At 41.4% G+C, this 217993-nt stretch overlaps 3 protein-coding genes across 17 annotated transcripts; 2 read left to right on the forward strand and 1 right to left on the reverse strand.

Annotated features, from left to right (window-relative positions):
• The first annotated feature begins 28527 nt into the window (after window positions 1-28527).
• Window positions 28528-38549, forward strand: GHRH (growth hormone releasing hormone). Of its 4 annotated transcripts, XM_049870046.1 has the most exons (6): window positions 30709-30915; window positions 31878-32001; window positions 33437-33536; window positions 33835-33939; window positions 35867-35986; window positions 38420-38549. In XM_049870046.1, the coding sequence occupies exons 3-6, from the start codon at window positions 33457-33459 to the stop codon at window positions 38436-38438; spliced, it is 324 nt and encodes a 107-aa protein (XP_049726003.1). In that variant the 5' UTR covers window positions 30709-30915; window positions 31878-32001; window positions 33437-33456; the 3' UTR covers window positions 38439-38549. The 4 variants fall into 4 exon arrangements, with proteins under 4 accessions (XP_049726002.1, XP_049726004.1, XP_049726003.1 ...); XM_049870045.1 differs by lacking the exons at window positions 30709-30915; window positions 31878-32001 and adding an exon at window positions 28528-28663; XM_049870047.1 differs by lacking the exons at window positions 30709-30915; window positions 31878-32001 and adding an exon at window positions 30536-30579.
• Window positions 38550-45699: 7150 nt separating this feature from the next.
• On the reverse strand, window positions 45700-121665 carry RPN2 (ribophorin II). Its single transcript, XM_049870042.1, has 17 exons — window positions 121583-121665; window positions 118915-119108; window positions 89216-89311; window positions 88463-88638; window positions 84172-84247; window positions 83007-83141; window positions 80538-80714; window positions 78735-78853; window positions 77284-77389; window positions 62040-62131; window positions 59759-59873; window positions 57204-57398; window positions 55911-55997; window positions 53840-53935; window positions 52417-52492; window positions 50680-50809; window positions 45700-45981 (listed from the first exon to the last, which is right to left on the reverse strand). Exons 1-17 carry the CDS (start codon window positions 121593-121595, stop codon window positions 45969-45971), a joined length of 1896 nt encoding a protein of 631 aa, XP_049725999.1. The 5' UTR covers window positions 121596-121665; the 3' UTR covers window positions 45700-45968.
• Window positions 121390-211755, forward strand: MROH8 (maestro heat like repeat family member 8). Of its 12 annotated transcripts, none has more exons than XR_007515464.1 (24): window positions 121390-121729; window positions 126411-126532; window positions 128902-129047; window positions 133506-133628; window positions 139844-139923; window positions 140669-140813; window positions 141901-141996; window positions 143231-143335; window positions 173705-173840; window positions 175361-175479; window positions 181933-182085; window positions 185499-185659; window positions 189138-189273; window positions 193265-193455; window positions 194458-194595; window positions 194887-195001; window positions 195356-195496; window positions 196618-196782; window positions 197485-197640; window positions 202827-202949; window positions 204463-204562; window positions 205022-205087; window positions 207326-207507; window positions 211638-211714. XR_007515464.1 is itself a non-coding variant. In XM_049870032.1 (24 exons), the coding sequence occupies exons 1-23, from the start codon at window positions 121443-121445 to the stop codon at window positions 208080-208082; spliced, it is 3153 nt and encodes a 1050-aa protein (XP_049725989.1). In that variant the 5' UTR covers window positions 121390-121442; the 3' UTR covers window positions 208083-208105; window positions 211638-211722. The 12 variants fall into 12 exon arrangements, 11 of the variants coding, with proteins under 11 accessions (XP_049725989.1, XP_049725991.1, XP_049725995.1 ...); XM_049870032.1 differs by lacking the exon at window positions 207326-207507 and adding an exon at window positions 207934-208105 and having other exon boundaries at window positions 211638-211722; XM_049870034.1 differs by lacking the exon at window positions 207326-207507 and having other exon boundaries at window positions 211638-211755.
• The last annotated feature ends 6238 nt before the right edge of the window (window positions 211756-217993 follow it).

A 217993-nucleotide genomic window follows, 5' to 3' on the forward strand; every position in this document is an offset into this window, starting at 1 on the left:
AAAATGATTTTGAAGTCAGGGCTAATATCAACTTTTTAACAAAACTCAAGTGGACCTCTTCCCAAATCACTGAAGCTTTGAAACAAGTTTTTGGGAATGCCGCCACACAGAAAATAAGAGTTTTTAGATGAATCAAGTGTTTTAAAAAAGGTGGGAAAGACCTCAAAGATGAGCCAAGAGAGGGAAGACCACTCAGAAGGTTATGGCAACTGTTTTTTGGGATTCCAAAGGGACAATCTTGATAGAGTTTCACAAAGGACACAGGGCGATCACAGGGGCCTATCCTGAAGAAGTTTTAAGAAAATTGAAAACTGCATTATGGGGAGAAAGCTCAGGAAAAATTGTGCTGAGAAATTTTTTTCCATCATGACAACGCACCTGCGCATTCTTCAAGGGTAGCCAGGGCTGTCCTACGAGAATTTCATTGGGAAACCTTACCCCATCCACCCTACAGCCCTGATCTTGCCCCTTCAGACTCCTTTTTGTTCCCCAAACTCAAAGAATTTTTAAAAGGGACACAATTTGAGTCCCTCGAGGATGCCAAAACTGCTGTTTTGACATGGTGTAAATTGAAGAGCACAGAATTCTTCGGGGAAAGGTTAGAGAGATGGAAACGCCACCTTCAGAAGTATATAGACCCACATGGAGGATATGCCAAGAAACAATAGCTTCACATTTTGATTTTTTTGTTGTTTAATAAAGGTTTCTATGATTTCGTAATAATACTTTTTGACTTACCCTCGTACTTCAGAAGATTAGCCAATGAAACCTTATGGATCCCAACAGATGATTGTGTGACTTTCTTCTCTTGCTTTGGACATGTCGTCAGGAGGGATCAATCACTGGAGGAAGACATCATGTTTGCTGAAGTAGCGGGATAGCAAAGGCAAGAAAGACCCTCTGTGAGATGGATTGGCACGGTAGCCATAATGATGGACTCGAACACGCCAGCAATCTTGAGGATGATCCAGTACCATGCAACGTTTCATCTGTTGTACATAAGGTCACCATGAGTCAGAGTCAACTCAATGTCAGCTATCCATCTACACAATAGGATATTTTGAGTTTTATAAGAAAAGTGTGTACAGAGTGACAGGGGAACCTAGGAGAAGCATTAGACTCTACCTTTGGCAACCGAGGAAGGTGACATTCAATCTCCAGGAGAAGGACACAGCAGAAGCAGAGGCCCAGGCCACGGCCCTCACTGCCAGTTCCCTTAGGGAGAACATCCAGACTTTCGTCTCTCTGAAATGCTTCAGTCATGTAAGCAGCACAAACTTCACACACATCCAGCATCTGGGTGGTATTAATTACCCCCACATCTATTAAGTGCCCCGTTAAACTTGGTTCTAACTGACAGCACAGTTGGCTCCTTGGGTTAAATCCACACTAAGCGTTCAATTACACAGAGCACAAGCAGAATTTTCCTTGGAGGGGCTTAGTTCGCTTGTCCCATGAATGCACTTTTCTAGCTGAATAACAATGCTGCCTTTTAATTGTATGGCAACTTCCCCTTGAGGAAGTTAAGGCCGAGACCATCTCCCCAGAGAAGACAAAAAACGGAGAGTCGTCATCTTCATTTTGTAGTTGAATGAATTCAGTAAAGGGATTTGTCCCCAACCGTGTAAACTGGAATCTTAATTCTCCTTCAGAGCCCAGCTCAAACTATATCGCCATTCAAGTTTTTTCGGTTCCCCCAACACGACTCTAAGCAGCATGTGACTCTGAGGAGCTCTGATCTAAGAAAAACGGTTGGGTCCTCACTGTACACAGGGCCCTATGATGGAAACCAGGGCCCTATGATGGATCCTTGGCCTGCATGCACTTCCTTGATGCTCCCAACAACCCCGAAGGGGTAGTTCCATTTCACAGCTGAGGAAACCAAGGTATAGGGAAGTTGGATGATGGGCCTAGGGTTGTTGTTGTTAGGTTCCATCGAATCAGGTCCAACTCATAGGTACCATTTGTACAACAGAAGAAAACACTGCCTGGTCCTGCGCCATCCTCACAAATGTTACTATGTTTGAGCTCATTGTTGCAGCTGCTGTATCAATCCATCTTGTTGAGGGTCTTTCCCTTTTTTGTTGACCTTCTACTTTGCAAACATGATGTCCTTCTCTGGTTTAGAATACAGCTTTCTCCAGGGCCCCACAATTAGAAGATCAGATAATAATAACAACGATAACTGCAGCTATTATTTACAGAGCCCACACAGTGATACCTGGCCCAGTGCCTAAAGTCTCATTTAATCCTCAAAAATCCCAATGGGGTAGGCACTATGTTGTTGTTAGGTGTCATTGAGTCAGTTTCAGCTCATAGTGACCCTGTGTACAACAGAACAAAACACTGCCTGGTCCTGCACCATCCTCACAATCGTTGCTATGTTTGAGCCCATTGCCGTAGACACTGTCAATCCATCACACTGAGGGCCTTCTTCTTTTTTTTTTTTTTTTTAGTTTTATTTTAGATGAAGGTTTACAGAACAAACTAGATTCTCATTAAACAATTACACGTATCATTTTATGACATTGGTTAACAATCCCACGATACGTCAACACTCTCTCTTCTTGACCTTGGGTTCCCTTTTACCAGCTTTCTTGTTCCCTCCTGCCTTCTAGTCCTTGTCCCTGGGCTGGTGTGCCCCTTTAGTCTTGTTGTATTTTACAGGCCTGTCTAATCTTTGGCTGAAGGGTGAGCCTCAGGAGTGACTTCATTACCGAGCTAAAAGGGTGTCTGGGGGCCATACTCTTAACGTTTCTCCAGTCTCTGTCAGACCAGTAAGTCTGGTCTTTTCTTGTGAGCTAGAATTTTGTTCTACATTTTCCTCCAGCTCTGTTTGGGACTCTCTACTGTGATCCCTGTCAGAGCAGTGGGTGGGGGTAGTTGTACCGGATTCAGTCTGGTGGAGGCTGTGGTAGGTGTGATCTATTAGTCCTTTGGACTAATCTTTCCTTTGCATCTTTAGTTTTCTTCATTCTCCCTGGCTCCTGAAGGGGTAAGACCGGTGTTATATCTTAGATGGCTGTTTTACAGGCTTTTAAGATGAGGGTCTTCCTCTTTTTCCTGATGCTCTACTTTATAAGCAGGATGTCCTTCTCCAAGGACTGATCCTAATGATAACATGTGTAAAGTACTTGAGACTAAGTCTCTCCATACTTGCTCCTAAGGAGCATTCTGGCTGTCTGTACTTCTTCCAAGACAAATTTGTTCATTCTTCTTGCAGTCCATCATATATTCAATGTGAACCTTAAGGTTGTGTGTCAACTTGGCTGGGCCACAATTCTCAGTGATTTGGCAGTAATGACATAGTTTGGCAGTCGTATGATGATGTGATCACTTCCATGATGAGATTTGATGTAGTGTGATCACCTCCATGATGGGATCTGCTGGGACTAGTCAATCAGTTGAAAAGGAGTTTCCTTGGGGGTGTGGCCTGCATCAAACATGAGTGGACTCTCTGGCAAGGCTTGTGGGCTTTTGCTTGCTCTGGATCCTTCAGCTGGCTCCTGTTTGTCTGACCTCCTGTTCTTGGGAGTTGAGCTAGCACCTTACCTGCTGTCTTGCCTGCCAATTTCGGGAATCTGTTGATCTTCACAGCCTGTGAGCAAGAGCCCTGCTGTCTGACCTACCGATCTTGGGTTTGCCAGCCCCTAGCTACGTGAATCAGGAGAAGCCTTTATGCTGAACCACGGACTTAGGGTGTTCCAGCTTCTACAATTGTGTGAGCCATTTCCTTAATATAAATCTCTCCTTTGCTTCTCTGGAGAACCCAGCCTAAGACATTCTATATTCTTTGCCAACACCATAATTCAAAAACATCACTTCTTCTTCAGTCTTCTCTATTCGTTGTCCAGCTTTTGCATGCATATGAGGCTATTGAAAACACCATGGCTTGGGTCAGGTGCAACTTAGTCCTCAAAGTGACATCTCTGCTTTGGAACATTTTTTTTTTTTTTTAATTAACTTTTATTAAGCTTCAAGTGAACATTTACAATTCCAATCAGTCTGTCACGTGTAAGTTTACATACATCTTACTCCCTTCTCCCACTTGCTCTCCCCCTATTGAGTCAGCCCTTTCAGTCTCTCGTTTCGTGCCAATTTTGCCGTCTTCCCTCTCTCTCTATCTTCCCATCCCCCCTCCAGTCAAGAGTTGCCAACACACTCTCCGGTGACCACCTGATTTAATTAGCTCACTCTTCATCAGCATCTCTCTCCCCGCCGCTGACCAGTCCCTTTCATGTCTGATGAGTTGTCTTCGGGGATGGTTCCTGTCCTGTGCCAACAGAAGGTCTGGGGAGCATTGCTGCCGGGATTCCTCTAGTCTCAGTCAGACCATTAAGTATGGTCTTTTTTTGAGAATTTGGGGTCTGTATCCCACTGATCTCCTGCTCCCTCAGGGGTTCTCTGTTGTGCTCCCTGACAGGGCAGTCATCTATTGTGGCCGGGCACCAACTAGTTCTTCTGGCCTCAGGATGATGTAGGTCTCTGGTTCATGTGGCCCTTTCTGTCTCTTGGGTTCTTAGTTGTTGTGTGACCTTGGTGTTCTTCATTTTCCTTTGATCCAGGTGGGTTGAGACCAATTGATGTATCTTAGATGGCCGCTTGTTAGCATTTAGGACCCCAGACGCCACATTTCAAAGTGGGATGCAGAATGTTTTCATAATAGAATTATTTTGCCAATTGACTTAGAAGTCCCCTCAAACCATGTTCCCCAGACCCCAGCCCCTGCTCCGCTGACCTTTGAAGCATTCATTTTATCCCGGAAACCTCTTTGCTTTTAGTCCAGTCCAATTGGGCTGACCTTCCTTGTATTGAGTGTTGTCTTTCGCTTCACCCAATCTGCTTTGGAACATTTTAAAGAGATCTTTTGCAGCAGATTTGCCCAATGTAATATGTCTTTTGATTTTGTGACTGCTGCTTCCATGGGCGTTGATTGTGGATCCAAGTAAAATGAAATCCTTGACAAGGTCAATATTTTCTCCAATTATTATGATGTCATGTTGCTTATTGGTCCAGTTGTGAGGGATTTCGTTTTCTTTATGTTGAGGTGTAACCTATACTGAAGGTTTTGATCTTCATCGATAAGTGCTTCATGTCCTCTTTTTTTTTTTCCCAGCAAGAAAGGTTGTGGCATTTGCATATCACAGGTTGTTAATGAGTCTTTCTGCAATCCTGATGCCGCATTCTTCATATACTCCAGCTTCTAAGATTATTTGCTCAGCATACACATTGAATAAGTATGGTGAAAGGATATAACCTTTCCTGATTCACACCCTTCCTGATATTAAACCACGCACTATCCCCTTGTTCTGTTTGAACCACTGCCTCTTGGTCTATGTACAGGTTCTGCATGAGCATAATTAAGGGTTCTGGAATTTCCATTCTTCACAATGTTATCTATGATTTATGATCCACAAAGTTGAATGCTTTTGCATAGTCAATAAAACACAGATACACATCTTTCTGGTATTGTCTGCTTTCAACCAAGGTCCATCTGGCATCAGCAATGATATCCCTGGTTCCTCGTCCTCTTCTGAGTCCAGCTTATATTTCTGGCAGTTCCCTGTCAATGTACTGTTGCAACCCCTTTTGAATGATCTTCAGCAAAATTTCACCTGAGTGTGATAGTAATGATACTGTTTGATAATTTCAGCATTCCGTTGGACCACATTTCTTTGGAATGGGCACAAATATAGATCTCTTCTAGTCAGTTGGCCAGGTAGCTGTCTTCTGAATTTCTTGGCATAGACAAATGAGGGCTTCCAGCGTTGCATTGTTTGTTGAAACATCTCAACTGGTATTCCATCAATTCCTGGAGCCTTGTTTTGTGCCAGTGTGTTCAGTGCAGCTTGGACTTCTTCCTTCATTACCATTTGTCATGGACCGAATTATGTCCCCCCAAAAATGTGTGTATCAACTTGGTTAGGCCATGATTTCCACTATTCTCTGTCCTCCATTCTGTGGTTATAATTTTATGTTAGAAAGGAGTAGAGTGGGATTGTAACACCCTTACCAGGTCATACCCCTGATCCAATGTAAAGGGAGTTTCCCTGGGTGTAGCCTGCACCAGCTTTTATCTCTCAAGAGAAAAAAAAGGAAGTGGAAGCTAGCAGAGAGGGGGAGACTGCATACCATCAAGAAAGCAGCACTGGGAGCAGAACGCATCCTTTGGACCTGGGCTTCCTGCGCCTGAGAAGCTGCTCGACCAGGGGAAGGTTGAGGACAAGGACCTTCCTCCAGAGCCGACAGAGAGAGAAAGCTTTCACCTGGAGCTGACGCCCAAATTTGGACTTTTAGCCTCCTTTACTGGGAGGAAATAAATTTCTCTTTGTTAAAGCCATCCATTTGTGGTATTTATGTTATAGCAGCACTAGATGACTAAGACACCATTGGCTCTTGATCATATGCTACCTCCTGAAATGGTTGAATGTCAACAAGTTCTTTTTGGTACAGTGACTCTGTGTATTCCTTCCATCTTCCTTTGATGCTTCTTGTGTCATTCAATATTTTGCCCATAGAATCAGCATTGCAACTCGAGGCTTGAATTTTTTCTTCAGTTCTTCCAGCTTGAGAAATGCTGAGCCTATACTTCCCTTTTGGTTTTCTAATTCCAGGTCTTTTCACATTTTTTTTTTTATAATACTTTATTTTGTCTTTTTGAGCCACCTTTTGAAATTTTTGTTCAGCTCTTTCGCTTCATCATTTCTTCCATTCACTTTAGCTACTCTGCTTTCAAGAGCAAGTTTCAGAGTGTCTTCTGGCATCCATTTTGGTCTTTTCATTTCTGTCTTTTTAATGACCTTTTGTTTTCTTCATCTATCATTTCCTTGATGTCATTCCACAGCTCGTCTGGTCTTTAGTCATTAGTGTTCAATGCGTCAAATCTATACTTGAGATGGTGTCTAAATTCAGGTGGGATATACTCAAGGTTCTACTTTGGCTGTCATGGACTTGTTTTAATCTTCTTCGGCTTCAATTTGAACTTGCATATGAGCAATTGATGGTCTGTTCTGTAGTCAGACCCTGGCCTTGTTCTGACCAATGACATTGAGCTTCTCCATCATCTCTTTCCACAGATGTAGTCTGTATTCCATCTGGCAATGTTTACATGCATAGTTGCCATTTATGGTATTGAAAAAATGTATTTCCAATGAATAGATTGTTGATCTTGCAAAATTCTGTCATGTTGTCTCTGGCGTCGTTTCTATCACCCAGGCCACTTACTGATCCTTCTTTTTTTTTTTTTTCAGCTTTTGCATTCCAATCACCAGTAGTTATCAATGCATCTTGATTGTATGTTTGATCAATTTCAGACTGTAGAAATTGGTAAAAATCTTCGATTTCCTCATTTTGGCATTAGTGGTTGGTGCATACATTTGAGTAATAGTATTAACTGGTCTTCCTTATAAAAAAAAATTTTTTTTTTTATTTCTTCCTTATAGGCATATGGATATTATCCTATCATTGACAGCGTAGTACTTCAGGACAGATCCTGAAATGTTCTTCTTGACACTGAGTGTGATGCCATTCCTCCTCAATTTCTCATTCCCAGCATAGTAGACCATATGCTTGTTCGATTCAAAATGGCCAATACCAGCCCATTTCAGCTCACTAATGCCTAGGTTATCTATCTTCAAGCATTCCATTTCATTTTTGACAACATCCAATTTTCCTAGATTCATACTTCGTACATTTCATGTACTGATTATTAATGGATGCTTACAGTGATTTCTTCCCATTTTGAGTCGTGCCACATCAGCAAGTTATGGTCCTCAATGCTTTTCTCCATCAACGTCATTAAGGTCAACTCTACTTTAAGGAGGCAGTTCTTCCCCAGTCTTATTTTGAGTGCTTTCCTACCTGAGTGGCTCATCTTCTGGCACTATATCAGACAATGTTCCGCTGCTATTCATAAGTTTTTCACTGGCCAGTTTTTTTGGAAGTAGATCACCAGGTCCTTCTTCCCAGTCTGTCTTAGTCTGAAAGCTCCATGGAACCCTGCCACCATGGGTGACCCTGCTGGTATTTGAAATACCGGTGGCACAGCTTCCAGCATTACAGCAACATGCAAGCCACCACAATATGACAAACTGACAGAAGAGTCATGGGGCCTAGGGTTAAACAGCTAATACATGTTAGTGCCAAGGTTCAAACCCAAGCCTGTCTGGCTCCTAATCCCATTGTTTTAATCACACACAATTCTGGTTCATTTCTGGTAGGGATGCAGTAGTGAGGAAAACATAGTCCCTGCCCTAACAAAGTTTATCATCTAGCAGGGCAGACAGACTTAAAATACTTGCGTGAATGATTATTTCATTAATAGCAGGCAATGTTGGCCAAATTTAACTGAACTAGGAGGGCATGAAGGAGCCCTGGTTGCACAGTGGTTAAGAACTTCACTGCTAAGTGAAAGTTCAGCAGTTCGAGACCACCAGCTGCTCCACGAGAGAATGATTGGATAGTCTGCTTCCATAAATACTACAGTCTTAGAAACCATATGGGACAGCTCTACTCTGTCCTGTATGGTTGCTATGAGTCAGAATCGACTGGACAGCAATGGGTAACATGTAGGAGGGCAGGAAAATAAACCAGGTCTCTGGATGGCTTGTTCCTTTGTGTAAATCAGAGTTAACCCATTCTTTCTATTATATTCTGTAGCTAAGCAATGCCTGAGATGCCAACATTTCCTTTGGCAACTTCCACAAGTCACTTCCCTCTCTGAATCACAGCTTTCCCATCTGTAAAATGGGGATTCAAATAGCAAAATACTGGAAGCACCTCAAATGTCCATCAGCAGGGGACTGCTTAAATAAATGATCCACACCAAAGAATATCGAGCTACTAAAAAGTATGAAGAAGTTCTACATATTATACCACCACATCAGTCGAAACAGCCTAGTACTGGTGCAACAACAGATACATAGACCAATGGAACAAAATTGAGAATCCAGACATAAATCCATCCACATATGAGCAGTTGATATTTGACAAAGGCCCAAAGTCAGTTAAATGGGGAAAAGACAGTCTCTTTAACAAATGGTACTGGCATAACTGGATATCCATCTGCAAAAAAAATGAAACAAGACTCATACCTCACACCATGCACAAAAACTAACACAAAATGGATCAAAGACCTAAATATAAAATCTAAAACAATAAAAATCATGGAAGAAAAAATAAGGATAATGCTAAGAGCCCTAATACATTGCATAAAAAATAAACGAAACATTACTAACAGTGCACAAATACCAGAAGAGAAACTAGATAACTGGGAGCTCCTAAAAATCAAACACCTATGCTCATCCAAAGACTTCACCAAAAGAGTCAAAAGATTACCTACAGACTTGGAAAAAGTTTTTAGCTATGACATTTCCGATCAGTGTCTGATCTCTAAAATCTACATGATACTGCAAAAACTCAACAACAAAAAGACAAGTAACCCAGTTAAAAAATGAGGAAAAGATATGAACAGACACTTCACCAAAGAAGACATCTAGGCAGCTAACAGATACCTGCGGAAATGCTCACGATCATTAGCCATTAGAGAAATGCAAATCAAAACTACAGTGAGATACCACCTCACTCCAACAAGGCTGGCATTAATCCAAAAAACACAAACTAAATGCTGGAGAGGTCGTGGAGAGACTAGAACACTTATACAGAGCTGGTGGGAAAGCAAAATGGTACAACCACTCTGGAAATCAATTTGGCTCTTCCTTAAAAAGCTAGAAGTAGAACTACCTTATGATCCAGCAATCCCACTCCTTGGAATTTATCCTAGACAAATAAGAGCCGTCACACAACAGATATATGCACACCCATGTTCATTGCAGTGCTATTTACAACAGCAGAAAGATGGAAGCAACCAAGGTGCCCATCAACGGATAAACAGATAAATTACAGTATATTCGCACAATGGAATACTATGCATCAGTAAAGAACGATGATGAATCCGTGAAACATGTCATAACATGGAGGAATATGGAAGGCATTATGCTGAGCGGAATTAGTCAGTTGCAAAAGGACAAATATTGTATGAGGCCACTATGATAAGAGCTCAAGAAATAGTTTAAACAGAGAAGAAAATATTCTTTGATGGTTACAAGAGTGGGGAGGGAGGGAGAGGGGTATTCACTAATTAAATAGTAGGTAAGAACTATTTTAGGTGAAAGGAAAGACAACACACAGTACAGGAGGGGTCTGGACTAAACCAGAAGCAAAGAAGTTTCCTGAATAAACTGAATGCTTTGAAGGCCAGCATAGCAGGGGCAGGAGTTTGGGGGCCATGGTTTTGGGGGACATCTAAGTCAATTGGGATAATAAAATCTATTAAGAAAACATTCTGCATCCCACTTTGGTGAGTGGTGTCTGGGGTCTTAAACACTAGCAAGTGGCCATCTAAGATGCATCAATTGGTCTCAACCCACCTGGAGCAAAGGAGAATGAAGAATACCAAAGACACAAGGTAATTATGAGCCCAAGAGACAGAAAAAAAAAAACAAACCGTTGCTGTCAAGTCAATTCCAACTCATAGTGACCCTATAGGACAGAGTAGAACTGCCCCATGGCATTTCCAAGGAGCACCAGTAAATTCCAACAGCCAACCTTTTGATTAGCAGCCATAGCTCTTAACCACTACACCACCAAGGTTTCCGAGAGACGGAAAGGGCCACATAAATCAGAGACTACATTAGCCTGAGACCAGGAGAACTAGATGGTGCCGGCCACAACTGACGACTGCCTTGACAGGGAACATAACAGAGAATCCCTGATGGAGTAGGAGGGCAGTGGGATGCAGACCTCAAATTCTCATAAAAAGACCAGACTTAATGGTCTGGCTGAGACTAGAATGACCCCGGAGGTCACAGTCCCCAGACTTTCTGTTAGTCCAAGACTGGAACCATTCCCAAAGCCAACTCTTCAGACAGGGATTGGACTGGACTATAAGATAGAAAATGATACTGGTGAGGAGTAAGCTTCTTGGCTTGAGTAGACACATGAGACTATGTGGGCAGCTCCTGTCTGGAGGGGAGATGAGAAGGCAGAGGAGGACAGGAGCTGGTCGAATGGACACGGGGAATACAGGGTGGAGGGGTGTGTGCTGTCTCACTAGGGAGAGAGCAGCTAGGAGTACATAGCAAGGAGTATGTAAATTTTTGTAAGAAAGGCTGACTTGATTTGTAAACTTGCATTTAAAGCACAATTTAAAACCTCCCCCCCCCCCAAAAAAAAAAAGTATAAAGAAGTTCTAAATGCTGGAGAAGGATCTGCAAGGCATATTGAGTGGAAAAAACAAGGTGCAGAGCTGTGGGTATGGGGTGCTGCCATTTGTGTAAATAGAAAATGGGAAGGAGCACAGCACAGGCTGTCTCAGCTAAGACGTACAAGGTACAGATAATGGCACTCACCCCAGGGAGGGGAGTCCTTGGGTGATGCAAACAATTGCTTGGCTGCTAACTAAAAAAAGGTTGGAGGTTCAAGTCTACCCAGAGGCACCTCAGAATAAAGGCCTGGTGATCTACTTCTGAAAAATCAGTCATTCAAAACCCTGTGGAGCACAGTTCTTCCCTGACACACATGGAGTCGCCGTGAGTTGGAATCAACTCGATAGCAACTGGTTTAGTTGTTCCCCAATGTCCCCCGCCCCGGGAGGGGACTGGAGACAGGGGGCCATGGAAGAGACTCAGTCTTAATGTGTGCCATTTTGTCCTGTTTGAATTTTGCACTCTGTGCTTATACTTCCTCAAAAGATAAATCATTCGATTCAGGAAAAAATTTAATACATTTTGATAAGGAAAAAAATGCAGTCAAATCTCCCTGCCCATATCCATCCTGCCCCCTACCCCCACCCCAGGGTTCTTGCTAATTTCAAAGCAGAGGTCAGATGCAGCAGCCCCTTAGAAAGCTATTAGAACACGTGTTGCTCCTATGAGATAAGGGAAGAAGAAGGGGCCAAGCAGAGAAGAAAAGAGAAGGAAGGAGGAAGAAAAGAGGAGACAGAGAGGCTGTGCGTAGTGGAATGACTGCCAGGCCGAAAAACCACAATTGCTTCAGCGCCACTGAAACCTCAAGGCAGGTGTGCTACCTGCTTCTTTTGAGCCAGCTGCCAGGTTTCTATGGTAATGTAACAGCCTGTGATAAGCTTATTTATGACTTGGAAAAGATTTTTTAAAAAAAGACCAGCAAGCTGCAGATGGGCAGCAATGAGCAAAGAAGGTGCCATGTGAGAGGAGGCAGCAGGGTGACCTTCCTGGGCTTAAGTTCCCCCCTTAAAAACTGGTGGGGTCCACCTAGAGCAAAAAAAAACCACATGGTGGCCTCACATGTGCAGAGTAGAACTGCACTCCATAGGGTTTTTAAGGCTGTGACCTTTTAGAAGTAGATCACCAGGCCTGTCTTCTTAGGCATCTCTGAGACGGTTAGAATAGCTGACCTTTCAGTGAGTAGTCAAGCTTAACTGTTTGCCCCACCCAGGGACTCCTTGGCCGAAAGCAATGGGTCTCAACCCTGAGCATGCATCAGAATCACCTGCAGGTTGATGAAAAAGAGATTGCTGAGTCCCACCCCCAACGTTTCTGGTTCAGTAGGTCTGGGGGTGGGCCTGAGAATTTGCATTTCTAACAAGTTCCCAGGTGCTGTTGATGCTGTTGGTCAGGTAACATGCCTGGAGAACCATTGGCCTAGATGATCTCTAAAGGCCTCTCTAATTCGGGATTCTGTGCGCTATGGGCCCCAGCCCCACTTGCTCTGGGCATATCCATTCCTTCAGTCTCCTCTGTTAAATAAGTAGTTACAATTTCCTGACAGAATGGCACAATGTGGGCTGTAAGATAGAAAATGCATCTGATGGGCCAACGGCTTTAAAGGGAAGGCTGAGGCCAGCTCCTCATACAAGCAATTGCATAAGAAGATTGGCTGGCATTCTGACTGTCTTTGCCAGAATTCTCTCATGGGGCCAATTAACTGGGTGTGATGGCCAAAAGGTGCCACTGGGCCAGAGGAAAGACAGCTTCCCATCAAGAGCGTTTGAGCAAGGGCCAGAGCTGGCTGGAGAGGATTTGAAAATGACAGAAGCCAAAACTTCCGTCACTATAATTTACCACAGTGGAACCCTGGTTTGCCACAGAAATGAAGACGAGGCAGGCAAGTCTAAACATCCAACACACACAGCATGCCAAGTGAGAAAGCTGGTATCTGGGGTAGAATGCAATCTTAATGGAAAGTCCTTGAAACTTGGGATTTATTGTACACTCAACACATACTTATAGAGCACCAACTATATGTGTGCATCAGGGTTGCATCCTTTTACCATACCTATTCAATCTGTATGCTGAGCAAATAGTAAGAGAAGCTGGGCTATATGAAGAAGAACGGGGCATCAGGATCGGAAGAAGACTCATTAACAACCTGCATTATGCAAATGACACAACTTGGCTTGCTGAAAGTGAAGAAGACTTGAAGCACTTACTGATAAAGATCAAAGGCCACAGCCTTCATTATGGATTGCACCTCAACATAAAGAAAACAAAAATCCTCATGACTGGACCAATAAGCAACATCATGATAAACGGAGAAAAGATTGAAGTTGTCAAGGATTTCATTTTACTTGGATCCACAGTCAACACCCATGGAAGCAGCAGTCAAGAAATCAAAAGACACATCGCATTGGGCAAATCTGCTGCAAAGGACCTCTTCAAAGTTTTGAAAAGCAAAGAAGTCACCTTGAAGACTAAGGTGCGCCTGACCCAAGCCATGGTGTTTTCAGTCACCTCCCATGCATGTGAAAGCTGGACGATGAATAAAGAAGACTGAAGAAGAACTGATGCCTTTGAATTGTGGTGTTGGTGAAGAATACTGAATATGCCATGGACTGCCAAAAGGACGAACAAATCTGTCCTGAAAGAAGTATAACCAGCATGCTCCTTAGGAGCAAGGACGGCGAGACAACATCTCACGGACTTTGGACATTTTATCAGGAGGGACCAGTCCCTGGAGAAGGACATCATACTTGGTGAAGTAGAAGGTCAGCAAAAAAGAGGAAAGCCCTCAATGAGCTGGATTGACACAGTGGCTGCAACAATGGGCTTAAGCATAACAATGATTGTGAGGATGGCGTAGGACCAGGCAATATTTCATTCTGTTGTACATAGGGTTGCTATGAGTCGGAGCTGGCTCACGGCACCTAACAACAACTATATGTCATACTCTATCTAGGCACTGCACACATGGGCAATGGGCAAGGAGCGGTCCCCATCCTCATAGAGCTGATGTTTAAAAGGAAAAATGTTATTCAGGATTCATACAAATTAATTGTGCTATGGTTGTCTTAGCGAACAATCTTGTTCTTCAGAAATCATGCTTAAATATTTAGGGGCAAAGGGGCAAGATGTCTGCAACTTATTCTCAGATGGTTCAGAAAAAAATTGTATATAGTAAATATTATATATAGTTCATATATTATATGTAGGAATCTCAGGGTAGTGCAAATAGTTAATGCACTCAGCTGCTAACTGAAAGATTGGCAGTTCCTGTTCACCCAGAGGTACCTCAGAAGAAAGACCTGGCAATCTACTTCCAAAAATTCAGCCATTGGAAACGTTATGAGGCACAGTTTGTACTCTGACATGCATGGGGTCACCATAAGTCAGAACTGACTTGACTGCAGCTGATTTTTTATATATTATATGTATGGATATATATAAACTACATGCATGATATATATATGATATATATATACACACACACGTATATATACTCACACACACAGAGACAGAAACGGAGAGAACGATAACACAAATGTAACAAAATGTTATCAATTATCGAATTTGGGTGAAGAGTATACAGGAGTTCTTTGTATCATTCTTGCAACTTTTCTGAACTTTTAAAGTTCTTTCAAAATTAGAAATTAAAAAAGAATCACTCCAAGAGTGGAAGTGGTAGAAGTGCAGCAATGAAAATATGGGCTCAGTTTGGACATGTTCCATTGGCACCCGTCGGCCTAGCCCATAGGGGCTAGGAATGAGAGAGAAAGGAAGGGCTGTCTAGTCAGAAGTAAAAGGAGTTGTGTGGACTCTTAAGTTTACAGGTGGAAATCAATGACCTAGCCCAAGGGTGCTAGGGATGAGAGAGTATGAAGGGGCTGTCTTTGGTATCCAGAGGTGTATATGAACTCTTGAGCCTAAGGCTGCTACCCATTGTGACCTAGCTTGGATGACTAGGGATGAGCTGACCAGAGCCCAATCAAGTGAAGAGAAAAATGTCTGACACGGTGAGTTGGTGTAAACTGCTGCAATTTAATGGCTTGCTTTGGACTGGACATCGTTTATGGATGCAGATGCTCAAAGTTCCAATGGAACAGAAGATTCTTCAAGACCAAGGAACATGCTTGTTTCCTCAGCACTAGTTTGATAGGGATGGCAACTTAAATATTGACTAAAATGGATGGAGAGAAAGGCATGATGGGTGTGCTTACACTCAAAATGAGGGGAACAAGAGAGGATTCCCACTGAATAGGTTCCTCTTTTCCTGATGGGTCTGGGGAAGAGGGTGCAGGGGAAGATGCTGATAGAATTATGTAATTCATTTGTGAGTGTTGATTGTTAACAGGGTTCATTGTGATGGTGAAAACTGTAATAGTAGAAGGTGCAAGTGTGAAAGAGTGGACTAAGGGGAAGGCACTTCTGAACTCAAGTACAGTGGCCGAATCTAAAGTCCCTTAAAGGTTTTGCTATGCTGATACCTCATGAGGCTTAAAGCAAGGGAATAATCTTCTCTCAGTTAAATCTTACCAGACACCGGAAAGGGTGAAGATGAGACGAACTGTTGGAGAACCTGACCAGATCAGATGGAACTCACAGCAGACCTGAATGGCTGGTACCTGAGTAACCTCACCCTGAGGACTATTTGCCCTATTGAAGGACTAATTGTTAATGACTGTTTTGGACTGGTAAAATGATTGAGAGGGAGAAGTTATCCTACAAATATGAAAGAACCATGGCTAGAAAAGTCAGGGGGTTGCCTGTGGTGTGATGGATCACTTTCGTGTGGCCTTTCTAGCCACGGCCTTATAACTCCCGAGTGATTGGGTGGTACTGTACAGATATGGTAATTGTGGCCCACCAAAGGGATTGGTCAGTTTTGCCATCCTGCTGGGCTTGAAATGAGCCACCACAGAGGTGGGAAAGAGGAAGATCCCACCACCACCAAGGAAGAATAGCCAGGAGCCAGCATATCCTTTGGACTCAGGACACCTGTGCTGAGAAGCTCCTGGAAGCTGGAGACTGAAAGAGAAAGGGAGCTGTAACCCTGAAGAGGGTGAGAAGCGGTAGCAGCAGAGACCCAGCAGCAGGAGACCGCACGTGGGCTTCCTGGCCCATGGAGCGAGAAAGATGAGAGCCTTTTGTCAGAGGCCTAGGGCCAGGGAGAGGCATGCCTGTGAGCCTGGCTGGAAAGAGGCTGTCCTGATGGAAGAACTATATTCTGAGTGTTCTGAGCCTGAATTGTAACTTGTTACTTGCCTAATAAACCCCAGAATTGTGAGTATGGTCTGTGAGTTCTGTGTGGCCATTGCAATGAATTATCGAACCCAAAGGGAGTGCTGTAGGAGGGATGGTTGGTGTCAGAGTTAGTAATGACAGTGGAGAGAAGAGGCAAGCCTTACCACCTCCTAGGAATCAGCCTTGGGCTGTTGATCTTGATTCTCCTTCCCTCCTGTAAAGTGAGAGAAGGTCAGATGCCACCTCCAAGCTGTTTTTACAATCACGTTAGTACATTAAAAACAGTAATAGGGATGAGTGCTATTTTTAAAAGGTACATAATGGTGTAAGGACCTAAAATGGAGTGATTTGTCTTCAGTAGAGAGGCCAAAGAGGGCTTCCCAGAGGCAGCAGGTTTGAGCTGAGGTCTGAGCAGAAGTTGACCAAGGGAAAAGAGTTGCCTTCCAGGCAGAAGGCACAGCTCTGGCAAAGGCCCAGTGGCAGGAAAAGCAGAGCACATAGGAAGAATGGAAAAAGAAATCAGAGCAGCTACAGCTGCGAGCAACTGTCCTTCCGCGCATGTCCTCCTTCCCAGCTTGATGGCGAGGGCTGGGTCAGAGGGCAGGGTTTCTGGAGAGGGCTTTCTTCTGGCCCAGGAAGGTGTCTGCTTCGTTTCCCCTTTTGGCTCACTGTTCTTGTGCATCCTTTTCTGTTCTTAAGACTCAGCTCAAATGCAGCTCTCCAGGCCAAGGTCCCAGAATCCCAACAACATATGGTGACATGATCTGACGGCTTCTCACAGTTCCCTTCCCTTTAGCTCCGTCTCAGCCCCAAGTCCCTGGTTGCCATCCATCAATGCCTTACCTGCCATAAAAAAATCACTGGACTGTCATTTAAACTTATTTCTACAATTTGCTTCCTGGGCCTCAGGCAACCAGCTCCATCTGCGGATGTCGCTCTGCAGTTCCCATCTGCTCTCCATCCACCGCTGGTTTCCCCAGAGCCCCTGTAAAGCTGCCTTTTGGATGTCCTCTGGGGGGTCAGCCAAGTACAACCCTGGATGATTTTAAAGTACAAACCCACCTAGTAAACGCGTGGCGTCTCCATGGCATCCTGCATTTACATTATCCAAGTATTTTGCAGATGCTGAGTAACATCAAACCAAATCCTGATAACGCTCTCTAAAGCTCAGGGAGTGAGAGCCATTTTATTAGGGGTTCATTGACTCAGATAATTCAGAAGTTAATGGGAACTTTGAGGTCTTGTAGTCTAACACGCTCATTTTTTTTTCTTTTTTTAATTTATTGTGCTTTTTAAGTGAAAGTTTACAAATCAAGTCAGTCTCTCATACAGAAACTTATACACACCTTGCTATGTACTCCTAGCTGCTCTCCCCTTAATGAGACAGCACATTTGTCCTCTCCACCCTGTATTCTCCATTCCCCATGTCCATTCAACCAGCTCCTGTCCCCCTTCTCATCTTGCCTCCAGACAGGAGTTCCCTACGTGGACTCATGTGTCTACTTGAGCCAAGAAGCTCACTCCTCAAAGTATGATTTTCTATCTCATAGTCCAGTCCAATCCCTGTCTGAAGAGTTGGCTTCCAGAGCGGTTCCAGTCTTGGGCTAACAGAGAGTCTGCGGACCATGACCTCCATGGTCCCTCTAGTCTCAGTCAGACCATTAAGTCTGGTCTTTTTATGAGAATTTGAGATCTACATCCCACCATCCTCCTGCTCCATCAGGGATTCTCTGTTGCGTTCCCTGTTGGGGAACACCTTCGTTTTGCAGATCAGCTCAGAGAGTTGAAGTAACTTGTCCAAGGTCATAGAGCAAGTTCACAGAGGAGCTGGACCTAGTAATCAGGTTTCCTCGTGCCCAGTAGAAGGGTAGTGTAGGACCTGAAGAGCAACAGTGGAACAGTCGTCATCTATGAAATAAGCAGTTTGGATAGCCTTGGTAGAGAAAGGGGAGCCCTTTGGTGGCACAAATTGTTAAGCATTCAGCTACTAACGGAAAGATTGGAAGTTCAAGTCCACTCAGAGGCACCTCAGAAAAAAGACCTGTTGATCTACTACTGAAAGATCACAGCCATTGAAAACCCTATAGTTTCTACTCTGACACACATGGGGTCACCATGGGTCAGAACCAACTCAATGGCAAGTGGTTTTGGTGGAGAGACTTCCATAAATCTCTCTTGAGTTTAGCAACTACTCATCTTGTTATTTTTATTTGTTTGGTTTCACTCTAGCCCTGGTTCCCATTTCACATTTATGACTAAAGGCCCTTGAGTGAGGGAAAAGGAAGCCAGGAAGAAGATTCTTTTTGTACTCTGCAAACCTTTCCAGACTTTTTTTCTTCATAGCATTTCCTTTCAAGACGCCTGTCAAGCTTCTCAAATCTCCTGCATTTTTAATCCCCTGTTTGGCCTTCACTGCAGCAATTATCTTAGGAAAATTTAAATTCCTTACCCTGGTTTTGTGACAATGCTTGCTCAAGATAAGCGAGTCCCGCTTTCATTCTGACATCTCATCAAATTGTCCTCAATAGATTCACTTAATAAGGAGTATTGTTACATTTCTTAAAGGCGTAAGAATGGTATTGTGACTATATCAAAGAAAGAGCCCTTATCTTTCTGAGATAAACAATGAAATATTTATGGATAGAATGACAGGAAGTCTGGGATTTGTGTGAAAGAAAAAACGTTGTGAAGGGAGGTAAAGAAAATACACTCACTCAATACCCTGGTCTCTGCTGCCTTTGTCTTGCGATTTCTTTTTGAAGCATCTTCCCGCCTCCATCCTCCTACCCCCAATCTATGAATTTGTTTATCTTGTGCCTGGGAATTAATTTGCCTCCTGGAGGCTCAGCAGGAAAGAGAGTATGGGTGCTGGAGTCAGAGAGGCTTAGGTTCACAGTCCCAGCTCCGCTCTGACAACCAGTGAGTATGACAAGCCTTTTAAGTGCAGGTAATAAATTGACAACAACCAAACAGCCTACTTTTCTAATGGTCTTCTTGCTCACTTTTTCCAATTCTGCCTCCATCTGCCCTGAAAATTTGTCTGCTGTTCAAGGTCCCACCCACACCTCATTCTTCAACAACTTCTCCACCCTGGGCCCCTGGCCCAGATCCAAGCACCAGACCTGGATCTGTTTACCTGCATCCTCCTGGAGGTCCCATGAGTACTGAAAACTCAACACAGGAAAGTGGGGCTCATTTCTCCTCCTTCCAATCTGTTTCCCCAATGCATCCCGATCAGCCCTCAAGGCCCGCAGCTGGAAACATGGCCCCCTTCTTCATATCCATTGTCTAGTCTAATCTAGTCTACCTAAAACCTCTCTCAAATCCACCCATGGGTGCTCCCTCCACTTCTCTGGATAGCCGTGGCTTAGGGCCTCAGGACAGCTGTGAAAGCTTCCTAACTGGGCTTCTTCCCTCCAGCCTCTCTGCCCTTCAGTCCTCCCTCCAGGCTGCTGGCAAAACTCTCCTTCAGAAACCATCACTCCTAGGCTTGAAGACCTCCCATAGGCTCTCTCCACAGAGAACAGGAAAGGCCCAAATTCTTTAGCATGGCATTTGATGTTCCAGAATCACCATCTGCATTCCTTGCTGATGAAGCCCTAGGCATAGGTTTCTCAGACTGTGGTCCCTCACACCTCTATCAGAATCACGTGGGGTCCTTGGTTAAAAATACGGAACCCCGAACTCAATTAACTGAACCTGGGGGTCCAGGACCCCATGCATGCAAAGGCCTGAGAACCTCATTCTAGCCACACCAGCAACTTGCTGTTCCCTGGTCGCGCCTCCAGGCCTCTGCTCATGCTGCACCACTTCTGGGCCACCTGGCTAAGTGCTCCCCTTGCTTCAAAGCCCAGCTTACATGTCTCCTCCTCTGCAAAGCCTTTCCGGCTGCCTGGCAGAACCACTCCCCACCTACTTGGCTCCTATAGCACTTTGCACACACCTCTATTATAGACTGTGTGTATCACACTGTATGTAATGATCTGTTTGCCTTCCTAGCTAGGATAAAGTCTCCACCAAAGCCAGCCCCTCAACACAGTGACTGGCACGCAGCAGGCACTTGATAAATACCAATTACTTCAAACTTTATCGTACTTTTTCTTGGCTCCTGGGCACCAAACATAGTGCTCAGCACCTGGCAGGTGTTATTACATCAACGTCTGATGGATGGATTATCAAAGCATGGATGAAAGCGTGAATGAATGATAAAATATGCAAATAAATTAATGATGAATTTTTATCATCAAGTCGTATTTTGGAATGCTTCTGCATGCCTGGGACCTTATCTACCCTGAAGGATATGACCCGGATTAGAGGTCAGATTCAAGCCTGGGACTTGGGTCCCAGGTTCTCTGGTGAAATCACCAGCTCAAAGTCCTGATGTTAATCAGAAATGTCACTGTCACCATGATGGGTACATCCGAAAATAACAGTGCATTCTGCCATCACAGCTGCCCGGCCATCCATCAACCACCGGGAAAGCCTCACTTGTCCCATTTATCACTCCACCTTGCAGGGTCCACAGAGACTCTACTGATAATGCTTGATGGGAAATGAGGGGTTGTCATGAGGAACTGGCAAAAATCAGCCCTAAGATGCTGAGGCTGGGCCTAGGTCCTAGAGACAACGGGCAGCACTGCTTCAGGGCAGTGGGGCTTGTTTGGAGGAGGCAAGCGCAGCTTCTGATCCTGGCTTCCCCAGTTACTGTTGTCAGTTGGCCCCCAAGTCACGGCAACCCCACGCACAACAGAACGAAATGCTGTCTGGTCCTGTACAACCCTCATGTTCGGTTGTGGATTGGGCTGTTGTGACCTATAGGGTTTTTCACTGGCTGATTTTCAGATATAGATTGCCAGGCCTTTCTTCCAAGTCTCTCTTAGTCTGGAAGCTCCGCTGAAACCTGTTCAACATCATAGCAAACTGTCAGCCTCCACTGTCAGATGGGTGGTGGCCGTGCATAAGGTACATCAGCCAGGAATTGAATCTGGGTCTCCTGCATGGAAGGTGAAAATACTACCACTGAACTGCCACTATCTGTGTTATATCAGACAAGTCACCCAATGCCTCCAAGACTCAGTTTCTTCCATTGTAAAATGAGATTAGTAAGTATTCCTAACCGTTAAAACTATTGAATGAAATCATGTGTGTGACATGACACAGTGAGTACTTGAGAGATGGTACTATTATACTGCTGTGATCCAGGACAACCACAAGCAATGGGGGCGGGGGGGGGGGGGGACTGGGGCAGGCCTGGGGGCTGGGTGTCAGAAGTTAAGCAGGAAGTCAGGTTCTAGCCTTGGATTTGGGATTCTGGGGTTTAGAGAACAGTTCCAGTCCAACAGGGCCCAGGCAGGGGGAAGTCAGGAGATGGGTGGGGCTGGATGTGGGGGGCTGAAGTTCGTCATTCTGCTTTGTGACATGCAGGGACCAAATGACATATGGTGGGGAAAGCCGGGAGGATGTGGCCAGACTGGGAGCTCTAGGGCCTGGAGGGAAACCCCAGTGACTGCTCCCTGTCTGGACTGAGGGTTTCCTCACCCTGACTCTGGAGGCCAGGTGTGCTGTGGGTCAGGACTATTCCAGCTCTCCCGACTCCACTCCAATTGTAGAGGGGAAGTGATAACTCAGCCCCTTACACCAGACGCCCATTTCAGATGGGAAACTGGAACCAGGAATCCCAGGTTGGCCTTGAGTTTTGCCTGTAGACACTCAAATAATGGGTATGTCCTCTCACTGTGTCTGCAGATCGTATTGTCACGCAGATCCTCCAACTCAGAGAATCTAAGTGGGAAGGGTCTCCCCAGTAAATTCCCCTTCCTCACCAGGCCACTATGGGTTGAAATTGACTTGAGGGCAGTGGGTTTGGTTTTTTTGGTTTTTTTCACCAGGCCATGTGTGAGCCTTGGTAGAGCCTAGCCAGGCTGGGGAGAGACCCCAGGAGTTGTGCTGTCTCCTGTATCTTTGTCCTGGGGATCTTGGGCAAGGACTGGGCTTGGAGATCACACAGTCTTCCCTAACAGGAAACATATCTGAGAAGAAAGGGCAGAGAAATGTGGTGGGGTAGGGGGCTTGGGTGGCTGAGGAAGGGGTGGCTATCAGATGTAACTGACCTGGGCTCCTTGTTGCTCCTGGGATTTCACAGAGAACAAAGCCCTGCTTAAGGGGCCTCGGCATCACGTAGCCAGGTAACACCACTGACTGGGAAACAGCGACATCTCCCGGCTGCCTGCGGCCACAGCCCTCCTCTGTCCAGAAAACCACTGGGCATTCCGAAACCACCTGGAGTGCTCTATGCCTTTAGAATCCTGGAACAAAGCAGTTTTAGCTTCTATTTCCGTAGGTGTGGGGCCCGAGATTCTGCATTTCCAGCCAGCACCCAGATGGTGCTGGTCCACGGACGATGCTTTGATGAGAAAGCTTCCAGGGCCCCAAAGATGAGTCAGATTTGGTCCTGGGGCATCCTGGGGGCCCCAGGAAAGAAGACAAACATCCGCCTATTAAATCACTCAGGCAGAAGGCAAAAACAGGGAAGGAGGAGCAGTGTGTGAGCATGCTGTTTAAAGAAGTAGGAGCAAAAGGGGTCACTGAAGAATGCTGGTCACCTGTCCACCAGAAGGAGGTTGACTGAAGAATCAGCCGTTACCACCTCCTTGTGTCTGTGAGCTTGGCACCTACACCAAGTCTACCAACCCAGAAAACCCACCTGGTTAACATTCATAATAATTGAGCTGGGGCAGGCCCAAAGATTCCAAGCAAGGTCAGCACTTAAAATACTCAAGGGAATAACATTTCCAAGCCACCCAGGGTTGTTTAATTGATTCGCTAAATATAGTCAACTTTACCCCCTCATTGGTGCCCTGGTGGTGCAGCGGTTAAGAGCTTGGCTGCTAACCAAAAGTTTGACAGTTCGAATCCACCAGGCGCTCCTTGTAAACCCCGTGGGGCAATTCTACTCTGTCCTATAGGGTTGCTATGAGTCGGAATCGACTTGACAGGAACGGATTTTTTTTTTTTTTTTACTTCACTAAAAGAGCTCTTCTAGTGACCTTCTCAAGGAGCCCTGGTGGTACAATGGTTAAGCACTTGACTGCTAACTGAAAGGTCAGCTACCAATGGTTCCTTAGAAGGAATGACCTGTCGATCTCCCGTAAAGATTAGAGCCTAGGAAACCCTGTCAGGGCAGTCCTACTCTGTCCTATAGGGTTGCTATTCTGACGGCACACAACAACAACAATGACCTTCCCAAACACTGATTTTTCTGGAAAGAGATGAACTTCTGAATTGCCATCTTATCGGAGATCCTCTTGCCTGATAGTTGACAAATGTTTTACAGACGCCATGACTATTGTGAGATAAAGGGAAAAGACTCCATCAGCCCCATTTTTTAGAAGAGGAAACTGAGGCTCAAAGAAGTCAAGCGACTTTGCCTGAGCCTACCCATCAAGGCCACGACACTCAAACCCTGGTCCCCTCTCTCAGACATAGCACTCATGTGACATCTGCTGCTGAGGACTCCATAGAAACAAACCTAGAAGAGAGTAGGGGTCAAGGGAATCTGGGAGTCCAGAGTCCAGGCTTCCCCCTTCCCTGCGCGGTAGTCTCGGGCTGGGAACACTGCCATAATCCAGGGAGGGTGATGAAGGCAGCTTTTACAAAGCAGGGTCTGAGGCCCTCAGACAGGCCCCTTTTGTGGACTTCCTCTCCCCTCCCCACCCCAACCCCCCCTTCAGCATCTTTGAATGTCTGGCTGGAACACACTGGAAATTTGCAACACAAATGCACGGCTTGTATCCTTCTCAGCTGAGTCTCTCCGCCCCAGCTCTTTGGGGCCTCTTAAAGCCTGCCATTCTCTCGGGTGCTTTCTTTCCACAGCTCAAGCCCCTGGCTCCTAGATGCAGCCACGATCGCTAATTAACGCCGGGTTAAAACGCATCCTGGGAAAGAGAGCCGGGTGTGGAACTAGGCCTTCTCACTGGCTCTCAGAGGACAAGGAAGATGCAGGCGGTGGGATTTGCTGGAGGGGGTTGGGCTCTCATATGGGGCACACTGGCTCTTCTTGGCTTCCTGCCTTCATCCTCTTCCTCCATGGGTTTGAGAATCTACTGCAAATACAGCTTGTCATCTAAACAGCTCACAGCTCTTCCCCGCCACTACCCCAGCCAGCATCCAGGGTTCAGCTCTGATAATAAGAATTATAACAACAGCTACCCTTGGCCAAGAACCTATGTATCAGGCACTTGACAAGCATATCTCTGATCCTTACAACAACCCGGGGAGGTAGGTATTACCACACTGTTAATAAGAAGGGAAATGGAGGCTCCAAATCAATAGACTCCTCTGAGTACATAGGAAATTTAACAGAGGTCACTGACCCATGTGGAATGCACCCTGACCACTAACAAGGAGACAGGCTGATCATAAAATCCCAGACCCCCTCTGTGCAAAGAATTTAACTTCACTGAAGATTAAACTAGTCTTTGCCCTTGTTTTCTGAAAAGACAATTTTAAACCTTTGGAGTTTCCTGAGTAATTGAGATACCTCAGCTAGGTCACAAAGTCCACCTGGCAATCTCAGGAAGGAAAGAAAGCTTGATTGAATTTATGGTAAAGTTAGACAACAGTTAATATTCTACCTTGTGTTTACTTTCTTTCCCTAAAACTCATTGTAACAGGCCTAAGAAGAAACCTCGGCTTCTCTGAACAGGTTTTCCCCATATGCATACCAATTAACTGCCCAAATAAACCTTATGTTTTCATTTCTTTGTGCTTTGATTATTTTTACAACCTCCATTGTACAGATGAGATAACCGAGGCTCATAAAGATCAAGCACGTTGCCCAGAATCACACTGCTTGTAAATGGGTTTCAAATCCAAATCCATTTGCCACCTAAGCCTTTGCTCCTTTTTCAGGCCCAGCTGCTTCTCTCCCCTCCTGTCTGATGCCCTCCCAGCTTTGCGTGACTTCTCCCTTCTCTCAGGTCTCGGAGCATGTATGGTGTGTCTTCCTTTGGCTCTACCGGCTGGGATCGTTGCCCAGCTTCCTGTCTGCCTGCCTCCAGAAGCTCTCTGAAGACAAGAACTGTGTCCACACGCTGTGCTTTCCTCCCAGCAGGGGGGAAAGGCCTGCCCCACTCTCCTAAAAGGCAGAGAAGGAACCAGGTCTTTCAGTGACAGTGAATCCCGTGAACTCCATTTGGACCTTGTTAGGTGCTTAATAAGTGTTTGTAGGATGAGGAAATAAATGCTTCTTTAAGAGCTCACGAATTGCTGGGGAGCCTCCTCCATCACTGCTGGTGGGAATGTAAATGGTACGGCCTCTTTGGGAAATAGTTTAAAAAGGTAAATGTACACCTACCATAAAACTGAAAAACCAGCTGCCGTTGAGTTGATTCCATCTTGTGGTGACCCCATGTGTGTCAGAGTAGAACTGCGCTCCATAGGGTTTCAACGGCTGATTTTTTAGAAGCAGATCAAGTCTTTCTTCCGACGTACCTCTGGGTGGATTCAAACAGCCAAACTTTCAGTTAGCAGCCAAATGTGTTAACCATTTATACCACCCAGGATTTTCATTAAAAAAACATTGCCGCCAAGTCGATTTCCACTCGTACTGACCCTATACGACAGGGTAGAACTGCCCCCATAGGGTTTCCAAGGAGTGGCACGTAGATTCGAACTGCTGACCTTTTGGTTAATAGCCAAGCTCTTAACCACTGTGCCACCAGGATTTTCATATGAGCCAGCAATTCTACTCCCAGGTACCTACCCAAAAGCAGTGAAAACATACATTCACACAAAGTCTTGTACACAAATGTTCGTAGCAGCATTATTCGTAATGGTCCAAAGCTGGAATCAATCTAAATGCCCATTAACAGGTGAAAGGATAAACAAACTGTGATACATCCATATAATAAAATATTACCCAGCAATAAAAAGGAACAAGCTAGAGAAACACGGAATAACATGGATGAATCTCGAAAGTATTATGCTGAGTGAAAAAAGTCTGACACCAAAGAACAAATGTTGTATGCTTCCATTTATATGAACTTTCAGAAAACTGATCTGTGCTTGCCTGGGGCTTGAGTTGGGAATAGGAATTGATAGTAAAACAGGATTGTGGTGATGGTTACATAACTGTATAAATTTATGAAAACTCATTTAATTGTAGGCTTAAAAGAGGTGAGTTTTGTGGTATGTGAATTACTCTTCAATAAAACTGATAAAATTCTTGACAAAAAAGAAAGGTGGGACCAAGGAAGGGTCTTAGGAGAACATCATCTTGGCATGGGGCACTGAATTTGGGAGTCAGAAAACTTTTGTTTGAGTCCTGGCTCTACTACTGATCAGCTCTGTGACTGTGGGTGAGTGTGCAGCATCTCTGTGCCTCTGTTTCCTCATTTGTAACAACAATAGCAATGGCAATAGCTCGTTTGTGAGGCTTACCCTATGCCAGGCCTGTGCTCTGTGCACTGGCACATTTAATCCTCACCCAACAGCCTCATGACTTGAGCTCTATCACTCCCATTTTACGTAAGACAAAGAAACCAATATCAGGCATGAATTCCTTAGTGCAGTGTCTGGCACAAATCATCCACTGGGGTTGAATCCTGATCCCTATGGCTTCTCCAGCCAACGCCATGTGTCCTGCACCTGCGCTGTGGCTCAGCATCCAGTTCTACGCGGTTCCCAGTGTGCATTTTCTGGGGTAACCTCTCATCCTCTTGTCTGCGCAATGACCCATTGCCCTTGGGGTTCCCAACTACTCCATCTGCCACCTGCTGCTGTGTTCCATCAGCCCACTCTGAATCTCTGGATGTGGCCTAATTTGGCCACTTCATGTCGATGCCAGCAGGCTGACATGCTACTCAGTCCCTGCTTTTCTGGGGAGCATTTGATGTGTGTTCTCTGCCAAGAGCATCACTCTGCACAGGCTAAGCAGCAGAAATCACAAAATATCATTGCTAGATGGGCCCTTGGAAACTTCTGGTAGTTTCAGTAGTTTCATTGTCCCGGGGGCAAGCAAAGGGGGTCTGTGCTCCCCCTTCTTCAACCAGCACAGCCACATTTTTCATCTGTTTTGTATACTGCACTTCCACAGAAGATTTCTGAGGAAAAAGTTATGCCAGTTCTTAAAAAAAGTTTGGAAGCTGCTGCTCTGAGCCAACTCTTGAGTTCCCAGGTAAAGAAACTGAGGCCTGGAGGGGTGAAGTCACTTGCTGAGGGTTACAGAAGTCGTGAAGGACAGGCCCGGGGCGGGGAGGCAGCCAGTGTCTGGACTCATGGTTTGGAGCTCTTTCCACGCCTCCACAACAACTGAATGGTAAATCAGCGCATCTGCCTTGCCACTCCTTTATGTCATTCTTTGAAGATTCCTCAGCTACAGGCTAGAGATGTCTGGAAACACAACTCTCCTAAGGCTTCTCATCTCTTTCCTTTCACTTCAAGCGTCTCTGAGGCAAGAGCCGATGCTGGGTTGTTTGATGTATCATGATACATACCTCGGGCTAGCTGCCTAAACCAGCCTGTGACTGCAGCAGGAACAAATGAAATGGAGGAAAATCTTGATAATTGGATGACAAGGGAGACAGCAATCAACTTTCCTCACTAAGGAGAGAAAAACACTAAGGGGAGAAAATCTCGATAATTGGATGACAAGGGAGATAGCAATAAACTTTCCTCACTAAGGAGAGAAAAACACTTATTGGTAAAGTTTCCCACCCTAAAGTGAAATAAAGTTACACCCGGACAACACAAAACTATATGAAAAATTTAACAGGCACGTTTGTCTCAGAGAAGAGATGAATCCTTGGTGTTTCATTGTTGTAAGTACTCCAATTATTAGAGCAGCACTATTATACTCTCTACTCCTCCCAGAATAATAGTACAACTTTGTACTCTGTTCACCCTCCTCAAAGATAAAGGGGAAGCTCAGTACACATCTAATTTGCAAGGGGCAAAACCTCTTTCCCCTATTAGGGTTTTGTCAGTGTGATGCTAAAATTGGTCCTTCGGTTGACTTGTAGGTAATTGATTCTCTGACGCTGACAAAGCTTGGGAAAATGAAGGTATAAATGATGGGAGTGCCATGCAGCTGCCGGAGCAAACGCTGAGCTCAAGCCTGTGGGACTGGAGCAGTGCCTCATAGCAGAGGGAGACCTGCCACATCAGAGGTGAGAGAGGGTGGCCCTGGGGGCTAGGCTGGTTGGGGGCAAGAAAAGTTGATGTTCTCACCAACTCAGAAAAGCCAACTCAAAGAGGCCCTCCGCACCATCCTCTTTGACCACGGACTGGTGAGTGCATTTGGGCCCCTCTCTAGATAAAATAACCCCTTGTCCGGGGCTCTGGCACATGCTTTCAATGGTTGGTGCCATTTTGAAGTCATCTTGGATGCTGTGGCGCCTTAACCCATGGAGAAGCAGCAGGTGAGCATGTTCCAAGCAACTGTTGGAGGTAAGGGAGGTATCAATGCACCTTCAGGGGTGTACAGGCAGGCTTTGGGGGCTAGATTCTCTTGTTAATGGCAAGGTTCTTCCAAGGATCTGAGAGGAAACAAGTGGACGTGCAAATCAATACTGCTCATCAATCACTCAGAACCGATTCAACATAATTGCCTGGAAATTAATAACATATTGCTTTCTTGGAAACCCTGATGGCGTAGTGGTTAAGAGCTATGGCTGCTAACCGAGAGGTCAGCAGTTTGGATCCACCAGGTGCTCCTTGGAAACTGTATGGGACAGTTTGACTCTGTCCTATAGGGTTGCAATGAGCCGGAATCGCCTTGATGGCAACAGTTTTTTTTTTTTTTTTTTTGGTTTTTCACTTTCTTGTTCACTTGCAGCCGTGTTCCCTACTCTAGGTTTTAGACAAAATTTTCCACCCTGGGTGCTCTCCATTACGCGACTCTTGTCTCTTGACCTTTACTGTAATGGTTCTTATGTATTCCTGTCTTTCACCATAAGCAGCCTCAAATCCTTTCTGAAAGATGGTAGGTGCCACTCCTGAATGACAATTAAGATGCTTCCTCATTGAGCACTTACATTTCCTTCAACTTGGAACATTCTTGGTGAAACAGTTAAACTGGATCAGGATTTCATTGTTTTTTGTTGTTGGTTGCTGTCAAGTAGATTCCGACTCACAGTGACCCTGTGTGACAAAGTAGAACTGCCCCATTGGGTTTTCTAGTCTGTAATCTTTACTGGAGCAGATCTCCAGGTCTTTCTCCCATGGAGCTGCTGGGTGGGTTCGAACCACCAACCTTTCAGTTAGCAGCTGATAGCTGAAAAGTTGGGCCACCAGGACTCCTTGCTCCTTGTCATTGTCTTATAGTCACCAGGGCCCCTCAGGTCATGGCTTTAGAAGTCTCGAATTACAAAGCAGAATATTTAGGAAAGGTGGAACATTTTTTCCTAGGTGTTCAAAAGTGGTCTTACTTGTTTTGACACTTGAGACCTAACCTCTGTCTTTAGCAGAAGTCCACATCTGCAGAATTCTCAGTGCGTTCTTGGCAGGAAGGCTAGCAGAGGGTGCCAACTAATGTCGACCAATTGCCCATTCATCCTGTAGCCAGACAACCTCAAATGCATCTAATCACAGAATTGGTTTGGAAGCACTGCAGAAAGCAAAATGATATTCATAATGAGAGATAATAAACCCTAAAATGCCTTTGGAGTCTTCAACGGGTCCTCAGGAATGATGTTGAGTTTGTGTTACACATAAGTCAGTGAATTTCAGCTTCTTGGAATGGCCCTGTGTAAACTGTCTGCCAACAGCTGTTTTATCCTTTGTTGCCCAAATTCTTATCCTAACTCTAGTCTTAAACTGGACAATTCTGGTTGTTTCCCATCTTTGTCGGTGGAGTTTTGCAACCCCATGCACTGTGTTCTCATAGCCCGGTGGTTGCAAGAGTGCCTTCACCCATGCCAAGTGTAGTGCCACTTGGTTACCCAGAATGATGTAATAAACCTCATTTTGAGTGAGCAGGGTGTTACAGCATTTACTATTACTTGCTCCCCAAATTCTGCCCTCTTATGAGGTATTTTCAACTCCTTGAAACCACTGTGAGCTTAGGGAGACACCATTCAAGCAGGTGCCCCTGTTTGCTCCCTTTTTTTCTTCCCCTGAGTCCGGATGACAAAGGGTGAAAGCTTTCTGTTTCTTTGGCACTGTTTCCCACATGCAGGTGATGAATTCTGAAGTGTCCCATGAATAGGGAGTACCGTGAATAGGGTAGTGTATCTGGGGGGCCGCGGCGTGGAGCAGGAGGAAGGCCACTGGCCTGGGAATTGGAAGGCCCGTTCTGAAGAGCCCACTCCGAAACTAATTGGATGGAGGGCCATGGAAAAAGGCCCTTCTCCTCCCTGGACTCGTTTCCTTGGCTATAAAATGGGAATCGTGATACCTGCTCCAGAGGATGGGAGTGCGGGTAGGCTGGGCAGACCCGGGGGGGGGGGCACAGGGACTGGGAACCAACTGGGCTGGCCCTATGGAGAAGGGGCAGGAGGTGAGGAGGCAGAGGGGAAGCTTAGGCGGAGAAGAGGGACTTGGGCTTTGCTCTAGAGGGAGTGGAGAGCCAAGGGGCTTCTAGAAGGAGAATGAGGTGACTGGGTGCCTGGATGTGCCCAAACCTTGCAAAGATCGGCAGTAAAGAAGGCAAGAAAGCGTAGGCTGCAGCTGGGTGACTGGAGAAGCAATGGTTCTGGAGCTCTTGGTTAATGGGCTCTCCTTGCCCCCAAAGATCTCCCTGCTTAGCCAATCCCACTGTCAGAGGTGCAGCTTGGGACAGTTGGGAAAAGAAAGCCAGACATGATGTGGTAAGTTAAGAAGGACAGACTGAAGGTCCTTGGCCTGAGGAGCAAAACTTCTCTAAAGGGCTCCTTATGTGGATGAAGGTGGATACTAAAGGGCAGCCCTTGGGGGCAGACACCATGCTCTAGTCTTTTCTCTAGCTCCCATCCTTACTGGAATAGCGGAGGCAGAGCCCTGGTGGTGCAATTGTTAAGCACTTGACTGCTAACCGAAAGGTCGGCAGATCAAACCCACCAGGCGCTCTGCAGGAGAAAAGACCTGGCAACCTGCTCCCATAAAGATTACAGCCTAAGAAACCCTATGGGACAGTTATACTCTGCCATATAGGGCACTATGAATCGGAATAGACTGGAGGGCACACAACAACAACGAGGGTAAGGGGATTCGGGCTTGATACAAGGTGAGAAAGACTTCCTAACAATAAGAACTGCCTGGAAAGAGGACTGGCTTGGGGGTAGTGAGCCCCTGGTCACTCACTGGCAGCAAGTGTAGAGCAGGAACTGGAGGGCTGCCTGTGTGTATGGGGGGACACATGTGGAAGGGGCTGATGACTGAGCCCTAGGCGGCTTCTTCCTCCAGCTCTGGAGGTGCAGGGGCCTCATACCTCAGTGAGCCGCCCATGGTGGGTGCCCTCTCTGGAACCCCAGTGTCTGGAGTGAGGTGGATGATTCCTTGACAGCACAGGTGAACACAGAAGTGGAAGGTAGGTTCTTCCAGTGCAGGCCCAGTCTACCGGACCCCACGTCTCAGCAGGCCCAGGGAGGAGGAGGAAAGGGAGCCATGTTGGATGATCATGGGAAAGGAGGCTTCGGGATGGATCTGCATCCCCTTGAAGACTATCTCCTGCTGAGCCAGGGGGGACCTAGGGAAGGCCCAGTTCCTGGTTGGCTTAAGTCACCCCGGGCCAGCCTTTCCCATATTGGGACAGGTCTGGGTTGGCAGCCCTGGCATCCTCCCAGGTGAGGCGGGCTCTTTCCCTGCTGACTGCTTCCGCTAATTGCAGAGCACAGTGTCAACAGGCCCCAACTAAGTGCAATTACAAGATCTAAGAAATTATTCAGCCATACTGGCTCCCCAGGCGCTGGGGTCTTCTCCAGGGCTCAGACTCCTCAGTGGAATCTAAGCTTCTGGAGTAGGATTTACAACCAACCATCCTTCCTTCCCTCCAACTCCACGCAAAATAAACACAGGATAAGCCTGACCTCAGAGGGGGTCTAACATTAGGCAATCATTTTTTTCATCCTTCCTTCCCTCCAACTCCACGCAAAATAAACACAGGATAAGCCTGACCTCAGAGGGGGCCTAACATTAGGCAATCGCCAAAAACCCACCCAGTGCCATCGAGTTGATTCTGACTCATAGTGACCCTATAGGACAGAGTAAAACTGCCCCATAGAGTTTCCAAGGAGCTCCTGGAGGATTCGAACTGTCCATCCTCTGGTTAGCAGCCATAGCCACCAGGGTTTCCAGCAATGGCCTATTGAGACGTCCCTCTGTGCCAGGCACTTGCTACTTCCTTCACGCACCTCATCACGTCTAATCCCCACAAAGATTCTGTGTGGGAGGAAGTATGGCTACTGTCTCCATTTAAAGATGGGGAAACTGAGGCACCAAAAGGAGAAGCCATTTGTCCTGTCACACACAGCTGGTGAAGGCAGAGCCTGGATTTGAACTCGGAGTTGTCTGACTCATAGCCTGAGCTGTTGGCCCTGCTCCCTACTGTCAGTGCCACCCCGGGTGGAGTGGTTTAGGGGCATTGAAGGTAGGTGCTTGCTCCTCCCCTATCACTTGCTGAGGCCTGAATTCCATCTATACTGCCTTATAGCATGAGGCAGTTTTGCCACTATCATGAATTTTCTGTATAACCCTATGAGATCAGCAGGGTAGCTTTATCATGCCCATTTTACAGATAGAGAAAATGAGGTCAGAGCTCCTGGCTGGCAGAGCCAGAACTTGAACCCAGGTCTGTCTGACTTCCAGAGTCTGTGTCCCTCCCCGCCCCGACCCCCCACCCCACAGCTTTCAAAGGATAAGGACCAAGGCTTGTCTTGGAGCTGAGCACAGGGCTGGGCCCAGCTCACAAATGGCATCGCTGTGACTATAGCTACTCCTGACCCTCCCCTCCTGTCATTTTCCAGGTGCCACCCAGGGGTGAAGGATGCTGCTCTGGGTGTTCTTCCTCGTGGTCCTCACTCTCAGCAGTGATGCCCACTGCTCCCCACCGTCTCTGCCCCTCAGGTAAGCAGCTTTGCCAACAAGGCCTGGGTTTCTGGCTGTCCCCAAGCCATCCCTGCCACCGGGGTTGGGGGATGCAGAACCAAGCCATCAGCTAGTCCCCAGCTATCTCCCTAGGCAGCACCCACTGCCCATCTCTGGGAGGGGCAGATGCTGAGCTCCAGGGGGCCATCAAGCCCAGGAGCTGAGCCTCTCTGGGGGTGAGCAGGACAAAGGGCAACGAAGGGCATGGCAAGTGCAGCTCCCAGTGTCCCCTCGCCTGGCCCCAGCCACCCACCCTCTGACCTCTGACTCCTTCCAGGACACGGCGGTATGCAGATGCCATCTTTACCAACAGCTACCGGAAGGTGCTGGGCCAGCTGTCTGCCCGCAAGCTACTCCAGGACATCATGAGCAGGCAGCAGGGGTAAGCAGAAGTTCCAGTGATTTCTTCCACACCTCTAGGTATCAGTTTGGGGGCCCTGACACAGGAGGCCTGGGACCAAGTTTGGTCTCTTCCCTTGTACAAAACCAAAAAAACCAAACCTATTGCCATCAAGTCGATTCCAACTTACAGAGACCCTCTAGGGCAGAGTAGAACTCCCCTATAGGGTTTCTAAGGCTGTAAATCTTTACGGAAGCAGGCTGTCACCTCTTTCTCCCATGGAGAGGCTGGTGGGTTCAAACCGCAGACCTTTCAGTTAGCAGCCAAGTGCTTAACCATTGCGCCACCAGGGCTCCTTTTCTCCCTTGTATAGAAAAAAATTTTTTTTTTTTTATAGATAGCATCTATCATTTCTGGCCTTTCTATAGCAGAAGGGCACCAATGTTAAACCTCAGCTTCCTCTCACTATTAAATGCTCACTGAATACTTACAACTACGTGCTTCTCCCTACGCTAGGCTCCAGCACTAACTACACCGACGGTAGCTACAATTTAATCATGATTCCGCACCAGAAACACAGGTTCTGCCCTGGGACATTTATGTACACTTGGCACACAGTGAGCCCTTGATAAGTGTTCACCATTATTCTTACTTTCTTCTGGATCTTTGCAACCACTCACTCTAGAAAGCAGGTACTCTTACCTCCACTTTACCGAGAGGTTAATCACTTGGTAAAGGACACACAGCCAAAGAGAGGCAGAGCTAGGGCCCAAACAATCTGACTCCACAGCCTGTACTGTTTTTTAGTTTTTATTTTGAAAAAAATTTCTAACTTACAGAACAGTTGCCAGAATAGTACAAAGGACTTCCTTCCACATGCCCGTTCCTATATTCACAAATTTCTAATATTTTACCATATTTGCTTACTCTATCTATAGTTATACCTAGAGATATACATAACCAAAACCAAACCCATTGCGGTCGAGTCGATTCCAACTAATAGCAAGCCTATGGAACAGAGGAGAACTGCCCCATAGGGTTTCCTAGGAGCTACTGGTAGATTCAGCCAAACTTTTGGTTAGCAGCTGAGCTCTTATCCACTGTGCCACCAGGGCTCCAGAGATATACGGACATACACAAATATTATTATTGTTTTGCTAAATCATTTGAGAGTAAATTGTAGTCATCATGACCCTTTGCCCTTAAATACTTTCAATTGGTTTCCTAAAACCTAACGAAAGGGCATTTCCTATTTACATAATCACAATATAATCAATTATAGTCCATATTCAAATTTCACCAGTTGTCCCAAAATGTCCTTTATAACTACTCTTTCTTTTCTGACTCAGAGTCCAATTCTGCATCGCAAGTTGCATTTAGTAGTCACGCCTCCTCAGATTGTTTTAATCGGGCCCGTTCCTCAGTCTTCATGACACTGACATTTTTGATCAGTAAAGGCCAATCATTTATAGAATGTCCTTCGTGTTGGATTTGCCTGATGCTTCCTCGGGATTAGATTCAGGTTATGCATTCACAGAACCGATACTGTGTCCTTCTCAGGGCGTCATATCAGACACATGGTGTCAGTTTGGTGATGTTAATTCTGACCACTTGGTTAGCGTGGCGTCTGCCAGTTTTCTCCTTTGTAAAGCTAATAATTTTCCCTTTGTAATTAATAACTAATCGGGGGGGGGTGGTATTTTGCAACTGTGTGTTTCACTGTCTATATTCTTTGCGACTATGTATGCTGCCTCTCTAAAATGTTGTTGAACCTAATTCACTTGGGTGGAAGAGTCCACATCATACTGGTTATTGAAACAGGTATAGAGACACACCCGTACTCATATATTCATGAGTAGGGGCTTGCATATATTTGGAGGGGCCTTACTTTGCCCTGGCCTCTACCAAGCCTCTCCACAGTTCTACCCAAAAAGCAACCTCAGCTGTTTCTCTTTTTCTAACTAAACAGAGAGCAAAACCAGGAGCAAGGAGCAAGGGTGCGCCTTGGCCGTCAAGTGGAGAGCATGTGGGCAGACCAAAAGCAGATGGCATTGGAGAGCGTCCTGGTGGCCCTGCTGCAGAAACACAGGTAGGAATACGTGTGTGCGTTGTTTAAGGACCTCAGAGGCTTCCTTCCATGCGGGTTGCCAGGAAAAGAAAAGAATCCCTTCCTTTCCTAAGGCGTGGGGCTCTGCCAAGCCAACTGGCAATCAGGTTCCTTCTTATACACATTAAGAACTACAGGAAGGGCATTTGGGCTGCAATAAATCTTGGCGATGGTTGCACAGCATGATTGATGTAATTGGTTTCGTTGAATTATACAAGTGAAAAATGCTGAATAATGTTGAATTGGCAAATGTTGTGCTACATATATTTTTACAACAAAAACAGCAAAAAAAAAAAAAAATAATAATAATAACTAAAGGACAGAAAATGTGTGATGGAGACTGGACCTCACCTACTGCTGTGTCCCCAGTGAGCAGGAAGAGATCAGGCTCAGAGTCTGTGTCTGAAAGTGTTATTTAGTTCAACAGTTTGGAATAAGACCGAGGAATCTGAATTTGTTTCTTTTTTTGCAACTTTTAGGAAGTATCCTTAAAGGGAAGGGGCATTCTTTGTTTTCTCCTCTTTCCTTTTTTTTTTTTAAATTATGATTTAGGTGAAAGTTTACAGAGCAAATTAGTTTTTCATTAAACAGCTAATACACATTCTGTGACAATTGGAGTCAGACTGTTTGGGCCCTATTTGGCTGTGTGTCCGTTAGCAAGTGATTAACCTCTCTGTAAAGTGGAGGTAAGAGTACCTGCTTTCTAGCGTGGTTACAAAGATCCAGAAGAAAATAAGAATAATGGCAAACACTTATCAAGGGCTCACTGTGTGCCAAGAGTACATAAATGTTCCAGTCTAGAACCTGTGTTTCTGGTGTGGAATCATGATTAAATGGTAGCTACCGTCGGTATCAGAAAACTGAGGCAAAGAAGGGGGCAGCAGCAGCTGGTTCAATGTCAGGCACAGGTAGGACCAAGGCCTACTTTGCCTTCCTGGGACTTCTTTGCACAAGCTCCACTCCATGGACAAAGTTTCCTAAGAAATACATAACCGTTTGAAGAAACTACTGTATTTTAGAGCCCAATTTTAAACTGTGAACACAAGCATGTCCCAACGTGACTCTGTTGGAAATTCTGGACCAAGTTATTAAGCAGATCCAGTTCCCAATGGAGCTCTCCACATGCTCCTTTGCTTTCTTCCCAACCTAATTAGACGCCAGGAGCCCAGAAATCTCACCAACTATAGTCCTGCAGAGATTCAATCAGTAGCAGGTCGATGGGCAGAATAAGGGAGGGGTGGGATCCAGGGCTGTATGCTGCAACCATCAGCCTCCTACTTTCCTCCTCTATGAAAGCAGGGGGTTAGCTCCCATCACCTCTGAGGTCCCTAGGGCTAGAATCCTAAGAAGAATGCCTCTAAGAAGAATGCCTCCCTGTGTGTCTCACGCTGGGATTAGGTAATCGTTCACCTGCATTATGGCTCCCACCAGACTCTGGTAGGCTAAAGTGGCCCCAAGGAGGACAGCCCTAAGAATGCAGGCTTCGTTACTGAAGGTTAAAAGCTGGAGGCCTCACAGAGTCTCTGGAGAGCTAGAAGTCACAAAGCACACAGGGAGAAGTCTGGAGGTTGCCACAGCCATTGTCCGCCTTCCAGCTCGACTGCTGCAAATACCAGGTCTTCGTGGGGCTAAGAGGACCCAAAATCAGAATGAGTTCTTACACCTTCATAGTGTGGAAACCAATTAACCTGTTGATTCTAATTCATGGAGACCCCATGTGTGTCACAGTAGAACTGTGCTCCACAAGGTTTTTAATGGCTGATTTTTCAGAAGTAGGTCACCAGGCTTTTCTTCTAAAGAGTCTCTCGGGGGACTTGCACCTTTAACCTTTCAATAGGAGCTGCATGTGTTAACCATTTGCACCACCAGGGGACTTGGGGAGTGAATTTTTTTTTTTTTTATGGCCTACTTTTGCACCCCAAACACCTTGTGCTCTGTATAACAGCTCTGTAAAGAAACTGAGGTTCAGATTTATCCATTTAACCCTTCAGTGACCTCTATGTTCCAGACTCTGGGCTGGGGGTAAAGCAGTGAACAGGATAGCAGGGGTCCCTGCACTCCTGGAATTCATAATGCACGGAGGGAGACAGGAATTAAACAAGTGATAAATAGTAAGAGACACAAAGGGTGCCAGAAGGAAGCTGACCCCGCCTAGAGAGCAGAGGCAGCTTCTTCAAGGGGAAGTAACCAGCCCAGGGTCTCAGTGAGAGCAAGGTGGCAGAGCTGGGGCTGAGGCTGAGGTCAGCTTTGCTGGCACACATGCACATCCTTCCCTCCACCCCACATTACCTCTTCTGGAACCCAGACAGCCAGTTCCTGACACTGTAGTAACTATCACCCTGGTTCCTAGTACTCCAGCCCTAATTCGCCCTTATATTAGTCCTCCAGGCTAAACTTTTATCTTTCTTTCTGCAGCAGGAATTCCCAAGGATGAAGATTCCACCTGCGCTCTATCCTACCTGTATCCAAAACATAAGTGAATCCAGTTAATCCTATGAATTTCTGACTCCTTTTTCCTATGTAAATACAATAAAATCCCCCCATACTGGTCTGCATGTCATTTTTCTTTTCTCTTCAGCCTAGTTTTTTACATGTGTCTTAGTTACATTTCCCAAAGTGGTATTACAGGTATCATAAAAACCAGCTAACATTTACCAAGCACTCAAGAAGGCCAGCCAGGTGGCTTCACGTGTGGAATCTCATATGCTCCTCACACAGCCCCCTGGGAGGCATTAGCATTCTCCTCATTTCACAGACAAAGGAACTGAGGTGTGGAAAGGTTAACTGAATTGTCCACGGTTGCATGCTGGCAAGTGAGAGTTGAGATTCAAAGTCAGGCAGTCCAGCCTGGACACAGACTCTTAACCATAATTCATCTACTCTGGGGCAAAGGCAACCTTTATCCACTGGTATCTTATTCATCTATGAGCAATAACCATTTATTCATCCAACAAATAGTTATAGAGCACCTACTATGTGCCAGGCACTGTTCTAGATGTTGGGGATACAGCCGTGAGCGAACAGACAAGGGCCCCCAACCCCACTGAGCTTACATGTAATGGGGGAGAAGAATAACAAAAGCAAGTAAATATAGAATGTATCAGATGGTGGTAAATGCAAAGGAAAAAAATAAGGGGATAGAAAGTGCTGGACGATATTATTTTATATATGACATATACGTGCTGTCTAGTAGTCAGGGAAGGCCTCACTGCTCTGGTGACATTTTGGTAAAAACCTGAAGGATGAGAGAGTCAGCCTCATGAATGTCTGGGTAAGGAATATTCCGGGTAGAGGGAAAACCCAACACGAAGGCTTTAAGGCAAGAGAGTGAAAGGAGAAACAGCAAGGTCAGCGTGGCTGCCAGTGCAGAATGAGGGTGAGAGTGGAAGGAAAGGAAGCAGAGAGGGAGTGGGAGGCCGGCTCATGGAGACCCTTGGAGGCCACAGTAAGGACTTTGGACTCACCCTTAGTGAGATAGGGAATCATTGCAGAATTTAAGAGGAATGACCTGACCTCAGGGCAGGAGATATGTTTGGCAGTCATGGCCATTTCGATGTACTCTGAAGTCAGGAGACTAGGTTAGACCACCAAGAGAAGAAGTATAGAAAGAGTAGAGAAGAGGCCTAAGGAATGACCCTGGGGCACCCCTATATTTAAAGTTTGGAGGAAAAATGAGGAACAAGCAAAGGAGATGGAAAAGGAACAGGCAGTGAGGCAACAGGAAAACCAAGAGCGAGACAAATCCCAGAAGCCAACTGAAGAAAGTGTTTCAAGAAGGAAGCAATTTATAGTGCCAAATGCTGCTGATGGGTCAGGCAGGTTTAGGACACCCCAAGAACTGACCATGGACTAGGTTATGTGGAAGCTGGAAACTGAGAACAAATTGGGTGGGGCTGTGGAGGCAAAAATCTGATTCAAGTGTGTACAAGAGAAAATGGGAGGAGAGGAATCAGAGTTAGGTGTACAATATGGTACCCACTAAATATACTTATATGTACAATATGGTGGCCACTAGTCACATGTGGCTATTGAACGGTTGAAATGTGGCTAGTGTGAACTGAAATGTGCTTAAAGTATAAAATACATGCTAGCCTTCAAAGTCTTAGTATGAAAAAAGAATGCAAAATATCTCAGTATACAATGTTTATTGCAACCTTATTCATGATAGCCAAAAGGTAGCTATAACCCAAGTGTCCACCAACAGATGAATGGATAAACAAAAAGTGATATGTATGTACAATGGAATATTGCTCAGCCATAAAGAGAAATGAAGTTCTGATACATGCTATAACACAAATGAACCTCAAAAACATTACGCCGAGTGAGAAACAAAGGACCAATATTATAGGATCCCATTGATACGAAATAACTAGAATAGGCAAACGTATAGAGACAAAAGGTTTTCAGTGGTTATCAGGGGCTGGGTGGGGGGGTATGGGAAGTTATTGCTAAGGGTACTGAGCTTCTGTTTGGGATGATGAAAAACTTTTGGAAGTAGTGGTGATTGATCACACAACATGGTGAAGGATGGAACTATTGAATTATATACTTAAAAATGGTTTAAAAGGCAAAATTTTGGTTATATATACTTTAGCACAATAAAATTTTTAAAAATCTCAATAATATTTTTATATTTATTACATAGTACAATGATAATATTTTCAATCTATTGGTTTAAATAAAATATATTACAATTAATTTCATTTGAGGTTTTTTGGTTGTCTTTTTTTTTTTTTTTTTACTTTTTTTTGTGGTTACAAGAAAATTTTAAACTACTTATGTGGCTTGGATTATAGTTCCATTGGGCAATGCTGGTAGAGAGAACTCTTTGGAGAAATTTTGGTCTAAAGAAAAGCAGAGAACTAGAACAGCTCACCAACCAAATCAAACCAAACCCATTGCCACTGAGTTGATTCCAACTCATAGCGACCCTATAGGATGGAGTAGAACTTCCCCATAGGGTTTCCAAGGAGCGGATGGTGGGTTCAAGCTGCCGACCTTTTGATCAGCAGCTGTAGCATTTAACAACCATGCCACTAGGGCTCCAGGAGCAACTGACCAGAGGTCCCTGTTCAGTTATTATCCAGCTTTTTCTACTAATGAACCATTTTATCTAAATCAAATATTCTCACACGTCACCTACCCTATATATATGCCTCTTATCAGAATCTGTGGATTTTCGGGGGTGATCAAAAGGTTCTATCATATTGATTTCCATAGTGGCCACATAGGTGTACTTATATGTAAAAATCCATTGAGCTGTATTTTTAAGATCTGTGCACTTTATTGTAAGTAAATTAAATCTAAAACAAACGATAGCAACAAACAACTGACAAGTCTGGAGATGAAGAGATACCAGGTTGGTATTTCTGTTTTAACGAAAAGCGTTTGGGGGCATTGAATGTATTAATGGTGGTGGAATCTTTTGGAAAAGAATAGTGATAATAGTGGCACAGCATGAAAAAGGTCATTAATGTTATCAAAATGTAATGCGGAAGTTGTTGTATTGGTGAACGTTTTGGTGTGTATACCTTTACCACCACCACAACAAAAAATAAAAAACAGAGAAAAATAAATAAATAATTACAGAGTTGACAAGGACACCGAGATGAGCAATCTCACCCCTTTCCAGCTGAGGACACTGCCACCAAAGAAGGGAAGTGCTCAACCCAGGTCTTGTGGGCCTGGAAGCTGAGTCTCCTGCCTCCCAGCACCAGAGTTGCAAAACCAATTTCTTTATAGAGCTTAGACCACCTGCTCTCCCTGGGATCCCCACTTAGCACTCCCCACCTCGGAGAAAGAAGTGAAGCGTGGGAAAGCTCTGTGGGGGCCATGGCCGGGCTCTGCTCAGACAGGAAGTACAATGGGAGACAAAAACTCCCTCCAGAGGAGGGCTGGCCATTGAGGGCAGGCTGTCCACTTCAACCAAGGCCCAGAACCTGCCAAGGAAGGAGAACAAAGGAGACTGCTGAATGGAAGACCCCCTCCTTTTCCTAGACCCACCTGCTCATCTCTTTCTTTGGCTTGTCCCAACAAAAGCAAAAACTGAGAGTTCTCTCAACTTCCAATTAGTTTTTCAAATAAAATAATGACTACTGGGACCCACTGCTACTTGTGGTTTTCGAGGTGAATGCAATTATAAAGGAAAAAGGCATCGTGGTAAGAATTCCGGTGCTTTATCACCATTAACTACGACACTAATGGTATCTTAAAAGACTTAACCCCTCCCCACAGAAGTGCTGGGAGCTTCCCACTCCTGTGGGGGCCCTACTCAAGACCAAGTGCAATTTTTTTCCCTAAAGAAATGCTCTAATCAATGGGGGCCTTGTTGCTTTTAATAATAATCCCTTATGTTTGTATTAACTAAAAATTCACAAAGAGATTTCCCATCCATTACTTCATTTGCTCCCTACAGCGACCCTCTGGAGCAAGACATAGAGGGTGTATTGATTGGTTTCACCGAGGTCAGATGACTGGCCCCAGGTCATACAGCTCTAAGGTAGCACAGCTGGGACTTGAATTCCCCAGCTAGTGACTAAGCAAATGAACAAATGTAGACCTGGTACAAGCTGCTTACTGACAACACCCAGGAAATCAACCATGATAACAATACCAATCAGAGCAAACACTGATAAAATTCTAAGTGCAGGCACTGTGGCATATGTTTTGGGTGTGATCTCATTTAATCCTTGTAAAGCCCTCAGAGGTATTATCCCCATTTTTTACCGAAGGGAAACTAAGGCCCAGAGAGGTGCCTAAGGAAACACAGCTAATTGGGGAATTCAAAGCAGGTCTGTGTGTACACTCAAAACCTCTATGCTTTGTACTCCTTAGAGGAGGCCATGGCCTGGCATTGCTGTGCTGAACTTTGAGGGACTAATCCAGTGACTATCATACATAAAAGTAAAGAGTTAGTCCTGCTGTCAATTCCAGACTTCCCAGACCCACTTGGCTGTAAACAACCAGATTCTTCCCCTACAGCCTTGATCCAGAGCTGAGAGCCAAGAACCCTTTAGGAGCTTCCACCCAAGCAGACAGCATGTAGGGTGAGCTTCCACCTCTGCTACATTCCTACATAAAACTCCAGTTGCTTGAACTTTGCCAGTACCTTCTCATTGGTCCTAAAATAAAACCTATTCCCTTTACCACAGCACTGCTTGTTCTGGCTTCTTCTGCCTCATCCCAGGATACTCCCCTCCTTGCTAACTACACCCTAGTCCACTGGCTTGCTTTCAGTTCAAATATGCCAGCCTCTGGCCCGCCTCAGGGCCTTTGCGCATGTTGATTTTTCTGCATAGAGTGCTTTTCCCCAGCTCTGCATAGCAGGCTCCTTTGTATCCTTCAGGCCTCAGCTTAGCCTTCCTAGTCTCTCTAGATAAAAATTGCTTCTCATTTATATCATTCTGCTCCCTTTCTCTGCGCTCCAGGTTAAAAGCTGACCAAGGGCAGGGGTTGTATCTCTCCTGTTCACTGTTGTAGCTATAGACACAGCACAGTCTGGCACACAGCAAATGTTGGCTGTGCTCCATTCTCCAGCACCCCTCTGGGACTGCAGGCCAGCCCCGAACAGTCCTGGTGCCCCTTCTCAAGGAGGCAGTTTCCTGACCTCCTTCCCTCCAGTCTCTGTCTGCCCTTTGTTTCCGAGACCAGGACTCCCAGCACCTTTTGTGTACTTCCACTCTCAGGCCCTACCACCCCTTCTCTGCACTACTGTCCATCGGGCCTTAACCAGTCTGTCTTCCAGAACTGTAAGGGTCTTGGTGATAAGCTGTACAAGACCCAGTTCGGTGGGTTTCCCTGCTCTCATCCCTCATGTTGCTGGCTTCCTCCTCTTCCCCACCAGTGTGGTTTGTTGAGACCTAAGCACACCTAACAAGGGACACTAGGAGCCACCCAAGAGCAATGGGAGTCCACCACCACCCTTTGCCTTCAAGGTGGGATAAGAAACTAAAATTAGAAGCAAGGGGCCCCAAAGTCATATGCCTATAGAGCAAGGCAGGTATCAGTGAACGACATTGGCTGTGGGTACCAACACCAGGACCACGGTAAGTGGAACTGATTCTGAATGGTGGGCTATGGCAAACTGGAGTGAGCAAGCCCCAGCAACTGGAGTTGTGATTCAGCTCCAGCTGATTGCAGGAAATCAGGCCTAATGTTGTCAGATCTAATTTTCTTTTTCAAGAGAATCCAAAACCAAAATCCCAGATTTTTATATGAAATCTCACAATTTTTAAATGTTAACAAATTCAATTTTTGGAAAAAACACTACAGATAAAATACATCCATGGACCACCAGTTGGGAACCTCTAGAAAAGGCAAAACATCTTTCCCATCTTCCAGACACCCCTGTAATTGCCCAAATTGCCCTCTCTCCTGCAGAATTTCATTCAGAACTAGCCCAAAGTCCCAGAATCTCCTTTTCCCTTTCTCCAATCAAAATTCCAGTTTTCTCACTGTAGTGAAATCCAGCTAGGTTGGAAAGCAATCTGATTAAAAAAAAAATAATTCCTAGTCCTCAAATACAAAAAATACTGTTAGGATCACCTGCATTTCAAAGCTAATAGAATGCATCGTTTCAATTAATAGATTTAGACAGTGAGCCAAAGCTCACAAATGTGGACCAATTAGGAAAGACGCCAAGCACTAAGCCAAGTGCTTCAGATGCACTAACCAGCTGCCGTCGAGTCAATCCCAGTTCATGGAGACCCATGGGTTTGAGACGAGCTGTGCCCCAGAGGATTTTCAACGGCTCTGACCTTTCGGAAACGGATGTCCAGCAGGCCTTTCTTCTAGGGTGCCTCCAGGTAGGTTCAAACTGCCAATCTTTTGGTTAGTGGCCAAGCTCTTAACCACTTGTGTCACCCAAATTAATTCCTTTAATTTTAGGAGATGGGTACTGTTTCTATCTCTTTAAAAAGAAGAAAAAAGGAGGCTTGGAGAAGTCACTTGCTCAAGGTCCCTCACCTAATAAGTAGCAGGTTTGCCTGACATCAAAGTCTATCCACTTAACCATGTTATTCTATTTATTATGACTTCTCTGTATGACTTTACGGAAACCCTGGTGGTATAGTGGTTAAGAGTTTGGCTGCTAACCAAAAGGATGGCAGTTCGAATCTACTAGGAGCTCCTCAGAAACCCTGTGGAACAGTTCTATGCTGCCCTGTAGGGTCACTATGAGTCAGAATCGACTCGACAGCAATGGATATATGATTCTATATAACTTCCATGTAACGGTGGTCCTGCAGTAAAACTTCAAAAGGGGCATTCTTGAGATGTGTGTCTTTCCTAGTCTTAATCCTAAGATAACTCATGTGTCAGCCTACTCTGAAGACAATCCCTTTCCTTTCCACTGTATGCGGTGCCGGAACTTTCAGGGCAAAAGCACTGAGCAGAAGTCCTACGTGCTACAGCAAGAGAGGCCTTCAGATACCAACAGGGCTCCCTGCAGACAGCTTGTACTTACTGCTGGAGAAGAAGAAAGGAAGGTGACTGGTCTAGGCAATCCTCAGTCCTGTTAGGAAAGACACCAGAAGCAGCAATATAAAGAGGTCTGGGGAAATACATGGCCACCTTGTCCATGGTATTTCCCAACTAAGTCCTCATATTATAATACCCCAAGAATACCACCCCGCCAAAAGTACTAGAATAAACTCACAATCAGGTCTTTGTTCTTATTATCATTTTTTTTAATCCAAAACTGGTTACAGATTTCAACTTTCCAAATGCAACATCCAAGTACGTTAAGAATATTCACAGCATCTTGCCAGGGCGCCATGCCAAAGAAACGAATATCTGGGCTCACGGGTATCTGCTCTGTGTTAGGGAAATCGAAGGACAAGTATAACCACACAATCTCAACTTTTTTCTTTTTAAATAAAGCTTTGTTTTTCAAATTGTGAATTGTTCTTGACTCCTTTTCTCAACATTCATTTCAGTTTTCAGAATTTCTTTCCTTCCTCTGGAACTAATGTGCTGTCCTGAAAGAAAATAGAGACATACACAAAATTACGGCCAATTTCAGTTCACTGTTCCATTTCCTAACTGGTGATAGGAGAGAGACCAAGACACTCTTCCACTATAAGATCCCATTTATCAGGGCATAATCATTTATCTATTAATTCTTATTTATTTATGCCCCATCTCATTTCACGAAAGAATTTAAGACAGCTAGTTCATAACTAAAGCTGATTAAATAATAAAAAAAAAGGAAGCAAACCTAATGATAGCTAAGTAAGAGGCATGTGAAAATATAAGCAGATGAGCAAATTCCAGGCACACCTCTCACCGTGCAAGGCCAAAAAAGACAGTGTAAACTTCAACCAGGTGAACAGAGTTTAAAGAATGCTCATCTTCGGCCTCCTCGACTCCAGATCTGCCAACCAACTTGTGGCCCTTATATAGCTTGGAAAATGGCATCCTGACCATTCAGTGCACAAAGCTGCACCATATTCCTGCCATGTGGCCATGCTCTCGTCAATGGTCAGACTCAGCATCTAAACCTAAGGCAGAATGATGATCAAAAATGGGACTCAGTTCACAGAAAAATTTTAAGAGAGGATAAAAATCCCTCAACTTCTTCATTCCCTTGTTCCTTGAGGCTGCCTTTCCTGAGACTCCAAGAAGTGATGGAGAAACACAGGAAATGAAAAGGACAACCTAGACAGACTGCCACCCGGGGGGTAAAAGCAGTAAGTAATAATTGGGTCAGCTCTGGCAACCACAGGCAGGGGCTTTGACACCCAGGCCATCCGTTAGTAGACAGCTACGTTCAGTGGTGATGACTAACGTGATGATGGTGAAGTTCTGCAGAATGGGAGGTGGCTCCAAACCAATTAACAAAACAGTTCCAAGGGGCATGCACAGGCACGGAACTAATCCTGAGGGCAAAGCGATTGCCCCTAGCTCCCCTCCAACGTCCAGAGGTTCCTCAGTACGCTAAAATGTGTGTCATCAGAAACGTTCATTTGGAAAGTACAGCATGAGTATAGAATAAGAATAGCTGAAGGCTATTGGCCCAGGAGCTGCTATCTTGGCTAAGGAGTTATGCCTTATGTTTTGCCTGCTCAAAACAACGTCCTTCCTCAGATCAAGACTGCTTCACTACCAGGGATATTTCTCTAAGGTATTAGGTTCCAACCGCAGAAAGCGGCGAAGGTCCAAAAGATCAAATGACTTTCCTCTTGGGGATGGCAGGGTGGGAATGAGCTATTTAAAAATCCAGAAAAAAAAAATCAATCAATTGTTTTACAAAATTAAAAACTCAGCATTGAGCAGAAAGGACAATAGAGCCGACAAGCTCTGAAAGCAAATCTCAGACAGAGCAACCATAAATTAAGACAAACCAGATGGGTATTGCCAGGGAGTGGGGGTGGGGTGAAAGGACTAACCACAAAGGACACAGGGCAACTTTCTGGAGTGTGAATAGCCTACATCTTGATTGAGGTGGTGGTTACACAACTGCGTAAGTTTGTTACAATTCACACAATCATACATCAAAAAGGGTTTTAAAACCAAACCAAACCCACTGCCATAGAGTAGATTCCGACTCATAGCGACCCAGATGGAGCAATGGTTAAGGGGTAGACTGCTAACCAAAAGGTCAGCAGTTTGAATCCACCAGCTGCTCCTTGGAAACCCCATGGGGCAGTTCTACTATGTCCCATAGGGTTGCTGTAAGTTGGAATCAACTTGGCGGCAATGGTTCAAAAGGGTTTTACTCTCTATAAACTATCCCACTCCCACTGCCTTCAAGTCGATTCTGACTCACAGCGACCCTATAGGACAGAGAACGACCCGATAGGGTTTCCAAGGAGTGCCTGGCGGATTTGAACTGCCAACCTCTTGGTTAGCAGCTGTAGCACTTAACCACTACACCACCAGGGTTTCCATATAAACTATACCTCAATTAAACCTGAAAAAAAAAAATGTAATTCCTTTCTGCGTTGAGGGCTAGGTGTTTCAGCTTCTGCTCATACATCAGTAAAAAAGCTCCACGTTCTATGCACTTGTTGACCTCTCTAATTTTCTGAGGATGAAAAACTAGCTGGCTTTGTTGCTTTGTTAGGGAAAGCCATCTCCAAGGCAAGGAACAAGAGGAGACATTACTTAAAACCCAACTATCTCCCTCCCCTTTGTTGGTCTAGTGCGTGGGTCAGCATAGGCCAGCCTGGAGCCAAATCTAGCCCACCTGCTGTTTTTGTAAACAAAGTTTTATTGGAACACAGCCATGCTCATTTGTTTACATATTGTCTATGGCTGCTTTCACATTACAGTGGCAGAGATGAGATTATATGGCCCACAAAGCCTAAAATACTATCTGGCTCTTTATAGGAAAAGTCTGCCAACCCCTGGTTTAGAAGAGCTGAGCAATGAAGCATCAAGCTCCCTTGCTCTCCTCCCACCCCCCACTTCACTTTGCCTCCACTTCCATTCCCATCCTAGGGCTAGTATCTGGAAGGAGAACAGGCGATGTTTAACTTGGTATTTTAGTCACAGGGGGAGCAGCCTTATACCACACCCTGAGTGCTATAAAACTGGATTCTGATGCAGCTTTGATCTGTGGCCATCACAATTTAGTTTCACCAAACCACACTGTTTGGCCCAACTAAAGGTAGGTGCTACAAAAAGGCCTAGAAACAGTGATAAGGTGTGCCAGGATTTGCCACGGGACCATCATTTAATGAATTTAGATGTTTTGAATGGGGTTCCCCTTTTAAGAAGCCCAAGGTTTGCCCAGTCTTATCCTCAACTCTCCTCTCCTGTAAGTATACAGAGGAGGGACTAGCGTCTCTAAATAAGTACCCCATGAGATCCAAGGGAGGATGAAGTCTTACACAGTCAAAGCCAGGCCAAGGTTGCTCTGCTGCAAAGCTACCCCAATGGCTAGACTAATACAGGAGGCTTTTGCCCCAGTCCAGTAAGCTAGAAAATGGCCTCAGAATTCAGCTTTGGCTTAGGGAGGGCTGGGGAAGAACGAGTGGGCTGAAAACCAGATAGAACAACTGACATGCAGGAGGTGGGCACGATGGGCAAGGGACCCTGCTTCTGACACGAGTTCGCCCTTCATCGTTACCGTAGTGTCCTATATTTTGCCAATCTACTGCTCTGCTCTGCAGCGATCCTGCCAAAGGAAAGAGGGTTTGAGAATCAAGAAAGGACAGTGAGAGGAGAAATAAGCCAAGGAAAGAAATGACAAACACCCAACCAGAGCTTCCGTTAGGGTCAGTGACTTTCCCAGTGGCAGAGTTAGTTCAAGGACTTATAAAGACAGCAAAAGAAGCCAGGTCTTTAACTTTTTGTGTGGGATGTGTGTATGGGTGTCAGGCAGGTAAGAAGGGGTAGTCCTGATTCTTTTGAAAACCACTGTCCCTTTTCCCAGAAAATGCACACAGTTTTAGGATCCCAGACTAGGAACTCCTGCTAAGCAGGCTCTAAATCAAATGTCTTTCATGCCTATTGCCTCTTGATTTTGTCTGTCTTGTGTGGGCATCTGTGTTCTAGGAAAAAAAAAAAGAGTACAGCAGGGCACAGCCTTTTTGCTCCCTGGAGCCCAGACTGGCTGCTGCAAGGGGATAAAGCTCTGCTTTGGGAAAACAACTGAGTCCTGGCTCCTCAGGTGCAATGTATAGCCAAGTAAAGGCTGCTGGAGGGGTAGAACAACTAACCAAGCTGCCACTGCTGGTGCTAAGGGAAGCTCTGGTGGGACACAGAGGAAACAGGGCAGCCCAGGGGCACGTCTGTGCAGGATCTCCAGGGTGAGGCACTCAGAGAGCTCACAGTGGAGGCTCAGGCAGAGGCAAGACGTTTGACTCTCCCACCCACAACAGTCTCTGAGAAAGCCTCTCTCTGATCTGACCAGCTTAATTTGCAGCCATGGCACACTACTGGGTTACACTCTTCCAGGAAAGTCTTGGTGAAAAGAAAGCAGAGCACGTCTGGAAATGTTTACTTCCAAAGGCGAAAGCAATCATGACCTTTTCTTATTGGCCTTTGCGTAGCTGAAATCGCCCAAGTTCTAATAAAGTCAGGTCAATGAGAAACACCTATGTGACATTTACATTTGCCTTGAATTCCATTTTGAAAGTCAAGCTGCCAGCAAGCTGCCATCACATTGTGGTCTAACCGTTTGTGTGAACCTGAGGCTGTCTGGTTCTCAGGGAAGTGGTAAGGGCTACACAGCAGGTGCACCCTGCTGGGGGCCTCTATGCAAAACCTGCAGCAGCTTTTGAGGAGAAGAGCACTGACCTCACGCTTAGGAGGAGGAAAAGTTTTGGCAGCCTTTTTTAGGGGTTATGGAGGAGTAACTCTGAGGGCCCTGGGAGGAGGGCAGGGGAGCATCCTCTGTGGTAGCGAAGAAGAGAATGCTTACACAGCCAGCTAATTAGCTGCCACACGTTCTCATCCATTTTAATCTTCATAAAGCATTATTTTCCTTCCTCATTCTAATGTGTATGGACATAAATTACTGTGGCTTTAAGACATTTAAAGCTCATCACCAAGGCCATTTTCTGACTTAAAAGTGTGTATGGCTTCGGTATTGGGCTAGATTAAGGTGTTGACTTGCCACTAAGGATATGAATCACTTTGCCACATACCCTTGTTCAAAGAGCTGGGTGAGCAGAGCTGACACACACTTCTCACCCCACTCCGGGCCCCTGGCCCATCCCCACTCTTACCTCTTGATGGCCTGCTGGGCCAGCATCCGGTTGCCAGCCAGAAATGTCACACTGCCCAAAGCGGCCAGGTACTTCAGTGTCTGGAACATGTTGAGCTGAGTCCAGTAGACGTACATAAGCCCCAGCATGGCTACAGGAAGAGGTGTTGTGAAAATCAGTTAAATGGAACAGTGACAACCCGTTGGGGGTACAGGAGAGTTGGGAGCAATAGCTGCTAGATCACAAAAAGGTCTGTATTTCTAGGCCAGCTTGTTTTATTTCCTTTGTCTGATGCCAGGAAGTAGGTAACTCAACATGCTTGCCTCTCAGCCTTGCCGACCAGGAAACCCAGAGGTAGAAACCAGACCTCAGCTACGTTAACTATCTCTTCCCACATTCCTGTTCTCATCTATTTCCGTGCTTCAAGTTAACGTAGGTTCTGTTTTGGTTTAATTTATAAAAAAAAAAACAAAAAACACCACTTTACTGTGCTGCTACATTCGGAATTCTTTTTACTTTTCAAATTCTTAATGAAAGGAGGCAGGATATAAATAAATGAATCATTTTCTTCTTGTTAAAAAAATTTAAAAGGATAATTTGCCACCGAGACTCAGAAGGCAGCTAGGAGAACTGAGGATGGAGGGTTAGTGAAAAGGACTCAGAATGGGCATCGAGAGTTCTCAGTTACGGTCCAGGCTCTGCCCTGAAGAGTCACTTGATTTCTCTGAGCCTAAATTCTCTCACCTGAAAACATGGACCATAATTCCTGCCTCAGTCACCCCCTCTCAGGGTTGTGATGAGAATCAAATAAGGAAATGCATACAAAAAATACTGTGGAAAGAAAAGTCATGGCTCTAAACAAATTGATATGCAGGTTTTGTTCCCAGCCTGACCCAGACGGGCTATCACTCAAATCCAGTAACTGGGTTGGAGAGAAAGGTCATCCTGTCAGTTCTGCCCAGAAGGCTGACTGATGAACTACAGCAGGGGTTCTTAACCATCTTTGAGGTCCTGGACACTGTGAGGATGTGATTAAAGTTATCAACTCTCTTTCCCCAGAAAAAAATACATAGACATACATTTGCCTACAATTTCAAGGGGTTCATCTGTGGACCCTGACAGAATTCACATGGTAGGGACACAACAGATGATTACTTCCGAAAGAGGTAAAGAAATTAAAAAAGGATGTTGAAGTCTCAGGAGAATGCAAGGCACTACTGATTCAATAGTATCGAAAGCCTCTGAAATGCTTAACCGATCTGTGAATTTACTGTCTCATTACATTCAGGTCCTAAGTTCTCAAGAGAACAATGCAAGACAGCGTGTCTGGCTGTGGAAGGGACTGTTTTCTATTACTGTCCAGACACAGCCACCAGTAAATGTGAAGATCGATATGGTGGGGCAAGGTAACCTTTGGAAACTGCATTAATCCTCTTTATCTGGGAAGATGGCTCAATGTAAAGACACAATAAGTGAGTAATCTCTGGAAATGAACAGGGCTATTAAATGAGGGTAAATGGCTTGCCAAAAGCAGCCAAGTACATTGAGGCCCAATGTAATGACAGCTGTTCTAAGCTGATGGACCAAACAGGTTTATCATAGTATTAACTGTCCTAAAAGGCCAGGAGGAAGAGGGAGATGTTATGCTATTAAGTCATTATAGTTAATAGGTTGTGGGGGTCTACTTAACAGGGCTTTTGCAGGTGCAGGCTAAATGTCAGAGGAGGTTAAATGGAATTAGCAGCCTGGGGCGCTTACCAGCATGTCCCAGGTGAAAGATAATCGTGCTGGGAGCAAAAGTGAAGTTGGAGACATTGGCACCAATCCGGATCCACTGGATGATGAAGAGAGATAAATTAAAAAGACATTAGAACTTGAGAGGTGCACATGCATGCCAATGCTAATCCAATGAGCAGCCTTAAGGGCTTAAAACTTGGTACAGACTGGAAGGACGGGGAACTTTTCCAAGTGACAACTACCCTATAATGAGTCTTCAGGAAAAGTTGCTCTCTCTCTCTTTTTTTTTTAGAAAGGCACCCAGCACCTGCTCTCAAATGTTCTTGGATAACTCAAACCTGAACGTCATTTTTAATGACAGCAAACCCTTGTATTTTAAAACAGGTGAAACCATGAAAATGGAAGGTCAGAAACTGCATTTACGATGAAGTAACTAACATGCCCTCTAATTTCTCTAAGTGTGGTAAGACAAAGCCATTGGCAAGTGGTAGGCTGCATGCATTCACTGTGGGTTCCATGCCTTTTAAAATTCTGATCACTCAAAAATTAGAGCAGGTGCCCCCGGTCTGATTTCTGAAACCTTGTGGTATGCTGTCTAGATTTAGACTGACCAATAATTCTTTTTATTAAAATCAATGAATTAATTAGAAACACAGAAACTTTTCCAAAAGTAAGATCTAATGAGTTTTCCATATACTTCTGAAAATTCTCTGAACTTTGAGGATATGCATCTATGTTTATAATTTTAACTGGGGCGGGGGGGCGGGGAATCAACTGGCTAAAAAAAAAAATCAACCAGTACAGAAAGGTATAAAGGGTAAGTTTCCTACCTCCACACTCTCCTACAAGGCCATCTCCCTTTTTAAAGTTTTTACACAAAGAGGATCATATTAAACATACTATTCTGACCCTTGCCTTGTTCACACAATAATAAATCTTCACAATCTTTTCATATCAGCCTAGATCTATCCATTCTTTTAAAAAGCTGTGAATTATTCCATTGTATGGATAGACCATAATTTATTTAACACTTACTTTCATTAAGACTTTTAGGCTGTCTCCAGTTTTCTGTTCCAAACAGTACTACAACGCACAGCCTCTATACTATATTTTTATATCAAAATCAGCATTGGGCCTTGCTTTCTTCACACCTGACCTCATCTGTACACTTCTATAGAGCATCATAGTCCATACACTTCTATCATTTTTAGTAGCTGTTAGGTTCTTTCTCATGTTCCTTGTTAATGGCTCAGTCTACTTGGCTACTCCCTTCTAGCGGGGAATTTCGGTTACCCTAAGATTTTTTGACCATCAGTTCAGGTCACAGCTGCTGGACCCCTCTGGAGCTGTGCTGAGGCCGAAGCACAAAGCCTCCTTTGGAACGGCCACATCTGCCGAGTCTGGCACTAGACACAAGCTGCCCATGCTAATTAGAGCTACTCACCAAAGCAAAGAGCAGGAGCAAGGGCGAGAGGATCAGGGCGGTGAATGTATTGGACACCACTGTGGGGGGCCTCTTCTCAGGCTCACGGAACAGGTGCTGCCACAAGAAGACACACCAAGAATACTTAAGAATGTGCCCTTCCCAGCAGGGAATGCCACATACACTGGGGATGGAAAACGTCAATGACAGTCATGAAAAGGAAAGACCTCCCAGAGGCTCAAATCTCCTGGCAACAAGTGGCCAGTCACGTGGCTTTTTGCCTCTTCTGATCCCAGAGGTCTCCATTCCAAAGACACTACATCAGTCCTGGCTCGCTAGGTGGCCAATCCTTTTTCCTCAAGACTCATTGCCATCTAGAGGTTGGAGAACACAACCTATCAAGAGGTATCTAGCTGGTAACAAAGACGGTGCCCAGGTATATGGATGACTGGCGTGATATTCCCCAGGCAGGCCTCCAGAATCCATAAAGCTTCTGGATTCAGTCATATGTTGTTGCCCCATGTAAGTTAGCTAACTGGTAATACCTCCTCTTTTAAAAATTTAGCAGAGCTATACTATGAATGGTTCCAACCCTCACTGTGCCCTCCCTCCCCCAGCCCATGACTTTAAGGAAGCCCTAAGAAAAACTTTCTCCCTCCCTCATCCTGCCTGATTTCCAGAGCTGAACCAGAAGGTTGGGTAAATTTCATCAATGAGCAAGCATCCCTCTGATATTTCCTTTTTTTATTTGTTTTTTTCCCTCCTAAGTAATTCTGCCTGAAGACCTTTGGGAAGCTCATCTAGATAGTGTGACCTAGCAGAAGGAGTGCCATTCAGGCCCAAACTGATATGTATTGCTGTGACCACAGGCACATAGCTTTACCACTCTTTGCCTCAGTTTCTGGCTGGGAAATTGGGGGGAAAGGAGGAGAAAGACCACTCTACCTGGTTGCAAGGATATGCTAAGGACCAAATGAAACAGGACATTTGACTATGCTTTGTAAGCTGTAATACACTTACACAAATCGAACTTTTTTTTTAAAAAAAGATTTTCTTGCAGCATATAAACCTGTAGCTGTCCTCCCTGCATGCCAATGCCCAGTCAATCCAGCTCCATGACGAGGCAGTCCCACTCAAGGCTCCTATGCCCACATCTTCACCTCAGCTCTTCCTTGCTGCCACTGCCATTCAGGGATTTCTAACACTGTGACAGTTGCTGCCACTGTCCCAACCCACAAATCAGGTGGCACTCACAATCATTACAGCTAACCTTCTACCATTCAACTGATTTTAAAGAATCCTACTACTCTACCCTTTTGGCCCTTGTTCTTTTTTACAGTGACATTAGAGTGAGTAGCCTGCTTTTATCGCTAAAACAGCGATTCATATAGAGGTTCCCCATTGCTGCAGTATGATCATTTCTAAGAGTTACAAAATATTCTACTGAGTATATACATACCTTGGTTTCCTTAACCAGTGCCAATTGTTGAACAATTATTGTGTTCACTTTGTAAAGTGCTTTACAAACTTTTCAAAGCCTTTCCTTCCTTATCAGTTATCTATTTTGATCCTCACAACAGCCCTGTGGGCTGGGCAGGGATCCCTCATTTTCATGTCCAAGGAAGGCAAGCCCCAGGAAAGATGAAGGACTTTTCTAAGGGAGTGAAGCCCACTCTCCCAGTTGAGTCTTCCCACCTGTAGGCCCCATCAGCCCTGATTTACACGGGAGCAGAGAGGATGGAAGCTAAGCATCTGTACCTGCAGCTGTCATGTAGTGACACTAGGGCTACAAAAGGGCCCAGGGGGACTAGATGTCAGGGAAAACAGACTCCGGTTCTGATTTTGTCTCCAACTATCTGCTTTCTGGGAGCTGGTCACTGGGTTCTTTGCGCCTGCCTTTCTGACTCTAGGATGGAGCTGACATTTGCCCTGCCTGAATCATAGGCAGTGAGAACCAAACAATAAGGCATCATACAAACATAATAGTTAAAGAAGGAACCAGAGTGAGAGTCCAGGGGCTTGCTGCTCTCTCACGTTGTGCCCACTCCATTGTGCTCCTCAGTGTTTGGTGAATAAACCCTTTAGGACATACCTGAATTTCCTGTTTGGGAGTGAAGAGGTTCTTGGACAGGACAGTTGATGGAGCATCTTCTTCAGGGAACTTGATGACCACATCGGCCTTAAAAAGAAGAGTGGTGTTTAAAGGCACAAGGCAGAGAAAGGGGGTGACATTCATCAGCAGGAGAGTCTTGCCTGACTCACACCTAAGACCATAACTGAAAATAACTCCAAGCAGTCCAATCACTTCCTGATCCATTAGTCGAAAAATGGAGGCAGTAAAAATTTCAAGAACAAAATAAGTATTTGTTGAAAATGCTTTTAAGAGCAAGGGTTCCAATTTTCTACTGGTATGGTGAGCCCCATAGAGCTGCTTAATACAAAAATCTCAGCTGGTACCCAGGCCATTATAGTTGCAATCAGAAATTGCTTAGTATCCCCGGGAAGTGTGATTTAGTCACACAAGAAAAGGAAATGAAAATGCGCTCATGTACAAAAAGCAGCCCAATGTCCAGGAGAAGAAAAGGAGCCTTGATTACAACACAAGAAAATGCAGCTGGCCCTTTGTCTCGCAAAGAGAGCCAGCCGCCATCAAGGCCTGAAATTTCGCCTCCGCTACCTTTCTATCATCACCACCTACAGGATTCCTGAGCAAAAGGGAACCACTCAGTCCTCACTGAAAGTGCCTTAAGCTTTTCTGCAGGCCATCCCCTTAGTAATAACACTATTCTGATAAATGCTTGCAATTTTTCCACTCCTAACCAAAATGCATGTCTTTCAAGAAGTTTTCTCTCATCACACCAAACAAAAGTAAGACATGTAGGTGAAAAGTTCTACATGAACTGTAAGATGCTATATACACGCTGGCCATTAGTTTACTAGCATTTCGCACAGCCTACAATTATTACCCCACACCATTCTGAATTATCACATTTCAAATCTTACCCCTCCCATGAGGCTGTACCATATCACATAGGCCAGGGCCTTAACTTTTATATTATCCCCCATACTGCCTTGCTGTAATATGAAAATCTCCTTCCAGTACAACTTTTGTAGAAATTCACAGATCCCTAGAACCTACGAAAGGACAAATTTATACTTCATTCATTCACTCAATATTTATTAAGCACCTGCTGTGTACAGGCCATGTACACGGCCCTAAGATTATTAATGGAGACAGCACACAGACTCTCAACCCATAATGCTCATTTACTGCCCAGTGAGTAGCACAGGCCAGGCTAAGGTGAAGAGCCCCATACCCCTGAAAAGAGCATCTGTCTAATTATGGAGTAGCCAGGACTCGGTCAGGGTACATTTAGGCACATACCACATTCCAAAGGATTGGATTCTTCAAAGTGGCATCTCCAATGATTAAGTAGAGGGTGTAAGTGCCAGAGGCAGAATCAAATTCAGTCTTTCTTTCAGAGGTATCCAGTTCAAACTTGTATACATTCTTGCTGTCTGGCTCAGCAACAAACACTACTTCCTGTCCAGTCTTCTGGTTGTGAAGTCGGACGAAGGTCTAGATGGAACAATGATACAAACCTTTCATCTATTAACTCCAAAACTCACTGCGGCCCATCAACCCATCAACAAGGCAGCAGGCCACTGGCTCTCTTGTTACTGTGAGAGCTCTGGGATCTGCCAGACCTGCCTGAAAGAGTGGGAGAAGCAGCCATCCCACCCTGGTTCCTAACTCAGGGATCAGAGAGAACTTTTTGCTGGTAGAAAGCAAGAAATTTAACTTAGAGGTCCAACCAATTCTCCACTACTTGGAGGCTGAAAAGGCCCAGTTTGTGGATGATTTGAGCCCTTTGCCATTGCTGCAATTTCTTCTTCCTGCCAGCCTTTGGCCACTTTGTGGCCCAGTTAACTTCTTCACCAGAGGGTAAAAAAAAGGGAAATGAGGTGGAACTGTAAGAGGCCCATTTTCAATTTCCTGGTGCCTCCAGCTAAAGCTTTAGTAGAGGAGGTTTAAGTACCGACAGCAAGGGAGAGTTCTAATCAAGCTGGGCAGCCCGGTGTCATGAAGAGGGACCAGGCTCTGAAGACAGATGGATTTAGTTCCACTACTTAGTAGCTGAGCAAGTTATTTCACCTCTTTGAGCCTTGATTCTTCATCTGTAAGACAGAAGGACTAACTTCTACATGTGGAGTGACTGTGTGAAGATTCACAGTTAACATATGCAAAGCATTTAGTGTGGGGCCTGGTACATACTAGTCAACAAACAGCTAATACTGTTATCAGTATGATGGTATGAGTCTAATCATCTTATCCTCCCCTATGGCACAAGAAATTAAGTTTTCTGCACATTTAGAACTGCAGCAAAACTCAATATCCACGCAGAGCTTTTCTTTCACGTGTTTCAAGATAACAGAATTCAACAGGCAGGCAGCCCTGGTCGGTCTCATTTCACAGATCATAAGGCAAAAATACTAAATCAGTCATTATGGCCACACAGCTAGTGCTGGAGCCACAGAGAAAATGCAAATCTCATTTGTTGCTCTACACCTGGGCAACAAAGAACAACCATCAAAGCATTTAGGGATGGGGCCCAGAGGTGAGAAGCATCCTGGCTATAGCAATTATACAGTCTTGGCCAAGAATGGAATTTAGGAGCCCAGATACCTGGTCTTCCTCCTATTTCAGCCAAGTGCAGGTAGCAGCCACTATCATCTCAAAATGTCACCTCTACCTGAGAGGTAGAAAAAGCCACAGAGGTTGGTTTCCAAACCAGAATCTTGGATGAGACAAATATTCGGTTAAAGTTATATTTCCTCACGTATTTCCCTTCTCTTATTCTCCCTGCCCTAACCCCAATCTCACTGACTTAGTCTTGTTAATTTTTTCTCTTCATATTCTCTCTTCTCCAGTGCTATTTTGGTTGGTGAATGTCACTCTGGGAAAAAGTTGAGAAATGCTAAGAGGCTGAAGTACTTAAAGGTTAGTCACCCATGGCTAAGTGCCCTGACCAAGCTCTCTGGAGTTTGGGGGTGGAGGGGAGAGCAGAGCAGAGCAGTGTGGGGACAGTGGTCGTGGCGCAGAAACTCTGGGGCCTGGGGACAAGTGCAGCAGCTGCAGCCACTAGAAACAGAAGCAAAAAGGTTTCCAAATAAACACACTGGCTTCTGAAGCTGCCTCTTGGGATGGACACAAGTTGGCTGGTTCTTGGTAAAGTACAAAGCACTTAAACCAAGCCCATTCTGGTCTGACATTCTTTCCTATCTTTGGACACGCAAAGTATTTGGATTTCCCTTTCCACAACACTTAACTGTGCACAGGGCAGGGCTCTCAATCAAGGGGGATGACAGCGGCAGTGGGTGGAGAGTGAGGGGGGAAGACAGCAGAGCTGCTTGTCTGGAAATGGTATGGTTTGAAATCTCTCTGAAATAATAATTTTGATTATTTTTTATGGGGGAAAAAATGAAGCCTATTGGTTTCATAATATAAAGCAGGAACAAGTTTAGAAGTGCTATTCCACAGATTCCCACAAATAAAAATTCTGCTTTGGCCAGAACAAAAAAATGCTTTGGGTTCACTGTCTAGGTTTTTCTTCCATCAAAGTTATTTTGAAATTTTTTATAAGAAAGAAAAAAGCCTCGATTAAGGGTTAATCTGCTTGACATACATCTTCTCAACACCAGCTAATCTTTTAAAAAGACGAGTGTATTCCAGGTTCGGGGTTACAACCAGTACCAGAGAAGGCAGTGTGATGTGGGAAAAGCCCAACACAGTTGAGCCTGATGAACTGTCGTGGCTCCGAGTGAAGATCTGAAGGCAGGCATCTGGAACCTCCCCAGTCACTGTTAACATACTGTACCATTAGCTCTAGTGTACATTAACGCTTCAGGCCAAGAGAAATACCTGAGCCTTTTCCTAACCTGGTGAGGAGTGAGTTCAGCACCAGTGTTCACATCTACCAGCTGGAAGAACAAGGCGAAGTTCTGGTGGCTGTCTGCAATGAATGTGCCCTTGGCTTTAGCTGGGTAGGTCACCCTGAAAGAGACAGGAAGTTAAGTCTTTAGAAAGGGCCTGCATATCTCTGCCCAGAGGCAAAGAATACACTGTTCACTGCCTGATCCTCCCTTTCCCATTGTAACACTTCTGTTGTAGACAGACAGATGTGGAGAACTATCTGGGGCCTAGGGGCAAACTGAGCTGATACAGCCAGGACTGTGAACAGCACAGAATGACCTTTCATCAGGGTCTGGGGAAACGCTACACATAGATGCTTGTGCCTCCAGCCTTTCACTTCAAGGGCCTAAGGATCTCAACTCAACCAAGTCAGGCAGCAGTGGAGCGCAAGAGGCTCACTGCAGGCACAGAGGCGGCCTGGAGAGCTGCGCAGGCAGAATCACACAGACAATAATCACAAGATCGACGTTAGCTGCACATGTGAGCAAGGCCAGAGACTGCGGGGCTGGGGGACTGGAGATGCAAAAGAAAGAAGGGCACTTCTAGCTTTTTCTTTTTTTGTACTATATTTTTCTCCTGGACACCGTTTCAATTTAGTTTCCTATCTGAAACTGAGTTTTAAAAAGTGATCTTTTTACAAAAGGCAGACTCACAGATGAACCCTGATAGAATGTGAGAAAAATGTGGAACAAAACCTCAAATTCCTAAAAAAACCCAAAAAAAACCCAGACTTACTGGACCTGTTGAGACTAGAGGACTCCCCGACACTAATGCTCTGAGATGCTCTTTAAATCTTGAACAGAAACTAGCCCCTGAGGTCACCTTTTAGCTAAATAACAGATTGGCTCACAAAATAAAGAATATCACCTGTATGTATTAGGCTCCTTTAATAAAATCATTTATTTGAGACCAAACAGTCAACAATTACTTTAAAACAAAGATGAGAATGTAAAGGGGCAGGGAAACTAGATAAATGGAAATAGAACAAGCGGAATGGAAATACTGAGAATGTTCACATATTGTAAAGAATATAACCAATGTCACTGAATGACCTGTACAGAAATTGTTGAATGGGAACCTAAAGCGCTCTGTAAACCTTCACTGAAAACACAATAAAATATTGTTAAACAAACAACAACAAAAAAAAAGTTGGGGAAATTAAAAACAAAAAACGAAAAAAGGGAGACTCAATGAGGAAAACTGCTCTTTTCACAGCTATTTCCTAGGATTTTAGATTAAGAAGGCCAGAGAATAAAACTAGCCTAATGGTTATAAGGCTCACATTTGGCTATACATTTACTTATGAATAACGCCAACTATTCATTTATATAAAGTATTAAATGTCCCAAAGCACTCTCAAAGACATTTCAATTGAGTCTCAAACAGTGCTCTCATTTCCAACGTCACTATTAAAACAGCCAAGCCAGAGGCAGAAAGACCAGTGCTATATGACTTAAAAGGAGTGACTGGCTTCCAGACTCTGGTTACAATCTCTTGTCTTAAAAATGGCATCTATGGCCACCCCAGTTAAGTAAAACTGGAGTCTGAACTATACCCAGAGATCCTGATGCTCTTGCCCCAAAATAAGGATCTGGGAGAAGGCTGGCAAATGGGCTTCCTATACTGTTCTGGGCCCATTCTGATCAATTGCTAATAGTTATTTAGAAGGTTGTATCTGAGTTCAGCAGGAACAAGCGCTGGGACTGATTAGTGATGCCTCCTATGGACTTGGGGAGTGGAATGGTAATCCTCGCATGCAAGGTATTTGCCATCTCAGGTCTAGCGACATACGAGACCTCCAATAGATTTCAGGCCTACCCTGGGCCAAAGAAAGCTTCCATGAGGCCGCTAAAAGCAAATTCAGGACTGCCAAGATAAGGAGACTGCACCAGAATGTAAACCAATATACAGAATGTAAATCGAGAAAAGTCTTGTTATAATAAAAATTGTCGTCTGAACAAATAATTATGTGCTTAGTGACATAGTAGACTTACATCCTGAGGCAAGTCCCTCAACTCATTGAGGACTCATAATAAGGTTCACTCATGGACTGAACACTGGTATAAACAACACCCAAATCTCCTTAAATGCTAAGCAGAATCCCTGGTTCAGTACCAGTGGAACTACAGACACTCCAGTTGGGGGCGCAGGCTGGATGACTGCTGACACAGAAATGACAACTGGAGGGGCTCGGTGACTAGGCATGCCCCTCCAGCTCCAGACTGTGCCCATGTGGCATCTACCTACCGGGTGGTTTTAGGTGCGATGCTCTGATCCTTATCCACAGTGGAAAGATCAACATTTGTGATGCCAACTTCAGTGGAGACCTTGACTCTGAGCTAGAGCGACACAGAAGAAAATCACTGAGCCAACTGGTGGGTATACCAGGGATTAACGTGCATATCCAGAATTTTCTACTCTTAAAAGTAAGTAAAAGCATGAAAGGTTCTAAGACACAAGTCTTCAATGATTATAGTAAAATGGACCCAGCCAGGCAGTATACAGAAGCTTAAAAGAAATTCCTTGACCTTTATCCCTTTTTCCCTTCTCTGACTGCAGTGGGATGCACATGTTTAAAAAAAAAAAAAAAAAAGACCTTGTTCTTCTTCTTTTTTTGGTGCCTTAGGTGACAGTTTACGGCTCAAGTTAATTTCTCATACAAAAATTTACACATATATTGTTATGTGACACTAGTTGCAATTCCTGTGTGACAGCATACTCTCCCTTTCCACCCTGGGTTTCCCGTGTTCATTTCACCAGCTCCTGTCCCTTTCTGCCTTCTTGTCCAGCCTCCAGACAGGAGCCACGCATTTAGTCTCATGTATCTGCTTAAAAAAAAAAAAAATTTTTTTTTTTCTTTATATCTGCTTGAACTAAGAAGCACACTCTTTATGAATATTACTTTATGTTTCACAGGCCAGTCTAACCTTTGAAGAGTTGGCTTTGAGAATAGTTTTAGTACTGAGTTAACAGAGCATCCAGGGGCCAGGTCTTGAGGGTTCCTCCAGTCTTGGTCAGACCACTAAGTCTGGTCTTTTTACTAGAATCTGAGTTCTGAACCACAATTTTCTCCTGCTCTCTCAGGGACTCTCTATTGCGTTCCCTGTCCGGGCGGTCACTGATGGTAGCCGGGCACCATCTAGTTCTTCTGGTCTCAGGTAGATGGACTCTTTGGTTATGTGGCCATTTTTGTCTCTTGGGCTAACATTTTCGTTGTGTCTTTGGTGTTCTTCATTCTCCTTTGCTCCAGGTGGGTTGGGACCAATTGACACATCTTAGATTGCCACTCGCAAGCTTTTAAGACCTCAGACACCAACCACCAAAGTGGGATGCAGAACATTTTAATAAACCTTGTTATGCCAACTGATCCAGATGTTCCCTGAAACCAAGGTCCTCAGGTCCCAGCTCCTGCTACTCTGTCCCTCGAAGTGTTTGGCTGTGTTCAGGAAACTTCTTAGCTTTTGGTTTAGTCCATGTGTGCTGACGTCTCCTACATTGCATGTTGTCCTTTCCTTCACCTAAGATAATTCTTGTCTACTATCTAGTCAGTGAATTCCCGTCTTCCTCACTCCCCACCCTCGTAACCATCAAAGAATGTTCTCTTCTGTGTTTAAACCTTTTCTTGAGTTCTTATAATAGTGGCCTCATACAATATTTGTCCTTTTGTGACTAATTTCACTCAGCATAATGCCTTCCAGATTCCTCCATGTTGTGAGATATTTCACGGATCCATCATTGCTCTTTATCATTGCATAGTATTCCATTGTGTTTATATACCATAATTTGTTTATCCATTTGTCTGTTGATGGGCACCTGGGTTGTTTCCATCTTTTTGCTATTGTGAACAGTGCGGCAATGAACATGGGAGTGCATATATCCATTCGTGTGACAGCTCTTATTTTTCTAGGATATATTCTAAGGAGTGGGATTGCTAGATCGTATGGTACTTCTATTTCTAGCTTTTTAAGGAAACATCAAATTGATTTTCAAAGTGATTGCACCATTTTATATTCCCATCAGCAGTGTACAAGTGTTTCAGTCTCTCCACAACCTCTCCATTATTTATTATTTTGTGTTTTTTTGATTAATGCTAGCCTTGTACAGGTCTTTTACGTCTCTGGTTAGAGCTATTCCTAAGTATTTTATCTTCCTGGGGGCTATTGTAAATGGTACTGATTTGGTGATTTCCTCTTTGAAGTTCTCTTTGTTGGTGTAGAGGAATCCAACTGATTTTGGTATGTTTATCTTGTATCCTGATAGTTTACTGAAATCTTCTACTAATTCCAGTAGTTTTCTTGTGGACTCTGTGGGGTTTTCTGTGTCATCTACAAATACAGATACTTTTATTTCTTCCTTACAAATCTGGATGCCCTTTATTTATTTTTCTTGCCTTATTACTCTAGCTAGGACCTCTAGCACGATGTTGAGTAAGAGTGGTGAAAAAGGGTATCCTTGAAAAGATCTTGTTCTTGTCTTTTAAAGTATCTAAGGGAGGAAAACTCAGTAAGCAATAATCCTAAAATAATTCAGATTAACAAGTAGTCTATTCAAGAAACAGCTATGATTTATTAAGCCCTCAATATGTGAAAGGTATTGCTTTATAAAGATGATTTCACTTAATCCCCACAACAACTCTGCAAGGTGGTGCTCTTTCTGATAGAAAATTAAAGATTAGAGAGGCTAAATTGCTTATTCAAGATTAGACAATTAATAAGTGATAAAGCCAGTATTCAAGCTCAGGCACTCTGATTATATCTGTCTATATTCTTAGGTACCTCATTTTATAGCTTCCCATCAATGCTTACCCAAAGCCAAGGGTTACTGTAACTGCCTGGGAAGATCTAAAAAGCTATGGAAGTCATCTGTATTGTTCACCAAGATCTTCTGATTCTCCTTCTGAGCATGTGGTAAAATTGTACTTCTCTGCCCCCCGTCAGTCAGGTGTGGCCACGTGGCTTGCTCTGGCCAAGAAAATGTGAGCAGAAATAAAGTGTGTCACTTCCAGATGGAAACTTTCAGAGTCTGTGTGATTCTTTCTTTCCTTCTGACTGGTAAAGTGCAGATAGAGGCTTGCTACTTCAGCCTGGGCCCTGGAGTCAGGACAAAATAAAGCTGAGCCTCTAACCGACCCACTAAAGATACCTACTGTAAACAAGAAATGAACATTTGTTGTTTTAAGCCACCAAAATCTGGGCTTTGTTATAATCATAACCCAGTCCATCATGACTCTTACAGAGACTCAACCTGGGTTTTAATTCTATATGCCTCTTATAAATATTTTCACAAAGGAGAACTTGCCAATGTCAGTAAAATATAAATCTAAAAAATATTAGATACAAAAATAAATACAAAGTTCCAAAACAGACAGAAAACACATTAAAAGTCCATTCATAGCAAATCTCTTAATTAAAATCTAAGATGAATGTACAAGTTATACAAACCCAGGCTTTTACGTATAAACATATCTGTGAGTCTTCCAAATATTTGATAGGCTTGAATGTAACGTTTAGGGAAATCCTTACCAAATCCACTGGTTTACAGTCAAAGTACTGATCAGGGAATAGAGATAGAGGGCTGGGCAAATAATTGAATGATAGCTTCAGCATTTTTCTAAAATGCCATATCAAGGTGTGACAGACTCAAATCAAGGACAAAAATTAAAAGGGATAAAGATAGCGATCAAGTAATTCTTTTTAACAACCTTCTCTCCTATCTCCATAATAACTATTTTGTGACAACAGCCTTAATTATTACATTGAATAGGGGTGTTCTGGTTTGCTTGAAAAGAGAAACCGAATGCAAAAGATTTATTACCAGAAGCTGTAAGGAGATTATCTCCTACTTTTGGATACACAGCCACCTATTGGCAGAATTATATTTAGCACCACTGCCTGTTACTGAGTCTAGGCAACTGGGTAAATTATAGCAGGTGGGGTGGGGTAGGGTAGGGGAGATGGCCACCAAGCTGAACAGACCCCCAGTGAGAGAGCTGGGAGCTTCTACTTTGGTTCTTTGGGCTCTCTGCTAGTAAGTAAACAGCTTCACAACTCACTCAGGGCTTGGAGCCAGAGCAAGCATTGCCACAGAAAGCTCAACTCAGAAAGGCTGACACCATGTCTACTTAAAGACAAACTGGAGGGAAACGTTCTGGCAAAGAAGTTGCCAAAGAACTTTGGTTAGGGTACTGACTTTTAGCAAGATATCCTGCTGAGACCACTTTCCCAGGGGCTATACAGAGATGGCAAGGTGTACTTCTCCTTAAGGGAATACAGACATGCAGACCATAACTATCACAGGCCAGGTCACTGTTTTAATGAAGGGATGTACAAAGTGCTGCAGAAGCACAGGAGAAAGAACTGTGACCCAAATCTGCCTGGGGGTGGCCCTCTGGTTGGGGAGTGAAAATGTATAGCAGGAGGACACATTTTGGGCAGAGGTAGAAGTTTAGGAATACCCCATACTATAAAACTAATCTGTCTTCATAGTTAACTACTCTGCAATCTTCATCAACATTAACCAGGTAATTCCCTCATCACTTTTGTGACTCATTCTCTTAGGGACTTATTCATTTAAATTTGTAAATGTGATCTTGAAATCACTGTCCATCCTAAATGTGCATAAACAGGAGACTAGTTAAACAAATTTTGGTACATCTATATTATGTAGCAATTTAAAAGAACAAGGTAGAAGTTTACCTATAGATACAGAGATACTGCCCCCTACTTTTGAATACACAGCTACCCATTCGCAGAATTATATTTAGTAACTCTGCCTGTCATTGCGTCAAGGCAACTGGGTGAATTATTGGCATTGGGGATGGGGGAAGAGACAGTCATCAAGTTGAATAGACCCCCATGGGAAAACTGGAAGGCTCTATTTTGTGACAAAATCAAAGAATACAACTATTCATAGAATGATCCCTTCTGTGTAAATAAGAAAAAATACATATACATTCACTAATACATGCATCCTATTTTTTTTCTTAAAGGATACGAAGGAAACTGTTAATAATGGATTCCTCTGAAGAGAGGATCTGGGTGGAGAGGATGGGAGAAGGCTCTTATATTCCATTATATTCTTTCTGTGCTTTGAATTTTTTAACCATATGCATATTTTATTCCCTTAAAAAAAAATCAGGGATTATGTGGGCAATGAGATTACAGGCCATATACTTTCTTCTTTATAAACTTTTCTGTATTAAAAAAGTACCACCTATCTAGGATCTTAAAAGTTCGTGAGCGGCCATCTAAAATACTCCACTAGTCTCACTCCATCTGGAGCAAGGGAGAAGAAAACCAAAGACACAAGTGAAAGATCAGTCCAGAGGACTAAGAGACTACAACTACCACAGTCTCTACCAGACTGAGGCCAGCATAACTATATGGGGCCTGACTATTACCACCAACTGCTCGAAGAGGGACAATAGAGGATTCCAGACAGAGTTGGAGAAAAATATAGAACAAAATTCTAACTCACAAAAAAAGACCAGACTTACTGCTCTGACAGAGACTAGAGAAACCCCGAGTATGGTCCCCAGACATGCTTTAACTCAGTACTGAAGTCACTCCTGAGGTTCACCCTTCAGTCTTGGATTAGATCAGGCCCACAAAACAAGGCTAAATGGACACACCAGTCCAGGGGCAAGGACAAGAAGGCAGGAAGGAACAGGAAAGCTGGTAACAGGGAACCCCAGGTCGAGAAGGGGAGAGTGTTGACAAGTCGTGGGGCTGGCAACCAATATCACAAAACAATATGTATATTAATTATTTATTGAGAAACTAATTCTCACTGTAAATCTCCATTTAAAGTACAATTAAAAGAAGAGATATAGAAACAAACAAAAAGTACCACCTAATGAATATGACTTTCAAAATAATTAGTCTTCCTTTCAACAGATAAACACAAACAGATGTTTTAAGGTTTGTCTAAGGCTCCTCAATGTATCCTAATCAGAGTGATAAGAAAGCCATCAAGTTTAGGTTTTTCCCTCAGAATCCTGACCATAAACTTTCAGTAATAACATGGCCACTAAAGCCTGGTAATCAAGATTCAGCTGTATGTATACTAAAGCCATCGTGAGCATTGCAAGACAACACAGACATAGCCGATAAGCAAAGCGGCAAATGGCAGTGAACTCAAGTCAATTTTGGTTTGATCTCAGCCCGTTTTAAAAAGGTCCTCTAGGTTATAGCTTTCTTTGTTCCACAGAAACACTGTAGGGCTATTCTTGAATAGAAAACAGTTTAACACAAGTCCTTCTACCCCTAAAATCTTACTACAAATTGGTCTCTGGAAACACATTCAAAAGAACAGTGTTTTTATGCTACTCTTTTAAAGCAAACTGAGAACTAAAAATCATCCTATGTTTTCCAAACCCTGTTTTAAAGAGTTTGCTGTAGGATTCCTATTGGTTAGCACTTCTTCCTTCCAACTAACACAGCAGGATTCGTTTTCCTAATAGGAAAGGAGAACTTATTTCTCCACTGTAAATACAGCTAAGCCTGCTTTACAGTGGATCACGCTGGTCCTCTCTTAGCCTGTGCTGCATGCCACATACATCTCAAAAAATGTTTTAATGCCAGGAAATGCAGCCTTTCTGCTCAGAGTAATAGCCCTCCTGTTTAGCTCATTACTGTCAAAAATGATGGTGCATTAGGGGCAATTAATGCTAATGACAGCTTCCAAAACCCATGCTTCCCCTGAGAGCCAGTCCAACGTCAGTGAGCACTGTTAAAGGTCTTCCACACCAAACCACATTAATGCTCTCTGACCCACGCTGAGCACCTCTAGGGAGGATAAGCGGGACCCGCTGACCTGCTCTGAGGCGCTAAGTGTGACTATTACTGAAATTACAAAGTAAAGTTGGCATATATGGCAGAGGTCAGCGCTCACCAAAAAAAAAAAAAAAAAAGAAGTTCTAATGTTTTTTTCCTGGGAATGTAACGAAGAGTGGAAAGGAGGTTTTGTAATGTTTATTCCATCACCAGAAAGGAAAAGGACAGCCGTGGCCTAAATGGGGGCTTACTTTTATTGCAGGAATAATAGCTATCAGCTATTTCTGCTATTTTGTACTTAAAATAAATTTTCCAATAACCACAGGAAACATTTGGACAAACACTAGACTTGAAGTTACAAAAAGCCAAGCTATTATAGTTATCAAGGTAGCGTAGTATTGGCACAAAGACAGAAATATAGATTAATGGAACAGAATTGAGTTCAGACATCAACTCATCTATGGTCAATTGATTTTTGACAAGGATGCCAAGACCATTCAATGGGGGAAGAATGGTCTTTTCAAAAAAATGGGGCTGGGACAAATGAATATTCACATACAAAAGAAGGAAGGAAGCTGGACCCCCTACTTCATACCATACAGAAAAATTAACTCAAAATGGATCAAAGTCTTAAATGTAAAACCAAGAAACTCTCAGAGGAAAACACAGAAGTAAACCTTCAAGACCTTGGATTAGGCAATGGTTTCTTAGATACCTAAAGTACAAGCAACAAAAGAAAAAAATTCAATAAATTAGACCTCATTTAAAAAAAAAAAAATTTGTGCTTCAAAGGATCCCATCAAGAAAGTAAAGAATCTATTGAGAAAATACTCACAAATCATATATATATATTTGATAAGGGACTTGCAACCAGCATATCAAGGAACTCTAATAATTCAATAATAGAAAAAGACAAATAACTCAATTTAGAAACTGGCAAATGACCTGAATAGACATTTCTCCAAAGAAAATATACAAATGACCAACAAGCACATGAACAGATGTTCAACATCATTAGCCATCATGGAAATACAAATCAAAACCACAATGAGATATTCACACCTACTAGGATGGATACAATCAAAAAGAAAGACAGTAAGAAATGTTAATGAGGATGTGGAGAAGCTGGAACTCTCATCCACTGCTGGTGGGAATGTAAAATGGTGTGACTCCTTTGGACAACAGTTTGTTAGTTCCTCAAGAAGTTAACATAGAGTTGCCATATGACCTAGCAAAGCTGAAGATAAGCACACCTTATGGCCCTATCACTCTAGATAAACGATATCATTCTAGATAAACAAAACACGTGCATAAAAAACATGCAGAAGGGTCTTCACAGCAGTATTGTTTATAGTAATAAAAACCTAAATGTCCAACAACAGGAAAATGAATTAATAAAATCTGATTTATTCATAAATGGAAGATGATTAACTTATGAAAATCACCCATTTTATGCATATAGCTCTAGTTCTACATATATAAATATGGCTGATTTTCATAAAACAAATACTGAGTGTAAACAAGCAAAAGGATAAATACAGTATAATTTATAAAGTTTGGAAACATGCAAATGAGTGCAATATAGTATTTAATAATACATATATATATAAACCTGCGTTGAATGAGTGGCATCTGGGGTCTTAAAAACTTGCTAGCGGTCATCTAAGATGCATCAATTGGTCCCAAATGGCCTGGGGCAACAAAAGAGAATGAAGAACACCAAAGGCACAAGTTAAATATTAGCCCAAGAGACAAAGGGGCCACATAAACCAGAGACTCCATCAGCCTGAGACCAGAAGAACCAGATGGTGCACGGCTACCATCAAATGACCGTCCTGACAGGGAACATGAGAGAGAGACCCTGACGGAGCAGAAAAAAAGTAGGGTACAGAATTCAAATTCTAGTAAAAAAGACCAGACTTAGTGGTCTGACTGAGACTTAAGGAACTCCAGAAGACATGGTCCCCAGAATCTCTGTTAACCCAGAACTAAAACCATTCCCAAAGCCAACAACAAAGAATAGCCTGGACTATAAGACATAAAATGATACTCGTGAAGAGTGTACTTCTTAGTTCAAGTAGATAAAGTAGATACACAAGACTAAATGGGCAGCTCCTGTCCAGAGGCAAGATGAGAAGACAGAAAGGGACAGGAGCTGGTTGAATGGACACAGGAATCTGGGCTGAAGAGGAGGAATGTGCGGTCATATTTATAGGGATAGCAGCTAGGGTCCCATAATAATGTATGTATAAATTTTTGTATGAGAAACTAACTTCAGCTGTAAACTTTCACCTAAAGCACAGTAAAAAAACAACAACAGCAAAAATGGCACTGGAACAATAAACCCTAAAATCTGAGGAAAGAGGGAAGAGAAACTGTTAGAGGAATACTCAGAGAGCTTAAATTCAACCCATAGAGTTTTTCTTACCAAGAAAAAACAAAAATGAAGTACAGCAAAATGTTAGGGTTTGAAGAAGATGTGTAGCTGGTAGATACGAGGATTCACTGTTATTATTCTCTGTTCTTTCCTGTACGTTTGAAATATTCCATACTAAAAAATAAAATAAAATTTTACTGAAGTACAGATGAAGGAGCAAGATTTGAACTAGGCCTTACAGGGTAGATAGGAGCTCAGCATATGGGCAGGGGGGTGAAGAGCATTTTCTGTGGTGCAGACAGCATGAGTTGCATACAGGCATGCATGTTCGTAAGGTAGATCTGAGGAACACTATGCAATCAAGAGCGGCTAGAGCTCTCAACACTGAAGCACGTTCACTGACCCTGTGGAGGACCTTCTACACCATGCTAGGCATCTGGCCCTCACTCAGGCAATGGGGAACCAAGGAAATATTTAACCAGCAGAACAATGAAATTATATCATTCCAGTGGCACTTATGGAAAACTAAATGAAAGGGCGTAGACTGAAGACAATGAAAAATGAAGCTAGTTGGAAACTACCACCACGGTCTACAGGACTGACTACGGGGCCCTGACTAAGAGGGAACACTGGGACCGAGGAACAAAGGACTCACAGAGAAGGCACTGAGAGGGAAAAGCCACAGAACTTGGTGATGGACTAGAAGTCAGAAGTGGAGAGAAAGGAAGGGGTTAAGAACAACTGTAAGGTATGAGCTTGGCACATGGTGGATATGTTGTTATCAAAACAGGAAACGTAGAAGGAAAAATAGGTTTCAGGCAAAACAAAACAGCTTGCCTTTGAATGTGTTAAGCTGTAAATATTGCCCCTTAACAAAGGAAACTAACATTAAAATTATCTGAATTTTAAAGGTTCAAGGTACACACTACACTATTTTCTGCCTAGATTTTCTGTCAGTGAATAGACTAGGATCAGACATCTCATTCCCTAAAAGGTCAGACATGATGCAGAGATGAGAAGCAAGAAAACAGCCTCTTTTCTGCCATGCTTCTAATACAAGCGCTTGATCTACCTATGTTAAGTAATGCTTCACTTTTGAAAAGGTCAAACTTTCTAGCTGCCTACATTCGTTTCATTAAAGAAAGGTGAGCGTCACAGGAGCCAATTTGAGGAGCTCGCCAAAGGCCAAATCTGGGATAACATGACAAACAAAATAAATGATGATAGCAGTGGATTATAACCTACAGCATAAAAGAAATATTCATGAATCCATGCTGCTATAAGTAATTCAATAAATAAATACATGGGGGAGAAGGAAAAGTTTTTACTTACAGTAGAATTCCAACTATTAAATGCAGAAGGAATGCAAGAAAGAGAGAAATGACCTTTTGGCAAACACCACAGTAACTGCTGCAGGCAAGAATCATCAAGATATTTGCAGAGCTTCAAAGTATATCCCCAAAAGATACTTACCTATGAAGTAGAAAAACAGGAACTTTACAACGGAGAAATCTAGGAGATACCACCTTAACCAAGTGATCAAGGTTAACATCACCAGTAACAAGACACATCAACATCATTACTTCCTGACACAATGCAGTGAGAAGGGCAGGACATCACTTTTGGAGTCTTTTTACCAAAACATCAGATAAACCCAACTGAAGGGCATTCCATTCTACAGAGTAATTGGCCATTATTTTTCAAAAGTGTCAAGGTCATGAAACGGAAAGAAATATCTTCAATTGAAGGAGATGAAAGGGATATGACAGCTAAAGGAATATGCGATCCTGTATTGAATCCTGAACCAGATTAAAGACAGTGGCACAAATGGCGAAGTTGGAGCTAAGGTCTATAGGTTAGTTAATAGTATTGTATCTATGTTTAATTTCTTGGTTTTGATAATTATGGTTACATAAGATGTTAACATTTGGGGAAGTTGGGTGAAATGTATATGGGAAATCATTGCACTATTTTTGCAACTTTGATTAATACTGAAACCGTTTCAAAATGAAAAAGATAAATATTTTTCATTGTGCTTTAGATGAAACTTTACAGAGCAAATTAGTTTCTCGTTGAACAATTTATTACACAAATTGATGTGTCAACACTCTCCTCCGCTTCCACACCCCAGTTTTTTTCCATCAGGCCATTTTTCCTGTCCCTTCCTGCATTTTCATCATTGCCTTTGGGCAGGTGTTGCCCTTTTGCTCTCATATACTTGATTGAACTAAGATGCACATTCTTTACATGTGTTATGGCTTGTTTTATAGACCTGTCTAATTTTTGGCTGAAGGGTGAGCTTCAGGAATAGCTTCAGTTCTGAGTTAAAAGAGTGTCCAGGGGCCATAGTCTCCGGGATTCTTCCAGTGCCTGTTAGACCAGTAATTCTGGGTTTTTTTGTGTGTGAATTTGAGTTTTGTTCTACATTTTTCTCCTGTTCTGTCCAGGACCCTCTACTGTGATCCATGTCAGAGCAGTTGGTGGTGGTAGCCAGGCACCATCTAGTTATTCTGGGCTCAGGCTGGTGGAGACTGTGGTACTTGTGGTCCATTACTTCTTTGGACTAATATTTCCCTTGTGTCTTTGGTTTTCTTCATTCTCCTTTGCTCTGGACAGGATGAGACCAGTAGATGGCCACTCGTAAGCTTTTAAGCCCTATCTTAGTTATCTAGTGCTACTATAACAGAAATACCACAAGCGGATGGCTTCAACAAAAACAAATTTATTCTCTCACAGTCTAGTAAGCTACAAGTTCAAATCCAGGGAATCAGCTCCAGGGAAGGCTTTCTTTCTCTGTCGGCTCTAGAGGAAGGTCCTTGTCATCAATCTTTCCGTGGTCTAGGAACTTTTCAGCGCTGGGACTCCAGGTCCAAAGGACACGCGCTCCTGGCTCTGCTTTCTTGGTGTTATGAGGTCCCCAACTCTCTGCTGACTTCTTTCCTTTTATCTCTTGTAAGATAAAAAGTGATGCAGGCCACAATCCAGGGAAACTCTCTTTACATTGAATCAGGGATGTGACCTGAGTAAGGATGTTATATCCCACCCTAATCCTCTTTAACTTAACCCAATCTTGCCTCATTAACCACAGGCAGAGATTAGGGTTTACAACACATAGGAAAATTACAACAACCACAAAATGGAAGACAACCATACAATACTGAGAATCATGGCCTAACCAAGTTGATGCATCTTTTGGGGGACACAATTCAATCCATAACAAGCCCCCAGGCACTACTCACCAAAGTTGGGTGTAGAGCATTTTCTTTATGAACTTTGTTATGCCAATTGACCTAGATGACCCCTACAACCATGGTCCCCAGGCCTCAGCCCCAGTAACTCAGTCCCTCAGGGTGTTCGGATGTGTCTATGAAGCTTCTATGACTCTGCCTTGGTCAAGTTATTGCTGACTTCCCCTATATTGTGTACTGTCTTTCCCTTCACCAAAGTTAACACTTACCTACTATCTAATGATTTCCCCTCCCCAATCCTTCCTTCCCTCATAACCATCAAAGATTGTTTCTTTCTGTGTGAAAACCTTTTCTTGAGTTTTTATAATAGCGGTCTCATACAGTATTTGTCCTTTTGTGATTGACTTATTTCACGCAACATTAATTCCCTCCAGATTTATCCATGTTGTGAGATATTTCACGGATTCATAATTGCTCTTTATCATTATGTAGTATTACATTGTTTGTGTGTACCATAATTTGTTTATCCATTCATCTGTTCGTGGGTACTTAGTCTGGTTCCATCTTTTTGGTATTGTGAATAGTGCTGCAAAGAACATAGATGTGCATATATCTATTCCTGTGACGGCTCTTATTTTTCTACACTATAGTCCTAAGAACAAGATTGCTTGGATAGTATGGTATTTCTATTTCTAGCTTTTTAAGGAAGTGCCATGTTATTTTCCACAGTGGTTGGACCATTTTACACTCCCACCAGCAGTGCATAGAGTTTTAATCCTCCCACAGCCTCTCCAACACTTATTTTCTTTTTTTTGATTAGTGCCAGTAATGTCGAGGTGAGATGGTTTATCTCAATGTAGTTTTGATTTGTATTACTCTAATGGCTAATGATCTGTGAGCATTTCCTCACGTGTCTATTAGCTGCTTGAACGTCTTCTTTGGTAAGTGCCTTTCATATTCTCTGCCCATTTTTTAATTGGATTATTTGCCTTTTTGTTGTTGAGGTGTTGTAGTCTCTTACAGATTTTAGAGATTAGACCCTTGTTGGTTATGTCATAACCAAAATTTTTTCCCCAGTCTGTAGGTTCTCTTTTTACTCTTCTGGTAAAGTCTTTTGATAATCATAAGCGTTTAATACATTATTTGGTTATCTAGTTTATCCAGTTATCTAGTTTATCTTCTGGTATTTGTACATTGTTAGTCATGGTTTGTATCCTATTTATGCCATGTATTAGGGCCCCCAGCATTGTCCCTATTTTTTCTCCCATGATCTTTGTAGTTTTAGGTTTTATATTTAGGTCTTTCATCCACTTTGGATTAGTTTTTGTACATGGTGTGAGGAATGGGTCCTGTTTCATTTTTTTACAGGTGGACTTCAAGTTTTGCCAGCACTATTTGTTAAAGAGACTGTCTTTTCCCCATTTGATGGACTTTGGCCTCCGTCAAAAGAGCAGCTGACCATAGGTGGATGGATTTACACCTGGGTCCTCGATCCTGTTCCATTGTTCTATGGGTCTGTCATTGTACCAGTACCAGGCTGTTTTGACTATTGTGACTGTGTAGTAGGTTCTGAGATCAGGTAGTGTGACGCCTCCTACTTTGCTCTTCTTTTTCAACAATGCTTTACTTATCTGGGGCCTCTTTGCTTTCCATATAAAGTTAGTGATTAGTTTTTTTCATCTCATTAAAGAATGTTGTTAGTATATGGATTGTGATTGCGTTATATCTATAGATGACTTTCGGTAGAATTGACATTATCACAATGTTGAGTGTTCCTATCCATAAGCATGATATGTTTTTCCATTTATATAGGTCCCTTTTGGTTTCGTGCGGGACCGTTTTGTAGTTTTGTCTAGGTCTTTTACGTCCCTGGTCAGGTTTACTCCTAAGCATTTTGTTTTTTCTTTAGGGGCAATTAAAGCATGTTTCAATGAAAAAAAAAAGAAACAAAGAAAAGTGGAAAATGGCCTCTGATGGCGAAATGAATAGTAAGAAAATAGCTGTCACAAACAGCACATGTTTATTATTTCAGGAAAGGCACAGCGCCACTCCAAGGTCTTCCTCAATAGCATGCATGACAGTGTAGTCAAGGAGATCCAGCAAAGACCAAGTAGCAGAAATATTGAAAAATAACAGCTGAGGTGGTGGGAAAAAAAGGCAAAAGTGGTATTATGCAAAGCCCAGCTGCTGGAGCTCTACACAGCCCTGTATATTCACAGGGCATGCTAACCAAGCTGGTAGTGTGCAGGGGATCCACCTGCACACAGGCTGGATGACAAGTTACTCAACCCCTTTGAGCCTCATCTATGAAATGAGACTAACTCCACTTATCTCTCAGGGTTGTTGTAAGAATATAATAACGTAAGCAAAAGCACTTAGAACTGTGCTTGCCAAGTAAAGCAGTAGTCAATAAAAGGTTCACACTGATGACCGTAATTCAGAGTAAAAAAAGGTTAAATCATATTCCATAGTACAAGGTTTATGAAGGCAGAGAAATACGTCATTCATCTTAAATAAACTTCTATTCAAAAAGGTTAAAATGAAAGCCAAGGTGACTGAAGGGGTAAACTTCAGTTAGCTGGGAAACCACTAATGTGAAATACCTCATTCCCACAAAGCATCAGATAAATGAGGCGTAGCTTTCCATCCTTAAAGCTACGTGGATGTTCAACCCAACTGGAGTGAGCTGAACATGTGAAACACAATTTGTCATGAAAGATTACCAGCTGTCTTTTGTGCTGTACCCAGATAGACTCATTATATCGTTGTGTCACTTGATGTCTCTCTTCACCTAATTAGGAGCAAGTACTTTTTTAAACCTACCAAGGACCACCACACAAAACATTTTACAAATATTTATGCCTTGGCAGAATTATTTTTCCCACTTCCTAAATTTTATGTAAGATAGCAATGCTAAATTATAATGAAAAACAAATACTTCACAAATAAAACTAGCTATAGCTAAGTTCTTGATTTATCGCCTTGGCTAAGTCTGTCAAACAGCATAGTTCAAACCTATCCCTCTCAAAATACTCACGTTATCTTAATCCCAAAGTAAAGGTGTCATACTGGACAATTAATGGTGTATGTCTCTTTGGTCATTTCCTTGGATACATTAACACAGCAATGGGGATGATAAGAAAAGCACCTACCTCTACAGCATTTGCAATATAACGGTTGTCACCTTCAACTTTGACAGAGAAGTCATAATAACCACTGGGAAGTTTCACATTGATGAAGTTTAGTTCAAAACCATCCCTGTTAAGAATGACAGTGAGATTAGCAAGGACTCACATAGGGACAACAGGAGTAAAACAAAAAGAGGCTACAGAGCAAGGAACGCCTTGACACAGTCCAGGGCTACCCCACTTCTTCATTTTTGACCTCCTACTTCACTTGGGCAACTTCTCTGCTCAATCACAGTTTCTAAGTTTTCTCCACATTATAATCTATCTAAAATGACCTCCCCCTGCCAAGTTTCCAGTCTTCTCTTTTGTTTCCCCCTCTTAGCTCCTAAAATCCTACCTCTCTCAGGTAGCCTTCCACAATTAAATGCTAAACAGGGAAGTGTACAGTATGATCCCAATTACACTAATAAAAGAAACAAAGAAAAAGATACATACACATATACATGCTCACAGAGAAAAAAAGCACAAGCAAAAAATATTCCAAAAAGTTCAAAGCGGGTAATTTTTTGTATTATTTCTACTTATCTGTGTTTCGTGAATTTCCTTAAAAAGGCCTGTCTTGCTTTTATAAAAATATTCATAATTTTTATTTTAAAAGGGAAAAAAAGAGTGAATTCATGACTCTAACTATATAACAAAACACCAATGACGTCTTTTATCACCCCACTGATTCTTTCATTCCTAAAAATGATTTTTGCTTTTTAATTTCACATATCGCCTGTGTATCTTCATGACTGACTAATCAACTTATTTTCTCTCTGAAAGTCAAAGCTTCTGATGAACAGGGACCATCTTATTAACTTATTAATGACACTTAACAAAGTCTCATACAAAAGTTGACCCTAAATTTTAAAAATTTGCATAACAATATGCAGCCATTAAAAATAAAATTGTAGAAGAATATTTAATCTCGTGGGGAAATGTTCATGGCATACTGTTACAGATAAAAAAAGCATAATCCTAATTCAATTCAAAAATACATTTATATGCGTACCAAAAAAGGCTAACAAAAAAAGACAGCAAAATGTTAACAAAGTTATTGTCTCTGGGTGGTGGAATTATGCATGATTTTCTTTTCTTTTCTATATTTTTCCCACAATAAACACATATTACTAATATATCGGAAACAAATATTAAATTTATAAAAAGTTATTTAAAGCATATTGACAAGACAAAGCCAACCAGAAAGAGACAGGAAACAGTAAAACCAAAGCAAAATATTTTTCATTTTAAAAATCTTTTTCTTATAACCATAGGATTTTGATATTGGGAGGTCAAATTTACCTAACCAATGTTTAAGTAAATTTGGTTTTACGATCTTGGTAATGTCCACATTAATCTGGGTTATACTGGCTGCAGGCTAACTTCCCAAAACAAAAATGTTTGCACCCTGCAAAAATCTATTCAGGACTTACCCTACAGGGGTGAAAGATGTCTTCTGGAGGACAGTGGCTCTGGAAGCAACGGATTTAGCATGTTCTAGTTTGACAGTGGCCTGAATCAGAGGCTGGGACAGAACATTGGTGACTTGCAACTAGGAAGAAATAGAAAATTACACGTAAGAACGAAGGCTGAGGGATTTTGTTTCTGTGGTGCTTTATCCACAGGGAGCGAAACACCTCACTTCAGGAAATCATCACTGACCTTTGCTGTTACCTATCACAGAGCAAATACAGGGAAAACATAATTAGGTAGGGATGGAATTGATTATAGAATGTTAAAGCTGACATTATCGCATTTTTCAAAGGAGGAAACTAAGGCCCAGAGAAAGAAAATGGCCCATATCACACTGATTGTTATGTTTCCCTCTTTCTGATCTCCTATTCTATCCCCTGCACTATAGGATCTTAAAAAATAAAATATTAGCAAGAAAAAATATTTTAGGAAGGTACTAAAATACCTTCAATGGCAATGGGAAAATGGAGGAAATATGGATAACATCGTTGTTGTTAGGTGCCATCGAGTCAGTTCCGACTCATAGCGATCCTATGCACAACAGAACAAAACACTGCCTGGTCCTGTCCCGCCTTCACAATTGTTGCTATGCTTGAGCCTACTGTTGCAGCCACTGTGTCAATCTATCTCGTTGAGGGTCTTTCTCTTTTTCGCTGACCCTCTACCAAGCATGACGGATAACATGAATAGCTATCATTTGCTGAAAGCCAACTGCTACTGCTACTACTAGGCTGTGCCCTTTACATACATCCTCACATCAACTGTATGAGATAGACAGCATCATCTCTATTTTGCAGATGAAGAAACTTAAGCCATAAGAGGTTAAGGGTCTGGCGAAGGCCACCCAGCCGGTTAAGTGGCTGAGTCTAGACTCGAACCCCAGTCTGCCTGGCTTCAAAGCCAATACTCTTTCCACTTTGCTCTCTTAAAGTCCTCCCCCTTAAACTATGTTAGTCAGGTTACTTCTTACCCCAGTCTTTGTTAAGAGGATATGAGTTATAAGTAGGGAGAGGATAGGCAATTTTGAAGGGCACTTCCTTAAGAGTGACCAAAGTAGAAGAAAATATGGGACAGATGGTACTGCTCTATTTGGAACATCAACATTTAGACATAAATAAAATGCTAATTTCTTCTGAAGATTTTAACTTATCACTGTTTCTAAATAACAATAAAATGCCTCATTTGAGATGAAAAATCTCAGGGTACTCCAGATTTACAGATTTGCTCTGTTCAAAGAGTTAACACAAAGGAGAAGTCTGTGCTTAATGCTGACTGAGAGGGAGGACTGTGCGATGAAGAAGCAGAAAGACACACTGTCAGCACTAGGGAGGAGACCTTCTACTTCTTTTAACAACTATGAGCACCAGAACTACATGGGAATTAAAACAGCTGTCTTAGAACAACATATTTAGAAAGTTTTGGTATTGGGCAGCGCATTTTAAAAGCAAGACTTTTCTATACACCTGGAAGTCTAGACCCAGAGATGCAATTTTCTTGCACTTAATTTATTCAAAGCCCATACTATTCGAAATCCTCTAGGAGGAAGGAAGACTTTGACAGAAGATATGAAGGATTCTTTGACTAGTTCAGGCCCATTGGTCACGTCTGCATTTCCAGACAAAGAGAAATGAGTCTTGCCCTGGATTTAATGGGTAGGTCCTCATGGGGGCTATAGTTGGCATTGTACCATGGTCTTTAGATTTCTGAAAGTCTTACACCAGAAATGACGATCAGAGTGCACATTTTGGGCACGGAACTCATACCCGCAGGACAGCCTGCTCACGAGTGTCAGAAGGCAAGCCCTCGGTCACAACCACCACTGGCACGTGGTAACGATTCTGGGAAAGAGCAGCAGCGGCAGAGGCCACACTGAAGGCTTCTGAGAGCGATTCAAAGTTCTTCTTACTGAAGATGGCATTCATCAGCTGGATGACCTGATCCTGGAAGAAAGGGAAATGTAGTTCCAGATCTTTCTCCAGCAGAAAGATGGGAGAGCTACCCCTTCCTCCCTACTTGACTCAAGTTATTCCTTATCTGTTTCCAGGTGTTTACACAGAAGGTCCTTTAGCCATTAATCCAAACGGGGGAGGGGGGGAAACGGGGACAAATAGTCTGCATTTGAGCTTAGAAACTTAGATATGGTTGTTTTTTTCCATCTGTTCAGTATGAACTGAAACTCTTACATTTATTTGGCAACCATTTATTGAATGCTTACTATGCAAATGCAAGGTACTTCCAGATTACTACTGAGATAAGGTAAAATTTTCAATAAAAAATTGGCCAAAAAATAAAATTTAAAATAATTTTAAAGTTTAATAAATAGTCAAATGGTATGGTATGTGAATCAATAAAGTGGCTATGAAAAACAGATTCGTCAAATATTTGCTCTCAAGTACAACTACAGAATCATATGTACACTAGTGCAATATTCTTCTCTTGAAGGAATCAGTGTATAAAGATAACAGGAACGTACATTATAAAACCCATATGGCAGTAACCATTTGTTAAATGCCTGTATGTGCCTGACACTGTAATAGGTGCTTTATATATAGTAACTCTAATGTTGACAAAAACTCTAAAAGACAAGTATTCTTTCTTTCTGAAATGAGACAACTAAGGCTCAAGGAGGTTAAGTAACTTGACCAAGTTATAACAGAAAAAAAAAAATAGCAAAACCAGCATTCAAGTGTAGTCTGTTTGTCTGCAAAGTCCTTCTACGATAAAATATATGTTCTTTCCTGATTCCTATCAAATCACCCTCTGGGCTAAACTACACCCCCTCCCAGCCTACCTTTAAGTAGTAAATTGGGGCTAAGTTTATATTTATGAGACTAAATCTTATGGCCAAAAAGTACATTCGAAAGAAACTAAAATAACTCTCCATTAAGGACGGGTGGGCTGCTTAGAGAAGAAAACTGAAGGCAATTTTTTAAAAAAGTAAAACCTAAAAGGCATTATTAAAATTCTAGAGGTTGTTTGCTTAAGAGGAAACATTTTCCACTTCAATCAGCTCTGTTTTTGAAAATCTACCATCTGACAAAAGAGCTCCCTGTTCCTGACAGTGTTATTCACAGTCAAAATGAAATAATTTTCTTTAATTGTACCAATTACATTTTTTCATCACTAGGCTGTTGACATGTTAAAATGGGTGACTGTTCACCAGAATTGTTGTGTCAAAAGCAGTGACAGCAAAATTATTCCAGCCAAGTACCTGGTTAGAAGCCTGGAAATAAAGCAAGCAAAAGTTTACGTTGTATATGCAGAGTGTTGCCAACTCATCTGTTTTACTGTGTACAGGAGAATCCCTAATGATTTGTACCATAAGACCCCACATTCCTGCACTTTCACCCATGACACTTAGGATGAAGGAAAAGATACCCTAAGAATGTAAATATATGAACAAATTATTAGATCGTATTATCTCTGGGAGAAAATATAAAGTGAACTCAAATTACCCAAGACAGATATTTACTGTTTACTTAAAGACTCTCAGCACAGAACTCGGGATGCATAAAAAAAATAAAAGTTCTAACTCAGAACCCTAATCTCTCATAAAATGTAAACAACAGCAGCTTTTGTTTTAAGCACTTTAGATCAAGGGTTGGTAACCTCACAGACAAGGAGTACAAAGAAGGCCCTACTCAAAAAGACTTCTCACACACATTCCAACTAAAGGTTCTTTTAGGTTAACAAGCTCCTCTTGAGGAAAAAAAAAAAAGAATTAACTCTTGGCTGATGTTTTGTAGGCGCACACGCCTCCCAGTGAACTATGTCAGTCAGCAAAGATTAGCTAAGACTTAGCCATTGCTGAGGATGAGGGAGGGAGGGGGAAACAGGCAGTTCCGAATGACAGGGAACTTCTCACGAGAAAGAGGATTTGCATGGGCCACCAAAGTGGAAGAGTTCATTAGACTGGCAGGAAGGGATGTCGGGAAGAAAAAGGGAGGTGAGACAAGAGTAATACACTTGCCCTTCTTGCTGCTACTGCACGACATGTACGTACCCCATTTAAAGCAAGTGGAACATTTTGTTTACACGTTTGTCCCACTGACCTCCAGTTTGAGGACAGGCATTACATCACTCTAGTTCTCATTCTCAATGCCTAACCCAAGACGTTGAGTGACCACACCCCAAGGTTACAGGAACAGACCTCCCCGAAAAAAGCTATTCTTGGCAGATGAGGCTGACAACCCCTTGGGGATCCAAGCCTGAGAACTGTTAGACAGGCGCACCTCCTTGATGGATGGCTCAGTCCCTACATGGTCCATGAGCTTGTACGTGGCAGCCACAAATAATGCGGTTGTTTCCAGTCCTTCCTCAAACTGAAGATACACGCCCCCCAGTTCATCCAGGCGAGCAACAAGGTCCTGTCACAATAAAAGGGAAGGATGTTTGAAGTGTAGTGACAACAAAAATGAAACCCACACACCACTGTCAACCCAGTGCAGACACTGAGTTTTGAGAAATCTCTCACTCTAAATCTGCAGTTAGTCGTTTAGTACTTTTACCAGAGAATACTTAGTACCAGAGGATAAAGTACATCATACAGATATTTTAAGACCACAGTCTTTTCTACCGCTCTGGGAATATGCCTTCTCTGGCCCCTTGTATTCATGTCCAAGGCCAAGGGTTATAGCACTGAAGGCACCAGCTGCTCTGGGCAGAAGACCAGTGGGCCAGGCTGCAGTGCACCCAGGAAACATTGGGACACAGCTGGATTCCACGGCCATTCATTTGGATGCAACCTACAAAGCATACATTTCCCTTTCTTATTTGCTGCTCTAAAACAGAGACCCAAAGATGAAGAGAGATATAATGCTCTCCCGGGAAATGTGGCTAGGCAGCTGTGCCCTTGACATATGCAGTGATGACATGTCAGGACCACCTGCTAGCTGGCTATGCAGTCCAGGAGAGTGGTCCCCGAGGAGCAGGATATCCAGGGCAAACGGTAAGGTAATCATAAAGCCTATATCGGCCACTTACTGGGCACCTATTAGGTACTATGCACTTTAGATTCATTACCTCACTTCTTCCTACAGCCACCAATAAGGAAACTGAGGCTCAGAGACATTAAATAACTCAACTGAAATTACACAGCAGTAAGTTACAGGAAAAAAGATTAAAATTCATGTTTGTCAGACTCTAAAACCCGTGGACTTTAGATTATATTTACAAAAGGCTGGAAAAGCAGTTTGTTACCTACCTTGCAGTGTAACTATATTAGATTAATAAATATTGCCTAGGACATATGGCTCTACTACAAGAACATAAGTATGCCAAGGATGTGAGAAGAAATGTAACTGTCCATAAGGAACCACGCATGACTATCTGCAAGACTCTTCTAAAGTGTTTCAAAGACAGGAGCTGGGAAATCCATTCGGCAAAACAAATTCACACCTCAATCTCTTCCACGATGCTCCTCAGGTCAGCCTGCTGGGACAGGTGGGAAGCTGTCTGCAGAGCCTGGACCGTTCTGGAAGGTAAAGAGTAGAATTGCAATGAATATCAAGTCTCCTTTCAACTACACTCACCCTTCCTGTTTCTGGACACCTTCTCAAATATCCCACTCTTGGTCTTTGGAAGAACAAGACAACCTCAGCCCTTAAGGAGCTCACTTACAACTTAGTTGGGAAAGATGTGACAAAGAATGGAAAAGATTGTGGTAGCGTGAGAAGGCAATCTAGGCAACAGAACTGGCAGAAAATACTGTGCATACAGAGAAGAGGGGTCACAGGCTTACCCCCTTGGAAAATCTGTTTTGTTCCTGATGGCATCAGATACAGAACACTGAGACTATGAATTAATTAGGTTTATAAGACATATGCTATGAGGGAGAACAGGATTCAACTCAACCAAGGTGTACTGTATTTTTAGGGAAATATTGTGTGCATCCCGCATTTGTTTGCCAGCCATGCCCTCCCCACCCCCCGACGAGGCACCCTCACAAGTGCAGCCATGCCAATCCTCTTCCACATGTTGCTGTAAAGAAAAAAAAATTAGCATAGTGCACTTACTAACACACCTCACAGTGGGGAGGGCGCGGCCAGCAAACAAATGCAGAAGGTGCGCATTATTTGTGTAAAAATATGGTATCTGTCATCCCCCATGCTGTATGAGACACTGTGCCTGTTAATTTTCTACTTTTCCTACTCCTGGACCAAAGAAATGTGAAATCTACATTTGCAGGTGGAACAGGAAACTGTCGGGTAGCCTTTGGAGCAACTCTGAAACCAGAAAGAGCAGTATGAACAGAAAGCGTTTGATTAACATGAGCTCAATGGCTGACGGCTGACACGTGTGATGCCATCATCCTGCTGGGAGACCTGGAAGTCACTCAGCCTTCAGGCGTTACATAAAAGGAAAGGAAAGGAAAAGAAGGTGTGGTTCCAAAATCAGAGTCCATTCTCTTTTTCTTATCATTTTCTTCTGATTATAGAAGTACATACTAGTCAAGAACTCAAGTAATACACTATGAAAGAAGAAAGTTAAAATTCCTGTAACATCTACCCCCTAAAGGGTAACCGTTCTCCAATTTATTTTTAATTTACCATGTCAATACACATAAATGTACTTCATTCTTATTGACAACAACTTAGTATTGTGATGCCTGGATGTACCATAATTTACTCATTTAATCTCCAATGGATAAACATTTAGGTTTCCAATTTTTCACTAGGTAATACAATGCTGTAACTGACAACCCTTATTCATATATTTTTATCCACCTATGAGTATATTTCTGTAAGATAAATTTTTTAAGGTGGACCATGACAGGTATGTGCACGTAAGATTTTTTATTAGATTCTATTCTCAATGAAGATGATTTAGAAAATACAAGCAGTGTTTTTCTGGATGGATTAAGGAACGCTGGGGCCCCCTGGTGGTTAAGTAGATCTACGCTCAAACCCTCCCATGGTTCTCTAATTTCTGAGAGATGGCTGGGCCCTTGTGTAAAACCACCACTTATCCAGTCAATCTGTCAGGGAATGTAGAACGAGAATTTGTCAGCTTAGGTTGAGATCATAACAATTTAGATTCCCTCCATGGAAAACTAATTCCATTAAGATGATAAGCTGAAAAACAGAGGAGTCACAATTCACAGAAAGAGAAGCCCCGGAGTATTCAACAACTCCTATGGGATACTTGTCGCTATAATGCACTTGAGAAAATGCAACCTGAATTTCCAAACAAGATAAAAACCCCACATCTGCCCATGATAAATGGTGAGCTCAGAAAGGGCTGCTAAGATAATTTAGGAAGAACTTTTCAATGAAGATGCTGTTTTTCTCCTCTTTGGAACGAGCATCATGTTGGTAACAACCTTACAAGTTTTTGCACGAAGTTAACCCACTTAGCTTTAGGAAAGTTTTATTACTGGCTTTAATTACTTATTCCCCAGCCAGCAATTTCTTTCCCTCTGGAACACTATATTCAAGCACTATGAAAGCAGACCCTGTCTTGCAAATATACAGCGGATGAGTCAAAGAAACTGGTTCATGAGAGACCACAATGACAACTTTTCAGATGGTTCATTCAAACCTAGAAATATTTTGTTTTCCATTCAAGACGGGTTTATGAATATACACTTCCTAGAGTAAGTCCATTAAAATACAGAGTCCATTTAGAAGAGTCTGAATCTATGCCAGATTTCCTTAAATAGGGAAAATTAGTAGTACTATCACATAAGGCAGGAGCCCTGGTGGCACAGTGGTTAAGAGTCTGGCTGCTAACCAAAAAAAGACTGGTGTTTGAATCCACCAGCTGCTCTTTGGAAACCCTATGGGGCAGTTCTACTCTGTTCTATAGGGTCACTCTGAGTTGCAATCAACCCAACAACAACGGGCTTGGTTTTTTTTTTTTATTACATAAGGCATCCGGCCAGGTTTGATCTTCACAGTAACTCACGAGACAGGTATCATTTTCCTTGTCTCACATACAAAAACACTGAGAGTTGGGGGCTGGAGTAAACAGCCGATCCATGGTCACAGAGATAGTAAGTAGGAGAATCACAGTTCTAACTGATCCAAAGCATGAGCTCTTTCTACAAGGTGGCAGAAACACAAAAGTACAGTTTTAGCCTTTGTTAAACAACTCTGTTGGGCATCTATCATGTGCCAGGCTCTGTGGGCTTTGCAAATGAAGAAGCTTATAACCTAATAGAGAAATAATGACAATAGAACCAAGGAAGCAACCAGGTCTCTAGGAAAGATACTCAACAAGCCAGTGCTCTAGAGGAAGGGAAACTTCATTTGTGGCAGGCCCACTAAGAACCAGGCACTGTGTTAGGCTCTTCACATGTATTATCTCATTTAATCCTCACATTAGCTCTATGGTGTAAGGATTACTGGTCCCATTTTCCAGATGAGGCTCAGAGAGATTAGTAACTTACCCAAAGTCACACAGCAAGGAAGGAACAGAGCTGGCATTCAAACCCAAGTCTGTATGACTCCAAAATGGATGCACCTCCCTTGTAATTTTTCCTGTTCTGGGGTTTTAAGGAAGGAGATTTTCCTTTTCGCGTATAGAGAAATGGGAAGAATTTTCTGTAGAAGATGGCATCAGAGCAAGGTGGTAACAGTGACATCGTGACATGAGATGGGCGTGACTGAGGAAAGGTATTCCACCACAATGCATCATGAGCAGAGCTCAAAATCGGGAACTGAAATCAGAGCACCACAGAGGCCAAAGCATTGGGAAAAGTGTGCATAAAACATCAACCCCGGGAAAAATACCAGCCCAAAGTCACTGATTACTGACCGTGTGAATATGTATCGGGTGTGAGAGTGACAAAGTATCAAACACCTGTGGACTGTGCCCTTAAGAAAGCTTCAAGGTTAGAAACAATTTGGTTCTTAGCCAAAAAAAAAAAAAAATAAACAAACGTGGGGAACAATCTAAACGCTCTGCAGCGGGAAACTGGTGTCACAATCTCTCAACAAACAGTTAAATTAACTGGGCACTGGAATGGAGCACCAACAAATGCAGGACTCGAGGGACTCCACACCCTCTTTCAGGGGTTACAATTAGATGGGGGACACACACACACACAAAAAAATATTGTTTTAAATGAAGAGTCTTAGTGTTAAATAACAACAATTACATATACTATCACTTTTAAGTTTATAGCAAACATCCTTAAGATGGTTACAATCAAATGTATAATAAACAGAAGTTTCTCAAAGTTCCTTTCCTATAAGGTGCTTCTCCCTCACTTCAGCCTGTTGCTGAGTAGAGCCTGATACCTAGACTACTCTACCCTCTGAACACCCAGCTCTCCCACCAGATGCTGTCACTCACGGCTTCCAGAGATCCCATAAGCCCTTTGTCTTTCCAAAGCCTTCACTGACAACATCTCGCTGTCCCCAGCCAAGCCTCACACAAGACGCTGTGGCTCACTGGCCTCACTCTAACCTCCAAAGGCAAGTTTTGTCTCGATGTGGCCATGTGATTATGCTTTAACTCAGTATTTGCCTTCTGCCTGAGTAGCTTGAGGAAGACTGTGTCTACGTAGGCTCCACAAAGACAGGGATTTTACCTGCCTTAGCTCAATGCTATCTCTGCTGTGCGTAGCACAATGCCTGGCATGTAGTAGATACCCAGAAAATATTTGTTGAACTGATGAATGGACCCTCCCAGGATAGGACTGAGACAAATGAAGCCTGAGAAGCACTCATAGAATGTGACTCACGCTAGCACAGTCTCTTCCTTGCTGAGACGAGCAGTCAGGGCACCGAGTGCTTCTTGGGATGCCAAGGGGAGGCCAAAGCCACTCAGGGCTGCAACTGCATGGTAGATCTGGACAACAGATGAATCTTCACTGACAGCTGCCAGGAGCAGATCTTTCGTTTCATTTGAAATAGAGATCTAAGAATGGATTGGCAGACAGAGAAGTTTAGAACAGGTGCTGGCAATTTGTGGCAGGCACGCCAAAGATGGCATGCAGAGCAACTGCCACAGTCACACCTGCCTAGCACATGACTATTCCCCACACCCCCGCTCCCAGACACCAGAATAAACCTGAGCACAACACTGCTGAGAAGATGCTGACAGAGCACTTGTTTATTTACGTGCTTCTCCTATGTTCAGTGAAATGGATTTCTAGAAGTCTGGTGTGGGGCATTCTTCCTTTACTTTGAACGTTTGTAAATGTTCGAAAGACATGAAAAGAAAAATCAAGGCTTTCCAGAAAAGAGGTAACAACTATAGGAAAAAGTTACTGAAAACACAAAAGGCGAAAAGTCAAGGGGAAAATAAACACACTACATTTCCTTAAGGGGGGAAAAAAAAATCACAAGATCAAAGTTCCCACCCACACCATGATCTTGTGATTTTTTTTTCTTATTGAGGTTTCATTGTTTAGAAAAAATAATCTGACATGAATCCCCCCTTTAAAAATACTTTACAACTTAAAGTAAGTTCAAATGCAGGAACCTGCACTCACCTCACACTCTGAGAGGGCCTGGATGGACTGGGCAGCATAGAAAAGGGAATCCACATTGCTGGGATCAAGGTTGGATTTAATGAAGGCGCATGCTTTCTAAAAGGGGGAGAGAGTCAATGTTAAGTAGCGATACATGCAATGACTGGGGGAAAAAAAGCACAGGCACTTTATAAATGGCAAGTAAAATTGTAAGCCATCATAAATGGCTTAAAGTATGAGCTACTTAAGATTTAGTTTTTCTCATTGAGGCACTGAAGGCAACCATTTCTACTGCATCTAGATGGATGCAGGCCTAGACAGTGACTGAGGTGAAGAGACCTCTGAAGGCATCAATCACGGGCAGTGTCCAGGCAAACCCTCACTCAGTCTTTGGAAGTTGGTCAAGGCAGTAAAAAATTGAGTATAACTTGACAGTTGGTGTTAGGTGCCATTGAGTCAGTTCCGACTCATAGCGACCGTATGTACAACAGAACGGAACACTGCCCGGTCCTGGACCATCCTTACGATCGTTGTCATGCTTGGGCCCACTGTTGCAGCCACCGTGTCAATTCATCTCGTTCAGGGTCTTCCTCTTTTTCAGTGATCCTCCACTTTACCAAGTATGACGTCCTTCTTCAGGGACCGGTCCCTTCTGGATAACATGACCAAAGTATATGAGATGGAGCCCTGGTGGCAGTGGTTAAAAGCTCAGCTGCTAACCAAAAAGTCGGCAGTTCAAATCCACCAGTCGTTCCTTGGAAATCCCATGGGGCAGTTCTACTCTGTCCTGTAGGGTTGCTATGAGTCAGAATTGACTCAGTAACGACAGGTTTTTCTTTTTTTTGTTTACCTTAACAGTAGTACCCAAAAATCCCAGGAATCTCTGACTAGCCTAACTGGTTATGAGTGTGAGTGGTGGGTAGTGTTTGTCATTCTTGGGCTGTTGCTACCAGCATACCCCCAAATGAAAAGATAGTGTGCTATAAATCTGACTTGTTTGTGTTTGACTTGAAGGAGATATCTGGTCCAAAACTGTCCTGATAAGGTCTTGAAGTAGGTCAGATCATTTCAAACCTTTTCTTGTCCTCTTCGAATGACCTTTCACCTGGTAGCATCCATTCATTTTTCAACATTAACTTCCTATACGAAGCCTTTCTTACCTATAACACTTTATAGAATGTATTTTTAAAGATCTGTCACCTTTTTTGGTCCAGGGGTACAAACAGTTAAGCACTCAACTACTAGCCAGAAGGTTGGTGGTTTGAACTCACCCAGAGGCCCTTGGAAGACAGCCCTGGCAATCTGCTTCCAAAAGGTCACAGCCTTGAAAACCTGTTCTACTCTGTGCACTCGGGGTTGACATGAGTCAGGATCAACATGGCAGCTAACCACAACAGCATCTCTGTTACCCGGTAAACTCCTTTAAAGGAGACCTGGTGGCACAAAGGTTAAGCACTCAGCTGCTAACCAAAAGGTTGGCAGTGCAAACCCACCCAACCGCTCTCAAAAGAAAGACCTGGTGATTTGTCCCCATAAAGATTTCAAAAATCAAACCAAACCGATTGCCAATGAGTCGATTCTGACCCACAGTGACCCTACAGGACACAGTGCAACTGCTCTGTAGGGTTTCTGAGGAGCAGCTGGTGGATTCAAACCGCCAACCTTTCAGTTAACAGCTGAGAGCTTAACTGCTATGCCACCAGGGCTCGCCCATATAGATTACAGCCTAGCAAACCCTATGGGGCAGTTCTACTCTGTCACACAGGGTTGCTGTGAGTCAAAAATCAATTCGAGGGCCCCTATCAACAAAAACAAGCTCCTTTAAAAAAGGGACTATGTCCTATTATCTTTATGACTCCAGAACACAGCCCATGGCCTGACACGTCGTAGGTGCTCAAAAAATAAACAGTAGATAAGTGGTAACTTTGGTGAAGGGTAAGACAGTACACAATACTGGAAAAGTCTGCACAACTGGACCAGGGCAAAGTCATAGAAGCTTCACAGACACATCCAAAGGCCCTGAGAGACTGAGCTACTGGGTTGAGGGCTGGCTACCATGGTCTCAGGTGACATCTAGCTAAAATGGCATAACATAATTTATAAAGAAAATGTTCTACATTCAAATGTGGTGAGTATTGACTGGGGTCTTAAAAGCCTGTGAGCAGCCATCTAAGCTACATCTCCTGGTCCTATCCTGGCTAGAGCAAAGGAGAATGAAGAAAACCAAAGACACAAGGGGACAGTTAGTCCAAAGCACTAATGCACCACAACTACCACAACCTCCACGAGACTCAGCCCAGAACAATTAGATGGTGCTCCATTACCACCACTGACTGCTCTGGCAGGGATCACAACAGAGGGTGCCAGACAGAGCTGGAGAAAAATGTAGAACAAAACTCAAACGCAGACACACACACGAAAAAAACAACAGGCTTGTTAGTCTAACAGAGACTGGAGAAACCCCAAGAGTATAGTCCCGGACACCCTTTTAACTCAGTACTGAAGTCGCTCCTGAAGTTCACCCTTCAGTCAAAGATTAGACAGGTCTATGGGGCCAAGAGGAAACCCTGATGGCATAGTGCTTAAGTGCTACAACTGCTAACCAAAAGGCAGGCAGTTCAAATCCAGCAGGTACTCCCTGGAAACTCTCTGGGGCCATTCTACCCTGTCCTATAGGGTGGCTATGAGTCGGAATCGACCCGACGGCAAAGGGTTTTTTTATGGGGCCAACAATAACGCACATGAGGGACGTGCTTCACGGTTCAATCATGTATATGAGACTAATGGGCACATCAGCCCAAAAACAAAGACAAGAAGGCAGGAAGAAACAGGAAAACTGGACAAATGGCAAGAGGGAACCTGGAATGGAGAAGGGGAGAGTGTTGACATATCACATGGTTGGCAACTAATGTAACAAAACAATTTGTGTATTAACTGCTTAATGAGAAATTAATTTGCTCTGTAAACTTTCAGCTAAATCACAACTCACAAAAATAAAAGAAACAAACAGAAAAAAAAATTAGTTTTTTAAGCAGTTATTTTCCATAAAGCACTGATTACCAAAAGCTGCTGACTTCATACAAGGAGCAAGCAGGAAGACATTCTAGTCCTTCTGAATTCTAGAAAAGAAAGAAAGAAAAAAAAAAAACCCCGACCTTCACTGATCATCTGCCATGGCCATGACCTGTGCTGGGTGTTTACGATGCTCTTCCTTGTAATGAACATATGGACCTGTGGTAGACAGTATCCTCCCCATTTAGCAGAGGAAGAAACTGAGGGTTGGAGTTGGTAAGTAACCTGATGAAGGTGACAAGGCTAGAAAGTGGGAAAAAGTCTCCTCTGATTTCAAATGCACCGAGGTCGCCACTTAGATGTCTCCAAAGGCAAGTCAGGCTCAGCACATTTAAAATAAGCTTAAAACCGTCTCTTCAAATCCCTGATGGAGCAGGAGAAAAGTGGGACGCAGACCTCAAATTCTAGTAAAAAGGCCAGACTTAATGGTCTGACTGAGACTGGAGGGACCGCAGGGGTCATGGTCCCTGGACTCTCTATTAGTCCAAAACTAAAACCATTCCTTAAGCCAACTCTTCAGACAAAGATTAGACTGGACCATAAGACATAAAATGATACTGGTGAGGAGTGTGCTTCTTAGGTCAAGTAGACACAAGACTATGTGGGCAGCTCCTGTCTGGTGGTGAGATGAAAAGGCAGAGGGGGACAGGAACTGTTTGAACAGACACAGGAAATACAGGGTGGAGAGAAGGAGTGTGCTGTCACATTGTAGGGTGACCAACTAGGGTCATATAGCAATGTGCGTATAAATTTTTGTATGAGACGTTAACTTCAATAGCAAACTTTCATTTAAAACTCAATAAATAAATAAATAAACCTGTTTCTTCACCTGGACTTCTAGGCTCATATATGAGCATCACTGTGCACCTGACTGCCTAAGCCAGAGACCTGGGAATCACTCTTGACTTTCCCCTCCAAGCCCTATCTTCCTGTTCATTTCTCAAACCCAATCCCCATCCTCTTACTTCTGTCAGTGCCTTAGTCCAGGCCCTTGCTATGTCTCACTAGACTGTTACAACCATCTCCTAGCTGGTCTCAGGCCATGCCATCCATTCTGCACACTGCTTTAAGAGTGATCTTTACAAAATACAAATGTAACCATGCTACTTTGCTATTAAAACCTCTTGGTGGATGAATAGATAAACAAAATGTGGTATATACACACAACAGTACACTACTGAGCCATAAAGAGAAACGAAGTCCTGATGGATTCCAGTGTGGATGACCTTTGAAAACATCATGCTGGGTGAAATAAGTCAGCCGCAAAACGAATACAAATATTGTAGGATCTTATTTATGTGAAATAAGCAGATATACAGAAACCAAAGATTATTAGTAGTTACTAGGAGTAGGAGGGACGGGGAAAGGGGAAGATTTTGCTTAGGGGGCATGAAGTTTATGTTAATGGTGGAATGATTTGGAAAAGAATAGCAAGAATGGGTGTACAACTAGAAGAATGTAATCAATGTCACCAAATTGTACATGTAGAAATTAAGATACGGTATGTTTTGTTACGTATATTTTCACCAAACACACACAAAAACAAAACCCTTTGGTGGATACCTGTTATACTCAAAACAAGATCCAGTCTGGAGCAAAAGAGAATTAAGAAAACCAAAGACGGAAGGGAGCAATTAGTCCAAAGGTTTATTGGACCACATGAAGCACAGCCTACATGACCCCAAGACTAGAAGAGCTAGATGGTACCTGACTACCACTACCGACTGCTCTGATTGGGATCATAACAGAAGGTCTCGAACAAAGCAGAAGAAAAACTACAGAACAAGAAATCAAATTCACAAAAAAGACCAGACTTACTGGTCTGACAGAGACTGGAATCCCCAAGACGATGGACCTAAGACACCCTTCTTCACTGGAACTGAAGCTATTACCAGAGACCATCTTTAAGCCAAACCACAGACAGGCCCATTAAATAAACAACACCCGAGAGGAATGTGTTCCCTTAGAACATTCTATTATACAAGATCAAAAGCATAATACTTGCCCAAAAGCAAAGATGAGAAGGCAGGAAGGGGTAGCAATTCAGGATGAACGGAAACGGGGAGCCTAGGACGGAAATGGGGGGAAGGTAGGCACATTGTGGGAAATGGAACACTTTGTATACAAACCATCGAACGGGAAACTGATTTGGTCTGAAAACTTTCTCCTGATGCACAAAAAAAAGAACAAGATCCAAAATTTCTAACATAGCATAAAATGTCCTCCTGACTGACCCTCGCTCTGTGTCAGCTTTATGACCATCCCCATCTCCACCCAAAATCTTACCAGCCTACTGTAACTCCCCAGACATATCGTGCACTCATCATTCGATGCCTTTGTTCCTAGCACAAGAGAAGGTATGCAACAGAACTCCAAGAAACATTATCTAATAGTTATATTGCTAAATATTCTGATTGAAGTAACAGAATTCAGCTATTCAAAATTACATGATAATGAAAACCATTAAAAGTGAGTACTTCTGAACGGGTATGGGGTTCTCACACGGGGTGCTGAAAAAGTTCTCCAACTAGACAGTGGTGATGGTTGCCCAATATTGTGAATGCACTCAATGCCGCTGATTATACATTTCCAAGTGGTTGAAATGGTGCCCCTTACGTGCATTTCACCACGAGGAAGAAGAAACGCGCGTTTCTGGGGAGTGGGACAGAGAGTAGGGTAAGGTAGGCCACGCAATGGATTGCTGCTTTTCACTAATAACCATTCTGTTGTATCTGCTGTTTTACTGTGTGCATGTGTTACTTTAACAATAACAAAAAATATTTCAATTTTATGAATAAAATTTAAATACGACTCATAAGACAAATGAGTATTAACCAGAAGTTTGAAAGAAGCCAGAGGGAGAAAGGAAGGAAAATACTTCACCCTGCATAAATTGGGGATCTGTAAAGCAAACAAACAAAAACAAACCCATGGCCATGGAGTCGATCCTGACTCAGAGTGAACCTATAGGACAGAGTAGAACTACCCCGTGGGGTTTCCAAGGCTGTAAATCTTTACAGAAGCAGACTGCCACATTTTTCTCCCATGGAGCACGTAGTGGGTTCCAACCACCGACCTTTTGGTTAGCAGTTGAGTGCTTTATCCACTGTGCCACCAGGGCTCCTGAAAATTCCCAAATCCTCACGTCCAACAGCTGAGTCCTTTCAGTAGAACACGGGTAAACTTAAGATGCATGCTTTGTCGCCATCTGGTGCTCCCACAGCGGAATGACAGCACCCAAGTCCCCAAAACCATGATACAGTCATTGCTACCACTTTTTGAGCATTTAAAATGTGCCAGGCACAACGGACATAATATAGTTCATAGAGTTTATGTCTTCATGCTAGTTTGGTGAGTAGTGTCTAGGGTCTTAAAAGCTTGCAAGCAGCCATCTAACATACAACTATTGGTCTCTGCTCATCAGGAGCAAAAGGAAACCAAAGACTCAGAGAAGAAACTAGTCTACAGGACTAACAGTCTACATGAACCATGGCCTCATCTACCCTGAGATCAGAAGAACTAGATGGTGTCCAGCTACCACTACCTACTGGTCTAGTCAGGGCCACAATAGATGGACCTCAACAGAATGGGAGAAAAACGTGGAGTAGAACTCAAATTCTTAAAAATTCGGACTTGCTGGACGAGTCCAGACTAAAGGATTCCCCAAGACTATCACCTTGAGATATTCCATAAACCTTGAACTGAAACTATCCCCTGAGGTTAGCTTTTAGCTAAATAACAGAGTGGCTCATAAAATAAAGACTATAACCCGTGAGTACTGCATTCTTAAAAAATGATCTATATGAAACAGTGACGAATCTGTGAAACATTTCATAACATGGAGGAACCTGGAAGGCATTATGCTGAGCGAAATTAGTCAGAGGCAAAAGGACAAATATTGTATAAGACCACTATTATAAGATCTTGAGAAACAGTATAAACTGAGAAGAACACATATTTTTGTGGTTGCAAGGCGGGGAGGGAGGGAGCGTGGGAAACGGTTTTTTACTGATTAGTTAGTAGATAAGAACTACTTTAGGTGAAGGGAAGGACAATACTCAATACACAGAAGGTCAGCTCAAATGGACTGGACCAGAAGCAAAGAAGTTTCAGGGATAAACTGAATGCTTCAAAGGTCAGCAAAGCAAGCGCGGGGTTTGGGGACTACGGCTTAAGGGGACTTCTAAGTCAACTGGCAAAATGATACTATTATGAAAACATTCTGCATCCTACTTTGAAATGTGGCATCTGGGGTCTTAAATGCTAACAACCGGCCATCTAAGATGCATCAATTGGTCTCAACCCACCTGGATCAAGGGAGAATGAAGAATACCAAGGTCACACGACAACTATGAGCCCAAGAGACAGAAAGGGCCACATGAACCAGAGACTTACATCATTCTGGGACCAGAAGAACTAGATGGTGTCCGGCCACAACCGATGACTGCCCTGACAGGGAGCACAACAGAGAACCCCTGAGGGAGCAGATCAGTGGGATGCAGACCCCAAATTCTCATAAAAAGACCAGACTTAATGGTCTGACTGAGACTAGAGGAATCCCAGCGGTCATGGTCCCCAAACCTTCTGTTGGCCCAGGACAGGAACCATTCCCGAAGACAACTCATCAGACATGGACAGGACTGGACAATGGGTTGGAGAGAGATGTTGATGAAGAGTGAGCTACTTGTATCAGGTGGACACTTGAGACTGTGTTGGCATCTCCTGTCTGGAGGGGAGATGAGAGGGTAGAGAGGGTTAGAAACTGGCAAAATTGTTACGAAAGGAGAGACCGGAAGGGCTGACTCATTAGGGGGAGAGTGAGTGGGAGTATGGAGTAAGGTGTATATAAGCTTATACGTGACAGACTGACTTGATTTGTAAACGTTCACTTAAAGCTCAATAAAAATTATTAAAGAAAAAAAAATCATCTATATGAGACCAAATGATCAACAATTGCACTAAAGCAAAGATGAGCAGGGTAAGGGGCAGAAACCAGATCACCGGAAACGGAACAGCCAGAACGAAATTAAGAAGAATGTTGGCATGCTGTGAAAAATATAATGTCACTGAATAATTTGTATAGAAATTGTTAAATGGGAACCAAATGTGCTGTATAACATCTCACAGAAAACACAATAAAATACTATTTAAATAAATAAAGAAAGCACTGTTCTAAGTGTAAAGCATTGAGAATGCATTTAGCTTTACGTGCATTTCTTCTTTAATCCTACGCATTTGGACCTCTTATTATCCTTGGTTTGCAGGCGAGAAAACTTGTCTATCGATAAGAAAGGTGAAGTAACTTGTCCAAGTCACTGAGCTCTTAACTGGTGGAGATGGAATTCAAATCCAGACCGCCTGGCTCCACAGTCTGAGCTCCACAGCCCCCATCTCTCAAGAGAACAATCATAACGATCTGTTCTGGAGTGAAGCTCATATCATGCCTATTCTAATTCTTTGCCCACATAAATCAAGGTAAACAGTATCAGCTCTCTGTGGTTCCAAAGCTCATGGATATTGACAGCATGGTTTTAACAGCAGCAGAGGAAGGGGAGAACTCCTAAAACATGCTCTGGACTCTTAGTAAGCCCACTCAGTGCTTAGGCTTCAGCCAGCCAATTTCAGTAGATTTGTAACTCGGGATTCCAGCTGCCTTCCCATGTTCCAGACTCATCTTCCCAATTGAAGTCTGAATAATTAAAAAAACCAGTTGCCATCAAGTCATTTCTGACTCAGGGAACCCCAGGTCTGTCAGAATAGAACTGTGCTCTACAGGGTTTCTTCCAATAGCTGATTTTTCACAGGTGGATTGCCAAGCCTTTCTTCTGAGGTACCTCTGGGTAGACTCAAACCTCTAACTTTTCGGTTAACAGCCAAGTGTCTTACCACCTAGGAACTCCGAAGGCTGAATATCACCTCCTAAATGTCCATCGCAAGCCATTGATACTAATGTCAAATTATCACCTTCCATGCCAGAGTCCTGGGTTAATTCCTGGCCGAAGTGCCTCATGGACAGCCATGGCTATCAGTGGAGGCTGGTGTGTTGCTATGATGCTAAAACAGGTTTCAGAAAAGCCTCCAGCTAAGACAGATCAGAAAGAAAGGCCTGATGATCTACTTGCAAAAATCAGCCAAAGAAAACCCTATGGATCACAATACTCGGATGTGCAACCAAAATGGGGACTACACAGGATGGTGTGCACGGAGTTACCATGAGTCGGGGGCCAACTCAATGGCAACTGACAACAAATGTCCAGCCACCATCTGTTCCCTTCCAACCTTCTGTCCCCTGTGTTAATACTTCAATTACCCAAACGTCCCACTGCATGAAGAACACCTGTGCTGCCTTCTACCCTTCTTTCCCTAAAACTCCGTGAACCTAAGCAGATACCAAGTACTACAGAAAAGGCAGTGAATCATGCGTCCTCTCTCTCTCATCTGCCCTCTCCTCTCCCTTATTTCCTCTATGAACAGCTCCCAACTACTCTTGTCTCCTCTAGACTATGCTTCCTAATTACGCCAGCCTTTGTTACCGAGACGTGTTATCCAGGCACACCCTGGCTACAGTCCCCACACCGGGTCCTTTGAAACTTTTCCCACGAGTGCTTCTTGTCACATTTCTCCATGCACGTCTGCTCCAGCTGTTCCAGACAACCAACTCCCTGCTCCCCAAACAAAACAAGCACTTTCTTGGCTCCAGGCTTTGTACAGGTGATTCTCTCCATCTGGCAGCCCCTTCATCTCATCAATTCAGTTTCTTCTTCTCAACTGCTATCTCCCATAGTGTATTAACAACACCCACGACTTATTTTAAAACAAAATGTCCTTCAGTTCTGTTCTCCCCTCTAGCTGCTATCTTCTCTCTCTTCCCACACAGCCAAACTTCTCCAGAGAGTTACCTACACCCAAGTCTTCATTTCCTTAATTCCACTCATTCCAATCTCATTTCTGCTCCCATTGTGCCCTTGGTTTCTGCTGGCACATCTCCTGATTCTCTTCTTACCTTCCCTGGCAGGTTCTTCTCAATTTCATCCTCTTCTGCCTGGCCATTCAACACTGGGGTTTCTCAACTCCTAGGCCTGCTTCTCATCCCCATTCTCTCTCTCTGTCTGTCTCTCTCTCTCGGCAATCTCATTCATGTCATGGCTTCGTCCACAACCTCTATGCAAATGACTCTCAGATTTGTACCTTCAGAGCAGACCTCTCCAATAGCCACTTGTGTGACTCAAAGGCACTTCAAGGTTAACGTGTAAAGATCAAATTCGTGATCCTCGCCTTCACAAACGTAGTCCTTTTCCACAGAATGGCCCAATCATTCATTTGTAAAGCAGAAGTCTGAAGTCCAGGTGTTATCTTCTGCATCCCTCCTGCTTTCAATCTTGCCCTGTATCTCCCTATTAAAGCCTGTCCTCCACAAAGCAGGAGAGAAAGCTTTCCAAAACGTACCAATCATTCATTTGTAAAGCAGAAGTCTGAAGTCCAGGTGTTATCTTCTGCATCCCTCCTGCTTTCAATCTTGCCCTGTATCTCCCTATTAAAGCCTGTCCTCCACAAAGCAGGAGAGAAAGCTTTCCAAAACGTACCAATCATTCATTTGTAAAGCAGAAGTCTGAAGTCCAGGTGTTATCTTCTGCATCCCTCCTGCTTTCAATCTTGCCCTGTATCTCCCTATTAAAGCCTGTCCTCCACAAAGCAGGAGAGAAAGCTTTCCAAAACGTAAATCAGACCACGACACTTGGTGCTTAAAATCGATTGCTGTTTACAGAAAGATCAAAATCTTTTCTGTTATCACCAAGGCCTGAGCTTGGCCCCAGTCTTCCTCTCCAACCTTACTCCTTTCTCACTTAGACTCTACTCCAGACACACAGCTCCTTCCAGTCTCTCAAATGTAACCTGATCCCTCCCTGCACCAGGTCCTTTGCACATGCTATTCCCTTTTCCTGAAGTCCCTTCCTTGCCTGTCTCCCTTTCTCCCCCAAGTTAACGCCTACTTTTTCTTTAGAATTCAGCTCAATCATAACTTCCTTCATTTAATAAAGTTACTAAGAACCTACTACATGTCAGCTGCTGTTCTAGGCACTGGGAATACACAAAAAATAAAGTGCACAAAGTTTCTGCCCTCAAGAAGCTATATTTTAGTGGGACACAGAGTAAGACTTAGGTTCAGGGATCTCCTCGGGAAAGCTTTCCCCGACCAAATTAAGGTCCCCTATTTTATACCTATAAAAGTGCCCTATCTATACCACCATGTATCTCACCTTCACAAAACTTACCATTGTTAAAAATATTCATGCGTATATTTGATTATATGACCAATGCCTACCTTCATTATTAAGACTATACATTTTGAGAAAGTAGCAGCCCTCTTTTCTTGTTCAACACTGAATTCTCAGCACCTAGTATGATGCCTAGTACAAAGCAGAAACTCATTAAATAGTTGCTGATTGATTAAACGAACTGTGCAACAGTCAGCACAGATGGGAGCTCCCCTGTGCAAGGCTGTAGTACTTAGACTACTCTCCAGGCAGGGTAAGCTGCTTCCTCTGCTGGATGTCCACGGTACCTTCCACAAACTATACACGCCTTCGTACTTAGCACTCTGTGTTATCACCTTACTTATCCTGCATCCAATAAGGAGCTTTTCTGTCTTCTCTGCACTATCACAATGTCTGGCACACAGACACAGCAGATGCTTAATGAATGATTACTGTGTGAAGTCTGATTCACCGCTATCGGCAGGAACTAGCACAGTGCCTGGCCCTCAGTGGGCACTAAGTACTTATTTAAATGGAAATAAATAAACAAATACATTGGTAAAGTCCAACTGCTTACTTTCATATGCATTCCTCATGTGCCAGACACTGTTCTAAGCACTTTATACTTACTATCTCATTTAATCCTCACAACAACTCTACAAGGTAGGTATTATTATTATGCCCAATTTACAGACCGTTTCCTGATTTCCATCATTTGAATGTTAACATCACAATTTTTGTCATATTATATAACCCATTTACTTTTATTTTCATTAAAAGAAATACATTGGTAAAGTTCAGTTGCTTATAACCCTATCGTTCTTACTCTTGTAAAAATACCTAACCCGTTGCCATCAAGTGTATTCCAACTCATAGTGACCCTATAGGACAGAGTAGAACCACCCCACAGAGTTTCTAAGGAACAGCTGGTGGATTTAAACTGCCCGCCTTTTGGTTAGCAGCCATAACTCTTAACCACTGCACCACCAAGGCTCCTTATAAAAAGCTAACCTGTAGTATCTAGGAAATCACCATTCTGATACGCTTGTTAGGTTTCACATACGTACAGAGTACCTAACCAGGAGTTCCTGGGTGGCACAAATGGTTAAGCGCTAGACTAACCAAAAGGTTGGTGGTTCAAACCCATCCAGGTGCACCTCAGAAGGAGGGTCTGGTGTTCTGCTTCCACAGGGTCACAGCCTTAAAAACTTCACAGAGTGCTGTTTTACTTTACAACACCTACGGTTGTCGTGAGTGGAAATTCACCTGATGGCAACCCAGTGCTGTCGAGTCGGTTGATCTATAGTACCTAACAATTAAAATGAAAGATGTTCACTTTTCATAACACCTAAAATAAACTCCCATTCCACACTCCATTATTTCCAGAGCTGCTTTCTATCCTCATATTCTCATTAAGCCTCATTTCTCCCACTTTTTGGTGTTAAAACCTATTGCAACAAAATAAACAAAATCTCTCCAAAGGATGGAAACCCTGGTGGCGTAGTGCTACGGCTGCGAACCAAAAGGTCGGCAGTTCGAATCTACCAGGCGCTCCTTGGAAACTCTACCGGGCAGTTCTACTCTGTCCTGTAGGGTCGCTACGAATCAGAATCGACTCGACAGCAGTGGGTTTGGTTCTCGAAAGGATGCATCTGTGAATACAGCAGAGCTGAGGGCTTTCTCTCTACTCAGCAGAAAGCAAAGGCAGTTGAGCAAAGCACACACCACCACATGGAAGTGACCATAATGGAGACAGCCTCTCGATGGATTTATTTAGTGTAACATATGTAAGAAGGAAATTCAACAGATCTAGAACATTTATATACCTACCTTCCTTCCATTACTTACTATGTGCACACCATCTATCACCACAGTGTATCTCAAAAGTGATTAGAAGTATATGACTGACCCATTTATCTTCTAATTAGGAGAATATTTAGAAAGTTTCCATTTCTATTAAGCTAAAGTTTACTATTCATTCATTCAACAAACACTTGTTGAATACCCTGTGTATGTCTGCTTTATGCTAGAAAATGGGGAAGACAGTTTGCAAAACATTAAAATGTTAATCAATGTACATTACCACTACTACTATATACTATTGGAAACCCTGGTGGTTAGTGGTTAAGAGCTATGGCTCCTAACCAAAAGGTCGGCAGCTCGAATCTACCAGGTGCTCCTTGGAAATTCTATGGGGCAGTTCTACCCTGTCCTATAGGGTTGCTATGAGTCAGAACTGACTTGACGGCAACAGGTTACTATATACTATTACTACCAAGAGCTGATACTTATTACATACTTAGCACATGCCATCACCAAGCTAACCACCTCACATACATCACCTATGAGCTGGTACTATTATTATCTCCATTTCACAGATGAGAAAACAATCTTGAAATTTAAGTTGTGAAGTCAGGAAGTCAAGATCTTGAAGTGGACAGGGAGTTTCACTGTCTAGATAGTTGGCACTTGTTATTTTTGGTAATAGGAAAGGTAACCCCAAATGAGGGTGAAGTGCACCCAGCCTGATGAAGGTAAATGACATCACTAAAAAGTACACAAGAAAAAAGGACCTGTTAGTAATCGTTATGGCATACATAATTTTAAAACAATAGCAACCAAAAATTATATATGTGGCATATATGTATGTATATACCTGTTTTCATCAAGTCAATTCTGACTCACTAGGGACCTTACAGGACAGAGTAGAACTACCCTACCCCATAGGATTTCCAAGAAGCAGCTGGTGGGTTTGAACTGCCAACCTTTTGGTTAGCAGCCGAGCTCTTAACCATGGCACCACCAGGGCTCCATATGTATGTAGGTAGGTGTATGTGTATAAAAACCATTGGTGCCAAGTCTATTCCAACTCATAGTGAACCTATAGGACAGAGTGAATAGAACTGCCCCATAGGGTTTCCAAGGCTGTAAATCTTTATGGAAGCAGACTGCCACATCTTTCTTCCACAGAGCAGCTGGCGGGTTCAAACTTCCAACCTGTAGGTTCACAGCCAAGCTTAACCACTGTGCCATCAGGGCTCCTGATATGTATATATTTATATATGTGATGGTTAAGATTGTGTGTCAATTTGGCTGGGCCATGATTCTCAGTGTTTTGGCAGTTGTATAATGTGATCACTTCCCTGTTGAGATTTGATAAGTGATCACCCTCATGATAGGATCTGTTCTGAGTAACCCGCCAGTTGAAAGGGAGTTTCCTTGGGCATGCGGCCAATATACCAATACAAGCAGACATTCTGGAAAGGCTCAGAGGCTTCTGCACATTCTGGATCCTGCAGCTGGTTCTTGTTCATCTGACCTCCGGTTCTTGGGACCTGAGCTACCAGCTTACCTGCAGTCTTGCCTGCCAATCTTGGGATTCATTGATCATCACAGCTTGTGAGCGAGAGCCCTGCTCTCCGACCTGCTGATCTTGGGTTCCCCAGACCCTGCAGCTACATGAATCAGGAAAAACCTCTATCCTGATGCATGGACTTCGGACGTTCCAGCCTCTACAACCACGTGAGCCATTTCCTTGATACACATCTCTCTCTGTATATATATATATATATATATATATATATACAAATTTTTAAAAAATAATTTTTATTGTGCTTTAAGTGAAAGTTTACAAATCAAGTCAGTTTCTCACATACAAACTTATAAACCTTACTACATAATCCCATTTATTCTCCCCCTAATGAGTCAGCCCACTCCCTCCTTCCAGTCTCTCCTTTCATGACCATTTTGCCAGTTTCTAACCCCCTCTACCCTCCCATCTCCCCTCCAGACAGGAGATACCAACATAGTTTCAAGCGTCCACATGGTGCAAGTAGCTCACTCCTCATCAGCATCTCTCTCCAACCCATTGTCCAGTCCAATCCATGTCTAAAGAGTTGGCTTCGGGAATAGTTCCTGTCCTGGGCCAAGAGAAGGTTTGGGGACCCTGACTGCCGGGGTCCTTCTAGTCTCCATCAGACCATTAAGTCTGGTCTTTTTATGAGAATTTGGGGTCTCCATCCCACTGTTCTCCTGCTCCCTCAGGGGTTCTCTGTTGTGTTCCCTGTCAGGGCAGTCATCGGTTGTGGCCAGGCACCATCTAGTTCTTCTGGACTCAGGATGATGTAGGTCTCTAGTTCATGTGGCCCTTTCTGTCTCTTGGGCTCATGATTACCTTGTGAGCTTGGTGTTCTTCATTCTCCTTTGATCCAGGTGGGTTGAGACTCACTGATGCATCTTACATGGCCGCCTGCTAGCATTTAAGACCCCAGATGCCACTCTTCAAAGTGAGATGCATAATGTTTTCTTAGTAGATTTTATTTTGCCGACTGACTTACATGTCCCCTGAAGCCATAGTCCCCAAACCCCTGCCCCTGCTCTGCTGACCTTCAAACATTCAGTTTATTCAGGAAACTTCTTTGCTTTTGGTTTAGTCCAGTCGTGCTGACCTCCCCTGTATTGAGCATTGCCCTTCCCTTCACCTAAAGTAGGTCTTATCTAGTACCTAATCAGTAAATAACCCTCCCTCCCTCCTCTCATAACCACAAAAGAATGTGTTCTTCTCAGATTAAACTATTTCTCAAGATCTTATAATAGTGGTCTTATACAATATTTGTCCTTTTGCAACTGACCAATATTTCACTTAGCATAGTGCCTTCCAGGTTCCTCCATATTATGAAATGTTTCACAGATTCATCACTGTTCTTTATTGATGTGTAGTATTCCATTGTGTGAATACACAATAATTTATTTACCCATTCATCTGTTGATGGGCACCTTGGTTGCTTCCAGCTTTTTGCTATTGTAAACAGTGCTGCAATAAACATGGGTGTGCATATATCTGTTAACGTAAAGGCTCTTATTTCTACAGGATATATTCCGAGGAGTGGGATTGCTGGGTCGTATGGCAATTCTATTTCTAGCTTTTTAAGGAAACGCCAAATCGATTTCCAAAGTGATTGTACCATTTAACATTCCCACCAGCAGTGTGTAAGTGTTCCAATCTCTCCACAGTTTTAATTTGCATTTCTTTAATGGCTGATGATCAAGAGCATTTCCTCATGTATCTGTTAGCCGCCTGAATGTCTTCTTTAGTGAAGTGTCTGTTCATATCCTTTGCCCAATTTTTAACAGGGTTGTTTGTCTTTTTATGGTTGAGTTTTAGCAGAATCATGTAGATTTTGGAGATCAGGCACTGGTCGGAGATGTCACAGCTGAAAATTTTTTCCCAGTCTGTACGTGGTCTTTTTACTCTTTTGGTGAAGTCTTTACATGAGCATAGGTGTTTGATTTTTAGGAGCTCCCAGTTATCTGGTTTCTCTTCGTCATTTTTAGTAATGTTTTGTATTCTGTTTATGCCTTGTATTAGCGCTCCTAACATTGTCCATATTTTGTCTTCCATGATCTTTATCATCTTAGACTTTATGTTTAAATATTTGATCTATTTGGAGTTAGTTTTTGTGCATGGTGTGAGGTATGGGTCCTGTTTCATTTTTTTGCAAATGGATATCCAGTTATGCCAGCACTATTTGTTTAAAATATTATCTTTTCCCCAGTTAACTGACACTGGGCTTTTGTCAAATATCAGCTGCTCGTATGTGGATGGATTTATATCTGAGTTCTCAATTCTGTTCCATTGGTCTATGTATCTGTTGTTGTACCAGTACCAGGCTGTTGTGACTACTCTGGCTGTATAATACGTTCTAAAGTCAGGTAGAGTGAGGCCTCCCACTTTGTTCTTCTTTTTCAGTAATGCTTTACTTATCCGGGGCTTCTTTCCCTTCCATATGAAGTTGGTGATTTGTTTCTCCAACACATTAAAAAATGTAGTTGGAATTTGGATCGGAGGTGCATTGTATATATAGGTGGCTTTTGGTAGGATAGACAGTTTTATAATGTTAAGTGTTCCTATGCATGAGCAAGGTATGTTTTTCCACTTATGTAGGTCCTGTGTAGTTTTCTTTGTATAGGTGTTTTACATCTTTGGTAAGATTTATTCCTAAGTATTTTATTTTCTTGGGGGCTACCGTGAATGGTATTGATTTGGTGATTTCTTCTTCAATCTTCTTTTTCATTGATGTAGAGGAATCCAACTGATTTTTGTATGTTTATCTTGTAACCTGAAACTCTGCTGAACTCTTCTATTAGTTTCAGTAGTTTTCTGGAGGATTCCTTAGGGTTTTCTATGCATAAGATCATGTCATCTGCAAATACAGATAATTTTACTTCTTCCTTGCCAATCCAGATGCCCTTTATTTCTTTGTCTAGCCTAATTGCTCTGGCTAGGACTTCCAGCACAATGTTGAATAAGAGCAGTGATAAAGGGCATCCTTGTCTGGTTCCCATCCTCAAGGGAAATGCTTTCAGGCTCTCTCGATTGTATACATGCCCTTTATTATGTTGAGGAATTTTCCTTCAATTCCTATTTTGCTGAGTTTTTATCATGAACCAGTGTTGAACTTTGTCAAATACCTTTTCTGCATCAATTGATAAGATCATGTGGTTTTTCTCTTTTGTTTTATTTATATGGTGGACTACATTAATTGTTTTTCTAATATTGAACCAACCTTGCATACCTGGTATAAATCCCACTTGGTCGTGGTGAATTATTTTTTTGATATGTTGTTGAATTCTACTGGCTAGAATTTTGTTGAGGATTCTTGCATCTATGTTCATGAGGGATACAGGTCTGTAATTTTCTTTTTCTATGGTGTCTTTACCTGGTTTTGGTATCAGGGATATGCTGGCTTCATAGAATGATTTAGGTAGTATTCCATCCTTTTCTATGCTTTGAAATACCTTTAGTAGTAGTGGTGTTAACTCTTCTCTGAAAGTTTGGTAGAACTCTGCAGTGAAGCTGTCCAGGCCAGGGCTTTTTTTTGTTGGGAGTTTTTTGATTACCTTTCCAATCTCTTTTTGTTTTGGGTCTATTTATTTGTTCTACTTCTGATTGTGTTAGTTTAGGTAGGTAGTGTGTTTCTAGGAATTTATCCATTTCTTCTAGGTTTGCAAATTTGTTAGAGTACAATTTTTTGTAGTAATCTGATATGATTCTTTTAATTTCAGTTGGGTCTGTTGTGATATGGCCCATCTCGTTTCTTATTCGGGTTATTTGTTTCCTGTATTTCTTTAGTCATTTTGGCCAATGGTTTATCATTTCTGTTAATTTTTCAAAGAACCAACTTTTGCCTTTGTTAATTCTTTCAATTGTTTTTCTGTTCTCTGATTCATTTAATTCTGCTCTAATTTTTATTAGTTTTCTTCTGTTGCCTGACGGATTCTTTTGTTGCTCGCTTTCTATTTGTTCAAGTTGTAGGGACAGTTCTCTGATTTTGGCTCTTTCTTCCTTATGTACATGTGCATTTATCGATATAAATTGACCTCTGAGCACTGCTTTCGCTGTGTCCCAGAGGTTTTGATAGGAAGTGTTTTCAGTCTCGTTGCATTCTATGAATTTCTTTATTCCCTCCTTAACGTCTTCTATAACCCAGTCTTTTTTCAGGAGGGTATTGTTCAGTTTCCAAGCATTTGATTTCTTTTCCCTGATTTTTCTATTATTGATTTCTACTTTTATGGCCTTATGGTCTGAGAAGATGCTTTGTAATATTTTGATATTTTGGATTCTGCAAAGGTTTGTTTTAGGACCTAATATGTGATCTATTCTAGAGAATGTTTCATGTGCACTAGAAAAAAAAGTATACTTTGCAGCTGTTGGGTGGAGTGTTCTGTATAAGTCTATGAGGTCAAGTTGGTTGACGGTAGCAATTAGATCTTCTGTGTCTCTATTGAGCTTCTTACTGAAAGTCCTATCTTTCTCCAAAAGTGGTGTGTTGAAGTCTCCTACTATAACTGTGGAGGTGTCTATCTCACTTTTCAGTTCTGTTAAAGTTTGTTTTATGCATCTTGCAGCCCTGTCATTGGGTGCATAAATATTTAATATGGTTATATCTTCCTGGTCAATTGTCCCTTTAATCATTAGGTAGTGTCCTTCTTTATCCTTTGTGGTGGATTTAACTTTAAAGTCTATTTTGTCAGAAATTAATATTGCCACTCCTGCTCATTTCTGATTATTGTTTGCTTGATATATTTTTTTCCATCCTTTGAGTTTTAGTTTATTTGTATCTCTAAGTCTAAGGTGTGTCTCTTGTAGGCAGCATATAGATGGATCGTGTTTTTTAATCCAGTCTGAGACTCTCTGTCTCTTTATTGGTGCATTAAGTCCATTTACATTCAGTGTAATTATAGAGAAGTATGTGTTTAGTGCTGTCGTTTTGATGCCTTTTTTTGTGTGTTGTTGACAATTTCATTTTTCCATTTACTTTTTTGTGCTGAGAAGTTTTTCTTTGTAAATTGTGTGTTCCTCATTTTCATAGTAGTTGAATTTATGTTTGCTGAGTCATTATGTTTATCTTGGTTCCTATTTTGAAGTATGGAATTGTTAAACCTCTTTGTGGCTACCTTAATATTTACCCCTATTTTTCTAAGTAAAAACCTGTCTTGTATTGTTCTATATCGCCTTGTTTTCCTCTCCATATGGAAGATCTGTGCCTCCTGTATTTAGTCCCTCTTTTTTGATTATTGTAATCTTTTACATAATGACTTCAATGATTCCCTGTTTTGAGCATTTTTTTCTTTTTTAATCTTATATTGTTTTTGTGATTTCCCTATTTAATATCAGGATGTTCTGTTCTGTGACCTTGTGTTATGTTGGTGTCTGATATTATTGCTTCTCTGACCAAACAATTTCCTTTAGTAATTCTTGTAGCTTTGGTTTGGTTTGTGCAAATTCTCTAAGCTTGTGTTTATCTGTAAATGTCTTAATTTCACCTTCATATTCGAGAGTTTTGCTGGATATATGATTCTTGGCTGGCAGTTTTTCTCCTTCAGTGCTCTATATATGTCATCCCATTGCCCTCCTGACTGCATGGTTTCTGCTGAGTAGTCTGAACTTATTCTTATTGATTCTCCTTTGTAGGTGACTTTTCTTTTATCCCTGGCTGCTTTTAAAATTTTCTCTTTATCTTTGGTTTTGGCAAGTTTGATGATAATATGCCTTGGTGATTTTCTTTTGGGGTCTATCTTTTGTGGGGTTCAATGAGCATCTGGGATAGATATCCTTTCATGTTTCACGATGCCAGGGAAGTTTTCTGCCAACAGATCTTCAACTATTCTCTCTCTATTTTCTGTTATCCCTCCCTGTTCTGGGACTCTGATCACATGCAAGTTATTCTTCTCAATAGAGTCCCACATGATTCTTTGGGTTGCTTCATTTTTTAAAATTCTTTTATGTGATTTTTCTTCAACTATATTGGTGTCAATTGCCTTATCCTCTAACTCCCTCACTCTGCATTCCAATTCCTCAATTCTGCTCCTCTGACTTCCTATCAAGTTGTCTAATTCTGTATTTTTATTGTTAAGTCTTTTGGATTTCTGAATGCTGTCTATGGATTCTTACAGCTTATCAATTTTTCCACTATGTTCTTAAATAATCTTTTTGATTTCTTCAACTGCTTTATCAGTGTGTTCCTTGGCTTTGTCTGTAGATTGCCTTATTTCAATTTCTGAGGTCATCCCTGATGTCTTGAAGCATTCTCTATGTTAGTTTTTTATAGTGTACATCTGGCAATTCCAGGATTGTATCTTCATTTGGCAAAGATTTTGATTTCTTTAATTTGGGGAGTTGTAGAAGCAATCATGGTCTGCTTCTTTATGTGATTTGATACCGACTGCTGTCTCTGAGCCATGTATAAGATATTGTAATGATTTATATTTGCTCACTGAGTCTTATCTTCTTGTTTTGTTTTGTTTCAATAAACCCAGATGGGCTACTAGATTGTGCTATCTTGATTATTGTAGCCTTTGAATCACTTATGTCCTATTACCAGCTGGTTTGAGCTGTTACCAGATATATGAGCCTATGAGTCCATTCACTATTCTTGACTAGAATCAGCTTAGGTGTGCTGATTGTGGGTCACCTAGTGTGTGATGTAGGCTGTAACCTATTAACTTAGAGGAGTAGTGGTGATGGTTGTATGCACCAGATTCTAGTATTGGCAGGGGGTCACACTCCGAGGAGGGCAGGATGCTAACAGCCTTCCCCCACATGCCAGTGAGGTAGGAGTGTCTCTATTCCCACAGCACTTTGGTGGGTGGGCTCTGCTGCTGTACCTTAGGCACCCAATGCTTGTACCTCTAAATACTGGTAGGCATCACTATCCTCAGACCCCTTTAGTAAGTTGCTAGGTGGTGTGGGTGGAGGTTTAGCCCTCAGCTCCCGCTGTGGATCAGTGAGGGCTCTGTTTAATAGGTAGAGAGGTATCAGACCTCCAAAACTGTCTTTCCAGTGCTTCGCTAAAACAATTACAATCAGATCTCTATCAGAATTTCCTTTGCATTATGATAGCCACCTGGTTCCCTGTAGGGATGAAAGCCAGAGACTGTGGATCTGTTTTGCTTGGCTGGAGCTGGTTGTGTATTATCATTCCAGTTTAGGGAAGGATTTTTCTCTCCTGGATTGTTAATTGCGGCTTCTCTCAGGCCAGGAGAATGGGTTAGGAAAAAAAAAAAAACCCACAGAGCACTTCGCTCCCTGGCCCAGGAAATTCCAATGTTAATGAAGCCACCTGGGGCAGGGAGGGGAGGGATCAGATAGATAGGAGAGAGTAGCATAGCAATACAGACAAAGTTATTTATCTTGTTTGGTGAAGACTGTTTTATCTGAGATTCCAGAGGGGTGTGTAGCCTGTGTGTGCTGGCTGGGTTGAGAGTGCTCCCGAGGGTCAGGCCTGCGTCCCATCCCTGGGCTTGCTTTTCAGGAAGCCGTGATCAGCTCCTCCACTCCTAGTCCAAAGCCCAGCACCAAGGTTTTCTGGCTGGGACGCTGTGCTCCAGGCTCCAAAACCAGTCGTTGCTTTCCCATGATTTCTCCTCCTGTCAGCCACGTCGGTATGCAGCCTGTGTGCACCGGCTGGGTTTCTGGCCAAAGTTACTCCAGGGGGTTAGGGCTGCGTCCTGTGCTTGCACCGTCTCAGACAAGATCTGCTCCTCTGCACTTAGACCAAAGCCCAGCGCCAAGGTTTTCTGACTGGGATGCTGGCTCCAGGCTCCGAAAACAGTCACTGCTTCCCTGTAGGTTCTCATTCTCCTGTCAGCTGCGTCAGTGTGCAGCCTGCTTGCGCTGGCTGAGTCTCTGCCGAGGTTACTCCAGGGGATTAGGGGATAGGGCTGTGTCCCATGCTTGCCCCGTCTCAGTAAGCCACGATCAGCCCAACCACTCTGGCACCAGGGAAACGTAAGGGCTCAAGGCTGTGTGGCAGGGGACGCCAGTTCCAGAAGTGGTTGCTGCTTCACCACGCAGCTTTTTGCTCCCGTCACTCAGGTCAATTCCTTAGTTCTGTTTTTAATGGTCAGGGTTCGTAGATTGTCATGTATGTGATTGATTCACTTGTTTTTCTGAGTCTATGTTGCAAGCGGGATCTGCGGTAACTTCTACCTAGTCAGCCGTCTTGGCCCCGGCCCTCTCTGTATATATATTTACATGCTTGGCTAGTTTTGCTTCTCTAGAGAACCCAGCCTAAGACAGTATATATAGGTGTATACATCTATGTGACTGTATGCGTATACGTTTATATATATAATAAAGCACGTAAGGAGCAGTCATAGATACTTCATAGATATAACCAAACACCTCGCTGGACTGGATTTCTGGGTTTGAAGGATTAGGATCATAGCCTTGTGGGACATCTTGGTCGATGGGCATAACATAGTTCATAAAGTTATGTTCTACATCCTAGTTAGGTGAGTAGTGTCTAGGGTCTTAAAAGCTTGGGAGTGCCCATCTAACATACAACTATTGGTTTCTATTCATCTGAAGCAAAAGAGAATGAAGGAAAACAAAAACTCAAAAAAGAAACTAGTCTATAGGACAAACAGTCTACACAAACCATGGCCTCATCGACCCTGAGACCAGAGCTAGATGGTGCCCAGCTACTGCTACCAACCATTCTAATCAGGGCCACAAAAGATGGACCCTGACAGAATGGGAGAAAAATGTGGAACAGAGCCTCAAATTCCTAAAAAAAAAAAAACCAGACTAACTGGACTAGTTGAGACTGGAGGAGTCCCTGAGACTATTGCCCCGAGACACTCTTCAAACCTTGAACTGAGGTCATCTTGTGGCTAAATAACAAACTGGCTCAAAAAATAATGAATATCACCTAACTACTTTTTACTATGCTCTTTTAAAAAATCACCTATATAAGACCAAATAATTACCAATTACTTTAAAACATAGATTATAACAATGTAAGAAGGGAAGGAAAACTAGAGCAATGGATTAATGGAAATGACACAACCAGAGCAGAAATAATGAGAATGTTCACACACTGTGAAAAACATAACCAATGGCACTGAACAATTTGTATAAAAACTGTTGAATGGAAACCTAAGCTACCGTGCAAACCTTCACTGAAAACACAACAAAATATTATTGGAAAAAAAAAACCGTGAAGCTAGTCTGATTTAGAGCCTGTATTATAAACATAGAGCCAGAGCTGGCTAAATCATACAGTTACCCCAAACCACACTGCTTTCTGCATGGCTCTTCAATCTACGTCTTCAACCCTGACCAGTGTCCCCTCAAACTCAGCAGAAAACACCTTTAGATGTATGCGTACAACCCAAAGCCCATGTGGAAGTCCAAACTATGATACAGATAAAAAGGTACTGCTCTGGTTGAAGTGAGAGTGTCTCAGTCCTTTATGACCCCTATAGGGGTTGAAAAGGGCTCCCCCCCCGCCCCCGCAAAATTATGTCCACCTAGAACCTAAGAATATGACCTTATTTGGAAATAGTGTCTTTACAGATAAAACTAGTTAAGACGAAGTCGCATGGGATTAGAGGGGTCCTAAATCCAATGACCAGTATCCTTACAAGAAGAGGTGAGGACACACAGAGACACTCTCAGAAGGAAGAAGGCTAAGTGAAGACAGGCAGACTGGAAGGATGCAGCTTTAAGCCAAGAACACCAAGGATTGTCACGAGCCACAAGAAGCTACAAAGAGGCAGGGAAGGATCCTTCCCTAGAGCTTTCAGAAAGAGCATGGCCCTGCCAACATCTTGATTTTGGAATTCTAGCCTCCAGAGCCATGAGAGAAATTTCCATTGTTTTCAATCACCCAGTTTATGGTTGTCACAGCAGCCCTAGGAAATGAATATACTTCTGTCCCACCCTGACCGAATCCTATGACTCCACGAAAGTCTGAAAATCACCAGTAGAAACCTCTCATCCTTTCGAATCCTGCCAAAATTCAACATTAATCTAATATTCCAATTTTATCTCCTACTCCTTACAATATAAAACCTCTACTAGACAGACTGTTCCACTCTATGTCTCCCAATTTGTTCTGTCTCCGCCAGGGCCTCTACAGACACCAGGGAGTCCAGGGGAGAGGGACATGGCACTACCTCAAAGGGCACCACAAACGCAGTATCTGCGCCAGGTACTGTCTAAACTCACCTGAATAATTATAAATAAAACCCAAATTTTTCCCATACTAATAATGATAATACTAGTTACCATTTGAAGGGCATTTTGTGGGTCAGTCACTGGCTAAACATAACGCGATTTCACTTTATCTTTACAATGACACAGTAAGGTAGACATTCTAACTCCCATTTTAAAGAGAAATGGAGCCAGAATTAAAAACTAGGGTTAACATTGTATGATCCCACTTATATTAAATATCTAGAATAGGGAAAAGGAGCCCTGGTGGCAGAACAGATAAGCGTTTGGTTGCTAACTTAAAGATCGGCTGTTCAAGCCTGCCCAGCAGCTCCGCAGGACAAAGACGTGGCAATCAGCTTCCATCAAGTTTATAGCCAAGAAAACCTAATGGGACAGTTCTACTCTGTTACATGAGGTCACTGTGAGTTGGAATCAACTTAACGGCACCCGACAACAACAAAAGAGGCAAATGCATGTGGCAGGTGGTGGGGGGAAGAGAAATTATTATTATATTTAAGAATATTATATAAGGCTCTTTCATTATTTGTGAGATGGCATAAAATTAATTCAAAGTATACTGTGATAAGTTAAGGATGCATATCACAATCTCTAGAGCAACCACTAATAAATACACAAAGCTAAAAAGCCAATTTTCTAGTCCTAGGTTTTTGGGTTTAGTTGTTGTTAAGTCAGTGCTAACTCACGGTGACACTATATGTACCAGGGTAGAATTGTGCACCATAGGGTTTTCAATGCCTGGCTTTTCAGAACTAGAAAGCCAGGCCTTTCTTTGGAGGCGCCTCTGGGTGGACTCAAACCTCCAATTTTTTGGTTAACAGCTGAGTGCACTAACTGTCTGCACCACCCAGAGACTCCAAAAAGCCAGTAGAAGAGACAAAATAGAATATTAAAAAATACTCAATTAACCCAAAGGAAGACAGCAAAGGAGAGGGAAAAAGAAATAAATAAATAGAAAACAAACAAAAAACTTAAACTCAACAGTATTTTGTTGTTGTAAGTTGCCATCGAGTCAATTCCAACTCATGGCGACCCCTGTGTGCAGAGCAGAACTGCTCCATAGGGTTTTCAAGACTGTGACCTTTCAGAAGCAGACTGCCAGGCCTGTCTACCAAGGCAGCACCTCTGGGCGAGTTCAAAACGTCAACCTTTTGGCTAGTAGTTAAGTGCTTAACAGTTTGTGCACTCAGAGACTCTGTAGACTTAAATCCAACAGTATAATCACATTAAGTATAATTGGATTAAACTCCCCAATTAAAAGGTAAAGATTGTCAGACTGTATAACAATAAAAAAAAAAGTTAACAATATTTGAGCTAAGGAAACCCTGGTGGCATAGTGATTAAGTGCTACGGCTGCTAAACGAAGGGTCAGCAGTTCAAATCCACCAGGCCCTCCTTGGAAACTCTATGGGGCAGTTCTCTGTCCTACAGAGTCACTATGAGTTGAAATCGACTCGACAACAACGGGGTTTTTTGTTTTTTTTTTTGGTTTATCGAGAGCTAACTATTAGTTTACAGGAATATAAAGGGTAGGGGAATATGTACAAAAACATCACAATCAACCAAAGGCAGAATGTGGAAAATTCTCCATAAGTGACCTGGCTCATTTAGCATAAAAAATGGCAGGGAGTAGGGGGGAAGGGAATGAGAACTGTTATAGATAAAAAGAAGCATAAGAGACATCAACAAAATGAAATGTGTGGAAATCTGTTTAAATCCTGATTCAAATTAATTAACTGTAAAAACCATTTTTGAGATAACTGGAGATTAGTGCAGACAGACTGGGCATAAACCAAAAACCAAACCCAGTGCTGTTGAGTCGGTTCCAACTCGTAGCGACTCTATAGGAGAGTAGAACTGCCCCATAGAGTTTCCAAGGAGCGCCTGGCGGATTCGAACTGCTGACCCTTTGGTTAGCAGCCGTAGCACTTAACTACTATGCCACCAGGGTTTCCAGACTGGGCATGAGAGACATTAAAGAATTATTAACCTTGCCAGATGTAACAAAAGGATTGTCATTATGTTAAAAAGCTCATATTAGAGATACAAGTAAATTGATACGTCTGGTATTTGCTTTTGACATACTCCAGCAAAAAACAAAAAAGAGAGGGAGTACGTGTAATAAAAATGGTAAAATGCTGATAATTTTTCAAGATGGCCAATGGTTAGATGGGTGCTCATTACTAGTTTAAAAACTTTAATAATGAAATAATAATAATGAAAGATTAAAACAAGAGTTGCTAGTATTTTAACTTCCACTGGACCATAAGCTGAGGGCAGTGATTATGACTGGTTTGCCACTGTATTCCCAGGGCCCAACACACGTGCTCAGTAAACTGCTGCTGAATGAATGAGAAGCTCACACTAAAGTGGCTAAAGTGTCAATCCAGTGGGTCAGGATGCTCACCACTCTTCTCGGAAAAGGAACTGTTAGTCTTGAAGGAAGCAAACGGCAGGAGACAGGAGTCTAGAGCCAGGGAGGATCACTGGGGCGGCACTGGGGCAGGTCTGGGAACCAAGTCACACGAGGAAGAGTAAGGGAATGGTGGAGGTTTAATCTAAAGAGAAACTTTGGGAAAGGGTGAGGCAAAGGGACTCAGGAGGCTAGTTGGACAAGTTACCATTCAAGAAAATGTGCTGTCCCTCTGTGGGAGAATCATACTTTCCTGGCCAGATGACTTGCTTTAGGCAACACAGTGAGAATGATAAAAAGAAGTGATATGTGCCTCTTCTAAGCAGTTTTGAGAACTCTCATTTCCCCTCTACCATAGGAGACAGAGAGTATTTCATCAGACTAAATCCTGGACTGAATAAACTTAGTGCAGGTCAATTGGTCTCAACCCACCTGGAGCAAAGGAGAATGAAGAACACCAAGGTCATGCGATAACTATGAGCCCAAGAGACAGAAAGGGCCACATGAACCAGAGACTTACATCATCCTGAGACCAGAAGAACTAGTTGGTGCCCGGCCACAACCGATGACTGCCCTGACAGGGAGCACAACAGAGAGCCCCTGAGGAAGCAGGAGAACAGTGGGATGCAGACCCCAAATTCTCATAAAAAGACCATACTTAATGGTCTGACTGAGACTAGAGGAATCCTGGCGGTCATGGTCCCCAAACCTTCTGTTGGCCCAGGACAGAAACCATTCCTGAAGACAACTCATCAGACATGGGAGGGACTGCACAGTGGGTAGGAGAGAGATGCTGATGAAGAGTGAGCTATTTGTATCAGGTGGACACTTGAGACTGTGTTGGCATCTCCTGTCTGGATGGGGGATGGGAGGGTAGAGAGGGTTGGAAGCTGACAAAATTGTCACGAAAGGAGAGCCTGGAAGGGCTGATTCATTGGGGGAAAGCAAGTGCGAGTATGGAGTAAGGTGTATATAAACTTACATGTGACAGACTGACTTGCTTTGTAAACGTTCACTTAAAGCTCAATAAAAATTAAAAAAAAAAAAACTTAGTGCAGGGCCACCAACTAACCCATGGTGGCCATACAGAATGAGCAAAAAATAAGCTTTTGTTATAAGTCATTAAGATTTGGGGTTATTTGCATATTAAGGCAAGATATGGTAGGCTGAATTCTATAGATGACCCCATAAGATTTCGATCGACTGGTTATTCAATCAAACGTTAATCTAGAAACTGCTGCGAAGGGATTTTTTAAAGTCCCAAGTCAGTGGATCTTAAAATAGGGAGATTATTTGATGGATCTGACCTAATCAGGTGAGCCTTTTAAAATCAGTTTTCTCCAGCTGGCAGCAAAACAGGAAGTCAGAGAGATTTAAAGTGTCAGAAGCATGTGCCATTGCTGGTTTAAAGATGGAGGGCATTACATTTTTTTGGCCTTGAGGAGCAAAAAACAGCCCGTCACTAACAGCTGGCAAGGAAATAGGGACTTCAGACTTACAACCGCAAGGAACTGGATCTATCAACAACCTGAATGAGCTTTAAAGCAGATTCTTTCCTAGAGCCTCCAGATAAGAGCCCAGTCTGGCCCACACCTTTACTTCAACCCTAAGCAGAGAGACCTACTAAGCCTGCTCAGACTTTCAAATTACAGAACTAGGAGTTAATACACTGGTGTTGCTTTAAACTGCTAAATTATGGTAATTTGTTATGCAGCAATAGAAAACCAAAACACAAGACATACATGAGAAACCTGGCTGAGGACAATTTTTTACCCTAGCTGTCCATGCTACTGTAATTAATAAAATGTAGATTCACTTAAGGCTATTCCAAAATCCAGAAAAGCTTTTAGTCATGAGGCACCTTCCTCATTTTAGGTCCAAAAAGTATACCAAGATTGCCTGGTACAGTGACTGTCACTGCTTTACAAATGTTGAGTGCCCCCCACCTGAATTCCTTTGTTATTTATTGGTCACACACATGCAACACTTAACAAGAAACATGTGGCAGTGTACAGTCTCACTCATAGAGCTACATCACACGTTTCTAGAGGATCCATGACTTGCTTTCCTTTATATTCCACTGAAATACCTGATGTAGTCCTACACACGCTAAAAAAAATCCATTGCCATCGAGTCAATTCTGACTCATAGTGATCCTAGAGGACAAAGTAAAACTGCCCCATAGAGTTCCCAAGGGGCACCTGGTGGATTCGAACTGCTGACCTTTTGGTTAGCAGCCATAGCTCTTAGCCACTATGCCACCAGGATTTATACACACACACTAAGTTCTTATAAGAACAAAAAAGAATCTGTCACATTGAAATACTTGTTATACGGGATTGATTAACCTTGGCTATCCTCAAATGAGGCAAAAGTTTTGAAGTACCTTTTAGGAATATGGCGAGGGGATAAAGGTCTTTCTGAACCACCCTGGCCACCAAGACAGAAGGGGCCTTACCTTTACATCTGGCACCTGGGCACCAAGGCTGCTAAGTCCCACGATGGAATAGAACGCAGATTCCAAATCTGTAAAAGGGCGGTCCAACGAGGCTTTCAGTCTCTCCACATCATGCTTGGTGAGGTAGTGAGTGGGTGTCAAGGCCTGGGTGCTGGCTATGATTGTCAGGGCCAACAGGAAGACAGTGCTTGAACCTTGGGGGAAAACGACTATTAAATACATTCCACAGTATTCCAAACTTCTATATATACAGTCCCAATGATTGTGCACACCAGGGCATATGGGAACCAAGTCATGTAAGGAATGGTGAAGCAACAGGGGAGGTTTAATCTGAAGAGAAACCTCGGGGAAGGGTGAGCACTGTCTTCAACCATCTGAAAGACAGTCCTCCTCCCAGCAGCCTCCATGTATCTGAAGCACAAGACTCATCACACCATTCACCTGTTCAATGTACAGTCATGACTCCTATGGCTCCTAGGACAGACTGAACCCTGATCCTGGCCTTGGCTGCCTCTCACTCAGTCTCCTCCCTCATTCTTCCCACCTTCTGTTGCTCTCTGGCCTTTTCTGTTCCTCTAAGGAGCCATGTTCTTTCTTGCCCAGTGCTTTTTTATGTTTTCCCTACTTTAAAATCAACGGAGCAAGATGGGAGGCATTGGAGGGTTTTGAGCTGAGGAGTGATTCGACTTACATTTTAACAGGATCATTGTGGTGAACACTGAGACAGTGCTGTGTTGAGAAAAGACTACACAGGAGCAAGGACAGAAAATGGGATACCAGTTAGGAGACTATTGTCATAATTCAAGTAGAAAGATGATGGTGGTCTAAACCAGCACGACAGCAGTGGAGGTGGTGACCAGTGGTTTGAGTCTGGCTAGAATTCAAAGTTAATGCCTATCGGATCTGCTACACAGATACAAAGAAGTAAGAAAAAGAGAGAGGTCAAGTCAGCACCCAATAAGCAAAGTAAGCACGGGCTTACTGGTGCTTACCAGATTGTGTCTTAGTTATCTAATGCTGCTAGGGCAGTGACGGATTACCCAACAGACTTACCAGTGCAGAAATTGCAAATCAAGTACTTCACTATTTACGTGACGTTTGCAAAATTGATTTTTCTAAGTGCAGACATTGTCATAGGGCTGGCTTCCATACTTAGAAAACTCAGTTTTGTGAACTTCACGTAGATAATGAAGAACTTGATTTGCAATTTCTTGATTTACAATTGCTTACCTGGGTAATCAGTCCCTAGGTCAAGTTACTAATGCTGAATCCACAGTGCCTTGTGTATATACATGTACTCAATATGTTAAGATCTATTGAATAACTTGAAACCCCAGTGGAGTAGTGGTTAAGTGTTGCAACTCCTAACCAAAGGGTTGGCAGTTCAAATCCGCCAGGCACTCCTTGTAAACTCTATAGGGCAGTTCTACTGAATCAACTTGACGGCACTGGGTTTGGTTTGGTTTGGTTTTGGTAGTGAATAACTGACTACGGCAAACACTCTCAGCTATACCGTAAACTCCCCTAGCACAGTACCTGTGTCCTATCCTAATCGGCCCACCTCATCTTAATGATAACAATATATATATATTTGGGGGAGGAGGGGCCTAAATCTGAGCACTTAACGTGTCAGCTATGCCCTGTACTATGCTAAACACTCTGTATGCAGAGTTATTAAATCCTCGCAACATACAAATGAGGTAGCTATTTTCTGCATTTTACCAAAAAAAAAAAAAAAACAAAAAAAACCTGAGGCTCAGAAATAGTTACTTGCCCTAAGCTACACAACTGAAAATCAAACTGCAGGCAGTTTGAATTCAAAGTCTGTCTTTAACCACTATACTATCCTTGACTTCTCAAATAATTAAGTAACAAGTCACTTCCCTTCTGTGGGATTCCAGTTTCATCTGTCAAAGGGAAATACCAATAGCACACATTTCCTAAATTGTGGTGAGACTATATTAGAGTCCATCCAGCACAGTGCCCACTCAGTAACTAGCAGTGAAATAATTTAATAAAGTGCTTACTTAGTGCTATGAACTGTTCTAAGCTCTGCACAGGAATTATCTCATCCAATACTCACAACAACTCTGAGGCAGATAATGTGACTAACCCATTTTACAGATGAGGAACAGAGGGGTTAAGTAACTTGCGCCGGTCACATACACAAGCAATACGGGACAGACTACAAGTCTGAAACCAGAGGCTAACTTCAGAAGCTGTCCTCTAAGCTTCCAGATAAAGTGAGTGATTTTTCTTGCTCCTTTCACAACTGAGGAAACTGCGGACCTAAGTAGATGTCTGAGTAAGGGGCGGCGGTGGGACCAGGTCCCAGGCCGCTAGGCTCGGGAGCCTGCCCGGGATGAACTGCGGCTTCAGCCCGATCGCGACCCCCCGCTCCGGGCTGGGCCTCGCAGGGACCCGTAGGCTCACGCTGCATGCCCCCCCCCCCGCCCCTTTCCCCGCGTTGCGGACACTCCCGCGGTCGCCAGTCCTGTCAGACCTGCGACCCCGAAGTGCCCGAGCCCATGCCCCTGCCCCGCAGGGGAAGGGGATCCCGCCTAGCCGCCTCCCGAGCGGCGGGCACTAGCCTTCCGCGGGTGACGGCCCGCTCCCCAAGGCGTGCCGGCCGCGGAACCCCGTCATCAAGCCATGCGCAACGCCTCACCCGGCGGCGCCATTCCTCCGAGCAGGTCCCACCAGTGCCTGAGCCTCAGCCTGACTTCCGCTCGGGAAGGTGGCTCCAAGAGCGCGCCGCAGGGGACGCCAGGGACTCGCGGGAGGCTCCGCGTGCCGGGATGGGCTCCAGGCTCAGGTCAGTCCCGCGGTCCTGCTGGGCCGGCCGCTTCCAGCAGCTGCGGCCCGAACTCCTGGTCTCGAGCGCAGAGGGCCTTGCGGTCCTCGCGTGGAGGTCCACTCCTCCCCCCCGCGCCCGGGCCTGCGTGGAACCGGCCACCTCGCAACGGTCCTGTTCCGGGCGCTGTCGGGACGCGGTTGGAGGACGCCTCTGGGAGGACCCGAAACGGGTCGGCGGCTGATTGGTCGAGCTCAGTGGTTGGCCGATCGCGCCGTCACTCTTTGTCTCCCTGCAGCCCGGCCAACTTTAAAGGAATGGGAAGGGTCCGGTGGGGAGAAGGGAGCAATATTCGAAGGGATTTTTTTTCCCCGTAGAAAATTATGGCAGTTTACTCCAAAGATTATAATTTCGGTTGTTAATAACTGGCCTGTGGGTGACATTTTATCTAATTTGCAAAGCATTTGTGTGGACTCAGTTACTCCTCACAGTAACTGAGAAGCGTATTGGCCCGATTTTACAGGCGAAGTAACTGGCTCAAAAATGGAAATAACTCATCTAAGAAGTCAGTAATAATAACTAACTCCAATTATTGAGGGTTTAGAATATAGCCGGTTATAAGTTCTCTACGTACATAATTTCATTAACTCCTTATCGCCTTTCTGTGAAGCATACCCGTTTGCCATTGAGTCGATTCCACACATAGTTGTTATTCCTGTTATAAAGAGAAGGATACTAAAGGATTTGAATCCAGGTAGTTGATTTCAGAATCTGTGTTTTTAAATATTCCCCCAAAACCCATTGCCGTCGAGTAGATTCTATCTCCTAGAGACCCTATAGGACGGAGCAGAACTGCCCCATAGAGTTTGCAAGGAGCTCCTGGTGGATTTGAACTGATGGCCTTTTGGTTAGCAGCCGTAGCTCTTACCACTACGCCACCAGGGTTTTCTTTTAAAAATTATGAACATACAGAATATAAAGTATGCACAATGACGTAACCCTTGATATTATTATTATTAACCCAAATAGAGGAGGGTTAGTTCTTTTTATGTCTAGAACTGCCTTATTCAATAAGGCAGCTACTAGCCATATTGGATATTTAAATTTGAATTAAAATTAAATTAAAAATGCAGGTCCTCAGTTGTACTAGCCACATTTCAAGTGCTCAATAGCCACATGTGGCTAGTGGATATCACAGCCCACAATTACAGAACATTTCCATTATCACAGAAAGTTCTATTGAACAGCCCTGATCTAGAATATATAAAGAACTCTTCCAATTCAATAATAAGACAAACAACCTGTATGCTAGAGTTGGCTCTACTGGCTCGCAAAGGTAAATTGCTAAAAATTTTAAGGAGTTTTGCAAGTCAGTTGTTAAATACAACTTGTCTTAGTTTCCTAGGGCTTGCTATAACAAAATGACACAAAGTGGGTAGCTTGGAAAAACAATTTATTTTCTCACAATTCTGAAGGCTAGAGGTCAGAATTCAGGGCCTCTGCCATGTTGATTCCTTCTCAGGACTTTGAGAGAGGAACTGCTCCATGCTGCTCAGTTGCACATGGAACATTCTCCAGGGCAGACCATACATAAGGCCATAAAACAATTCTCAATAATTTTAAAAGGATTGAAATCAACCCTTAGGGTCCCAATGAGTAGGAATGATTCAGTGTTGATGGATTTGGTTTGTTTGTTCTTTTTTAATCAATGTATGTTCTCTAATCACAATGAATGAAGTACCAAAGGAAAACTGGAAAATTTACAAATACATGGAAATTAAACAAAAACAATAAAGTTAAAACCATAAAGGTATTAGAGGAAAACATAGAGGTCAATCTTTGTGTCTTCAGATTTGATAATGGATTCTTAGATTTGACACCAAAAACATGAACAAAGACAAAATACATAAATTGGACTTCATAAAAATTTCAAACTTTTGTACATTATAATACATTATGAAGAAAGTAAAAAAGACAACTTACAGAACTGGAGAAAATACCTGCAAATCATATATCTGATAAGGGTTTAGTATTCAGAATATATAAAGAATTCTTACAAGTAAACAGCAGAAAAACAACCAGATTAACAAATGAGCAAAGGACTTAGAGATTTCTCTAAAGAAGATACAAATGGCCACCAAACACATGAAAAGATACATGTTTAACATAATTAGTAGTTAAGGAAATGCAAATTAAAACTATAAGATACCACTTCACACCCATTCAGAAACCAAAAAAGCCAAATCCATTGCTCTTGAGTCAATTCCGGACTCATAGTGACCCTATAGGACCGAATAGAACTGCCCCATAGAGTTTCCAATGAGTATCTGATGGATTTCAAGTGCCAATCTTTCGGTTAGCAGCCGTTGCTCTTAACCACTACACCACTAGCGTTTCCATCACACCTGTTAGGATGGCAGTAGTCAGAAAACCAGAAAATAATAATTGTTAGTGAGGATGTGGAGAAACAGGAATTCTCATACACTGTTGATGGGAACATAAAATGGTGCAGCCACTGTGGAAAACCGCTTGGTAATTCCTCGAAAAATTAAAACGTAGAATTACCATATGATCCAGCAATTCCACTCTTGAGTATATATCAAAGAGAAATGAAACATATGTCCACACAGAAATTGTACATGAATATATATTCTTCATTATAGCCAAAAGGTGGAAACAACTCAAATGCCTTTCAGCAGATGAATAGATAAACAAATTGTGGCATATCCATAAGATGGAATTATTTAGCCATAAAAAGGACTGAAGTATTGATACATGCTACAACATGGATGAACCTTGAAACCATGCCAAGGGAAAGAAGCCAGCCACAAAAGGCCACATACTGTATGATTCCTTTTATATGAAATACCCAGAATAGACAGGTCCATAGATGGAAAGCAGGTTAGTGGTTGCCAGAGGAGAGAGGAACAGGGAATGGGGAGTGATTACTTAATGGGTATGAGGTATTCTGGGGTGATGAAAAAAATTTGAAACTACTGAGAGGTGGTAGTTGCACAGCATTGTGAATGCTCTAGATGCCACTGAAACATACACTTTAAAATGATGGATTGTGGGTTACTTTAATTTCACCTCAATTGAAGACAGGAAAAAAAATTACATTACTGCTTATGGAGCTCTAGGTTTCGATATACAGTGATGAAAAATCACATCGACCAAAGGGTAGGGTTGCACAGCCAACTGTAACACCTGTAAAAAGCTGAATTGTCAAATGTTGTGACAGATATATTTACAATGACTACAAAAAAAAAAAGAGAGAGAGAGGTGCTGAGGCTATTTACGTACAATCAAACACCTCATGGGATTTGGTTTCTTGGTGTGAAGATTTAGGGTCATGGTTTCATGAAACTTCCCACTTAATTGCCTAATAACATGTTTAGTGCTTCTGGTCTACTTCCTACTTCGTTGCCTGTTCCTGGGGTTTTAAAAGCTTGCAAGCAGCCATCCAACACTCAACATTTGGCCTTTGTTTACCTGGAGCAACAGAGGAAGAAGGAAAGTCAGAAATAGGAGGAAGAAATAGAATGTGTGGCTGATTGCCTCCATGAATAGCAGCCTCCTTTGCCATTCAGAAGAACTGAATGGTGTCTGGCTTCAGTTACTAAACATTTTGATCAAAAGAGAGAAAATGAAGAACAGAATTTTAAATTCTTGTGGGATCCCCATTTTCTGGAGCCAGGGAGGCTGGGTAAACCCCCAAAGCTATTGCCCTGAGATAATCTTTAAACCTTAAACTCTAAACAAAAAATATCCCCTGAAGTTTTCTTAAAACCAAATAGTTTAGCGTAACTAGTAAAGAATGCCTGCATTGAGCATTGTGCTCTTTTAAGAACTATCTATATGGGATCAAATTGACAAATCAAGAGATTATTTAGGAAACTCAGGGGGCAATGAATTTATATTAATGGGGAAGGAACAGTTAGGAAAAGAGGGTGAGAATGGCTACACAACTTGAAGAATGTAATAAATGTCACCAAATTGTACATATAAAAATTGTTTAATTGGTATACTGCTATGTATAGTCTCAAAAACAAAAAATAAATTGTTATTTTTTTTTAATTACGTAAACAATATCTAAATATACTCTCACTGAAAGAAAATCATTCTCCATAAAGCAGAAGTCCACTGGCCTGTTTCACTGGCCCTTCCCTACCCAAGTCACTCTTCTCTCTAGAGATAACCACTATCAGAATTTCGACATGTCTGCTTTCAGACTTTTTCTGTGCATGTATAGCTGGTATCACACCAAATGTATTATTTTACAACTTGCTTTAACCAAATAGTATGTTGTGTCATTCTTTCCACATCAGTACTTATAGATCCGCCTCTTTCCCATTGATGGCTTTAGAGTATTGCATAATTCAGATCAATACCAGAATTTGTTTAACTGTTCCCCTATTGATATTTCCAAGTTTTTTCTCTGTTGCACCACTGCTGCAGTAAAACGTCCTTACATATATTTCCTCGTGTACATATGTACGAGTATTTCTCTGATAGCATTATTTTATAATTGGGGGGAAGGAAAATCAGGCTTACTCCGCAACCTGCTTCAGTTAAGAAAAAGAGAGTTGGCAAAGCAGGCTTAGGCCTGAGAAGTGAGCCTGGGGCGGAAAGGTAGGGAAGACTCTTAGGGATCCTGGACAGAAATCAACTGTCATTTTTCTCGTCCCCTTTTCATTCCTAGGGTCTGTAGTCGGGAAGAAGTGGTGATCCCTTGTGCTTCTGACAATGACTCTGGAAGTGTGGATTTGCAGCTGAGCAACTTAGAAGATATTAAAAAAGGCCCAAGTAGTCTTGAACTTACAGGTGAAAGGGGGAAAGGGTATAAAAAAAAAAGGGGCGGAGGGGTGGGGAGAAGGGAATCTCTTTCCAAGTTAAGCCAAAACGTGTTAATTTTGTGCTTGCTGGGTAACCAGCCCTGACTAGACTCTGACAATGACTTTGGCCCCTGACTTTGAGACATTGGGATATGGTTGGCAGAATAAGATAGGATACATTATTTTAGACGTACACGAAACTAAAGTTGGCCCTCAGACAGACAGTCCTGCAGATTCTGCAGGACAGTCTCAGTGCTAGAGAGATTCTCTGAAAGGAAAGGTAAGTGTGGGCTCACACAGTTGGAAGACTTCACACAGAAGGTAGGATCTGGATTGGGCTGCAGAATTATCATCTTTCCTTTGTTCTACAAACACTTGAGTACCAGGTGCTAGGTGTAGAAAAGTGAACAAGAACAACATGGTCCCTGCCCTCATAGAATTTGTACTGTAGTATAGAAATGAGACAAAAAACGTAAACAGTAATTACAATTTGTAATAAAAAAGACAAAAAATAAGTGAGACAGGAACCTACTTTAAACTACTTTTAAACTGTGGTTGTCAGAGAATACCTGTCTGAGGCAATGCCATTTAGACCTAGAGGAAGCATAGAGGATATGAAAGAGCAACCTATGTGAGAAATAGAGGGAAGACCATTCCAGATAGAACAGCATGTGCATGAGACAAGAAAGACCTTGTTTTATTTGAGGAACTACATTCATTCATTCAACAAATATTTATTGAAGCCTACGACTCGATGGCACCAGTTTTTTTTTTTTTTTTTTACAGTGCTCTAAGCACTGATCTAGCTGCTGGAGATATGGCAGTGAACAGAAGAGACACAGTCTACTTATAAATAAATAGGTAATTGGAACTCAGTATAATAGGTGTAACGGGCAGAGGTTTATTAGTGGCTAGGAGGATACTTAGTCAAAATGAGCAAAGAAGGGATTCAGGAAAGGCATGCTAGAGCTGAGACCTGAAGAATGAGTAGGAGTTGAGTTAGGCAAAGGGAAGTAGTGGAAGGTGGGGAGAGGAAGGAGAAACGTGCAGGCAGAAGGTACATCCTGTACAAAGAGGAATATGGCTTCAGTTATTGCACTTAGTGGGTGAAAATAATGTGTTAGGGGGTTGGGGGAATTTGTGGAAAGGGTTGTCATTCAGGAGAACAAAAGAGCACAATAGCCGAGAGGTTGAAACCTTCAGATGATAAATGTGTTAAGGGAGGAATAGTAAGAGTACTAGCCTGTTAGGAATAACGGATTCGTACTGGGGAAGTAGAGGAGGTAAGGATGTAAAGATATATGAAGAGAAAAATGAAACCACTACAATCGTTGTCTCTCAGTGAGCAAAGGAATAGCAGACATTTGCTGACACTTCCTTGGTAATAGCTCTATATCAGCCAAATGAAGTAGATGCTATTGTCCCCATTTTGGAAATGAAGAAACAGGCCCAGAGAAGGTAACAAGGTTCAAGTTCTAGAAAGAGAAAAGCCAGGATCTGAGCCCAGGCAGGCTGATTCTGGGGCCCAGGCTCTTAAAGCAAGTTCCAGATTGGGAAGAAGACGCCTCCAGCACTCACTCCAACCTAGTCCAATGGGAAAAGATAAATATTAGTAAGGGACTACTGTATTTTAAGCTCTTGACACCCCTGAGCCATAGTGTTTTGAGTTTGAATAACACCTACCATTTATTAAGTGCTTACTATGTGCCAGATACTGGGCTAAGCCCTTTGCATGTATCACTTCACTTAATCCTTACAATAACCCTTTGAGGTGGGTACCTCCATATTTTACAGGTAAGGAAACTAAGGCTTCAGGAGGCAAACTAACTTGATGAAGTTCTTACGGCTAATAAATGGTAGAGTCAGGATTCAAACTAGTTTCAAACTGAGATTTAAAGTCCACGCTCTTAACCATTCTGCTGCACTCAGTCCTGAATGTTTTTGTAGCTTAGAAGATCCTTAAAAAACCCCGTGCCGTTGAGTCAATTCTGACTCGTAGTGACAGGACAGAGTAGAACTGCCCCAGCGGGTTTCCAAAGCGATAATCTTTACAGAAGCAGACTGCCGCATCTTTCTCACATGGAGCAACTGGTGAGTTCGAATCACTGATCTTTTGATTAGCAGCTGAGCAGTTAACCACTGTGCCACCAGGGCTCCCGGGAGACCCTTAGGGAACATTAAATTTGTAATTGAGAAAACTGAGACTTGGAGGAGGAAGAGACTTGGCCAAAGTCACAGAGCAGGTAGTAAAGGTGAGAATAGGATCTGTCTATCCTTAGGTCCAGTGGCTCTCCCGCTAAACCATTATAACTTTACACAGTATGGAGGCGTCATCGGGTGTCTTTCTTTCGGTATTAGACTCGGATATCTCTGACATCCCTGGACTCCCTTGGGAATCCCTCACAGATAGCTTCGGCCACCAGACCCACCAGAGACCCTGTGGTGAGGCCATCATCGAGAGGCTGATTGGATCTGTACAGGAGTTTTTTAATTGTGAGCTAAAGGTATGCACAAGCAATCTCTACGATTTATCCAACATATTCCTCCATTTTAACAAATATTTTAAACATATTTCTTTATTATGCAAATAATTTTACAAGGTTATAAAAACTATAAAATTAATGTAATAACAAGCCATAATAAAAATTAAAAGTTAATCTTCTGTAATTCTACTCTTCTGAGATAATTACTGTTAACATTTTGGTATTGTATTTTCAGACTTTTCTCTGTGCATATAAAAAAATAAAGATCATATGTGGAGGGATAAAAAAATTGTTTTTCTAGGCCCATAGCTATAGATCTACATTATCCTCCTTAATGGCTACATAGTATTCCATTGTTTAAGTGAAAATATTCTTTCTTTCTTTCATTCTGTGAGAGCACATTAACAGAAAAACTTGTCTTAAGTTGGGTGTAAGGAAAGGCATCTCTGAGGATGTAACCCTTGAGCTCAGATGGGAAAAATCAACAGGAGAAAGTAGGAAAAATTAGAATTGGGGAGAGTGCTCCAGAAGTAGGAAATACGTGCTTTTTCTTTTTTTTAATTGTGCATTAGGTGAAAGTTTACAGAGCAAATTAGATTCCCTTTTGATAGTTTGTACATAAAGTGTTTAATAGCCTTGGTTTCATTCACCACAATGTGTCAGCATTCTCCCCATTTCTGCCGTAGGCTTCCCTTTTCCTTTCATCCTTGTTTTCTACCCCTTCCTGCCTTCTCATTTTTGCTTTTGGTCAAATATTGCCCCCCCCCCTTTTTTTTAAATAATTTTTATTGTGCTTTAAGTGAGAGTTTACAAATCAAGTCAGTCTCTCACAAAAAACCCATATACACCTTGCTACACACTCCCAACTTCTCTCCCCCTAATGAGACAGCCCACTCTCTCCTTCTACTCTCTCTTTTCGTGTCCATTTTGCCAGCTTCTAACCCCTTCCACCCTCTCATCTCACCTCCAGGCAGGAGATGCCAACATAGTCTCTAAGTGTCCACCTGATCCAAGAAGCTCACTCCTCACCAGCACCCCTCTCCAACCCATTGTCCAGTCCAATCCATGTCTGAAGAGTTGGCTTTGGGAATGGTTCCTGTCCTGGGCCAACAGAAGGTCTGGGGGCCGTGACCACCAGGGTCCTTCTAGTCTCAGTCAGACCATTAAGTCTGGTCTTATGAGAATTTGGGGTCTGCATCCCACTGGTCTCCTGTTCCCTCAGGGGTTCTCTGTTGTGTTCCCTGTCAGGGCAGTCATCAGTTGTAGCTGGGCACCATCTAGTTCTTCTGGTCTCAGGACGATGTAGTCTCTGGTTCTTGTGGCCCTTTCTGTCTCTTGGGCTCATAATCGCCTTGTGTCCTTGGTGTCCTTCATTCTCCTTAGATCCAGGTGGGTTGAGACCAATTGATCCATCTTAGATGGCTGCTTACTAGCGTTTAAGACCCCAGATGCCAGTCTTCAAAGTGGGATGCAGAATGTTTAGTTAATAGATTTTATTATGCCAATTGACTTAAATGTCCCCTGAAACCATGGTCCCCAAACCTCTGCCCCTGCCACGCTGGCCTTCGAAGCATTCAGTTTATTCCGGAAACTTCTTTGCTTTTGGTTTAGTCCAGTTGTGCTGACCTTCCCTGCATTGTGTGCTGTCTTTCCCTTCACCTAAAGTAGTTCTTATCTACTATCTAATTAGTGAATGCCCCTCTCCCACCCTCCCTCCCTCCCCGCTCTCGTGACCACAAAAGAATGTTTTCTTCTCTGTTTAAACTATTTCTCAAGTTCTTATAATAGTGGTCTTATACAATCAAATATTGCCCTTTTGATCTTGTATAATTGATTGTTCTAAGGAGCACGTTCCCCTCAGTGTTATTGTTTATTTTATGGGCTTATCTGTTTGGCTGGAAGGTGGCCTCTGGGAATGGCTTCAGTTCCAGGTAGGAAACATGTTTAACAACATTGTGGCAGAATGGCATGTTTGAGGAACTCGAAGAAGTCCTATGTGTTTAAACCATGGGGAAGAATGGGGAGAGTGGTACAAGATGAGGCTGAAGAGATGGACAGGGGCAGATCATGCTGGGCCTTGAAAAACCAGGATAAGGATTTTGGTCTTTATCTAAGCCCAAAGAGCAATAAAATGAATAAACTGTACATAATTTACTTAACCGATAGTCTGTCGTTTGCCGTTTAGGTTCTTCCCAATTTTTTTATTATCGTTTTCTGACAAAAAAATTGTTTTTATTGTGCTTTAGGTGAAAGTTTACAGCCGAAGTTAATTTCTTGTACAAAAATTCATGCACGCATTGTTATGTGACAGTAGTTGCAATTCTTGTAATGTGACAGCACATTCCGTCTTTCCACCCTGGGTTTCCCATGTCTGTCTAACCAGCTCCTGTCCCTTTCTGCCCTCTCACCCTACTTCCAGACAGGAGCACCCATTTGGTCTCATGTATCTGCTTGAACTAAGAAGTACACTCTTCACAAGTATTATTTTGTGTTTTATAGTCCAGTCTAATTTTTGTCTGAAGAGTGGGCCCGGGAATGGTTTCAGTTTAGGGTTAACAGAGTGTCCAGGGGCCATGGCTTCGGGGGTTCCTCCAACGTCAGTCAGACCATTAAGTCTGGTCTTTTTATGTGAATTTGAGTTTTGCTTCATACTTTTCTCCCGCTCTGTCAGGGGTTCTCTATTGTGTTCCCTGTCAGGGCAGTCATTGGTGGTAGCCAGGCACCATCTAGTTCTTCTGGTCTCAGGATGATGGAGTCTCTGGTTTATGTGGCCGTTTTGTCTCTTGGGCTGGTATTTTCCTTGTGTCTTTGGTGTTCATTCTCCTTTGCTCCAAGTGGGTTGGGACCAATTGCTGTATCTTAGATGGCTGCTTGCAAGCTTTTAAGACCCCAGACGTCACTCGCTAAAGTGGGATGCAGAACATTTTCTTAATAAACTGTGTTATCCCCGTTGACCTAGATCTGACAAAATTCTTATGTGTGAGTCTTTAGAGCACACCACAGATGATTTCCCTAGGGTAAATTTCTAGGTGTGGCATTGTCGAATCAAAGGTCATGTGTTTTTTAAAGCTTTTAATAAAATGACCAAACCTTTTGCCGTTGAGCTGATTCTATAGGACTTTTAATAGATATTGTTAAATGATCCCCCAGGAATATTATTCCCACCAGAAGAATACATGAAATGCCCAGTTGTTTACAACTGTCTAAAATTAGTATGACTTTTTTGTATTTTTAATCTTTACCAGTTTAACTGACAAAAAAGCATATCTATTTGTTTTACCTCTGTAGCTTAACACATCTCATTCTTCTGTGTAATATCTTGTTTGGCCTGGTCCTTTATGAGAAGCAATTATTATAGTAACTTTTCTCTAGTCAGTGTTCCCAGTGATGTCTTTTGAAATCCCTGGGTGGTACAAATGGTTAACGTACTCAACTGCTAATTAAAAGGTTGGAGGTTTGATTCCACCCAGAGGTATCTCGGAAGAAAGGCCTACCAATCAACTTTGAAAAAATCAGCCATTGAAAACCCTGTGGAGCACAGTTCTACTCTTGACATACATGGTGTTGCCCTGAGCCAAACCGACTTGATGGCAGCTGGTTTACTGGTTTATACAAATTTTAAATCTCATTCGTTCAATTAACAAATAATGAACGAGTAGTTGCTGTTTATAAGGCATTGTGCTAGACACTAGGAATAAGTTGGAATGGTGAGATTAAAAGACCATTCCAAACTGGGGTACATCCATAAAATGGAATACTACTCAGCCATAAAAAGGGGTGAGCTATCAATACCTGCAAAAACTTGGATGAATCTGAAAGGCATTATGCTGAGCGAAAGAGCCAACCACAAAGGGTTAAAGGCTTCTTGCTGTGTGTCGCTGCTTGCTCTGTAGAGAGCTTGTACCGGTTACACCATCTATATGCATGGGAAAAAAAGCTGGAAGAAATTTCTCAAGGTCGTGAAACTGTGGGATTTTGTTTTCTTTTTTCTGCTTTTTTTCTTTCAAACTTCCTATAATAAATACGTATTGTTTTATAATCATAAAAAGAGAATGTTAATACACAAAAAGATTTTGTTAATCAGAACTTGCACTTTAACAGAAAACCTTAGAGTTTCAAAATAACAAATCTTTATGACATCAAGAGAGCCAGTAAGTAACAGCGTCAGAGTTCACCTTTAGTAAGCTTTACCAGGCAATACCGCACAGGGCGCGTAGGTGGAGAAAACCATCGTGGAGCAATTAGTAGTCCAACTGGGAGGCAAAATGAGGTCCCAAACCAAGGCAGGGCCAGTGGACCAGAAATTTTACTGAAATTTCCTCTCTAGTTCGTTCATGCCTCATGATAAAAGACTGGTATTGTATTGAATAAAATGTCAAATGTTAAAAACACTTCCAAAACTTTTTTGAAAGCCCTCTACAATTATGAAATGAGACTATGTTGTATAATTGTGTTTTTATCGTTTTCCTACAAATTCAGGATGAATTTGAGAAGCTGACGTTCCTAAGAGCCTTGTCTTCTCTCAGCCGAACTTTACCTTATGATGAAACCACAGAATCATTCGTTCAGAGCCACATAGCAGACATTGTGCACATCCTAAATGTAAGTATTATGGCCGTATCACAAATTACTGGGACCACACAAGTCCAGTCTCTTGGCCAGGAAGTTTTTTAATGGCTTCCCCTAGGTTGTCAATTCCTTTAGCCTCTTCCCATATCAGTATCTCTGTATGGAGGAGAAATACTCAGAGGTTCCCCACAAATACAGTCACCCTTGAAAACCAATTAAAAGAGTAGAAAGGAGAGGAGCAGCATTTAAATTTCTTGGTGAGGCCAGTGCTACATTCTCATTAATCAAACAGTAATTTTAAGTCAGGCTCTAGGATAAAATGCCTAGGTTCAAATCCCAGCTCTGCCTCTTCCTAGCTTTTTGTCTTTGGGAATTTACTTAACTTTTCAGTGCCTTAGTTTCTTTATCTATAAAATAAGAACAATAGCCTTGTCTCCTTCACAGAGCTATTACGAGCATTAAGTAAGAAATAAATGTTAGGCATGTAACATGGTACCTAATACATATTAAGCATTTGGGAAACAGGATTGTATTTTTGTAATTTGTCCTATTTTTACTTACTCCAGCCACACTCTGCTATTCATTCCCTTACAAAGTACCTGACAATTCTAGGCACTGTCCTGGGAATTGGGACTACGAAGACAAAGAAGACATAATCCCTGTTCCTGCAGCCAAACAAAGTTCAATCAGCTATCACAGGGGCTGTGATAAAAGTTTAAATGGGTATATTGAGTACACAGAGGACTGAATCAAAAGGTCCAGGAGAGCTTTACAGCAGAGGTAATATACTTGAGCAAGCACTTAACTTTGTGGTGCTTTAGTTCTCTCATCTGTGAAATGCCCCCTTCAGTTCCTCTAAAGCTCTAAAGTTCTGTGAATCTGAGATTTCTTATACGCTCCAGGGATATAAGCAGTTGTTTTTCATACAATAGACCTATAAGGCTGATTAGATTGATGACTGCTTTTCAGAATGGAATGCTAACTATTTAACAGGTTTGTTTAGTGATAGGCAGTTATCAAGGATCTTCCATATCTGGAGCGCTGTGGTACTTTGATAAAGGATAAAGATTTCCTGGAAAATGTAATTCTTGCCCTCCAGGGTCTGGAAGTGACCAGCCTCATAAAGTAAATAGTTTGAGAACCATCCCAAATAATACATCAAGAACAAAGTTATATAATGCAGATGTAAGAATGAATGCAACTCTCGGCTTGGCTGTATTCCTTGGAAAGAGGGCCATAGGCAGCCAGCCATGGCACCCAGCCAAAATGGCATGATTTCAAAGTTCTACTTCCACAAGAATTGGCAGCAGTGGGTTGCCACTTGGCTTTTATTAAAGAAGAACTTTAAGGCACTTGTCAGTCTCATGACCCACACCAATGCACAATTCTTCAGTACCCAAATAAAAAGAGCCAAGGAAGCTAAGAATCAAATGTAGAAAAAAGGGAGAGAAAGCTGCCATAACACTTCACCAAAGAAGGTAACACAAAAAACACATGAAAAGATGCTCACCACCATTGTGATTAGGGAAAAGCAAATTAAAACCACAGTAAGAGTCTACTATATACCCACTAGAATGGCTAAAATAAAAAAAAGCAATACCCAATATTGAGAATATTGAGCAAATAAAACTCATACACTGCTGGTGGGAATGTAAAATGGCACAACCACTTGGAAAAGAAGTTTGGCAATTTCTTTAAAAGTCAAACATAGGATTGCCATATGACCCAGCAATGATCCATTCCTTAGGTGAGATGAAAGTATGTGTCCACACGAAGACCTGAACACTCAGCTCTATTTGTAATAGCCAAATACCATGAACAACCCAAATGCGCATCAACAGATGAATAAATACATTGTGTTATATCTATAACGGCATACTACTCAGCAATGAAAAAGAGTGAGCTATTGATACATACTACAGCTTGGAGGAATCTCAGAATAATTATGCTGAGTGAAAGAAGCCAGACAAAAAAGAAGATATATCGTATGATTCCATTTATATAAAATTCTAGAAAATGCAAACTGATCTATAATAATAGCAGATCAGTGGTTGTCTGGAGATAGGAGCAGGGTGGGGACGGGCAGGAAGGAGGAATACAAAGGGGCTCAAGGAAACTTTTGAGGGTGATGGATATGTTCATTATCTTGATTGTAGTGATGGTTTCATAGATGTAAACATATGTTAAAAGTCATCAAACTGTTCACTTTAAATATTTGCAGTTTTTGTGTCTGTTATACCTCAAAAAAGCTGTAAAGAAATCTGTTGAGAACTTTTAAAAAAAATACAGAATAAAGCTTAAAGAAAATAATGTCAGTGGCAACTGGGACATCATAGGGTAATATAATGACAGGGTTGTGGTGAAATTAATCCAGGTAGATATCCCGATCCAAGCCTTAAAGAATATGATAGATAGGGTTGAGAAAAGAGAAAATAGACCACTGGAGGCCTTAAATGGTAAGCCAGAGATTCCTGCCTGGCTATGCCAAGGCCAGGATCTGCATCTTGCAAGATGGCAGAGTGGCCAAGGAAATAGTTTTAGTGACCCAGCAGCAGACATGGGCATCAAGGCCTGCTATAATAGAATTTTAATATAACCAGACTTGTCCTTCCAAACCAGGACTTTGAACCAATTCAAACCCCTGCAGAGAATTTGAATTTCTAGTAAGTTCTCTGCTGAGAATTTGCATTTCTAACAATTTTCCAGGAAGTTATACATAAGAATCACTTGGGGATCTTAATAACCTGTGAATTCTGATTCAGTATATTTGGGGTAGAAATGCAAATTCTCAGCAGAGAACTTGTTAGAAATGCAAGTTCTCAGCAGGGGTTTGAACCAGAAGGAACCTGTTTGAAGCCCTGTTCCAAAACAAAATCAAACCCACTGCTGTCAATTTCAACTCATAGTGACTCTAAAGGACAGAGTAGAACTGCTCCATAGGGTTTATAAGGAGTGGCTAGTGGATTCAAACTACCGACCTTTTGGTTAGCAGCAAACTTTCAAGCCACTGCGCCATAGCCACCCTATTGGAAAAAAAAAAAACCAAACCTGTTGCCATAGGGTCAATTCCGACTCATTGTGACCCTATTCTCCTCTGCCAGCTTGAGGCTTCACTCTAGCTCTGCATCCTGGGCCCTCCACAAAACCCTGCTTGCTACTGTGTTGTTGCTTAATAGTTAAAGGGTGCACTCAGCATTGAGGAGGCACTGTAAGACTTCAGCAGTAGGCAGGAAATAACAGGGAATGATGTTTCAAAAAGAGTCTTCCATGGTATGAAAATAAATGTTGAAGGAGTTCACAGTGGGCCGAACTAATATGAAAAAACTCTGCTCAATTGTCCTAGTGAGAGTTTGACCTCTTTGAAGCAAGATAAGCAGGAAAGCGAGCAATTTAGGCATTAGCAGACACTGTCTCTAGTTCCAGCTCTGTCAAGCACAAGATTGAGAAGCTTGGACAAATGACTTAGAGTCTCTGAACCTCAGTAACTCTATCTGGAAAATGGAGTCATTAATTCCTGTCTGGCTTTTGTTAAGGCCTTTGAGACAAATGTCTCATTTCATTAAGATTATTCTTGTGGCAAGCTACAAAAACCAACTCTGGCTCACTTAAGTTTAAAAAAAAAAAAAGAATGCTGAGATATCTCTTAGAATCTAGGGAAGAGGTTTAACAAGCAAGCCTCCAGAAGAGCAGGTTCTAGGGGTCTCAAAGGCAGGATCTGCTCTGCTGTCTCCATGACTCAAACCTCTAGCAGCTCGCAGAGTCTGTGTCTGTCACTCTAAAGTACAAAAATCTGGGAGGGAGAATCTGATTGGGCCAAACTGGGTCTGTTCTCCATCCCTGCATCAATCAGATGTGACTGAGCACCCCACCTGGGTATCCATCTCTGTATTGGAGACAGTTCCCAGAGAAGGAGTGATTGCTGTGATCTGGCCAGTCACCACCCCTAGTGGTGCCTGCTAAGACAAGTACTTTACAAATAAAAAGTAGTCTCTCACTTCTGAATTCCCCATAGTGGGTAGCAAAATTGGAAACAAATAATTAACCTTTAATACCTCATTGATTAAAAAAAGAAAACTACAGATTAATTTGGCAGAAGTAGGTCAGAGGGGATTGTAGGCCTGGGGGTTTTGTGAGAGGTATGGCTACAGGAATGGAGAATCGCAGAAAGTACAGAGGAGGAGTGGCTATCACTGTGTTTGATGAATAAAGGAGAAAAGTCACAAATCGTCTTTTTCATGAACTCTGGGGAGGGCACCATTGGCAACTATTCAGGACTGGAGAGGTATGCCTGTTGTAGGAGAAAGATAATGAACTCACTTTTTAACACCAAAATGCCAGATCTTGGCTGTGATTTCAGTGCCATTGTCTTTGAGATAACTAGCTTTTGGCAATTAGAGCCCTTGGAGAGCTGTCAAGAGTCTTATGCTTCATCCCTTGAGGCTATAAAACCATAAAAATAGATGAGCTCTTTGGAGGAATAAGTAAAGGAAGAAGACAAGAGGCCACAAGCAAGATCTCAGAGTTGATAAGTAAGTTGGAAAGTAAGACGAGAAAGAGAAAACTCAGAAAGGCAAGGAAGGAACCTGGTAATAAAAAAAAAACAAAAACCTTATTGATATTTGCTATCTGATGGGCAAGTAGCCTAAGTTCCTAAATGAGGTCATTTTGGCAGCAGGTGAGAAAAGTCCGCTAGAGGCATCTGAAACAAAAGGAGAGATCTGTTCTCAGGATAACTGGAGGTTCCCCAGAACCCTAAGACAGGAAGAGCAGCTCCCGAAGGAAGGCAATGAAATTAGAAAATAAAAAGCTTTCATATACTCAGGACTTTCTATCTCTTATCTTCGTTCCTTTGAATGCATTCTCATTTCTCTTTCTCCCCTTCCTCAAATCAGCTCTGTTACCTTGCCCATAGGGCCCAGTGCTCTCAAATTTTCAATTTTCCCCATTCAGTAGACCAGCCAGACCGAGACTGAAGCTCTTTGTCCCAGTTCCAGATTCTTGAGAGAGAATTTAATTGGCCTTGGTGTCCATTCCTAGACAGATCAGCTGTGATCACCACGGCGGAATAACTTAGCAGAAACATGGCTCTGAGGTGCCCATTCCTCTGGGCCAGGACAGCTCCCAGAGTAAAAGGAGAGACAATCTAGTGAGGCTTCCACTACAATTCTTTACATTTGATCTTCACATCAACTCACTGATACATCTTATCTCCCCTCTTCTCCCTCCCCCCCCCCCCCCCATTTTGCAGATCAGGAAACTCAGGCACAAGGAAGTGAAATAATGCACTCAGGACCACACAACTCAAATCCAGGTGCTGTCTTGCTCCAAAGCCCCTGTTTTTTCCCTCTCCATCATTCTTTAGGTTTTGATAGCGGAGCAGGGCATCTTTCTCCCTGCTGATTTATAATTTGGAGTTTTTCTTTTTCTACAGGAAGGAACTCAGAATAATCAAACCAAACCAAACCCAGTGCCGTCAAGTTGGTTCCGACTCATAGCGGCCTTATAGGACAGAGTAGAACTGCCCCATAGGGTTTCCAAGGAGCGCCCGGCGGATTCGAACTGCACTTAACCACTATGCCACCAGGGTTTCCACTCAGAATAATATTAGGCGCTATAATAGAAATGGATCCCTAGCAGCTTAGTGGTTAAGAGCTCAGGCTGCTATCCAAAAGGTCAGCAGTTTGAATCTACCAGCCAGTCCTTGGAAACCCTACAGGGCAGTTCTACTCTGTCCTGTAGGGTTGCTATGAGTTGGAATTGACTTGACAGCACAGGGTTTGGTTTTTTTGGTATGGTAGAGATGGCTGGCTTAGTCGAAAGAGAAGTTAGGATGCCTAAACTGGAATCATCCAAACTGGAAATAATCACCAGTAATAAAAATAACAACAAACTAACAGTTATTGAGGGCTGTTGGATATTATGAATGAACTCAATTAGTGCTCACAGCCATCCCATGAAGGTAAGGAGTACTGTTACCTCATTTTACAGATAAGGAAACTGAGGCACAGGGAGGTTAAATAAGGTGCCAGCTCAAGCAACTAGTAACAGGCAGAGCCAGCTTCTGGCTCTAGTCCAGAGGGTAAACCCTTAGCCCCTGCCACTTTGCTGCCACTAGTCCTGTGGAGCCGAGGAGCAAGGCCTACTGAAGGACCTGTTGCTGTTCCTGCAAGCCGTCCACCCCCCTCAGCATCTGGCCTAGTCCCTTGGCCCATTTTTGACTCTCTAAAGTTCTTCTCCTCTCATTGCAGCTGCTGTTGCAAGAGGAGCCCCCACATTCTCTCCTCAGCCCTGTGCGCCAGGAGGTCTTCATCACCATTGCTGACTTCAGGTGATAACCTTATGCCCCTTCCATATGTATCTTGGTTCCTCATTCAGGGCCAATGCTAGAGTCAACCAACATGCTCCATATTTTTTACTTCTGACAACTATTTAGATAGGGAAGGGGAAGCCATATCCATGTTTTGTTTCAGAACTCTGATTTCATATATGCTACAATCCATAGCTGAAAGACTTTATTGGAGTTGAGTTTTGTCCAAAGTATATTCAGTGGAAAATTAGTCCCATATATGCTTCATGACAGTAGAGTTTCACAATCAAAGGAATTTGGAAGGGTACCAAAGAGTGTACTTCTCTTGGAAATTCATACTGCACATCATCTGATTAAAGATCCTGAGAAGTCTGGTAGTTAAGAAGTTTTCAACTTGGCTCAACCCACCATTCCTCAAGTTAACTAACATTGAGCAGACCACACTCTGAAAATCATGGTTGATTATATTAGACTGTAGTAGGCTTCCCCCTGTAGTTGAACTGGAGGAAAAGCCTGGAAGGGTATCAGGGACCTCTTGTGGTAGGGGTGGGGTGGGGTGGGGATGGAGGCTCTGAGCCTGAAACACTTTCTCTAACCTTTTTTTGATCTTTATTGAAACAGACTGAAAAGCCCAGCCATTTATCTTTTCCATTCAATGATAACACCAACCAGCCTACCCTTCCATTTTTGGTTACTTAGATCCCTGCTTATCACAATCACATCAAACTCTCCTCCAGCTTGCTATTCCCAAACTGTCTTGTTTTAGTTACCAAGATGTCCATTTGCTGTTTGGCTCTGAAGATCGAGCTGACTTATTCAGTCTTATCATCAAAAGTATAATTACTCTGCCTTCTATAACCAGCCTTGCTCAGCTGCAGGAAATCATGCCAAGTAGGCCCGACAACTCAGAGGTAACTCACACTTTGCTTTAGTAACCTGCCAACCACAGGGTCAGCTGATCTTGGCCTTTGGAGGGTACATTTGATTTTCGGGGACTAGCGAAAAGCCAGAAACCCCGGTGGCGTAGTGGTTAAGTGGTACGGCTGCTAACCGTAAAGGCCGGCAGTTTGAATCTGCCACATACTCCTTAGAAACTCTATGAGGCCGTTCTGCTCTGTCCTATAGGGTCGCTATGAGTCGGAATCAACTCGATGGCAACAGGTTTGGTTTTGGTAGCCATAAACCAAGTCTGGTGAATAAAATATGTAGTTAAATTAGATGGTATCTTTTTTCCTTTTATCTTGTCTTCTTTTTTTCTTCATCACTTTTCTTCCTTTTGTGTTTAAAATAAGGTGGGACTATTCATGTATTTTAACAGATAGTTATTAAGAGTCCCCGAGTGCTAAGCTTTATGATGAGCAGTAGGAATACAGCAGTAAACAAAAACAAAGACCCTTGTGGAGCTTGCATTCTATTGCAAAGAGACACCATTAATAAGTAAATACATAATATGTCAGGTGGCAGTAAGTTCTATGAAAAAATAAAGCCGGGAAAGAAGAGGACAAAGAATACTGCAGTTGAGAGTACAGGGGCTTTTTTTTTAACACGGGGTGGTCAGAGGAATTCCTCCTGATGAGGAGCTAATTGAGAAAAGAGAGGTTGTGGCTATCTGGAGGAGAGGCTTTCAGGCAGAGGGAAGAATAAGTGCAAAGGCTCTGGTTTTCTTTGTGGCTAGTAAACTGGATGGTAAAGCAATTGTCAAAAGGGACTCCGTTCCCCTTTGTTTCTAGATGTCAAAGAGTCACAAGTCAGTCTTTAAAAGTATCTTGATAGTTCCCCCAATGTAGTTCAAATAGTTAACTGTGTCCCCAGTAATGCCTGGGTGTACCATTTGAAATGCAAATTTATTCTATTTCACCTCATGCCACAATTGTCTACTGGTGCTTTTACACAGCTTCTGTTCCTTTGGGTAAAAACCCAAGATAATGAGGAGAACCTTCAAAGTCTGTGCTTGGGGAACTTCAGGTGGGGCGCATCACTGACCTTGTGCCTTTTCAGTGTCTCTACAGGCAGACGTTTCAGGCATTCTCCGAGATGCTCCAGAGTTTAGTGGTAAAAGACCCACATTTGGAAAATCTTGACACCATTTTTGAGGTACACCAGGATATCAGGGGATGATGGAAAACTATTCCTATTAAATAGTGGAAGTGGAAAAAGAAAATGTGGGAGGATTACATTTTAGGAGCAGCATAATAGTTAAGAGTATCAGCTATCAACTTTGAGTCTGAGGCATGGGCTCAGATTCTGACCCTCTGCCATTTACTGGCTATAAGGCCTTCTCCAATAAACTCTGCACAGGCCTTCTGCAATAAATTGCAAGGAATTTAATCTCTTTCTCAGGGTCTAGTTTCCTTGCCTTTAAATGGAAATAATAATTCCTATTTCACAGGGTTACTGCAAGTATTGAATAAATGCCCTTCAGCCAATGATTGCTACAATTATTCTTTAAATGATTATTCCTTACTGGCATAAATGGGTTTCAGGGAATAGTCAGTCTCATGAGCAAGTAAATGGGCAGCTGCCTACCAGCTGGAATGCAGAGGTGGTAAATGACCATCTGCCCCGAATATTTCACCTGTACCTGCTTTAGGATATGCCATTCCGTCATTAGGGATGCATCCGTTGGAATACATTCACTGCCATTCAGTCATCTTGCCTTCTTGTCCTTTATTAAGATGCAAATGACCCAGAAAGGGATGACCTTTTTAATATCATTTATAATTTGCATTTAAGTGCAGATGAACTTTATTCTTGCCATAACCCACTGAAACATTCTCATTGCCAGACTGAATTTCTCCCCTTTCTTCAGTTGTGATTCATACCTTCCTGCCTTGGCAGCTTTGTTTATAAGCCGTTTCTTCTACTTGAAATGCTACCTTTTTTATGAAGCTCCTACTTACGGAAATCACCTTGCCCATGAATCCTTCCCTGACTGTTCCAGGCAGATGGAATTCCTCCATCCTCAACGTTCCTTTAATAGCACTTTATTAATTTTATATTTCTTTCTAAAGTAGATTTGAGAGGGCTAAAAACATACAGAAGAATAGAATAAGTAATTAAAGAAAGTGAGATGAAGGAAAATAAGTCTAGAAAATAAGCCACCCTAGGGCCTGACCAGCTAACTCCCTAGGTCTTCGTGCCTTTGCTTGTCATTCCACCACTTTCAGTTTCAACCCAAACTGGTTTATAATTAGGAAAATATTTTCATTTATAGTAGCGACATGGGGCAGGGGGTGTGGAACTTCTCTGTCCACGTTTTCTTCCAAATAGAATAAAGGTGTTATCCCAAATCTTTACAAACCATTTAGCCTTCCTTTATTTTTCACAGCTCATGGACCCCTGGTTACAGTCAGTCAAAGACCATGAGCGGGAACGGGCCACAGCCAGCATGGCTCAAGTTCTGAAATGCTTATCCAGACATCTCAGCTTGAAGGTAAATCAGTCCTTTAGTTGCAGAGGAAGAAAGATTGAAAGACATCCAATTACTGCCTATTTCCTCTCCATTTCTGACTCCCCAAATTGGGTTATGTATCCCCTTTGTTCTCATGTTTAATAGCATAGCACTTAGCATTATTTGCATATCTGCCCTCTCCTAAAGTATGAGCAACTTGAGACCAATGACTATGTTTATTAATCTTTGCACCTCCATTGTTGAGCACTACAGCTGCAACATAATCTCCTGTTGCTGTCCAGTCGAATTCCGACTCACAGCAACATAATATAGTAAACATTTTTGAATGAATGGGTAAATAAGCGTAACCTGAAAATATCTAAGGGCCCACGGTGGCCTGGTCTCTGGGCATCACTGTGTTAGAACAAATAAAGTCCAATTAATTTAAATATTTCCCAGGATTTCAAAGAGTATCCAGCTCATACACTATGGTATCTCTTTTTAAAATCCCCTTTTCTCTTTCTCAGTCTACTCCTCAGTTTTTCTGAATCATCTCCCATAACTCCTAATAAAGAATTCCCCAAACCTAAGATTTTCCTTCCTGAATCTATTCTTTTTTCCATCTGCTAATCCCTCTTTCTCCCTTCTAAGTAGATCCTCTCTTTCTCCCTTCTAAGGAGATCCTTTAGCCGCTAGAGCTCCTCCTGTTCTCCATTCTGTATAATAAGGCCCTGGTATTGGAAGAGAAATTGGTGGGGTAGAAAGGCTAGGTGGCTTATTCCAGAATTTTCTTTAGAGAATTTGTCCTTAATACAAATGTCCTAACAGACTCACTTAAAAGGAGTGTATTCCACTAACTTTCTTACTTCTCATGTTGAAAATATATCCAAACTTTCCACCTCCTTATTGAAGTAAGTTCAGTCTTTACTTCAGATGCTACTTCTTTTTTTCTGTCCTTAGTGAATGAAATCAAGTAACTTATAGCCATCACTCATTATCATCATTATTCTGGTCATCTCTGCCTACCTTTTTATCCTGGTAACAACAATGCATTGTTCTTTCTTCTGCATTCCTCAGCTTCTAACTTTGACTGCAGATTAAAGAAGAAAAGAGTTTCATAAGACTCCCCTGTATCTCTCCAGGCCCTGGAGATCTTCATTAATCCTTTCTTTCCTAAGGAGAATTGTTAATGCAGGGGTTTTTAATCCGAGTACCATTGGAGTCAGTGAACATCCTAAAGTTGTACGCAGAATTCTGTGTGGTGCAGTATGCTGGATTTTTCTGAGGGCTATCCGTCTCAAACCAAAAAACTAAACCCACTGCCATCAAGTCAATGCTGAGGACTCTCCATAGCTTTTCTTAAATCAACTTTATTGAGGTATAATTTATAGACAATGAATTAATCCAATTTAAGTATACATTTCAGTGAATTTTGACGAATATATATACCCTGGGTCCCTAGCCTTTTTTCTTATTCTTAAAGGAACCCGAAGAGGTAAAGAATTAAAAAAGAAAATGTTAGAGAAGAACCGCTTAGTGGTCAGAGTAGGAGCGTAATTCTCTGGTGTCCTTTTCTTTGTCTTAATAAAGCTTGGTTTTGTTTTTTTTTTTTTTTTTTAATAAATATATGCTTATTATAGAAAAATTTTAAATGTTTTTTAAAAGTATAAGAAAGAAAAATTAGTAGATTATCATCCAGAGATAGCCACTGTTAATATTTTTATTTATTTCTTCCAGGTTTTTCTTAAGTCGCTGAGTATATTGGGGTAGGAACTTCTACTTGAGTCTTTTGTAACATATTCCCTACATAGCAAAAGTTTTCTTCTTAAAATCTATGTCATTCTTTTGATCCAGTCATTTCCAACTGTTCTCAAAATACAAAGCCTTGTATAATCTAGCTTCTGCCTGCCTCTCTACACCTCCTGACTTACTACACTCCAGCTCAAGGCTGCCTTTACATTCCTCACCACATAAAGCTCTTCCTGCCTCATAGCCTCTCCTGCTTCTACCTGGAAGGACTTTACCCGACTCTTCACATAGCTAGTCCTTCCTCATTCTCTGCTTAGCTCAAATGCCTCCACATCAAAAAGGACTTTGCTTGCCACAGATAGGTCTGCCTTTAGTCTTTATCTTATCACTCTCTTCCTTCCTAGGGCTTCTTAGGATTATTTCTTTAATGACTTATTCTTTCCTTTCCTCTGGTAGAATGTAGATTCTATCAGTGCTTACGTTTGTCTTCTTCAACACAGTATCCACAGTGTCTAGCACAGGATCTGCTATATAGTACAGGCATACCTTGAAAATATCTTGAGTTTGGTTCCAGACCACTGCAATAAAGCAAATACAATAAAGCGAGTCACCAATTTTTTGGTTTCCCAGTGAATATGAAAGTTACGTTTACACTATACTGTAGTCTGTTAAGTGTGCAATAGCATTACGTCTAAAAAACAAATGTGCATGCCTTAATTAAAAAATACTTTATTGCTAAGAAAGCTAACCATCATCTGATCCTTCAGCAAGTCATAATCTTTTTGCTGGTAGAGGGTCGTGCCTCAAAGTTCATGGCTGCTGACTGATCAGGGTAGTGATTGCTGAAGGTTGGGGTGGCTGTGGCAATTTTTTTAAATAAGACAACGATGAAGTTTGCCACGTCAGTTCTTTCTTTCACGAAAGATTTCTCTGTAGCATGTGATGCTGTTTGATAGCATTTTACCCACAGTAGAACTTCTTTCAAAATTGGAGTCAGTCCTCTCAAACCCTGCCACTGCTTTATCAACTAAGTTTATATAATATTCTAAATCCTTTGTTGTCATTTCAATGATGTTTGTAGCATCTTCACCAAGAGCAGATGCCATCTCAAGAAACCACTTTCTTCATTCATCCATAAGAAGCAACTCCTCATTAGTTAAAGTTTTGTCAAGAGATTGCAGCAATTCAGTCACATCTTCAGGCTCCACTTCTAATTCTAGTTCTCTTGCTATTTCCACCACATCTGCAGTTACTCCCTCCACTGAAGTCTTGAACCCCTCAAAGACATCCATGAGAGTTGGAATCAACATCTTCCAAACTCTTGTTAATGTTGATATTTTGACTTTATCCCATGAATCACGAATATTCTTAATGGCATTTAGAATGGTGAACCCTTCCCAGAAGGTTTTCAATTTACTTTGGCCAGATCCATCAGAGGAATCATTATCTATGGCAGCAGTAGCCTTCTGAAATGTATTTCTTAAATAATAAGACTTAAAAGTCAAAATTACTCCTTGATCCATGGGCTGTAGAATGGATGTTGTATTAGCAGACATGAAAACAACGTTAATCTCCTTGTACGTTTCCATCAGAGCTCTTGGGTGACCAGGTGCTTTGTCAATGAGCAGTAATATTTTGAAAGAAATCTTTTTTCTGAGTATAAATCTCAATGGTGGGCTTAAAATATTCAGTAAACCATATTGTAAACAGATATGCTGTCATCCAGCCTTTGTTCTATTTATAGAGCACAGGCAGAGTAGATTTAGCATAATTCTTAAGGGCCCTAGAATTTTCAGAATGGTAAATGAGCACAGGCTTCAACTTAAAGTCACCAGCTGCATTAGCGCCTGACAAGAGAGTCAGCCTGTCCTTTGAAGCTTTGAAGCCAGGCATTGACTTCTCCTCTCTGGCTGTGAAGGTCCTAGATGGCACCTTCTTCCAATAGAAGGCTGTTTTGTCTACATTGAAAATCTGTTGTTTAGTGTAGCCACCTTCATCAGTTATCTTAGTGATCATCTGAATAACTTGCCGCAGCTTCTACATCAGCACTTGCGTCACCTTGCAGTTTTGTATCATGGAGACAGCTTCTTTCCTTAAACCTCATGAACCAACCTCTGCTGGCTTCATACTTTTCTTCTGGAGGTTCCTAACTTCTCTCAGCCTTCATAGAACTGAATAGAGTTAGGGCCTTGCTTTGGATTAGGCTTTGGTTTAAGAGAATGTTATTCCTGGTTTTATCTTCTATCCAGACCACTAAAACACTCTCCATATCAGCAATAAGGCTGTTTTGCTTTCTTGTCATTTGTGTGTTCACTGGAGTAGCACCTTTAATTTCCTTCAAGAACTTTTCCTTTGCATTCACAGCTTGGCCGTGTGGCACAAGAGGCCTAGCTTTTGACCTGTCTCGACTTCCGACATGCCTTCCTCACTAAGTTTAATCATTTCTAGCTTTTGATTTAAAGTGAGAGGTGTATTATTCTTCCTTTCATTTGAACACTTAACAGGCCATTGTAGGGTTATTAACTGGCCTAATTTCAATATTGTTTTGTCTCGGGGGATAGGGAGGCCTGAGGAGAGGGAGAGAGACACGGGAATGGTAGGTTGGTGGAGCAGTCAGAACATATGCAACATATATCAGTTAAGTTCACCGTCTTGTATGGGCACTATTTGTAGTGCCCAAAACAATTACACTGTTATCACTGATCACTCGTTTATACACACCAAAAGTCTTCACCAAAAGTTTAAAAAGAGAACCTACAGACTAGGAAAAAAATTTTGGCTATGACAAATTCAACAGAGGTCAAATCTCTAAAATCTATAGGGAAAATCCAGCACCTCTACAACAAAAAGACAATCCAGTTAAAAACTGGGCAAAGGATATGAGCATGCCCTTCACCAAAGAAGACATTCAGGCAGCTAACAGACACATGAGGAAATGCTCACAATAACTAGCCATTAGAAAAATGTAGATGAAAACTACAAAGAGGTACCATCTCAACCCAATGTAACTGGCATGAATCAAAACAGATAATAAGAAATGTTGGAGAGGTTGCAGTGAGCTTGGAAGTCTTATGCACTGCTGATGAGAATGCAAACTGGTACAAGTGTTTTGGGAAACAATAGGGCATTTTCTTAAAAAGCCAGAAATAGAAATACCATACAATCTAGCAATCCCATTCCTAGGAATATATCCTAGAGAAATAAGAGCTGTCACACAAATAGACATATGCACCCCATGTTCATTGCAGAATTACTGAAAATAACAAAAAGATGGAAACAACTTACGTGCCCATTAACAGATGAGTGGTTAAACAAACTATGGTACATATACACAAAGGCATACTATACAATCATAAAGAACAATTATGAATCTCAAAAACATCGGACAACATGGATGAATCTGGAGGGCATTGTGCTGAGTGAAATAAGTCAATTACAAAAGGACAAATACTGTATGAGACCAGTATTATAAAAACTCAAGAAAAGGCTTACACACAGAAACAATCTTTGATGGTTAGGAGGAAGGGGTTTGGTGAGAGAAAAACACTAAATAGATAGTAGATACATGGTAACTTTGGTGACGGGAAGACAGTAGATAATACTGGAGAAGTCAGCACAACTTGACCAAGGTAAAGTCGTAGAAACTTCAAAGACACAGCCAGACTCCCTGAGGGACCAAATTACTCAGGTGATGGCTAAGGACCATGGCCTTGGGGGATATCTAGGTCAATAGGCATAACATAGTTTATAAAGTAAATGTTCTAATCCGACTGTGGTGAGTAGCGTCTGGGTCTTAAAAGCCTGTGAACAGCCATGTAAAATACATCCACTGGTCTTATCCCAGATGAAACAAAGCAGAATGAAGAAAACCAAAGACACAAGGGGAAGATTAGTCCAAAGGACTAATGGACCACAACAAACACAACCTCTGCCAGACTGAGCTCAGAACAACTACACGGTGCCCAGCTACCAGCACTGACTGCTCTGACAGGGATCACAATAGAGGGTCCCAGAAAGAGCAGGAGAAAAATGTAGAACAAAATTCAAATTCACACACAAAGACCAGATTTGGAGGGCAAGGCCAAGATGGAGGAATAGCCAGATGCTTCCAGCAATCCCTCTTACAACAAAGACTCCAAAAAGCAAGTGAAATGATTATATTTATGACAAGCCAGGAGCCCTGAACATCAAAGGCAAAGTTGGGAAATGGACTGAGCGGCAGGGAGAGGGGGAGACAGTTCAGAAGCTGAGAGGAGAAGCCGGACCTGAATCGCCGGGATCCTTCAGGCACCATTCCTGGGAGCGGCTGCGGCAGGCTGGTGGTAGTGTTCAGCAGCAGTTTCGTCGAGCAAACAGCCAGCATCACAGCCTACTCACACGTCTGGAACCACAGAAAAATGGCACTCTCAGCAAAAGCTAAGTACTTGTGTACGTTTTACCATGCCCCCCCACCCCCAAACCAGCTTCAGAGGCTGTTGATTTCCCTGGGCCTGAGATAGGCCCTGTTGAGTGCCCAGAGCCATTTTCCTGAACTTGCAGAAGGAATAAATTCACAATTGAGGGAAAAGATAATTTGCCGGTTCCACTAACCAGGGGAGCTAAGGACAGAAGCGGCTCCTGTCCAGGCATAAAAGGTTCATGGACTTTGAATACCTTCCCCCCCGCCCCCGCACGTGGACCTATGTGGGCCTATTTCAGGAGAAGAGGCCCTTGTTTGCAGACCACAATTGTTTTCAGCTGTGAGGTGGAGCGATGGGTGTTTGATGTTTGATACAGCTTTGCCTATTAAACGGGGTCCTCACCTGCCCACATCAGGGGCCTGGGGACTGGTGGCTGGACTCAGGTCACCCAGCCACCCACGACAGGGGTCCAAGGATAACTGGTACCTCCTAGTCCGTACAACCAAAAGCATTGGGTGCCCATGATCCATCTGCAGAATTCACCCACCTGTATGCTCTAGGGAAGAGGGACACACTTTCCTCAGACATTTGGGGGATGATTCTCAGTGCCCTGCCTTGTTCAGAGCATGACCCCCTGCTTCAACAAGGTACTGGTACCTACACCAATCACCCCTGCCCCTCTAAGACTAGGACAGAGCCTGTACCACATACTTGATGACCTGGACACCTGAGCTAAATCCATACAAGAAAAATGAATGGACTCCTAGACTGATACACCTGGTAACAGCTCTAGCCATCTGATGACACGACATCAGAGCTTCAAAGGTGAAAATAATCAAGCTAGCTCACTCAAGCAACCTACTTGGGCATATCAAAACAAAACAAAGCAAGAACCTAGGATACAGTAAGCAAACAAAATAAACTAATACAATAATGTAGATGGCATGGAGACAACAGTCAATATCAAATCACATAAAGAAACAGACCAAGCTCTCAAAGTACCAAGGGGTCTTCTAGATGAAGGTGCCTTCTTGGAATTAGCAGATGCAGAATACAAAAGATTAATATACAGAACCGTACAAGACATCAGGAAGGAGATCAGGCAATACGCAGAACAAGCCAAGGAACACACAAACAGTTGAAGAAATTAAAAAGGTTATTAAAGGACATAATGAAAAATTTAATCTGCAAGAATCCATAGAGAGACAGCAATCAGAAATTCAGAAGATTAACAATAAAATTACAGAATTAGATAATAGAAAGTCAGAGGAGCAGAATTGAGCAAGTGGAAGGCAGAACTGGTGAGCATGAAGATAAAGCACTTGGCACAAATATATTTGAAGAAAAATCAGATAAAAGTCTTTTTAAAAATGAAAAAAATATAATGTGGGACCCTATCAAGAGAAATAACCTATGAACGATTGGAGTACCAGAACAGGGAGGGACAACAGAAAATACAGAGAGAATTGTTGAAGATTTGTTGGCAGAAAACTTCCCTGAAGTGAAAAATGAGAAGATATCTATCCAAGATGCTCATTGAACTCCACATAAGGTAGATTTCAAAAGAAAGTTAACAAGGCATTATAATCAAACTTGCCAAAACCAAAGATAAAGAGAGAATTTTAAGAGCAGCTAGGGATAAACGAAAAGTCACCTACAAAGGAAAGTCAATGAGCAAAACTCAGACTACTCGGCAGAAACCATGCAGGCAAGAAGACAATGGGATGATTTATATAAAGCATTGAAGCATGAAAATTGCCAGCCAAGAATCATACCCAGCAAAACTGTCTCTCAAATATGAAGGCGAAATTAGGACATTTCCAGATAAACAGAAGTTGAGGGAATTTACAAAAACCAAACCAAAACTACAAGAAATACTAAAGGGAGTTCTTGGGTTAGAAAATCAATATCAGGTAGCAACCCAAGACTAGAACACTGGACAGAGCAATCAGATGTCAACCCAGACAGGAAAATCACAAAAATAAATCAAGATTAAAAAAAAAACCTCAAAACAGGGAAACAGCAATGTCATTATGTAAAAGAAAACAACATTAAAACAATAAAGAGGGTCTAAGAAATGTAGTCATATATCTTTCATATGGAGAGAAAGGCAAGGTGATATAAAGAAATAAAAGTTAGGTTTAAACTTAGAAAAATAGGGGTAAATATTAAGATAACCACAAAGGCGATTAACTATCCTACTCATCAAAATAAAATACAAGAAAAAAATAGAGACTCAGCAGAAACAAAAACAACAATGAGTAAGGGAAAAAGATAATATATAAACTACACAGCACAAAAAATTAAGGGGGAAAAAGAAACTATCAACAACACACAAAAAAAGACATCAAAATGACAGCACTAAGTTCATACCTATCCATAATTACGCTGAATGTAAATTGACTAAATGCACCAATAAAGAGAGAGTGGCAGAATGGATTAAAAAAACATGATCCATCTATATGCTACCTACAAGCGACACACCTTAGACTTAGAGACATGAACTAAAACTCAAAGGATACAAAAAAAATAAGCAAACAACAATCAAAAAAGAGCAGGAGTGGCAATATTAATTCCTGACAAAATAGACTTTAACGTTAAATGCACCACAAAGGATAAAGAAGGACACTATATAAAGACTAAGGGGTCAATATGCCAGAAGGATATAACCATATTAAATATTTATGCACCCAATGACAGGGCTATAGATCATAAAACAAACTCTGACAGCACTGAAAAGTGAGATAGACAGCTCCAAAATTATAGTAGGAGACTTCAACACACAACTTTCAGTGAAGGACGGGACATCCAGAAAGAAGCTCAATAAAGACGCGGAAGATCTAAATGCCACAATCAACCAACTTGACCTCGTACACATATACAGAACACTCCACCCAACAGCAACCAACTATACTTTCTTTTCTAGTGCACATGGAACATTCTCTAGAATAGAGAACATATTAGGTCATAAAGCAAGTCTTAGCAGAATCCAAAACATTGAAATATTACAAAGCATCTTCTCTGACCATAAGGCCATAAAAGTAGAAACCAATAACAGAAAAAGCAGGGGAAAAAAAGGAAACACTTGGAAACTGAACACTACCCTGCTAAAAAAAGACTGCATTATAGAAGACATTAAGGATGGAATATAAAATTCATGGAACCCAATGAGAATGAAAATACTTCCTTCCTATCAGAACCTTTGGGACACAGCGAAAGCAGTGTTCAGAGGTCAATTTACATCAATAAATGCACACATACAAAAAGAAAGGGCCAAAATCAAAGAATTACCCCTACAACTTGAACAAATAGAGAGCAACAAAAGAAACCTTCAGGCAACAGAAGAAAGCAAATAATAAAAATTAGAGCAGAATTAGATAGAAAACAGAAAAAAAAAATTGAAAGAATTAACAAAACCAAAAGCTGGTTCTTTGAAAAAAATTGCAAAAATCATAAACCATTGGCCAGACTAAGAAAAGATAAAACAGGAGAAGAAGCAAATAACCCAAATAAGAAATGAGATGGGCCATATCACAACAGACCAACTGAAATTAAAAGAATCATGTCATATTACTACAAAAAATTGTACTTTAACAAATTTGGAAACCTAGAAGAGATGGATGAATTCCAAGAAATACACTACCTACCTAAACTAACACAATCAGAAGTAGAACAACTAAATAGACCCAAAACAAAAAGAGATTGAAAAGGTAAACAAAAAACTCCCAACAAAAGAAAGCCCTGGCCTGGATGGCTTCACTGCAGAGTTCTACCAACCTTTCAGAAAAGAGTTAACACCACTACTACTAAAGGTATTTCAGAGCATAGAAAAGGATGGAATACTTCCAAACTCATTCTATGAAGCCAATATATCCCTGATATCAAAACTAAATAAAGACACCACAAAAAGAAAATTACAGACCTATATCCCTCATGAATTTAGATGCAAAAATCCTCAACAAAATTCTAGCGAATGTAATTCAACAACATATCAAAAAAATAATTCACCATGACCAAGTGGGATTCATACAAGGTATGCAGGGATGGTTCAACATTAGAAACACATTGTAATCCACCACATAAATAAAACAAAAGACAAGAATCACATGATTTTATCAATTGATGCAGAAAAGACATTTGACAAAGCTCACCACCCATTCATGATAAAAAAACTCTCAGCAAAATAGGAATAGAAGGAAAATTCCTCAGCATAACAAAGGGCATTTATAGGAAGCCAACAGCCAACCTCATCCTAAATGGAGAGTGTCTGAAAGCATTCCCCTTGAGATCGGGAACCAGACAAGGATGCCCTTTATCACCGCTCTTATTCAACATTGTGCTAGAGGGTCTAGCCAGAGCAATTAGGCGAGATAAAGAAATAAAAGGCATACAGATCGGCAAGGAAGAAGTAAAAGTATCTCTGTTTGTAGATGACTTGATCTTATACACAGAAAATCCTCAAGAAAACTACTGAAATTAATAGAAGAGTTCAGCAGACTATCAGGATACAAGATAAACATACAAAAATCAGTTGGATTCCTCTACACTGACAAAAAGAACATTGAAGAGGAAATCACCAAATCAATACCATTCACAGTAGCCCCCAAGAAGATAAAATACTTAGGAATAAGTCTTACCAGAGATGTAAAAGACTTATACAAACAAAACTGCAAAACACTACTGCAAGAAACCAAAAGAGACCTACATAAGTGGAAAAACATATCTTGCTCACAGATAGGAAGACAACATTGTAAAAATGTCTATTCTAACAAAAGCCATCTATATATACAATGCATCTCCGATCCAAATTCCAACTACATTTTTTAATGAGATGCAGAAATAAATCACCAACTTCATAAGGAAGGGAAAGAGGCCCTGGATAAGTAAAGCATTGCTGAAAAAGAAAAACAGGGTGGGAGGCGTCAGCCTACCTGATTTTAGAACCTATTATGCCGCAACAGTAGTCAAAACAGCCTGGTACTAGTACAAAAACAGATATGTCGACCAGTGGAACAGAATTGAGAATCCAGACATAAATCCATCCACATATGAGTTGTTGATATTTGACAAAGGCCCAAACTCAGTTAAATGGGGAAAAGACAGTCTTTTTAAAAAATGGTGCTGACATAACTGGATATCCATCTGCAAAAAAATGAAACAAGATCCATCCCTCACCCCATGCACAAAAATGAACTGAAAATCAATCAAAGACCTAAATGTGAAGTCTAAAAATGATAAAGATCATGGAAGAAAAAATAGGAACAATATTAAGAGCCCTAATACATGGCATAAACGGTATACAAAACATTACTGACAATGCCGAAGAGAAACTAGATCAAACACCAATGCTCATCCAAAGACTTCACCAAAAAAGTAAAAAGATTACCTACCGACTGGGAAAAAGTTTTTAACTATGACATTTCCAATTGGCGCCTGAACTCTAAAATCTACGTAATACTGCAAAAACTCAACTACAAAAAGCCAAATAAACCAATTATAAAATGGGCAAAAGTTATGAACAGGCACTTCACCAAAGACGACATTCAGGTAGCTAACAGATACGTGAGGAAATGCTCATGATCATTAGCCATTAGAGAAATGCAAATCAAAACTGCAATGAGATTCCATCTCACTCCAACAAGGCTGGCATTCATCCAAAAACACGAAATAATAAATGTTGGAGAGGCTGTGGAGAGTCTGGAACACTTACACACCACTGGTGGGAATGTAAAATGGTACAAACACTTTGGAAATCAATTTGGCACTTCCGTAAAAAGCTAGAAATAGATCTACCATATGATCCAGCAATCCCACTCCTTGGAATATATCCTAGAGAAATAAGAGCCTTTACACGAATGGATATATGCACACCCATGTTCATTGCAGCACTGTTTATAACAGCAAAAAGAGGTGCCCATCAACGGATGAATGGATAAATTATGGTATATTCACACAACGGAATACTACTCATCGATAAAGAACAATAATGAAACCATGAATCGTTTCATAACATGGAGGAATCTGGAAGGCATTAAGCTGAGTGAAATTAGTTGCAAAAGGACAAATATTGTATATGACCACTATTATAAGAACTTGAGAAATAGTTTAAAAAGAGAAGAAAATATTCTTTGATGGTTATGAGGGGGGAGGGAGGAAAGGAGAGGGGCTTTCACTAATTAGGTAGTAGATAAGAACTATTTTAGATGAAGGGAAAGACAACACACAATACAGGAGAGGTCAGCACAACTGGACTAAACCAAAAGCAGAGAAGTTTCCTGAAAAAACTGAAAGTTTTGAAGGCCAGCATAGTAGGAGTGTGGGTTTCGGGACCATGGTTTCAGGGGACATCTAGGCCAATTGGCATAATAAAATCTGTTAAGAAAACATTCTGTATCCCACTTTGGAGTGTAGCGTTTGGGGTCTTAAACACTAGCAAGCGGCCATCTAAAATGGATCAATTGGTCTCAACCCACCTGGAGCAAAGGAGAATGAAGAACACCAAATACACCAGGTAATTATGAGCCCAAGAGACAGAAAGGGCCACATAAACTAGAGACTACATCAGCCTGAGACCAGAAGAACTAGATGACTACAACCGATGAGTACCCTGACAGGGAACACAACAGAGAACCCCTGAGGGAGTAGGAGAGCAGTGGGATGCAGACCCCGAATTCTCATAAAAAGAGCAGACTTAATGGTCTGAGACTAGAAGGACACTGGTGATCATGACCCCAGTCCTTCTGTTAGCCCAAGATGAACCATTCCCAAAGTCAACTGTTCAAACAGGGATTGGACTGGACAATGGGATCGAAAATGATACGGGTGACGAATGAGCTTCTTGGAGCAAGTAGACACATGAGACTGTTGGCATCTCCTATCTGGAGGCGAGATGAGAGGGCAGAGGGGCTCAGAAGCTGGCCTAATGGACACGAGAAGAGAGAGTGGAGAGAAGGAGCGTGCTTTCTCATTAGGCGGAGAGCAGTTAGGAGTATATAGCAAGGTGTTTATAAGTTTTTGTATGAGAGACTGACTTGATTTGTAAACTTTCACTTAAAGCACAATAAAAATTAAAAAAATAAAAATAAGACCAAACTTGATGTTCTGACAGAGACTGGAGAAACCCCAAGAGTATGACCCCAGACACCCTTTTAACCCAGGACTGAAGTCACTCCCATGGTTCACTCTTCAGCCAAACATTAGGTCTATAGGGCAAAGAATAACATGTGAGGAATGTGCTTCATAGTTCAATCATGTTATGAGAGTAAATGGGCACACCAGCCCAAAAGCAAAGACTAGAAGGCAGGAAGGTACAGGAAAGCTGGACGAATGGAAATGGAACTCAGGGTGACACGGAGAGAGTGTTGACACATTGTGGGATTGGCAACCAACATCTTGAAAAAATTTGTGTATTAATTGTTTAATGAGAAATTGATTTGCTCTGTAAACTTTCACCTGAAGCACACACACAAAAAAGATCACCATAACAAATATAATAAGAATGAAAAAGTTTGAAATATTGTGAGAATTAACAAAATGTGACACAGATATAAAGTGAGCCCATGCATTGGAAAAATTGTGCCAATAAACTTGCTTGACACAGGGTTGCCACGAACCTTCAATTTGTAAAAACGCAGTATCTGCGAAGCTCAATAAAGTGAAGCAAGATAAAACATGGTATGTCTGTAAATAACTAAATTTTTTTCTTGTGCTTTAAGTGAAAGTTTACAAATCAAGTCTGTCTCTCACACAAAAACTTATGTATACCTTGCTACATACTCTTTATTGAATAAATGTAAGTCAGCTCGTGTTCTCTGCTTAAAATCTTCTAATAGCTTCCTGTTTAATTCATAATAAAAGTGAAGATATCACAATATCCTGTAATTTCCACACTACCTGGCCCCCTCCCCATCCACCTGCTGTTCTTTTCCTCTTGGTTACTTTGCTCCAGCCAACCTGGACTACTTGTCGGTCCTCAAAATCAGCAAACACGCTCCATTTTCAGGCCCTTTGCCCCAGCTACTCTGCGTGGTACCCTCGTGTCGGTATCAGTGAAGTCTTCCCTGACCATTTTAAAATAGCAATTCCTATTCTCCATTCCCTTCTGCATTTTTTTTCATTACAGCATTTATCACCATTTGAAACATATTTTAGTTATTTTTGTTTATGTTTATTTTCTGTTTCATTTAACCAGAATATCGCCTCCACGAGTAGGGATTTTATCACTTTTGTTCACCGCTTGTATCCCCAGGGCCTGTCGTAGTTGCTGCTCCATAATAGACACTCAGTGTTTGTTGATTTTAACTATTATATTTTGTTGTTGTTGTTGTTGTTGTGAATATGCACAGCAAAACATACACCAATTCAACAATTTCTGCATGTACAACTCAGTGACATTTATTGCATTCTTGAAGTTGTGCAACCATTCTCACCCTCCTATTCCGAATTGTTCCCCCTCCGTTAACATAAACTCACTGCTCCTTAAGTTTCCTATCAAACCTTTCAAGTTGCTGTTGTCAGTTTCATCTCATGTAGATAATTCTTTGAAAGAGCATAATGCTCAAGCAGACGTTCTTTACTAATTAAGCTGTTGTTCAGTTTAAAGAAGAGTTCAGGGGAAATTTTTGGTTTAAGGTTTAAAGGATATCTCAGGGCAATAGTTTCAGGGGTTACTCAAGCCTCAGTGGATTCAGGAACTCTGGATTTCAAAAGAATTTGAAATTCTCTTCTATGTTTCCCCCCTTTTGATTAGGATTCTTCTATAGAATCAAAATTTTCAATAATCGTAGCCAGGCACCATCCAGTTCTGGTCTCACGACAATGCAGTTGTTCATGGAGGCAGTCAGTCACACATTCCATTTCCTCCTTCTATTCATGACTCTCCTACTTATTTTGATCCAGCTGAATAGAGACCTGTTGTACCTGACACTCAGTGTTTGTTGACTGACTGGATGAAGAAAAGTTGAGTCAAATGAATTAAAGGTGTTACACAGGTTTATATATTTGTTGCTTTGTTTACCATAAATAGGTTGTAGAGAGTGTTGTTCACAATATTTCACAAAAAGAGTCACAGAAAAAATTTCTTTCTGCCTCAGTCCTAGGAATAATTTTGCTTCCTCTGTATGGCGGTTTGCTTCTTATAGACAGTGTGAATCCTATTATACAGGACACTTGTGTACCTCTGCATTAGCCATGAGAAAGTTAGGATACTACCTAAGTGGCCTATGTCAAACAAATGATGACTATGCATTCTGCATACTAACCAAATTCTTAGCTTCACTTAACTTTCCTACACTTTTTCTATTTGTCCTATATTCTTCAGCATTTATTTGTTTATTTTCTACCTTTTTTTTTTTTTTTGTACTTTAAGGTTTACAGAGCAAATTAGTTTCTCATTAAACAATACACATATTGTTTTGTGACATTGGTTGCCAACCCTGTGACATGCCAGCACTCTCCTCTTCTCAACCTTGGTTTTCCATTACCAGTATTCTTGTCCGCCCCCCTCCCCCACCCCACCACCTTCTTGTCCTTGCCCTAGGGCTGGTGTGCCCATTTGGTCTCATTTTGCTTTATGGGCATGTCTAATCTTTGGCTGAAGGGTGGACCTCAGGACTGACTTCAGTATTGAGTTAAAAGGGTATCCAGGGGGCATACTCAGGGTTTCTCCAGTCTCTGTCTGACCAGTAAGTCTGGTCTTTTCTTGTGAGTTAGAATTTTGTTCTACATTTTTCTACAGCTCTGTCCAGGACCCTCTATTGTGATCCCTGTCAGAGAAGTTGGTGGTGATAGCCGGGCACCATGTAGTTGTGCCGGACTCAGTCTGATGGACGCTGTGGTCGTGGTCCATTAGTCCTTTGGACTAATATTTCCCTTGTGTCTTTGGTTTTCTTCATTCCACCTTGTTCCAGATGGGGTAGGACAAGTGGAGTATCTTAGATGGCCTTTCACAAGCTTTTAAGACCCCAGATGCTACTCACCACAATCAGATGTAGAACATTTTCTTTATAAACTCTGTTATGCCAATTGAGTTAGATGTTTTCCGAGACCACGATCTCCAGCTCTCACCCAGTAATTCGGCCCCTCAGGGAGTTTGGATGTGTCTAAGAAATTTCCATGACCTTGCCTTGGTCACATTGTGCTGACTTCCCCAGTATTGTGTACTGCCTTGCCCTTCACCAAAGTTACCACTTAATCTATTGTCTAGTTAGTGTTTTCCTTTCCCTACTCCTTCCCTCCCCTCTCTAATAATTATCAAAGATTTTTTTCTTTCTGCGTGTAAACCCTGTCTTGAGTTTTAGTGGTCTCATACAGTATTTCTCCTTTTGTGATTGGCATATCTCACTTAGCATAATCCCCTCCAGATTCATCTGTGTTGTGACATGTTTCACAGATTCATCATTGTTCTTTATTGTTGCATAGTATTCCATTGTGTGTATGTACCATAGTTTGTATATCCATTAATCTGTTGATAGGCACTTAGGTTGTTTGCATCTTTTTCTATTGTGAGTAATTTTGCAGTGAACTTAGGTGTGCATATGTCTACTCGTGTGATGGCTCTTGTGTCTCTAGAATATATTCCTAGGAGTGGGATTGCTGGATCGTATTGTATTTCTATTTCTGGCTTTTTAGGGAAGTGCCATGTCATTTTCCAAAATGGTTGTACCATTTTACATTCCCACTAGCAGTGCCTCAGAATTCCAATCTCTCCATAGCCTCTCCTACATTTGTTATCTTCTGTTTTTTTTGTTGTTGTTGTTTTGATTCCTGCCAGTAATGTTGGGATGAGATGGTGTCTCATTATAATTTTGATTTGCATTTCTTTAATGGCTGTGAGCATTTCCTCATGTGTCTGTTAGCTGCGTGGATGTGTTCTTTGTTGAAGTATCTGTCCATCTCCTTTGTCCATTTTTTAATTGGATTATTTGTCTTTTTGTTGTAGAGGTGTTGAATTTTCCTGTAGATTTTAGAGATTAGACCTTTGTTAGATTTGTCATAGCCAAAATTTTTTTCCTAGTCTGTAGGCTCTCTTTTTATTTTTTTGGTGAAGTCTTTTGCTAATCATTAGTGTTTAATTTTTAGAAGATCGCAGTTATCTAGCTTATCTTCTGCTGTTTATGTATTCTTAGTTATGGTTCATATCCTATTTATGCTGTGCATTGGGGCCTCTGGCATTGACCATATTTTTTCTTCTGTGGTCTTTATAGTTTTTACGTTTATGTTTAGGTCTTTGATCCATATTGAATTAGTTCTTGTGTATGGTATGGAACATGGGTCTTGTTTCTTTTTTTTTTTACAAATGGACATCCAGTTTTGCCAGCACCATTTGTTAAAAAGACTGTCTTTTCCCCATTTAATGGACTTTGGGCCTTTGTTGAAGATCAGGTGACTGTAGGTGGATGGATTTACATCTGGGATCTCAGTTCTGTTCCACTGGCCAGTGTGTCTGTCATTGTACCAGTACCAGGCTGTTCTGACTACCATAGCTGTGTAGTAGGTTCCTTTTCTTCAGTAGCTCTTTACTTAACCAGGGCCTCTTCCCTTTCCATATAAAGTTAATGACTAGTGTTTCCATCTCATTAAAGAATGTTGTTGATATTTGGAATGGTATTGCACTGTATTTCTGGATAGCTTTCAGTAGAATTGACATTTTCACAATGTCGAGTCTTTCTATCCATGAACATGGTATGTTTTTCCAATTATGTAGGTTATTTGGTTTCTTGCAGTGGTGTTTTGTAGTTTTCTTTGTACAGGTCTTTTACATCCCTGGTTAGACTTATTCCTAAGTACTTTACTTTTTTAGGGGCTAGTATAAATGGTGTTGCTTTCCTGATTTCCTTTTCGTAGTTCTCTCTTTATTGGTGTATAGAAATGCAACTGATTTTTGTGTGTTTATCATGTATCCTGCTATTCTACTGAATCTTTCTCTTAGTTCCAGTAGTTTTCTTGTGCAGTCCTTTGGATTCTCTATGTATAGTATCATATCATCTGCAAATAGGCATAGTTTTACTTCTTCCTTACCAGTTTGGATGCCCTTTATTCCTTTTGCTTGTCTTATTGCTCTAGCTAGGACTTCCAGCAGAATCTTTGCCTGGCTTTGGCATCAGGATTATGCTGGCTCCATAGTATGAATTCAGATATATACCTACCTCTTCTATGTTCTGAAATACTTTTTTTTTTTTAATAATTTTTATTGTGCTTCAAGTGAAGGTTTACAAATCAAGTCAGTCTCTCACATACAAGCTCATATACACCTTACTACATATTCTCATTTACTTTCCCCCTAATGAGTCATCCCGCTCCCTCCTTCCAGTCTCCTTTCGTGACCGTTTAGCCACTTTCTAACCCTCTCTACCCTCCCATCTCCCCTCCAGACAGGAGATGCCAACACAGTCTCAAGTGTCCACCTGATACAAGTAGCTCACTCTTCATCAGCGTCTCTCTCCAACCCATTGTCCAGTCCCTTCCATGTCTGATGAGTTGTCTTCGGGAATGGTTCCTGTCCTGGGCCAACAGAAGGTTTGGGGACCATGACCGCTGGGATTCCTCTAGTCTCAGTCAGAACATTAAGTATGGTCTTTTTATGAGAATTTGGGGTCTGCATCCCACTGATCTCCTGCTCCCTCAGGGGTTCTCTATTGTGCTCCCTGTCAGGGCTGTCATAGGTTGTGGCCGGGCACCATCTAGTTCTTCTGGTCTCAGGATGATGTAAGTCTCTGGTTCATGTGGCCCTTTCTGTCTCTTGGGCTCATAGTTATCGTGTGACCTTGGTGTTCTTCATTCTCCTTTGATCCAGGTGGGCTGAGACCAATTGATGCATCTTAGATGGCCGCTTGTTAGCATTTAAGACCCCAGACGCCACACTTCAAAGTGGGATGCAGAATGTTTTCATAATAGAATTTATGTTGCCAATTGACTTAGAAGTCCCCTTAAGCCATAATCCCCAAACCCCCGCCCTTGCTCCCCTGACCTTTGAAGCATTCAGTTTATCCTGTAAACTTCTTTGCTTTTGGTCCAGTCTAGTTGAGCTGACCTTCGTGTATTGAGTATTGTCCTTCCCTTCACCTGAAGTAGTTCTTATCTACAAATCCGTAAATAACCCTTTCCCACCCTCCCTGCCTCCCCCATCTCCTAACCACAGAAGAATGTGTTCTTCTCAGTTTATACTATTTCTCAAGATCTTATACTAGTGGTGTTATACAATATTTGTCGTTTTGCATCTGACTAATTTCACTCAGCAAAATGCCTTCCAGGTTCCTCCATGTTATGAAATGTTTCACAGATTCGTCACTGTTCTTTATCACTGCGTACGTAGTATTCCATTGTGTGAATATACCATAATTTATTTAACCATTCATCCGTTGATGGACACCTTGGTTGCTTCCAGCTTTTTCCTATTGTAAACAGTGCTGCAGTAAACATGGGTGTGCACATATCTGTTCGTGTAAAGGCTCCTATTTCTCTAGGGTATATTCCAAGGAGTGGGATTTCTGGGTCGTATGGTAGTTCTATTTATAACTTTTTAAGAAAATGCCAGATAGATTTCCAAAGTGGTTGTACCATTTTACATTCCCACCAGCAGTGTATAAGTGTTCCAATCTCTCCACAACCTCTCCAATATTTATTATTTTGTGTTTTTTGGATTAATGCCAGCCTTGTTGGAGTGAGATGGAATCTCACCGTAGTTTTAATTTGCATTTCTCTAATGGCTGATGATCGAGAGCATTTTCTCATGTATCTGTTAGCTGCCTGAATATCTTTTTTAGTGAAGTGCGTGTTCATCTCCTTTGCCCACTTTTTGATTGGGTTGTTTGTCTTATTGTGGTTGAGTTTTAACAGAATCATATAGATTTTAGAGATCAGGCACTGGTCGTAGATGTCATAGCTGAAAATTATTTCCCAATCCATAGGTGGTCTTTTTACTCTTTTGGTGAAGTCTTTACATGAGCATAGGTGTTTGATTTTTAGGAGCTCCCAGTTATCTGGTTTCTCTTCGTCATTTTTAGTAATGTTTTGTATTCTGTTTATGCCTTCTATTAGGGCTCCTAACGTTGTCCCTATTTTTCCTTCCATGATCTTTATCGTTTTAGTCTTTATGTTTAGGTCTTTGATCCATTTGGAGTTAGTTTTTGTTCATGGTGTGAGGTATGGGTCCTGTTTCATTTTTTTGCAAATGGATACCCAGTTATGCCAGCACCATTTGTTAAAAAGGCTATCTTTGCCCCAATTAACTGACACTGGGCCTTTGTCAAATATCAGCTGCTCATATGTGGATGGATTTATATCTGGATTCTCAGTTCTGTTCCATTGGTTTATGTGCCTGTTGTTGTACCACTACCAGGCTGTTTTGACTACTGTGGCTGTATAATAGGTTCTAAAATCAGGTAGAGTGAGGCCTCCCACTTTGTTCTTCCTTTTCAGTAAAGCTTTACTTATCCGGGCTTCTTTCCCTTCCATGTGAAGTTGGTGATTTGTTTCTCCATCACATTAAAAAATGTCATTGGAATTTGGATCGGAAGTGCATTGTATGTATACATGGCTTTTGGTAGAATAGACATTTTTGCTATGTTAAGTCTTCGTATCCATGAGCAAGGTATGTTTTTCCACTTACGTAGCTCCTTTTTAGTTTCTTGCACTAGTACTTTGTAGTTTTCTTTGTTTAGGTCTTTTGCATCTCTGGTAAGGTTTATTCCTAAGTATTTTATCTTGTTGGGGGCTACTGTGAATGGTATTGATTTGGTTATTTCCTCTTCGATGTTCTTTTTGTTGATGTAGAGGTATCCAAGTGATTTTTGTGTGTTTATCTTATAACCTGAGACTCTGCCAAACTCTTCTATTAATTTCAGTAGTTTTCTGGAGGATTCCTTAGGGTATTCTGTGTATAAGATCATGTCACCTGCAAATAGAGATAATTTTACTTCTTCCTTGCCAATCCGGATGCTCTTTATTTCTTTGTCTAGCCTAATTGCTTTGTCTAGGACCTCTAGCACAATGTTGAATAAGAGTGGTGATAAAGGGCATCCTTGTCTGGTTCTCGTTCTTAAGGGAAATGCTTTCAGGCTCTCACCATTTAGGGTGATGTTGGTTGTTGGCTTTGTATAGATGCCCTTTATTATTTTGAGGAATTTTCCTTTAATTCCTATTTTGCTGAGAGTTTTTATCACGAATGGGTGTTGTTCTTTGTCAATTGCCTTTTCAGTATCAATTGATGAGATCATGTGGTTTTTGTATTTTGTTTTATTTATATGGTGGATTACATTAATGGTTTTTCTAATATTAAACCAGCCTTGCATACCTGGTATAAATCCCACTTGGTCGTGGTGGATTATTTTTTTGATATGTTGTCAAATTCTATTGGCTAGAATTTTGTTGAGGATTTTTGCATCTATGTTCATAAGGGATACACATCTGTAATTTTCTTTTTTTGTGGTGTCTTTGCCTGGTTTTGGTATCAGGGAGATGGTGGCTTCATAGAATGAGTTAGGTGGTATTCCATCATTTTCTGTGCCTTGAAATACCTTTAGTAGTAGTGGTGTTAACTCTTCTCTGAAAGTTGGGTAGAACTCTGCAGTGAAGCCGTCCAGGCCAGGGCTTTTTTTTGTTGGGAGTTTTTTGATTACCTTTTCAATCTCTTTTTTTGTTATGGGTCTATTTAGTTGTTCTACTTCTGATTGAGTTCGTTTCAGTAGGAAGTGTTTTCCTAGGAATTCATCCATTTCTTCTAGGTTTGCAAATTTGTTAGAGTACAATTTTTTGTAATAATCTGATATGATTCTTTTAATTTCAGTTGGGTCTGTTGTGATATGGCCCCTCTCGTTTCTTATTCACGTTATTTGTTTCCTTTCCTGTATTTCTTTAGTCAGTCTGGCCAATGGTTTATCAATTTTGTTAATTTTTTCAAAGAACCAGCTTTTGGCTTTGTTAATTCTTTCAATTGTTTTTCTGTTCTCTAATTCATTTAGTTCAGCTCTAATTTTTATTATTTGTTTTCTTCTGGTGCCTGATGGATTCTTTTGTTGCTCACTTTCTATTTGTTCAAGTTGTAGGGACAGTTCTCTTAATTTGCCTCTTTCTTCTTTATGTATGTGTATATCGATATAAGTTGACCTCTGAGCACTGCTTTTGCTGTGTCCCAGAGGTTTTGATAGGAAGTGTTTTCATTCTTGTTGCATTCTATGAATTTCTTTATTCCCTCCTTAATGTCTTCTATAACCCAGTGTTTTCTCAGCAGAGTATTGTTCAGTTTCCAAGTATTTCATTTCTTTTCCCTAATTTTTCTGTTATTGATTTCCACTTTTATGACCTTGTGGTCTGAGAAGATGCTTTGTAATATTTCAATGTTTTGGATTCTGCAAAGTTTTGTTTTATGACCTAATATGTGATCTATTCTAGAGAATGTTCCATGTGCACTAGAAAAAAAATGTATACTTTGCAGCTGTTGGGTGGAGTGTTCTGCATAAGTGTATGAGGTCAAGTTGTTTGATTGTAGCAATTAGGTCTTCCGTGTCTCTATTGAGCTTCTTACTGGAAGTCCTGTCCTTCTCCAAAAGTGTTGTGTTGAAGTCTCCTACTATAATTTTGGAGGTGTCTGTCTCACTTATCATTTCTGTTAAAGTTTGTTTTATGTATCTTGCTGCCCTGTCATTGGGTGCATAAATATTTAATATGGTTGTATCTTCCTGGTCAATTGTCCCTTTAATCATTATGTAGTGTCCTTCTTTATCCTTTGGATTTAACTTTAAAGTCTATTTTGTCAGAAATTAATATTGCTACTCCTGCTCTTTTTTGATTTTTGTTTTCTTGATATATTTTTTTCCATTCTTGGAGTTTTAGTTTGTGTCTTTAAGTGTAAGGTGTGTCTCTTGTAGGCAGCATATAGACAGATCGTGTTTCTTTATCCTGTCTGAGACTTTCTGTCTCTTTATTGGTGCATTTAGTCCGTTTACATTCAGCGTAATTATAGCTAAGTATGTGTTTAGTGCTGTCATTTTCATGCCTTTTTGTGTGTGTTGTTGACAGTTTCAGTTTTCCACTTACTTTTTTGTGCTGAGACGTTTTTCTTTGTAAATTGTGTATTCCTCATTTTCATAGTAGTTGAATTTATGTTTGCTGAGTTGTTATGTTTTTCTTGGTTTTGAGTTATGGAATTGTTAGACCTCTTTGTGGTTACCTTAATATTTACCCCTATTTTTCTAAGGAAAAACCTAACTTGTATCATCCTATATCGCCTTTTTTCCTGTCCATATGGCAGTTCTGTGCCTCCTGTATTTACTCCCTCTTTTTGATTATTGTGATCTTTTACATAATGACTTCAATGATTCCCTCTTTTGAGCATTTTTTTCTTTTTAAAATTAATCTTAATTTGTTTTTGTGATTTCCCTATTTGAGTTGATATCAGGATGTTCTGTTCTGTGACCTTGTGTTATGTTGGTATCTGATATTATTGATTTTCTGACCAAACAATTTCCTTTAGTATTTCTTGTTGCTTTGGTTTGGTTTTTGCAAGTTCTGTAAGCTTATGTTTATCTGCAAATATTTTAATTTCACCTTCATATTTGAGAGAGAGTTTTGCTGGATATATGATCCTTGGCTGGCAGTTTTTCTCCTTCAGTGCTCTATATATGTCATCCCATTGCCTTCTTGCCTGCATGGTTTCTGCTGAGTAGTCTGAACTTATTCTTATTGATTCTCCTTTGTAGGAGACCTTTCTTTTATCCCTGGCTGCTTTTAAAATTTTCTCTTTATCTTTGGTTTTGGCAAGTTTGATGATAATATGTCTTGGTGATTTTCTTTTTTAATCAATCTTATATGGGGTTCGATGAGCATCTTGGATAGATATCCTTTCGTCTTTCATGATGTCAGGGAAGTTTTCTGCCAACAGATCTTCAACTATTCTCCCTGTATTTTCTGTTATCCCTCCCTGTTCTGGAACTCCAATCACATGCAAGTTATTCTTCTTGAGAGAGTCCGACATGATTCTTTGGGTTTCTTCATTTTTTTTAATTATTTTATCTGATTTTTCTTCAACGATATTGGTGTCAATTGCCTTATCCTCCAACTCCTCCACTCTGCATTCCAGTTCTGCTCCTCTGACTTCCTATTAAGTTGTCTAATTCTGTAATTTTACTGTTAATCTTTTGGATTTCTGAATGCTCTCTATGGATTCTTGAAGCTTATTAATTTTTCCACTATGTTCTTAAGTAATCTTTTTTATTTCTTCGACTGCTTTATCAGTGTGTTCCTTGGCTTTGTCTGTAGATTGCCTTATTTCATTTTTGAGGTCATCCCTGATGTCTTGAAGCATTCTGAAAATTAGTTTTTTATATTCTGCATGTGGCAATTCCAGGCTTGTATCTTCATTTGGGAAAGATTTTGATTTTTTACTTTGGGGAGTTGTAGAAGCAATCATGGTCTCCTTCTTTATGTGGTTTGATATCGGCTGCTGTCTCCGAGCCATCTATAAGATATTGTAATGGTTTATTTTATATTTGCTCACTGAGTCTTATCTTCTTTTGTTTTCTTTCAATGTACGTAGATGGGCTGCTAGATTCCGCTGTCTTAATTGTTGTAGCCTTTGAATCGCTTATGTCCTATTACCAGCTGGTTTGGGTTGTTACCAGATATATAAGCCTAAGAGTCTATTCACTGTTCTTGAGTAGAATCTGATTTTCGGTCTCCAAGTTTGTGGGGTAGACTGTCACCTATTCACTTAGAGGAGTAGTCGTGATAGTTGTGTGCACCAGATTCTAGTAGCAGCAGGGGGTCACACTTCGGGGGGGCAGGATGCTGACAGGCTTCCCACAAGTGCCAGTGAGGTAGTTGTGTGTCTATTCTTAAAGCACTCTGGTGGGTGGGCTCTGCAGCTGTACCTTAGGCACCCAATGCATGTACCTTTACAGATTGGTAGATGTCACTATCCTCAGACCCCTATGACAGGAGGCTAGGTGGTTTGGGTGGGTCAGTGAGGGCTCTGTTTAATAGGTAGAGATATCAGACCTGGGAAACTTGTCTTTCCAGCAATCCGCTAAAGCAATTACAGTCAGATCACTATCAGAATTGCCTTTGCATTATAATAGCCACCTTGTTCCCTGTAGGGATGAGAGCCCAAGACTGTGTATCTCATATACTTGGCTGGAGCTGGTTCTGTATTTTTAGTCCAATTTTGGGAAGTCAGGGAAGGATTTTTGTTCCCTGGGTTTTTTGTAGCTGCTTCTCTCAGGCCAGGAGAATGGGTTAGGAAAAGACAAAAACCCAAAAAAACAAAACAAAAAAACCGTAGAATACTTCACTCTCTGACCCAGGAAATTCCAATGTTAATGAACCCACCTGGGAAGGGGAGAGGAGGGATCAGATAGATAGGAGAGAGTAGCACCCAGGAATATAGACAAAGTTACTTATCTTGCTTGGTTATGACTGTTTTATCTGAGATTTCCGAGGGACGTGTAGCCTGTGTGCGTTGGCTGGGTCGAGATTGCCCCCGAGGGTTGGGCCCGAGTCCTCTGCTTGTGCTGTCTCAGAAGCCGTGGTTAGTTCCTCTGCTCCCAGTCCAAAGCCCAGTGCCAAGGTTCCCCGGCTGGGACACCACACTCCAGGCTCCAAAACCAGTCGCTGCCTCCCGGTGACTTCTCCTCCTGTCAGCGGCAAAACCAGTCGCTGACTCCCGGTGACTTCTCCTGTCAGCCGTGTTGCTGCGCTTCCTGCGTGCACTGGTGGGGCTTCCCCCGAGGTCACTTCTGGGGCCTAGGGCTGCGTCCCGTGTTTGTGCCATCTCAGGATGCCATGCTCAGCTCCCCTGCACCCAGTCCAAAGCCCAGCGCCAAGGTTTTCTGACTGGGACACTGGCTCCAGGCTCCAAAAACAGTCGCTGCTTCCCCATGGTTGCTCGTTCTCTCATTAGCCGCGTCAGTGTGTAGCCTGCTTATCCTGGCTGAGTCTCTGTCACTCAGGTCAACTCTTTAGATCTGTGTTTTATGGTCAGGGTTCGTAGATAGTCATGTATGTGATCGATTCACTTGTTTTTCCAAATCTTTGTTGCAAGAGGAATCCGAGGTAGCTTCTACCTAGTCAGGCATCTTGGCCCCGCCCTCTTCCTGAAATACTTTAAGTAGTACTGGTTCAAGTTTTTCTCTGAATGTTTGGTAGAATTCTCCAGTAAAGCCATCTGGGCCACAGCTTTTTTTGTTGGGAGTTTTTTAAATTACCTTTTCAATCTCTTCTCTTATGAGTCTATTCAGATTTTTGACCACAGTTTGTGTTAGTTTAGGTAGGTAGTGTGTTTCTAGAAATTTGTCCGTTTTCTCTAGATTTTCAAATTTGTTGGAGTATAGTTTTTCATCAAATTCTGTCAATTGATCTCTGACATTGTTTCTGTCACCAAGGCCGTATTTTCCAACTACTGATCCTTCTTCTTAGTTTCCAACTTTTGCATTGCAATCACCAGTAATTATCAATGCATCCTGATTGCATGTTCGATCAATTTCAGACTGCAGAAGTTGGTAAAAATCTTCAATTTCTTCATCTTTGGCCTTAGTGGTTGGTGTGTAAATTTGAATAATAGTCGTATTAACTGGTCTTCCTTGTAGGCGTATGGATACTATCCTATCACTGACAGCATTGTACTTCAGAATAGATCTTGAAATGTTCTTTTTGACAATGAATGCAACACCATTCCTCTTCAAGTTTTCATTCCCGGCACAGAAGACTATATGATTGTCCGATTCAAAATGGCCAATACCAGTCCATTCAGCTTACTAATGCCTAGGATATCGATGTTTTTGCGTTCCACTTCATTTTTGACGATTTCCAATTTTCCTAGATTCATACTTCATACATTCCACGTTCCAATTATTAATGGATGTTTGCAGCTGTTTCTCCTCATTTTGAGTCGTGCCACATCAGCAAATGAAGGTCCCGAGAGCTTTACTCCATCCACATCATTAACGTCGACTCTACTTTGAGGAGGCAGCTCTTCCCCAGTCATCTCTTGAGTGCCTTCCAACTGGGGGGCTCATCTTCCAACACTATATCAGACACTGTTCTGCTGCTATTCATAAGGTTTTCACTGGATAATTCTTTTCAGAAATAGACTGCGAGGTCCTTCTTCCTAGTTTGTCTTAGTTTGGAAGCTCAGCTGAAACCTATCCTCCATGGGTGACCCTGCTGGTATCTAAATGCCAGTGGCATAGCTTCCAGCATCACAGCAACATGTAAGCCCTCACAGTATGACAAACTGAAAGACACACGGGGGGAATTTTGCAAGACCAATGACTTCTTCATTGCAAATACCTTCTTTCATCAACATAAACGGCGACTATACACATGGACCTCCCAGATGGAACACACAGGAATCAAATTGACTACATCTGTGGAAAGAGACAATGGAAAGGCTCAGTATCATCAGAACAAGGCCAGGGGCTGACTGTGGAACAGACCATCAATTGCTCATATGCCAGTTCAAAGCTGAGACTGAAGAAAATCAGAGCAAGTCCACAAAAGCCAAAATACGACCTTGAGCATATCCCACCTGAATTTAGAGATCATCTCAAGAATAGATTTCATGCGTTGAACACTAGTGACCAATGACCACACGAGTTGTGGAATGACATCATGCGTGAAGAAAGCGAGAGGTCATTGAAAAGACAGGAAAGAAGGAAAAGACCAAGGTGGATGTCAAAGGAGACTCTGAAACTTGCTCACAAATGTTGAGCAGCTAAAGCAAAAGGAAGAAATGATGAAGTGAGAGAACTGAACAGAAAATTTCACAGGGCAGCTCGAGAAGACAAAGTAAAGAATTATAATGACATGTGCAAAGAGCTGGAGATAGAAAACCGAAAGAGAACATGCTCGGCATTTCTCAAGCTGAAAGAACTGAAGAAAAAATTCAAGCCTCGAGTTGGAATAGTGAAGGATTCTATGGGGAAAATATTAAATGACGCAGGAAGTATCAAAAGAAGATAGAAGGAACACACAGAGTCATTATACCAAAATGAATTAGTCGACGTTCAACCATTTCAGGAGGTAGCACATAATCAGGAACCGATGGTACTGAAGAAGGAGGTCCAAGCTGCACTTGAAGGCATTGGCGAAAAACAAGGCTCCAGGGACTGATGGAGTATCAACTGAGATGTTTCAACAAACGGATGCAGCACTGGAGGTGCTCACTCATTAATGCCAAGAAAAATGGGAGACAGCTTCCTGGACAACTGACTGGAAGAGATCCATATTTATGCCTATTCCCAAGAAAGGTGATCCAACCAAATGCGGAAGTTATAGAACAATATCATTCATATCACACGCAAGCAATTTTGCCGAAGATCATTCAGAAACAGCTTCAGCAGTATATTGACAGGGAACTGCCAGAAATTCAGGCCAGTTTCAGAAGAAGATGTGGAACTGGGGATATCATTGCTGATGTTAGATGGATCCTGGCTGAAAGCAGAGAATACCAGAAGGATGTTTACCTGTGTTTTATTGACTATGCAAAGGTATTTGGCTATGTGGATCATAACAAATTATGGATAACATTGCGAAGAATGGGAATTCCTGAACACTTAATTGTGCTCATAAGGAACCTCTACATGGATGAAGAGGCAGTTAGTTGTTTGGACAGAACAAGTGGATGCTGAGTGGTTTGAAGTCAGGAAAGGTGTGCGTCAGGGTTGTATCCTTTCACCATACCTATTAAATCTGTATGCTGAGCAAATAATCCGAAGAGCTGGACTATACGAAGAAGAACGGGGCATCAGGATTGGAGGATAACCCATTAACAACCTGCGTTATGCAGATGACACAACCTTGCTTGCTGAAAATGAAAAGGACTTGAAGCACTAACTGATGAAGATCAAAGACCACAGCCTTCAGTATGGATTGCACCTCAACATAAAACAATTATCCTCACAACTGGACCAATAAGCAACATCATGATAAATGGAGAAAAGATTGAAATTGTCAAGGATTTCGTTTTACTTGGATCCACAATCAACACCCATGGAAGCAGTAGTCAAGAAATCAAATGACACATTGCAGCGGGCAAATCTGCTGCAAAGAACCTCTTTAAAGTGTTTAAAAGTAAAGATGTCACCTTGAAGACTAATGTTCGCCTGACCTAAGCCATGGTATTTTCAATTGCATCATATGTATGTGCAAGCTGGACAATGAATATGGAAGACTAAAGAAGAATTGACACCTTCGAATTTTGGTGTTGGCAAAGAATATTGAATATACCATGGACTGCCAAAGAACAAACAATTCTGTCTTGGAAGAAGTACGACGAAAATGCTCCTTAGAAGCGAGGATGGCAAGACTGCATCTTACATACTTTGGACATGTTGTCAGGAGGGATCAGTCCCTGGAGAAGGACATCATGCTTGGCAAAGTACAAGATCAGTGGAAAAGAGGAAGACCCTTACCAAAAGAGGTGACCTCAACAAGGTCAGAGGAAAAGAGGAAGACCCTCAACAGTGGCTGCAACGATGAGCTCAAGCATAACAATGATTGTGAGGATGATGCAGGACTGGGCAGTGTTTCGTTCTGTTGTGCATAGGGTCGCTATACGTCAAAACCGACTCAACGGCATCTAACAACAACACCATAGTTTTTCATAGTACTCTGTTATGACACTTTTTATTTTAGTTGGATCTGTTGTAATGTCCCTCATTTCATTTTTTATTTTGGTTATTTGTGTCCTCTCCTGTTTTTCTTTTGTCAATTTGGCCAATGGTTTGTCAATTTTGTTGATGCTTTCAAAGAACCATCTTTCGGTTTTGTTGATTCTGTTTTTCTATTCTCTATTTCATTTATTTCTGCTCTAATCTTTATTATTTTCTCTTTCTGGTAGCTGTAGACTTCTTTTGCTGTTCTCTTTCTATTACTGGGCAATTATTTCCATTATGTGATCTTTAAAAACATGCTATTATAAACATCTTTATGCACAAAATTTTTTAGTTTTCAGATTGTATACTTATGTTAGAATTTGCTCTATTTAAAAACCCTATGGGGCAGTTCTACTCTGTTGCATGGGGTTGCTATGAGTCAAAAATCAACTTGACAACACCTAACAACAGCAACAATACCTCCTGCTAACTATACTGTATCTACACATGTTAAATGTTAACCCTAAAGAGATCCATGGGCTGAATGTGACCCTTGCCCTTCACTTGAGTTTGGAGTAGAAGTGGACTAACTTTGCGAAAAAATCTAATCTAAGGCACTAAATTCTAAATATACTTGTATTCTGATAGCATATTTCTTTTTCCTTCCTAATTAGCTTCCAATTCGGTTCCAGAGACTTGGACATCTGGTGGCCCTCATGGCCTTGCTGTGTGCAGACCCACTGAAAGAGGTGGCCGAGGAGGCTGCAGAGGGCATGCACCACCTACTGCATATCACCCTGAAGTTGAAATGTAAGGCACTGCTGAAGGCAGTGAGGCCCTGAATATGTTCTCTACACAACACAAGCACCAGCCATCTTTGTGCCCTAACTTCCCATGTTCTAGAAAGACTTTAAGAACTGTAGTTCATAAAGAGAAAGGGTACATGAGGAAGCAACACTGGCGCAATAATTAGAGCCATCACACAATATGAGACCCATCAGCGCCATCTGCATACCATAACATTTGAGTAACTAAACACACAGCCCTGTGACCAAACTAGAGTGATTAGTTTGGTCAGAAGTAGGAAACCTTCTTGCCATCATTTAAGTGTTCATTTATTTATTTATCCCATAAATGGTTATTGAGTACTTACTTGGGATCCAGCAGTAAGTACAACACAAGTGGTCCCAATACTTATGTTACTGTCTAGTGGGGGTGTCGGACAATCAAAGAATCAACAAACAGCTATGTTATTATAAACAAAGATAACCGCTATGAAGAAAAAATTCAGGGGCCAAGAGAGAGAATCATTTATTTGTGGAGTTCAGCAAAGCCTGCTCTGAAGATAATCTGAAGAAAGATGAGCAATTAGCCAGGTGAAGAGGTAAGAAGAATATATTAGGTAGAGGGAGCAGTACAAGCAAGGCCCTTAGCTATGAGATTGAGGAGTTTGAGAAATAGAGGGCCAGTGTGATCAAGCCACTGACTCCCACAGTTAGAAGAGACTGTAGAAGATATCTAACCCAGCATCCCCTCTAGTGTTTGAATCTCAGTCTACTCCACCCCCAACAAGTAGTTGTCCCACCTGGGTCTATTCATCCCAAAGAAAAGGAATCTGTGTATTTTCCAAGGCAACAGTGTCATCTCTAGGCAGGTCTGAGTATGAGAAATATCTACAGAGATATAAAGTTAAAGAAATACAATTGATTATTTATTCAACAAATATTGATGAACACTTACTGTTCTAGGGATGCATCAGTGAACAAGATGAACAAGATCCTTTCCTTCAAGGACCTCATTTTCTAGTTGTAGAGACAGTTTCCTCAACCAAGACCTCAAAGACTTCCCAAGGATAAATTTCTAGTGAATATGAGAGCACAATAAACCATGAGAAAAATAGCACTAAGAGGGAGTATTGGCAGACACAATAATCAGCAAAACTAGACACATAAAGAGTTCTGATGTTGGGATTATGAGATACAGTATAAAATTGTGCAGTTTTATGTGAGGACCTAAGCTTTGTGAGACCCCTCAAGAGTCCTCACCGATAGAAAAAATGGGTAGCATGTCTTGGTTGGACTCCCAAATTGCTCAAAAAGCCTTCTCTCAAAAAAAGTTTATTTATTTTTCTTTGTGCCTTTTTTATATATATCTACAACACAGGGGAAATAAATCAGCCGTCAGATTAACAGATATCCTCCACCAGACATTTTTGTTCAAGTGTAAAAGAGTGAGACCTTGGGGTCTGCTTCAACCTGGAGATCAACCAAATCTGCAAAATCAAGAAAAAATAAGCCAGAAAGTATTAATAGTTCATATTTTCTTTTCAGATATCACTCATGACAAGAAAAATAACCAAAGCTTGCGGAAAGCAATGAAAAAATGCCAGGAACTCCTACAGCTCTACAATATTAAACAGTTCTACAGTTGTCCCTTCAAAATTGCCCAGGTAGTTAGAATGGATAAAACTGTAAAGACTGACAGCTTCACAAAGAAGTTTCCTGAATAAACTGAATGCTTCGAAGGCCAGCGTAGCAGGGGCAGCAGTTTGGGGACCATGGTTTCAGGGGACATCTAAGTCAACTGGCATAATAAAATCTATTAAGAAAACGTTCTACATCCCACTTTGGAGAGTGGCGTCTGGGGTCTTAAACGCTAGCAAGTGGCCATCTAAGATGCTCCAATTGGTCTCAACTCACCTGGAGCAAAGGAGAGTGAAGAACACCAAGGACACAAGGTAACTATGAGCCCAAGAGACAGAAAGGGCCACATAAACCAGAGACTACATCAGCCCGAGGCCAGAAGAGCTAGATGGTGCCTGGCTACAACCGATGACTGCCCTGACAGGGAACACAACAGAGAACCCCTGAGGGAGCAGGAGACCAGTGGGATGCAGACCCCAAACTCTCGTAAAAAGAGCAGACTTAATGGTCTGACTGAGACTAGAAGGACCCCAGTGGTCATGGCCCCCAGACCTTCTGTTTGTCCAGGACAGGAACCATTCCCAAAGCCAACTGTTCAGACAGGGATTGGACTGGACAATGGGTTGGAGAGGGATGCTGGTGAGGAGTGAGCTTCTTGAATCAGGTGGATACTTGAGACTATGTTGGCACCTCCTGCCTGGAGGGGAGATGAGAGGGTAGAGGGGGTTAGAAGCTGGCGAAATGGACATGAAAAGAGAGAGTGGAGGGAGGGAACGGGCTGTCTCATTAGGGGGAGAGAAATTGGGAGTATTTAGCAAGGTGTATATGGGTTTTTGTGTGAGAGACTCACTTGGTTTGTAAACTTTCACTTAAAGGACAGTAAAAACTAAAAAAAAAAAAAAAGACTGACAGCTTCAAATGTTGGCAAGGATGAAGGAGCAACCCGAGCTCTCAGACATTTATTCATGGGAATGTAAAATGGTAAAACCACTTTGGAAAAAGTTCTGGTAATTTCTTATAAACTAAATATACAAGATTTTCTAGAGAATTTGCTCTCTAAACATTTTATAGTTTAGAGAGGATACACCATGTTTGTGACTTATACACCTTGCCTTGTAAGTTTAGTGGTTTAAGTCAACCTGCCAGTGAAGCCAGCGTTACTGTTTGGATTTCCCTAGACTAGCTTTGCTCCCACTGACCCTAGCCAGCCTCTTGCAAATGTGAACCCTTGTCACAAAAAGGAGTTGCAAGAGGGCTTAGTTGATCCAATAACCTGTATACTTTTAACTTAATATATTTATTCTTTATCCAACAAATATTAAGCATCTATTTTTTTTTTTTTTTACTAGGTGCCAGGCACTATGTTAGGGGTTAGGGAGAAAAACAAAACCTACAGATCTTACTAATGTAGGGTCTAATTTATCAAGTAATTTAATCTGTCTGTACCTCTGTTTCCTTATCAGCACAACGGGGATCTGTAAAACTTAGTATAACTCATTGTTGTGGGGGTTAAATGAGATACTGTATGCAAAATGCTTTGCTTAATATCCATCACATAGTAAGTGCCCAGTAAATTATACCTATGATGATAATCGTATGAAAGAACTTGTACAGTGCCAAGTGCAATGAAAGGCAGATTAGCACATTCTTTTTTTTTTTAATAATTGTTATTGTGCTTCAAGTGAAAGTTTACAAATCAAGTCAGTCTGTCACGTATTAGCTTGTATACGCCTTACTCCATACTCCCACTTACTCTCCCCCTAATGAATCAGCCCGCTCCCTCCTTCCAGTCTCTCCTTTCGTGACGATTTTGCCAGTTTCTAACCCTCTCGACCCTCCTATCTCCCCTCCAGACAGGAGATGCCAACACAGTCTCAAGTGTCCACCTGACACAAGTAGCTCACTCTTCATCAGCATCACTTTCCAACCCATTGTCCAGTCCCTTCCATGTCTGATGAGTTGTCTTCGGGAATGGTTCCTGTCCTGGGCCAACAGAAGGTTTGGGGACCATGACCACCAGGATTCTTCTAGTCTCAGTCAGACCATTAAATCTGGTCTTTTTATGAGAATTTGGGGTCTGCATCCCACTGTTCTCCTGCTCCCTCAGGGGTTCTCTGTTGCGCTCCCTGTCAGGGCAGTCATCGGTTGTGGCCGGGCACCATCTAGTTCTTCTGGTCTCAGGATGATGTAAGTCTCTGGTTCATGTGGCCCTTTCTGTCTCTTGGGCTCATAGTTATCGTGTGACCTTGGTGTTCTTCATTCTCCTTTGATCCAGGTGGGTTGAGACCAATTGGTGAATCTTAGATGGCCGCTTGTTAGCGTTTAAGACCCCAGACGTCACATTTCAAAGTGGGATGCAGAATGTTTTCATAATAGAATTATTTTGCCAATTGACTTAGAAGTCCCCTTAAGCCGTAGTCCCCAAACCCCTGCCCTTGCTCCACTGACCTTTGAAGCATTCAGTTTATCCTGGAAACTTCTTTGCTTTTGGTCCAGTCCAGTTGAGCTGACCTTCCATGTATTGAGTATTATCCTTCCCTTCACCTGAAGTAGTTCTTATCTACTAACTAATCCGTAAATAACCCTCTCCCACCCTCCCTGCCTCCCCCATCTCCTAACCACAAAAGTATGTGTTCTTCTTAGTTTATACTGTTTCTCAAGATCTTATAATAGTGGTCTTATACAGTATTTGTCCTTTTGCCTCTTGACTAATTTCACTCAACATAATGCCTTCCAGGTTCCTCCATGTTATGAAATGTTTCACAGATTTGTCACTGTTCTTTATCAGTGCGTACGTAGTATTCCATTGTGTGAATATACCATAATTTAACCTTTCATCTGTCGATGGGCACCTTGATTGCTTCCAGCTTTTTCCTATTGTAAACAGAGCTGCAATAAACATGGGTGTGCACATATCTGTTCGAGTAAAGGCTCCTATTTCTCTAGGGTATATTCCGAGGAGTGGGATTTCTGGGTCGTATGGTAGTTCTATTTCTAACTTTTTAAGAAAACGCCAGATAAAATTCCCAAAGTGGTTGTACCATTTTACATTTCCACCAGCAGTGTATAAGAGTTCCAATCTCTCTGCGGCCTCTCCAACATTTATTATTTTGTGTTTTTTGGATTAATGCCAGCCTTGTTGGAGTGAGATGGAATCTCACCGTAGTTTTAATTTGCATTTCTCTAATGGCTAATGATCGAGAGCATTTTCTCATGTATCTGTTAGCTGCCTGAATATCTTCTTTAGTGAAGTGCGTGTTCATATCCTTTGCCCACTTTTTAATTGGGTTGTTTGTCTTTTTGTGGTTGAGTTTTAACAGAATCATGTAGATTTTAGAGATCAAGCGCTGGTTGGAGATGTCATAGCTGAAAATTTTTTCCCAATCTGTAGGTGGTCTTTTTACTCTTTTGGTGAGGTCTTTACATGAGCATAGGTGTTTGATTTTTAGGAGCCCCCAGTTATCTGGTTTCTCTTCGTCATTTTTAGTAATGTTTTGTATTCTGTTTATGCCTTCTATTAGGGCTCCTAACGTTGTCCCTATTTTTTCTTCCATGATCTTTATCGTTTTAGTCTTTATGTTTAGGTGTTTGATCCATTTGGAGTTAGTTTTTGTTCATGGTGTGAGGTATGGGTCCTGTTTCATTTTTTTGCAAATGGATACCCAGTTAATGCCAGCACCATTTGTTAAAAAGACTATCTTTGCCCCAATTAACTGACACTGGGCCTTTGTCAAATATCAGCTGCTCATATGTGGATGGGTTTATATCTGGATTCTCAATTCTGTTCCATTGGTCTATGTGCCTGTTGTTGTACCAGTACCAGGCTGTTTTGACTACTGTGGCTGTATAATAGGTTCTAAAATCAGGTAGAGTGAGGCCTCCCACTTTGTTCTTCCCTTTCAGTAATGCTTTACTTATCTGGGCTTCTTTCCCTTCCATATGAAGTTGGTGATTTGTTTCTCCATCACATTAAAAAATGTCATTGGAATTTGGATCAGAAGTGCATTGTATGTATACATGGCTTTTGGTAGAATAGACATTTTTACTATGTTAAGTCTTTGTATCCATGAGCAAGGTACGTTTTTCCACTTACGTAGCTCCTTTTTAGTTTCTTGCACTAGTACTTTGTAGTTTTCTTTGTATAGATCTTTTACATCTTTGGTAAGATTTATTCCTAAGTATTTTTCTTCTTGGGGGCTACTGTGAATGGTATTGATTTGGTGATTTCCTCTTCGATGTTCTTTTTGTTGATGTAGAGGAATCCAAGTGATTTTTGTATGTTTATCTTATAACCTGAGACTCTGCCAAATTCGTCTATTAGTTTCAGTAGTTTTCTGGAAGATTCCTTAGGGTATTCTGTGTATAAGATCATGTCACCTGCAAATAGAGATAATTTTACTTCCTCCTTGCCAATCCGGATGCCCTTTATTTCTTTGTCTAGCCTAATTGCTCTGGCTAGGACCTCTAGCACAATGTTGAATAAGAGTGGTGATAAAGGGCATCCTTGTCTGGTTCCTGTTCTCAAGGGAAATGCTTTCAGGCTCTCACCATTTAGGGTGATGTTGGCTGTTGGCTTTGTATATATGCCCTTTATTATGTTGAGGAATTTTCCTTCAATTCCTATTTTGGTGAGAGTTTTTATCATAAATGGATGTTGTTCTTTGTCAAATGCCTTTTCAGCATCAATTGATAAGATCGTGTGGTTTTTGTCTTTTGTTTTATTTATATGGTGGATTACATTAATGGTTTTTCTAATATTAAACCAGCCTTTTATACCTGGTATAAATCCCACTTGGTCATGGTGGATTATTTTTTTGATATGTTGTTGAATTCTATTGGCTAGAATTTTGTTGAGGGTTTTTGCATCTATGTTCATGAGGGATATAGGTCTGTAATTTCCTTTTTTTGTGGTGTCTTTACCTGGTTTTGGTATCAGTGATATGGTGGCTTCATAGAATGAGTTAGGTGGTATTCCGTCATTTTCTATGCTTTGAAATACTTTTAGTAGTAGTGGTGTTAACTCTTCTCTGAAAGTTGGGTAGAACTCTGCAGTGAAGCCGTCCAGGCCAGGGCTTTTTTTTGTTGGGAGTTTTTTGATTACCTTTTCAATCTCTTTTTTTGTTATGGGTCTATTTAGTTGTTCTACTTCTGATTGTGTTAGTTTAGGTAGGTAGTGCTTTTCTAGGAATTCATCCATTTCTTCTAGGTTTGCAAATTTGTTAGAGTACAATTTTTTGTAATAATCTGATATGATTCTTTTAATTTCAGTTGCGCCTGTTGTGATGTGGCCCATCTCGTTTCTTATTCGGGTGATTTGTTTCCTTCCATGTATTTCTTTAGTCAGTCTGGCCAGTGGTTTATCAATTTTATTAATTTTTTCAAAGAACCAGCTTTTGGCTTTGTTAATTCTTTCAATTGTTTTTCTGTTCTCTAATTCATTTAGTTCAGCTCTAATTTTTATTATTTGTTTTCTTCTGGTGCCTGATGGATTCTTTTTTTGCTCACTTTCTATTTGTTCAAGTTGTAGGGACAGTTCTCTGATTTTGGCTCTTTCTTCTTTATGTATGTGTGCATTTATCGATATAAATTGACCTCTGAGCACTGCTTTTGCTGTGTCCCAGAGGTTTTGATAGGAAGTGTTTTCGTTCTCGTTGCATTCTATGAATTTCTTTATTCCCTCCTTAATGTATTCTATAACCCAGTCTTTTTTCCGCATGGTTGTTCAGTTTCCAAGTATTTGATTTCTTTTCCCTAATTTTTCTGTTATTTATTTCAACTGTTATGGCCTTGTGGTCTGAGAAGATGCTTTGTAATATTTCGATGTTTTGGATTCTGCAAAGGTTTGTTTTATGACCTAATATGTGGTCTATTCTAGAGAATGTTCCATGTGTGCTAGAAAAAAAAGTATACTTTGCAGCTGTTGGGTGGAATGTTCTGTATAAGTCTATGAGGTCAAGTTGGTTGATTGTAGCAATTAGGTCTTCCGTGTCTCTATTGAGCTTCTTACTGGAAGTCCTGTCCTTCTCCGAAAGTGGTGTGTTGAAGTCTCCTACTATAATTGTGGAGGTGTCTATCTCACTTTTCAGTTCTTTTAAGGTTTGTTTTATCTATCTTGCAGCCCTGTCATTGGGTAGCACATTCTTTTAATGTAGCGTTGACTCCACACGAGGTATTTTACTATTCCTGGGAACCTCTCAGCTATATAACATTAGAGCCTTCCTTTAGTCTCATTCCTTTAAAAGTGTGACTTTGAGTAATAAAGCATCTTTCTGAAAGTCTGAGCCATAAAAGGCCATGTACAGACCCTATCAGTGGACATTTGGGTTGCTTCCAGTTTTTCACTTTGGTAAACAAGGCTGAAAGTAACAGCCTTGTACATCTTTGTGTACTTTTCTGTTAACTTAGAAGCTACTCCTTGTGCTTGGCTCTTTCTGTCATACCTTAGTTCTTAGAAGTTCATTATCCCTAAATAATTTCAGGTCTTCGAAGTTTTTCTCGATTCAAATGAGCTCTTCCAGTTTGTAATGACTACATTGGATGGCCTGAAAAACGTGAGACATCCCTGCACTCAGCAATCAGCGGGAGAATTGCTGATAACACTGGTGAAAAATGCAGAGTCCCGCTTTGAGAAGGTAAAAAGCTCAGTGGCCATTTCCAGGGTTTGAATTACCAGCAAGTCCTCTCCACTCCTGCAGCTGAAGAGGTCTGTTCTGGTTCTCCTGTTCAGCTGGGAACAACTATTGAAGGGGCCAAGGTCAAAGCCTTAGGCCATTTGTTTACATTTATCCATTCAGCAAGCGTATACTGCATCACCACTGTGTAAGCACCGAGGGGAGGAGATTTTAAAAATCTTAGGTGTGGTCCATATTTTCCAGAAGAGGTAGTTTTTCTGAGGAGAGATAATTAACACATATGAAAATGATACCTTCAATTTAGATTTTCATTTAGATGAATTAAAAATGTTGTTGTTAGTTGCCGTTGAGTCGGTTCCGACCTATAGTGACCCTGTGCACAACAGAATGAAACACTGCCCGTCCTGCGCCATCCTTACAGTCATTGTCATGCTTGAGCTCATTGTTGCAGCCACTGTGTCAGCCCACCTCATTGAAGGTCTTTCTCTTTTCTGCTGACCCTGTACTTTGCCAAGCCTTCTGTCCTTCTCTGAAATGTCAAATTAAAAAAAAAAAAAAATCAAGCCTTAAGTGATTCTACAGGGAGGCAGATTTAGTAAGCTTAAAATCAAGGGAATTTATCTAAATGTATCTAAAAGTGATACATCAAGAAATAGCAACATGTTGTTTAGAAGTATGGAGAGACACTAAAGCGCTGAAAGGGAACAAGGTACTTGTCTCTGGAGAGCAGACCTACTTGGGGAATAAGGAGGAAAAAGCCTTGAAATACCACTGGGTCCCTAAGTGCTTCAGAGAACACCCAAACAAAATTGGAGTTCTTCCAGCAAGGATAAAGGGTGGGGGCAGAAGAGGCTGTGGGGTACGGAACCAGCAGTGTCCTGCCATAGTACCCAAGCATTGTTGGTGAAGTACTTTGGCTGTTTTTGGTTTATTGCTGTTAGAAACAGCTCTATAGTAAACATTTTTGTTCCTGTCTCCTTGGATGCAAATAGAATATTTCTCTAAAGTAGATAATGAGAAGGGGAGTTGCTGGATCCTAGGACACATACATTTAAAATTTTAATAGATACAGCTAGTGGCATACCTAGGGAGTTTAGGGTGGGAGACTTCCACGCTGGTAGGGGGAAGTATGTTATCACTGACATTGTTTAGAAACAATGGCACGTGATTGTTATAAAAAGCAGATCGACTTTTAGTTGGCTTTATTATTGTTTTTAAATTCTTTAGAAACACTGAATCTCTTTATTACCTGCACCCAGAGTGGATCACTCCATTTCCCCTTACTCCCCCCACACACACACTCACCTTGGTATGTCACTAGACACTGCCATATTATCAGTTACCTCCGAAGTAACTGTAGCCACTCCCACCAGCAGTGTATACCAAAAAAAACCAAACCCGTTGCCATCAACTCGTCAAGCTGATTCTAACTCAGTGACCCTATAGGATAGATTAGAACTGCCCCACAGAGTTTCCAAGGAGCACCTGGTGGATTTGAACTGCCGACCTTTTCGTTAGCAGCCATAGCACTATACCACTACACCACCACCAGGGTTTCCGAGCAGTGTACAGGAGTATTCATTTCTCTACTACTTCCTGAACTCTTAATAGTATCAAAATTTGAAAGTTTTGCCAATTTTATAGGTGAAAAATAGTATCTTACTGTTGTTTAAATTTGCATTTCCCGATTACTAGTGAAGCTGTTTTCACATTTTCCTGTTTACTGGATGGAAACATAAATCAGTACCACTTTTCTGAAAAGCAATTCAGTAGATCTTTTAACGATTAGTCATCTGCATGCTTCCTAGATTTCACTTCTAGGAGTCTGTTCTAAGGGAATAATCAGGAATGTAGAAAAGATGTATATACAAATACATAGCAGTATTACTTATGATATGAAAAACTGGAAACAACTCAAATGTCCAACAACCTGATATAGCTAAGTAAATTATCCATATGATGTGATACTTGTAGCCATTAAAAATTATTTTTATGAAAAGTTTACATTAACATCAAGATGGAGTTTCCCACAGAACAATTTATTTTTATGATCAAGAATATTCTAAGCAATGTAAATTGATCTAATTCTTTTGGCAGTTTATAGTCAAGAACTTTGAACTTTTCCTACCCTTTACCATAGAAACCCCATGCCTTAGAATTCATTAACTTAATTTCAGGAAATAATTTTTTTTAAATGAATGGTTATATGCACAAAGAATTTTTTGCAACTGTACTTCATGTAATTTTAAGAAAGACATTGAAATCTAGTGTACATTTTTTGTTTCATAGATGAGAAAAACTGGGGCCCAGAGAAGTTAAAGGACTTCTCCAGTGCCACAGCAGTAGTTGGTGACAGAGCCGGGCTCACATAAAGAGAACTCACATATCGTAATTATCTTCCTAGTGTTCTTTCTGCTAAACCAGTCTCCCTCACACTATGCCAGTGGTGAGTTATGGGGAAAAGTGTAACCATTGAAAGTTATAAATATAAAGGCTACTTGAGCACACGGAAAGTGAATATACAAAATAAGGTTAAGAGAAAAATGAAAGCGACAAATTGTATACACGCTGATTAGGACTGTATAAAAGCATGCAATCCATCCCATGACTAAAAAAACCATAGGAGGCTACAAGGAAAGATACATGGTGATGTTAAGGTAAGGGCTTACATGCTTAATATTGGAAAGCGTTTTATAAATAAACTTTCATAACCATTTAACTATTCCCTTTATGCTTGAAAAAGCAGGAAAGCACACTTAATACCAAAAAGAAAATCTTCCGATAGGCAGTTGGACGGACACATGGAGCCCAGACGGTGCTACAATTGCATGGTTATAACCCAGAGTTCCTCCCAGTCCACATGCAGTATACCCACAGTCAGACTTTAGGCTGCCCCTCTTATTTGATCTCCACACTGCTTCTTTTCACCTCTCTGAGGACCCTCTGTTTCTACCGAGAGCTGAAGACATAAGTCTATGAGTGGGAGGAATAGTTCAAGCAGAGAAATGACCCCTGTTGATTTTACCTGAGCATGATAGACATCACTAAGAGGAGGGCAGGTAAGGGCTGCTCTGCCATTCTCAGAGTCAAGGGTGGACTCCAAGTTCTTGCAACAGTTTTATTAGTTTGTATTACTGTAAAATCAATAATAATCATTGAGGAAATTTTTTTAAAATGTGAGCAAAAAAAAAAAATCAAGTATCTTATCACTCAAAGACACTATTTACCTCTTTGTATATACATCCAACCCTTTTATATACATATGCATGCATACAGATAAACTTTTTTTTAATAATAAACATGTTGTTTTAAAAATCACTCCCTGGGACCTTTTAGAAAGGGCCACGATACCATCAGTAACTAGTCAATATTCCTCAGGATTAAGGTCTTAGTGATTTTTTTTTCCTCTTTAGGTGCCAGAAATTATGGGAGTTATCTGTGCCCAGCTATCCACAATCATCCAGCCAAGTATCCACCAACAGGTCATAAATACTGTGAGCTTGTTTATCTCCAGGCCAAAGTATACAGACTCCGTGCTCAGCCACCTTCTGTGTCATCCAGTACCCTATGACAGGTAACAGAACCCTGTACAGCCTCTGGATTAAACTGCAGTATGTGACATAGTTCTGAGCATTGTGAAACATGGTCTAAGGGATTCTTACAGGCGAGACAAAATACAATAGACAAAGGCCTGCAGGAGAAATCAGGATAAATGCATAAACAAAAGGAAACAATCCAACAAATCCAGAATGAAGAACATTCTATAAGATAGACTGGATTCTTCAAAAAAGTTAATGTCATGAAAGAAAAAAATGGTGGTGGTGGGGATGCTGTTCTAGATTAAAGGGCACTTAAAGGCACAAAACCAAATGTAGTATGTGTCCTTGATTGTATCCTGGATTAAAAAAAAAAAAAAAGCTGTAAAATTTTTTTTTGAAAATTTTGAATATGGACTATAAGATTATTACATCAATGTCAATTTTCTTAGATGTGAAATGATATAATGGTTCTGCAGAAGAATGTCCTTATTTAGGGGTGAAGTGTCATGATGCCTGCAACTTGCTTACAAATGAGTTAGTAAAAAAAAACCAAAAAACAACTATATACATTAAAAAATACTTACATATACATAAAAAAGCATAAACATGCATAAACAAGAATGGAAATAGAGAGAGAAACAAACTACTCTTCTTTAGTGGATTTCAAATATGGTGGCACTCTTTAAGTTCCAAGGCGATGCCTTATGGGGAAGGCAGTTTGCTTTAGGAGAGGGCTCCAGGCCCCCAACCCACTTTAACCAGAGCAGCACCTTTTTAAAATCTGTTTTAAATACTATGATTTTAGGTAGCTATTTTATTGGAAGAAATAAAACAGCCTTAAAATACTGTTTCATTTTTATAACACTCAGCTTTAAAATGTTTGAAAACTGTTCTTTTAAATGAATGCTTCTCAAACAATGCTTTGGTATAGTGCTGATAGTCTATGAGGCGAACTTAGTCTACCACTAAATCAAATAATGGAGGGCTTTTACCCATGCAGAGAAAAATATTGAGTTAATATATATTTCTTTAGATGTTCTTACTTTTGTATATTTCTCTAATAAATTGTGTTTAAATCTTTGATGCTTGTTACACCTTATCTATACTAAATTTTTGTATAAAATATATCTAATGAAGCACAAAATATGTATGTTTAGTTATTTTAAGTATAATTTTATCATTATTCTATTGTTTGTATTTGTTCTACTCCTTTGAGGACTTTGAAAACTGCTTTAGATCTCATGAGAACTGTGGAATCTGGTACAAATGGAAATGACCATACTACTCAGGAAGCTTCAATCTGATTATATTCTTGGTTATTTACCTGAAGTTTGTTAGTTCGTTTACATACAGATTGGGGTGATGTACTTAAGAGTCTGTTCAAAGCATCTGTTGTGTGCAAGGGGCTCTGTCAGTCACTGGGGAGATAAAAACAAGACATGGACTTTGCCCTCAAGCAATGCATAGTCTGGTGGCAGACATAGATTAATAACAGGTGATTCCAAAGCAAAGTAGGGGATTCTGTCAGATAAAACCTAGAAGGAGACTTAACTTTGGATGAAGGATCAGAGAATTTCTGAAAGAAGGAATGGTCCCAAGCTGGATTTTGTAGTGTGAATTAATCAAGTAGAAGGTGGGATGGAGGAGTGGAAAAGGTATTCCAGGCAGAAGAAATAGCAGAAATAAAGGCAAAGAACAGTGGTGATGGTAGCACAGCATGGTGAAAGTCATTAATGTCACTGAATTGTACACCTAAAACTTGTTAAAGTGGCAAACTTTTTGTTATATATATTTTACCACAATAAAATTAAAGACAAAGGCAAGGAGGTATGAAACAGCTTGATGAATGCTGAGAGCCAGATGCACATCAGAATGGCTGGAGAGAAGTGGATAGTAAGAAGTGATCAGACAAGAGGGATCTTTTTGCAGTGATGGAGATGTTCTAAAATTAGATCGTGGTGATGGTTGCACAACTTACTAAAAATAAGTGACTTGTATGCTTAGAACATGTAGGTAAATTTTATGGTAGCATAGCCAGAATGTTCCTTAGAGGCGAGGATGGCAAGACGTCTTCTCACATACTTTGAACATGTTACCAGGAGAGACCGTTCCCTGGAGAAGGGCATCATGCTTGGTAAAGTAGAGGGTCAGCCAAAAAGAGGAAGACCCCCAACGAGATGGATTGACACAGTGGCTCCAATAGTGCACTTGAACACAGCAAAGATTGTAAGGATGGCACAGGACCGGGCAGTGTTTCGTCCTGTCATACTTAGGGGCTATGAGTTGGAACCAACTCAACAGCACCTAAGAACAACAAATTATACCTCAATAAAATTGTTTTTAAAAGTGGTCAGAAATTAGCAGAGATATATTAGGTCCAACTTAATTAAAGGCTTTATCCTATGAGAGAAAGGGAGTCACTGAAGAACTTCAGCAACTCCTGCGTTCCCTTTAGGAGTCCCTAGGATCTCCTTACTATGTTTCGTTCACATATTAGAATTACCAGGGTAGGAAGTGAAAGGTTGGGACAGTCTCTAAGCCTCTCAATTTTTAGAGTAATTTTGATGTAGGTGATTGGGAGAGTACACTTTTTACATTGGGTTTAGCACCCAAAATTGCTTGGGCAGCTTCTGAAAATAAGAGAATGGATTACAAGCATGAGTAACTCTCAGCCTCCCCTCCACCCCACACTGTCCCCATAATGCAGCTCCTCTACAGTTTCTACGTAATCCTCAGGCCCTACGTTTGATTTCAGAAGAGATCTCTTATAAAGAGAACCAAAGCTTTGTTTCAGGGCCTGACCTTAGCCAAAATTGGAGGACCGTACACTAGATTGAGTAAGTATTTCTTTGAATGCCTTCTGTGAACCTGGCATTGTGCTGGGCCCCAAGGGATTCATAGAAGAAAAGCCAGACATACTTCCTGCCTTCAGGGTGAACAAACAGACACACATACAGAGACCTGACAATAGCACTGAGGCAACCTCTATAAAGAAGAAATTTAAAAAGTGTTTTGGGAACTCTCATGAAAGACATGGTAAGGATGCAGCCAAGTCTTCACAGAACAGATGACCTTGGAGCTGGACCTGAAGGATTTTGATGGGCAGGGAAGAGCTTTGGAAAGGGCCTTCCAGTTTAAGGAAATGACATAAGCAAAGCTCAAGGTTTTCAAAGTCCACGATTTATTTGGTAAAGGTGAATTTCCAGTCTTTGGTGGCTAGAGCACGGGGTATATGATAGGGAAGTAGTAGGGCTGAAAAGGTAAATTAGGCCAGTTTGTGAATGACCTTCAAGTCCATGCTGAGGCAGTGGGAACTTGGTTCTGTAACAAGTTGGGAGTTACTGTTATGAAACCAGATACTGAGCCTTTTCATATCCTGAAGAACTAAGCAGAGAGGAAAACCTCTTGTAGATTGGATTCTAAACATATGCTAGGAATAGAAAGACTGTGGTCATCATGGTGGGTCTGGGATAAACCGTTTTCCTGAACCCTCTTACTCTTTGGAATTTCTAGGCATCTGGCTCAGTTGTGGAGAACGCTGGAAGTGGAGCTGCCCAGCACGACCTGGATTCTGTGGAGGCTTCTGAGGAAACTGCAGAAATGCCATAATGTGCCCACTCAGGGGAAGATGGCCTACGTGGCTGTTGCTGTAAGCCCTTGGGCTCTGTCCCTCCAATAGCCCACCATGCTCCCCTCCTGGATGACTGGCCCAATGCCTATCTGGAGAGTGGTTTTTTTGTTTTTGTTTTTGTCCCTCTGAAAGTTTGCTTGTCATCCACAGAGGCATCTACAGTGTCTCTGCGAAGGGTAGAAGAATCTACAGTGTCTCTACCAAGGGATTGATGTGGAGGGGTGGGGGACAGGTGAAGGAATTAGTGTGGTTTCATATGTTTTACACATTTCTCCCCTTATCCTTTAAAAAGTACATATCATCATAGTTAAAGAGTAATACAGACTCGTGAAAAAAGATTCAAATGATACAAAAGAGAAAGCTAAGGCCCCTTAGAATAGGGGTTGGCAAACTTTTTCTGTAAAAAGCCAGATAGTGTATATCTTAGGCTTCACAAGCCACATACAGTCTCTATAACATAGTCTTTGGTTTTTTCAATAATCCTATAAAAATGTAAAAACCACCCTTAGTTCATGGCTGTACTATCTCCCTAGAGATGAACTTTCCAGGAGTGTTCATACATGTACAAACCTTTTGTGTACACATATGGTATACTTTTAGTTTTTTTTTTTTTTTCTCTCCTATCAGTTAATGATTCAGCTTTCTCTAGGCTATTATCATTTTTTTTTTTCAGCTTCCAAAATTATTTCAAAATCTCTAATATGCTGTTGTCTCCTTTCCTATTCTCTCTGTTCTCATGAATTTATGCCTTTTTAAAAATGTCTATACTGTCATTTTAGTGCAGTTATAGGAGTTAGAACAGATAAAAGTATTTTACCATGTTATTTAATCATGTTATTCTATGAATTTTATATAAGTAAGATCATGCTACATATACTGTTCGGTGACCCACTTTTTTTCACTTAACACTGTATGAACTACTATCCATATCAGTACACAAAGATCCCTGTTACCATCTTCATGGCTGCATAGTAAGTTATTTTTAATTACCTTTTTTTTAATAGGTAATACTTACATGGTACAGAACCATTATTTAGTTATCAAGCTTCCTGTTGGTGAACATTCAGACTTTGAGCCATTAAAACAATCATACATACGTACATTTTGTTATACATATCCAATTATTTTCTTAGAATAAAGTCCATAGAAAGGGAATTCCAAGGTCAGAGGGTGAGCTTATTTAAAACTTTGATCCGTGTTCCCAGCTTGTCCTTTAGAACATCGCCTTTTCTCCGTTGCTATATCAGAATGTCTGTTTATCCGCATTCTCTACACTGAAGTTAGCAGTCTCCTCACTGTTGTAATTATAATTTTGTTATTGGTAAGGTCGAATATTTGTATACGTTTTTAATTGACCACTTGTATTTCTTCCTTTTTAAAAAAATATTTTATTGTGTTTTAGATGAAAGTTTACACAGCAAATTAGATTCTCACTCAACAATTGATATACAAATCATTCTGTGACATTGATTACATGTGTCAGTACTCTCACCATTTCCACCCTGCCTGCCTCATCCTTCCAGTTTTCCTGCCCCTCCTTGCCTTCTCATCTTTGCTTTTGGGAAACGTGGACCCTGTGGTCTCATATTGTTGATTGTTTAAAGGAGCACATTCCTCACAGGTGTTATTGTTTATTTTATAGGCCAATCTATTATTGGCTAAAAGGTGACCTCCAGGAGTGGCTTCTGTTCCACTCCTGTGTCTTAGGGTGATAGTCTAGGGGTTTCTTCTAGTCTCTATCAGTCTAGTAAGTCTGGTCTTTTTTATGAATTTGAATTTTGTTCTACATTTTTCTGCCATTCTAACAGGGACCTTCTATTGTGTCCCTGGTCAGAATGGTCAGTAGTGGTAGCCAGGCATCATCTAGTTCGTCTGGTCTCAGGCTAGAAGAGGCTGTGGTTCACAATTGCTGTTAGTCTTTTGGGTTAATTTCTTCCTTGAGTCTTTGGTTTCCTTCACTCTCTTTTGCTCTAGACAGGAAAAGACCAATAGTTGTATCTTAGAGGGCTGCTCACAAGCTTTTAAGACCCCAGACGTTACTTACCAAACTAGGATGTAGAACATTATCTTTATGAACTAAGTTATGCCAGTTGACCTAGTTGTCCCATGAGACTAGGTCCTGAGTCTTCAAACCCAGTAAATCGGTCCCACAAGGTGTTTGGTTATGTCTAGGAAGTATCTATAACTGTGCCCCCTATGTGTTTTATTGTATGTATGAATATATATGTAGCACATACAAGCATGTATATACATATGCCCACAAATATACCTATATATGCACACACGTACTCCCATACACCTTTCCACACCCGTATAGCATATATATCTACCTATGTAACCACTCACATATCTTTTTGCTTGTTATTACTGATGCAAAATTGTATATGTTATAGCATTTACCATAAAAAAATAGTTGTCCTTTATTCTTATGTACCCCTCAGTGTCTTCATTTACCTTGGTCAAGTTGTGTTGACTTTCCCCATATTGTGTGTTGCCTTTCTCGTTACCAGAATTAACACATGTCTTTATTGGGTTACTATCTAGTAAGTGATTTCCCTTCCCTTCCTCTCCCATCCTCGGTAACCATCAAAGAACATTGCTTTCTATGTATATGCCTATTCTTGACTTTTTATAAAAGTGGTATCATGCAACATTTGTCCTTTTGTAATTGACTTATTTCACTCAGCATAGTGTCCTTCAGATTCATTCATGTTATAAAATGTTTCATGGATTTATCATTATTTATTGTTATGTAGTATTCCATTGTGTATATGTACCACAATTTGTTTACCCATTCATCTGTTGATGTGCTCTTAGGTTGTTTCCATCTTTTTGCTGTTGTGAATAATCCTGCAATGAACATAGGTATGCATATGTCTACTTGTGTCACTGCTCTTATGTCTCTAGGATATATACTAGGAGTAGGATTGCTGAATCATAAGGTACTTCTAGCTTTTTGAGAAAGCACCATACTGTTTCCCATAGTGGTTGTATCATTTTACGGTCCCACCAGCAGTGTATAAGAGTTTCAGTCTCCCCACAACCTCACCAGCATTTGTTTTCTATTTTTCTGATCAGTGCCATTTTTGCAAGGGTAAGATGGTATCTCATTGTAGTTCTGAGTTTCATCTCTCAAATGGCTAATGACTGTGAACATCTCTTCATGTGTTTGTTAGCCACCTGAATGTCCTCTTCGGTGAAGTGTCTGTTAATGTCCTTTGCCCATTTTTAACTTGGATTGTTTGTTTTTTGTTGCTGAGTTGTTGCAGTTCTCTATATATTTTAGAGATTAGACCCTTATCAGATATGTCATTGCCAAAATTTTTTTCCCAGTCTGTAGGTTCTCTTTTTACTCTTTTGGTAAAGTCTTTTGATGACTGTTTGATTTTTAGGATGTCCTAGTTATCTAGTTTATCTTCTGTTGTTTGTATTTCTTCTTGCATGACTTGTGTGCTCATGTCCTGTACACCAGTGCCTTTCAAACTTAATATGCACACAAACCTCAGTCACTTGGAGATCTTTATTAAAATACAGATTCTGCTACAGTAGATCTGCAGTGGGGCTTGAGATTCTCCATTTCTAACTAGCTCCCTACACTTTGAGTAGCAAGCCTTTATACATTTTTTCTTATTTATTAGAACATTTTATGTATTAAAAATATTGTGTTGATAGATATAATGCAATATTTTTCTAACTTTTTTGTCATTTAACTTTGTTTATGATAATCTTTGCTCTGGTTTTTTATTTGTCTGTAATTGAACCTGTTAATATTTTCCTTTATGACTTCTGAATTTCAGATTTCCCCTTACTCTGGGGTAACTTTTAATGACAACTTCACTCTTATTCCTTTTTCCCCTCATTTTCATGTCCTTCCTCTAGTTACCACTGTGTTCTGTCTTTGAAATAGTAGAACCAGAAAGCATGTTCTGCCACAAACATTATTATTAAAGCCAAAGTAAAATTAGGGCTAGCAGGTGTTCAGTTCTGCTATGTGCCTTTTCTACCACAGGCAACAGATGCCCTTTATGAGGTGTTTATGGGAAACAGACTCCGAGCAGCTACGTTCCGACTCTTTCCTCAGCTTCTCATGACACTGCTTATCCAGATTCACCACAGCATCGGCCTCACCATGTCTGATGTCGCCATCCCAAGTGGCCTGTACACAGACCAGGAAGTGTCTTCAGAGGTCACCCCTTTGTGGTACTGCCCATTGTGATTTCATTTACTTAACTAACACTTATTAAGCACTGGGCAGTGTGGTGGACACAAGGATAACCAAGATGTGGTCTCAACCCTGGGAGAGCTTACAGCCTGCTACTCACATGAAACATCAAGATGAAATGCCCAGGGGTCATTCTGGGATCTCATTGGTTGACTTCGGTTTTATTGCTACCAAGGCAAATTTGATCATCTGGGTCCAGAATCCCTGCAAAATAATGTATGATGTCATGCCAGTCCTTTTTAAATCAAGCAAAAGAGACAAAGACAAGCCAAATGGCTTCAAACTTACCCCAAAAACTGCTGTCTACAGCAGAATGGTTCCTTGTTTCTGTTTGCAAATGAGGAGGTATTTTTAGTCCCCCATAAGGGTTCTACTGAGACCCTTAACCCAACTCAGTAGAATTTTCTTAGTGTCACCGTAGAACATTGATTTCTTTCAGAGAAGGTACTATAATGTGGCATATTTAAAAACACCAGACTAGGAGTCAGGAGACCTGAGTTCTAGTTTTCATTCATCCATTTAACTAGCTGTGTACCCTGGACAAATCTTTCTTTCGTGTCTCAGTTTTCTTATCCGTAAACAAGGATGTCAGGTTAGGTGATCTCCAAGGACCCTTCTAGCTTTAAGTCCAGTAAGTAGCTTGAAAAAGCAGTTGGAGGTAAATTATATCTCAATAAAGTTTTAAGGAAAAAAAAAGCAGTGGATATGGTTTAGCATCCAAGATCATTTGTTTTGTCATAGATTTCTTTTCAAACTCCTGGAGAAACCAAATCTAGTTATATTTCTTTATGCTACAAATTTATGTGAAGGACCTTTCAAGTTATTAGAGCATTAAGAATCTTTTAGGAAATCTAGATAGGAGAGAATTACAGTCAACCAACTCTCAATGCATAGCCCCCCTCAGTGAGAGCGGGATGACTGTGTGACAGTAAGTTGGAGGAACCTCTTCTAGTGACCTGTACTGTTTCTGTTTGATTTAGCTTTGCCATACAGGCTACAAAGACTCTCCTGCTCAGAACATTGTGCTGGCAGGAATTCAACATCATGGAAAAGAATAAAGGATGGACCCTGCTGGAAGGAAAAGATTGTCATCTTCAGGGAGTATCTCTCCTTGCCAAGTAAGGCTTCTTTGACGTGCATATATCCACCTGCCCTAAATCAACATTGTTTTAGATTTTTTTTTTCCCTTCATTTTTAGTCACCACGGCCACCAAGTTTGAATAACCTCCTTATAACAGGGTGGGCAAATACCCATAATGCCAGGCAAATTTTTTAGAGATCCTGTCCCTGCTATCCTCTCTTGTGCACCTGAAGCTGGGCAAAAACTTTAGAGGGGCCCTGGCCATGGACAAGTGCAGTCCGGATGGTAGCACCTCTGAGAGTTGTTGTGTCGGTATTCTGTTTTGCAGTGCTTTGCTGGAAAGAAATCACCTCCTTGCACATAAGGTCATGTACTTGTTAGTCCCTCTTCTTAACCGAGGGAACGATAAACATAAAATCACATCTGCAGGCTTTTTTGTGGAGGTAAGACCTATTTTTTTTTTCAAGACCCATTCTTTAGAAGTTGGATTCAGGAAGCCCATAAAGGAGCAGCACTTGCCTTCCTAGACTACTTTCAACTTAGTGGCAGGCTGGGGTCCGTTTCAGGTGTGAGATAGAAATATTTTTCAGATTTAAGCCTACCAAAATTCTTCTTTCCACTTATTTACTCATTATTCAGCATTCCTTGCATACCTACAGTGTAAACATCACTCTGTAGTGTATATGCTGTAGAGATTTCAGAGGAAAATACATATTTTGAAGTTGGTGGGAATGTAGTTCACCTCATGAGGAAGAGCTTAAAAGTAACTTCTTAGGCTGATTTCTGGGTTTTTTCAGCTTCTCCAGAGTCCAGTGGCTAGGAGACTGCCCAGCATATACTCTGTTGCCCGCTTGAAAGACTGGCTACATCATGGGAATAATCTCTTCAGAGCTCTTGGCCTGAGGGGCCTGTGCTATCTCCTCAGACACCAGGAGATGGTAAGAGGGGTCTCTGAAACCACTGATTCTCCAGTCATAAATTAAACATATGCCAAAAAGATACCCAGGAAACTAGAAACAGCTATTGCCCCTGAGGAAGAAAATTGGAAAGCCTAGGGACAAGAGTGGGTAAGAGGTCTTTTTCACCGTATACCCTTTTGAACTATTCAAATTGTATACCTAAGAAATACGTAAATAGTGACTATTAAAAATTAATGGAATCAAAAGAAACAAAAAGTCCAAGTCACATGTATTCATAATATTTGAAACCTGCAGTTTGTATAGGAGATACCCTCATTATCATCACAACCTGGGCAGCATTCAGGTGTCCTTTATGCCTTGTACAATATTACCCCGTAGGGTAAATTGGACAGGCCATTCTATCTGCCCACAAGGAGATTATATCATCTAAGACAAAGATCACTGACATTCATACTGAAAGAGACCGTATCTTCCACAGACCTAGCTAGAAACAAAGCCTTGGTCAGAAGAGAGTAACCCCTGATGCTTCAGCTTTATCAGTTGGGTTCTATTTATTTTATCTAAAAATACGTGTATGTATCTGAAGCAAAAATGACAAAATTAATATGTGTTAATTCTGCTAGATTGGATGCATGTATATTTGTTTCTTAGTTCTATGTACTTTTTTACATGTATGTTTTAGTCTTTAAAACGCTGAGACTGCTTCCTTTGGAGTGGGCGGTCTCAGAAGAGCAGAATCTCAATTCAGAATGGGAAGGATATGAATTCCTGCCAAGAGATTTTCTAGCCTTTGTTTGGATACCTTCCAAATGACCTGAGCTAGCCATTCCACTTTCTCTCATTGTTAGGGGAGTTCTTCCTTAGATTAAGCCCAAGTCCATATGCCTGGATCTCCCCAATCTGACCCCATTTCTGCCTTGTGAGGTGACTTATAACAGCTCTGCTCCCTTTTCTACATATCAACCCTGCCAATACTGAGAGACACCAAGCATACCCTCTTTACGTCTCTGTTCTTGACTATTCCCCCCTACCAAAACTGAACAAGCATCAGGTACTGAGTAAAAGTAGGGAGCCCTCCTTTTGGTACCAAATGATATGCTGTCAGGAGAGGTGGTGATGTGCTGTGTTTGGGCACACAGAGGGAAGATATCAAGAGGCTGCTACCATGCATCTTAGACAGCTTATGTGAAACCGACGAGAGTATTGTGTTGTTGGCCATCCAGATACTCCTGCACTTTGTCCGTTCAATGGATTTCACCACCTTAGCTGCCATGATGAGGACGCTGTTCTCCTTATTTGGTGATGTAAGACTGAGGGGGCGAGGGTAATTGGCATAGCAGTAAGTAGAAGTTGGGATAGTAATAAGTAACACTCTGTTTTATATAGTGCTTTTTTACTTTCAGAGCACTTTCAAATATCCTCTCTTAAGACCCCCCCAGGTAACCATGATGTTGGCAGGGTGATGTTATTCTCATTGTGCAGATAAAAAATACTGAGACATAAGACTTGCCAAGGTACCACCCTGTTTCATGGGATGGGGAAGAAGCTTGTTCCTTTCAAGGAACAATCGGGACTGGGCCAAATGGTGAACCATACATATGTCCCCATCCCAAATGCAAAAAATTTTTCAAAAAGAAATACATGGAGTAAAATGAACAGCATCCTTGGAAGAGTAAAACATACCAAGGCTGGGATTTTTAGTTGTAGCAAAACAAGTTGCGTGAATAGTTAATACCAGTATCAGGCACAAGCTGTGATGACCACAGGTGGGACCATACCCATTTCTCATTTGTAGAGAAAGAGAAGGGCAAGTAGTGCCAAATCAGCAAAGCTTGCTATCTCTAGATATCTTTATCTTCCTAAAAAAAAAAATTATCTTCCTACCCTCAGCTAAATACAGCCAAATAGTCTCATGTTAGGACTGACTTTCCAATCCGACTAGATTCTTACAAACTAAGCATGCATACCTTCAGTGAGCTCCTTTCCTCTGGATACTTCCATCATAGGTGAGACCTAATGTTCATCGTTTCTCCATGACTCTCTTTGGAGCTTCCATAAAGTCTGTGAAATCCACAGATAAGAAGGGTGTAGAGAACCAAGTCTTGGACAGCTTGGTCCCACTACTTCTGTATTCTCAGGATGAAAATGATGCAGTAGCTGAGGTAAGGCCTACCATCAACTTCTTCCAGCCCTGACTAACTTCAAATCCAGAGCCAAATCTGCAAATAAGTGTTCATGTCTTTGAAAGTAGGGACTATGTGGTACCATCTTTGTATTCCCCATAGCATCTAGCACAGAGCTACCTTTCAATTGTTTTGCCTAAGTGAATTGTGTGAAAAAGCTTACTCTTTATTTCTATATAGCAAATTATGATCCTTTGTGGGTACAAATAATAAATTATACCTCTTTGTAGCCCTATCCCAATATTCAGCATAGCACAGAGTCCTAAATACATAGTCCAACTCAACAAACTCTTACTTATGACAATGATACTATTCCATTATCTTTCATCTTTCACTTTAAGAACTGCTTCATGGCCTTGAGACAAATAGACTAAGCTGGAGATAGTAGCTTCTCTGACAATCTGGAGGAGCCTATACCTTGCCTTAACTTTCCAAGGATTTCTGCCATAAGAGTTGTGGTTTCCCATTTAAGCCACCCTAGTCTCAACTGGGAGCTGGGTGGGAGGTTGGAAGTGTCATCATCTTTAGTGCTGTCCCACAGCTCCGAATTCTGTCCATGCCCAAGTGCTAACTATGACCGCCAGTAATGGCTACCCAGGGAGATAGGTTTAGACCACAAGGATTCTGGAAGAATGGGTGAGCACTCACCTCAGGTGTCCCCCCTTACAGAAATGAAAGCTCAAGTTCTTCAGGTTCAGAAACAGGAATCTTGTTATGGAGGAAATTTTATGCTACTGTAGACATAAATATGAAATATTTCAGACTGCCAGTAAAGTATAGAGCAGAGCTTCCCAATGAGGTGATAGAGAAGTATGCCCTATAGGGATTACAGATATGTGGAAGTATTGCCCCCTTTCCCCAACCTTTGGCAATCAGGCAAAGCCTAGAGCAGCCAAAGCTCTGGGCTTTTCCTCAAACTTTGAACAACCTCTGTCTGCTTCTTTCAAGACTCCTCAGAGGGCAGCCCAAGTAGAGAGGAGGGTCTAGCATTAAATGAGCTGGGAATTACTGGTGCAGAGAATAACACAATGAACACCCATATAGCCACCACTTACTGTAAGGAATAAAACATGCACCTATCCCCAATTGAATCCTACCCAAGAAAAATCATTCTGAATCTTTTTTTTCATTCTTGTGGTAAAACTTTATGTTATATCTTTCTATAAATAGCTTTCTGCAACTGTTTGTTGTTGTTTAGTATTTATGAGATTTATCTGTTGTATAAAGCTCTTGTTTATTCATGTTGAATGCTATATAGTATTCCATCATATGAATATCCTGCAACTTATCCCATTCACTTATTCCTAGACATTTAGATTGTTTTCAATTTTTTATTATTACAAACAATGCTGCAATGACCGTTCTTGTACATATTTCTTTGAGCACATGCGTGAAAGTTTCTTAAGTATATAAACCCACAAGTGGAATACCTGGGTATCTTTAACTTTACTAGATATTGACAAATTATTAAACAAAACAGCTGAACCAATTTGTATTCCCATCAGTCTCCAAATGACTTTCTTTCCTTCATCTTTTTTTTTCTTTTTTAATTTTTATTGTGCCTTAAGTGAAAGTTTACAAATCAAGTCAGTCTCTCATATAAAAATTTATATACACCTTGCTATATACACCTAGTTGCTCTCCCCACCCTCTTTCTCCCCACCCTCCATTTCCGTGTCCATTCAGACAGCTTCTGTCCCCCTCTGCCTTCTCATCTCCCCTCCAAACAGGAGCTGCTCACATAGTCTCATGTGTCTGCTTGATCTAAGAAGCTCACTCCTCACCAGTATCATTTTCTATCCTATAGTCCAGTCCAATCTCTGTCTGAAGACTTGGCTTTGGGAATTGTTCCTGTCTTGGGCTGACAGAAGGTGTGGGGACCATGACCTCCAGCGTCCTTCTAGTCTCAGTCAGACCATTAAGTCTGGTCTTTTTATGAGAATTTGAGGTCCGCGTCCCACTGCTCTCCTGCTCCCTCAGGGGTTCTCTGTTGTATTCCCTGTCAGGGCAGTCATCGGTTGTAGCTGGGCACCATCTAGTTCTTCTGGTCTCAGGCTGATGTAGTCTCTGAATTATGTGGCCTTTTCTGTCTCTTGGGCTTGTAATTACCTTGTGTCTTTGGAGTTCTTCATTCTCCTTTGCTCCAGATGGGTCGATACCAATTGAGGCATCTTAGATGGCTGCCTGATAGCGTTTAAGACCCCAGACACCACTCTCCAAAGTGGGATGCAGAATGTTTTCTTAATAGATTTTATTAGGCCAGTTGACCTAGATGTCCGCTGAAACCATGGACTCCAAGCCCCACCCCACCCCCCCACCCCCGCTACACTGGCCTTCAAAGTGTTCAGTTTATTCAGGAAACTTCTTTGCTTTTGGTTTAGTCCAGTTGTGCTGACCTCTCCTGTATTGTGTGTTGTCTTTCCCTTTACCTAAAATAGTTCTTGTCTACTATCTAATTAGTGAATATCCCTCTCCCTCCCTCCATCCCCACTCTCATAACATCAAAGAATGTTTTCTTCTTTGTTTAAACTATTTCTCGAGTTCTTACAATAGTGGTCTCATACAACATTTGTCCTTTTGCAACTAAGTAATTTCACTCAGCATAATGCCTTCCAGATTCCTCCATGTTATGAAATGTTTCATGGATTCATCATTGTTCTTTATTGATGAGTAGTATTCCATTGTGTGAATATACCATAATTTTATTTATCCATTCATCAGTTGACGGGCACCTTGGTTGCTTCCATCTTTTTGCTGTTGTAAACAGTGCTGCAGTGAACATGGGTGTGCATATATCTGTTCATGTAAAGGCTCTTATTTTTCTAGGATATATTCCAAGGAGTGGGATTGCTGAATCGTATGGTAGTTCTATATCTTTAAGGAAGCGCCAAATTGATTTCCAAAGTGCTTGTACCATTTTACATTCCCACCAGCAATGTATAAATGTTCCAGTCTCTCCACAACCTCTCCAGCATTTATTATTATGTGTTTTTTGGATTAATGCCAGCCTTGTTGGAGTGAGATGGAATCTCATTGTAGTTTTGATTTCCATTTCTCTAATGGCTAATGACCATGAGCATTTCCTCATGTATCTGTTAGCTACCTGAATGTGTTCTTTAGTGAAGTGCCTGTTCATATCCTTTGCCCATTTTTTAATTGGGTTGTCTTTTTGTTGTTGAGTTTTTGCAGTATCACATAGATTTTAGAGATCAGATGCTGATCAGAAATGTCATAGCTAAAAATTTTTTCCAGTCTTTTTACTCTTTTGGTGAAGTCTTTGGATGAGCATAGGTGTTTGATTTTTAGGAGCTCCCAGTTATCTAGTTTCTCTTCTGGTGTTTGTGCATTGTTAGTAATGTTTTGTTTACTGCTTATGCCATGTATTAGGGCTCCTAGAGTATCCTTATTTTTTCTTCTATGATCTTACATCCTTTTAGATTTTATATTTAGGTCTTTGATATATTTTGAGTTAGTTTTTGTGCATGATGCGAGGTATGGGTGTTGTTTCATTTTTTTGCAAATGGATATGCCAGCACCATTTGTTAAAGAGACTGTCTTTTCCCCATTTAACTGACTTAGGGCCTTTGTCAAATATCAGTTGCTCATGCGTGGATAGATTTATGTCTGGATTCTCAATTCTGTTTTGGTCTATGTATCTGTTGCTGTATCAGTACCAGGCTGTCCTGACTACTGCGGCAGTATAAACCAAAAAACTAAACCCGTTGCCATCGAGTAGATTCCGACTCATAGCCACCCTATAGGACAGAGTAGAACTGCCCGTAGAGTTTCCAAGGAGCGCCGGGTAGATTTGAATTGCCTACCTTTTGGTTTACAGCCGTAGCACTTAACCACTGCGCCACCAGGTGGCAGTACAATAGGTTCTAAAATCAGGTAGGGTGAGGCCTCCCACTTTGTTCTTTTTCAGTAATGCTTTAATTATCCGGGGCCTCTTTCCTTCCATATGAAGTTGGTGATTTGTTTCTCCATCTCATTAAGAAATGTCGTTGGGATTTGGATCGGAATTGTGTTGTATCTATAGATCGCTTTTGGTAGAGTGGACATTTTTACAATATTAAGTCTTCCTAACCATGAGCAAGTTTTTCCACTTATGCAGGTCTCTTTTGGCTTCTTGCAGTAGTGTCTTGTAGTTTTCTTTGTTTAGATCTTTTACATCTCTGGTAAGATTTATTCCTAAGTATTTTATCTTCTTGGGGGCTACTGTAAATGGTATTGATTTGGTGCTTTCCTCTTCGATGTTCTCTTTGTTGGTGTAGAGGAATCCAACTGATTTTTGTATGATTATCTTGTATCCCTATACTCTGATGAACTTTTCTATTAGTTTTAATAGTTTTCTTGAGGATTCTTCACGGTTTTCTGTGTATAAGATGATGTCATCTGCAAATAGAGATACTTTTACTTGCTCTTTATTTTTTTATCTAGGCTAATTGCTCTGGCTAGGACCTCCAGCACAATATTGAATAAGAGTGGTAATAAAGGGCAACCTTGTCTGGTTCCCGTTCTCAAGGGGAATGCTTTCAGACTCTCTCCATTTAGGATGACATTGGATGATGTTGGCTTCCAAAGGATTTTTTATGGCCCAGATATGTAGTAGATCTGGGACAAAATATTTGTTTGGAGACTCATCATGGGAGGCATTTTAAGAGCAATGAGCTGGAGAGGAGTTTGAGTTGTTAAATTTCGCTTGGATGTCTGGATCAGGAAGGGAACTCTCTTGAGGTCTTTCCAACCTAGAGATTCCACAAGGATGATAGGAAGAGGGGCTGTACTTCCCTCTGTAGAGTGACAGGAAAATGACATAGGAACAGCTGGTAGGGGTGGGAGCTTGGGATAGTGAATATTCCTGCCCAGAGCTCTGGTCTGCACATTTCATCTGTAGCTGTCTCTTTTGCCCGAGCCCAATGGTTTCTACGTTCCACTCCCTAGAACCCCAGAGGGTTTATAAATCCCTTTTAGGGACTGTTTGGGGAAGATAGAGGAGGAGGGCAAGACTCTGGTTCTTTCTCACCACTCCCCTCTCTTCAATCAGAGTAATCCTAAGTTTATCAGCTTTTCATATTGGGTTTTAGTGTCAGTGTTATTTGAAGAAAGGTGACCTCAGCTAAAAAATGTTTTAAAATGATGATTAGTGATAATCCTTTTCACAGGAAAGCAGGCGAGTCTTAAGTATATGTGCCCAGTTCCTGAAGTGGAAGCTGCCCCAAGAGGTGTACTGCAAAGATCCCTGGTACAGCACACCTGATGAAGTTGGAACAATCTGCAAATTTTTTGTATGTGAGCAATGATGGCTTTGTCAAGTCTCTAATATGCTGACAGGCTTTTTTTTCTGACATAGTTTTTAATGGAGGAAAATGGCATAGAGGAATCATTTCCCATCCCTTTCTACATCAGCAGTTGATACCTATGAACTGTTTTGTACTGTGGGTCTATTTTCCTATAGTTCCCTCCTAATTGAGTCATGAATTCACTTTTTTATTACCACCCTTCCTCACAAGAAAACTGGTGAACTCTTGGGAGCTCCATTAACCTCTGTCAGAGACTAGAAGGTCAGCCTAATAGTAAATGCTAAAAAAATTGCTTGTGGACTGAAGTGAAATGGAATTACATGTTGCTTTTCAGCAATCTCTAATCCTTTTTTTGGATATAAGTGGATTGTTTTACTCTTCATCAGAGCATGTTCAGGGAACCTCAGTGAGGGCTGCTATGCTGTTATGGCCATACAGCATGATGACAGCATGCCACTGGCTCTGCCAGGACCCAGATGATATCCTTTCTTCTGACAAATTCGAAAAAGGCCAGTGCAGCTGATCTTAGGTACAGGCATACATCAGGGCAGCCTCAGGAGGCCCATGGTTATTCTAGACAGCTGATTCTAGAACCACCTGAATCCTACCAGAAACACCCTAAGACTGACTATTCCCAGGAATCTTCCATACCTATAACCTGTTTAGGACCCAGTACGGACTCTTCTGATCGTACTTAGGGGGCTTCAAAACTCACAATGCCCTTGTGTCAGACTTTCAGGTGAAGATTTTCTCTTGGATCTGTAGCCAAAGCTATACCTGGTGCACTGATGACAGTATTTACAGCAGGAGATTTGGTGTTCTTGAGGAATAAGACTACAGAGTGTCCATGTTAAAGTATAAATTCCATAAATTCTCACTGAAGTTCCTTGAACATGCTCTGATGGAGAGTAAAACAATCCACTTATATCTATTCTCCCCCTCCCATCCATGAGGTGTCTACCCTTGAAGGAATACACTGAGAAGTGTACTCATTCATCCAGTAAGCATAGCACATCCAGTGTACAACAAGCTGTAAAGAACCCAGAAACTTCCTGAGGGGAGCTTGTAAGCAAAATAAAATCTCCACAGAAAAGTAAATAGAAACACAAGGTAGGAAATATGTGCCAAGAGAGGAGTACCTGAGAAACACTCAGAGCAGAGTTAGGTCAGGTAGGAGAGAGCAGTCAGGGAAGGCCTCATAAGGAGCCAGGGCTCCAGGTGAAACTTTGAGAGCAGAGATTTAGATACAGGGATTTCTGCAATACTGCAGGTACAATATGCAGCATGAGTGGGCATGAGCAAGGTACATTCAGAGGGTTTAACTTTGTCTAGGGACTTATTATTGTGGCATGATATTCATTAGCAACCATAGTTATTTCAAGCACTATACTGTGTATGGATATTTAATATAATCCCTGACCCTGGTAGCCACGCTGAGGCTGATAAAGACAGTGCTGCTACTTGACTGCTTCACACTCCTTTTTTTCCCTCCACGTAGGGGAAAAAATGCAAGGGGAAAGTTAACATCCTCGCCCAAGCACTGATATACTCCAAGAATGCAAAACTTCCCATCAGAAGAGCAGCCGCATTGTTTGTAGGTACAAAGAAAATTTTTCATTTCTACAGTCAGTTTTATCCCATACTTTCCCGAATTGTGTTGTTGAGTATCCCCATTCTTTTTGAAGATGACCTTAAAAATACTTCTAGGAGAAAGGGTCCATGTGACCTATATGTAACTACCAGGCACTTTTGGAATCTGCCTCATTATCAAAAGGTCATCTGCCAACTGCTTAGATTTTCCAAGCAGTTGGAAACTCTTAAGGAAACCCTGGTGGCGTAGTGGTTAATGGTACAGCTGCTAACCAAAGGGTCGGCAGTTCAGATCCACCAGGCGCTCCTTGGAAACTCTACGGGGCAGTTCTACCCTGTCCTATGGGGTCACTATGAGTCAGAATCGAGTCGGCGGCCCTGGGTTTGGGTTTTTTGGAAACTCTTAGGTATTAGTTTCTAAGAATAAAATCCAGATGACAGACTCACTGACTTTATTCTGCATTTAGGGCTGTTATCAAAGTACGTGGATCACAATGAGCTCAAGACAAAGGGTACTGAATGGATAGAGTATGGTAAGTTATCTTGGAAGATATCTCAGGTATCTTGGAAGGTATCTGAGGCAGTGACTGTGAGCAGGGCTGCTTTAATTCATTGTGATGAAGCTGAGACTCTGGGATCCAGAAACCTGACTTTTGCAGTAATAAAACCCTTGGTGACTTCAGCTGAATAACTATCTCATCCCAGTCCGGTTCCCTTTATAGAAAAGGACATAACCTTATTGGTCTGGAAACCAGCTTTGATGAATGTCTCAGGGACAGTTCCTGAACTTTGTCAGGAATAACCTATTACTTAGAAATGCTATCTAGTAAATTATGATGATACCTCACAAGTAGCACAGAGATGACTGCAGTGCTTTTTCCTATAAGGTGTTAATAGAGATGCTTTATAGTCATATAAAGCAACTATCATGCAAATGGTTTTCTCTATTGTCAGTGAGTGAAAATTTTCTGTAATTGTACACTTTTGCAGATTTGGCACTTAAAGAATTATTTCCACCTAAGAAATAGTCTTACAATTAGAAAAGGCCACGAAATGCTCAGTCTCACAGTTCAAAAGTATGTACCTTGAGAACCAAATTAAAATCCTGAGCGATACACCGCCTTTAAAATAAAAATATATAACTGGTAAAAAAAAAAAAAAGCTAGACACTGCTTGTTTAAGAAAGATTATGCCACTTTTCTGTAAAAGTCTCTCTCCTACTTCCTCAAAGATATCAGAAGCAAAATGAAAGGAAAAAGCTGTGTAGATGATTTTATTCTATGGAATAGGATTCCATATGGCTGATTCTATTCAATTAAAAAGAAATTGTTTTCCAATCTACAGCATTGGGGAACTGAAGCTCCTTTTCCATTCAAAAGTCATCTATACAGAAGAGCTAGAAAATTATATACATATATTTTAGGTTGAACTATATGAAATTGCCATTTTGAGGGTTGAAAACAGTCAAATATCAGCAATTTCATGTGGACCAACCTTATGGAATAATACTACCCTCTTCCTTCTGTAGCAGTGATTTATCCGTTTTAGAAATAAGGCATTCTCGTACTCTTTTTTGAGGAGGCTTAAGTCATTTACCACAGGTAATTTTAAAGGTAAATTTAAACAGAAAAATAACAAGATTTTAAATATCAGTATAACCAATTTCATGACAGAGTAGGCTTCAATTCCTTTGGATTTCAAAATTGATATCTGCTCCCGCATTTGTTCTGTGGGACATGTAGATAGATCTCAGTGCAAGAACTGAAAGAAACTAAAAAAGTATTTTTTTTTTTTTTAGAAATAAACATGATGAATTTAAAGGCTAAAACCCTACTTAAGAAATAAAAATTTCAAACAATGAAGATGTCGCGAGCATTTTTGAGGCCTAGAGAATTAGAAATTAAAAACAGAGCCTTTTCTAGGCCTGATACCAAAGACAGATCCGTAAAGTAAAGAATGACAAATTTATCTCATAAAAACTTAAAAACCCAACTTTGGAAAGAAACACCTATACAAAAGTGAAAATCAAACAGTAATATGGGAGAAAATATTTGCAACATGATAAAGGGTTCGCATCCTCAAAACAAACCAGTAGATTCTCAGAGGAAAGTAGCAAATAATATGAATAAGCACTTCATAGAAGAATTACAGATAGCCAATAAATAGATGACAAGTATTTAATATTACTAGTAACCAGAAGTTTGCAAAATAAAATAATGATGAGATGCCAGTATTAGTTTTTCTGTCAAAATGGCAAAGATTATTGATTAATACTCAACATTGAAACTGACATTATCACACACTGTGCTGGTAGAAATATAAATTGATACAACTTTTATATAAAGAAGTATGGCAATATGTATTATCAAAACCCTTTAACATATCAACCCTTGCCGAATCAATCCCACTTCTAGGAATTTAAACTGTGAAAATAGCAGAAAGAGTTACAGGAATGTTCATTTCAGTTATTTTAGAATAGGAAAGATGGGAAACATCCTAGATTGAAAACAATAGGGAATTAATTAAATAAATTATAGCATATCAATATTATAAAATCATATGTAGCTATGAAAAATATTATAAAAGATTTTTAAATGACTTGGATAAATGGTAATGCGATATTATTAAATAAAACAAGCAATTATTTATTAATATGTAGGCACAGATATGGTTCTATTTGTGCAAAGAATAAAAGTATACATGTATAAATAAATGCATAGAAAAAAGACCCTCAAAATAACAGTGGCTGTCGCTGTCGTTGTTGCTATTAGGTGCCATCAAGTTGGTTCCGACTCATAGCGACCCTATGCACAACAGAAAGAAACACTGCCCGGTACTGCGCCATCTGTACAATTGTTGCCATGCTTGAGCCCATTGTTGCAGCCACTGTGTCAGTCCATCTCGTTGAGGGCCTTCCTCTTGTTCCCTGACCCTGGTTATCGCTACATTATGGGTGACTCTGATTTTCTTCTATTATATGTGTTGTCTAAATTTTCTACACAGTGCCGTAAGAAAACGTAAAAGCTAAAAGTTTTTTTTTTTTTAATTTAAAAGGGAATAATGATTTAAGAGTAACATCTAAGACCAACACAAGAATTTAGAGATTAACAGTATTAGACATAGTTTGGCAGGTCTAGATAATTTGACTTTAGGCAGAATACTTAGCAATGTGACTATGCAAAAAAAACGTTTGGCAACTTAGAACCAGTTTCCTTGAAATTGATCCACAGATGTATAAACTTTCAAACGCAGACTTGGAAAAAGTTATCCTTTTATCTCAGCTGCTGAAGGTGTATTGGTTGCTTGGGGTCTGGACCAGTATTCATTTCCATAGATCTCAGGGGCTTTCTTCTCCAACCTTGGTTCTCTTGCTTCTTAGATTTGAGAGATATGCTGCATGACCCTGAGCCCTCTGTGCGCATCTTAGCCTCCCAGGCTCTGTTCCGAGTCCAGAAGGCAAAGTCAGAACCTGAACCCAGGCAGACAGTTTGCAGGCTGAGGAAGCTCATGGGCTGTCTTTCTACCTAGAAATGCAAGGGAATCTACACCAGGTAAAACCAATCCTTTCAGAACCCACAGAAGCAACTACTATCCTTTTTTTATTTCCCCCAGACTTAAAACAATGCCAGCATTAAGCTATCTCCATCCCTTCATTACCTCAGAACATATTTTTTTTTGTTGACAAAACCTTTAAGGAACCCCCCCAACCCCCGTAAAAACTATTGCCCTGAGGAAATCTTTAAACCTTAAACCAAAACTATCCCCTGAAATCACCTTTAAACCAAACAATAAAAAATATATATAGCTTAGTTAGAAAAGACTGCCTTGAGCATTGTGTTCTTTTAAAGAATTGTCTATATGTGGTTGAATTGTCAACAGCAGCTCAAAAGGTTAGATGAGAAACTTAGGGGGGCAGAGAGTTTATGTTATGATGGTGAAATAATTTGGAAGAGGATATCAAAAAAGGTGGCACCACAATACAGGAGAGGTCAGCACAAATGAACTAAACCAAAAGCAAAGAAGTTTCCTGAATAAACTGAACACTTCGAAGGCCGGCGTAGCAGGGGCAGGGGTTTGGTTTCAGGGGACATCTAAGTCAATTGGCATAATAAAATCTGTTAAGAAACATTCTGCATCTCACTTTGGAGAGCGGCGTCTGGGGTCTTAAACGCTAGCGAGCAGCCATCTAAGATGCATCAATTGGTCTCAACCCACCTGGAGCAAGCAAGAATGAAGAACACCAAAGACACAAGGTAATTATGAGCCCAAGAGGCAGAAAGGGCCACATAAACCAGAGACTACATTAGCCTGAGACCAGAAGAACTAGATGGTGCCTGGCTACAACCAATGACTGCCCTGGTAGGGAACACAACAGAGAACCCCTGAGGGAGCAAGAGAGCAATGGGATGCAGACCCCAAATTCTCATAAAAAGACCAGACTTAATGGTCTGACTGAGACTAGAAGGACCCTGGAGGTCATGGTCCCCAGACCTTCTGTCAGCCCAAGACAGGAACCATTCCCAAAGCAAACTCTTCAGACAGGGATTGGATTGGACTGGACTATGGGATAGAAAATGATACTGGGGAAGAACTAGTTTCTTGGATCAAGCAGACACATAAGACTATGTTGGCATCTCCTGTCTGAAGGGGAGATGAGAGGATAGAGGGGGTTAGAAGCTGGCTGAATGGACATGAAAAGAGAGAATAGAGGGAAGGAGTGTGCTGTCTCATTAGGGAGAGAGCAATTAGGAGTATATAGCAAGGTGTTTATAAATTTTTGTATGAAAGTCTGACTTGATTTGTAAACTTTCACTTAAAGCACAATAAAAATTAAAAAAGGTAGCACATCTTGAAAATATAACTAATATCACTGAACTGTACATATAGAAATTGTTGAAGTGCTGTAATGTTTTGTTGTGTATATCCTCCTTTCCCCCCCAAAAAAACAACAAACCTTGAATGAGTTAGAATAGTATAGGGGAGGGCAGTTCTTGTTTTAAATTTACAGAAATAGTGAAAATCTATTGCGTTTTTGACACATGCCAGAACATCCATAAAGTTTCAGTCCTCATAAACAGGTCTAGGGTGGGTTCGAAAGAGACTAAATAAATATTAATGTTGCAATGTTAGTATTCTCAATGTTAGTATTTGTCAAGGGCCAGTCTACTTAATTGCCAATAGTCTTAAGAATAAAATAACAACCAGTTCTTATAGTTTCATGTTTAATGATGTATTTTTATAAAATTCCTTATGGCCTCTCCTTCCTTCCATTTCCCTTAAAAACCTTTCAGTGAGAAAAAAATATCTGAAGTGATGTGGTGCTAGATCTGTTCCAGTAAATGAGGGATCTCCACTTCTTCCTTCCCCTTTTTCGTTGTCCTGATTCTGTCCTATAACAGCTGTCAGATCCTCAAATGGCAACAGGAGGGCAACTCTTACTTGTTGAGTACCCACAGTCTGCTTTAAACATAGATAAATATAGAGAAAATTTTCTTACAAGCAGAATTTCTCGAGAAAGAGATTAGTTTGTATTTGATGAGTACTCTGATAAGCTGCATGTGGAAGAGTGGTAAACCCCCAAGAGGCATGCTGCATGGATTAGAAATGGTCACCACTGGTCTAATTCCCAAGCTCTTGTTTGGTTGAGGAATATAAGCAGAGATCCAGAGCTGATCTGTCTAGGACAATAAAAGGGCCTCTTGGAGATGATGTGGGAAAAGACAAAGGGGGTGGGGTGGATGAGATAACTGGAAGCTGAAGGACATGTCCAATTGCATTCAGTTTGTGTTGTAAATTGAGTTAGTATGAATTACCACCCAATCCTCTACCTTTCACCCCATCCCTCTGCCAAGACATCTGTAGGAACAAATTTCTCAGTGATTCGTTGTGGAGCTGGATTTGTTTTGAGAGGGATGTGACAGTGTGCCAAGTGTGGTTTCAAGGGGATCTCTGCCCAAGGGAGGTCTGCCACATCTGGGGCTAGCAGTCAGGAGTTTGGAGCTAAAATATAGGCTCCAGTTGATTGATAGATTAAATCCTCATCCTGGAGCAGAGCCAAGAGTATACCCTGAGGGTGGTCACTAGATGTTGAACATCAAACAAGGGGCACATTTGAATTACATGCATCCCTTGCTGTATTCTCCTTGGTCTCATTACATGCAGCCAACTCCATCCTCTACTTTTGGACTGCCCATTTTGTGGATTGTTCAATAAAAATGACTAGCATTTATTAAGTACTTACAATGAACCAGACACTGATCCAAGTGCATTGTATAATTAACACTTTTAATCCTCATAGCCACCCGGTGTATAATCATCTCCATTTTGCAGATGAGGAAGTCAAGGAACAGAACATTAAAGTGACTTGCCCAGAGCCACAAAACTAGTAAATGGCAATGCCAGCATTCAAACTCAAGTAGTCTGGCTCCAGAGCCCATACCCTTGGCTGGTCTGCTTTGATCCCCTCCAATCCACTGTTTCCCTCTAATGTGAATAAATGCATGTCTGCTTTGTAATCACAGTTGCTAAACTGCCCAAACAAACATTGAAGAGAGACATTTTGCCTCAAATAATTTCTCAAATGCAAAGCTTGGATACTTCTTACATAAAAGTTAGTGTACCTTATTTGTTTCATATTTTAATAGCTTAGAAGGCACATCCTACATTGTAGAGAAAGTGGAATTAGAACAAAACATAGTAGTTGATCTTAAAAGAGTTTTTTTTCTTTTTTTGAAGACTTGGTTTGATCTCATGAACTATCCCTGACTCACAACAGAAACAGCCCCGAGTGACTAGACTATACTTGTCTTTAAAATTTTAGTTTAAAAATAAATTACCAAGTGAATGAATGGATTTACTTTTTTCAGTTCCAAAAACTTAAGACGTTTATGCCAGCAGAGGCTAAGTTTAAATCTCCAGGGATATGTAAGACGTTGAGTGAATCCTTTCTCTTTGCTCGTATTTATGCTAGAGTCCATTTCCCTCCAGGCTGACTTTTATTTTCTGAATAATACCAACAGGAAATAGCAAGCACAACAATGTTTATTCTATTTTATTTATGTTTTATTATTTTAAAATTCACAGAGAGAAGCATCCATTGAGAGAGAGGACTGTTCTTCACTGAATTACCTCAGCAGTTTGGGAAGGACTGAAAAAAAAAGAAGTACTTAATAGTGATTATATTAACAAGTCTATTCCAAATAGCTCCCTTATTTTTATACAAGGCTCTCCTCAGAGATAGATAGGTTTATGTTTTTATGATTTTTTTTTAATATACAACACAAAAATTTCTGGACATTTAAATTTGTTATGTTGAAAAATTTTTTTAATTTCCTGGTTTATTTTCATTGTATACTATTAAAATGTATTGTTCTTGATCTATTACTGGCCAATCCGTGTCTTTATTATTTTAGATTCTCAGTTGTTTTATTTGAGTATTGCTTCCCCCAACCCCTTATACTGTGATATCTATTTTATAAGAAATTATTTTTTTCTCTTGTTGATTTTTCCAAGAAAGCTTAAACTATCATGTAACTGACAGTTGGGATTGGAAAAGCGGAGGTTCTGTCAGGCACCAGCCCTGGCAAGTACAACTGTGCTAGGTACAATTGTAACATTGTGAAATATGTCAAGTCTCTCTACCCCTTAGCTAACTTTCTCCCCTCTTTCCTTCTGCCAGGTTCTTGGGTCCCTGCTCCTTTTTTTCTATCTCCTACTCTCAGGAAAGGATCTGTTGAGCTCACTATTATATGTAAATGATTAATAATGCAAGGCTTAATGAGATCAACTCTTTCAGAGGTTTTTGCTTTTTAACAGGGTAGAGTTCTTAAGCCAAAGGCATAAATCTCTAATTGAGAAATTTTAGGCATTACAGAGCAGGATGGAGAGAGGAGGTGTTTGGAAGTGGGGCTGGAGATGAGAGTGGGGAATGGACATTTTCTTGTCGTCCCTGAAACTATAACATATAGGTGGCTGCTTTTCTTACCTCTTCCAAAACCCTCCTGAAAATACAACAGAGGAAAAGGCTGAGGCAGGAGAAGAAAAAGAATAGTTACCTACTGCCACTGCTGTTTGTTATGCAAAACACAAAGGAGTGGGATGAATTCAGTTATCTCTGAAAAGATAATGACTTCCCAGCACCTAGAATAACTTCCTCACTTAAACACTGTGTGTCAGTTGTCAAATGATTCATTTACACTTCCTACCATTTCCCTCACCCTGAAGAGTTTTTCTTCTGATGGCCAAGGAGGACAGGACTGGTTTAAAATGGTACCTAGAGATACCAAATAATGTTTATGGGGGTACTGTCATCCCTCCTTTTTTAAATAGAAATGGTGGCATGAATATAAAAACGGAAATTTTAAAAAAAGGAGCAGGAATATAGGAAAGGTTAGGAGGGAAATGGAGCTGGGAATACCTGTCCACCTGTGAATGATATTAAAAGGTGGGCAAGGTGAGACAATACAGAAGATATAAAAAGCCGAGGCTTCAAAAGAGCCAAAATCAGAGAACTGTCCCTACAACTTGAACAAATAGAAAGTGAGCAACAAAAGAATCCATCAGGCACCAGAAGAAAACAAATAATAAAAATTACAGCTGAACTAAATGAATTAGAGAACAGAAAAACAATTGAAAGAATTAACAAAGTGAAAAGCTGGTTCTTTGAAAAAATTAACAAAATTGATAAACCATTGGCCAGACTGACTAAAGAAATACAGGAAAGGAAACAACCCGAATAAGAAACAAGATGGGCCACATCACAACAGACCCAACTAAAATTAAAAGAATCATATCAGATTATTACAAAAAATTGTACTCTAACAAATTTGCAAACCTAGAAGAAATGGATGAATTCCTAGAAAAAAACCTAGGCTTCAGCCTCATTGTGCATTCATCCTTAGGTTTTTCAGGAAAATCTTCGCCCAGTCCCTTTGAGAAGACTAGAGTTAAGGTAAAGCATCTGCCTCCCCAGCCACTCATGGGTTTAGAAGAGGTCATAGTCCTAAATATGCCAGTTGAGGGTACATCTCCCAAGCCTGTGTCCTTAAACCAAGCACCACTCAAAGCAAAGCAACTAAATTCTGCCAAATTTAAGCTCTGATTGTGTATCAGTTGTTCTTAGGAAATCACTTCTTTGGTGGTAAGGGCAGGACCCTAAAAAGGAAAGAAATTTGTAGGCAGCTTAAGTGTTGTGACCTTAAGACTAGAGAAATTGATTTTTCCAAGAAAGTCCTTGAGCCTTTTCCTTGAAATAACCTTTGTGACGTCTAAAGAGTTTTGTGTTGTTGCACTGCCTGGATTATCATTTTGGTTCAAGAGCCCATAGAATTATAAAGTCTGGCCCACCAATCCCACTGCATTTTAGTAAAGTTTTATATTGGGGGAAAAAAAAAGTTTTACAAATAGTTTTTAAGCCAGACAGTACACAACTTCCTTTGTAGTAACCTGTTTTAGAGCTTTAAATAACCTTGTCAGAATTCTTTTTCTTTAGATTTCTAAGCCTAAAGTCCTTTGCAAAACTATTTCATCAACTGCATTATTAAAATAATTGAAAATGACTTTTTAAACAGTTTTCAAACGTTCTTCTAATTCATGACCTCCAAAGTTGTTATTAACAGTTACTGAAATTGTGGTAATATCCTTGTTGCTAAAAGAACCTTTTAAGATGCTTGAAATATTAATATATTAACACAGCCAGTCCTCATCACTGCCAAAACAAGAAATAAAAAAGTGAAATAGACATTAGTTAAGTGCTTTCATCTTTGAAATCAAATCAGTAGGTGACTGAATCTGAAAATAATCTCAAGACGCTTATCTTTCTGCATATGACTCCTTATGTGAAAGCCCTGTACCTCAACATACTTTTTTTCTATCAGCATGTTAAATCAGAGTTTATTTGAAATTAAAATACCATATTAAAGGGAAAAAGGGAGTTTAGATAACTTTTTTTTACTTACAATAGATTTATTACAGTGATAGTATATGTATATATGTTCAAAATTGAAAAGCTAGGAAATGCACCCAGCCATCTACTTCACCTCCCTAGAGGCACACCCAATGTTACCAGTTTCATGTGTAACCTCTTTAAGATACCATTATTCATTTATTAGCAAAAATATATATATTCCCTTTTTTTTTCCAGAAATGGTAATGTTCTAATCACACTGTTTTGCACCTTGCACTTTTTCCCCCTTAATAAAATATCTTTGGGATATTTCGGTTTTAGTCCAAAAAGAGTTTCCTCAGTCTCTATTCCTGATCAATATTTCATTGTATTTATCATACTAATGGGCATTTAGGTGATTTCCAGTTTTTGGCATTTACAAACAATAAATACTGTAGTGACTAACTATGGACATGTGTATTTCATACATGGCAAAGTATATCTTTAGGTTAGATTTCTTAAAATGGAAATTACTAGGCTAAAGGATAATGTCAATAAAAAAATATTGCCTAACTGACTTCCATGATGGTAATAACAGTTTACACGCACCCCAGCAATGTAGGAGAGTGCTTTTCTCCTCATATCCTTGCCAGCACAATGTGATATTCATTCACTCTACAAGTATTTATTGAACTCCTGCTTTGGGCTTGGCACCGTTCTAGGCGATTGGGAAACATCAGTGAATAATGCAGACCAAATCCCTGCCTTGGTAGGGTCTGTATTCTAGCAGGTGAGGATAAGACAATAAACATAACATACAAATCATATAGTATGTTAGAAGCTGGCACACGCTCTGGAAAAAAGATTAGGGTAAGAGGAATCAAGAGTAGAGGTTATTGGGAGTTGAGGGGTACAATTTTAAGTAGGATGATAACAGTAGGCTTCATTGAGACAGTGATACTTGACCAAAGGCTTGAAGGAAGTGAGGGAGTTAGCTATGCAGAGATCTGAGGAAAGAACATTCTGGGCGGAGGAAACTGCCATTTCAAAGTGTTAAGGCACTAAGGTTGCCTAGGGTATTCGAGGATTTTTCAAGGAGGCCAGTACAGTTAGGGTGGGGCAAGAAAGGGGAGACTAGCAAATTAAATTATATAGGGGACAAGATCATTACTAACTTTAGGCCATGACAAGTAGTTTGGCTTAACTGTGAAAGAAATGTGTTTGGAACATTTTTAAACTTTTGGAATTTTGTCAATTGAATAGGTGAAAAAAAAGGTTTTTCAGTAGTTTTTTTTTTTTTTTAGAAAGTTTGAGCATCTTTTCATGTCTAAAAGCCATCTGTATACCCTTTCTAAGACTATTCAAATGGCTTGTCCATTTTGGAGGGTTTGTCAATCTTTTTCATGTTGATTCATACGAATATTTTTACATTGAGGAAATTAACCCTTCTCTATTATTTTAGTTACAAATTCAGTTAATATCTGAAATGGTACAGCTACCTGGGTTTTGTTTTTTCTGGTCACACTTAAAACTTTAGGACCTTAGCAATAATGGTGATTGTATATGGAAATTAATTCCTGATTCTCCACCCCCGTGCCTTATTGTTTTTTTAATCAAATAGTCAAAGAAAAAGAGTTTCTGAAGTGATAGAATGTTTAGAAGTTCTTAGATGAAGGTTTTGGTTTCTTGTTGTTGTACTTGCTGTTTTAACTTTTTTATTGTGTTTAATTATACACGACAAAATGTTTGCCATTTCCGCCATTTTTAATAAAACTCATTGTCATTATTTACATTCATCATGTTGTGAAAGCATCACCACTATTTGTTTCCAGCTTTTTTCATCACCCTTAACAGATTAGGTGCAGTTTTTAATGAACTGGGTTTATCAATAAAAACGGGTAGCAACAGAAGTATCTTAAATACCACAGCATACTTATGTGATGGTCTATTTCCTTTATTTTATTTTATGGCACACATTCTATTTATTATTTTTTGGAGTAAGCACAAAATACAAAAGATACAAAAAGATATACAGTAAAACTTAAGTTTCTTTATTCCCATCTCACAACTATTGAATTTCTCTTCCCATAGGTAACTACTGTTCTCAGTTTCTTATGTATCGATCCGTCCGGAGACATTTTATGCAGATGCATGTGTATAGATAATCTTTTATCTATTTGCTGTAAATCTTAATCCCAGTTATTCAAGTTCTTAAAAGTTCATGCATTTAAGAAATCAGTTACATTGATTGAGATGGCATGCTTGAAGGTGTGGCAATAAAATACATTAGAGTTGGTTGAAAACAGCCAGTTCTGGTGCCACAGGAAAATAATAGAGGAACTAGTAAGGTATAATTGTTATTTGTATAGAACTTTAACATTATTTTTGTCCTCATAGAAACTGTTTAGTATAGATTTTATTGTTATTCTCATTTTACAGGTGAGGAAACAGGCTCAGAGAGGCTAAATAACTTGCCAGAGATCACAAAATCAGTCAAGTGACAGTGCTAGGATTCAGACTCAAGTTTCTGGATTCCAAACCTCTGATTCAAAGAAGGAAAATGTCAGTTTTTCTCACTTGAAATGAGGGAAAAGCAACAGAGATAATCTCGAAGATTTTTCTCTTGCTCTCTTTCAGTGTTTCATACATCCTTCACATATGATTTGACTTTTCCACCAAGACCTTCTCTTAAGGGCTACTACCTGGGGAGGTAACAATGTTCGGTTTTCCATCTTCTCTGAGATTGCAGTGGAGTAGGACTAATCTAGTTATGTAGAATTCAGGAAACAAAAATGATCCTAAATTTTGGGCCCAGGTAGATAGAAGTTTATGTGTCAGGACAGTCTCTTAGACAGGAATTTAAAAAAAAAAAAAAAATCCTGAAATATCTTTTTGTAATCAAAATGAGTGACCTGGACATGGATTTTACTTGATGGATAAAGGCCTTAGAGAGTAATTAATACTGTCAAGTTAAATTGTGCTTTTCAGTTTCTCATTTTCTTACCCAAAATCTAAAGGGGATATTAAAAAAAAAAAAAAAATCACTGAGTTGTCCCTGTTATTAAGGTTGGCGCTATTTTCTCCAGCTTGAGGACCACCATTTTAGATTTTACTTTGAGGAACAAGAACACTAAGAATGATGAAGTCAGATTCTACCCCTCCCCCACAACGATCAACTGCTTTTTCTGACAGTTACGTTAGGCTAGTAGTTTTTCCTAAACGGGGTCATGCGCTGAACACACCTGGGGGCACAAAAAAAGAAAAAAAAAAACTTGAAAGAATTGTTATTTCAAAAAAAAAAATGAACATCTTCTTGAGAAAAATAATCAGAACTTTGTCACATTTTCTTACATTTATTTTTTGGTTTAGAATTGTTTATTTTAATTGTATTTGGGAGAGTGTGCACTATAGCCTTTTTAGTCTTGGAGCCTCTAATAGTCTTAATCAGGTTCTGGGCACATGCTCTGGAGGAACTCTGAAATATTAAACCACAAAAAAGGAGGCTAATCATAGATTTTCACACAATGAGATTAAAATAGAAATAACCATTTATAAT

This window comes from Elephas maximus, chromosome 25, assembly GCF_024166365.1.
Source record: "Elephas maximus indicus isolate mEleMax1 chromosome 25, mEleMax1 primary haplotype, whole genome shotgun sequence".
NCBI classification, from domain to species: domain Eukaryota; kingdom Metazoa; phylum Chordata; class Mammalia; order Proboscidea; family Elephantidae; genus Elephas; species Elephas maximus.

Coding starts and splice junctions, on each gene's coding strand:
- MROH8 (XM_049870031.1), top strand. CDS start 121,443: ATGCCCCTGCCCCGCAGGGGAAGGGGATCCCGCCTAGCCGCCTCCCGA. Junction 189,274..193,264: donor TGGCCTACGTGGCTGTTGCT/GTAAGCCCTTGG, acceptor TTTCTACCACAG/GCAACAGATGCCCTTTATGA. Junction 204,563..205,021: donor AGCAGCCGCATTGTTTGTAG/GTACAAAGAAAA, acceptor TTCTGCATTTAG/GGCTGTTATCAAAGTACGTG.
- GHRH (XM_049870045.1), top strand. CDS start 33,457: ATGCTGCTCTGGGTGTTCTTCCTCGTGGTCCTCACTCTCAGCAGTGAT. Junction 33,537..33,834: donor CCACCGTCTCTGCCCCTCAG/GTAAGCAGCTTT, acceptor GACTCCTTCCAG/GACACGGCGGTATGCAGATG. Junction 33,940..35,866: donor ATCATGAGCAGGCAGCAGGG/GTAAGCAGAAGT, acceptor CTAACTAAACAG/AGAGCAAAACCAGGAGCAAG.
- RPN2 (XM_049870042.1), bottom strand. Junction 83,142..84,171: donor GCATCGTGGAAGAGATTGAG/GTGTGAATTTGT, acceptor TTATTGTGACAG/GACCTTGTTGCTCGCCTGGA. Junction 57,399..59,758: donor CTGAACTCACTCCTCACCAG/GTTAGGAAAAGG, acceptor TGTTCCATCTAG/ACCTTCGTCCGACTTCACAA.